The sequence below is a fragment of the Mchenga conophoros genome, linkage group LG14 (genome assembly GCF_057382185.1).
Source record: "Mchenga conophoros isolate Kocher_MC1m ecotype Shallow Benthic linkage group LG14, M_conophoros_male_GT1.1, whole genome shotgun sequence".
Lineage (NCBI taxonomy): Eukaryota > Metazoa > Chordata > Actinopteri > Cichliformes > Cichlidae > Mchenga > Mchenga conophoros.
Window position 1 is genome coordinate 17389796 of NC_140539.1, and position 288358 is coordinate 17678153.

Here is a 288358-nt window from a genome sequence, read left to right on the forward strand (position 1 = left end):
ACTATAGATGCATAAGTGTGAATCCTGGAAGAGACGGAAGCTGGATGGATGGATGGATGGATATTATGAAACAACTTGTTCAAAGGTCTTTTGAGTGATATTTCTTGGCATTAAGAATTTTACATGCACAGTTTCTTACACCATCTTCTGGATAAGATCACAGTGCACTGGAACACTATCACCAAATGGTTAGGTGGTCTTTGAGGGTTTCAGTAGACTCAAGCCCAGAGGTGGTGAACAGTAAGCTCACTGATCTCCACAGGCCTCACCCTGCACTGAATCAGCTTCTGTGAAGTGGTGAGAAAAATCCTGTACCATCACAAGAGCGTCTGTTGTTTTTACTCTCCACGGGTTAGCTCTGGACTCTTCTTTTTTCTCATTTCTCTGATGTTTGCTGCAAGTTTGGTTGTTACTGTAACTGATAGCATTACCCAAGTTCTTCAGCTGCCTTAGGAGAGCAGAGCTTCCATCTGCCTTCGCTTTTGTCGTTGGTGCATATTTTAAACTCTGAACTGCTAATATTTGCTCAGCAAATGTGGGGCATGCCATAAATAGCCACAGGAATAGCTGAATACTAACCATCATTGAAATATGCAAAAGATTTGAAATAGAGTTAAAGGATAGATTAACAGTACAGGCTGCATTCTGTTTCGCATTCTGTTCATGCACTTTGTAGATTTTCAGTATTGGAGGGGGTGAGTACTCAGAGCACTCACCCCAAAAATATTCCCACTCTACTCTGCCACTGCAGTGCAAGGTTGCCCGCTGCAGCTTTCAGGTCATGCAGCACATGTGAGGCTCTGTCTGATGAAACAAAATAGGTCCTACGTTATGGACGAGAAGCACACCCTGATGCCTTCAGTGCTCCGGGACCCGCAGACAGATGTACCAGCAGACTGTCAGACAGAGTGGTGCCAGGATAAAAACTCCACCTTCTTTGGCACAATAACAGGAGAACAGGATTGCTGAAGCCACACTCAATGTGCAGATTGGGATAACATAGAAAACATGGAAATGGAGCCAGAGCACACTGGTGCATCCAAACACACAGTTTGGATGTGAAGGTCATTCAGAAAAAAGCCTATTCTGGCAGTTGTTTAAAGACACATAGGGGCTGCCTTACTTGCCCTATTCTGCCTATTCAGCCAAGTTTTAGAACGAGACAGGCGATGTTTATTTATTTTATCTGTTGCCTAAATAGTTTCTTGTTATTTATGGTTAATGTTCCATTACTTGTAAAATGATCTAAGACAAAGCCATCATATAAGATAACCATCTTACAACTGTGTATATCTGAGCCACATTCCGACTATTTCCCTGCTGAAGCAGAGATGGCTGAGCCTACGGGTTTATTTTGCCTCGTCACGCCAATACACAAATCTGAGAAGCAAGATCTTGTGAAAAGAACAAACACTGTGTATTTTTTCTAGATATATTATATAAACCATTGTGTGTTCTTAAGCAGTGCACATGTAATATCTTCCAGCTTTCAGCTGTTGGCCTTTTTAGAAGAAGGTACTGGAGCTGATTCATTTTCCTAGGAAAAGCTGTAGATACGTGATTATTATTTGTATCTCAGGTGCAAATTTAAAAAGTAAAAGTCCATTAATATACATTAAGGGGGTGTCAAACATACGACCCCCTTATGGAGGGGGGGGGGGGGGGGGCAAAGACTGTGATCTGGCTCACTGGATTGCTTTAGAAAAATGGTAAAGGGGGCATAAACTGGACTTTTAACTTTATTTTTATATGTTTAACAGCTTTTTTTAATAGCAATAGCTCACCCCCCTTAAAATCAAAGTGGGTTGTATATGAGCTTGACATCCTTCCATTAGAGATGTCACATTGAAGAACAACATTTTTCTTTTTTAAATCGATGAAAAATTCTATTAGCGTTGCCCCAATGACCTTTTATAGTAGGGTGACCAACCATCCTCTTTTCCCCGGACATGTCCACTTTTCACGTTCTGTCCGGGGCGTCCGGGGGGATTTTCGAGATTAATGAAAATGTCTGGATTTTCGTACAGTGGACCCATATGTGTGACTTCATCCCCGAGCAGCTGCTTTGTGAGTGGTTGTTCTGCGCTCACAGACGGGACAGATAGCGTGCAGCAGCGCCTAGTGATGTTTAAAAGATGCCAAAGCACAACTGCAGCTTTTCAGACAAACTGCGAAAAAAAAATTCCCCCGTACCATACCGGTACTGGTAATTTTTCTTATACAGTTGAGGCCTTATTTCTGTACCATTATTTAATTCCAGAGGTTTTGAAGTTATTTTTTTTCCCCTTGTTGACTTGTAAAAGCCTATATCACATTTTTTTCATTAACCGCACAGAGAGGCATCGTTTAAATATGTTAAGCTTTTCTTTAAGCAAACAGTATTATTAAAGTTCTTCATGACTGGGCAAAGTGTCCTCCTTTTTGGAAATCAAAATATGGTCACCCAATTTTATAGTGAAAACATTTCACAACAGGATATTATCATGAAACCTCCTCAGTTATGTTTATATGTAATACACATTGAATATACAAAGTATTAAAATAGTTTTTAAAAAAAAAGACCTAAATGTGTTTTGTGCAACAACAAAAAAAATCCTAATATCCCGCAGCTGATCAGTGCATGATCAGCTCTTTGGAGTACAAGATGACCTTCACAGATATTTTACCATCCATGAATTTATTTTCTTTCAAACTTGCTTATCTGCAGAGCTTTTGCACTGAACTCATAATATTGCATAATTTATAATGAGATAAAAACAAAAGAGGCACGAACATAAAATGCTCTTTCTGGCTGCCTGTTAGGAAACAATGACACCGTGTTAGCCTTTAAATCAGCTGAGCTGGCTGACCTTTCGGGCTGTGCAGCAGATACAAGGAAACACTTAGCATAAAGTGTTGTGAATGAGTCTATTTCTATTTTTTTTTTATCGCTTTCTCAGTCTGTTTGCAATTTTTGAGATCTGTTGTTGTCAGTTACCTAAGAAAACTGTGCATTGCCTTTCTGTAGGAAGGGAAATCAGTTGGTTTGGGGTCATTTGAAAACAGGAAATGGAGCTTTTTGAAAAAAGATGAACAAATAGCAAAACTGACGCTGTAGAAAAGCTGCTTATCTTTTTTTTTTTTTCTACCTCACTCGTCTTATTTCCTGCTCATTCTCGCAGTTCCCATGGTAGTGTAATGTTTGAGCACCTGACTCACGGCAGCTCTCCGGGCTGTGGGGGTGTTACAGGATCACCAAGCCAAGCCAGATGCCCTCTCACTAGGTAGCCAGCTACATACTGTACATCTTCCACCTCTTCCCACTTTAACGGTCCACTGGCCTCCTCACACAGACACATTGTGCATCGATGCTGTGCCTTACTGTTTGTGAAATAGGAAAAAAAGGAAAATATCACATACTGCTGAACTCCATTTTTTTTCTTGGTAGTGGTGTCAGTATTGACAGAGTGGAAAAGCAGTAGTCATGTAAAGTCATGTAAAGAACAGAAAAGCAGCCAAATACCCAGGATGCAGATGAGCGATGGTAAATCTTCCTTACTGAAATTACACACAAGCTTCATTTCATCTTTTTTCATGGTCAGCTGTGCAGAGAGCTTTAAATGGTTAACGTCATTTTCAAGTGACTTTTTGACAAATACTTCATTTTCCTTTCCCCTTAACAGTCCATATAATAAATAGAATATAGACGACATATCGCAGGTTATACCATCCCACACTAAATATGCAATACACAAGTAAGAATTAGAGTTCTGCAGTGTTTTTTTTTTCTTCTTTTTTGTGTGTGCGTTCATTTTGCAACAATGCTGAGAAAAATGTAGGCCATAGGAGTCTTCAGTAGGCTACTATGTACCTCACATTAAGTCTAGTGTGTTTTTTATAGTTTGGTACAAATTTCCAACCCTTAAAACTCACAAGCATAAAACACTAAAATCTGCTTTTCTCTCTCTCTTGTTTTTTTTTTTTTTTTAAATCACATTGCTTACTTCTAAAATGTAAAAAAAAAAAAAACAATTTGTGTTATACTGCTAGTGTGCAGCATGTGCAAAATTTTTTGTTTAAGGACATCTAATTAGAAAACAACTGCGCTAAAGTAAGATGTTGCTTGTGCAGGCTGAAAGCACAGTGACTTGAGCAGATGGTGTAATGAGATATATGGTAATAACCACACTGTCAGCGCGTTGGCCTGTATGAGACCGTGCTTAGACAGTGGCATAGCAATCATCCCCCACCGCGTCTTTATTCCGAAACAGATGCATTGTGAACTACAAGTTAATGCATTTGTGATCAAGATGTCCTGGGAGTCTGCATGAAAGTTCAAAGCTGTGCATTGTACATGCATTTTGTTAGTTTAGTACAACTTTTGGGTTCATTAGGTCAACATTACATGCACAGGTGAGCTTGCAGGGCTCAGTTGGTGCGGCGCAGTGTCATTAGTAACAGGGTTAGGAGTTTACGTCATGCAAAAAAGTTTACTAACTCACTGTATGTGTAATACACTGTGGCACCGGATGTTTAAAAGTGTTCATCGTATACAGTCTCATGAAAAGTCTGACCTGATTTGCAGCTGTCATATAAACAGCCCGCACACAAGGAGTCACACAAACCTTGTTCAGTTATGTAACCCCCTGTTGTGTAAGCATGCATACCCCATCGAGTGTGATGGGGCTCATTCTTTAATGAACTCTGAAATTCTGTGAAAAGCATTAATTCAAACAGATATCTGTTTATTCTCAAAATAAACAGATCCATGTGAAGCAGTTACATGTGAAAAAGTTCTTCTGCATTTGAGATTAAACATATGGTGTGTAATTATGTAAACAATCATGAATGTGAGTTGGTTTGAGCAAATCTAAGGGTGAAGGATGAAGGATGATGTGCTCTATTCACTCTGTAACTTCTGATGATAACCTATGAGGAAAAACACTTGTCAGTGATGGGAAAGAAGGGCTTCCTTTAAACACTCAAAGTCCTGAGCTCAGGAAAGGGTAGCCATCTGTCACAAGTAGTTGGACAGAGGGAGGAAAGAGGAGATTTAAAAAAAATATAAGTGGAGCAAAGGGAGATAACAAACAGCAAGTAGCACCATTCACAAGGAAAACTACAGAAGAGAGAGGAGAATGGTTGTTGACATACTGGAATGTAAAAGCATCGTGATCATGGAACCATGGAAGCTAAGGGATGATTCAGGGTCAGCTGATAAATTGCTGATAAAAGTTTTATAAGAAGAGGAAAGTTTTAACTTTAATTTTGAAAGTAAAGAAGATGTCTGTCTCCAAAACCCAAACTGTGAGCATGCTCCACAGGACAGGAGTCTGTCTCCCATTCTTCTTTTGGTAACTAAGAACCGCAAGCACGCTGTCTGACAGAGAAGTGCTCTATGAGTTTTTTTAAGATATAATGGGGCCTGATCATTCAAGGTTTTATATGTGAGAATAGAGAATTTTAAACTGAATTCTAAATTTACTGAAGTCGAAGAGAAGCTAATGTTAGACAAATATAACCTCCCTTTCTTGTTCCTGTTTGTACTCATGCATTAGCATTTTGGATCAAGCTTTTCAGTGAGCTTTTAGGAAAACCCAATTGTAAGGAATGAGAGCAGTCTAGCATAAAATACATAAATGCACAGACTAGTTTTTCTGCATCATCCTGAGACAGGATGTTCTTAATTATGGCAACAGTGCACATATGAAATGAGCCGGTGGTAGATGTTTGTTTACCTTGCAAGTTAAAGCCATCCACAAAACAATGGATGAGTCAAATCTGATTATACTGTAAATGTGTTTTTGCTTTTAGATTCATTTGCAAATGTGTCAGTTAGCAACTGTCAATTTGAGTGTAAGGGGTGTATGACGTTTGTTTCTACTCTATTGAAAAAAAGGACTGTCCTCCTTACGGGTGATATGCAGGCAAAACATGTGGACGTGAGCCACACAGCAAATATACCGAGTTTGTAGTATCCATTCATGGTCATGTGGTGGGTTCTGCTATTATGCAGGCGCAGTAAATCATATTTGCAGCTTAAAGGTATCCCGCTTCCAGTGTGACCTTCAGGAGAATGTCTGCATTGCTGCTCAGAAGGCACAACACTACACTCAGGTGTGATATCGCTCTAGCTCCACAGACCACATTCACATCTGGAGAAACTACAGTGTGAGTGTGCTTTTACTATTAGTCAAAGTTGTAGCAGTGGCTGTATCACAGCATTTGCTGGGGTAATTGAAAACGCAGCATATGTCTGCCATTAAACTGACATAAGCAGATGAGGCAGTCACTGTCACTGCTGAGGATGTACCACTCTGTGAATGAGCACAGCTCAAGCGCCAAGGGCCAGGCTCCATTCACGTTAACATTAATAGAAGGTTTGGTGTCTACAGAGAGCAGAGAGCAGACCATCATCGCTGGCATGTCACCTGCAGCAATTGTATCTTAGTCCTTCCAAGTTTTTAGGTTTTTGGTTTCCCAGACGTTCATACCGCACACGTTCACTAGCACATGCACTAATGCTAGGTTTAGTGTTTCCATTACTCCAGGCACTTTGGGGCACGTGGGGTGGGGGGGCTGCTGCATGATTGCACCATGTGCAGTGCAGTAGACTGGATATACTGTATATTATGCATGCAATGGAGACATACTGCCATCTAGTGGTAACAACAGCAATATTCTAATAAAATAAAACATTAAGAAAGGGCAAAGCAACTGTAAAATCAATTATGATCAGTTTTGATCACCTTTAATTTACGAATGTATTTTATTCTGTACATTACAAAATATCCAGTGGTACCATTTGTATCTGAAAAAAAAACCATGAAATAAATAATGAAACAATCACCGTAGTCAAAGTATAACAAATGAGCAAAATTGTCATTAGATTTTTTTAAAAAAACATTAACTTGAACACAGTTCCATACTTTAAAGATAAAGAATCAGAGTTCAAAAGAATTAACAAATTTCATTCTAAACTCGATAAACCACTCGCATCAGGCTTACATCTTAACGATATACGTGAAAAGTCCAGACAAGTGAAAACTGCGCATGTCAGATGTTTTCATTCCATCAACTCAGTTCATCACAAGAACCGAAAAACAACAAGCACCAAGACTGGACAGCTACTGATGAAACCAGTTTACTGCAGCTATCTTGTCACAAACAGCTGGGTCGCTACACTTAGCATTGATGCCCAACATTTTTTCTATTTCAGAATTTTATTAATTAATTTCTTTATCTACAGAGTTGAAGATTCTTTAGAAAAAAATGCTGAACCACATCGCCAAAGAAAAACATTTGAAAAGCGGTTAAATCGCTCTATTATTTCACTTTAGGAAAAAAACACACATAAGATGCCAGGATTGTCACGTTCAGAAAAAATCAAATATCCAACCACAGAAGGCACATTAAGAGCTGAGACAGATGACCCCACGAAAAATGGAGATGGATCTGTATCATAAATGTGGATGCAGGTAGAGAATGGCTCCCGAATCCTCCAGTCTTTTTAAGGCTTCAGCTTCATGATTAAGGTCGTGGTAAGAATTCTGTAACAGAGTGGAGGAGCATTAGTATTCAAGGAATATGAAGCTTTGCCAGTGAGCGTGTTAAAACAAAAAGTACATCACTACAGGTGGCCGCGCACCTTCATAGACTTCATGGTGGCATATCCATAGTAATGGATCGGCTGCTGCTGTTGGCTCTTTGAGCGAGGGTATCCGAATCCAGCAACGTGGACCACGTCACAGTAGTTGAGAGCAACAAAAATGGCAAGTATACCCGTGGTGGGATGCACTGGGATCTGCAACAAGCAAGAGATCATGACAGCCCACTGCACTTCTTCTTGTTTTCATGATTTATTATTTCTAAAATTAGCAAATATTAGTAGATACCCCCAAATAAAGAACTGAAAGATTTTTACCTTGCACACCTGAGTAAAAACAGATAAAAAAAAAAAAAAACAATAAACAAAAAAAGGTTTGTATAAATCAAATTAACTTTATAGAAGGAGAGTTACTTAAAAATGTACATGCTGAGCTTTGCTGGTTGTGCAAAAGAGCTTATGATGTAAAAACAATCTCCAGATGGCTTTGGAACTGAAACCCTAAAAGAAGCCCCTCATTTCACCACTAGATGGCGATAGAGGAAAACTGCAGCTTTATATGCGGTTCATTTGCACAAGCATTTCTATCTGCAGTATTCGCTCTCATAACCTCACCCACATGGCTTATGCAAACACAGTTTTGTTTCTATGCTTTTTATTTCAACCACCTACTGTTCCAACAGAATTTAAACGTTGTGAACAACAATTAACTTAAACTCTTAAAAACAGAAAAACTTGAGTATTTTGACATTTTATTTTGAAATTCATTTGCAGCTCTGAGACTGCTGTTCTCAAGCAAAGTACAGCTGCTTTTTCAAACACAGTGATTCAAAGCATTTAAGCCCTCTGCCTTTCCTTTCCTTCCCCTCGATTACAGTAAATTAGTCTTTTTCACAGTAATCGAGAGGAAGGAAAGGAAAGGTGTGTGAAAAATTGATGGTTACTACACATATAAAGCCTCTGCCATGACTTAATGGTATGGTTAGCAATTATGTTGTTAAAAAAAAGTGGACATATGCAGAGTAAGCATGGGTGCACCATGTAAGCAGAGTAAAAATGGGTGTGCCATGGTAAAGGATGAGTTTATTGTCTAAAGTCATTGTGACAGATACATACGTAGTCCTGCAAGTGAAAATGCTGGCCTTATCACTAATGTACAGGTGCACACACACTAACCTGCAAAGGTTTTAGTGTGGCTGCAAGTTAGTTACAGAGACATAAAAAACTCAAGATTTGGCTGAAAGCTGGTCTGGTGTGATGAAATCCAGGTGGACTACGTCTGTAAAGAGGACACAGACTAATTCCTACAATTCGATTCCACACTACAATTTTTCCTGTATATCCCGAGGGAAAAACAGCCCACAAACAGCGGTGATATACATTTCCCTTCACATTTTGTGCATGTCACATTCCTTAATTGGCTTCTGCCTAAAAACAATGACAAAAGAACATGCAGGAAGCAAAACCTTCCGGCTGATATTTTATTTTTGCTTCTTTAAGGAAAAACTAGAACTCAAGGTAATGTGAGATTTAATGAGAGGAGACATGTTTGCTGTGTTATTCCTGGCTGGCTCTTTCTGTCCACAGAAATTCCCCTGTGCTGTTTGCCACTCCCTATATGACTGATTATGATTACGCGTGCTCACATAGGCAAGAAGAAGAATTATTTCCATATGACCTGAAGACAAAAGAAACTCTCATTCACTTTTCAAATTAAAACCCACTTTAACAAAAACCTTTTATTCTTCATCTTTCCAAATCATCATCTGTGTTTTGTGTTTTTTTCCTGTGCAATGCTCCATCGGTAAATGCACCGGTGTTTATATTAGCCTACTTCCAGTATGTTCTCTTCTTGTCATGGTTTGCTGTGTGGCAGGCAGGAGAAGGACCCAAGATGCAGACTCACAGACACGGGGATAAACTCAAAAAACACAGCTTTATTGCTGGCCACGAGAAGTAATACAAAATAACCTAAAACTGGGAAAACTAAAGCATGAGCTGTACAAGGAACCGAACCACGGGGAGAATTACACACAACATGAGGGAGAACGCGACGCCGAACAGAGGGAGACTCAGACAGAAATACACAGAGGGTAAACGAGGAAAGTGGGCACACACGGGGAACACAGGTGACACTGATAATCATAACGAGACAGGGCGGGGTGAACTGAACATGACATGTACAGGCACAGAGGTTCAGACAGGAGGAGAGAGAGCACGGGGAAAACACAGACATAACGGGCTGGGGAAACATGAAACAACCACAAAGGGAGACGAGGGCTCATAAATACATAGAGGGCACACAGGGGGGAGAGAGAGCACGGGGAGAACTTAGACATAATGGGCAGGGGAAACATGGAATAAAACATAAGGAGAGACGAGGGCTCACAGATACACAGAGGGGCACACAGGGGGTAAAAGCCATGAAGGGAAAACACTTAGGGAACAACACAACAGGGCAACTCAGAAAACATGGCCTAAATAAGGAACGAAATACAAAAATACAAGGAACTAAGAATACTGGGCCCACATGGCCCAGGACCATGACACTTCTAGTTACGGGGCTTACTGAATGTCAAAACCAATAGATCTCAAACTTTTTTTCTGGCGTGCCTCCCTTCAGGAGTCAGAAAAAGTTAACACCCCACTGTTCCTCATCAAATGTTAACAATGAAAAAGTATTTAAACTTATTTAGTGAAATGTCAACACAGCATCTGCAACCTCTTGTTTTGGAAAAAACTCTGTGTAAAAGATCCTGATATCAAAATAAAGTTAACATATAAGTGAGCCTTAATCACATCACAGGTGTAAGTATCACAACAGACGTCATTGTGTCAAAGTAACTGAGGATGGAACACAGATTTTTTTCTTGGCCTAATTTTTTGTGTGTCTTTTACAGCATGAACCTGTGCTGCAGTAGATCAAAAACTGAAGAAAACCATGAGTCAACAGATGGACATTACCCGTGGAAAGATCAATGCTGCTGAAGTGAAACAGAGCAAAGTTACAGAGGTTTGATTAGAGACATGGCTAAGCCTTTTGCAAATTAAAAAAATTTGGCACCATCTGTGAGAGCTGATATTTCTTCAGCATTGAAAAGCAGAAATTTGGCTTTCTTGCTGGAGGTCAATTTCGCAAAACAAATCAATAAACATACTTTAAAAAATTATGGACTGGTGCGTAATGCGTCCGCGCGTAAAGAATCAAATAAGGCAGAAAGTAGGAATTTATGACAGGAAACTGCTGTTGAAACACACTGCGAAATGGAGCTGTGCAGGAAATGTGATTGCATCAAAGTGGATTTTTTTGGTAACAATACAGCACAGGTAAGACAGAACTGATGCTAATGTTTGTCACACTTGAAGCGAAATTTTGGTCTCCTTTTGCTGCTGGCTTAGTGAATTTTTGGTTGGGTCGTGATGAAACTTGCACTTTTGGACTCGGTGAGATCTGTGCTTTCAACAGAGACATTGTCCGTGTACATGCTGTCAGATTTGTTGTTTTAGCTGTGTTTGGTGGTCATGGAAATGGTTTTGTGAGCTTTAGCTAAGATTCTGATATTTCAGTGATGCCACACATCTATATTTGAATAACAGATCTGGCAGCACAGCCTGTGAAACTAGCTGTTGCTTTCAGTTTCAGATGAAAACGCCGTTTTCAAATTTATCTGGGCTGGTGTGGACGTTGTCTCAGTGGAGGTTTTTGAAACCCACGTTGAAGTGTGAAACCTCAGGGGAAGTGCTATTTTAAAAGTTTATTCAGAGGTACAGTAGGGCTCAAGTGTGTTTTTTTTTATAGTTTAGCAACAGGTCAGGCTGGCATCTGGTACTCAGTGAATGATCAGCACAGCTCCTCAATGTGTGCTGATAACTCTACTTCTGCCTTTTTCAGGAGATGTTTAAAAGAAAGCCTACACACAACACACCGGCATGTAGATGACAGTAAGTGTTCATTTGCGTGAGTCGTTGAGCTTTTGTACCCTCAGGGTTAATTTTTTGCAAAATGTGTGTCTAAACAAATGTGCAGTTGGTTATAGCAACAGAGATAACAATTTGTTTGAGTAGCCTTGTCAAGAATCTGAAACAGAGTTTTTGCCGCTGCACAGAGCATAATCGGTAACCTGAGGGAAACTGATGATGCCAAAGCACAGGGGTTCCAAAATGAGACAAAATGTATCCAACAACAACACAGCGTGAGGGCGTGCCAGATGCACATTTCCATCGTGTTCAGTAATGTGTAAAAAATGTCATGCTTACAGCCCCGAATAAACATAATTCAGGTGTTACTTGAAAACTTTACTGCCTGCAGGCCCCAGTTCTCCCACCACTTCATCCCACCTCTCCTACTGCTGCCCCCCAGCCATTCCCGTACAAGCTGCACAGATGGTACAGAGCTCCTGTCGAGTGAGCCCGCTGATTGCCTGCAGGATCTCTGCCTTCCCGCTCCTCACTCTCGTCTTGCAGTGAACCAACTGTGTTTATACCGCAATCTGAAATGGTTACACCCATTGTCAAGTCTTTGACAAAAAGGTCTCAGTGGGAACAAGCAGAACCAAAACAAAACTTGGCTGAAGATCCACATCGACGACGATCCCCACCAAACACACAGAAAGCCACACTTGGAAGATGAGATGCTATGGGCCAATAAAAAATGCTGTAATACACCAGTTTCAGTCCAAGAGGGATCTCGTGGTGTTTCAAAATCTGATCAGCAGGGGAAAAAAAAGAAATGTCATGCACTCTGGATCTTCATTGCGCAACTGCTGTTTTTCCTCGAGTTTATGGGTTTAGAGCAATGCTTTCACTTTTACTTTTCGTGTTTTGATTCAGCCATCTTGCGTTTCATTTGCCTTCTACTTTAAAATGTCAAAGGATATGCTCAGTGAAAACCAACTAAACATTAAAATCGAGTTAAAAGTTAGTGAAGGCCACAGTACAAAAGCAATAATCCGCATCACAGATAAGCACACTGGGAACTGCCTTTTACCTTTAAAGACATACAATAAGAAAACAATATTTTGGCTTTTCTTATCCCCAAAAAATGAAATAAGCCAATTATTTCCCAGGGAACCACCAATTTATCGTTAAAGACATGAGACACTTATCTTACAGTGAGATACCAGGACGCCAAGCAGAAGCTAATTGTCACCAAATTCACAGTAATCACCAACTAGATTTCAGCAGAAACGCCTCTTACAATAAACTGTTTACCACAAAGGTCATGACGGATCATTCTGAGGAGCAGTGCCTAATCAGCAGAGGCTCCGTCCACCCTTGTTAACATTCATGTGGGAAGCAGTGAAAGGCCAGAAAAGAAGAACAGAAACATAGGAAAAAGAGCACAGAAGAGGAAGAAAAGTCTGCTGCAGAGGATGCCAGAAATTCTTGGTATTGCAACATCCCCACCACAATTACAGAGCAAAAACTTATGATTAAGTAAGAAATGGGACTGATTTGAATAAGGAATAAAGACAGTTTGGTTTCGATCTGCACTGAAACTTCTACTACCACAAATTGAGATCACGCATAGTCACGACTGCAAAAAAACCAAACAAAAAACACTTAAGTGAAAGTGATCACTCACCTGTTTGCTCTTGGGGTGAAAATTGATCTTTAGCAGCTTGACTGCAGTCTGATGCAAGAAGTGTGGGTCCAGCACTCTAACTTTACTGGCATCACCCAACCAAATTTGAGGAGGGGGCTTCCAAAAGCCTTTCCTGACCTGGCAAAGACAAAAAAACAGACAGGGTGTTTACAGACTGAGAGTGAAAACGGCCACGAATTGCCCTTTATTTGGCAGAATGGATGCATGCAAGGAGAGACGCATGTAAATCTCCATGTTTGGAGGAGACTAAATCGATGTGCAAATTAGCGGGTAATGACCCTGCAACTATTAGCAGCAGGAGGCCGGAGGTGCCGTGGGATACGGAGTGAACGATGCCTGCAATGGAAACAACATTTAACTCTGGAGAGTGCTGGCACTGCTCAAGTGGAACCTCTTAAGTAGTTGTTCCTGATATGCAAGACAGACAAGCTTGAAAAGTAAAGAGAATGTGTTCAGTTGAGGCAGAGAGAGGAAAGAACGAAAGAAAGGGAGATGACTGTGTGTGCGTAAGAGAGTCTGTGTTTGCATGTGGGAGAGTGCATTCTCACACACATCCAGTACCCTCTTCTCATTGTAGAGGATCTCTTTGAGCCACCGTAGATCTTGCTGTTTGAAAGGCACCAGGACCATAAGGGTGTCAGGCTCATTGTCCAGTCCAGGGTTGTAGAAGGCTGACTCAGGGTAGAAGAACCTCATGGTGGTCTTGTTCCCCACGTCTTCCTCATAGCCTCTTACCGGGGCATCATTCAACCTGAGGCAGGAATAAAATATGTAAAGAAATTTAAAAAAGGATTTTCAGAGCTGTTTTAGTCAGGATTTCAATTTTTGCAATTAGAAAAAAGTTAATGTAAATGAGCATTGAATAACCATTATTCAGTGGATCGTGAAATACTGCACTCCCCACCTGCAGCTAGCCTCTCAGAGCTTCAACCGATTCAGTTTTTACATAAATGATTTAAGGTCTGATCGCATGCTTAAAGACACTGGAGGTAACATGACCTCGGCCTTGAGCATAGTTTAGGTAAAGATCCATTAGGTGATCTTTGCATGCAATGTTCACTGAAATCTGATAATACTCTAGGAGGAGTAACAATTCTTGTAAATCACATAAGCTCATGGGTCCTTCAGCCCGAAGTTGACAATTCTTGATTTCTTGTGTTTTTGCAGATTTTTCACACTTACATGTTGCAGATCAATAAACTATACACGGACAACCTGAATAAGTACATGTGGCAGAGTTGTGGTCCCTGGCTGAGCTGCAGGGGAGGGGTGGTGCAATGAACTCAAGTATGCATATGGTTTTTTTTACAGAACTTTATGCTGATGCACAAACTCAACAGCGACATCCTTTATTGCACAGATAGTCCATGACCATCTCTTTAGTTTCTGACACATTAATGTGCAACAAGGACAACTTGCAACACTCTTTTTCTGGTCAAGGTTTACTCAGCAGAGATGCAATCACTGTAAAAATAAAACTGGAGAAAACGCACTTCTGTGATGGCAAATAAAACACGATTTACCAACATGTCACACCGCAATCAGTCTTATGAATACTAAGAAGTTGCAGCAGCATTAATTTTGGTGTATGTGTAAAGTTGCACCCAGATATGTCGTCTACTGACAGATATTATCTATCACACGATTAAGAGCTGGGGGGGAAAAATTAATAAAAGTTAAAAAGTTGCCTCAGAACAGGATGACTAACTCACTCTACGCTGTACACAGCCTGAAATTCGAAACCTTGTTCACTCTGTGAAATAAAAAAACATCTGTGTTTCATCACTTAACAAAAAAATACAATATAACTCTATAGTTGACAAATTCAATAGCACAGACTGAGAACATTAAATTATTAGCAAGCACTTTGAGAACTTAATTCTCAACAGGCTTTTAAGAAGTCAAGCAGTGTTTCCATGGCAGGAAAAAAGCCAGATGACGTCAAAATCTCAGGCATGCATTGAATTCTGAGTGTCAATAACCTGACTTGGCTGGAAAATAATTAGAAGAGAGCGAGAGACGTGAGGGGAGGGAAAGAGGGGGGTTCGGGGGGGGGGGGGGGGGTGCATTGCTGCCAGGCCTAATTCTGGCTGGTTGAAAGAGGCTTAAAAAAAACTCAGAATGCGGTCGTTCATTCCAAGGCTGTAGAGTCAGATCTGCTAGATGCCTTTGTCCCTGAGTAAACTCAATGCTTTCTTTTCTGCTTTTAAAGAACCTGATTTGACCCAAACTTAGCCTGAGAGGACGGCTCTGTGTCAGAGTCACATGCTTATACAGTCTACAGCTAAGTGAATTAAACCCTATTTAGAGAGGCTGAGGGTAAAAGAAATCAACACATTCTCTTTTTTAAAATGCAATAGCAATGAGTCCTAACTGCCTTGAAACATGGAAGTTTAACTGCTCTCCTTTTAAATCAACCTTGGACATGATTTTTTCTGATTGGCTGTGCTTGATAAACAGAAGGGCAGAACAGCAGGTTGGTTGGGTTTCAATCCCTACAACAAAAAGTGTAGATGACCTCACTAATGATATCGCCAACAGCTCTATCCCTCAACCTGCTTGTACATGCACCCATATTTGAAAGTCCTACATCCCTTAATTCACGAGTTATTGCGCTCGCAAACTTGGGTATCCACCCAACCTGGCTGTCCACCAGGCGAGGTGATGACATTACCCCAAGCCTTTCAGGCTGAGGGGCTGAAGACTGTCAGCAATCAACTATTTAGAGCAGTCTGAAGTCTGAGCTTCTGGCTTAAAGACATTTAAGCCATATACTGACTTCATTGTTTGCAACTTTGAACATTTTAAATCCAAGCATCCATCTAAATAATTGGATTTAAATATATGGCAGACACTTTCAAACACACTTTAACCCCACTATTATTGCACAGTAGAGCATATCATTTCATTTTAATACCATAATCAGGAAAAATGATTTCACTGTTGTGTGGAGTATGATTATTGCTTACCGAATGACCACATCGTATTTATTGATGATGCTTCCCAGGGAGCTGTTTTTAATGGCAAAGCCATTACCTATGACTACACAAGTTCTGCACTCAAGGCTGTGGAGAAAAACAACACAGGTTCACATTATGAATTAAATGTGGCAAATTTTTCTTTATCAAGGTTTCTCATCGGTCTTAAAATGAACATGTTTTGTTCAGTTACAAACAAAATGGCTCTCTGGAGGCAAAAACCTATCATCACTACTGGAACAGCACGCGAGGACATAGGGAACAGTTATAGGGAACAGTTACAGAGAGCGTTTTCACAGAACTCTTTGCAACCATGTTAAAAATCAAGTACAAGGCCACAGTTAGCATGTTAAACGTTAAAGTTCATGACAGCACAATTAAAAAAAGATGGAACAAGTGTGGCTTGTTTGGAACGTTTGCCAAGAGAAGGCCTCGTCTTTCTAAAAAGAACGTGGCAGCACAGCTTAGGTTTGCAAAGCTGCATTTAAACAACCACAGGAGCTCTGGAACAATCCTATGGGCAGACGAGAACAACGTGGAGATGTTTGGCCATAATGCAGAGTGCTACATTTGGCAAAAACCAGTGCCTGCAAACCTCCATGTTGTAAAGAAAAATGGACCAAAATTCCTCCACAACGATGTGACAGATTTCAAGTTATTGCTGCTAAAGGCGGCGCCACAAGCTGTTGAATCATAGGGTGTTTTTCACAGGACTGCATAGTGTGTATTTGTTGGCACCGATCTTGGCCTACTCTATTTTGAGCATGATGGCTTGAATTGGTAAACAGAGCAGGATACTGAAAAATTTTTAAATAGTTAAGAATATTTAGAATAATTAGAAAAGTGCAGATTAATATTCTTGTAAATAAATAAATTGTAAGATGGTCTAAAAAAGCAAATCGTTATCCATGATTGCAATATTAAACTAATTCGCTTTACTACTGTTGGCCAAGTTTGCTAAAGTGTGCTCAAACTTACTTTTCAATGTTGGCTGGCACGTGATAATTTGTAGTTACAGCAAGCACTTTCAGTAGCAGCAGCTCTGGGATGAAAAGTGAGAAATGGAGAAGTTCAAAAGTTCACGCCGAACACAGAGCTTGAATTGGTGAAAAAGCTACAGTCCTGGGTTTCAGCTGTATTAACAGTTTAAGATGTCATCTATTTAATCCCCAGTCCTGGTCCCAGTCAAAATGAGACAAATTTGCTAAAAGTGAGTGGGAAGAGTGGGGATTAATTTAAAATGCAAGGTCAACATACCACTGCCCTTAATGCCATAAGGTAATGCCAGATCTGACAGATGCTGCCGCCAAAAGAAATCCTCCATTTTCATAAAGAGCTGCGTCCGTCTGCTAATGCTGCATGAGAAATGTCAAAGCAGAGTTTATAAGATGATACCACACAGTTTCAGTGTACAGATGAGTTATGCTGCCAGAGGCTTTGTGGCCGGGAGAGCAAAGAAAACTGCTTCAAGTTTTTTGTCTAAAATAATCAACCCACACAATAGACAATACCATCTGTTCTGCCAAGCAGTACAGTGTTCAAGCTAGCACATAAAAAAGAAAAATAACTGCTTTGTAATCTTAACTGATGCACTTGCGTTACCAAATGTTCTGGTACCCATTAAGCAGGTAAGCCAACCTCGTTATAAGAAAATCACCTATTTATATGATGCCATTCAATAGCAATTTCCTTCATTAAAATTCTCCGCTGACATTCCCTCGCCATGGAGAGGGGAAAGAAAACAATAATGCTCACAGAGCCTGTGGAGTGAGACAAATGTGGCAGGTTGTAATATGTGAAACAGTTGCTCTTCTGTGCTCACTCACTCCAGCTGTTTATAACCTACTGTCTTTGACAGTAAGTCTCTCAGGCATTTATTACTCTTGTGTGCCAGCTAGCCCTCTGTAGGAGATCAGGATAAATCTCCGGGCAGGGAGTCTAATTAGAGAAATGTCATTGTAACTGCCTCGCAGGCTTCCCTGTGACTGACTCATGTTAAAAATCCAAGAACAACGGACTGGTAACTCTGAACTGAACTCTTTTTCAGCTACACATCTTAACTGTTGCAAATGTTAAAGGGCAGGCGGTGGAAGGTCGACTGGGCTAAATAAATAAACAGTGACCTTGGATGAGGTTTGGCCAAACCACACATTCCCTTTTACTAATAAAGCAGAGCCAAGAATAAAGGTGAGTAAATATACAGGTCGATAAACTGATAAAGAGACTAAAAGATAGATAACTGTGAGCATGTTAGAGAATGTGAAACAGGGATTAGTTAACAAAACGGGCTAGACATTATCAAGTTATAAAAAAAATATGTATATGTCATGAAGACATTGTTAGCCAAAATTAGTTTTTCACATTAACTCCCCCTCTCTGGCTTTTTATCAAGACATTCCACTGGAATGACTGAAACTTACTGTAACCATTATTTAGATGGAAACTCTTCTTTTAAACATAACTCTTCTTCTCTGTAAAATATGCTTTTCTTTTCTGTCATGACTGGTACAGAGCAGTCCAGTTTCAAGGAACTCGGCACTTTATGTTCAAATAAAAACACTGCTATACACCACTCCTTTAATAAGTCAGTTTCCCCAAAAAAAAGAAAAAAAGAAAAAAGAACACACAGACATGCCATTACTCACTTAAAGTTAAGGCTCTCCCATTTCTTCTGGGTTAGCCAGCCACCACACAGCGACTTGCTACTGCTGGGAGACTTGCTGGTGCCTCCATAGCTGAAAGACAGTTGCCACAGATGGCATGAAAACTACTGCTGAATCAGTGAAAATGGAAAGTGCCAGTAATTTAGTCCAAAATGCTCAAAAAGTGCAAAAATTGCTATGTGTGAGGCTTTGGTTGACTAGCAGCTCAGACCACTTTGTGAATAGGCTGTCTTCTCAGATTTTAGTGACTCAGCGCTGGCCAGAAATCCTGCGAAATGGGTATTACTGTGATTCTGTGACTCAATACCAGAGAAATTAAGAAAGAAAGAAAGAAAGAAAGAAAGAAAGAAAGAAAGAAAGAAAGAAAGAAAGAAAGAAAGAAAGAAAGAAAGAAAGAAAGAAAGACAGACATGTTTGTGTTAGAGTGTGTCTTTGTGTGAGATTACCTCTGAATCAAGGCATACGAACAGTAGAACATGACAAAGGTGACGAAGAACAGGAGAACTGGGAGAAGCCTAGGCCACCATACTGGAGCAGACAAAGACAAAAACAGAAGCAAACATATCAGGGTATAAAAGTAGAGTCACCTGAGAGACAATGCTCAGTCTTCTTCTATGCAAATTATGATGTTTGCTTTTTCTGACGTGCCATTTTGAAACAGGTGTACGGGCAATGCCAATGAAACTGATTTTCATTCAAATATCACTTTCCAAATTAAGACAAATGCAAAGGCTTATAGGAAACTGTCCATCTGCTAGGATTTATTTTTAACAGCAAAGAGTGAAGATCACAAATTACGATACGATGTTCTCAAAAATGGTTTGAATTCTTTAAATACACTGAAAAAACTTGCAAATCTCATAAACACATATTTTATTCACAACAGAACACATAACAAATGTTTAAACTGAGATATTCTACTTTTTCATGAAAAATATTAGAAAACGATGGCAACAAAGGGCTCAAAAAGTCAGTGGTGCTAAAAAGAAACAGCTAGGGGAACATTTTGCAACTAATTTGGTTAGTTGACTACATGTTAGTTACATGATTGGGAATAACAAGAGCACCTTAGAGAGGCAGTTTGACAGAAGTAAAGCTGGGCAGAGGTTCATCAATCTGCAAACAAATCTGTCTACAAACCATTTCTGAAATTTGAAAGTGTAAATACAGGTTTAAGATCAACATATGCTCCAATCCAGAAAATGTGTCTTTCAGGAAAGGTTGCACATATTTTAGCAAGACGATGCTAAACCACATACCACCTCTGTTACAACAGTTTCATAGCAGAAAAGTACATGTGCTGAACAGTATGTCTGTGAAGGTTCTCAGTCATCCAGGTCATTGTAGTCAAAGGAGCTTGCAAAGAAAAGAGTCTGGACTTCTTTAAGTTGCTTGAAGACATTTCACCTCTCATCCGAGAAGCTTCTTCAGTTCTAAGGTCAAACATGTGAACATTGGCATCCCCTTTTGAGGATGTCAATGTTCAAATTTTGGACAGAGAGGACAGATGGTTTGAAAGAGGAGTGAAAGAAGCCATCTATGTCCACTGTGAGCGACCATCTTTGAACAGAGGCGGTGTCTGCCATCTATAATCCAGTTTTGAGTTACCTCCCCAGACGCCTTAACGCCCACTCACACCCTGGGCCATCTGACCTCAGGAATTCGCATGATAAGGTGGGGCCAGGTTTCACAATGAGCTCACCCGAAACCCTGGCTGATTGGGACCCACACCCAGTTTCACACCTTGGCTCAGGCGATTAGAGGATCATCAGGGGGTCCTTTTGTCCCTCTGCGGGGGGACACTCCCACTAGGTTTAAATCAGGGACTCCCCACCATTTGACCTTAGAACTGAAGAAGCTTCTCGGATGAGAGGTGAAACGTCTTCAAGTAACTTAAAGAAGTCCAGACGCTTTTCTTTGCAAGCTCCTTTGACCATGTGCTGAACAGCACTCCAAACCTTTCATCAACTGAAAACAGTTGATACATCATGAAACCAAAAATACAACGAAGTCAAAGAAGAAGAGAAACAAGGATACTACACAGTGGTAAACACAGCTGTTACCCAACTTTTTTGAACGTGCTGCTGCCACCAAATTCAAAATGACTTATTTTGTTCATAAAATGGCAAATTTCTAAGTTTCAACATTCAATATGTTTTCTATGTTCTATTGTGAATGAAATATGGGTTCATTGCATTCTCTTTTTATTTAAATTTTACATAGCACATGTATGGAATGAGGGTTGTATATGAGTATCATTTGATATAATGTGCATTTGGGAGCATCAAAAGTTTTCTTTTTCTTTTTTTTTTAACAACATCTCCATGAAATTACTCTAAAGCAGGGGTCGGCAACCCTAGGCACGCGTGCCAACTGTGTCACGTGAAGGGTTAACTGATGGCACGACCATAGCTGGACTGGCCATCAGGCATACCAGGCATTTGCTCGGTGGGCCGATGATTTTTTTTTTGTAACGGTATAAATGAAAGGTGGTGGATTGGCCAGTTGCTGGCCGGTGTGTAAAAATAACTCAGTTGTTTGGTGGTGGCTATGGCGTAGCTTCCACAGATTCAGTAAAATTAACAAGTGGTGGAGGCTGGCAGGTGGACGAGGGAGAGGGGAGGCAGGAGGAGGAGAAACCCGAGGCGGCCACTGGTCTGAGTGTGAACTGAACTTCAGGTAAGAAGTTATGACTACAGTCCATCTGGGTCAGATATAAACCAAGTTTAGGTGGAGTTTATTTTCATTGTGCTGACTTTTTACAGTCAGTTACAATAACTCGTACTGCGTGCTAGCTAGCATGACGGAGTTTCTATGGTGGGTGCTATGATGTTACTGATAGTGAACTTTATTTTATTTATAAGGTTAGTTAGTAGAGTTGCCAACTGTCCCGCATTCAGAGAAATTATTACGCATTTCGTGTTGAGCTGAGAAGGGACGCAGTTTGTCCCGGACTTCAGCTAGAATGGAAAAAGACACAAAGGTGGAGTTATTCTGTCTTTACGCTGCACAGCTGCCTCTTCTCTCATTCTCTCTCTCCTGTTGCTACTTTAATCATGAAACTGATCAATGATCAGCTGATTGGCTTTTCTCTCTTGTTTGTTTATCGCCCACTTTGCGCCAGAAAGAGGAAACTGAGGAGCTGTCCGCTCAGCGCAGCGTCAGCACCATGGAAATACACGGATACATCCGTAGACTCGAGACACAATGCGTTTTTGGGACTTTCAGGTGTATGGACCAATGTTTTCTTTTCTGATCAAACCAGAAATCTTTAATGAGCAGCTGGATTTGTCTCGCATTAACTGGCTGAGTTAATACCAGTTAATGCAACATCGAAGCAGCTGGAATCCACAGCTGTGCGTGTTCATGGAGCTTGCATTTTCACCAGCTGGACATCACTACCTGACAAGTTTAACTGTCTTCACAACATTGCAGAGGCCTTATTGACAGTATTTGGCTCCACATATCTGTGTGAGCAGATTTTCTCTCACATGAGTGTTAGAGATGGCACGATACCACTTTTTTATGTCCGCTACCGATATCATAAATTTGTATATCTGCCAATACCGATATGAATCCGATATAGTGTATTTTTTAATCAATAAAACTGTTTTTTAATATCTTGCTGCATTTTTTATAAGTTCATACTCAAGTTTAAATAAACAACAACACTAAAGCTATTCCGTTATACCTGTATGTAAAAAATACACTGCATCCAAAATATTTCATAGTTCAGCAATACTGATAAATCTAATAAACTTAAACCTACACAATCCTTCCTATTCTGGTATTTTAAAGAGCACTTAGCAGAAATATTAAGCAACCTAACTAATAGGGTTGCAAACTCCCAGCAAAAAAAAAAAAAGGAAACCACCCCCCACCCTCCACCTCATGATGCTTAATCAACGTAATCAACTTTAATTTGATGCAGTGTGAAAACAAAAATGCACAGAATTAAATTATTTTTCAAGAATAATTAAATAGATTCAACATCTTTCTTCAACAGAACTGCAGACTGCACAGATGGTATCTTCCCAAAGGAAAAAGTACTATAGCTTACTAGGGTATATTAGACTTAACAGTTACTATATACAGTAATGGACTTCTATACATTTTACATCAGATTAAAACTTTGGGTGTAAGATTCAGATAATTATTTATTAAAAGCTACACATTTTAAATGAGAATAAGAAAGAAAAGTATGTCTTTGTGCCCCCTTTTCCCAGTTAATGCCCTATCGGCCCCCCTGGCTAAACTTTGCTAGATCCGCCCCTGCACAGTTACCAGCCGTCAGCTACGTAGAAAAAGATCCTGGTGTAGAAAGTAATATTAAATAAATTCTAACAACAGCTTATCAAGCTTAAACGTGCTGCTGTTGTTCAGCTGCTGGTTTCCTCTTTCTGGCGCGAATGTGTGCCAAAAACAAACAAGAGAGACGGAGTCGCGACAGGAAAGCCGATCAGCTGATCATTAATCAGTTTCACGTTTGAAGTAGCAGCAGGAGAGAGAAGGAGAGAGAGGCAGTCGCTCCATATATTGGTTGTTAAGCTTAACGCAGGAATGCTTTACAAACATTCAGAGATGAACTTACACACTTGCTTAACTTCTCTCTTGGATAACTTCCTCTGAGTTTGGTAGTGAGGCTCCAAATACACACAGCCGCTCTATCATGTGAGCACACTGCTCCGAAGTGCAACGGTTATGGGCCGAGTTACGCAGTGTCGCAAGTTTTGTGAGGTGCTTTTTTGATATTTAATGGATCGGATTACATTTTTTATTTCTCTCCGATATCCGATCCAGTAATTTACGTCAGTATCGGACCGATACCGATACGTAATATTGGATCGGTCCATCTCTAATGAGTGTCCTCGGGTAGCTGTCTGAATGCTGGACACTCGGAGACCTGTGTCTCTGAGTGGGAGACCAGAGATCAGATTAATATGTGTATTAACAAACATGCCATATTGGCCCAGTTTATTTTTCTTATCATTGTTGTGAGGAGACCATAAATAGCATTTGTATTTTTTGTTGTACAGTTAATTTGCTGTTATAGAGTTCTTGTTGTGGATAAAAAGTGTCTTTTTTTGTTTCAAAATAGCTGATAACTATTCGCTGATAGCTGCCAACATCTGCAAACAAATATAATTCTATAAAATGGTTCTATATAGTGTGTAACTGTTAATATAGAGCATTATTAAATTTATTGCTAATACAATCATATGGTACACTGACTTCTGAGGAAATTTTAAATGGCACTCGCCATCAAAAAGGTTGCCTACCCCTGCTCCAAAGATTGCTGTGCTTGGACTTTCTTCTCATCAGGTTCAGTGGTAAAGCTACACTGTACAGTAAATAAAGGTTTTTTCCTGCTAACTGGACTAATAGCGGGAAGTTTGGGGCAATTTAAGGTGTGATTAAATATTTTAAGCTTCATCTATAACAAGGCATTGAACAATAAACCCAAGGACCATTAAAAAGAGAGTTTGGAAGGTAATTTTAACCACTGTCTTTCTGACAGTTAGATAAGGACTCCATTCAATAATAAATTACAGCCAGTAAGTGCTGCACGGTGTTTGAAAACAGATAAATATACTTAGCCTGACTTAGCCTGATGCAAGTTTAAAAGAATACGTTGTAGTGTTATGAGTGGTTTATGTGCAAAAATACATGCAATAAATTATACACGGAATACATGGAAATTGCTACAAAATTCATTTAACGCTAAAGTTTTTAAAGTGTAAAGAGAAAAGCCAGCAACAGCCTTTGGTAACATTTTACAGTGGTTCGAAAAAGTGTTTCCCCCCCGTCTTAAATTCCCTATTTTTTTGCATATTTGTCACACACTTATATGTTTCAGATAATTAAACAAACGGTAATATTAGATAATATAAGATAAGCTGAGTCAAAACAAAATGTAGTTTTTAAGTGGAAAAAGTTATCAAAACCTATCTGGTCTTGTGTGAAAAAGTAATTAACCCTGCCCCCTTGTTAAATCATGAATTAACTGTGATTAAACAGGTTTTTTGTAAAGCTGAGTTCAGTTTCACTAAACACACTCAGGCCTGATTACTGGCAGACCTGTTGAATCATTCAAATAACAAGGCCTGGACTGCTTTAACTAACACGATCTGTATGCTGGCTTAAACAGAATTATGGTTACTGTTTGACAAAGACTCACTGGTAACCAAATTGTTCTGATGATAAGTGATAGTACTGATAAGTTCTACAATATTCAAGAAGTCCAGTTTGACCTCTCAGTATCTCACATTAAACAACAGTGAATTTAGGGCATGTTAAAAATCCCAATCCTCAAATTTGCTGTTCACACAGAGAAAATCATAAAAAAGATCTTAAGACAATAAGTTAAAAAAATGCAATGAAAATACAACAACAGCATCAAAAAAAAAAAATAACAATCACAGACAGCAAAAAGGCTTACTTTTAGTTGCCTTCTGGGACATCTTCACATGCTCGCTGAGCCTCTCATGACTTCACAATATGTGGTCACCCTGATAGTAGGTACAGGAATAAGAAAGCTCAAATATTTGCACATATGACACTGCCTTTACTGTAAAAAAACAAAACAAAAAACAACTGAAAATGTGATCTGAAAGTCAAATGACATGAAAACTAAGATGTAGAGCATTTTGCACACATATGTAAATGTGTTCAAAGCATTTAAAAAAAGAAGGATCACAACGCGTTTCACAACTACAAGCAACAGCTAAAAATACTCTAAGTTAAAATTAAAACACACAACAGTGTGCACTAGCTAAAAGCAAACCTATACAAATAAGCCTTGAAGCGCTCTTTAAAACTTTCAATAAAGTCCAGAGATTTCAAATGTATTAGTAGTGCACAAGGTTATTGTAATTAGCTGAAACTAAACTAAAAACTAATCACAAAAAAACCATTTTAATTCACTAAAATAAGTATAAAATTAGACCTTTGAAAGACTCGTTAGAAAATATAAAACTTTAATAACTCTAATAGTGCATTCCGTAGTTCACAAGCTCAAAGCTCATAATCTGTTTTAGTTTTCAGTCTAGAACAAAGTGAACCACCAAGAGGTTTAGGGTAAAAGACCAAAATGACCTGTATGTACTGTATGGATGTAGGAGTTACAAAGGTTTTGATAAAACCAAAGAAGAGGCTGTGAAAAATTACATAACGTCAATCACTTTGATGCAGTTGTCACATCCAGAAGTTGTCTCACTACTCTTAATGCAGTTCTCAAATCAGAAACACTTTTCTCCCCACTCAATTGCATTTCTCATTATTTTTATCTACATATACTTCACAACTAAATATATTTGTAATTATGCTGATGCACTTCTTACTTGAATCTCACAACTCATCAAAACAGCTTGTACTTTTGTCAGTCAGAACTGTAGATACTTTATTTCCTTGCATTTTTTCTCAGTTGCTTTAGTAATGTTTAGATGTAATTTCTTACATCAGAAACGTCATTCTCACCACTCTCCAAGCAGTTCTGAAAGTTATACAGTTAAGCATTTTTACAATTTTTTTTATACTTTTATTAAAAGGCATCTGAAGGACTTTCAGACCACGAGAAACAAAATTCTTTGGTTTGATGAAACAAAGATTAAAGTCTTTGGTCTGGATGCCAAGCATCATGTCTAGACAACATGTTCTCATCCCAACTCGTCACATACCCATGCGATAAGATAAATCGTCAGGATGTTACGCATTCAGAGGCATGAGAGCCGTTTGGAATGAATCTATACATGCAAATGTGTTTTACTCTCTGATCATGAATTGCTTTGGAAAACACTATCTGACTGGGTTAAGGTTATGGTTAGGGTTAAGGTTAGGGTAAGGGCTGGAGCGTGTGTTACCGCTGCGAGCAGCATTCTATTGGATTCAACTGAGAATCTGGAGCGTATCATAAGGACGCCAAAGGGTACCTTTCGCATTGCTATGAGATGCCTCGGGACATGACAAATTGCCGGTATGTCACACGCTAGGAAAGAGAATGCTCGGGTCTGGGGAAAACCAGGCACCGTTCATCACTGCGGAAATGCCATCCCTACAGTAAAGCATAGCATCATGCTCTGGGGATGTTTTGCAGCACCAGGAACTAGGACAATAGTGGGGGTAAATGGAAAAATGAATGCAACAATGTACAGAGACATCCTTGATGATAACCTGCTCTACAGTGCTCTGGATCTCAGAGTGTGATAAAGGTTCATTTTGCAATAGGACAATGACTTGAAGCACACAACCAAGATAAGAAAGTATACAAAACTAGTAAAAACTATAATTGGACCATGTCGGATTCATAATAAACTGGTCACTGAACGAAAGGATATAGTGTCATTTTTAGCACTTTGTGCTTGGTTCAGTAATGCACATCTTATCTATTATCTGATTTGTGACAGAAGCCAGAGTCCTTCAGAAACAGTTTAGCATGCCTGCCCATGCTTCAGAATCAGCGGAAGGAGTGCAAAGCAGAACGTCTATTTTAGGATACACATGAGTGCACATGCATTTGCTACATTAACAGTAATATAATACTGGTACAAATTTCTTAACACTACCACAGGGTTGCTCTGCAGATTGTACTTCTGGAATAGACTGTAGGCCAGTCAGGGCACCTACAGTAAAAAAAATGGTTATCTCCCAACATGAAATTTAATATAATGCTGCTGCCAACTGAATCAGGGACGAGTTATATATGGGTAACGCCGTGTGTGTGTGTGTGTGTGTGTGTGTGTGTGTGTGTGTGTGTGTGTGGATATGAAGCCAGCTTCCTATCCAGCTCCAGATCCTGTGTTATTGTTCAGGAAAACACAAAAGAACTGAAGAATGTGGACAGGCGCACGCTTGTAACGCAACTGTATTTTCTTTGATAAAACACAGTTATTTTGTTTTTTCCTCTCCACCTCACTGTGGTCTCCTGCTGTCCACAGAATTACAGGATGAACATGTTCTACGCTTGTACTCATTGTTGTGCTGGACTGTTGTGGAGCCATTTGTTTGCTTCAGATGTTTCACTTAAATAAACTCAGTTACTCTCTGAACAAATTGTTAGTTCAGACATGAACTAAAAGCTGCTTCCCCGTTTCCTTTGCTAACCCTGCAACTATTTCAACAGTTTGTTTGGCAGTCGAGCCATAGTTTAAAAAAAAAAAGACTTAGAGTTAAAATTGAACAGATCTTGCAGACATTACAATGATGTCAGATCGAAGTACTTCCTAAACACTTCCCCGATGTCACTGTTAGACTTTCTAGCAATACAAAGTTCAAGAATTGTTTTAGCATAAAAGGAGACAAACTAAAGCTTTCAACTCACAACCTCACACTTTTGGGCTCTGCACTATCCTACTAAGCTGATTAACCTGATGTTTATGTGATGCCATTCCTGAGTTTTTGCTGTTGACATCGCAGACAGAGAGGAGATAACTGTAACTGTAAGAGCCCTATGTGTTACGTTCACTGTGGACTTTCTGACAGAGCGCTCCACAGGGCCGTGTGTTAACACCTCTGCTTTTCACTCTGCTGACTCATGACTGTGCTAAGTCACACAACCTCAACCACATCATGAAGTACGCTGATGACACAACTGTGCAGGACATGATAAGCAGCAATGATGAGTCAGCATACATCCCACCCTCGCTCATCATCAACGGCTCTGCTGTGGAGATGGTTTGGACCACCAACTTCCTTGCACATAACTGAAGAACTCCTTATCAAAGATATCTCAGCAGAGAGTGAACTTTGTGATACAGCTGAAGGAAGGAAGCTTCCCTTCTCCCAACCTCACCACATCCTACACAAGCACCATCAAGAGCATTCAGGCCAGCTACATCACTATCTGACACGGCAACTGCAACGTATCTTGCCGCAAGCAACTGCTGTGGGTAGTGAGCATTACTGGAGCCTCACCCGCCACTACAAGAGGATGGAATACATATTGTGATTTACTGTTATGTTCTGGCTAATGGTATGTTCTGGTGCTCAAAACAGAGACGTACAGCTTTTGTGCAATCTTAAAAAATCCACAAAACTCTCTTAAAAACTCCTACAAACAGCTAGAATCATGCTACTTTTGTGCTCACCGCAAATGAAACATTTTTATTGATAATTTCTTGAGATCAAATTGTCCAGATCAGCTAAATTGCCACTTAAGTGACATTTTCAGTGATACAGTGACATTTTTCACACTTCTACATTCAAAAATGGAAATACTGCTGTACGGAACATTAACAGAAATTTGGTTGGGTATGCAAGACCGTTTTAAGACTTTTTAATGCACCATAATTACACATTCTCCTAACAAACGTCTTTATTAACACTTGCACACTGATCACTAAATGAAACAAAGCTCCTCAGGAACCAACCAGTGGTTTAAAACAAACAAACAGGACATCTTACCTTTTTCTTCTTTCATTTCAAAAGGCTGGGTCCTCAGTTGTTCCTATGTAATCAGTCTGGGATTTTCCCTGCAGTAAAATGAAACTGCGATCAGTCATATAAAGGCAAACAGAGAAAGCCTGCACAGTAAACATATTAACTTTGATATCCTTTTCTCCTCGTCTCCAAACTAACTAAAGAACCATGTCAAAATTCCAGCTATGAAGAGAAAGTAAGCAAACTAAATAAGAAACATGGATAGCAAATTACTGTATTGCTGTGGGATGAATGAACTATAGATGCACAATAGCTGTCTGCGTGAGATACAGTCTAGAGGAAGGGTGGAGCGATGGCAGAGTGGAGAAATAGGCTGACTGGTACTGAAATAAAACTTCCACAGGATGTTAAGGGCAAACAGAGCAGAGCCAGATGAAGGTTTAGTCCTATCAGAAATGCCCTTCACCACAGATGCTCCTTAAAGTATCACTGTAAGTCTAATCATGGATCAGGAAAGAAATCCAGACAGACCACTTAAGAGGCCAGTCACAGACTGCAGTGATTATAGATGAGTCAGGCAGCTACCACGGAAAAGCACAGGGGAAGTAATTCCAGCAACAGTACTCCATGGGAAATTTGTTGTCAGTGATGTATTGGTTTAAACTGTTTCCACCAAAATTCTCAAGGAAAGTCAGGGCTGGCAAAGCAATACTTATCATTAATACTTAAGCTAATGTGATCACTGGTTAAGATAACTGCAACATATGTGCTCTGTATTTAAGGTTAGTTAAGGTATTCAAGGGGTTGGGAAGCTCATCTTGTAACCAGAAGGTTGCCGGTTTGATCCCCGGGTCTGTCTGTCCTGGTCGTTGTGTCCTTGGGCAAGACACTTCACCCTACCGCCTACTGGTGTTGGCCTGAGGGGCCGATGGTGCGATATGGCAGCCTTGCTTCTGTCAGTCTGCCCCAGGGCAGCTGTGGCTACAGCTGTGGTTTGCCTCCACCAGTGTGTGAATGTGAGAGTGAATGAATAGTGGAACTGTAAAGCGCTTTGAGTGTCTAGAAAAGCGCTATATAAATGCAATCCATTATTATTTTTATATTACTGTGTTACAGGCCTTGTGAGTAAGAATATGATCAATGGTAATTTCACTCACTCGTGTTTGCCCTGTTCATTCATTTTGAACCAGTGTGAGAACATGTCTTCGTACAGACATCACCATGATATCCTTGTACCCCGGGCAGATTCAATTGGGTTTGTCATTTTCATACTTTAGCAAACAGATCACAATAACTACAGTAAACTTACATAATGTAACTGGATCTGACAATTAAAATAAATATTGTAATTTTACCATCATGTCGTGTCAAACTGTTAGGCAAAAAACAGAGAGCAACAGTTTTTAATGCAATAGTTGGAATCCACAAAAGTCAACAAGTATTTTAAAACACCCTGAGGAAAGACTCCTACAAACAGCTAGAAGCACGCTATCTGTATACCTCTGGCAGCAATAAGCATACTTAAGGGTCTTTTATGCTCACTGTAGAGTAAGCATTTTGAGTGATAGATGATAAAATATCAAATTGTCTGGATTGGCTAAGTTGCCACATCAGTGACATTATCATAATTTCAGAATGTACAGTAGATCAGTGATTCCTGAGATTAGGGACAAAACAGGCTTTAATTTTCTAAAATATATTTTTTGATTTTTCAAAAATATATTTAAATATAATTGTTGTACAAAGTTTGGCTGTCTCACCAAGTTTTGGTCCAATCTCCCAGGTGTAACATTTTTTAATAATTTATGGTTTTTGCTGGAGAAGTACAGGGCTTTTGTGCCTTTCCTTTATGAAAAACTCTTCCTTCAACTCAGGGTGGCTGTTAATTTTTTTTCTCCTTTTTTGATACTCCCTGCTCCTCCTCTTTCATTCCATTACTGACAGGTTCCCCTTAGCCATTCTAGCCTGAAATGTACCATTTTGTAATTACTATAATTTTTCTGAACCATATGCATTTATACAGATTAAGGATCAATATTCACAACACAATTATGTATTAAGCAATAGAAATGCTATCCGGTCTTTAAGTCTGATGTCATTAGCCGTTTCCAGGTCCAAACTCCGCTGCATATCCCAAAGTCAAAGGAACTCAGCAGCATCACTGCGAGTTACAAACTATCTAAATTCTTTCATCTTTAATAAAACGATCATTGTGGCTGAGTTAGAAGTTAGCTAGCTGGTTTCCACCTACATTCCAACATAAATGAAGACAGAAAACTAAACAGCAGTGACTTTTGTCAGGTTACTGAAGTTGGACTAGCTGGTATATAATGATGTGCTAGTTGATCGCTAGCGACACAGCTATGTTAGCGTAACATAAACCAGGGTAGGGCTGGGCCATATTATACCGTTCACAGTAATACCGGTATAATGTTAGGCAACGATAGGAAAATGAAATATCGCGATAGAATATGAGTAAAACGCGCATGCGCAGTGCCTTTGTTTTCATACGCACATGGCCGATTGTTGAGTGAAACAGATGAACCAGAATTGGTTTGTAAAAATGGTGCAACTTCAGTGATGTGGAACTGGTTTGGTGTTTGTCCGTCAGATACACGACAAAGCACATGTTTTTGCAGAACATGCAAGCGGCCGTCGTTATTGTCGTATTTGTCGGACTAAGATGCTCTTAAGTCTTGGAGTAATCTGGGTCCTAAACTCCGTATACTTCAGGTCAAACGAACACTGCAGCATCACTGAGTGTTCAAAACTGTCTAAATTCTTTCATCTTTAATAAAACGATCAGCATTGCTGCTTTACCAGGTGTAACTATGAAGTTTAACTTCCAGGCATCCATGAAAACAAAATTTATTACATTTAACGAAGTTAGAAGTTAGCAGGAAGCTAGCGGAAGTTAGCTCGCTAGTTTCGCTAGTTACCTAAGCATGATATAGCATGTTCTGACAGAGATTTCTGAAAAAATTCAAACGTACAGCTCTGCTATCACTTCCAACATAAATGAAGACAGGAAACTAAACAGCAGTGACGTTTGTAGGGTTACTGAAGTTGGGCTAGCTGGTATATAATGATGTGCTACGTGATCGCTGGCGACACAGCTATGTTAGCATAACATAAACTGTGAAGCTGGAGGACGAACACTAACACTTTTCCACTTATAAAAGTTAACGCGAAGGTTCCTCATGGTTAGAGACAAATGCAATCGCATGGCAGGATGCTGTAAACGGACCAAACTTCAGTCAGGAGAACAACTAAGATAATCCATCCACAATACAAGGTTAGTCATTAATATACTGCAACAACATGGGAATAGAGCAGCTGCCAGAGAATTCAACATTAATGAATCAATGGTACAGAAGTGGAGGAAGCAAGAAGAATGAGTTTAATAAAGTTTGATTTATCTGACTGCTTTGTTTCGCTTAATGTGCGTTATAATCCCGTGCACCAAAAAATACGTACTGCACACTGCAGTTTAATGTTGCAAAGCACCTCTTTTTAACTTCAGTGGATATTATACATAGTTATGCTCAGGATATGTCAGCCCATTTCTACTGGAAATGCCTTTTGGTTAAACCCATATGGAAAAGAAATAGTAAAAACTTATATGTGATTACTCATGAAAGTGGCCACTTTCATGAGTAAATCATATAAGGCTTACATGATTTACTCATGAAAGTGGCCACTTTCTCATTACTTTCATACATTGTTTTAGTAAGTATCCAAAACATACAAGTTTCATTATATAATTTTTCAAGTGATCTTATATCTATTTTCACTCGTATATGCTTTTCATACAAGTTTCACACAAGACAGATACAAACTTTATAAGATTTATAAATAGCTTTTCCATATGGGAACTTTCAGCAAGGAATTTGCATTTGCATTGTTACATTTTTATAAAGCTTTAATGTACATAAAAACCAGCTTCTTGTTTAAGTGAAAATAAATGGAAGGTTGTCTTTTTGCGCTAGTAATGTTGTGGAGTTGTATTTTGTCTCGCATCAATTATATCGTCAGTTATATCGTTATCGCAAATTTTCAAATATATATCGTGATAAATATTTTTGGCCATATCGCCCTGCTCTAAACCAGGGGCCTCAAACTCGCGGCCCGCAGACCATTTGTGGCCCACATCACCTCTATTTGCGGCCGCATATTGATGTGAAGAAATATTTTTTTTAAATTGTTATACGAAAAATGATTTAAACGACAGCATAGTGTTACAGGCATGGCCCTTTAAGACTGTAGCCTCATGGGTGGTGTAGTCCTTGCTGCAGGGAAAACGTGTGGGACCGCCCCTCCCGCTGTGTGTGTGTGAGCGTGAGGGAGGGAGAAAAACAAAAGTCGACATCATCACTTAAAGACCAGCTCTCGGGGCAGAGATAGCTCAGTAGACGCCACATAATCCGAAGGTTGGGCGTTCAAATCCAAAGAACAGCGGTTATCCTGGATTTGTAGCTGCCTACTGCATCACTGAGTGAGTGGGTTAAATGCAGAGGACTAAGCATTTTCCTACAGGATTAATAATGTATACATAAACAATGAGATTCAAGATAAGGCAAATTCGATAATATTCGACACACCTGTAAAGCAGAAATATCAGTAAAATACACAGGAAGTAATATGACTGAAATATTAATAAAAAATAACTTAATTTAATTGATGAATAGCGAGGGTTGCAAAATTCCCGGAATTTTCAAAGATGGAATCTTTCCATGGGAATTAACGGGAATCTATGGGAATAAACGGGAATTAACGGGAATTTATGGGAATAAAGTGGGAATTTTCAAAATTGAAGGTTGGCTCTTCTTAGGGAACTTAAATATAGTTGAGGAAAGTATATTTTAGCATAATATTGACAAAAACAAACAAATGCAATTCAAATACACTTGAATATCCATGCCATTCCTTAATCACATGTACAGAGCACAAGCTTGCTGCATGGCTATTGAGACCACCTACTGGCACTGTGCATGCCTCCATCACATGTACACATGGACCACACTTTTGAGCCTGAAGGACAAAGAGTATTAAAGGCACACATTTGAGCCTGTGGACTTAACAAGTGAGGTAAGTTTTGATGATATTATGGGAAAATATATTCATTAAATGTTTAAATTGTGAATATCACATAAAATGTATTAATCTGGTAGATAGCAATCTGATAAGATGCTAAATAAAATGCTAGCATCTGATAAGATGCTAAATAAAATGCTAGCATCTAATAAGATGCTAAATAAAATGCTAGCATCTAATAAGATGCTAAATAAAATGCTAGCATCTGTTAGATGCTAAATAAAATGCTAGCATCTGTTAGATGCTAAATAAAATGCCAGCATCTGTTAGATACTAAATAAAATGCTAGCATCTGTTAGATGCTAAATAAGCCATAGCTAGTATAACATAAAGAAGATGCTAGCTTCCTCATTTGGTTGTTTTGTTTTGAAGATCATTCCAGTTGTTTAGCTAGCCTTACTATTTATATCTGTTTATTATCATATTGCAATTGTATTATTACGATCTCTTGCATTGCATTAGCATTTTTACAAGCTCTTGTTTTATTTTACAGAAAAATGCCACGTGCGCTATCTGATGTGTGGAGACATTTTACACCAGCTAATGTACAAGGGAAATCTGTATATATGTGTAAGTATTGTGATAAGACGTACGTGAAGAATGCCACAAAAATGCAGCAGCACATTGCAAAGTGCAAAAAAATTCCTCAAGGCCCAACACATGCAGCAGCCAGGAGTTCCACTCAAGGGGAAAATGAATCTGTTTCAGCTGTATCAGAGTCAGATACCCACTCATCAGCTCCTGGTCCCTCTGGCATCAGAGGATTCTTTGATTTTATGGATGACACTAGCCAGAAAAACGCAGATGAGTGTTTCGCTCGTGCAATCTATGCAGCTGGCTCACCCCTGATGCTGACATCCAATGTGTACTGGAAGAGATTTTTGAATGTTCTCCGACCAGCATACATTCCCCCAACCAGACATGCATTGTCTACTCATCTACTGGATGAAGAGTTCAGTCGAGTTCAAGCAAAGGTGAAACAGACCATTGACCAAGCTGACTGTATTTCAGTCATCTCTGATGGATGGTCCAATATCAGGGGACAAGGAATTATTAACTACATAATCACCACTCCTCAGCCTGTGTTCTACTAGAGTGTAGACACAAAGGAAAACGGACACACAGGCCAATACATTGCAGATGAGCTAAAAGTGATCATCAATGACCTTGGACTAGATAAGGTTTTTGCACTGGTCACTGACAATGCAGCCAACATGAAGGTTGCCTGGGCACATGTGGAGGAGACCTACCCTCATATAACTACTATTGGCTGTGCAGCCCATACACTAAACCTTCTCCTAAAAGACATAATGGCACTAAAAACAATGGACACTCTGAATAAGAGAGTGAAGCAAGTTCTGAAATATGTTAAAGGCAAACAAGTAACTTCCGCTACATTTCTGTCAAAGCAAAAGTTAAAGAACAAGAGTACTACACTGAAGCTTCCCAGCATAACGCGATGGGGTGGTGTTGTTATCATGTTTGACAGCCTTCTGAAGGGAAAGGAGTCTCTGCAAGAGATGGCCATATCCCAGTCTGTAGGCATCGACAGTGACATCAAGAAGGTCATCTTGGATGATGTGTTCTGGGTATCTAGAGTATCTAGCAGTCAGAAAATCCTCAAACCTATTGCAGCAGCAATAGCGAAGATAGAGGGGGATGGTGCCATCTTGTCAGATGTCCAGTGCCGTTTTGCAGAACTCAAAGAAGAAATCCAGACAATTCTGCCCACTTCCCTACTACTGAAAGCAGAGGAAACGGCTGTGGTCAAGTCATTGGAACAGCGGAGGGAGTTCTGCATGAAGCCAGTGCATGCAGCAGCATACATGCTGGACCCCAAATATGACAAGGGCATACTTTCTGGGGAAGAGATCAACGGTGCCTATGCGGTCATTACAGCCATGTCTGACCACCTGGGTCTCGATAAAGGCAAAGTTCTAGGCAGTTTGGCAAAGTATCGAACAAAGCAAGGCCTTTGGAAAGGGGATGGAATATGGCAGTCATGCCAGCACATATCTGCAGCCACCTGGTGGAAGGGACTATGTGAATCTGAGGCCCTTGCACCTGTAGCCTCCATTCTCCTCCAAATCCCACCATCATCAGCTGCCTCCGAGCACAACTGGTCACTGTTTGGGAACACCCACACAAAGGTTCGCAACAGGCTCACAAATGTGAGAGTGGAAAAGCTAGTCGGCATTCGGGCAAACCTACGGCTCTTTGAGCCTGACACAGAGCCATCCTCAACAAGGCTGGAAAGTGACACTGAAGAGGAAGACTCAGAGTTGGATGCTGAGGAAGTGGACATGTTGTTGGATGATGATGAGGTCCAGGAAGAGTCTATTGACTGAGCAAAAATGAGAAAAGAGGATTGCTTGAAGGAAGATTTGCATGTTTAATGGGACGTTTTGGAGGATAAGTGGCATTTTTCATTTAACCTTTTGAATGGGACTTTGTGGAGATTTTTGGACAGGGGGCATTTTTGAATGAGCGGGGTTAGGGGATGGTAATATTGAACTCAACATTTCTGTTTTTATTCATCCATGAAACAAGTTATTGAAACGTGTTCTATTCTACTGTACTTACAAATAAATCTGTTTAAATATCTGTTGAAAACATTTCGCATGGAGGTTTTCTTATGATTTCTGTTTATATTTATGCTTGGAAATAATATATTCCCAGTTAGTTCTCCTAAATTCCCATTAATTTCCATAATTCCCATTATTTCCATGGACAGTTTCCAATAAGGAATATTTCCAAAATTTCCAAGCTTAACTTACCATGGAAATTTACCGGAAACTTTTCGGAAATTTACCGGAAATTTTCCGCCCCTTTGCAACCCTATTAATAGCACACTTTTGTGGCATTTGTCAACACCATTAGAAAAAGGGTCAACATCGTCAGACAAAAATCCTGATGGTGTTGACATCCGATGGTGCTGACAAAATACCCTACTTTCTCTCATAACACATCTTTTTCTGACAGAAGCCATCTTGTTTTTCATCAGTTGCTTATGACCTCTACAATCCACCTAAATGAAGCTTTTTTTACAAAAAAATAAAATAAAATCTTGCATTTCATCGACTTTGGTGTTGACGCATTGTTGTTACAGAAAGGTATGCCATAAATGAAATAAAAATTTAAAAAACTTATCACAGCAGTGACCTCATGGCATGTGTATCAAACAGGAAGTGGTAAAGGGGTCCTCAGAGTGTAAGCTACCCACAATAATTCCTGATTTTTTTGTACTTTTAAAAAAATCTGATGGTGTTGACAAAAACTCTGGACACAATTTTAATCACTTAAAAAATATGTAAAAACAAATTTTCAATTGCATATTTTGATATTATATAAGTTATTGACTTAAATACTTCGTGACGAGAGCCATGATGTTTAATTTTACATAACTTTTAGTTTTTTTTCTGTATTTTAATATTATCACACCTGCTTCTGGACAATGGATTTTTAAGGTACTGGTAATGTATTGTACCATTAAAAATAAATATATATGTATGATAAAATGCAAAATCATACTTTTGTTTTATACTCATTGCCTTGGTTTGTCTTTTAGTCAGTTGAGTTAACACTTATATGCATATTTTTTACCCCAAAATTGGGTTTTATCTGGCGGACATGTTTTGTCCCTCAAGAATCACTGAGATCTTTGTTGCCCTTTCCTGTGGTGGCTCTGTTTTCATGGTTACCATTGTTGCCTCAAATTTTTATCATCTCCCCTGTGCTTGTAAAAATTATTATGTGAGAGTCAGCTCTTATAGCCTTGTAAACATAGCCTCTCTAGCCTCTCCATACACTCCCTTGATTTTATGTTTACAGCAGCTTGAGCAAAGTCTTTAAAAAATATATGAGATTCAGTGAATATTAGTAACAGACTAGAGAATATATGCAGGAAAGAAAATAAAACATTTCTTCATCTTCCTCCTCTTTGCCACCCCTCCAGCTGGTGACGCCCTAGGTTGGCACATTGTTAGGCAAACCCAAAATTAAAGAGTTGCAAGCTTCCATTTTAAAGTTTCAATTTCAGTAGCTTGGCTGCTAGACCTAATCATATGCATAAATTACAAGACAGTAAATTGTAACTATATATTATGCGAAATGGACAATTTAACAGTAATTCTTGAATACCAGGCCTCCCTGACGCAATATTTATGGTAATTATGGGACCAACACGGTCAGCGGGAAGATAAAAAATTGTCCAAAATGGCCTTTTTCCTCTAAAATCCTTTTCAAATAACAGGTTGTTTCCCTCAACCTCTAATAATACCGTAATGGATTGCATTTATATAGCGCTTTTCAGGACCCCTCAAAGTGCTTTATAATACCACTATTCATTCACTCTCACATGCATACACTGGTGAAGGCAAGCTACAGTTGTAGCCACAGCTGCCCTGAGGCAGACTGACAGAGGCGAGGCTGCCATATCGCGCCATCGGCCCCTCTGGCCATCACCAGTAGGCGGTAGATGGAGTGTCTTGCCCAAGGACACAACGACCGAGACTGTCCGAGCCAGGGCTCGAACCGGCAACCTTCCGATTACAAGACGAACACCCAAGGAACAGTGCTGATTTTCTAACACTGGAATATTTCTAACATTTTGAGTTATTTTCCAGCGTTAGAAAATCAGCACTGCTCAGTGTTAGCCATTGTTAATCTTCAAAACTGACTAGGTTACTTTTAAACATATAACACTGTCAAAAGTGTTAATTTAACACTCAACAGTGTTGTATTTAACACTCAGAGGTGTGGACCCATATAGACACTCTCCAGTAGAGCTGGGCCTTATATCTCGTTTAAAACATATCGATATATTTTTATACGAGATATAAGATGTGACAATATCCTTTATATCGATATAGTCTATGTTACGTTATAATTATAGTTGTGGAGCCGCAAGTTTGCCTCTCTTTCGTCCACTTTTGTCTCTACGCAACGTTACTCCGCCTCGCCTTCACTGAAGACAACTCCCCCTCCTCCCCCATCGCTTCACATGCAGGCAGCGACAAGACGGACACGGCAAATCTCCGTTAACGAGTTACTGCGCATCGCCCCATGCGTGGGGCTGGACGGCGTCAACGTGCTAACGAGCTAAACATGCTAACGAGCTAACAGCGCTAACCCTAAAATCCTTTCATTCTCTCAAAAGTTGATAGCGCACCTTATGTATGAATTCTGGTTGTGCTTGATGGCCGCGAACTGATTTTATGTGGTACACGGCGCTCAGCAATCTGTCAAAAATGTTTGAGTACGACTTTGGTAAGCTACGGAGCTGCACCGCTTGATAGATTGTCAGCGCATTACGGCTACCGAGGAGCTTCGCGGAGTGATATGTACTGTGCATCAACGTAATATTACCGTATTGTGTGTGTATAAGGACCATAAATGGCACCTGTAAGAGACGTGGTTATGAAGCGGATTTCAAACTCCAGGCTATCAGTCACACAGTAAAACTTGGGAACAGAGCAGCTGTGAAATCTGTCTGTCTTTGTTATTACGCTCAGCGTCTTTTAGTTTACATTTTGACTGCACAATTGTGAGCTCTTTGTTTAGCACAAAAACAACCTTGTTTTCTTTTATTTATGGAGCATTATTATTTAATGAATGCTCATAATTTAATTTTGAGTAATTTTTCATGTACATCTGTGCTGTATGTTAATAAAAGTGCCTGTGTGACATCTGGGACACAGCTTTGACTAAGAACTCTCTTTTTGTTCTTACTTTATGGCTTTAAAAAAAAATCGAGATATATATCTAGGGATGGGTATCGAAAACCGGTTCTTGTTGAGAACCGGTTCCCACTGTTTCAATTCCTTGGAATCGTTTGCCATTTTTGCAAACGATTCCCTTATCGATTCCAGTCGCCCCGAATGACGTCACCACGTTGCGGAGCGTCATTTACCTGGCAGGAAACACGGCGCCTAAGCGGCTCAAACGCTCAAAAGTTTGATTATACTTTATGAGAACCGATGACAACAGGGCAACTTGCAAAGTAGATATTTCATTTAAGGGAGGAAACACTACGAATATGCAAAAGCATTTGCTCACAAAACACGCGATGACACGCGTTTTTAATTCCGCTCCGGACTCGTGACTCTCAACCCAGCAGCAGCGCTAACGTTTGCACGTCCTCTCCCGTTAATGCGGCAGGTAAATAATCAACTAACAGTGCATATTATGTTAGCGCAATCTGCCTTATTCCAAAACCTGCCATTACTGTACATGTAGGTGACCATGATGAGAGAGACAGACAGAGTCTGGCTCAGATGCTGGCAGTTCTCGCTGCAGTCTACCGGTAGCGTCTCCTTTCAGGCCAGGATAGACTAATGTCACCGAGCAGTGTCTAAGTTTGTGGTCAAAGGCTTGCACCCATTTGCCACAGCAGATGCCCCCGATTTTTGGTAAGTGAATGTGTTTAATTGTGGGCAGGGACATTACTGGATATTCTTGTGTAATTGCCACAGAACAATTTATGTTATACTTTGTTATTGCTACAGAAGAATGTTGCAGCTTTAAGGCAGGGATGACTCCTGGAGTTGCTTTCTCACTGCATATGCTTTATTTCACAATCAGATCGATTCGATAACAAAAACATACAGCAGCTCCTCTCCTACTCCTAGCCCTTCGCTGCGGTGGAAAAAAGAACGACTTCAATCCCCTTCAAGGAACATACGTACAAAATAGTTTTCCTGATACACCAATGGGGCGTTCAATGCCATCTTGTAAATATGAGTACTCTGGCAGAGTAACAGTTCAAATGAAAAATACACCAGAACAAACAAGCAAACAAAAAAAGAAGTGTGGGGTACCTTTGAACCAATGAACAAAGTATAACAATTTATACTTTTTAACATAACCCGACCCCGTCAATATGTGATATGTCTCACAAGAATATTTATTTTATTATTTTACATTTACAATTTTTTTTTCCTGGGGACCGTGTGACACCCCATTGAAGAGCCGTAGGCTGGATCTCTCAAGATCTCACTGTTGGGTTTGTAAGGCCATGTTACTCCTAAATTTCTATCTTGTTCAAAGAGAAGATATAAAACAAAGCTCTGAGCTAATCGACCTTAGTGTTCTCCTTTTTTAAAAAAAAAAAAAAAGAATCGATAAGAGAATCGATAAAGAATCGAATCGTTAAACAGAATCGAAAATGGAATCGGAATCGTTAAAATCTTATCAATACCCATCCCTATATATATCTTATATCGCCATCCAGCTAAAAAATATCGAGATATGAATTTTGGGTCATATCGCCCAGCCCTACTCTCCAGTGTTAATTTAACACTGGAGATTTTGCTGTGTACATCTTTTTTTCTAGTTGTTTCAAGTGGCAACATGTTTCAAAAGACCTAAAGTATTCAGTTTCAATCTGTTGCTATAACAGCAATGGCATAAAGGAATATTGGAAGTAAATACTTGGGTGTTTTCCCATGTTTGTCAGTGTGTTGTACTCTTGGAACATGAGGAAGTACCTCCATAACAGGAACTTCTTCAAGGCTGCATGATGGCTCACATCGAGGAAATCAAATCTTAATTATACAAAATACAAATTTGCAGTACTTAACGATGCCACAAGACAGTCTTCTTAACTTCCTCACACAGAAAAAAAAAACAATTATGGGTTATGACACGAAAAAACTGACACATTGCTCAAAATTAGAGTAATCGATATGCTGTAAACACCATGTATGTGTGTGCGTGTGTTTGTGTGTGTACTTTTGGAAATGAATTAGGTTTTTATTGTTTTATTAAAAGATCCAATTTGTTTAAGTTTTATTTCTGGCAGCAGCTGTCCATTTCCAGCCTCATTGACCATCCAATCTCTCATTCACTACACAGTTTGACATCTGCAGGCAATTATCTACACATATTATCTCCACCGTGTGAAGAACAGACATGAAGGCATCTGCACGCTGCACCCTTCTGCACGTATACAAAAAAAAAAAGGATTTCCATGGTGACATGGCTACTAAGTGTCGTACACAAACAACAAAATTAATTCCATCAAGAAGGTAAAGAGATACCAGATCAGACAAAAGGAAGCAGCTGCGTAAAAGTAGGCCTTCATTTAGACTTGCATAAGAATGACTTACAAAATTTCATAAGCTCGGAGCTCTAAATTCATGTCTGATTTGTTTACGTTTTTCGTGTGTTGACCCTGGGATAGTGTACAGTGTTTGGAAGGGCAACGTGGGAGACTTAATCTGAGTGTTGAGGAGTAAATGGAAAATATTCGATCTGAAAGCGAACCAAGATATGCTGTAATTAATGAGGTATTTAATCTGATGTTTCTCCTACAACCACTGGAATAAAGAAGCAACATTAAAAAAAAAAACCCAAAGTAAAACAAGTGTTCTGCGAACGTCCTTCTCTATCGTCTCTGGTACGGCTTTTTTAACAGAGACATATCTAACGCGCAATTGACCAAAGTACACAAGAGTCCTGTGGGCACTGCTTACACAGGCTTTTCCCAGTTCCATCCCAGCTTCATTTTGTTCCGTTGTGAATAAAAAATAAAATAAAATCTGTGAAAAGCTCCTCAAGCTTTCCAGTGTGCTTGCAGGGTCAGGGAATGATTAGGTTTGCCTGACATCAATGTTTTGGGGACAGATGTGTGTTTATAATATTTTTTGAGCCCAGCTTTGAGCCCAGCTAATTGATTCAAGCAGAAATGAGTCAGTACTGCAGAGACCATATTTAATGATTACCTTCAAGTTGCCACACACTTCATATCATTAATCTCGATTATATATGATATCTGTAGAAGAAGAAAAAACTAAAGTCACTGCCATGAAGGAGACTAAACACAGAAAAAGGACACTGCACTTTGAGTTTGCATATAATAAAATATGCTTTGTAAATACATTTTCCATTCCCATCTAATCCTACATACTCTTTCAGATGGTTGACATTGGAGACTCCACAGCCATCCTGATCTAAAATTCAGCCATGCCTAAACTACCAAGGAAACAGAACAGGGAAAAAATGAAAAAGGGAAGTGTAACAGGAATGGATTAGTAATCCATTTAAAGCTACTCTCGCCTGTTCTCTTAGTCACAGAAGTTGCAAAGGTGTGTAGCTCAACATGACGCAAGCTCCAAGGGAATTTAGTTCGTAAAATCCCATATAAGTGTATAATAAACCTTATCAATGACCTTTGAATGCAGTCAAATATTAGAGTCCGAGGTTATTATGGCAAATATTAAGGAGTATGAATGCAGGTACATCTTCAAAAGCGTCTTTCAATCATTCATTCATTCATCATTGCAACTTTTACAGCATGACATTTACTGCCCTGGACAACAGCAAGTGGGAACAAGGATGTCGTCAAAAGAGAGGTGTGCAACTCTAATGCAGACTGATATTCTGATGTTAAGATTTCAGGAGAATTTGTACTCTACTTGAGTCATCATGAGCGGCTCTTTTAAACGGGGAAGCTCAAGACTTACAGTGGGGCAAAAAAGTATTTAGTCAGCCACCGATTGTGCAAGTTCCCCCACCTAAAATGATGACAGAGGTCAGTAATTTGCACCAGAGGTACACTTCAACTGTGAGAGACAGAATGTGAAAAAAAAATCCATGAATTCACATGGTAGGATTTGTAAAGAATTTATTCGTAAATCAGGGTGGAAAATAAGTATTTGGTCAATAACAAAAATACAACTCAATACTTTGTACCATAACCTTTGTTGGCAATAACAGAGGTCAAACGTTTACTATAGGTCTTTACCAGGTTTGCACAAACAGTAGCTGGTATTTTGGCCCATTCCTCCATGCAGATCTTCTCGAGAGCAGTGATGTTTTGGGGCTGTCGCCGAGTAACACGGACTTTCAACTCCCGCCACAGATTTTCTATGGGGTTGAGGTCTGGAGACTGGCTAGGCCACTCCAGGACTTTCAAATGCTTCTTACGGAGCCACTCCTTTGTTGCCCGGGCGGTGTGTTTTGGATCATTGTCATGTTGGAAGACCCAGCCTCGTTTCATCTTCAAAGTTCTCACTGATGGAAGGAGGTTTTGGCTCAAAATCTCACGATACATGGCCCCATTCATTCTGTCCTTAACACGGATCAGTCGTCCTGTCCCCTTGGCAGAAAAACAGCCCCATAGCATGATGTTTCCACCCCCATGCTTCACAGTAGGTATGGTGTTCTTGGGATGCAACTCAGTATTCTTCTTCCTCCAAACACGACGAGTTGAGTTTATACCAAAAAGTTCTACTTTGGTTTCATCTGACCACATGACATTCTCCCAATCCTCTGCTGCATCATCCATGTGCTCTCTGGCAAACTTCAGACGGGCCTGGACATGCACTGGCTTCAGCAGCGGAACACGTCTGGCACTGCGGGATTTGATTCCCTGCCGTTGTAGTGTGTTACTGATGGTGACCTTTGTTACTTTGGTCCCAGCTCTCTGCAGGTCATTCACCAGGTCCCCCCGTGTGGTTCTGGGATCTTTGCTCACCGTTCTCATGATCATTTTGACCCCACGGGATGAGATCTTGCGTGGAGCCCCAGATCGAGGGAGATTATCAGTGGTCTTGTATGTCTTCCATTTTCTGATGATTGCTCCCACAGTTGATTTTTTCACACCAAGCTGCTTGCCTATTGTAGATTCACTCTTCCCAGTCTGGTGCAGGTCTACAATACTTTTCCTGGTGTCCTTCGAAAGCTCTTTGGTCTTGGCCATGGCGGAGTTTGGAGTCTGACTGTTTGAAGCTGTGGACAGGTGTCTTTTATACAGATGATGAGTTCAAACAGGTGCCATTCATACAGGTAATGAGTGGGGGACAGAAAAGCTTCTTACAGAAGACGTTACAGGTCTGTGAGAGCCAGAGATTTTCCTTGTTTGAGGTGACCAAATACTTATTTTCCACCCTAATTTACGAATAAATTCTTTACAAATCCTACCATGTGGATTCATGGATTTTTTTTTCACATTCTGTCTCTCACAGTTGAAGTGTACCTCTGGTGCAAATTACTGACCTCTGTCATCATTTTAAGTGGGGGAACTTGCACAATCGGTGGCTGACTAAATACTTTTTTGCCCCACTGTATTTGTTTAGGCCTGCTCTCAACTAGAGATGGACCGATCCGATATTACGTATCGGTATCGGTCCGATACTGACCTAAATTACTGGATCGGATATCGGAGAAAAATAAAAAATGTAATCCGATCCATTAAATATCACGAAAGCACCTCGCAAAACTTGCAACACGCCGTAACTCACCTCAGAACGTTAGCAGTCGGAGCAGTATGCATCACGTGATAGAGCAGCTGTGGCATGCCGGACCTGTCGGTGGTCTGGATAGCATGTGGAGATTCGCTAGCAACCCGGCATTTCATCTCCGACAAAGTTATCCCCGAGAGAAGTAAAGCAAGTGTGTAAGTCCATCTCTGAATGTTTGTAAAGCATTCCCACGTTAAGCTTAACAAGCGACTGCCTCTCGCTCTCCGGCTGCTACTTCAATCGTGAAACTGCTTAAATGATCAGCTGATCGGCTTTTCTGTCGCGAGTCCGTGTCTCTTGTTTGTTTTTGGCCCACTTTGCACCAGAAAGAGGAAACCAGCGGCTGAACAACAGCAGAACGTTTAAGCTTGATAAGCTGTTGTTAGAATTTATTTAATATTTCTTTCTACACCAGGATCTTTTTCTACGTAGCTGACGCTGGTAACTGTGCAGGGGCGGATCTAGCAAAGTTTAGCCAGGGGGGCCGATAGGGCATGAACAGGGAAAAGGGGGCACAAAGACATACTTTTCTTTCTTATTCTCATTTAAAATGTCGAGCTTTTAATAAATAATTATCTGACACCCAAAGTTTTAATTTGATGTAAAATGAATAGAAGTCAATTACTGTATATAGTGACTATTAAGTCTAATATATACCCTAGTATGCTATAGTACTTTTTACTTTGGGAAGGTACCATCTGTGCAGTCTGCAATTTTGTTGAAGAAAGATGTTGAATCTATTTAATATTTCTTGAAAAATAATTGATTTCTGTGCATTTTTTTTCACACTGCATCAAATTAAGGTTGATTACGTCGATTAAGCATCATGAGGTGGCGCGTGAGGGGTGGTTCCCTATTTTTTATTTATTTATTTTTGTTGTTGCTGGGAGTTGGAACCCTATTAGTTAGGTTGCTTAATATTTACGCTAAGTACTCTTTAAAATACCAGAATAGGGAGGATGGTGTAGGTCTAAGTTTATTAGATTGATCAGTATTGCTGAACTATGAAATATTTTTTTGTATACAGGTATAACAGAATAGCTTTAGTGTAGTTGTTGTTTTAAACTTGAGTATGAACTTGCAGACTTGCAAAATGCAGCAAGATATTTTAAAAAACAGTTTTGTTGATTAAAAAACACTATATCGGATTCATATCGGTATCGGCAGATATCCAAATTTATGATATCGGTATCGGTATCGGACATAAAAAAGTGGTATCGTGCCATCTCTACTCTCAACCAGCGGATATTACCGTTGTCTTTTTGTATTTGTATATTTATTTGTTGCATGCTGTTTGAAAAGTGTTATAAGAATCTATTTTACGTTCTTACTTACTTACATCTTCCAGTTCAACACAGTCGTGCTAATTGCTCTTATATTAATGCCGATTCTTAAAATATTTTCCAGTGTGTTCTTCTTTTTTGCTACTGATCCAAAATCCACAAGCGGCCTCTTCACATCAGCAACCCAAAAAATAGGTCAATAGGACTTTGATCACGCTGATCATCACAAAAGTCTGTTTGTTGTCCCAGTCAATGACTAAGTGACCAGAGTGATCACCACAAAGGACAAAACAGGCATTCGCATCTAAAAAAAAGATTACGTGTCATCAATGAGTGAAACAGACAAGAACAAAAAAACACACACTACGACTTTGCTTTGAAAGTTTGCATGGCTGTAATATTACTGTGGAGCTACACGTCTAAAACAAGCTCAAACAGGGAGGCAGATAATCAGGAGACGTCGATCTCCACGATCTGAATTTATCAGCTCCGACCAAAAGTATATCTGTCGCTGCCTGCTTTTGTTTTTTCCACCAAGAATCCGGGCTCTTGATATACTTGCCAAACTTAAATTCCATTTCAAGTTAGATTCAATGTCACTGATTGCAGGGAATATATGTGAGACATGTCATTCTCGTGCACTCAAGGGTTTCCTGTCTACATCTAGCGTGCTGCCAGCACTAAAAGGACAGCATCACACAGAGATGACTTGTGCCAGCCAAATTAAATCTTGTGATCCATAATAACTCGGCTCCAATAGGTCTGGGGTATTTTTAAGACTAACAAAATTCACACAAATACACACACATAGCTCGCTTGCCCAAAAGGGGGGCCTAAACGGCCTCACTTACCAGCAGCGCTGTCGGACAGATGACGTTAAATCGGCGGGGAGCGACTCTGTTCAGAACTGCAACCAAGTTCACGTTGCTTTTGGTGCCATTCCGTGCATTTGAAACCAACAAACCCTGTCAGCCCACCGCTAAGGCACGCCGACAGAAGCAATGAGGGCGTTAACGCTCATGTGACGATGTAACGCTCCACCGGACGCGCAATACCACAGAGTTTATCTCTTCTGCCTGCTATGAAGTCGCTCTGACATAGCGGTTAACACTGCGGTCAAGTGAGCCCTCACTTACGAAGTCGCAGTCAAGCTAGCCGCCCCGCCAGCCGCACCTAAAATGTTGTTGCACTACTCTTACGCATATTACGGTATAGGTGCCGACTGGCTTAGAAACGCAGTGTTTTCTGTCCTGACACTATTTTACTTCACAATCCACTCCCAGTTTTGGTTAATCTCCACTTTCACCCCTGTGATCCACAGCCCAAATTACTGTATGATTCAGAGAAAATTAACAATAAAATTTACCCAATTTACTCAACTATACTTTTAATGTCCTCATCTTTGAGCTCAGATTACAGGAAAACTGAAAGAGGTGACGCAGATATCTCACTGGATTCTGACTCTGGGTGACCCCCACTCTGCATGCTGTGATCCACAGCCAAAATTACTGTACAGTTTTTGAGAAAATTGATAGTAAAATCTTCCCATTTTGCTTTACTGTACTCTACATATTGACATCTTTGATCTCCGATTACAGGAAAACTGTAAGAGGTGACGCAGATATTTCACTGGATTATGAATCTAGGCCATCTCCACTCTGCACCCTGTGATCCACAGCCAAAATTACTGTACGGTTTTTGAGAAAATTGATAGTAAAATCTTCCCATTTTGCTTTACTGTACTCTACATATTGACATCTTTGAGCTCAGATTACAGGAAAACTATAAGAGGTGACGCAGATATTTCACTGGATTCTGAATCTAGGCTGTCGCCACTCTTCACCCTGTCATCCACAGCAAAAATTACTGTACAGTTTTTGAGAAAATTGATAGTAAAATCTTCCCATTTTGCTTTACTGTACTCTACATATTGACATCTTTGAGCTCAGATTACAGGAAAACTATAAGAGGTGACGCAGATATTTCACTGGATTCTGAATCTAGGCTGTCGCCACTCTTCACCCTGTCATCCACAGCCAAAATTACTGTACAGTTTTTGAGAAAATTCATGGTAAAATCTTCCCATTTTGCTTTACTGTACTCTACATATTGACATCTTTGAGCTCAGATTACAGGAAAACTATAAGAGGTGACGCAGATATCTCACTGGATTATGACTCTAGGCTGTCGCCACTCTTCACCCTGTGATCCACAGCCAAAATTACTGTACGGTTTTTGAGAAAATTGATAGTAAACTTTGCACAATTTACTCTACTGTACTTTTAATATCCTCGTCTTTAACCTCAGATTACAGGAAAACTGTAAGAGGTGACGCAGATATTTCACTGGATTATGACTCTGGGTGACCCCCACTCTGCACCCTGTGATCCACAGCCAAAATTACTGTACGGATTTTGAGAAAATTGATAGTAAACTTTGCACAATTTACTGTACTATACTCTATATATTCTCATCTTTGAGCTCAAATTACAGGAAAACCATAAGAGGTGACGCAGATATTTCACTGGATTATGAATCTAGGCCATCTCCACTCTGCACCCTGTGATCCACAGCAAAAATTACTGTATGGATTTTGAGAAAATTGATAGTAAAATCTTCCCATTTTGCTTCACTGTACTCTACATATTGACATCTTTGAGTTCCGATTACAGGAAAACTGTAAGAGGTGACGCAGATATTTCACTGGATTATGAATCTAGGCCATCTCCACTCTGCACCCTGTCATCCACAGCCAAAATTACTGTACAGTTTTTGAGAAAATTGATAGTAAAATCTTCCCATTTTGCTTTACTGTACTCTACATATTGACATCTTTGAGTTCCGATTACAGGAAAACTGTAAGAGGTGACGCAGATATTTCACTGGATTCTGACTCTAGGCTGTCGCCACTCTTCACCCTGTGATCCACAGCCAAAATTACTGTACGGTTTTTGAGAAAATTGATAGTAAACTTTGCACAATTTACTCTACTGTACTTTTAATATTCTCATCTTTGACCTCAGATTACAGGAAAACTGTAAGAGGTGACGCAGATATCTCACTGGATTATGACTCTGGGTGACCCCCACTCTGCACCCTGTGATCCACAGCCAAAATTACTGTACGGATTTCTGATAAAATTAAATCCTATTCCATTACCAAACAAAATGAGTTCATTGAAGTATTTGCTTAACTACAAGAAATGTCTTTCCACACACAATTTAAATTTTTCAAAATGTCATTCACACACCACCTCAAGTATCAACTTCAGTTTTAGACATTATTTATTCAGTTCTTAATCACAACAATAGTCAACTTAAGGCACTTACATAATAAGTTAAACCTTACAATAATACATACAGAGAAAAACCCAACAATCATATGACCCCTTATGAGCAACAGTGGGAAGGAAAAACTCCCTTTTAACAGGAAGAAACCTCCGGCAGAACCAGGCTCAGGGAGGGGCGGCCATCTGCCTCAACCGGTCAGGGTGAGAAATTACATTTCTCAGATTACTGATTTCTCATATTACTACTACACAGTTTAGATACACTCAACAAAAATATAAACGCAACACCTTTGTTACTGCTCCCATTCCCCATGGGATGGACGTAGAGACCGAAAATTCATTCCAGATACACAATATAACCATCCCTCCCAAACAGTGGTCACAAATCAGTCCAAATGTGTGGTAGTGGGCACATCTGCCATATTGAGATAATCCATCCCACCTCACAGGTGTGCCACATCAGGATGCTGATCTGACATCATGAGTAGTGCACAGGTGTACCTCAGACTGCCCACAACAAAAGGCCACCCTGGAATGTGCAGTTTTGTCTCACAGCAAAATGCCACAGATGCCACAAGCAATGAGGGAGCGTGCAATTGGCATGCTGACAGCAGGAATGTCAACCAGATCTGTCGCCCGTGCATTGAATGTTCATTTCTCAACCATAAGCCGTCTCCACAGGCGTTTCAGAGAATATGGCAGTCTGTGGAAAGATGTCATGGTTGGTTTGCAAGCTGTTTTGTAATTTCTTTATTTAGAATGACATCTTTCCACAGACTTAAAATATAAACGTACTATCAATTACAACCTAGTGGCAATTTCAGCTTCCTTTTACATCATCTTTATGATTCAATTCTGTCATAATCAATTGAGTCTGATTTTGCTTTTCAAAATGAAAACCCAATATGTGTTGAAACAGCAATTTTCATTTTTAAAACATTCTGAAATAATTGAAAGAGTATATCACATATGGACAAATTCGACGGGCCATTAATTTGAAAGGCGAAATCAGACCAACATGAAATTTACATGGTTTTACTGTCGGGTTGGATACTGTTGATCTAAAGTGGAATTATCCTGTGGAAACAGCATCTTTCAATTTAAGAGCATTTTGAAATCGTTAAACGAGTAGGTCGTCTACGGGCAATTTGAAAATACTTTTATTTTGGAAGGCAAAATCAGAGTGACTTGATCTTAACATCGTATCTCTGTGGGGTTGTATACTGTTGATTTAAAGTGAAATTATTCTGTGGAAACAGAAAATTTCCTTTTTAGAGCATTCCGAAATCACTGAAAGTTAGGTAAGTTATTGGCATTTTCAACAGGCCATTATTTTGGAAGGCAAAATCAGAATGACTTGAAATTGAAGTAGTACCATGGTGTGGATGTACACTTTTGATCTAACATGGATTCATCCTGTGGAAAGAGCAAGTTTCATTTTTAGAGCGTTCTGAATTCTTTAAAAGAGTAGGTCGTATATCGGCAATTTGAAAAGTCTTTTATTTTGGAAGGCAACATCAGACTGATTTGATATTGATATGGTATCACTGTGGGGTTGGATACTATTGATCTAAAGTGGAATTATGCTGTGGAAACAGCAATTTTCCATCTTAGAGCATTTTGAATTCGCTCCAAGAGTAAGTCATATATGGGCAAATTGAAAAAGCTTTTATTTTGAAAAGCAAAATCAGACTGACTTGAAATTGACATGGTAACATCGTGAGGTTGTATACTGTTGATCTAAAGTGGAATTACCCTGTGGAAACTGAAATCTTCCTTTTTAGAGCATTCTGAAATCACTGAAAGTTAGGTAAATTATGGGCATTTTCAACAGGCCATTATTTTGGAAGGCATAATCAGAATTACTTGAAATTGATATGGTAACATCGTGAGGTTGTATACTGTTGACCTAAAGTGAAATTATCCTGTGGAAACAGCAAAATTCTGTTTAAGAACATTTTGAAATCGTCAAAAAAGTAGGCCGTATATGCTCAATTTGAAAGGGCATTTATTTTGGAAGGCATAATCAGAATGACTTGATATTGATATGGTATCACTGTGGGGCTGTATACTGTTGATCTAAGGTGGAATTACCCTGTGGAAACAGGAATTTTCCATTTTAGAGCATTTTGAAATCACTGAAAGTTAGGTCAATTGTGGACAATTTGAAAAGGCTTTTACTTTGGAAGGCAAAATCAGAATGACTTGATATTAATATGGTATCACTGTGGGGCTGTATACTGTTGATCTAAAGTGGAATTACCCTGTGGAAACAGGAATTTTCCATTTTAGAGCATTTTGAAATCACTGAAAGTTAGGTCAATTATGGACAATTTAAAAAGTCTTTTATTTTGGAAGGCATAATCAGAATGACTTGATATTGATATGGTATCACTGTGGGGCTGTATACTGTTGATCTAAGGTGGAATTACCCTGTGGAAACAGGAATTTTCCATTTTAGAGCATTTTGAAATTGTTCCAGGATCAAGTCAGATATGGGCAGTTTGAAAATGCTTTTATTTTTGAAAGCAAAATCAGAATGACTTGATATTGATATGGTAACATCGTGAGGTTGTATACTGTTGAACTAAAGTGAAATTATCCTGTGGAAACAGCAAAATTCTGTTTAAGAACATTTTGAAATCGTCAAAAAAGTAGGCCGTATATGCTCAATTTGAAAGGGCATTTATTTTGGAAGGCATAATCAGAATGACTTGATATTGATATGGTATCACTGTGGGGCTGTATACTGTTGATCTAAGGTGGAATTACCCTGTGGAAACAGGAAATTTCCATTTTAGAGCATTTTGAAATCACTGAAAGTTAGGTCAATTGTGGACAATTTGAAAAGGCTTTTACTTTGGAAGGCAAAATCAGAATGACTTGACATTGATATGGTATCACTGTGGGGCTGTATACTGTTGATCTAAAGTGGAATTACCCTGTGGAAACAGGAAATTTCCATTTTAGAGCATTTTGAAATCACTGAAAGTTAGGTCAATTATGGACAATTTAAAAAGGCTTTTATTTTGGAAGGCATAATCAGAATGACTTGATATTGATATGGTATCACTGTGGGGCTGTATACTGTTGATCTAAGGTGGAATTACCCTGTGGAAACAGGAATTTTCCTTTTTAGAGCATTTTGAAATCACTGAAAGTTAGGTCAATTATGGACAATTTGAAAAGGCTTTTATTTTTGAGAGCAAAATCAGAATGACTTGATATTGATATGGTATCACTGTGGGGCTGTATACTGTTGATCTAAGGTGGAATTACCCTGTGGAAACAAGAATTTTTCATTTTAGAGCATTTTGAATCGTTAGAAGATTAAGTCAATTATGGACAATTTCAAAGGGCCATTACTATGAAAGGCAAAATCAGACTGACTTGATATTGATATGGTATCACTGTAAAAAGACTGTGGTTGGAAAGTGTTGATATAAAGTTCAAATAGTATTTGGAAATACGACTTTTGCTTTTAAGAGCATTATTAAGTCATTGAAAGAGTAGTTCAAAAATGAAGATTCACAGGGCTTTTACTTTGAAATCCAAAATAAGATGGCCTTGATAGTGACAGGGCACAATTAGGGTACAAGGCTGTGTCATATAGATCTAACATTAGAGTTTGTAAAAAAAAAAAAAAGCCTAAATTATATGTTATTATGTTCTTAACATATCTGTTAATTCACTCGAAGTTGGCTTTTATTTTGAAATCCGGTTTCCACATCCATTCCCGTAATACTTTGAATACACAGGGAACGTAAAACAAACTGGAGGCTGGCTTGACTGCAAGTCTCGAATTGGAGGCTGGCTTGACACAAGTCGGTTAACATAGCGCTTTTAACAGCGGACACCCCTTCTTCCCCCCCCCTCCCCCCACACACACACACTGTGCAGCAACGCATGCGCAATGTGGGGTATGCGCACTGGCCGCTAGAGAGGTTTCACTGACTGCGAAAACCGGGCAAGTTAAAACTTGTGTACGGGCGTAGCAGCAAGCAGGACTTCTCAAAGTGCCCCGTTCAAAATCTACAGCTCATCACGATCATTTGACCTATGCCTCATAAATCCGGCTCAAACTGGACTATATTGCAGACGGAGCAACATCTGGAAAGGCTTTGCAGCTGGCTGAGATTAAAAAAAACAAAAAGAAAACTCTAAATGCAGCTGACACATGAAGTGAATTCTGAGCTGTTTTTTTTTTTTTCTTTTCTTGAAATATTGAAAATGTAAAAAAAAACGTAAATTACAAAGGATAGCTGCTTTCGGTAGAGTTAAATTCTTCACAAATATTCAACTCATTTGTCTTCGGAGATATTTCACTTTTATTGATAGGGCTAATTCACAACAACAGCTGCCACAAGGCACTTTATGCTGTCAAGACCCTACAATAAGCAAGCGTTTGGCGACAGTGGGGAAGAAGAGCTCCCTCTTAGGACAAACCTCCCACAGCAGGCTCAGGGAGGATCAATATTTAATTATGTATAATGATTAATTGCATTATTGATGTATACGCACACAGAAGGTTTAAGGAAATGGCTGAAAAAGGTGCTCAGTGCATCATGGGAATTTCCCACCGGCTGAAACTTATTACAGTGTAACTAAGGGATGGTTCAGGGTCACCTAATCCAGCTCTAATGATGAACCCTATGAAAGCCTAACCTTACAAGTAGAGAGAGTCTCTCAATAATTAATTAATGGCACTGATTCTTTGCGCAGTCTTTTAGGAACGAATTTTAAAAGAAAATAGGTGCTATAAATGCACTAGATAGACTATCAGGTAGTTTACAAAAAATTGAATTACCGAGGTAAAAGTAGGCTCCAACATCAAAACTTTGCTCATGTGCACATAAGAGTCCACATTGAGATAGTGGACTCTTATAAGTACCTGGGTGTTCACCTCAACAATAAACTGGACTGGACTACAAATGCAGACGTCCTGTATAAGAAGGGCCAGAGTCGACTCCACCTGCTGAGGAGACTGAGGTCCTTCGGAGTCTGCAGGACTCTGTTAAGGACATTCTATGACACTATGGTAGCATCTGCCCTTTTCTATGCAGTGGCCTGCTGGGGGAGTGGATGCACGGACAGGGACAGGAGCAGGATTGACAAACTGGTGCCGAGGTCTAGCTCCGTGCTGGGATGTCCCCTGGAGTCTGTGGAGGTGGTTGGCGAGAGGAGGATGTTAGTAAAGCTGACATCCATCATGATCAACCCACATCACCCACTGCATGAGTATGTGAGTGGGCTGAGCGGCTCCTTTAGTCAGAGACTGAAACACCTTCGCTGCAGGAAGGAGCGCTTTCGCAGATCATTCATCCTAACAGCAGTTAGACTCTATAACTCCTCATTCACGATGTCATAAGTCACTGGACACTGTGTGAACATCCACGGTCACCACTTCATGCATAATGGACCTTCCATGTGTATGGACATGTGAAGGTATATATGTATGTATATGTATACATATGTATATTTAGTGTGTACATGTCTATACATAGGAATAGTAGTGGTACAATAGCTAGGTTCTCAGAGCATGTGCTGACAAACTGACCGGAGTCTTCACTAAAATCTTCAACCTTTCCTTGTCATCAAACACCGTCCCGCCCTGCCTCAAAACCTCCACCATCATCCCCATCGCCAAGAAGACAGCTGTGGCCAGCCCAAATGACTACAGGCCTGTTGCACTTACGCCTGTAGTGATGAAGTGTTTTGAGAGACTGGTCTGTCAGCACATCAGGGCCGGTCTGCCTCCCACTCTGGACCCCCACCAATTTGCCTACAGGACAAATCGATCCACCGAGGACGCTATCACCATAGCGCTCCACACTGCGCTGAGTCACCTGGAGCACCGAGGAAGCTATGTGAGAATGCTCTTTCTGGACTTCACAGCTCAGCATTCAGTCATATCATCCTGGAGATCCTGGTCCAGAAACTGTCTCACCTGGGACTCTCCACCCCCATCTGCCTCTGGATCAAGGACTTCCTAACAAATAGACCACAGTCTGTCAGACTCGGCCCCCACCTGTCCAGCACCATCACACTCAGCACCGGGTCTCCACAAGGATGTGTTTTGAGTCCCCTCCTGTTTACGCTCTACACATCCGACTGCTCCCCTACCCATCTCTCAAACACCATCATAAAGTTCGCGGATGACACCACAGTGGTTGGACTCATCTCAAGGGGGGGATGAGTCGGACTACAGAGATGAGGTCAACAGACTGACTGAGTGGTGTTCAGTTAACAACCTCCAACTGAACACCACGAAAACTAAAGAACTTATCTTGGACTTCAGGAAGGGCAGAGCAGACCCGGCCCCACTTTACATTCACGGGAACTGTGTGGAGAGGGTACACTCCATGAGGTTTCTGGGCGTGCAGATCTCTGATGACCTCTCCTGGACTGCAAATACCACGGCGGTGGTTAAAAAGGCCCAGCAGCGTCTCCACTTTCTGAGAGTGCTCAGGAAGAACAACCTGGAGGAGAGGCTGCTGGTGACATTTTACAGAGTCACCATAGAGAGCATCCTAACGTACGGCATAACAACATGGTATGCAGGGTGCTCAGCTGCGGACAGGAAAGTACTGCAGAGGGTCATCAACACAGCCCAGAAGATCACTGGCTGCTCTCTGCCCAGCCTGGAGGTCACTGCAAACTCTCGGTACCTCAGCAGAGCTGGCAATATCATCAAGGACTACTCTCACCCCAGCAACCAACTGTTTGAACTATTACCGTCAGGCCGACGGTACAGGTCACATAAAACCAAGACAAACAGATTCAGGGATAGCTTCTTTCCCAGAGCTACCAACATAGTAAATAAGCACAAAAACAATTGAACCTATTCCATACCGTCACTGTCATTATATTATGCTGCTATTCATACTGTCATTATATTAATGCTGCTATCCTGTATATATTGTACTATTGTTTGAGTACTTACGATTGTTTTTTTTTGTACTTTTTATATTTTACATTTATATTTATTCTGTTGATCTTATGTGCTGCACAATAATGTTTAATATTTAGTATTTACTGTCATATTCCCATATATCATTGTGATGTTGTTTATTCTATTACTCTTGTTCTCTTCTGCTTGTTTTCTTTTTTCTTTCTCAGCAGGTGACCCAGGTGATTGATATATGCATTTTTTTTCTTTTCTTCTTCTTTTTTTCTTTTTCTGCTCATTCTGTTGGTTTTTGGTTTTTGCCCTTCTCCCCCGTCCCTCTTCTCAGCTGTTTCTCTTTCCCTCTTTCTTTCTCCCCTTCTTTCCCCCAGTCAAGTCTGTCCTATATTCAGTAAGTGAAAATAAAATAAACAATAAAAGGTGAATCAAATGGACCATTATGGCAAGGCTGGGATGGTCAATTTGGTAAAGTAAATCTGTTGGGCATCTTTCTTTGCCTTTAGACAACAATTCTGATGGCAAAAGAGCCAAACGGGACAGGCAAAAAAAACAAAAAAAAAACAAACAAAAACATTTATATTTATTATTGAAACTTGCACCAAGGGAGTGGCACTCCAATTTCGTTGTACTCTGTACAATGACAATAAAGGCTATTCTATTCTATGTCAAGCTATATAGTTTATGTCTTGCATATTTCCAACCATATCCATCATCACATACTGTGTATGCTACCATTGTATACAGTGTATTATCTTACTTTTTTTTTTCATTGATTGTACTTTTTTGTATTTTTGTATTTCCTTCTGATATCTGTAACGCAAAAAATTTCCCCGTCGTGGGATCAATAGTCTTATCTTATCTTAGCTTAGCTTAGTTTAGCTTAGCTTAGCTTAGCTTATTCTATAGATGTCTCATCAAATCATAATGAGTTTTACTTTGATCTGTCAAACATTAACTCTTGGTTTTGGATAATTAGCATGTTGCTCTCAGTCACACTACATAATAGTGTATTCTGACCAAACTTAAATTTCAGTTCACTTTTCCCATCTTTACTATCAGAGCAAGAAACACCAGTTTGTGTCAAGCTTTGTCCTTAAGCCTACATTTCTGCTTTCAGTGAGCATCGTCTTGTTTCTTTTTTTAACACAATCAGGAGCGTGTCAGTGGAAAGTTTTGAGTCTTGGCTGCCTTTGCAGTTCATTAATAATGAGCATTAATCCAGGCAGTTTCAGACACATCCAAATACCACGGATTCATGAATGCCCAATGATTCAATTCAATATTTCCAACCCTCTATGCTGACGCACACTGCACACAGTTATAAACACACTTTTTATGAGACATTGTTAACTACTTTGTGATATGAAATACAATTTCACGTGAAACTGTACTGGCAGAAGCTAGAGTTCGTAATGGTAATCATTCATGGAGAATGATTTTCCAGTCATTTATGATGTGATCATGGATTTGAAATAACCTATCCCTTGTACCATGTATTCCTAGGAAGTTGTTTAGTAGCGACAAAAGACACACCCAGATACAGAGTCTACAAGGGAGGTTACTCTGTGGCAAGACAAATAATGTTTCTTATGTTGCAATGTCCCTTCCTCTGCGCTTCTTGTTCTCACAACAACATCTGGAAATAAGTTAATTAGTAACACAAATAATCTTATATCAGCTAGACATAACTCAGTTGAGTCAAAGATCTGATGCCAGATATTTGTTGTTTCCTTGAAAGAGATACCAAGCAAATACTGGGGAAATATTACATAATACAATGACAGCCACTATCTTTTGAAATTGTTTTGTTCAAGTAGTAGGACATTTGATTCTCACTCTCACCAAAAGAAGCTGAAATAGCCTCATATATTCTATACAGGTTGATCCCGCCTGTGGGGTGAATTAGATGGAGTTACTGTTGAAGGGTACCTGATGAACTCGTCTTTACATTTTTTGTACAGGTACCAACATTTAGAGAGACATATTTTTTATCTGTAAGTAACAGCATGGTGTAGTCTGCCATAAGTAACAGACTAAAACATAAAAAAGAAAAGATCAGCGCTTCTGTTGGGTTAATAATAATGGATTGCATTTATATAGCGCTTTTCGAAACACTCAAAGCGCTTTACAATTCCGCTATTCATTCACTCTTGCATTCACACACTGGTGGAGGCAAGCTATAGTCGTAGCCACAGCTGCCCTGGGGCAAACTGACAGAAGCGAGGCTGCCATATCACGCCATCGGTAGGTGAAGTGTTTTGCCCAAGGACACAAAGACCAAGACAGACAGAGCAGAGGATCAAACCAGTAACCTTCCAGTTACAAGATGAGCTTCCCAACCCCCTGAACCACGGTCGCCCCACAAACCACGGTCGCCCCACGACGGTTACTGGTTGGTTTATACTAGTTTTTCCTTTAGAAAACTCATAATTCTTTGTTTGATTTTAGAACATAGATGTTTAATTATGTAGATTTGAGAAACCACAGTCTGAACATCTTCTATATCTCTTGGCAACGAACATTCATTGGGTTCTTTAAACGAAAGCGTCGCTCCTTTACGACTTTATTTGTCCAGTTCCATCATCAAGTTTAGCTCGTCATTAATCATGTCTGACTCAGTATAAGATAGATTGTGTGCAGTCTTTCTTAAGTGGATGTCAGAACTATTTTCCCAACAATGCCCAAGAATACAATAGCAAACGGGATCCTGAATTAGACTTTTAAATGTTATGTAGAAGAAGTAGCTGCAAAGAAGCTTTATCTTTCTTCCTTGTTTCACACTGGGGAGAGGGTATAGTGAAATCATAAACACAGAAATAGGCCAAAGTGCAATAAAACTAGATGTTCATGTTATAAACTTAATGCTGCTGGTAAAACAATTAAAAAAACAGTGGCAGATAAGTTAATGAATAACGGTGTTTATTATGTGGCTTTAATTCAATTCAATAACATTTTTTATGTAGCATCAAATCACAACAGTTGCCTCATGGTGGTAAAGACTCCACAGTAAACTCCAAAAATCATACGTCCCCCTTCCCCCTTTGAGCAGGCATCTTGGCAACAATGGTAAGGAAGGAAAGACTTCTGTCTTTTATTTTGTCTATAAAGCTACTGTACTGTAAGTGATTCTCATTTCTTATGGCTCAGTATGCTCACCAGTCTCACTGAAACCACGAAAATGTTTATCTGTAACCCAGCTGCTTCATCGCTGTAGCACAGCCAGCTGAACTCACTCATCACAGGCAGAAAGATCCAGGTCAGTGCCACCGCACACTGTACAGACCACCAAGGGGACTTAAAGCTCAACGCTCTCCCAACGATAGTGATCTAAAACACACTGCTTGCTATTAAGAGACCTAAACTCTGCGCTCTCCTTTACATCTTTCTTGGTGTTGAAATTTGTGGGATGATGACACTCAACTTGCATGTTCGGGGGCTTTTCCACACCAAACCACAGTCACTGTTTTCAGTTTTAGTCTTTAGACAAGTGGATGAGCATTTTAGTCATTTATCAGTATTATTCATCGAAAACCAAAAACATTTCCTTCCACTTACCCAATTCAAGGTCAGTTCGAGGTGAGGGATATGACATGTTGAATCTATCCCAGCTCTAATCATGAAAGAGGTGGGGTACATCCTGTGTGGGGCTAACACAGATAACTGTTTCCACTCACAATCGCACCTATAAACTCACAAAGGCACAGTGAAACCATGCACACTCTCAGTAAGAACACACAGGCAAATATGATCCTATTTTAAGCTGTCAAATTTTAGTGAGCCTAAAATAGGTCTAGTGGATTAGAACACAGGGTACACATATCTGTGAGGCAACAATATAAACCACTGCCTTGCAGTGTCACATGTCAATCTAATCAAATCATGTTTTGTCTTTATAAACAAAGGAAACCTTTTATATTTTGGCAGATTTTAGTCTAACACTGATTGATATATGGAACATTTATACTGTCCTGAAGCAAGGTGCTTTATAAACAACATGCTTAATTCACCTATTCACAGCCAGTTATACAAGCACTATTTCTATGCAGAACTGCTTGCTATCTAACATTCACACACATTCATACCCTGATGGATGCATCACAGAGCTACTTCGGTTTATTATCTTGCCCAATGATATTTGGCATGTAGACAGGAGCAGGCAGGGATCAAACCACCAACCGATTGGTAGATGATCTGCTCTGCCTCCTGAGCTGAAAAAAAAAAAAGAATACTGTACTCATAAATATACTACTCGCTTCAAGTGCCATTACCTGAACCGAAGTCAGGGCTCTTACACACAAAAGGATACATTAAAATGCTTATGTATTCAGAATATTGTCACAATTACTTAGTGTCAGAAGATTAGACATCTGGAATCCTGACAATGAAGCAGCTAAACAGCAACAGGTGGCTATAAGCTAACATTATGGCAGCTAATGTTAGGCTAGCGCTCAAATATGCTTCCTCTCTGATAAACAGCTTGATTAAATTCTCACATTAATTGAGAATTCATGTCCAAGTCCAACAATGCTGTGCCTTAACGTTAGCTAACACGGCACAGCAGAGCACAGCATGAGAAAACAGAATTCAGCTTACATTCTGCAATTTGCTGGCATTCATTAGCGATCGTGATCAGACCATTTATAGGGCCACAGTTCGTTAGTTTAGCTTGCTTTTTACATTACGTATGTGAAATGTGACACGTGTTTTGTCTGACGTTAACAGCCATTCACATAACTACATCTGAATGTGTGTGTGTGTGTGTGTGTGCGTACACATGCGCATGCTCAAGGATTTGGTAACAACAAAGGCTTCATAGAACATCTGTTCCTTTTAGAGATTAGTCTCAATTTTTATGTTGCAACGTTGGCTTGGCACGAAATAGCCGATTATAAGGGATCTCTGTTTGCAGCGCTAAATGTCTGCTGTTGTTTAGGAGGTTGGGGAAGAGTGAGGAACAGAACACAGTAGTACATCTTCAGTGCAAACGATTCCTTGTAAAGGGAATATAAGCCCTGTCTGCTTTTTGGAAAAAAAAAAAAAAAACATCACACATTGTTCTCCACTTGATACTGTGAATACTTCATATTCCACGATGAGTGGACTAAACTTAATGTCAGCTATCTAAAACCTGTTGTTTGTTACTATGCTTAATGAATAGTGAAGTCTGCCAAGGAGAAGTGAAAGCTCCCTTGGAAGGACGATAGGGGTTCACAACAAATTTTCAACTTGATCAGACTTTGTTTCAACTATTTATTCATTAGTTATAGTTGGACCGGACCTGGTGCTGTCTGACACTGTCCAAGTGTCAGGAAGAAATGGCAGAAATACTAACAGCAAAAGATGATAAGTCTAAAGAAATATTTAATTTAAAATGAAGAAAGAAGTGTGTTTTTTTTTTCCTAAAAAGGAATTACATTCCCTGTGTTATCAGTTCAAATGTCATACCACTGTCAGCAGTTTGTAATGGGTGGGTATTTCCCTTTCTCATACACAACCCACACACAGACCTCATGATATGACCCATTCATGTTTCCTCACTGGTACTCTCTATTGTTGGAATTTGCAGTAGAATACACCACCTAGTGGAAAAGACAACCTCCTCTCATTACAAAGCTGAGACTACAAACACAAACGCCTTTAATGTTTACATTTAAATATCTTGCGCACTCACACTATAGTTCACAAGCTGTGACAGGAAAATTGAATTCCCATGCTGATCATTTTTATTGTTCTGCCACATATCCAGTGTTAAAAAAGCAATAACCGCACGCTGTGATAAAAGGAACACTAAAACGGAGGTCAGTCAGTAGCTAAGTTTCTCCCTTCCTGCGTCATATTCTTTAATTGCTGCTGCTGATGATCACAGGAAATGCCACTAAAGTGTTTATGGCTCTTTCGCATCACTTCCAGTGGAATAGCAGTCCCAGCAGGGCTGTGCTGGGACATCAGCTTGTCTTCTTTTGAGCTGTCTGCTCCATCTAATCCACTGCTAGAGCCACTCATCTGGAAATTATGAGTCACCTCTTTTTTAACCAGGTCCTCCAGGTCTGAAGAAAGAACAAAGGAATGTTTTTAAAGATATTATCTCACCCAGAGAACTGATTCATGCAGATGACCCTTTTATTTCTTTTCTCTTTTTTTGCTAGTTGGATATAAAAGAAGATTTACAAGTAAAGTGTTGGGTAAAACAAACATGAAGGCTTCCACAAACTTGAGCACGCTCCTGTGCATTTTAAATAAATTCATTTGAAGTTTATGAAAACGCATCAATCTTTTAGAAGCTGTAGTCAAACACTAATCAATATATATTTATGAGGAGAACATTTTTTCTAAATAATAACCTAGAAAAGGTCATCGCTGTACCTTTGATAAATGACAGAATCACTTAAGAATTGTATTTTCTATTAATTTGGATTATCTTTATCTAATATTTGATGATCTGAAACATTTAAGTATGAGAATCAGGATGAGGAGTTTATCACAGCACATCACTTTGATTTGTGATGTGTTAAATCAGTCTGTGATTCCCAGCTGATTTAAACAAATATCATTTTAAACATGGCATGACTGATCTCAGCTCGTGTTCATATCACTCTCTTCTCATTACTTACACTGGAGTACCGTCCTGTTGACAAGCGTATAGGCTTGGATGGGGTTCCTGCTCAGGTCAATGTAGTAGTAGAACTTCAGCTCCTTAGGGTACTGAGAGTGGGACAGGCTGTGAAGCAGAGGAATCATCCTATTGGACATGGGTCCCTCTGTCAGTACCTGGTGCATCATATAATTACACCAATCATCCTGAACAAAATTAGGAGTGATAAGCAGAGCTCGTAAGTGACTGTTCTCCACTGCCTGACAAAACTCGGTGCAAACTGCACCTCCTGGACAGGCGTCCCTCTGCCACAGAAAGCATCTGAGGCTGCGGGGCGAATCCTCAAGGAAGGAGACCAGGCGTGTGGCCTCTTCAATGTCACTTTGGGCGCTGCTGTGACAAACAAATAGGTCATACTTTCTTTTCCATCTCAACTCACAACTGAGAACAGTAGGCAGCTGCCGTGGTTTCGAGGGGGTCCCCCCGGGTGATGATGACAGCGACGACGAAGAGCACGATGGTAATGTAGATGAGGATGATGTTAATGCACCACTAACAGAAGACACTGAACCTTTTGTGGCTTCTTTATTGTGTTGCTTTGATAAAGATCCTCTCGATTTCAAGAGTTTCTGGAACCAACCTAAAGGAAACAAAAAGATTTTAAGGTCGATTTGTTTTTCTTTTTAAGTATAAAGATTTCCTGACATTCCACACAACTTATGAAAAATCGTGTGAATAACAGTAGATATTTTTGTCACACGTGCACAAACAAATCCTCAAAAGGATTCTGATCAGATTTACACTGAAAGAAGTGACCAGAACTTTTTACTTACCGTGCATGTTGCTGAGGTCGTCATGGTTGTTCAAATCGTATCCAAAGTACTTCTGACAAATAGATATAGATAGTGATAGATAAATAGATAGTGTTGAATTCCATCGGTGGGAGCTTCTAAAAATCCAATTTCTCCACTCTTTAAAAACATCGCAACCCGAGGCTGTAGCCGAAAAGCAAACTCACACAATAGCAGCAAAGAGAAAGTCACTGATATCACCATAAAATGAGGAAGTTAGAGACTGCTGGAAGGGATGTCTCAGCATGTGCAGTCGAATTTCAAATGCAAAAACTGTCAGACTTCACTGATCACCTTATTCATCGCTGTAAACTGACATTTGTCAAAAAAAAATATTTTGCTTTTTTTTAAACAATATGATAGAAAAAACTGATCTCATAAAGAACAAAATGAAGTGGGAAGCATGAAGACAAGGTGGGAAATGTTAATAGGCCTAACCATGTCCACAAATCTATTTCTGTAATCCATGTGTTACTATGGTTTGCATTTCCAGCTTCACCATGAAGGAAGTTAATAAAACCACTGTTATATATTTAAACAAGAGGAAGTTTGGGGTGACAGTAAGCCTCAACCGCCCCCCCCCAACACACACACGTTATTTATGAAAAAAAGTCCTGTACTATGTTAATTGTGGTGGGGGGGAACCCTCATTTGGGCTTTTCCCACATTTCAGCATTTTTGAAGTGTGGGAAAATTTCAGTATAATTGGTCTATTAAAATTTGAGTAGCAGGGTCCATATGAGTGCACCAGAGGTGGGCGGGTTTCGTGCATCTGCCCGCATAGCAACCACTGCAAAATGATACCATGTACTTTTTTGCCCCTCAGAGGCATGAGCTTTCACACTTTTTTCCCTTCTGCTATGCCACCTTTTGTTACACTTTAAGGATATTGGCATTTTTGGGTTGTCTCAAGTCCCAGAACATGAATTCTCTAATCATTTAAAGTAACTGAAAAAATATGGTAATAGCTAGCCAGTAAAAACTAAAAAGAAAAAAGATTTTAAAGATTTTAAAAAGCAAAGTAACTCATCATTACACATCTATACATGTTTCAGAGTTTCAGTCAGTAAAATAGTTGCTTTGGTTTGGTTAATCTCCCCTGGAAATGGAGTTTGTAATCAGTTCTGTCTGTCTGTTAGCAGTCTAGCATCCATTATTTTCATTATTTTCATTTTTTTTTCTTTGATGGTAGATACCAATAACAGTTCCACCTGATTTAATTTTTGTTGAAATCTGGTCAAGTTCACACCTAATGTGAAAATCAGCAAAAATTTTGTATTACTCACAATTTTTCCAAATCCAGAAAATTTATCTCCACAGATAAAACTCTCTTTATTAGTTATGCACATCAGGAGATCCAGGAATCTGGAAACAGCGAAAACAGGTAAGGCCAAAAAAAAAAAGTAGTGTGATGGACTGAATCACAAGTGTTGGTATCTCACAAACACCCACACTGATAGATAGAAGAGATAAAGAATAAGGAGAAGAAAGACAGATAAAAAGGATGAGCCAGCACTATCTTGTCTATTTAGTATTTTTACTACACTGTGTTAAACTGGGAAATGGGTGAAGGTTTAATTTCTATCGCCATCAACAGCATATAATTTCCTAGGCCCTAGAACCTGTAGAGAAACAGTTTTCTTGTATATTTACAGTACAGTTTGTAGTACTACATGTATGCACATAGGAAACATACAGACCAATCACGTGCATTGTAACTCATCACACATGAAGCTACTCAGCCAATCATTTAGTTTCTTCAGTGCAACCCTGCGAACACGTGTGTGTGCAAACAGAGAAGTCTGAGAGGAGATGAAACGCAGAAGTCCAAAGACAAAAGTAAAAGCAACAGAGAGAGAAAAGCGGTCGGTAAAAGCTGTTCTTAATAATTCTTGATGTGACTGAGGATAAAGAAGATGAAGAAACTTCTCTTTCCCTTTTTAAATGAAACATTTTTTATGACAAAAGCTCATTTATTTTAATTTTGAATGTAAAAGAACATTGTTCAATTTTATTATTATTCTATTATTATAGAATATCGAGTTCATGGTGAAATAATAAGCATAGTGCAAAGTATTATTTAACTGAATGTTTTTTCTTTTATTTGAGAGCCTGTTGTTTGACTACATACAGACACTGATACAACTATTAGGCTACCTCAATATATATTATATTGAATTATGTGTTACTTTGTAATAACCGAAAATATTATAAAACAATAATACTTCTGGACCTTAATTTGAGGACTTTTTCTTTAATTGGACTTAGATTAGCTTAGATTTTAATTGTCCTGTCTTCGGCCTATATTATTACTATCAAATAACACAATTATTTACCTGAAATTTCTCTTTAGGTAGTAGCTTATACTGAGTACTCAGGGAACTGTAGGGGAATTTTTGCTGGTTAACTTAACCCAGCTGTTTCCTCTTGGTGGTTTCATATTTACTTTTTTTGTTTCTCTTTTTGTCGTATGTCTGCTTGTCTGTACCATCAGTTGTTCATATATATATATATATATATATATATATATATATATATATATATATATATATATATATATATATATATATATATATTAGGGGTGCAACGATATTCGTATCGATATTGAACCGTTCGATACAGTGCTTTCGGTACGCATATGTATCGAACAATACAACATTTGTAATTTATTTTATCAACTTTCCTTCTGACAATGCTGTCTGTGTGGAGCGCTCAGTGAATCTGTGTTCGACTACTCCGCCTAGGCTGCACTGTCCAGCGCAGATCCACTGAGCGCTCAACACAGACAGCATAGTCAGAAGGAAGAGCACAGGGCAAGCTAGCGAGACAGAAGTTAAGCTCTCCTTGCAACAGGCAAATTGACCCTCATTCAGATCTGGCGTTTGGAATTATTTTGGTTTTCATGTGAAGTATGACCCTGAAGGTAAGCGAGTCATGGACTAAAGTAAAACAGTATGTTGGATGTGCCATGCAATGCTCAATTACATTGGTGTGAACTAGTGTGTTAGCGCAGTTAGCTCGTTAACGTGTTGGCCGTCTAGCCCCATGCACGGAGCGATCGGCGGTAGCTCGTTAACGGAGATTTGCCGTGTTGTGGCGTTAAGGTCATTTCAACGAGATTAACCTGAAAGCACTAGTGGGAACACAACGAATATGACTGCACATTTATGCCGACATCATCCTAGTGCAAAGACAAGTGGAAGCAGACAAAAAAAAAGCAAGCATGCTACTAACTTTAGCCGAGTCATTTAGACAGCTGTTAGCACATGATTCTCCTTATGCTGCTGAGAATATAGCCCAGAAGAAGCGGATAGTATAGCTTTTATTTTGGAAAGAGACATTTCTCTGTAATAAACTCTCTTTTCCAAAGATGAGTGATTCCTCAATCAGATACAGGGCTTGCAATATCGCTAGCCCGATGTCCCGGAGCTAGCGATTTTTTCAGTCGGGCTACCAAAATCCATCTCTGCCCTGCCCGTCGGGCTATTGTAGGAAGGAAAAATATATGTCAATGCTTTTGCATTCTTTCGGAAATGTAGCTGGGTAATTATGTCATTGGCATCGGTGAGCCACTGTCAATATGTGACATATTGAAGTCGCGTTTGAATTTGCGCTTGTTTTTTGCTTTCACTTTGCAATCGTGTGAACTGTGTATAGAGAGCGACAGCACTGATCTGTGAGTGATGATAATTTGTGCACCAATTCCTCTGACATCGTCTTATTAATCGTTAGCTTACTATGCAAACTATGCAAATCGAATTTCCCAGAGGAACCCACCCGAGGGATTAATAAAGTTCTATCTAATCTAAAAAACATGACAAGTGAAATCTCCCGCAGCTTAAACATGTGAGAGGTTGATCGTGCAGAGAATCGCTGAGCTTATGCGAGTGCGTGTAAAAGCATTTCAGTTCTGCTGAGCCAAATAAGACAGGTCAGGGTGAAGAAGTGACAGCCAAAGAAAAGCTTACCACAAAACGGAGAAGTTATGACAAATCAGACTATAAGGCAAAAAGAAAGTGCAGCTTTATGGTTTCATGGACAAAAGAATTTCTGTGGCTGCAATATGACGAGCTAAATAACCAGGGCTGCACATAAGTGGTCCGCAGGTGCGCATTCGCTGTCAAAATAAAAAACACGCACAAGGGTTAGGGTTAAATTTAAAAACTGTACTTTTGAGTTAAAATATATATTTATAATTTTAATAAATGACAAATTAAAAAGGCATGAACATTTTTTTTGTATCGAAAAAATATCGAACCGTGACACCAAAGTATCGAACCGAACCGAACCGTGAATTTTGTGTATCGTTGCACCCCTAATATATATATATATATATATATATATATATATATATATATATATATATATATATATATATATATATATATATATAGAGAGAGAGAGAGAGAGAGAGAGAGAGAGAGAGAGACATGCAGATGTCACAGCTTGTCACTCTTTTTTACCCTATAGGCAGGGATTAGACCAATTATACGGGGATCTCTGTCCAGAAGAGCGCAGTCCTAGGAACAGCTAAGATACTGCGCAGGACCCTCAAGCTCCCAGGCCTCTGATAGAGGACCTGAGCTTGAAGGGGGTGAGCAGGGAATTATTATATATGTATATATATATATGCTTGTTTTTATTACATTTTTAATAAATGGCAGGTTGGTTCATCTGCCTCCATTTCAGCTCTTACCTCCACTATCTCTGTATATGTCCAAACTACCTCAGCCTAGCTTTTTTTCACATTGTCTCCAAAGCTTCCAGCCTGAGCTGTACCTCTGATGAACTCATTTCTAATCCTGTCCGCCCTGGTCACGCCAAATGAAAGTCTTAACATCAACTTTTTGTCAGTACCCCCATCTCCAAACCATACATCATAGCAGGTCTCACTTCCAATTTACAAACCTTTACTTTCCTCGCTTGCTGAAATCCTCTTGCCACAAATCTCCACTGACACTTGTCTCCACCCATTCCACATTTCCTGTACTTTTCTTGACCTCTCTTATGCACTGTCTGTTGTTTTAGATGGTTGACCCCAGGAATTAGAACTCATCTGCCTTCAGTACCTCTATTCCTACAGCTTCACAGTTACACTCGCCTCATTCTCATTCGGACATGTAATCTGTCTTGCTTCTACTGGCTTTCATTCCACTTTGCTCCAGAGAACATCCCCCCAGATACATAAGAGATGGGTGGATCGCTGGTATTATACCAGTGCTGTCGTTGGTATGGGATTGACGCTAGTGTTATGTTGTTTGTAACCTCTAAGTTTAGTATATAACCCACTTAATTGCTTTAGATAAATTATATTTTGGGAATGAAAAAATATATCTCAACGTGTCCTTTTTATTATTATTATTATTATTATTATTATTATTATTATTATTATGATAAAAATCACATTAATGAATAAATCATGTATTAATTTATTCATTAATGTATTTATTTAGTTATTTTTATAGCCTATAACACATTTAAACAACAGAAGTTGACCTAAAGAGACAGGCCCAATACAAATTATTTTTACAGGTAACTGGTAAAAATATTGGCATTGGTACTGGTAAAATAGACAGGAAAACACTACCGGTTCATTGAAATGAACACTGCGCAAGCGCAAACCTCAGCAAAAAAAAAATGCCGGAAGTCAACATCACTTCCTGATCGTGCCTCTGACGTGTCTAAAACAGTTTTTTCACTGGTAGTGGGTTTCACTCCTGGGGCATTTATTATCAGTTTAAGTATTATCCGGTAAGAGTTCGTGTTCTGAATGGCAGGCAGGAGCCGTTAAAACGACACTGTATTTTATAAACCCAGGGCTCTCTTTCGCTTTTATCCACATATCTGTCTGTGTTTTTATTTAAACCAGGTACGTGCTTAGAAGATGCTAGACTTCTTCACCATCTTCAGCAAAGGGGGGATAGTGTTGTGGTGTTTTCAGGGAGCCGGTGTCACTGAATCCTTCACGGGGCCGGTCAACGCTTTGATCCGCTCGGTGATCCTTCAGGTGAGCCTCACGGCTAGCTGCTTGTGGCTGTTGTCTTTTTATCCAGCTCTCTGTAACAAGGGGCCAGCTAATGCTAGCACTAGCGGGTAGCTCATGCTAGCACTAGCTTATGGCGTAGCGATCAACTAAATAAGCTTCTTCTGGGCTGTGTGCCCCCCCGCATACCACTCATTCATATATAAGTTTAATATTTCCTGTGCTATAGTGACGTAATTTAGGTGGTTGAAAACACACACAGCGATAGCTGCAGTAGCAAAAGCTCCCGTTTACATGCTGTTGATGTTCTTTTTTTTTTTCAGGAGCGAAGTGGGAACAGTTCGTTTAGTCATGGGGGCTTGAGTCTTAAATACAAGCTCGACAACGAGTTTGAGTTGATTTTTGTGGTAAGTCGTTCATATAAGTATTGAATGAATAAAAAAAAAAATCAGGTGGGGATAGGTGTTTGTGTTTTATATGTGTTTATGATCATTACCTTTTTCTCGTTTCACCTGTGCATCTCTAGGTGGGTTTTCAAAAGATCCTGACGCTGACATATGTGGACAAGTTTATAAATGACGTCCAGCTTCGCTTTAGGGATCGCTATAAGAATGAGCTGGAGCAGAAGGGAGCTTTAAAGCTGCTCAACAACAGCTTTGAGTTTGAGAATGACTTCAAAGTGCTTCTCAGGTAAAGAAACAAAATAATTTCCATAATAAACACTTAGGTACCAAACAACACACAGGCCAATGTCTGTAGGTAGGCATGGAAATGTGCAAATAATGTTATTAGTAATATAAAGCCAATTCATTCATTGTCTTCCGGTAATCCAAATTCAGATTGTGGTGGCAGCAGGGTAAGCAGGGCATTCCAGATGTGATTCTTCCCAGCCACACTTTTCAGTTCTTGGGCGATTGCACAAGATATAAATCTCTCCAGCGGGTTCTGAGTCTACCTTAGAGTCTCCTTCCATGCCCAGAAAACCACCAAAGGGAGGCGCCCAGGCGAGATCCTAACCAGATGCCTGAATCATCTCAGCAGCTTTTAACATGCAGGAGCAGCAGCAGCTCTACTCTGAGACCCCCGCAGATGTCACAGCTTGTCACTCTTTTTCACCCTATAGGCAGGGATTATACTTTCCACAAGTCTGCTAGAGTTCGCTTGGGTCCCACTGACACAGTTTTCGTCATCAGATGGCTAACATGAGGGTCCACTTGGACGTTTGCGTACTTGCCCGCGTTACTGCTGAGGCTGCATCAAACTATCTGCCCAACTTGCACTCTCTTTCCATCCCTCATAAATACTTGAACTCCTTTGCTTTATGTTTGGGAACATAAAGCCAATTCAAATTTTATTTTAGCAGCAATCAAACTCAAGTCTGTCTTGATAATGGCCAAAATATGTTTGTAAATATTTGTTTTACATGCCACATAAGAAATATGATCAAAAAGCTGTGAGATTTAATAGTTTTGTTGTATGTTTGTTTTATTAACTTAGAAAAAGTGAAAGATGCATCCCTGACAGTTTCTTTTTGTTATTACCTATGTTGACATATATTAATTGTTTATCAAAAGTGTGGCGGAGGAGAGCAGTAAAGCTCGAGGCCCTGCCGGGATGCGGACCTTTGAGCAATCTGGGAAATCTCAAAAAACTGTGAAGTCAATGATTGAGACAAAGGGTGGGGACAAAGGCAAGGAACAGGGTGGCAAGAAGAATAAAAATGCCAAAAAGGAGGGTAAGTGCTCTCTTTCGGTTATAAAAAGCAAACTCTAAATGGGTAAGGGTAACGTGATTTCAAACTCAGTTCACTCTAATCCTTTCCAGCTCCTGCAGCTCAGCCTGCCAAAGGGGATCAAGACAAGGCCTCAGCCTCTGGCCAGAAGATGGTGGAGAATGGTAACCAGAGCCTGACTGCTGAGGAGATCTTGCAAAAGAACAGAGAGGAATTCTTCCGTAAGCACAGGCCAGGAGCTTCTGAAAAACCCAGGTAAAGCAGCTGATACTTCCATGTAAAAGAGAGAGCAGGCCAAGAGCGATGTGTGTTTTAAAGACACATCTTGATGTCATTATCAATCTGTCCTGAATCCCAAGTTTATTATTTTTAATTGTTTCCTTATTATTTAAAATTCATTCATTTTTCTTTTCCCCAAAACTTATATTAAGTGTTACTTGTGTGTGTGACTGTCTGCTGTGTTGTGTTAGAGCCATGGTTTGATGATGATAATTGATTATTTTCTTTCCTCCTCGTGTGCAAAGCATGTTGAGACACTCATTTTTTTTAATTTTTTTTTATTCTGATCTCGTTCTCACAGTAAGTCGCCAAAGCCTCAGAAGCCAAAGGGGAAACAAAATCGTGTTTGGAACAATGGAGGCAGCAGCACCAGGGATCTGGACTACAGCGACAAGAATGGAAATGGTTCTCCAAATGGTGCCGAACAGAACCTGGAAGCACAATTTGATCCGGTATTTAGTGGTCTTTAATCTAACCACCTAGATCCCTAAGACATCTGCAGTTAGATTAATGTGATTAAAATAAGTGACGAGATGCCACATACTTAGTTCCTCGTTTGTTTTTCAGGAAATGCAGCCAGCCTCCATGAAGGGAGACTTGCTGTCTGTGGAATACGAGTCCAGTGATGAAGAGGAGATGGAGGAAGAGGATGAGGAAGTGGTCATCAGAGAAACAAGCAAGCCAAGGTATGAAATATTAGTTTTAGAGTATCAGGAATAACATTTTTAATGTTGTCTAAACTATAATTTGTGCATTTCTTTCTTTCGTTTTCAGTTCCAAAAAGGGTGGAGGTTTGTTTGGGATGCTGAAGGGCCTGGTGGGCTCCAAGAGTTTAACCCGGGAGGATATGGAACCAGTGTTGGAGAAGATGAAGGACCACCTGATCGGTATGAAGTCAGCTGCAGAAGGCATGATAGCCTGGTATTCGTTGTCTGGTATTCATTGTCCTCCTTTCTGATCACACAGCAAAGAATGTAGCAGCCGACATTGCCTCCCAGCTGTGTGACTCTGTAGCCAAAAAACTGGAGGGCAAAGTCATGGGCACATTCACCAGTAAGTACACATTATATACATAGCAAAGTATTGATTTGTAATTTATAGTATGGTTTAAGGATCATGTTTATATTCCTTCTTCCTCTGAGTGCACCAGTCCGCATGCTGGGAAGAGTAATAAAATTACAGTAATCCATTTTAAACATGAAGTGTATGTCAGAGCCTCTCATACTGATAAGTAAAGTCAATTAACTGCAACTCTTGTTGTTAAAAAAATAACTCTGATGATATGAATGCTGTAACAGTATGACCCCCTTGACTTGATTCACATACTTGGCCTTAACTGGCAATTCCAACTTATTCATTTCTTTTATTCATTGTAATTATGAATTGTGGTACTATGTTACTTTATGGTGTAATTATATTAAATACACTACATCTGTAAATGATGTTGTGCACTAGCACATATGGGTAACGCCGTGTGTGTGTGTGTGTGTGTGTGTGTAGCTGTGGCCTCAACAGTAAAGCAGGCCCTGCAAGACTCACTGGTGCAGATCCTGCAACCCAAGCGAAGAGTGGATATTCTGAGAGATGTCATGGAAGCACAGAGCCAGCGAAGACCTTTTGTCATCACATTTTGTGGTGTCAATGGAGTGGGAAAGTCCACCAACCTGGCAAAGGTGAATTGACATTGAAATTTTTCTGCTTGTTGGTAATTTGAGTAATTTACCGTGTCCTTGTAAAGGTAAACTTTCCTTTCCCTTGGTCTAGATCTCCTTCTGGCTGATAGAGAATGGTTTCACTGTGCTGATCGCAGCCTGTGACACATTTCGTGCTGGTGCCGTGGAGCAACTCCGCACTCACCAGCGCCGCCTGAACTCTCTGCATCCCCCCGAGAAGCACGGTGGACGACCTGTAGTCCAGCTTTATGAGAAAGGTTACGGGAAGGATGCTGCTGGAATTGCTATGGAGGCCATTGCCTATGGTAAAAAAAAAACAAAAATCTACTGTGGCATTAGTAAGGGGTTGCTGGTTGATGCCACACAGCACAGTGTGTTGTACCTTAGCTGTAAAGAAGGGATGTGGCACTTTTAATATTAGCATTGCACCCATTTCAGTATCACTTGTTCACCTTTCCACTTTTGATCCCTGTAGCCCGCAACCAGGCGTTTGATGTGGTGCTGGTGGACACTGCTGGACGTATGCAGGACAACGCCCCCCTAATGACAGCGCTGGCCAAGCTTATAGCAGTCAACATGCCTGACCTAGTGCTGTTTGTTGGGGAGGCTCTGGTGGGCAACGAGGCAGTTGATCAGCTGGTAAGATCACTCAGAAAGTTGAAATATTTTTTTTGTACATATAAGATGTAATAATTAGTTCATTTTCAATTTGAAGTAATACAACAGTTAGTTCATATCTGTATGAGTCATGCGATCAGCTGCTAGAGCTTTCAGTCAGTGTCTAACGCTACTAAAAAAAGAACTTGGTTAGGTTAAAAAAAAAATTCTATGTATTCAATTGTCCAGCAGAGGGCAGTGCTATTGCATTAAGCTGCTGTTTTGTTACACCCCTGCCTCTAGACAGCATTAGGTTGGAGATTTACATGTGAACTCTTTCCTCAGCAGTTTGTACCTGAACAACTCTGCTTTTGCTTCATGTCCATAGGTGAAGTTTAATCAGGCTCTGGCAGACCACTCCATGTCTGACAAGCCTCGCCTCATTGATGGAATTGTTCTCACCAAGTTTGACACTATTGATGACAAGGTATTTTATTCTGATCACTTTACCATTGGGGCCATCTCATTTCTGTGATTTAGAGAATATTTGAATGCAGTTTGGTAATTAGTTTGCAGCTGCTTTCTGCCTTGTGAATAATTTGCATTATTTCTCATTCGTCATCCTTCCTTCTATACAGGTTGGTGCTGCCATCTCCATGACTTACATCACAGGCCAGCCTATTGTGTTTGTGGGCACGGGGCAGACCTACAATGACCTGCGCAGCCTCAACGCCCGTGCTGTGGTCAGCGCCCTGATGAAGGCTTAAGTTGGCCGCATGTTCTTCTGGTTTATTCATCATTGCAGAGAAGCCTTTGCCACACTGCCACAAGATGTTCCAGCCCCGCTATAGCCCACGTTTCCATGCTGCTGCCCTGCGCCCCCTGCTTTTGGAATCAAATGAATGAACTAAATGTCTCACGCAGGATGTTATTCTTCCAGTAAAAGGACAAGTGTGCATTTGAAAAGACAGAACGTGTTGCATCAAAGCCAGAGGAGCCTCCCTTTGTATTATTTTTAAACATTTGGGCCAAATTTAGAAAGTACCTCAGATCAGCTTGTGTTCCGAAACGGTGAAGTCTCATTCAAATGATATAATTGCTGACTGGACCTAGGCTGTGCTATCGGTTTACTGGTTTACACAGTAAAAGCTTGGAAAAGAAAAAAGCTCCCTACCTGGCATTTGTCAGTCAGATTTCTTTCATCTAAATGAGGTCGGGTAGTGCGTGTTTGCTGGATGTGACATTTCAGCAGCTGCCTGTGCCTGAGGAAAGGTTAGTGACCACAGTGCCTGTCTGTCTCCTGTCTTCTCAGTTAACACTTCAATAATGTGGATACTTACCCACTAATTTCATGGCTTTGCAGAAGAAGAAGAAGCAGCCCCACTAGTCTAGTGGGGAAGACAGTTTATGATTTACAATAGGGTGGGTGTGAATACCAGCACTTATCAGGTTAGATGTTTTTTTGTGTTCAACAAGAAGAAAATCACGGCATAGAAAAATCAAGGTCGACAGGGCAGTGCATCAAGATTTCCTGAGCAAATTAACAGTTATGATCTAAAAGTCATCTCCCAGAGTTCCTCACCTATATAACACACAGTTAATTCATTGCCATTACAACATGAAGACTTTGATTCCCCAGTTTATAGTGGATGAAAAGCAGAAATCCATTTGTAAGTTTAGGTTTTTCTTGTTCTTACAGGTGTCCATAGATGTCAGACTACACTTCTTAGTGGTCAATTAAAGTTCTGTGGCCCTTTGACTTATTTCCCCCTCTGATTCATTCATCATTTGTAAGAGAAAATTGAAGTTTTAAACATTTCGGCCCCCCTTTAAAATGTGGTAGTGCAATATGAGAACTATAAAGAAAATTTGAGATAATTTATGAGAATGTAAAAGTTTCTAAATAAAGCTGCTATATGCTATGACAGCCTCTAAAGTGGCGCTCGTTGTACTTTGTGTTAGAGATGCATGTACGAAAGGACAGATGGAATACCAAAAGCTTTATTTTGAAAATGGTGCTTATTATTATAAATACTACATCAGAAAACACATGCAAGTATTAAAAGTACAAAAAGGGGCTTTTAAAGAACTATTTTTTTTTCTTTATTTTTAGCACAAGAGTGGCAAAGAGGTTGCTACTGCCGGGAACCGCTCTGATATGAAAACATCTGAATGTACGTTTTTACGACAGTCGTTACAGTAACTCGTCCCTTTCCCCACCAAGCAGTGTGCAAATCAAGTTTTCCAGGTTGTGGGATGAGCATGACTGATTCAATCTATTCACACAAGACTTAAAATCGAGAGCAGGGGTTGTGCATTAAGCTCAATGCGTATTTACTGTATGTTGAAAATTCAGCATAACAGCATGTTTAACTACTGTGGATTCACATGTAGTGTTTCTGTCGAACTGAAAGGGGAACATCCCATTCAGTTACCCGGATGCTTCCCACAAAGTGGATGTTCCAGCAACATTTAAATCCAGTATAGTAGGGGATGCCAGGCAAACTTTTTTCCCTTTTAGTTAAAAACGGAATGAGAAGGGAATCTGAAAAATAATGATGTAATTAAGGTTCCCCATAGATTCCTAAATGTATTCAACAAAATCAGACTTGATCTGTGAGTAAAGCTGTGGAAGAAAATGCATCTGTCAAGAGTATGGGGTTGAAAAGAAGTGGAAGGAATTGTCTGAAAAGCTTAAAAAAAAGTCAAAGAACATCTACTGAAATGATGCCACTGACAATTGTTAATACTGCCACACCAGTTTGTGGAAAAAAATACCAGTATTTTTTTTTTTTTTTTTTTTTTTGTAACTAAAATTCAAGACAGACTTGGATTTTCTACCAGCATACAGTCAGAAAACAGTTCTGAACAGGACGTTTAGTCTGAAAATGTCTTTAGCGAGAGGCCGCAGCTCCGAGCCAAAGAGACGAGTTCAGTCTTAACCTTGAAGGAGGCTTTTCTGTGTGTTAATACCGATCTGCTGTTCCTCTCCGTTCTGCGACGGGGATCCTGCGGATACACATTGAAAAGAGACAACGTGCAAAGAGTAAGCAAGTAAAATTTTATTTGTATAGCACCTTTCTAGATAAAAAGATCACAAAGTGCTTCACAAAGAGCCCACATTTATGATAGATTTTTGATAGATACTGACAAAGAAAGAACATCCATGACCTCTTTCCTGTCCTTATTTCTCATCTTGTGATAAACTGAAAGCTCTTTTATAGAGCCCCAGTGCTAAAATAATAAGAAAATTTGTAAATGTGATGGCCCCTTTAATGCAGATCATTCAAAGGCAGGCTAATGTGTTCCAATTCATTCTGCTTACCCCAGCCATTGGTGGACACGTCACGGTTGCAGATCTCATTGGCCAGCCTCTCAAAGTACTCAGGCAGGTCAGCGTACTCGTCTCCATAGGAGATGACCTTGATGCCCTTGTCAAGCATGTTGTCGCGCAGCTTCTTGAACTCTCCCACATCCTCTCGCCGCACGAGCATGAAGTGCTCGAGGTCCGACTTGTGTTTAACCGCCTCCAAGAACAGAGCCTGGAAGGTTGTGTCGTCTACTGTGCGGCCGCAGCCCAGAAAGACAAAGGATTTGGTCTCGTACAACTTCTGAATCTCACGCTGCAAAAAACACCCAGTGATAAAGCTGTATTATTTCATTCACAGGAGAACCTTTCAAATAAACTAGTGCACGTCCAGAGGAAAATTGTAAATCATTAAGATGTACACATATAAATGTTTACATCTTAAGCCAAAAAGGGGGCAGAAAGCAGTGAACGTTAGTGCCTACCATAACCTCAGTGTTCCTCAATACATTCTGATAGCCAGCAGGGTGCAGTACGATACCACTGGGGTTGGTGTAAACACCGTGGATATGCAGAACACTTAACCTCCGTTTCTCCTGAGCCCACTCCAGCACCTAGACACACAAGCACACACGAGTGCACACTTAACAGTCCATTGCACAAAATCCTGTTCTGGCTGGGAATGGAGCGCAATCACTGAGCAGCAGTGAGAGGATATTCGCCCTGATGGAGATGAGGCATAAATACCAGGACTGAGAGGCAAAGTAACGGGTCTCTCAGAAATCTCTGCTCACTCTGGCAAACTTGTGTTCTCTTTAAGAAACCACTCAGCTAAGTTTAAATGTGCTGGGACATAAATGATGGGCAGCTGAGAATTTGCAGAAAACTTATTTGGTACTTAAAAGAAACGTTTTGTACTAGAAAAACATGTGCTTCCTCTTCAGCCCACTTTAAAGCCAAAAATCAAATATTGTTCAATGATTAAAAATGGAAGTTAAACTTTCCTCCACCTGCCTGACAGAAAGGGCTCTTTCAGGTCAAAAGCCTCGTTTATTTTTTCTCCTAAACCGGCCAACGGGGAACTTCAGTGGAAGCCGGTGTCATAAATGTAACCAGAGCACAAGACAGTGCTCGGGGCAAAGTTTAAGCAAGATTTCAATTTGTCATTTATTTGTCTGAATTTTAGGGAGTCATACCTACAAACCTTCCAAAGTGCTCGTGGTATCACATGACGTTGGGGACCTTTGCCCTCATTTGAGAAAAAAAAAAAAAAAGACAAAAAACCCCCAAACAGCTGACGGCATCTATTGCAGCAAGAAAGATCAATCAATCACATTTCAAGTAATATTTACCTTCTTCTCATCTGTCAGGTCCAAAGACTCCAGCTTGGTGCCCTGATGGGCTGCATAAATTTCCAGCAGGTTGTCGAAGTTGGTAGTGAGAACGAGTGCGCCGCTCTCCATTAACTGCAGCACTGACCGCAGTAAGTGTTTCCCTGCGTGCTCCATCTTACACTCCAAATCATCAAACACTTCGTACAGGCAGTCCTTGAAGAACGTGGACCTTACATTACCTGTTCTCTGTTTAAAAAGAAAGAAAAAGGAAAAGCACGTTGTTATTAGTGGATAGTTTTTTGCCCAGTTGGGGCTTTTACTTCAAGATGTAGTAGGTTTGGAGACCTGTGTCTAGTTGCAACTGCTAAATGAGCATTTTAGACCAAACTTGAGCGCACCTTACTAATGTAGCCATGTGATTCAGGCATAACAAAGGATTTAAACTTGTCGTTAAAATGCCTCTCCTTGGCACAGCCCTTCACGATAATTTAAGTGAAACTTAGGTGGCGCTGAAGAATGAGATAGCTGGAAAAAACTGTCTAAGGCACATTCACTTACTTCTTCTAGTAACTAATAGACTTCACTTAAGTCTATTTAGAGATTACAGACTATGACTTAAACCTCATCCTCACCTGGTGAAGCTTTTAGTTTAAAAAAAAAAAAAAAAAAAAAAGGTGGAGGTGGGGGAACTGGGCTGCTAAGAATAGCTAAAAGACAATTCAGAAATGCACTGACCACTGTGATCCTAGGACAAGGAAATACTCCGCGGACTCTCACAGATTACAGCTCTAATGGGCTAAACAGCAGGAGTCCTTTCCACAGGAAGAAACTCATTATCCACATCCAGCGTCTACAGCACCCATCCTGACCGCCGTGTCCTTGGCCTGTCTCTGGTCAGGACTTACGTAATAACCAACTAAAGCACTCGAGACCAACTCTGTCTTGTAATTCTAATCCTAATTTTTTATAATGCACTTAGCAGCTTTACAAACAAAAACACTCACACTTTAATTTTTCAGGAGCACAGTAAGAGAGAGTTCAGTGGAAAAAATTTTTTTTACAAAATACTATGATTTGTTTTAAGTAGTCATTGCAATACAAATTGAAGATTAAACATCTCAGATTATGGTCTAAACAACTATCAAAATTACACGTCTTCCCTGAATTGAGCCAAACCTTTGGTCAGCACACTTGTAATTAGCCTCTTCACTGCCAAGGGTTTCAGGCCTAGACAGTCTCTTTAGGTTTTAACTTTGGATTACCCCCATTACAGACCGCAGCCACCCTACGAATACACAAATCCATGAAAGTGGGTTAAACTGTCTCTGTCTTATGTTATTGGAGGTCTCTGACACTATTACACAGCTGCTGAGTTCTGTCTAAAGCACTGTACAGCAGTTGCTCTGTTAGCCCAGAGCAGAGTAAAACTACAGTGTACATCTACCTAGCTCTAGTGCTAGCATGTGTGCTTCTCTTCACCAAGAGAAGTATTTGCACATAGGTTTTTGTGAATTAAATGCCTATAGGCATTTAACACTCATACAGACTATACATTACTGTGTGCTTGCACTAGACTTTAACTCTGCTTGAATGTGAAATCTGGGCTGTGGGGGTGGGAGTGGGGGACTGCTGGTTCACATTATTCTATGCTTGTTTTTTTTCCTCAGCATGTTAGACCCGGCTGTGTCTGTGGCCAACGGGAGTGGGCTGGTGTCTGCACGACTGTGGATTGAAATAAACACGATGGATAAAGCCATAAAAGCGCTGTTTGTTCCCTTTGTTACAACAGGCTGAGGGCTGAAACAAAGCGTGTTTTATCAATGTCAAAGGTGCGATGAAACATGACTAACACAGGAGGCAAACGGTATTAAGTCTTCCATCTGCCAGCCCAGCTCCAGAGCAGACTGGTTCAATAGTAAGAGAACTGAGTCACATGTAAATCTATCAATCTAGCAAACTAATGAGTCCAGCAAGCCGTGGTTTGGTTAAAAAAATAAATAAACTAAACATTGTTTTCTCACCTGCAGCCTCACACAGCCTGTGGGAAAAAATGATAGCAATGCGCTGCATTTAGACACATGGCACAGTAACCGTCTTCAAAAACACACAAGAGGGCTCAGGATCTGACTGTAAATGTTTTGTGTTCTTCTACACATAGTACACGCTGGCGGTTACACACAAATGTCAGGTTTATACGGTTGAATAATTTAGAATAATGTGACTCTACTTTGGATAAATCCTGAGCTCCAGCTGAGTCTCAGTCCTCCTCAAACAGATGAATTCACCTTTATCTTCAGCCTCCTCTCCTTTATCTTAACTGCCACACCCTTTTCAGAGATAAACACATATAGAACATGCACTTAGACTGTGTCATTTTTGTCAGGACATCACTGCATTCTGGCAGTACCACACCTCTTCTGTGCAGTGTGTCACTGAGCCTGTGAAAGCTCGTAAGGTTACTGTTATGATTAGGTGGTCAGGTAAAGGGAATTCCTGACAGCTTGGGTAACCTTGATTGGCTCATCATAACATTTCAGGTGTTATTAACCTATGATATTTACCTTTGATGTTTTACATATCTCAAAATATTATGCTTTCATCAGTCATCACTGTAAAGGGTAAATGGACTGATTCTTTTCTACTCAAAGCAATTTTGAAAGGAAAATACTTCCCACTCAACAGGTCAGGGAAGATCTTGTCACATTTTTTTTTATTTGTAGCCTTGCTAGCAAAATATTTTTTTACAAGGGCGACCGGTCTGGGCTGCTGGAAGTTCAGTTTAACATTCAGGCTCTTACTAAGAAGCAGTTGCATTATGTGCAGAATGTGGTTTGACATTGAGCTGTTAAACTAAGAAAGACTTTCAATGAAGAAAGTGTGGTTTGCTCCAAAACATAAATGGTGTGTGGAGTGTGACAGATGTGCAAGACACCCATGTTATACTGGAGATACTGCAGCAGCATTTCTGAATCTTATTTATATGCTTTTATCTTTATCCTACTCTCTTTTTGTATATAACATATATAATGTTTGTATTTAGAAATGATTGTAAGCTGTGGGGTTTTTTCCCTTTTAAACAGCATATTAGCTTGTTGCAGATACATTTGTATCCTTTACTCTCTACCTTCCCGTCACCTGTGAGATTTCCTTTATTCTAACGTGGCATATACCCCTCTAGTATTAATCCAGAAGTTTCATATATCAAGTCAAACTTCTGCTTTCATTTCTGCATTCTGACACAGAAGTTATTACTAACATTAAAAACGGGAACAAATCAAAAGTCAAAATAAAAAAAACATGGATGCACTTCCAAACTGGCACTACTTAACTAAACATTTTAAAAGTCAAAACTGTTCCAATATAAAGCACCTGGAGGCAGTCAACATAGCTTGTTCTATTACATATGCAAATAATTTCAAAATGACTGAATAAATGTTTGCCTGTATTGACTTTTGTGGGGTTTTTAAAAAAAAACAACAATCCACATTAAACCTTATGTTATAGGCTATAGAGGTTTTAACCTCTTATGATCTCTTATGTCAAGCCACAGAAGCTGAAACAAAATGTCTCCAGCTGGGGAAAGCACACTAAGCTGCCAGTCTGTCTAACATGTGTTAGTGTGCATGCAACAGGGAGGTGTAGGAAAGAAAGCCGAAGAGGAAAGGCTCAAGCAGGCTTACCGGGGAAAGTTTCTGAATGAGGTCATGGGCCACATGCACCAAATTCTTGTCTTCCTGCATGTGCTTCTGGAACCGGCGATTTTCCTCTTCCTCCAGTAGGTCAAAGTCATTGGCTGCATCGAGCAAGGCCTGGATGAGGCCCTTCCAGGAGCGGAGAGCAGGGACCTGAGGGGCCACTGCAGAGCTTACCCCCGTACCAATCACCAGGACAAGCTCGGGGGCTCGCTTAGTCTTCAGACTGGGCAGCAGTTTCCTTTGGGGTAGGCAGAGATTGAGTGACGATGGTTCCCAAGATGGTACTTCCCAAATCCTTCCGACAGCATGAAGGTTAAACAAACTATTTTCAAGCCCACTAACATGCAGTCGGACACTAAACCATACCTTTTATGTAGGGCCCGCAAAAATTAGGAACTCAAAAAAAAAGAAAAGAAAAGATTTTAATCAGCCCTGTTGATGAATTAGTTATAGTCATAGCGTGCAGCTGGCTCTAAAGCAGCATCTGAGCTTACCTGGGCTTTTTAGCATTGGAGTCTGCATCCTGAGAATCCACTGCAGGCCGCTTCTCAGTTTTCACTGCTACAACAGAGGCCATTCAGCTCCTGTAATGAAAACATGATCAATTAAGAGCCTCTGTGCAGTATGTTTAGGGAGTGACTAGTTAACCAAGCAAAACACAACAAAACAAGTCTGGACCCTAAATGGGAGTGGTGTGTGAAGCTTTCTGAAGAATCTAATTACACTGAATCCTACCAGAGCAGTAGAAAATACCTGTCAAAAAAGGGGGGAGGTATGTCAATCAATGTAGCCTGCCTTTGTTCTTGTTCCGCATGTCCCTGTTCTGCTCTGCAAACAGTAAATTACTTATTCATTTCCTCCTGCAAGCACACCTTACCTCAAACCTTCAGTAAAGCTACTGTACCTGGAAAGTAGGAGTATGACATAAGCTAGTCATTAACTAGATAACAAGAACATGTAACTTGTTCTCTTTTTATAACTCCAGCTTTAATTCAAAGCTCCACCGGTTCAATATCAAACCATGAGTAATTAGTAGTAATTACTAATTAACCTATGGCAGTTCGTCATGACAACATTAATTTCTGAAGACACAACTTCGGTGACATTACATACAATCGATTACGTGTTACGGCGTCATTTAACAGCTAATGCTACGGTACATTGTTCAGTATTGATAGCTTACTCACCTTGGTACCGGTATGGTAATGCCCACTGTTTACTTCGGTTAAAGTGGAAATCCTCTTAATGCGAACCAGGCGAAAGTTAGTCCTTTGTAAAGTGAAATAGCTCGGAAACTGATCTGAATTCGAAGCTTTTAGGTTTTCAGTGGTGTTTAAGCCAACCCGGTAAAGTTACAGTATAGACAGTGTCTTTTACTAAACAACCTAAAAATGTAACGAACTGGCGACGTCAGTTAGCTACAGTTAAAACGTTAACTTCCCTGATGTTCTGAGCCGAGTTACCTTCTAGGTGTTTTTAAAATCCTGATTTAGCCTCCTGTTTACTTGTCATGATGATTGTAGAGCATTTAAATCCGCTATCCGATATAAACCAGTCCTTCTAGATAAAACTTATGTCACTTATTCTTCGGAGCAGCGCAAACAGCACAAACGTTACCGGCTCACACCGCTTTTCTACACATTGTCACTCTCTTAACTTCAGCGGTACCGTTGAAGTCGCCGCCTGCTGAGAAGTGCACCGGGTCATATGATGCCTTCATGTGCTGAGCGAATGGCTCCGCAGTCTTTATTGATGCGAGGCACACAGATCAACTCACGCATCGTTGTAGCTATCGGCTAAACGTGTCGAAAAAAGCACCCAGTCTACAGAGGTGTTGAGTTTTTTCTTTTTTTTTAAATGCAAGATAGGTGAGGCTCTACTTTGTTTCAAACCAAAGATTAGGGCAATTTCATTTTTTAAATATACTATGCTTTGATAGTTATATCGACACGGTAATGTACAAATAGATTTCTGACCTCCACGGCAGCCCAGGTATAGTAACAAGTTTTATTTAAGGAAAAAAAAACCAACAAATGGACCTGCTTTAAAATTCAAACCCACAAAGGGGAGATTTACAAAGAGCATTTGAAAGCAGCAGATTTTCTGAGCTTTTCTTCCCGTGTTACGTCCAGCTAGGCAAGACGTCTCTGTACTCTATACAGATGTTATAGAGAATCTCGAGTTAATACTAAGAAATAATTTCTATTGATTTATTTATTTGTGCAGATTTTACCTTTTAGGGACAATAAAGCATGTGAATTCGTCTTTCTACTGACGTCATATATACGTGGAAATAGATGTGTAATGTCCCGAGATGAATCAGTTTGTGTTCAATGTCTTGTGATTAAATATCACCAAAATAAATAATGACGCTATCAGGTGCAACTTTACTTTTTATTACTTTTTTGTAAATTAAATTTCTTTATTAATTTTTATGAAATTATTCTCAGTTATAAAGACTGCGGTGGTCTTCAAAACTGACGCTAAATTCTACATTTACATTGTTTTATAACGTATGCTAAACAACACGTCAGCACAGACTTTAACAATACCACTACTGCACTGCCATCTCCCGGTTGAAATACTAACTGCACCTAGAGAAGAATTTGGGGCAAAAGTCACCTGTTACGATAAGCACGATTCGAATCTTTAGCGTTTTTAAACTGGTTTGTGTTGATGTTGCGAAAATACAAAAAGTACAGAGATGTTTATGCGTTGAGTAAAGGCTTTGTTGATGGGTGATGCAGAGATAATGAATGCTTGCTGTCATTACAAACTTCTGTAAACATGCCACCTAAAACATCTAAATCAGTTTTACATAAATAAGTAAATAAATAAAAAACTCACATTACCTCCTTTCTTAAAAATTTATTTCAGAATCAATCCAAATTAACATTTTATGATTAAAATTTCAACACACAATGTGCCAAACAAGACAACAGTACATACAGGAGTGTAATAACTGATGTGTTCACCTGGTGAGTAAATATCTTACGATAATAGTGCAATCCAAACTGTGTACAGGCTTAGCCCATATCACTGCAAACAAGTTAGTATCAAATATTGTTTAGACATATAATCGAATCAGCAGACACGTTTTCAGTCTCTTCATGGCAATGCATTTTGAAGATACAATCAAACGTTATGAAGGCATACCGTTAGTCAGTTATCAACATTCAAAAACAAAATGTTTTCCCCATTCTACAAAGTGATTTCCTAAATTATAAATTATGAACTACATACAGTTCTAAGATGCCTTGTGTCCACATAAAAAGGCTATGTGTTCATGTCAGAACAGGAGAAAAAGGCATACTGGTAGCTAATGCTCTCTCTCACACGAGTGATTTCATTCACTGTTTATTTGCAAAAGTTGTAATCGGCTGTTTAACCGTCAAAAACTGAACCACAAAATTTCCAAACAGGAATAATCCCTTAACATTCCCTTTTACCCCCCTTTAAAAAAAATGCAGCAGCTATTCTCTGAAAATTCTAAGCACAGACTGTATCGTTGTCTAGGCTGGCAGGTATGGAGCTATGTTTTAAGTGAAACTTAATGCTAAATATCTGTATCACAACAGGAGGATAACAGTCATAACTGATATATAGTGGATTTGCTATGAATTCATTGCTAGTCTGATGGAGGAAATAATAAGTGATCCAAGAGAGCTCGGCACACTAAAAGGTGATTTATCAGAGTGAATTATGGCTTTAAGTGCACTAGCAGAGATTGGATCCAGGTCACACTAAAAGAATCCTGCACAAACCTAGATATTAAGAGTCCATCAGGGTAGCCAGAGTTAAAGGATAAATAATGCATGGTTACTGTATTACACAGATATTCTATATCGAAATAGAGCCATCTCTAAAATTGGTCTTCCCTATCAGAACATTGATAAGTGCAGCCTTGCCCTCCCGGGCATCCCTCTGAGCTTGTCTGACGATATCATTTAACTTTTCTTCATTTTCAGAGCCTATAAGGTAGCCCTTACCACCGTAGCCATCTGCCACGATGTGATAGTCTGCAAAAAGAAGAGAATTTACCTTTTAACATATGCCCAGACATCACTGAGTGTATTCTACAACCAATCACAGCACGAACATGAACATTATAAATCTACCTGTATATGCAAGGCCGCATGCCACGTTGCTGCCGAGCATAGGAACCTGCTCTCTGGATATCTGACTCCAGCACGCATCATTTCCCACCAGAGCTATCACTGGTGTCTGAGGTGTGAAAAGCAGAGCATGCATTATCAAAAGACATCAGCAGAAAAATATGCACACACAAAAAAATGAATGCTTAAATAAGCTGTCGTGTCAGTGGTCCATAGCGGTCATACAGCAAGTATGAAAACATATTATGTAGTGCATCTTTCCATTGTATGACACAAGAACTGAGTCTGTGATGTTTAATGCCGTACACACCAGTAGCTAACACTTGCATTATTTTCATTTGGTTTTGATCATTAGATCTTTCTCTAGACCACATGTGCACTGATCCTAACTGACTACTGTTAGCTACCTTGCTTCCATAGATTACATACATGTAATCTAAATAGGATTGTGTGTGATTTTACCTTGTGTCTAGTGAATGTGTCAAACTCTGCAATACTGTATCCTAAGGAGCCATCACCATAGACTATCCACACCTGAAACAAACACAACATAGCTTTTGTTTTTAAAACGTCAATGATTTTTTAAACTGATCATCAGATGATCAGGCAAAGCTCCCCAGACATACCTCAGATTCAGGCCGGCACAGTTTAGCCCCCAAAGCAAAACCACCTCCAACTCCCAGAGTCCCAAAGGCTCCTATAGGAAAGGAATGAAGAGCAAGATTAAAACATCATGATTGCAACTAACTCAGAAAATAGTTATCATCCAGCCAAAACTTGTGCACTATGGATTTTTGTTTTACTTATAAAGCTCTTGGTTTAAACAACCAAAATATTTCATTGTTTTAATTAAACTATTTGCTTTGTCAGCAGCATCCTACCTGGATCGAGCCAACACAGAGGTCCTCTTGGTTTCATTATGTAAGCGGCACTTCCTACAAAATCTCCTCCATCTGCAACAATGACGCTGTCCTCAGCCATCAGCTCATCCACACAATGGAGGGCTTTCAAGGGATTTAAGTGGTATTCAGTCTTCTCCTCAGCTTTAGCCCTGAAATAAAAAATAAATAAATTTTAAAAAAGCAACATGTTAGCTTTTGTGATGGTTACAGATAGAAGATTTTGCAATGCATACTTTAACACAACCCCACTGCTTACTTGTTTGCAGCTTCTTTGGTCGCATCCCCTGCTTTGAGGCTCTGAGGCCATTCCTCTGGACAGCGATGGCCCTTCAGCCCTTCGGAAAGTCGCACTAAAAATGATCCAGCATCACCTGAAAATACAACATACAGTTTTGGGGGTTTTTTTTGCAGTTGTTGAATTAATGTATTTATTCTTAGGTCCAACTCTAAAGAAAAAAAAAAAAATCAGGAGTATGCTTATATTTATATGCACCACATGTACAATATTTTATGATTATCTAAAGATTTTTGAATCTTTCCTTCCTTTAAAGCTAGCATGAAATCAGGGGGCAAACATACCCTGAATTGCTATAGTTGGTTTCCAGAACATGTCTGAGTTTTTTAGCAGCTGTGTCTTGTCTCTGTTGACAGCGATGATCTTGCTGCGTCTGCTGAGAGTTCTGCCGTAACTCAGCCGGAAGTCACACACAGTGCCTGTAAACACGGTGCACAAAAGTCAATATTTCTCCAGGGATCGTGGTGAGCCTGCAGCTATACACACTATGTAAAAAACACAGTTTAACCTCTCTCTGTATCGCAACACATACTTCCAGAATAAATTAAATCCAGAAGGAGAAAAAAAGATGCAAAAGAATTACTGAAAAATTAAAAATGCAATCAATAACACTGATCCATCGTGGAACTTTGTTAAATATTTACTCCGACATATTTTGAAACGCAGTTATCCTGCACAATTTTCTTTAGATTATAATATTAATATTAAATAGGTTGGTCTCAAAATTTTATTTCTCTTTTTATCATTATGGAATAAAAAGGAAACAATGTTTGCCTGACCTGCCAGGACTACCACATCGGCTTCCTTCAGAGCATCTCGTCTGTTTTGTCGGATGTGGATGGGGCTGTCTTTACCCAGCAAGCCACGACACATACCCCCGAGAAAGCAGGGGATGCCCAGATCCTCCAAAGCCTTCCTGTTTAAAATAAACAAATAAATGAAATAAATAAAAACATTTTTTAAAAAGGGGGAAACCATTTTGACCAGATGTAACATCCAAGTAAAAATACCAAAATATAATTTCACTGATATTTGAAGACTGAAGAAAAATTTGCTTAAGGCTCACCACAGGAATAGTTTAACACATTTTAACAAACACTTCCAGTATCAACACCAAACAACAAAGAGTGGCAGAAAAATAAAAGGACACGTGACTCATCTTTTACCTGATGTTATCCACTGGTGTTGGGGGTAGTGTTGCTTGGCTACCCAGCACAATAACAGGTTTCTTGGCTCGACTCACCAGCTCTAGGCACTTTTGGATCTGGCATGCATCGAAAAAAATGTTTAAAAATGCTGTCAATCTCCAATGGCCAGAGCATTTACGTATTGACGAACATTTACTACAAGACTTACCTGATTGTCTGTGGCTTGAGGGATGTGAACGGGAAGTGGAGACATATCCCTGGGCTCCCAGGCTCCAGCAAAGAGATTCATGAGGTGGTTATGAAGGTACCTTTGAAGAAAGCAGACCACAAAAATCAAATAATTCAGAACATATGAACACACTTCTGATTAGGGAAGAATAATGAGGAAAGAAATTCCCAAATTATGATATTATAAAAGATGCAAACATTATAAATAACCCAAACAGTAGCATGCAGTGCAAAAACAACATACCATGAGACAATTCTTCCCATCAGGCCTTTGGGAGGGTTCTTAACAACAAACTCCTTAGACACCAGGTGGAAGGGGTAGAGCGTGTCAATGGGGAACTCTATGAAAACAGGACCAGGCGTTCCTGACTGAGCAATGGCCAACGCCTTCTTGACCGTAGGCACAATTTCTCTGACAGTCCTGATGGAGGTGCAGAACTTACACAAAGGCTTGAAGAGAGACATCTGGTCGATATCTTGCAGTGCTCCTCTGCCCTGTTCCGCAAACACAATTGATAAACACTGAAGAATGCTTTTTTTTGCCTGTCGTTTTACTCTGCATGCACATTAATATTGTGGTGGCATTAATAATATCTGAATCCACTCCACCTGGAGTAGCGTGCCAGCAGCTCCTCCAATGAGCAGCAAAGGAGATTCAGCCATCTGAGCATTCTTCACTGCGGTCACTGTGTTAGTGAGGCCTGGGCCAGCCGTCACAGCGGCTACACCAACCGTACCTGAAGCAGAAACAAGCATAACAGCTTGCTGTCAGAGCTATTACTAAGGTGCACCTACATTTATCTCTACCTTGTGTAGTGTACATTTTTGTTCCATTGCTGTGTAGTATTGTTGCTATAAGTTATGTTTTACTTCTGCATTAATTTATTTGAATCCCTCTATTCGTTTTGGTGCAGTAATAATGTGAATTTCTCAACTGGGGGGTAATAGGGGTGTAACAACATCTGAACAGAGACCAAAATTGTGAAAAAAAAACCCATCTTCTGATAGCCATGGGGATCTGATACTGTCCAGGTAATGCAAACTAGGACAGTAAGACACATAATGTTGAAAGACACTTTGTTCATGATCAAACCAAAATCAAGTGATCAGGTCAGGTTTTTAGCAGGTTTTTAAATTATTATTCATGCCACCTTAATAACATCTAAACCAAGCCATTGTTTCAAGGAAGTGTTAACTCCTTTTAGCCTCTAAGAAGGCTGTTAGATGCACCTTTGCTTGATAAATCATAATGTCTGCAGGAGGTGGAACGCCTGCATTAAGAATGAGTCGTATCACTGGAGATGCATTTTCACGCAATCTAAACCTGCACCTGAAAGTCTTGCCACAGCATCAGCAGCGAAGACTGCAGTGGCCTCGTGCCTAGTGTCCACAATCCGGATCCCCATCTTCTCGCAAGCCACCAGGATAGGTGAAATATGCCCACCCACAAGAGTGAAAATGTACTTGACCCCATGGGCATGGAGGACCTCTGCCACAATGTCGCCACCGTGCTTGGAGCTCTTTGTGTCAGTCTGGAATAAGTAAAGAGGGACAGAATTAGGTTACTGCAGACAAGATCGTGGCTGTTGTAACCACATAAACAATCGTGCAAACTAAAATAAAACCGCTGTCTAATATAAAGAGCTGACTGTGCTCTGTAGGGCCACCTGTCACACTCCTTTTCATCCCACTGTCGTTTCCTATTATGCAACAACCGCATATTGTTCAGGGCTGCAGTGTTGATGTGGAGCCGCGGGGATCTGATAACCTTTGTGCTGGAAAACCACAAGGCTGGTCAAAGTTTACGTGAATAGAGTCCAGCTTACGCTTCAACACTGACTGCCTGTAGAAGACTTTTTTTTTAAGTGGCCACAGATTATGCAATGACTGAAAACAGAGTGCATAACGAAGGATAGCACAGAAAGCACACAGATTACGGTGTTGACTTTTTTTAAAATACCTACTTTGTGGAACAATTGGTAGAGTATGCCAAGTTTGTAGGCTGCAAACAGTAGCCCACCCAGCACCAGGCTTGTAAAGGATCCGAGAACAATGCCGACGACTCCAAAAGGCTCCATGCTGGAATGCGGAAGCAAATCCCAATTTCTGAAAAGACACTACGGTAAATAAGCTAAACTTATTATATCAAAATCTATGGAGCTACCGGTTCAGCAGCTCACCGGTTCAAGCTAGGCTAATAAACTATGGAGCTTCTTCTACAACTGCTATACACCCATTTCAAAGGCGTACACGTGCAACTACATTCACTCAGAAGTTAAAAAATTTTAAGTTACTCCGAGGCTCTGAAGGACATTTGGTCGTCTACAACTTGAAACGACCAGGTACCCTTACTTTACACCTGCGCCGACACAGAAAGAAATGTGACAGTTGATGGTAAAGCCGCCTGTAAAGGATATAGGGTACTTCCGTTTAGTAATTTTCAAAATATATGACTGCTGCTAAAGTTCACAGCATTTATTTATGGGGTATACATGGGGATTTTCTTTTCCAGTTGTTATTATTTTTCTGTAGCCATGAACGCAATAAAAGTTACACGTGTGTCTTCATTAGTTGCTGTGTATTTAATCGTATGCTCACATGTATGGCAAACATTGTACCTTTATTGTCAAGGTACAGATTTATTTCCGTCTTTAGTGAACGTGAGGGCGCTGTTCAAGCCAAGGACGGTCTCTAGTTCAGGTGTGTCAAACGTGAGACATAGACCTTCCCATTGCAGTAACAGATAAATAAACAAATGACAGAAAAAAAATCTTGTTTTTCTTTTTTTTTTTTATTCTCTGCTATAGAATTCAATTTTTACAACGGGTTCACAGTGAAAAGGCAAAAAAGTATAATTTTAGCCATTTAATTATTTGTGTTGACAGATTTCTTTCATCGGCTATAATGTATCATGTCGAAAAGCTGAGACATACTGTTGAAATTGCACTTCTCGGGGATTTTAAATGTGTAGTTAAACTTCTATAGAACGACCGAAAGGGGATTTTCACTGATCCAGCCCATTTAAGATCCAAGTGTGCTGCATGAGCCACAACATGAAATGAGTTTGACACTCCTGCTCTGGTCAAATCAGGGACTTTACACAGTCAAAGGTTCAAGATGTGTAAAATGGGTTCAAACTGCATTATTTGTAGTGAGAGCAAGATGCATGTTAAATAATAAGTCGAGTGAAATCAGCAGATTGCATAGTAAAGGAAACAAAACAAAATGCAAGATTTTATAATTTGAATGAAAATATTTACAATAGATTTTATAGGCTAGACAGTATTAACATAATGAATCTATCAGTCTTTTAATGAAAGAGCATGGTTGTCTTTGTCTGTGTGTATGTGTTAAAGTTAGTTTGTTGTTTTACAGCATGTTCACAGCAGTGTGCAGAAAGGAAGTTTGTACACATCGATAACCTTTCCATAATCAGGATTTTCAGCAAACAGTAGTTTATCATGCACCCGTTGTTCCTCAAAGACAATAATCTGAAAGAGAGCAGAAAAATAAACATAAATTAACTAAGGTTCTTTAGTTACAAGTTACACTTATAATTCATGTTCCATCTTTTGATATTACACAGGTACCTCATTCTCTCCACTTCTAAGCCAAGGTGCTGGGAGATAAAGGAAATGCTGGGGGCCAATAAACCAATAACGTCCAAGGTTCTGCCCATTGACAAATATAATGCCTTTACCCCAACTCTGTGGATAAATACACTATCAACAAACAGAAACTAGCCAGCCAGCCAATACAGCATGTATTGGTTTTTTTTAAAGAAAAAACCCTCTAGCTTACTTGCTGGTTAGTTAATGTTTTCCACACAAACTGTTATACTCACACGAAGGCTGACAAAGGTGTCTTTGGGAGGGCCATCGACACAGAGCCTGGCCTGGAAAAACCCGGGGATACAATGTGACTTGAAGTCAGTTTTCCATTGGCCTGAATTTGTTAATCTAAAACAAGAGCCACAAAACACATACTGTTATCAAAGTGCACATTGAATCTATACAAGGAGACTCGAGCAATTTTTGATTGAATCTTCCCTTTAACATAGACAATGAAAAGGTACACTTAGAAACCTGCCATTCTAAACACTGTACGATTTTGGCAAGAAAGACGTTTTAATCCAGATAACAGACCTTTTTATAAAGCTGGGCTTCATATCAAAGCAGGAGATGGAAAATCCTCTCAGTGGAGTGTTGTTCAACACAATGTCTCCCACAATACCTGTAATTTGAATTATAAACTGAATATTCCTTACAGTTATGTCGTTTATACGTTACTTTAAATGACTTATATATATATATATATATATATACACACATGTAAAAAATAACTAGTCTTGATTGCAACTGATAGGTTTAATAGTGCATGCAGGAAAAAAAACGTGTGTCCTTCCAACCTCATTAGGAAATGAATACTTTTATTTTACTAGCACTATCCACAAATGTGGATGTCTAACCAGATACTTACTCTGGATTTTATTTACTTTTTCTTCATACAAAACAAAGGCAAAAAAAATAAATAAAAATAAAGCAGTAAGCATAGAACATCTTTTAGGACTTAAGCTTAAAAAATATGTGCCCTGGCCTGAAAGTCCATGCAGCTATGCAATCTGACAGCAGAAGTATTATTATCAGTATGAAAATTTGCTGAATTTAAATTGTAAAACTTTCTGAATGACATTTTGTCAAAAGACTGAAGCAGTCACTTTGATATAGCTATGTAAAAAACACACAGCAGCATGTGGAATACCTTTGCGCTGTTCATCCAGAGCTTTCCCATAATTCACTCTCCCACAGTTCTCCACAAGGAAGCTTAATGTCCTCTCCCCCTTTGATATACAAAAAATTAGTGCTTTAAATGTTGAGTATAAATAAAAGATGACTATGTACAATTTTCTTTGAGTCTATGAATATTCCAAGTCCTAACACACACGTCTATGGACTGTGGGAGTAAATCATAGTGTGCAAAGAGTGCAATTAACTAATGGCACTATTGTGTTTTGTAACTTCACTCCAAAGACAAATTTGGGGGTAAAATGGGATGATTAAGCATATTAACCCTAATCCTTAATTTAAGTATCACTTTGTAAAGTTCAGAGTAGATACAGAAAAAATGATCAGCACCTTTCCATCAGGGAGTGCAACCTCATGAGTCTTATAGTCCAAACAACCAACACACTCCCTGTTCACAAAAACCTGGAAAAGATTGAAAAGTCACACAGGCAGTGTATAATTATGCTGTATTTTGGATCTGTGGTTACTTTATCACTGGTATGCTCTTACCACTGCTCTGTCTCTAATGTTGTTCCTGGAGTTTAGGGCGCCTCCACCAGTGATAGTGGTTTCATACAGTGTATAACCATATGACTGACCATTGTTATTGTTCACAGGGAGATTCTCCATGTTCACTGGCTTGTCTGACTTGTGCGGCTGGAGAAATGGGAGGTAAAATCAAGTAAATGGTAAAACATTAAGAAAAATTTAAGAATTTGAAACATAATGCAATTTGATCAGATCTCTTGCTGCATCACAACACATGGGGAAAAAACAGGAGTAGTGTTGTGGCTTGAAAATTACAGTTTCTTAATGTAAGCTTTCACAAGTGCTCATGAAAGACTACCTGAATCTCATTCAGAAAGGGGAAGAAACATAGCTAAAGGAGAAGTAAGGTCAAACCTAACTGCAAGTTGTGAGACATCTGTCTTAAGCATATAAGCAGCAAGTTGCCAGATTGCTGCACAAAGACACACATGCTGATAACAGCAGCGTCATGTCTGTTTGATACTCATTGTACCATGTTTGCTCTCCTTCCACCAGGGACCCCATATTTATCTGCTCTGATCTAGTTTTGTCAGTTATACTATCAACTCTACCAGATGGGCGCTTGCCATCTGCAGCTCACCTTGTCGCTGAATTGCAAGATGTCCCACAGTGACAGGTGTTGCTGGATAAAAGCAGGGCTGTAAGCTTTCCTTTCCGGAGAAGAGGGCACTCCAGGAAGAGGCTCAGCTGTGAGTTCGCAAAAACATTCAGTCATGCCTGAGTTAGACATTTTAGTAGATTTACATTGTTTTTCATAAATTAAAATAAATATGGATCCTTAAGAAGAACTTACAGTGGTACTGGCTGAATAAATTCCTCAGGTGGTGATATTTTGGAGTGCAGTCCCCAGCTTCAGATAGGGGAGCATCATAATCTGCCAAGAAACCATTGAGACCGCTGACTTTTTAAAATGAAAAGATATTAAACATTTAAACGAGCAAAATTTTGGTTTTATTTTTGGAGAGCCGTTATGTTGTCTGTGTTTTCTGCATTGATTTAAACCACAGCTAACAAGCTGTATTATAGTACATAAACCATGCCCCTTCCACGTTAACAGATTTAACAGGGGTCAAATTAAAACAAAAAAGTCCACTTCAGATAAATTTCTCCCAAAGTTATTTTGCTCTGTTTGAAGTAGTTCTTATTTACAATCAAGAAGTAAAAGTTTTCTTGTAAGAGTGCTTGCATTTATGCAGCACTTTTCAAAACAAAGCGAGAATAATATGCAGTAATATTAAAGAATACCAGGGGCAAAAAATAGGAAAAGTGAAAAGTGAAAAATAAATACAATATAAATGAAGGGACCAGGTCGTGTAGGGCTTTAAAAATCAGCAATAAAAATCTTAAACTCAATTCTAAAACTAACAGGTAGCCAGTGAATGGCTGCAAGGACTGTTGTAATGTGTCACTGCTGGAAAAGATATCCCTCAAACATGTAAAACACTTCTTTGTGCTTTGATCTCTGGGCTCTGGGGTCTAAGGTTAATCCCACCCTACCGTAACTGGTGACCTGAGATTTGTAGGCGCCAAAGTCCATTGCGCCGTTCATGAAGCCAAAGCTGGTTCCGCCATGAAACATGTACAGATTAATGGAAACGCCTCGATCCAAGATCTCGGACACCACAGCCAGCATGTCTGTCATAAAGGGCAGCACAGATTTTCCACTGTAGCAGTGTGTGACGACATAACACACAAAGACCAACAAGCAGCAATATATGGAGTTTTAAAGTGCATATTTACAATCTGCCTAAACATTTCAAATAAATAAACACTTGTCACTTTGAATCTTGTCATAAAATGAACATATGCTTGGAAAAATTGTGTGACTTAAAAAAAACATTTGCAAACCCTCGGCGTGGAACACGTGATGATGTTCTCCCCAGACATCAAACCATCCAGACCAGTACTCCATTACCATTAGAGGTTTCTGGGGCTACACAACAGAACACGTGTATTAAGTAGGCTCTATCTTGCTCCTCACTGTCACAGGCTGAATAAAACATTACCATCAATTCATAATAAAAATCCCCAAAGTATTTCTCAGTTGACTTAAATGTCTTTCAGATTGAAATGTCAACCTGTCATGACAATCGCAGATCATCGTTGACCATCACTTACCTGTATGTCAGCCAAATGTTGGATGGCTCCAAATGAGAGTCTCTGAAGGTTTATTGTTTTTAGAGCTGAAATAAGCAAGATGTCACATTCTCAAACACGATCCAATAACAAGGACAAAACCATAAAGTAAAAAGCGAACAAAGGACACAGACAACGATTGTTTGTATCTTTCTTTAGCTCAAGGTTTATCAGTGTTATTACCTCCTTCCACCCCTCCACATCTTAAGCCTTCCCAGTTGTCTGAAGTCATCAGAAGCTCTTTGATCCCTCTGGACTGGAGACACTACAGCAAAAAAGACAACGAAGGGTGCAGGAATCCATCATGCTGCAATGTCACAAACCATTTTAATGATTAAAATTGGCAATAATACACACATTCTTTATAAATGGCATATATTTGTCATCTTTTGCAAATGAGCCGTATTCATTCTCAACCTGGACTGCAATGATCGGGCCGCCTCCTTCAAACTAAAAAACAAAACCAAACAGAGAAAACTCTAGTTATTCTTTTGGCTTAAAATGTAGTGAGAAAACAGCCACCTGGACTTACCATCAGAGGCTTGATAACTGAGATGAGCTTGTCAAAGTACAAGTTGACAGCATTTACGAATCCAGGATAAGTTGTCCTCAACTGCATCTCTTCATCTTGTAGCAACCAGCTAGAGAAAAAAAAGAGGAACAAGAGAGAAGACACGGTGTGGTATACTGCGTATTTATGGAACAGCTTCAAATTGATGGGAAGATGATACTACCTAGGCAACCCGCCCAAGTCCCATTCAGCGCAGATGTAAGGTCCAGGACGCAGTATAACCCAGAGACCCAGCTGTGCTGCCAAACTGACATAGGCCCTGAGACAGGCACAGATGCTTCATGCTCTTTTCAGAAATAAATACTTTGTATGTCTTAAAAAAAAAAAAAAAAGTAGTCCTACAAACGTAACACATTTAGGTGGGAAACTTACTTAAGGTCCAGCTGATCCTGAAAATTAAATGTTCCCCTCTCAGGCTCATGGAGGTTCCATGGCACATATCTGAAAAATAAAGCAGCAAAGAATATATTCTTTGTATCATCAGCAATAGTACAGTGTATAAGGAGGAGAAATGTTCAACAGGCCTTCCACATAGACCCTAAACTGGTTTCTATTTGGCTTACTTCACCAAAAGAACAGATACTTGTGATTTAAGGCGTACAGAATGTGCACTGGGAACGTACGTTGTGAGTGTATTGAGACCACAGGCCTTCATCTTCAGCAGCCTGTCCTCCCAGTAGGCTCTGGGGACACGGAAGTAATGGACAGAGCCTCCCAGGATGCGGAAAGGCTCTCCTTCTAGAGTAAACTGAGACGAGTTGGCCTTCAGTCCCTCTAAACGACTCATTCTTCTCACATCAAGGTGATGTCTGAGGGGGAAAAAAAAATCACTAACATATAATCTAACAGAAAAAAGTTCATTTTTTTAAAGCAGGTATTGCATGCTGGATTATGGTGTTTTTAAGCTGTGTCAAAGCATTTGAAACATTTTAGCATGACATTACAGTAACAAATGATGCATTTAAAACATTGTAGTACCTGCAGACTGCACAAATAACGCATACATTTTAGGTAGAGTAAATGGAAAACCTTACCAAGACTTAACATGAAAGTTGAAACTGCCAGCTACATCAAAAACACTGTCAGTGCTGTGGCTTGAAGCTGAGCTTACCAGAGCGCATTCGTGGAAGGGGTGGATGGTGCTGGGAGGCCTCAAACACTGTGGATAAGGGAAACTATTGTTGTTTTAGAACAAAAATATAATAGTTCTCTCTCTCTCACTCTCTCTCTACCCCTTAGTCTTTGTCAGTGAAGCACTGCCTTACAGAAAACAGAAATCACACTGTACACAGTAATGTTGGTCTCTTCATATTTCTTTGCTCAGTTTTTACATGTTTTGTTTTTCTCGGTTTAGAGGGCAAACGGAACAACGTCACATTAACAAAGTGTACTTGGTAGGAAATGCTAAAGGTTCAACTTTATTGAACAACTAATTGTTCAATCAGTTCAACTGTTCAGTGTAATTGCGGTTACAAACATAACTTAAAGTATGACCAGCGAAGGCAGGTGGAGTACCTTTGTTGAGACTTCTGGTTCATCCACGGTGCTTGTAACAAGAAAAGAACAAGAAGCTCCCTGTGAATGAAAATTTGCATTATGAGGTTAGGGGCTGTTCACAATTATTTACCTTTTTATAAGCGCACAAACAGGAACATAGGAGTAGGAGTTTAATGGCTGATTGACATATTCTGAAGTATTTTCTAGGCATTTGATTACACCCCCCAGCACCATCACACATTCTTAAAGAGTGGAAGTACCTCTCTAACCATATGGACAGGAGAAGTGGTTTTGTGTGCTTCTGCAAGGGCAGCTATGGCGAGGCCACATCCCAGTGCACACAAGGTGGAATCAGGCCATTCAAACTGTGAAAGAGACCAAAGGGTGACAGGTGGCTGTTCCCTCAACCCTGAACACACAGGCCATTGCAAGACACCAGCTGGAAAGACTCTTGGATCTTTAGCAGCCCTGAAAGTGGCACCTGAAAAACTGTAACGCTAACAGCTGGGCTTACTGCTGGTGTGTATATCCTAAAAAGCAAAATTATGTTTTGTTTTGTTATTCTAATGTAAAGTAATTTTATAGCATTGTGTCAATCAATAAAGTTAGCTGCTGTTGTAATTTCTATAGCTTCAAATGTATCTTCACCAAACAAAGCAATAATGAAAAAAATGTAAAAATTCGGGAACATTCCCTTTCCCCCTTATTTGCCTGTTTTATCAGGTTTACACATATTTATTACACCTCATTAAATAGCATTCTGGATTGATTGCTTTCCTGCCAATAACATCGATTTTTATTTATTTATTCATTAAAATAACACACAAGACAAAGTCAGCCACTAAAAAGACAAGGGTCTGTCTGTAGATCCCATTTTAAAAAAATCTGTCATTCAATAAATTATTTACAAGAATTTAGAGTGCTCTCCGTTTTCAATGAGCAGGTGAACTTTTTGGTGGTCCCTAAGTATCTACCGTAGTTGTCGCGTTTCATTGTAGTGATGGGATTTCCGGATCTTTTTAGAGAACCGGCTCCTTCGGCTCACTAAAAAGAGTCGGTTCTTTTGGCTCCCAACTGGATCTTCAGGTTGTTTTGTTGCTTTAATTAACTAATTATGGACAACAATATAAAATTATGCACAAAAGGAATTAGTAATGTAAAAAAACGTGGTTTTCTTTATATATATGTTTATATATAAATTAGAGATGGACCGATCCGATATTACGTATCGGTATCGGTCCGATACTGACCTAAATTACTGGATCGGATATCGGAGAAAAATAAAAAATGTAATCCGATCCATTAAATATCACGAAAGCACCTCACAAAACTTGCAACACGCCGTAACTCACCTCAGAACGTTAGCACGTTGGAGCAGTATGCATCACGTGATAGAGCGGCTGTGGCATGCGGGACCTGTTGGTGGTCTGGATAGCATTTGGAGCTTCGCTAGCAACCTGGCATTTCATCTCCGACAAAGTTATCCCCGAGAGAAGTAAAGCAAGTGTGTAAGTCCATCTCTGAATGTTTGTAAAGCATTCCCACGTTAAGCTTAACGAGCGACTGCCTCTCGCTCTCCGGCTGCTACTTCAATCGTGAAACTGCTTAAATGATCAGCTGATCGGCTTTTCTGTAGCGAGTCCGTCTTTCTTGTTTGTTTTTGGCCCACTTTGCACCAGAAAGAGGAAACCAGCGGCTGAACAACAGCAGCACGTTTAAGCTTGATAAGCTGTTGTTAGAATTTATTTAATATTACTTTCTACACCAGGATCGTTTTCTACGTAGCTGACGCTGGTAACTGTGCAGGGGCGGATCTAGCAAAGTTTAGCCAGGGGGGCCGATAGGGCATTAACTGGGAAAAGGGGGCACAAAGACATACTTTTCTTTCTTATTCTCATTTAAAATGTCTAGCTTTTAATAAATAATTATCTGACACCCAAAGTTTTAATTTGATGTAAAACGAATAGAAGTCAATTACTGTATATAGTGACTATTAAGTCTAATATATATACCCCAGTAAGCTATAGTACTTTTTCCTTTGGGAAGGTACCATCTGTGCAGTCTGCAATTTTGTTGAAGAAAGATGTTGAATCTATTTAATATTTCTGTGCATTTTTTTTCACACTGCATCAAATTAAGGTTGATTACGTCGATTAAGCATCATGAGGTGGCGCGTGAGGGGTGGTTCCCTATTTTTTATTTATTTATTTTTGTTGTTGCTGGGAGTTGGAACCCTATTAGTTAGGTTGCTTAATATTTACGCTAAGTACTCTTTAAAATACCAGAATAGGGAGAATGGTGTAGGTCTAAGTTTATTAGATTGATCAGTATTGCTGAACTATGAAATATTTTTTTTGTATACAGGTATAACAGAATAGCTTTAGTGTAGTTGTTGTTTTAAACTTGAGTATGAACTTGCAGTGGCTTGCAAAATGACTTGCAAAATGCAGCAAGATATTTTAAAAAACAGTTTTGTTGATTAAAAAACACTATATCGGATTCATATCGGTATCGGCAGATATCCAAATTTATGATATCGGTATCGGTATCGGACATAAAAAAGTGGTATCGTGCCATCTCTAATATAAATATTTATGAGGGCCCCTAGAGACAAAACTCGTACAAACTCCAAAACACATTTCTAGCGTTAACTGAACTTCCAAAACAGAGCTACCTAGATCACTTAAATTACACAATCGAATGCATATGTCTATTGTTTTTGTATTATCACACAAACAATCATATATATATATATATATAGCGTAGTGGTTAGACTACACGCCTTTGGAACAGAGGATCGCAAGTTCGATTCCTGCCTGGGGCGTCTGTATCCAGTAAGGGTCCTAAGGCTAGACCCCCTATGCTAAGCAAGCCTACCGCAGACATGAGCGAGACAGATAAATATGAAGACATGCCGGCTCGGACGTCGCCCGGATCAACAAGGTCCGCGTCAGGTGTTGAGGAACCAGGGCACCCTGACGAAAAGTGGGCTACTGGAACAAGAAGGCATCGGTGGGCAAGAGACGAAAACAGGGCATTGTTGGAATGCTACTACGCAAGTAACCCTGGCGGAAGGGGCTACATGAATAGGATGAGGGACCTATGGATTCTTCGATACCCAACATCCACAATGACGGCGAAACAACTAGTAGCTCAGTGTTCCAACATTCGAAAGAAGGGACTGCTCTCACAGCTAGAGATTGACGAGGTACAACACAAATGCTACGGCAAGGAGGAGTCAGGACGCCAGGTCAGGGGGGAGATATCATCACCCGAGATTGGGTACATAGCCCCAAGTGCGATAGGAGAAGGATCGTTGAGTGCGAGAGGAACTGACCTGAAAAATAGGATCATGGCCAAGCTTGAAACCTGGATCCCCCGTAGCCGGTTACCAAGATTACGTGAAGTACCCTCAGAAGGTCTGCTAGATGATGTTAATGCAGCACTACGGGCAATACCTACAACCACGATTACCGACACTAACAAGCTCATCTACAATACGGCAACAGTGATCAGTGAGATGCTTGGCTACAAGTTGAACAGCAGTACTAAGGGGCAGTACCCTCCATGGAGAAGGAGGCTAGAGGGCAAGATCAAAGTAGCACGGAGGGAGGTTAGCCAACTAACGGAGTTGCAGAAAGGTGCGACAAATAAGGTGCCTAAGAAATACAGCAAGCTGTCCATACCTGAGGCCTTGGAAACTGCCAAGCAAAGACTCACAGCCTTGGCCAGCCGCTTGAGGAGGTACACCAGAGAGATAGAAGGCAGGAGAATAAACCAGCTGTTCTCCACAGAACCAGCAAAGGTGTACTCTCAGTGGCAAGGGAACAATAAGAGAACAGCACCACCAAGGCTGGAGACGGAGCAATACTGGAAGAGCATATGGGAGAAGGATGCAACCCATAACGGCAATGCTCAGTGGCTAGAGGATCTGAGGGCAGACCACAGCGACCTCCCTGAACAGGGTCCAGTAACCATCACAGTGGCAGATATCCAAGAAAGGGTCTCCAGTATGAAGAGTTGGACAGCACCAGGGCCCGACATGGTTCACGCCTACTGGCTGAAGAAGCTGACTGCACTCCACGAGCGTCTGGCAGCACAAATGAACCAGCTGCTAGTTAACGAGAGACACCCGGAATGGCTAACTGAAGGCCGGACGGTCCTGATCCCCAAGGACCCCAAGAAGGGACCGGTCCCCTCCAACTACCGACCAATAACCTGCCTCAGTACTACATGGAAGCTCCTGTCAGGCATCATATCGGCTAAGATGAACAGGCACATGGGTCAATACATGAGCGGGACACAGAAAGGAATTGGCAAGAATACCAGAGGCGCAAAACACCAGCTACTGGTAGACAGAACAATCAGCCGAGACTGCAAGACCAGACTGACCAACCTGTGCACTGCCTGGATTGATTACAAGAAGGCCTATGACTCAATGCCCCACAGCTGGATACTGGAATGCCTAGAATTGTACAAGATCAATGGGACCCTAAGAGCCTTCATCAGGAACTCAATGGGGATGTGGCGTACAACACTAGAGGCCAACTCCAAGCCCATAGCACAAGTCACCATCAAGTGCGGGATCTACCAAGGAGATGCTCTGTCCCCACTGCTGTTCTGCATAGGCCTGAACCCCCTCAGTGAGATCATTAACAAGACTGGCTACGGATACCGACTACGGAACGGAGCAGTTGTCAGCCACCTCCTGTACATGGATGACATCAAGCTGTATGCCAAGAGTGAACGAGACATCGATTCACTGATCCACACTACCAGGCTATACAGCAATGACATTGGAATGTCGTTCGGACTGGAGAAGTGTAGTCGGATGGTAACAAAGAGAGGGAAGGTAGTCAGAACTGAGGGGATTGAACTACCAGAAGGCAACATTGCAGACATAGAGGACAGTTACAAGTACTTGGGGATCCCACAGGCGAATGGGAACCATGAAGAGGCCGCTAGAAAAGCTGCAAGTACCTGCAGAGGGTCAGGCAAGTCCTGAGGAGTCAGCTGAATGGTAAGAACAAGATCCGGGCCATCAACACGTACGCCCTGCCCGTGATCAGGTACCCTGCTGGGGTAATAGGCTGGCCAAAGGAGGAGATAGAAGCCACTGACATAAAGACAAGAAAGCTCCTTACCATGCATGGAGGGTTTCACCCCAAATCCAGCACCCTGAGGCTGTACGCTAAGCGGAAGGAAGGGGGCCGGGGACTGGTGAGTGTCAGCACCACAGTCCAGGATGAGACAACGAACATCCAAGAATACATTGGGAAGATGGCCCCAACTGACCGAGTGCTCAGTGAATACCTCAGGCAGCAGAAACCCAAGAAAGAGGAGGGAGACGAGGAACCATCATGGAAGGACAGGCCCCTGCACGGTATGTACCACCGGCAGATAGGGGAGGTGGCTGATATCCAGAAATCCTACCAGTGGCTGGACAAAGCTGGACTGAAAGACAGCACAGAAGCACTAATCATGGCAGCACAAGAACAAGCTCTGAGCACAAGATCCATAGAGGCTGGGGTCTATCACACCAGGCAAGACCCCAGGTGCAGGCTGTGTAAAGACAATCCAGCACATAACAGCAGGGTGCAAGATGCTAGCAGGCAAGGCATACATGGAACGCCATAACCAAGTGGCCGGCATAGTGTACAGGAACATCTGTGCCGAGTATAACCTGGAAGTCCCGAGGTCAAAATGGGAGATGCCCCCAAGGGTGGTGGAGAATGACCGAGCTAAGATCCTGTGGGACTTCCAGATACAGACGGACAAAATGGTGGTGGCTAACCAACCGGACATAGTGGTGGTAGACAAACAGAAGAAGACGGCCGTAGTGATCGATGTAGCGGTTCCGAATGACAGCAATATCAGGAAGAAGGAACACGAGAAGCTGGAGAAATACCAAGGGCTCAGAGAAGAGCTCGAGAGGATGTGGAGGGTGAAGGTAACGGTGGTCCCCGTGGTAATCGGAGCACTAGGTGCGGTGACTCCCAAGCTAGGCGAGTGGCTCCAGCAGATCCCGGGAATAACATCGGAGATCTCTGTCCAGAAGAGCGCAGTCCTGGGAACAGCTAAGATACTGCGCAGGACCCTCAAGCTCCCAGGCCTCTGGTAGAGGACCCGAGCTTGAAGGATAAACCGCCCGCAGGGGCGTGCTGGGTGTTTTTTATACATACACACACACACACACACACACACACACACACATATATATATATATATATATATATATATATAAACATAGTGGTGGTCAGAGGTGTGGACTCGAGTCACATGACTTGGACTCGAGTCAGACTCGAGTCATTAATTTTATGACTTTAGACATACTTGAAAAAATGTTCTAAGACTTGTGACTTGACTTGGACTTTTACACCAATGACTTGGGACTTGAATTGGACTTGAACCGGTTTACTTGAAAAGACTTGATATTTTACCCCAAATATAAAATTTAACATGCATATTATATAGAGATTGAAAATGTGACGTCATTCACGGATAGAACCGCAAAGGATTCTGGGAACTCGTGGCAAGCGGTACTAGCGCACGCAGGCTTTCAATTAAAATCAGTTATACAGCAATAAAAAGAAACACAAAAATGTCAAGAAGCTGTTGTATTATTAACTGCAATAGCCGGTCGCATGACAGCCACGGGAAGCCGACGAGTAAAGAGATCGGTTGTTATCGGATTACGTCGTTGAAGAGAAATTGTTCAAGCCATGTTTCCGAAGTAACAAAGACGCGACGGATGGCCTGGATTTCAGCCATTCAAAGATCAAATATAACGTCCCAGAACACTCCAGCTCACAGGTTAGTCTGCTCCAAGCATTTACACGAAGGTCAGTGTTTTTTAGTAGTTAATACGTCATTTTCACAACATAATTAGTGATATAGGTTACAAGCAAGTCTGGCGCTGAACAGAAATTGTCGCGCTATGCTTCTTTATTTATTGTGCATAAATAGTGAATTGTCCTGACACAATATTGCGTTTCGCTTCTGTTATTATGGTACATTGACAAAAACATATACTTTTCTTCAAAGGATAAAACAGGTTTTTTGTATCACTAATTGCCCAGTACGATTACAGCATACAGTATTATTGTCACTGCTACATTTCTGTGATGCTACCAGAAATTATTTCCACTACTAATGAATTACCGTTGAGCTCAAAGGTCCTATTAATAAACGGTTAAGGAATGTGTATTTATGACGACAATTTGTGAGACTGGTAAACTTATGATACGTACGATGGTCTTTCATTCTACACGGTGCATTTCAAGGTCCTGTACCCATCCGTCGGTAGACTGTACCTGGGCTTGTTGCAGTGACCTGAAGTTACTAAACTTCATGAGTGTATGCGCTCACTCCAAGAAGCGTATGATTATAAATATGCATATAAATATTAGGGGTGCAACGATATTCGTATCGATATTGAACCGTTCGATACAGTGCTTTCGGTTTGGTACGCATATGTATCGAACAATACAACATTTGTAATTTATTTTATCAACTTTCCTTCCGATGATGCTGTCTGTGTTGAGCGCTCAGTGAATCTGCGTTCGACTACTCCGCCTAGGCTGCACTGTCGAGCGCAGATCCACTGAGCGCTCAACACAGACAGCATAGTCAGAAGGAAGAGTGCAGGGCAAGCTAGCAAGACACATGGACCTCCCCCACCCTCATTCAGATCTGGCGTTTGGAATTATTTTGGTTTTCATGTGACGTATGACCCTGAAGGTAAGCGAGTCATGGACTAAAGTAAAACAGTATGTTGGATGTGCCATGCAATGCTCAATTACATGGGTGGGAACTAGTGTGTTAGCGCAGTTAGCTCGTTAACGTGTTGGCCGTCTAGCCCCACACACGGGGCGATCGGCGGTAGCTCGTTAACGGAGATTTGCAGTGTTGTGGCGTTAAGGTCATTTCAACGAGATTAACCTGAAAGCACTAGCGGGAACACAACGAATATGACTGCACATTTACTCCGACATCATCCTAGTGCAAAGACCAAAACAACAAGCATGCTACTAACTTTAGCCGAGTCATTTAGACAGCTGTTAGCACATGATTCTCCTTATGCTGCTGAGAATATAGCCCAGAAGAAGCGGATAGTATAGCTTTTATTTTGGAAAGAGCCATTTCTCTGTAATAAACTCTCTTTTCCAAAGATGAGTGATTCCTCAATCAGATACAGGGCTCGCAATAATTTTTTTCAGTCGGGCTACCAAAATCTATCTCTGCCCTGCCCGTCGGGCTATTGTAGGAAGGAAAAATATATGTCAATGCTTTTGCATTCTTTCAGAAATGTAGCTGGGTAATTATGTCATTGGCATCGGTGAGCCACTGTCAATATGTGACATATTGAAATCGCGTTTGAATTTGCGCTTGTTTTTTTGCTTTCACTTTGCAATCGTGCGAACTGTGTATAGAGAGCGACAGCACTGATCTGTGAGTGATGATAATTTGTGCACCAATTCCTCTGACATCGTCTTATTAATCGTTAGCTTACTATGCAAACATGACAAGTGAAATCTCCCGCAGCTTAAACATGTGAGAGGTTGATCGCGCAGAGAATCGCTGACCGTCATGTGAGTGTGTGTGTAAAAGCAGCAGTATATATATTTTAGTTCTGCTGAGCCAAATAAGACAGGTCAGGGTGAAGAAGTGACAGCCAAAGAAAAGCTTACCACAAAACGGAGAAGTTATGACAAATCAGACTATAAGGCAAAAAGAAAGTGCAGCTTTATGGTTTCATGGACAAAAGAATTTCTGTGGCTGCAATATGATGAGCTAAATAACCAGGGCTGCACATAAGTGGTCCGCAGGTGCGCATTCGCTGTCAAAATAAAAAACACGCACAAGGGTTAGGGTTAAATTTAAAAACTGTACTTTTGAGTTAAAATATCCATCCATCCATCCATCCATCCATTCGCTTCCGCTTATCCTTTTCAGGGTCGCGGGGGGCGCTGGAGCCTATCCCAGCTGTCATAGGGCGTGAGGCGGGGTACACCCTGGACAGGTCGCCAGTCTGTCGCAGGGCCGACACACAGGGACAGACAACCATTCGCACTCACATTCACTCGCACATTCACACCTAATGGCAATTTGGATTTTCCAATTCACCTATCCCCACAAGCTGCATGTCTTTGGACGGTGGGAGGAAGCCGGAGTACCCGGAGAGAACCCACGCAAACACGGGGAGAACATGCAAACTCCACACAGAAAGACCCCGGCCTGATGTTGGAATTGAACTCAGGACCTTCTTGCTGTGCGGCAACAGTGCTAACCACCGTGCCACCGTGCTGCCTGAGTTAAAATATATATTTATAATTTTAATAAATGACAAATTAAAAAGGCATGAACATTTTTTTTGTATCGAAAAAATATCGAACCGTGACACCAAAGTATCGAACCGAACCGAACCGTGAATTTTGTGTATCGTTGCACCCCTAATAAATATGCTACGATGAGATAGCTGACTTCATCTAACTAGCAAATGTTGTCCAGGCTACGTTGGTGATGCAGTTTTTTTTAATGTGTATGATATTTTTGTCATGCGATTTTAAAGCTGGTCCTACAACCGCATCCAAGAATAACATGCAGCTTATCTCAGAACTGTCGGTGAAAATTATTCTTGGAGCTAGGTTTAATTGAGCTGCATTTTAAAGAGGTGCAATTTCACAATTTGTGTATATTTTCTAAGTTCACTATTTTGTCATGTGTTGAGAAAAACACAGATTTTAAAATTACATGGTCTAATATTTACATTTAGCATAACTGCAACATTATTTTTTCATGTTTTTTTTTTTTAAAGACTCGAAAGGACTTGAAATTCAAAGTTTCAGACTTGTGACTTGACTCGGACTTTTACACCAGTGACTTGAGACTCGACTCTGACTTGCCTGACATTACTTGAGACTTGACTTGAGACTTGAGGATAAAGACTTGAGACTTACTTGAGACTTGCAAAACAATGACTTGGTCCCACCTCTGGTGGTGGTAGACAAACAGAAGAAGACGGCCGTAGTGATCGATGTAGCGGTTCCGAATGACAGCAATATCAGGAAGAAGGAACACGAGAAGCTGGAGAAATACCAAGGGCTCAGAGAAGAGCTCGAGAGGATGTGGAGGGTGAAGGTAATGGTGGTCCCCGTGGTAATCGGAGCACTAGGTGCGGTGACTCCCAAGCTAGGCGAGTGGCTCCAGCAGATCCCGGGAACAACATCGGAGATCTCTGTCCAGAAGAGCGCAGTCCTGGGAACAGCTAAGATACTGTGCAGGACCCTCAAGCTCCCAGGCCTCTGGTAGAGGACCCGAGCTTGAAGGATAAACCGCCCGCAGGGGCGTGCTGGGTGTTTTTTTTTTTTATATATATTCAAATAATTAAAGAAAAATTAATTTACCTGTTGCTACCACACACCCAATCCGATTGTTAGTACTTGCTGGCTTGTGTAGCCACTAGGTAACAAAAGCTCAACACGGCCCCTAGCATCCTGGAGCACTTGTGTTGTGTTTTGGAGTTTTGTATGTGCTTTGTCTCTAGTGGCCACTTTAGACATACTTTTATTTATTCACTCCACATAAACTGTAATAAATAAATTATAAAATACAAAAAACAACTATTTACATTTCATACATTTAAACTTTTAAGTAGTTAAATTTTCAGCTTTTTCCTTTTAAACAAATTTAAAGTGAAACAACACAAAACACTGCAAACCACAACACAATAGAATATTGGGGGGGGGGGAAGAACGCCCAGACCTTTAATTAAGGGAAAGGTTGTCACTGAGAAATATTAATGTCACACTCAACTGACTGCGTTTTATCTTCCCATTGCACTGATGGGTGGACATTTCTTAGGTGCCTGTGCATGTTGTTTTTGGAGCCGGCTCTATATTATATCCTTTTCTTGCAGACTCTACACTCTGCCTTTGTGTTGTCAATAAGACTGAAATGGTTCCAGACTTTGCTTCTTTTCTTGGTGTTACTCATTTTCTTTACTGTACCTTTCCAGTGTGACGGTGTTGTCTCTTGTTGTTGCTCCCGGCTGCCTTTTTTTCCCTCTCCCTCCTGCTCTTGTTGTGTGCTACTGCTGTTGCAAGTGTAACTACCACCCGCCCCCTCAGCTCAGGGGGGAGGGACGCAAACGCAAGGCTCTGTTTGCCGTCTCTGCTCAGTGCAAACACAAGGGTGACTTGCAGCGTGAAGCAAAAAAAGTGAAAGAGAGGGCAGGAGAAAGAAAAATAAAACCCCACGGCTCGCAACGTTCACTTCAAAGACCCGGCTCTAAGAGCCATTTCGTTCGCGACCGACCCATCACTATTTCATTGGACTTTTCGGACTCGGACGCTCGCTTCTCATGGGAATAAGAAGCTTTATTTTGTAGCGCGATCAGAAAAAATACTTGAATTACCCATAGCGAATTCATTAGTTTTTAATAATTAATTCCGGAAGTACGAATGCTGGCGGTATCATTCAATTCTTCACAGGTTTCACGAAACTACGTTAAGCTAGCAATATCCTTAGTTGAGAAGACTCGTCTATCAGGCTCCATGCTGGAAGGAGACTCGGAAGACTAAATTGTGGAAATATGGCTTTTAATAGGCGTTAACACAATAAGGTTCAGCGTGCTGTCATTAATGTATTGTTGATACCAATGGAAAGCTCAGTGATTGGTCTTCGTCTATCCTTGAAGCAACGATATTTTCTTCTACTTTGCGTCGCTGCCGCGGGAATAATTATGTATCGCTTTACAAGGTAAGGCAAACACTGATACAGCGCTGTTTTTACCGGTCACTAACTTTTACTAAGAGTTATGTGCGTGAAGACATCTCGCACACTGATACGTGAAATGTTTACAGTTTGTGATTGTTAAGCTCCACGAATCGTGCTTGGAGCTACTGGTCCGTATTCAACTCAGCTACACAGCGACTGACCAGGGCACCTGTGAACGCGTATCTGGCTCACCTGTTAGACTCTACGTGTCTACGTAACAGCTACTTGTCTTTCACTGGCCCACTTTTCCCACACACATTTTATACTCAAGCCTAGTCCTAGAGAATTAAAAAAACAAAACAAAACGCTGGAGATTTACATTAAAATTATTATTCTTAGACTGTAGTATGTGAAAAAAAAACGGATAAGGTAAAACTTGTGTGATGTTATTCAGCTGAAATATATTCAGCTTTTTTCAGTAAGGTTGGGATGCTATGTAAAATGTAAATTAGGCATGTAACTGCTGCTTAGATAACCCTGCAACAGGCCAGTAGAAATAGTAGGTATGAAAAGTGACGATAAGAACATCACAGAGAGGCTAAGTTCACCACTCTCTGAAAGGTTATGAGAGAAAATAGTTTAATAACTGAAGAATAGCATTTATCCGTCTAGATTTCCAATACGAGCATGCGGGGATTTCATCATCTGAGCATCACTAAAAGATTAAACACAATAAGGAGAAATAGCTACATGTAAGAGGAAATGCAGATAACCAGTGCTGAATGGACGTGATCTCTGGGCATTCAGGCAACACTGCATAAAAAACTTAACTCAGAAACAGAGAAACACTGTTTATCATTGCATGTGCAAATGGAAGATAAACATGAACAAAAACACCTCCAGAAACCTTAAGATGTCCTCTGGGCCAGAGCTCAATTCAGATGGACTGAGGTGAAAACATGTGCTGACTGTTTAAATTCTTTTTAGATGACATAGACACTTTCCTCTGCAATAAAAAGAAGAGGTACTGTCCAACTTGTTTGAAACCAGTTTAAAAACAAGCTTTCACAATCTTACACAAACCATAGGTAACCTGCACACTTGCAAAGGCACCGGTAACCAAGTGATAATCTGCCATTCAAATCAACATATTCGTTTGGGAAAGCCTCCACGAGGACAATGCCACATTTTGTCAAGTCAAGTCAAAGTTTATTTATGTAGCCTCTGCTTTTAAGCCTAGATCTAGAAATGTCCTAGAGCAGATGGTTCTAGACCTCAGTGCTCTGTTAGGGTTTTAAAAGTTATGTTAAGTAAAGGCATCAAACCACTGAGACGCTTAAAAACAAGTATAAAATTTTAAACTGGATCCTGAAAGGGACTGCACGCCCGTGTAAAGGACACCAGTACAGGTGTAATGTCATCACATTACATTTTGAACGACTTGAAGATGACGAAATAAGATTAGAGCCAACATATAAAGAGTTACAATAATCGAGACAAGAGGTAATAAACTGGTAAATTACACAATCAAAGTCAGGTGGCGCGAGGTAGGCCTTCACCTGATTGAACGAAGCATGTCTTAACAAAACAGCTAATTAGTTTATCAAATGTTAATGCACAGTCAAGAATCACACCAAGGTTCATTGCAACCAGATGACAGGAAGAGGCTAAGAGTCCAGTGGTGCTGTCTTACCCGTCTAATGCGTTTGGGTTGCCCAAGTAGAATCATTTCTGTTTTGCTTTTGTTCAAATGGAGGAATTTTGTACAATTTTGTATTTGACATTTTGGCCGTATTACAGCAGCATGATTCTGCGGGGAAATATCCACTAAACACATTAAAAATATAACGAATTTAAAAGTATAACAAATTAGCTCTGAAGCAGCTGAAGTTATATAGTAACCAAGACCTTCAAGACCTGCAAAAACTAAATGTTTGCAGACATTTACTAAATTACTAAAAGAAATTATGATGATGTAACACTGATGCAACCCTCCCCTCCTCCCACCCAAACATAGTACAATGTTGCCGTTGTACTATTTTTTAAATTAATATAGGTTTTAAATAGTGTAAAAACAAGGGTGACGCAGTAAAACATGAGAGAACTGGTTCGTGAATCTAGTAGTGATCAGAACTCAAAATCAAACTCAAGATAATCAGCCATAAGCATTTTATTGCAAGCTGACAAAAGACAATCTCAGTATTTCAATATAGTGCTTACACTAACCATTGACCCCTAAAGGTGTGGCTTTCCTTTTATGCTCACCACGATAAGATATACAAGCTACCTATTACCTCTGCGCTTCAGTAAGGGAGATTTCCGCGAACTTGCAACAGATTTTAAATATTAGCAGTTTTCCTTTTCTTGTTCAGCGAGTTCTTTCACAGTCTCAAAGTTTTGCCTCTTAGGAACCACCCTGAAACAAGAAGAATGAACCGTGTGGAGGGCCTGAGAGCCAACTCTTCTCAGTTCACTCTGGAGAGAAAACCTTTCCTCATCTTGGGAGGCTCCATTCATTACTTCCGTGTCCCAAGAGCTTACTGGGAGGACCGGCTGCTGAAGATGAAGGCCTGTGGCCTTAATACTCTGACTACGTAAGCTACTACAACTCAAGACTGTCTGAACACATAGCGGAAAATTCATTGCCCATACTTCTGTAAGGAGTTTGCGGCTGAAATAATGCACATAATAATGCACACGTATGCATTTAAAAAAGTTTAATTTCTTTTTTCAGATATGTTCCTTGGAACCTGCACGAGCCAGAGCGGGGGGTCTTCAAGTTTGAGGATCAGCTAGATTTAGAGTAAGGACTGAAGGCAGGGGAAGGCTTTCAGGGAATTCAGAAGATCGCCTGCAGATGGCACTGTTATATTGCTAAAGACTTGAGTTTGCCAGCCTTGAGTGATTTGAGGTTATAAGAAATGTTTTAAATCAATTAGTGAACTTTGTCTGTCAGTGATTGAGTTATTAATTATAATGTCATTGACCTGTTAAATCTGTTTTTTGTTTTCAAAGTACACGATGAAGGTTAAGAAAAATATTTTACAGTGAGAAAATATATTATTCATTTAAATACTTTATTGACTTTTATTCATAATAAATGGCCCCCACTGACAGCTCATTTTACATCCGTTCCTTAGAGCCTACCTACGTCTTGCAGCCAGCTTGGGCCTCTGGGTGATTCTGCGACCAGGGCCTTACATCTGTGCTGAGTGGGACTTAGGGGGACTACCCAGGTAAAGATTTTAGATATGCAATCAAGTGTTACTGTATATTTATACATAATTTGTAAGTGCCTTAAAGCATTAGTTACTCTGGAATCTGATGCGTAAAACAGCTAGTAGATTGCTAAGCAGTTTAACTTGATTACAGTGCTGTGCAAAATCATTTCTTTATATTTTGCCTCCAAGGAAGCAGACTTCCTCGTAATATTTAAAATGATCTTAAACAATAGTTCTCCAGACTTTTAGAAGAGCGTTGAGAATTGTTTTAGATTGACATTCACTAATTTTCACTGCAGTTCTTGTACCTGACCATTTTCAGAGGAATGTTTTTTGTTTAGTTTTTCTGCTTGTTTAAATGATTCAGTTCAATGATTCAAGCGTAAAAATGCCCATAGCTCAATTGATGGACTAGTGTTGTGTTTACTCATAACAAAGAATTTACCAAAGAACCAATTTTAAATTGTATTTTTAGGCACTTTCACAGGCATGGAATAGTATTTCATTGTGAGTTGTTTTACAGGTGATTTCAAAGAACTATTAGCCTCATTAGAAATGGTCTCAGTGGAACAGATGCTGACAGGAAGCCATTCGTTAGGAAGGGAAATGTAGAGAAAAAACCGAGGCTAGCCAAATTGCTCAAGAACTGGACTGAAAATCAGTCGGCAAACAGGTCTGATGGATTGATGAATGCAAGTATGACATTTTTGGTTAAAATGTTATCAATATGTATGAAGGAGGTTGGGAGAAAGGTGCAACAGTGAGTGTCAGCAGTCATCTGCAAAACACAGTGGAGGCTCTGTCATGGTGTAAAGCTGCATTCTTCCAGTAGTAGTGTTGGAGATCTTGACACAAATGAATGAAATTATGCACGGAGAAAAGTACTGTCAGATTTTCATCCACTGTGTAACACCATCTGGACAGTATCTGGTTGCCTGCAGCTTCATTTGTTAGCATGAAAATGATCTCAAACACACTGTTGATCCAGTAAAAGCATAACTTGATGAACAAACACATAGTCGCTGTCAGTCATGGATTGGCCTTCCCTTTAGCCCAGACCTCAATATCTTAACAGAGAACAGAACAACATCTAGAACATCTAAATAAGTGTTTTGGATGTCCTTCAAGAAGCATGAAGAACTACTCCTGAAGACTTTCCTTTTATGTTTGTAGATGTTTAAATTAAATGCTGCAGCCATTTTTCATTTTCCCAACAAAACAAACTCTTGCACAGTACTTTATAACTTCTATTATCAAGTGGTTCCTTTGCAGAGGGCAAAATTTGTTTAGTAAATATAAGAACGGCCTCATTATTAAGTCATCTGAGTTTTTTTTAAGTGTGCAAGGACAAAAATTGCTTGATTTCTTCTGGAAATATTTTTTTTTTGTTTATTTTGTTTTGTTTTGTTTGTTTGTAAGACCCACCTTACAGGTTTGCACCTGCAATACAACAGGGCCTCACATAGGCTTATTAAGAATAAACAGCAATATGCAGTACGCCATGTAAGTTTGCCACTGCTGTTACTCGAATGAAAGTCACTGAGGACTACCAGCAGACTTTTAGAGATATATTGGCGACAGCCATAATTAAATCTGACAGGCACATCTCCCTGAAAGATGAATTGATTTACTTCTGTAATCACGATAGATTCAGACAGATAATCAGATAATTGCTGGCAGGAATAAGGTAGTATTTTTAGAGCAGTATTTTCCTTTTGGGAATGTGAGGTTGAGGTAATTATTTGATAATTGTCAAATCTGAGCGAGAGGGACAGAAAAATGCACTAAAGCATGACTTCCTCTGCTTGACGGTAGCCATTCTTAGGTCAGCTTGGTGCAGCTGTCTTTAAAATCGTAAAGTGAAATCGCATCACAACACTTTGCGCTGTGATTTCTTTTCAGCTGGCTGCTAAGGGATCCCCAGATGAAACTGAGAACAACCTACTCTGGATTCACCGATGCAGCCAACTCCTTTTTTGATGAGGTCATAAAGAAAGTCGTCCCACATCAGGTAGTTTTCTATGAGTTTAGTGAAAATGTAGAGGTCCTGACCTTTATAAGTGAAACATGCTTATTAATGTTCCAGTTGCGAGGGGGGCTGAGAAAAATGACTTACGCCAAAGTACTATGGTGTAAGAGAAATAACAAACAGATGTCACATACAAATTTAATAGATTTTCTTTTAAATTCAGTAAGCACACAGTTTAAAAAGCAATCATGACTCCAATGTGATACAACAATTGTAAGATGATGACACTTTTATAACCTCAATCGCTACATCAATATTTTCATTACAACGTCCTGAAATGCCGTGCAGGGCCCGGCTGCCATTAAGAACGTGGTAAACAGTTTTAGCAAGGCTTACAGTGGTTACCAGACACTCTTGAGTTGCTTATCTTGTGTTCACAGCCTTATTTTTTTTATCAGCTCCGTGCATCACTGAACACTAAAGCTTTCATATCTCAATTTTTTTTTTCCATTTTAACTATGCTGAGGATAGGAACGAGCAAGAACTTGTGTCAAGTCATACTGTATGTCCTAATATATGGCTAATTGCTGCACAGTACTCCAAGGGTGGCCCGATTATAGCAGTTCAAGTGGAGAATGAATATGGCTCCTATGCTACAGATGAAAATTACATGCCCTTCATCAAGGAGGTAAGGAGGTAGTTAATAAAGAACTATCAATAAATAGGTTTGCACTTATTTACTATATATATATATATATATATATATATGTATATATATATATTCATTCAAAAATATAATATATAATTTTGGTTTTGTTTAGTTTCCTCTATAATACCCCCACCCTCTGATCTTTACAGGCGCTATTGTCAAGGGGTATCACAGAGCTGCTGCTGACCTCAGACAACAAGGACGGGCTGAAGCTTGGAGGAGTGAAAGGAGGTATTGTCAGATTGGCTGGCAGACAAACAAGCTGCTGTATGCACAAATGGCCAATCAATCACACACACATTCTACAATATGTTGGCTGGCGTGTCTCATTTTTATGCACAACGGCAAAAACGTCTGAAATAAGTGCAGGCCAGTGTTGCACAACTACAATGCAGAACCAAATCTTAGTGTCATACCAGAAATGTTTTTGAATTCACATTAATTAGTAACCATTATGTACTGTTGGTTTTTACTGCAGTGCTAAAGCATTTTGATTGATACTTGGTATTACTGATATATTCCGGTGTGTAGTATTCATATAATTAGAAAGCAGCATCCACCAGGGTATGTTATATTGAACCTTCTTCTGAGAATCACTTAAAGTATTTAAATGTATTTCTAATAATTTTTCAAAAGTACTGTGCAAAAGTCTCAAGCTACCTCTCATTTCTTTCTATTTTGTTAGGAAAATGGGAAAAACAGTTTAAACTATGTGCAAGCATTACTGGAAATACAAAATAAAGGCTAACACAGAGTTTCAGTTTGTGGCCACCTTCTTTTTTCAACACAGACACTCATAGACTCCTGTAAACAAGCTTTTTTGAAGTAGTCTTCAGGAATAATTCTCCAGATTTCTTGAAGGACATTCAAAGCTCTTCTTTGAATGTTAGCTGCCTTTTGTTCTGTTCTCTGTCAAGATGATCTCACACTGCTTCAATAATGTTGAGCTTGCGGCTTTTGGGAGGTTTGTCCATGACTGATAGGGTAATTGTTGTCGTGTAATATGGCAGAGCTCAGCCTTTTCTCCCTGTTTCTCATCCTTGCAAATGGTTTCTTGACAGTCACCCTTTCACTGAGACCATTTCTGATCACGTTTTGGTGAACAGTAGATTGATCCCCTGAGAGGTCAGCTGCATCTCGCAGGTTATGAGCTTTGAAGTGAGACGACTTTCTAAAGGATACTGTTAATCTGCTAAATGGACAGGTTCTTCTATAGCAGTTTTCTACTCTACTCAAGCACTCGGGGAACTTTATGCAACGTGCCTCTTTTACCTATCATACAAACGTTTATTTCCCCCGCTACACCCAAGTGCTTTCTGTCTAACTTTCTATCCAGGAATACTTTGGCATGCAAACTGGAGCAGCCAGGGATCAAACCACTAACCTTCTAATTAATGGATGACGTGCTCTACCGCTGGAGCTACACTCGATTTAAGATTATCTACAGCTGCAGATAATTCACTTGTCCAGTTTCCTCAAAATTGTTTGCTGAGATATGACAAATTCTTGGCTGTTTGTTCTTTGGGAATCACATTGTTAGAGCAGAAATACTGTTTTATGCCTTTCAGACTGTTATCTTTGGCAGTTTTCATAGATTCAGCTAAATAAATTGGAACAAATTATGTGTTTCTACAACAGGCTGCTGGTAACAAATTGCCTAAAGATACAATTTAAAATGTTCTCTTTGCTAAGTATTCTGTTACATGTATACACATCTCCCTTGAGTTAGGTGCCTTTTTTATGCTTGAGTGATTCCAATTAGTGCTAAGTGCTAAGCTCAAGACTTTTGCGCAGTATTGTATGTTCACAGTCTTTTATCAGAACAATTTCCTGCCTTTCCTGTCTTTACCAACTAAAGGATCATTTAGTTTCATTCAGATACTACCAATTCATGGTTGAATGACTAATACCTCTCTGAAGAGTGGTTTAATATTGTGCCTTATTTAACGTAATATGTGTCTTTTTTTTGTTTGCAGCTCTGGAAACCATCAATTTTCAAAAACTGGACCCAGATGAAATCAAGTATCTGGAACAAATACAAGTAAGTCTTTCTTGCCACTAAATTAGTTAAATTCATGTTGATAGATTTTGGAGTTTTCTGATATAATCAGACTCATCACCACACTTAGTTAGCATTGCTCTCTGCAAGAATTAGACAATCCTGGTAAAACAAACTGAAACTGTTTTCTATGAAAGGGATTTGAAAGGTTCAAACTATCAGTTGCTTTACTGGTTGAGTAGTTACACTAAAACATGTTTTCTTTACTAGCCTCAGAAACCTAAAATGGTGATGGAGTACTGGTCTGGCTGGTTTGATCTCTGGGGCGGGCTCCACCATGTTTACACTGCTGAAGGTAAGACGTGCTTTATTTTTACAAATGTAAAAAACATGTTTTCTTTAATAGAGATTCAGGATCCATGATGAGCGTGTGGGGTTCGAATGAGCGTAAGTTAGGATTACTGCAGATGGATTCTTTGTTGTGGGTGAAACTTTTTTTTTTTTTTACAGACGGTCGATAGTGGTGGATAATTTGAGGCAAGAGCAAGACAGGTTTGGTGCTGCAAGCTACTACAAAATCAGTGAAAGTAAAACAGGCTGTCTTGAGAGTAAGACAGAGTCACAGTGCCGTAGGGTAAGAGAGGTTTAAGACAAACCTTTTAGCTGAGTATAAAACAGTGTCTATGCCAGAGGAAAGACTGTGTAAGGACAAACTCACTGCCATGGGAGCTGTGTGAGCCTTTCTTCAGGCTGAGTGTAAGACAGTGTCTAACGCCATGTTTCTTCAAAGAAGGCGCTGAGCCCACACAGTGCAGCTGGGGTATACAGCTTAGCATATGGTCATTTCTTACTTGTTTGATGGCTTTGTTAGAGATTTATATAGCTTTAATGCTTGGTTGATTATAAGCCAAGTATCACAGACCAGAGGCTGTGTACCATGCTCTTAATTGCAGAATTGTTCAAAGATATGCTTCACTGATTTTTATTGAACTGAGGTGGAGGAGTTCCCATCTGTATTTCCTGCAGCCTCACAAAAGATAAACGGATACAAAAACACTGATACAGATCAAGTGTTGTGCACTACATTTCTGTTGGTGGGAAGACATCATCATGGGTTTCCCATAGTGTTGCTATACTGGTTTGTATTTTGTATGAGAAATAACGTGATGCATGTTTCATGCAATATCTGCCTGCTTAAGAGCAAAGGACATTTACTTATTTATTTAATTTTGATTTTATCTTTGTCTTTGCAATTAAAATCTCTTTTCAAATGAGACCTTGCCAAAAATGACAAAATTCCTGTGGAATCTTTTTTATATTTGCAATCTCTGACACTTTTATGTGAAATTATAGCAAACACAGGAAAAGTATAGAAATAGCAATTCACTTATTTAATTTAAATGTAACTTGTACATATTACAATGGTTTATTGTTGCACTTGAATAAAAAAAAATAGAAATGGATTAAATTGCAATGGAGCAAAAGTATATAGTGGCAGAAAAAGTAAATACTAATGGAGTTTTCCTATGTATTTTGGGATAAACAAGTTTGTGCAGTACAGTTTCATAAAGCAATGCAGTTTCTTATTTTCATCATTTCATATCTTATCTTTGTACTGTTTTAAATTAAATAATGGTTTATATTGGTTAAAAAATCATTACATTGTATTATTATTTATATTTTACCCAGGCCTGACTGATATATTAGCTATTTGCTGATATATATACACAAATGTACAGAAATATATATGTGTATACATGTATATATGTGTGTATATGTATATATGTGTATGTATGTTTAACAGGGTTGTATAAAACAGCAAATCTTCATGTCTTTTAATCTAAGAATTCTCTCTTTAACTCTACATTGTACCCCACATATCAGCTGTATAGCATGCTCCATATGCTGCTGTTGTGTGTGTTATTTATAGTCTAATGCACAGTCATGACGTAAATGATAGCACCTATTTCACAATTGTTGAGATTAATGGCAGTCAGACACTATGGCATCATCATCCTGAGTGCTCTTGGAAACATCTTATTTCTTGAAAAGATTGCAGTGCCTCAAGCCTCCTTTTTGCTCTTGTCATTCCTAGCAGCCATCCGCATCTTAACAAAAAAAAAATGCTCTGAAAAGGAAAATGGGGAGAAAGAAAAACCCTCACCACGCAGAAACTGTCACAGCAATGAAATGAACACTGAAATATTCAGAGGGGGATTCATGTCCTTGACAGTTCAGTGCTCTGCAGACTGCAGCACACCCAGCAGTTGGTCACAGTGAGTTCTGCCACCATGAAACCAGCCGAGTCCAGCTCTACTGCTCGCCTAGCCCGATTGTTATTCAAAAAGGCTAACGCCTCTTGATTAGAATCATTAAACTCAGTCCAGTTACACTACTAAAATTCAATTTAAATTCTTAATTACCTTCTTAGCCACGTTCATTACAAAATATATTAAGCTTATTTGTGCAAGAAAATAGGCCATTTTTTGGGTGTGAGCATTGCCCCGTAATAAATTATAGTTTCCTGTAATAGGATTTGTGGTTTGTGTTTCAGTTAAAGTGACACTGAGGGCAATAGGGGTATTAAAACAGCCGCTCTAGCTTATTAAATTCGAGTCTGTGTGGATTTGTTTTCCCCTTTTGTGACTTAAAGTCCTGTTTGTTATTCCCTGCTTCACTCATTGGTCATATGGGAAACTTTTAGCTAAATTAAACCTTATTTTGGTTTTCTCGACAGAAATGATACCTGTGGTGACCGAAATCCTTAAGCTGGACATGTCCATCAACCTTTACATGTTCCACGGGGGGACAAATTTTGGCTTCATGAGTGGGGCCTTTGCTGTTGGACTACCGGCACCTGAACCCATGGTAACAAGCTACGGTATGTGGAACGAATCAGTTTGTCTTTCATGAGCTTCTAAAGCACACTGGCCAGTATTTCCTGACATTTGAATAAACAAACCTCTCTGCTAGAGCTGGAAGGAAAATGAAGTTATACATGGCTGGCTGGTCAGGCTTTAACTTGCCCCTGCTGCAAGGATTCAACACAGGCACATATTCGTAATTAGTGACACTTATCAAAGCCCACGGATTTTGCACAACAATAGGCTAAAATTTGCATGCGTCATGTAGATAATAACTCATTGGAAACATAGTCTCATTCTGTCAGCTTGTTACATTGAAACAAATGGGAGGTTGTTTGGTAGATAAAAAAATATGATAAGGATGTTTGAGACGTCTGTAGATGGTGCTATCTCTACTCAGCAGCATCTGACCTGAAACTTATAAATATGCAGAGCACACAGATGAATTCATTACCTAATAAATGCACGGGAATGTAAATTAAAGATGGTACAATGGGTTTTATATCCTCCTCTAGGGTACTTAACATTGTAATGACCTTGTTCTTCAGAAAGGAGGAGAATTCTAAAAAAAACAAGCTCCACAGTAGGCAAGGCCACCTCTGACCTTCAGCAGCCCCTCATACTTGTGTTTATTTCTCCCAATGCCTTTTTACCTTTTTTGCCTCACAAAGCCTCCATTTTCTGTCAAGATAAAGTGCAATATGTCTCGGCCCGCTGCTGCCTCGAGATGTTTGATAGGGGCGCACAGTGAAAGCATCTGCCACAGTAAGAGGCATCTCTGCCTCCCTCTCTGCCTCCCGAGCCTATGTTCTGATAGCGCATTATCTTTCAGATTACGATGCTCCATTATCCGAGGCTGGGGATTACACCAACAAGTACCATCTTCTGAGGAATTTATTCAGCCACTACCACAGTGAGTGTTGTGCGTTGCTGGCGAGACGGGCTCCCAGATCTTCTATCGCTCCTTCTTCCCCTCCTTTTTCTTCCATCGCCCTCTTTAGTAAATTCTCCTTGTAGAACCTGTTCTCTGTTGGCTAAAGCAGGATCACTTTGCATATGATTACAAGCATGGATTACAGATATGTTTTTGTGTGTGTGTCTGAGGGTTTGTGCATGTGTGGCAGAAATGTGTCCAAGTCAATGACCCTCAATTACTGCTCATCTTCAAAATTACATCCTCGGCCTTCTGTCACGTTTATTGGTTAGGCAGTTTTCCCTCTTTGTAAAACAAGGGTTTTGCGGTCGGGTGCAGGAGTCTCAAGTGTTCTGTGGCTATGGCTAGCTTTCGGCAATCTGGGATTGAATTCAGCACAACAAGCTAATAATTTGCTCAACACCGTGGTGATTGAAGATAGTTTGAAAGGCTGCCTGTGCGTGATTCATCCTTATGGTTTGTAGTCTGCTGAGCATGAGCAATGGCCCGGATATGAGAGTCTGAAACTGCTCTGTGTTCTTCTCGGCAGCTGCGAACACATGACCTAATTCCTTAATTAGATCAACTTGATATGTTTTTATTGTTTGGTTGTCATCATGTACGTTGTGTCAGAGCTGTGTCTTTTTCCTGGAGTGGTTTTTTTTTAGATTTACCTTTGACTGCCCGAACTCTGTCAAGGTTCATGGCTCTTAAAACAAGCCTATGATTTTATATTCTTTGGGCATTTCGTATTATTTCGCTGCTATAAACAACAGAACACACTTACAGAACGGTACATTAAATCACTTAAATTATTGAATTTAAGGCAGGCCTTAAGTCTGTAGTTAGTGTCTGTATGTGTTCTTAGTCATCTTATGTTAGATTTGATCCACCGCTGAGGCAGTGAGGGAGATATCTAGAGGAAAGGTGTTGGCTATTCCAGCTGTTACCACTTGGCCATGTGAAACTTCTTCCACTGTGTGCTTTAACACCTTTAAAAGCTGTTAGAGGGCATGGGCAACCACTGCTAATCGTTGTAAAGAGACTGTAAACTGGAATGCAAACTGGATGCTGCTGAGGACTTTTTGTGGCTCATCCAAGGAGGTTCAAACAGTTTTTCAGGGACAGCATCTAAAGGCTGGAGAATGAAAGTCTTGTACGAGGTCGTGGTTTAATAATCTAGGAGGATGTCCAGCAACCTTTTCTCTATTTCAGTGTATCATTCACATGCCAGATGTAACAGATCTTCTTTGTATTTGCAGCAGTATTCAAAATTGTTCTTACAGTTTTTCTCGATTGCTAAAACACATTTCTTGAAACTACGCCTCATATCCTCACAACAGTAAACACAAATCCATAACATCTCACTCAATTTCCCAAACATCCTATTTCCAGGTCAAAATGAAGCTCTACACCCAAAACTATTCACTCCTGCTGAAAAACCAAACTTTGCCCTCAGACATCAAACACAAGCCCTCAAAAACACATACACTACAACAGAGTTTTGCACACTGGTACAATTAATTCAAAACAATAGTTCCAAAACAAATAGGTTGCTTATGGTTCTCCCCTTCAAAACCCTTGTCACATGATAAACACAAAAGACGCAACCAATGTATGTACAGTGGCACATTGTCATTCATGTACTATACAGTACAACACACACCAGAAACATTATCCCACCTCAGCATCTTGTCTTTGGTCTGGGTCAGGCCAGAGAATCTCATCCACATCACAGGCTATATTGGCCCCAGCCAGGCAGCGGGGGTAAAATCCTCTTGCATGCCTGATCCACCCCTGTCATGCATCTACTGATATGTCTAGGCAGGCCTCTTCCATGGCCTGAAGGAGGTGAACACGGACATAAGGTTCTCGGTCATACACTTTCCACCGCCATGCCGAAAATAACTCCTCTATCGGGTTTAGAAAGGGAGAGTATGCAGGCAGAAAGATATTAGAAAACCTTGGGTTATTGGTAAACCAGTCACGAACCAGAGCAGCGCGATGGAAGCTGACGTTATCCCACACAACAACGTAGTGAGGCTGCTCTGGCTGTGCTGGTTCCCTGTAGTCCAGCTGGAACATATGTTGTCTTAAACCATCAAGAAAAGCAAGGAGAAGCATAGTGTTATAGGGTCCTAGTACGGCATGGCGGTGGAGTACCCCTCGTTGGCTGATGGCTGCGCACATAGTGACATTCCCCCCACGCTGACCAGGGACATTTACAATAGCCCGATGGCCAATTATGTTCCTCCCCCTTTTCCTTCTTTTGGTCAGGTTAAAACCTGCCTCATCCACAAAGATTATTTCATGGGGAACAGGCCGTCCTTCAATCTCAAAGATTCTCTGCAAAACACATAACACAGTAGAGTCAATCGGTACCCTGAACCACAGTTCAAGAGTGCTGAAATGGCAGCATAAACTGCCATGCTGTGATGGTACACAATACTTTATACAATATCCAAACTCATACCTGAACATATTCCACACGTTGGTTTTTCACTCTGTCAGAGTTTCGTTCGAAAGGGACTCGGTATGCCTGTTTCATCCGGAATTGATACTTTCGGAGGATGCGGTCAATTGTGGAGAGGCTGATGGCATTTATGCCTCGAAAAAGATGATCATCCTCAATCACTCTCCTTTGAATCTCTTGCAGGCGGATTACATTATTTGCAATTACCATGTTTACAAGTTCCCTCTCTTGCTCCTCCGACAAAAGCCTTAACCTGCCTCCACCAGGTGGTCGTCTCTGTGTCCTACAAAAATAGAAGCACTCATTACTGTAACTGTCACACATTCATTTTACAGGAAAATAATGGAAACATACTGAAACTCAAGACACATAAGTTCAGTAACTTAAACGTTACTGTACAAAGCAGTCTTACTGCAAGTACACCTACCTGTTTTCCTCCCTGAAGGTTCTGATGATGGAGGCAACAGTGAAGCGACTCAAATTTGGTTGTACTCGTTGCCCAGCCTCCCTCATAGTCATCCCATGGACAAGGACATGGTCAACTAAAGTGGCTCGAATTTCATCCGAGACTGACTGTCTTCTTGCCCTTGCTCTTCCCCTTCCTTGTCGCCGTCGTTCTCCACCTCCACCTCCTTCACCACGTCCTCCTCCTCCTCCACCTCTCCCTCCTCCTCCACCACCTTCCTGTTGTCCTAGACCACCTCCTCCTCCTCTTCCACCACGTCCTCCTCCTTCACCACGTCCTCCTCCTTCACCACGTCCTCTTTCTCCACCACGTCCTCTTCCTTTGCATCTCTTTGGATCCATTGTTTCAAACCTGAATGAGCTGACTTTGGCCCTTTTATCTATCCATCGTAGGTTCTGATTGGTGTGTGCTAAATTTTGACTCCTAGTGTTTCCACCTGGTTAATTGTGTGCTAATTGAGCTCAAGCTATGCTGACTTAAGTTAACATTATTGCATGCTAGTGCTTTCTAAATGACTACATGGTGTAAGCACTGTAAAATGTAGGGATTTGTGTGTAGAGTTTTGCAGTAACAGTTCACCAAATTTGAGTCATGTGTCAAAGCAGGGAATAGTGTTTATAGTTCAGGGAAATGGGTGAGATTTTTGAACAATAGCGTTACGGTTTTGAAATTTTAGTTTAGAGGCCTGGTTATAGTGTTTAAGCAATCGAGAAAAACTGTAATAGCTGACAAACTAAAGGAAGAAGCTGAATCCTTGACCACTACAGTGAGAGGGTCCACATATTTGTTAATTTCTTAAGAGAGACTTGAATTTCATTCGTCGCCCGTCTGTATAGAACATGTCCAGATAATTCTGACAGGCAGGCAAATTCCTTTTATAATTACAAAAGCTCCCTAAAGAATAAAGCTCCTTGTGGTGAATAGAGGATAAGGACAGAGAGCCAAACTGCAGGCTATGCTTATTTTTCCCACCTTGTTTTCACAGCTCAGCCTCTCCCTGAACTGCCCCCTGTTCATGAGCGGAGAGCATACCAGCCCGCTGTCATCCAGCAGCACATCTCTCTGTGGGACAGTCTGCGCTTCACTGACAAGGTAAGCTACAGCCGCAGTGCGAGTGCCAAAATATGGGGAACGCATTAATAAACAATAACAGCGTCTCACGAAGCAACGCTCATCTGCACGGTGTAGCAAAGCTGCAAGGTTGTTTACAGAGAGAATACATAAGAAATTCAACCAAGCTCACAGACAATTTACTGTTAGCCTTTGGTTGTTACCTTTGTTAACTTTTGTAGCCACTTTTCTGGCTTTTCTAACTCCTAATGATAATAATAAAAAGATAAATGATAAGGAACTTTAGCTATAGTTTGTCAAATTAATCATCTGTGCTCTTTGGGGTTTGTTTATATGCATCTTTAGTTGAGCATTTTTTTGTGTCTCATTTTTTAAATGATCCAAAAACAAAGCATTATCACACAAGGCACGTGTCCCGGCTAATTTTAAATGATTCTGGTGAACTGCTATTGTGAGAAGTCTGAACGAGAAAATGAACAACAGCGCTCGGAGCAAGACATTTTCTCCTAACTACACCGGCGGCCTGCTCGGGGAGCAGCAGAAATCAGCCGTGTGCAGCTTCATGACTGTAGAGATTGTTGTGGAAATAAAAGCCCGAATGCGACACACACGCACAAAAAAACAAATGTCCCTTTGCTAAAGAGGAGGAAGAAGAAAACAATTAAGGTTAAACACCAACCAACCTTTTAAGGTGGTGTTGTCATTTCTGCTTATTTTCATGTCTACCAGTCTAATTTAGCCATTTACGCCTCGTTCTTCAATGGCATTTATATTCAGAGCAGATGTAGCAGGTCTGGCAGTTGCTTACAACATTAATTATTCACTCCCCATCGCAATAATTTGCTTTCCTGTGAGACGGCAATTACTGTGCCCCTGTCCAGCCGCACACCCTTGTTTAAAAAGCATGTTTTCTCTCCAGCCGCTCCAGAGCTGCTGAGTGGGTTGTCTGAGCTTGATATTGTATCTGTGCATTTGGAGGTATGTGGTTAATCGTGTCATAGCAGGGAGTGGTTATTGTCTCGTGAAAGGTAGATAATGCGCCTCCCAAGGGTAGGAGATTGTTGCCGAATAAAAGAGCAGCAGATAGGAAAGCGCCAATGTTAATGGTAAACACTAACATCAGGTCATATTGCAAGTGGAAGACTTATCAAATCTGTATTGAGAGAGGTTATCTTGTATTTTATTCATTCATATTTTTAAAAATCCGAATTTCACACACAAACTGTATATATATGTATTTATGCTGTGTGTTAAAATACCTGTCTTATGCATATCTTGTAGCCTTTCAAGTCGGAGAGGCCGGTGAACATGGAGAATCTCCCCGTGAACAATAACAATGGTCAGTCATATGGCTACACGCTCTATGAGACCACCATCACCAGTGGCGGAGCTCTCAAGTCGCAGAACAATGTCAGAGACAGAGCTCTGGTAAGGACAGGAAGACAGACACACACACAGTCCATCCACAGTCTTTGTGACAACATTTGGACCTAGAAAGCTGCGATTTCCTGATCAGCGTACTTGTGGATTACAAGTCAAGGCTGCGACCATTTGGTCTGGTATTAGTGGGCAGTTCTCAGGAAAGATTGAATGCAGTGAAAGACAAAAACATCTATGTTCAACTTTCCTTCTTTTCCCCAGGTTTTTGTGGATAAACATTTTGTAGGCGTTTTGGACTATACGGTGCAAGAACTTGCTGTACCTGATGGGAAGGTAACTTTTGAGTCTGTCTGTCCTTCTCTGTGAAAATGTGACACAGTTGGCTGTTTGAAAAGAATAAAGTTGTAAATATTTAACAGAATGCAGCATCTGAAAGCTTCAGGGGATGCTGCTGGGTGTTTTTTTTGGCAGCTGGGTCCCAGTATTAAGCCAACAGCAAATTTTCAAACAACTGTTTATCCTAACAAATGAGAAAGTCACCTTGAGCCTTACAGAAAACAGTAGACACACATCAGCCTTGATGAGTTGCTAAAATCAAAACAACTGAATGGATTTTTTTGTGTGCTAATGCTGCTGTTCTTCTATTAATGCCCCTTAATGTTTTATGTATTTTCCCACTGAAGGGAAAAAGAACTCTGGGCTTACTGGTGGAGAACTGTGGAAGAGTGAATTATGGAAAAACCCTGGATGAACAGCGCAAAGGTGCAAGCAGTTTAACAAACAGATGGCTCTGCAGACATTCCAGTCAGACGAGTCTTGCCTTGAAATCTTTTCCTTTTATTTGAGACCCTTAGAGAAACTCATTAACATTGTTTTAAGATCCATAAAGAAACTGAAGCAGCTTTGACTCACCTTTCAGGTCTTGTTGGCGATATTCTGCTAAACGAGCACACCCTCCGAGACTTCAATATTCACAGTCTGGATATGAAGCCTGCCTTTGTAAACAGGTTTGTATGTGTCAGTTATTATTCAGTTTCCCCACCAACGTTTGTGTTTCCCCGTCTTTAAACTTGCCTTTTCTTATCCAATCCATTTAGTAATAATCCTGCTTATCACCATCCTGATAGTGGGGAGATGATGCCAGAATGCAAAACAAAAAACCATCAAAAACATCTTCAGTTAAAAGCATTAAGGACCAGATTTACTAAATGGGGCAAAAATAAAGTGTGAGCATAATCCCCAAATAACGCTGACAGGCGGGGTTAGTTTTACAAGTGATGTACAAAAGTTGTGCTGTTTTCTAAACACAGTCACTTGATTTCAATAAGACATGTTAAATCTGCCAATAACTGCAAGGGATGGGTTTGAGAGATGGATTTGTTTAGTAAAAACAACAGGTTTGCAGACTTAATGGCACACTGAGCACTGTGAAAACTACTTGCACTTTCCATGGTCCTGAAATGATAAGTTCAAAATTCTACGGTTAAATTGTAGGGTTCAAAGTCAACATTGTCATCCCTCTGTTCTCGCCGTCCTGCCGTACTTTCCTGTTGGAACCAGTTGCAGGTTGTGAGATAGCACTCGCAATATGTTGAAAAGAATCTGCTGGCAAAAACTGGAAGTTTGGTTGTCACTGGTATCTTGTGACTCCTTCAGGTTGGAGGTTCCAGGTCATCTCTGAGTTCATTGAGCAAACTTTGTAAATGATATGTTTTTAATCACATCTTTGTCCGATGTTCCAAATAAATTGGCACGAGTGGAGAAGCGTCTCTCTCTTCTAGCACGGACCCTTACACCTCTGAGGTGGCTCCTAAGTGCAGCAATAATTGGCACCATTTCAGGACCAAAGAATAAGACATTCTTTTTTTGGAGTTAAGTATCGCCACGCTTTGCAGTAAATTGTGTTTAGGAAATGTTAGTAAATATATTTGCACACTTGATTTCAATATTTCCCTCCCTAGATTTTGCACACCGAGAAAAGAACTGGCAGAAATGCATAACCAAGAGGGTCAGTCACAAAAATGAGTTCCCACCTCACTCTGCTCTCTTTAAACATCAACTGTACTTTTTAATACTTTAACCCAATATGTGGTGGTCCAATGAGTTAGTAGCACTTAGTGGCTCTAAAGGCAAGTCAATATATAAAATGCCAATTCCATGCCCAAGGACAACCATGTCATAGATAAGTGTTGAACACACAACAAAATGTCATTAAAAACATACAGTACTATGTAAAAGTCTTGCACCAACCCTGATTTCTTTATATTTTGTTAGAAGTTTGTTAGAAGCTTAAAAGTCAATATTTGGTATGACTACCTTTATTCTTTGACACAGCCTGAACTCTCTTAGACAAGTTTTTCTATAGATTCTTTAAGTAGTCTTCAAAAATAGTTCTCCAGGCTTCTTGCATAAGCATAAGCTTTATCTGGATAAATTAGCAGACCTGCTGAATGAGCATAAATATGTTCTGTTAAAGAATAAACTGAGCTGGGTGATAATTTATCCCCTTCATACCTGTGTCCTGAGTGTCCTTCCTTTTCATCCTAGGTCTTACAAGAGCTCCAAAACATCAAAATTACTGCAAAGACAAAGAGGCACTGAGGGTAGAAATGGACTAGCATGGATAAACAGAGCAGGCATTGAATACTGCAGTATGTTTGCTGTTTTTCTGGAAATGTTCTTTGAGGCTTTTACCTTCAAGGGCAGGCCACACAAATGCAAGAACTGAACATAGCTCTGCAGTGGAAACTGATCTGTGTTATTTTCAGAGAGTTCAGCTTGCAGTTTTTTGATGCTATGACCTACCTACCTTGAATGTGCCATCAATGCCATTATGGTCATCGGGTCTGGTGGTTTCTATACATGGAAGCACAACACTACAGTCAAACATTAAAAGGCCATTTTGCAGGAGGTGGCACTCTGCATGGACCAAATGCTTTTCCCTCATGATTGCATTATTAGAATCCCCTCTCATATTGCCATATTTGTGCTCCACATTTGTACCCCACACTGCAATTTATTTATTTAGTTTTTCTCATTGCTAATGAACACTAGGGTTACTCTGTCAGCCTGTTAGAGGTCTTTATTTTTTCCTAGTAACATTTTAATTGCAAATCTAGTGTATTTCTCGCTGTATAGCTTCAAAATAAAATTTCTTACCTCAGCACCGCGCTGAAAATGTCAAGTCCTAAAGCATTGTACCAATGAAAGCTGCAGATTCCTACCCGGAGAAGAAATTCTGGTCTTATATCACTGTAACCTTTTGAATTCACTTACTTGTTAAAAAAGTGAAGTGTGTAAATACATCTGCATATTCCACTGCTAGCAAAATAAATGTTGTATGAAGGACGTGATATGCTGCTGGCGGACAAACAGGCCTGCTAAAAGTGATTTTTTTTAAGTCAGATTTATATCACATAACTCACATTTGTACTTTTTATTCATTCTTCACAGACTGGAGAGTGCAGGTCACTGGATGTCCATGCGCCATCAGCCCTCCTTCCCAGGGTTTTTCCACAGCAGACTCTATGTGAACGGCTCACCTCAAGACACCTTCATCAAACTCCCTGTGAGTGATTCAGTTGATTTCACCATTGTACAAAATGGGAAAACATCATTAGAAATGATATCCTCACTAACTTCACAGATTTGAGTGGTGTTTGTTTTTTTTGACACAAATTCAAATTTAAAAGTATTTTTTCTTGATGTTTATTTTGCATGAATTTCGAGTTTTGATTCTTCTAGATGACAGAAACACAGAAGTTTCACATAAACAATCTAAAGCTGTCGTCACCGTGTTATCAGGGGGATCTCTCCTCTAATCTGTTACGAATTCTGACATCAAGCTAGAAATTCAGTTTAGAGCAGACATCTGTTAGGAGATCAGCTTTTCACTGAATTTCATTTTGGGGAGTGATAATCGACTTTGACTTTTGGTTTTCTAATTACTGTCATGAATGTTGATTTAATGAATTAGTCTTTATTTCATAGTTAATACACATCTGTAAAACATGCTCAGATAAATGGCTTGATTGCATGCTGACTCGTTTATAATTCAGTGGGCAAATTTACACAATGATATTATTCTTTCGCTCTGCTAGTGAGATCGGACAATTTCTAAAGAGGTTTTTAGGAGAAAAGGCTGTTCAGTAAGGCATGAGTAAGTCCACCTACTATTGGTAGTCGGGAACATGTTTTTTTCTTTTAATATTTTAATATCGTTACGCACTGTAATGGGGAACTGGTTGTGTTCACAGGGTTGGAGCAAAGGTGTTGTGTTCATCAATGGCAAGAATCTGGGACGTTACTGGTCCACTGGTCCTCAGCAAACTCTCTATGTCCCAGGACCCTGGCTTCACAGGGGTGACAACCAGGTACTGTGTCTTCTCCAGAAACACATGTGCTTACCGTTTAGAAAATCTGTTTAAAGTCTGTTTTACACACTTTAGCTAGAGTCAAGAGACCTAGTGAAGACGACCTGGTGCAGTTGAAACTGAGTCAGAATGAGGGAAAAAGGTGATTTAAGTGACTTCATGGTTGTCGGTGCCAGACAGGCTGATCTGAATTTTTATCAGAAACCGCTTACACTGTGATCTTTCCACACAAACATCTGTAGGGTTTACAGCGAATGGTCTGAAAATAAGATCAATTATACAGTGAGCAGTAGTTTTCTTTTCTGATGCAGGACATCAGAGGACATCAGAGGAGAATCGCTAAACTCGAATAACCACTCATAACAATCGAGGCGTGCAGAAGAGCATCTCTGAAAGGACAGTTCATCATTTATTGAAGCTGATCGGTTAAAGCACCAAATGACCACACCGGCTCCCACTCTTGTTAGCTGAGAGCAAGAAACAAGGGCTACAGTTTGTACAGATGCAACAAAATTGAAAAATAGAAGAAGATTAGAAAAATGTTTTCTGCTCTGCCAAGTCCTGGTTTCTGCCACAGCATTCATGGCAGGGTCAGAACTTTAAGACTCACTGTCTTGTATCAGTGGTGGTATCAATTTGCTGGTGGTGGCGTCATGGTGTGGGGGATATTTTTACAGTGAGCATTGTTTAAATGCCACAGCCCTACCTGAGTATTGTTGCCATCCTATTATTACCACAGTGAACCCATCCTCTGGTGCCTGCTTCCAACAGGATTACACACCATCTCAAAAAACTCAGGTAATCTCAGACTGGTTTCTTTAATGTGACAATGAGTTTATTGTTCTCAACTGGGCTCCACGGTAACCAGATCTTAGTCCAGTAGAGCATCTTTGGGATGTGTTTATTGACATCATGAAGATTTAGCTGGCAAATCTGCAGCACATCATCCTATCATGTCAGCATGGACCAACATCAATCAGGAATGTTTCCATCACTATCTTGAATCTGTGCCATGAATAATTCAGGCCGTTTTGAAGGCAAAGGGGGTCCAACCTGATACTAGCAAGTCGTCCATAACATAGTGGCCAGTGAATGTGTGCGTACAAAACTATCTGTGTATTTATTTAGTTCTATGCAGTTTTTCTCCCTTCTCTACAACATTTTTTAGATTTTTCTCCACTATTTATAATATAATATAATATAATATAATATAATATAATATAATATAATATAATATAATATGCACATGCTATTTTATATGAGCTCATACGCTGCAGTTTTCAGTCATCTGTTTTGTTCAACTCTGCAACTTTATTTCTGCTCTTTCTCCCTGTTTTCTCCTCTCTTAGTGTGCGTATGTTGACATTAGTTCTTAAACACCCACACTTACTGTACTTTCATGACCTCAAATAAGCCGGTATGCAATGTTTTTGACTTGTCATAGGTCATAGTGTTTGAAGAGCAGGAAACCGATGGTAAGATCCAGTTCGCCAGCAGCCCAGACTATGGCATGACTATTGATGTCCAGTGAGGAGAACAAGAGGGAAGGGTGGATTAAGAGAGGAAGAGGGAGGAGGATGGGAGGATAGCGTGGGAGGACACGACCGCTGTAAGCTGCACTGACGCCTTTCTGCAACTCAAAAACACTCAAGACTGACACGTCAGTGAGCACGACATCAGCAATGCAGCTGTGTAACCAACTTCCTCACAGCAGTTCCTCATTACTGTGTGTTTGCAGCTTTGTTTTTATTTATTTTCTTAACAGATTTAACCTTAAACCCTGAAACGTAATTGGAGATCAAGAAACGGAAGGAGAGTGAACTTGATTATAATAAATGTTCTTCCTCTGAAAGACTTAATTTATTGCTTGCATCCAGACTGTATAACAACAATGTGTGAATAAAGAGTTGTTTGACCTCTCTGCCACTAACCAAGGCCGAGGAAACCTTTAAATTGTTTTATTTATTTATTGACTCTGTTTGCTTTTCAAATATACCTTCTGATGGTATGTTGTGTGCTTCTGTGGATAGGTCATGCACACAAAGTGTCTCTGAAAATCTCTTTTCCTTTTTATGAAAACCTGTCATGTGTCTGGTCATCATCAGGGATTTTCTTTGAAGACATACTACAGGAAAGCAATGCATTCTAGATCGATTAGAGGTGGGTGGATCGATCAAAATATTGATCGTTTTGGTAGTGCTGATATTGGTATTGGATCGATACTTAGTCTCTGTCCTCAAAGCTCAGTATGAGCCCACTAACTTGTGTTAAATTAATAATTTTTTGGGGGGAAATAAAAAAACATATACCTCAAATGTGCACTATGAAAAATGTCTCAATCTTCATTTGAACTAGGTAACCTGATGCATTAAGTCCAACACTTGATCTAATCAATGGATTTACAAACAGCTGGAAACACAAGCAAGATGTATGTAGACATAAAGTTTGGCAAAAACCATTTTATATAGTAGCACAAAAAATGCACTGGTTACAACAACAATAGCATGAAAGCAAAACTTTTATCCAGACTTTGAGCCCTAAACGTCTTCACTCTGAGGGGGAAATTACATGCAGTACAACAGACAGTACAGAGGCATCCACTGGACACAATACACAGAGCCAGGTGAGGTTGTTCTCAGTGATTTATTTATCTGGATTCAACTAACATCTTTCTCTGAGACAGAATTGCTGTGGCAAATAAACAACCTTAAGAGTCACATGCATAAAATGTGAATCGCATGAGGCTGAAAGATGACGGTGGAGATGATGAAAAGGGAGGACTTTGTGTCTGTGTGTGTGCATGCGTGTGTGTAAAGTGTATTGTGCCTTTTAAACGCCCTCAGAGGGGTTATGTTCTTTAAATGACTTTCAGTGTTGATGTTGCTGCACATTGCAGGACGGTTACTTTATAACAGACTAATGCTGTATCACATACTGCTTGATGCGTCATCAGCTGGGATCAGATGAAGGGCAAAGTTGAAACAGCATCACTCTGACGTTGAAGCCTTTTTAAACCAGGGATGTCAAATTCATTTCACATCGTGGGCCGCAAAGAAGCTACTTTGATCTTAAATGGGCTGGAGCAGTGAAATGACATGCTAAATATTAATAATTACTGGAAAAGTTCTGACAATTCATTGCCCAGACTGGCCTGTAATTATAAAATATAAAGTTTTAATTCAAAACATATTTTATTAAATGACAAATTTATATAGTAGATACTGAGAAAATGGGAAATTTCTGTCAATGAATTGTTTATTTATTACTTAATAACTTCAGCAAACTACAAATGGGGGGGGCTTCATTAACAGGAAAAGCCACAAAACCTATGAAAATCTATACAGTCATTCACATTTTCCAGACTGGAGTCTTTGCAGGTCAATTCTGGTCCCTGGGCCTTATATTTGACACCCCTGATTTAAACTGTCCTGACATCGCAGCATCATTGTTCTGAACTCACCACTGCCTCGTCTGTACCCCACATTGCATTTGTTCGCCTACACAAACGCAGCATTTGGAACATTTTGTTTCACTCGTAAAAAGCAAACTTTTCAGATGGATTCTGTCATTGACTTTTAACACATCTCAAGTAGAGCTCAGCCAGCAGCAGTGCTACGGTCCTCCTGGCACCTTCAACCTGTTATTGATCTGTGTAATCGTCCCTGTGTACAGTGTAGTGTATGTGTGCATGCTGTTTACTGGAAAATACAGATTAAAGGGCAAAACCCTGGCATGACTGAATTGCACATCCAAGCTTGAAATAAATATATAAATAAATATATTAAATTTGATTTTGAATAAATAATGGGAGGATAGCGATCTCTCCGTGGCTGCGGTGTAATATCATGCAGTCAGTGGAAACGGCCTGTGTTATTTTAGAGATACCAAACAGCCTTTGTCTGCGTGTGTATCTTATCGCATCCAAAGTGAAATCTGCAATAACACGGGTTCTGCGGCTTGTACGTGTTCATGAGGGCAGTAGGGTGTTTTGAGTTGGCTGTGTGTGCTGGGTTATGGAGGATGGTCTGGGTGTTTTGTTTCGTTTTTCTTTTTTTCTTTTTAGGAGGTGGGGGGAGGACATAGATAATCTAGCAACAGCACAGAGGCTCAGTTCTTTCTTGAATTATCTCCAGCTACTTCTGCTGGCCAGCGTCAGATAAGAGAGCCACCGCTGTGTCTAAGATGGATGATTTATCAAGCAGAGGAGAGACTCTATTATACGAGATGCAGAATAACTTTCAGCAGCGCAGCGTCGTACCTACTGATGTCTAATGTTCAGAGGAGCAGAGACTCCATTTCTTGACATCCATGGATGCTAACACACATCACCTCACTGCCAGATCTTTAGCAAAAATAACACTGATTTTCATTGTGCTTTTCTTCTTGTAGCCCACTGTTACTTTAGGCTTGGGTTTAATATTTGATTTCATATGTGGAGGCCATAACTAATAATAATAATTCTCTATGTTTTGGGGTTGGGGGGGGGGGGTTCTTTAGCGCTAACAGGAAGTGACAGGCTTTGTGAAAACCAACTGTGTAGGCTCTGATGCCGCTTCATCCTTCTTTTTTTGGGGGGGGCTATACACAGCAGACTTATGAGGTCCGGGGCAGATGTGCGTGTGCTTGTGCACAGATAAAGGGAAATATTAAATCATTGAGTTTTTCTGCATTGCAAAAAACTCACAAAGTTACAGCAGATGAAGTCAAGGGTAGATTTGGAGGGGGGTGTCAGGGCAGCGGTTGTGAATCTGCCACGTTAATGATGCTGATGTGCTATTACTCTTTCCATGTGTTGAACCCATTGTGAACCTGTGCCTTGTTGTGTGTCGTTCTAAGGAATTTACCAGGGAAAGGGACTCTTTCTTCTTCTTCTTTACATAGAAATACAGTAATTACAATGCATCTGTCAAACCCCTCCTCTGACTCTTCTCATATTCAATTAGTATTTATACATGTCGTCACAGAGGAACATTTGTGTGTTTTTAAGTGCTAGGGAGAGTGTTAGGTTTCTGATGCTTACTTGTACAGTTCAGCTTCGAAGCACAGAGGGGTACGTGTGCAACAGCAGTCTGTCTTCAAGTGTACGAGTTATGATGGATGACTATAAAATGGACAGAGTAAATGTAGGCAAGAGTCAGTAGTATTGAACTAGCAAGCCAAGTGCATGTGAAACGCCTAAACCAGTTAAATGAACTTAAAGCAAACCGAAATGAAGAAGTTTCCTTCCCTGTCTATGTTTGCGTTCGCTCAAAAAGGAAAAATCCACATCAGGCGTCTTTCTCCTCGGAGTGGTGTTTTTTTCTTGTGTGTTGTTTTTTTATCCAGGCGGATGATGTGGGCCGTGTCCTTAAATCCATGAGGAATTTCTCAGGGGGGGATACGATGTGCAGATCCAGCCCCATTTGTCTTTTATTTCCTCTTTTTTTGTTCTTTTAAATTTGAGGTGGATATTTCTTAAAACACTTGTTTGGCTGAATCCGCTGTCTGTATGCTTTTTTTTTCCTTCTTCGTATTGTGCTGTCTCTTTTGTTAGGCTGTCCTCAGCGGGCCATTGTTCACCACCGCCCCCCCTGCCACCCCACCAACCCTGCGAGGCTTCCTTTGCTGTTGTCTCCTCTGCACATCGGTGGCAGACCTGACAAATATCTGCTGCCTTTTTGCTATAATCTGTGCTTTAATACAATACATTATGTACTGTTTTGGTCCATATTTTTTTAAACAAAAAATGTCAGATTGAGTCAAGAGGATTAAGTCCCTCTTTAAATGCCCCCCACCTCCTTTTTTTCCTTTTCCTCGTGATTAAGATGTGAGCACTTATCGAGAAGCTTAGCCGTTTTCTCCCTTCTCAGCTCAGAGGCCAGCCACCTGCAATGGAAAGGATTAAGACGGGTTGAAAAAAGATCACCAAGGTTTAATTTAATCTCAGTAAACCTGTTTATTTCCTTGGCGACATTTAATAATGGACAGCAGCTAATTGGACTTTAATAGAGGGGCACTGAAAATGACTGAATGGCGTATCAGGAAACATTAATGATAAATGCTCCTTTTACAGGCTAACCAGGCGAGATCAGGTGATACTAACCTCCTAAATTCACCTTATTTGTAAATGAAGCTTGCCAGTGAACAAAAGGTTGAGCTCAGTAACAACTCTTGGCTCAGTAAGCGCAGACTTACTGTGGCGGGAACGCAGTCAGATCTCCACATTGGGGTCTGTGAATCCCTTTTTTCCCTCGTTTACAAGGACGGGTTTCTCTGTTCTCGTGTGCCAAACGAGTATCTGGTGAGAAAAAAAACAGCATGGAGATAAACAAGCAGGAACATTAGTGACATGCCGCTCCCTTAATGCACCCATTCAGTCTGCTCCCCGGTCAGCTCCCACTCCGCCTCATCTTCTTCAAAAACATTCAATTTCCCTTATAGCTCCAGCCCCCCCACCTATATGCAAAGAGCTACTTGAGTGTGAACCCTGCATTAGAAGGGAGTGACAGGAGACCACAGGAGTGCTTTATCTTACAAATATGATGAAGCCCTCTGAGTTTAGCTTGTGTAAAAGAGTTCTCTCCTTGCCATGGGGTTAATGGCTACCACCGAATGACAGCCTAGTTTTAAAAAATGTTTTCACACCACAGTTTGTGTAAGCTCCTTTGCTTTTGTGGTGCAGCTCTTTGCACACTTCCTCCGGGTGTACTATTGTTGCTATCGAGCCTTTACACTGGCTTGGTTTTGGCCCACAGAGAGCATACAAACATCCAGGAAAAGGACGGCAAAAGAAAAACAGGGAGAGAGAAGAAACTGTAAGTGTCAAGCTCATGTTCTCCCCCCTCCTCTCCTCTCCACTGTGCTGGAACCCTTCCTCCTTTCATCTTGCCGCAGCGCTGGTCATGAATTATGCATTGGGCTCGTGTGAGATACGCCAGGAGTCCACTCCCACTTTGCTCAGGTGTGTGTGTCTGTATGTGTGCGCAGGGGGGGTTAATTATCAAACCTACATCTGAAGTGGTAGATTATGAGGAAGAGAGATGCCCGAGCACGATTTTCCATCTTTTTTTTGTCTCCCCCTAACCCTTTCGCTCCCGCCCTTCAGTCCGTCCCTGCACTCATCTGTAATCAGCGTGACACCCCGACGTCCTCGCTTCTCCATCGACTCCAATTCCGTTCTCTCGGCCCTCCTCTGAATCCCCTCTTTTCATTTGGCCCTCTGAATGGCAGAGAAAAACAGGGGAGAAAACTGGCCCTTCCTTTCTCTTCTTTCGCTCTCTCTACATGTATCTGTATTTGTGTGTGTGCGTCTATTTGTGCGCGTGTGTGGGGGTGGTTGTGGTGTGGATATTGGCTAGCTCAAGCCCTCTGGCTGACTCCCCATTGCCCTGAGAGAGTGAAGTGACCCAAACCACTGGCCATAAGCAGGAATGGTGGAACGGGTACTGAGAAAAAATTGTGTTGCTGCTGCTGCTGTTAGCCTCAAGCTACTGACTCAAGTGTGTGTGTGGATGTGCAAGAGAGCACGAGGGCAGCCTGGGAAATATAATCAATGATTTCCAACTTTTTTGCAAGAGCCTTAAACTTATAGACACTCTGACCATTAGAAAACCATCAAGTTTTTTCATGAAATACATCACCTTCTGACTCTCAAAGAGGACTAGGATTTTTTTTCTTTTCCCCAGAGAGAGGACTGGGGGTGAGGGCTCAGTCAATTAAGTTTGTTTATTCTAAATCCAAAAGCCAGGAGCCAGTTGGCTTATCTTTAGCTCAAAGGCTGGAAGGAAAGAAACAGCAGCTCTAAAATGTCATATATAAGTAAGCATGTGCACTAAAATGTCAAACTTTTTCTTTAATAATTAATAAGACCTCTCTTATGAAGGAGACTTTCTGTGTTTTGTTGTTACGAACAGCTTCTCTGACGATCTCGATTATTTATAGAAAGTCACACTCTCATTGCTAATGCTTTTATTTTTAAAAGAGAGGGAAAAAAATGACTATTACATAACTTGTGAAAACTAATAATAATTCTCTTTGTTGCCGACCGTGGTGCTCAGCAGGGGGCTTGATTTTAACGCTGCGAGAAAACATATTGTGGATTTCTTTCCGCTCTTTCTTCTTAGTCTAAATGATTGGTGAAATTCATGTCGTGGGATGATTCAGCACTTAAAAACATATAAACTTGTCAAGGCGGGTTATGCACAGGCATAATGGTTCTATGGAGCGGGGATTCCCGTGATGCACTGATGAGTGTTTCTTCACTCACCTCTTTTCAGTCTGTGTTTATACACCGCTTTGCATTTAATCATTAAATATTATTAAAATTTGTCTCTCTTCCACAGTGTGTCTTCTCTCCTTCCTCCCTCCCTTCTCCCCTCAGCCTGGTTCTCCTGGACGCTGCTAAAAGGGAGTTTTTCCTCCCTGCTGTCACCAATGGCTTTCACATAGGGGTTGTCTGATTGTTGGGATCTTCTCCATAATAATTAGCATCTTTACCTTACAATATAAAGTGCCTTGCAGTAATCGTTTTTGTGAGTTAGCAATATATATAAAAAATGTATTGAATCTATAGAAGTCAAGCGGACACACAAATGGCATAAACCTGGTCCAGTCCAAAACAAGGCTAGGCAGCGCCTTTACCACCTTCGACAACTGAGGACCACCCCCCACCCCCCCAGCATCCACAAGCATCCATAAGCATCCATAAGTGACTGAGACAGGACTTATTCTTAACACATCCCAGCCTGACTCTTCTGAGCCTCACTACAGCACTAGACACTTTAACACCCACCCGCACAATGTACATTTTTCATATTTTCAATTTAAAGTTTCCAGACTGTCTTATTTATTTAATTCACTTAATGTACATAATTCACTTACTTGCTGCACATAATGCTACTTACTGCACATAATGTCCTCCTGTATATGTTCTCTCTTTTTGCACAGTTGAGGAGTGTGTCAGGCTACATTTCACTGTGTGTTGTACTCGTATAACTATGCATGTGACAAATAAAGAATCTTGAAGAAAATCATTAGGATTGAAAATGAACAAAAAACAAAACAAAAAAGAAAAACTTTTAAAAGTGTTCAGAAGTCCTGGGGAACTATTGGTGATGACCACTTGACCAATAGCTACAAAAAAGTGAAAAACCCCCACTATGTGAAGCTCCTTGGAAGCACAATACTGCATGATTGGTATGCAAACGATGCACGGCAGACCTGACCACATGGTTCACTTTGTTACACTTTTATTCTCGGTTACTGTTCTCAGTAACATTCCTTGGCTGCAGCTTTTCAGCTCCAGCCGCGCGCGCACACACACACACACACACACACACACACAACAACAACTCAAAACCCAGTACAGACTTAAATGCAGGGGAGGCGTGATGAGCTGAGGCAGCTTCGGTGTGTTAGCCTCCCAGCAGCGGCGCTACAGACCACGCCCTGCCACATGATACTTTATAGTCTTGAAAATTGGATACCAAATATATTTTGTACTGCTGTCCCCATTAGAATCAGAAACGGAGTATGAAGCCAGCTTAGCGTTAGTGTCGTTATTTTATAATGCTCTGGTAAGTTGTGATAAGTACATTTACATCATAACAGGTTTGTGGTCCTTTACATGAGTTTTTTCCATTTTGCTTTTTATGTTACACCATTATTCCACAACATTTCAAATCATGTGGTTCCGAGCCTGTAAAGCTTGTGACCCTTTACATGGAAAAAAAAAAAGCAGAGTGGTGTTTAAGGCTCTCTGTCTTGTAGGATTTTAATTCTACAAGACAGAGAGCCTTCACTGTTTGAAGCAAACAGTGAAGCAAATCCCTGAAATACAAACCGCTCAAGGCAAGCTGCTTAACATCAGTAAACATGTGAAAAACTAACCCCAAAAATCAAGGAAATTACCTTAGTGCAATTGGCTGCTTTCGGCTCCAGGTCGTTGAGTGTGACAAGCTCCCGGAGCAAGCTGCTCTCCTGGTAACCTCCCTTCACCCCGCGAAGCTTAAAATACGCCTGTGGCTTGAAGAGGATGAGCCTCAGGTTGATGGCAAAGCCAGCCATGTCGATGGCAAAGGGCCGATGGGGGTCAAACACCGTCTTCCAGCCGTAGACCTTACCGGCTGCATTGACCTTGGGGGATTCGTACCTCAAGCCACCCACAAAAGCCACAGGCCACACAGAAACCTTCCGAGTCGATCTCATCTAGCGAGAGGAGAGAGGGGGGAAGAAACAGACAAGGGAAGACAGCAAATTAGTCAACTGAAAAACCATACATGACAGCGAAACAGTATTTGAGCATCAGCTGCTGGCTTTACAGCAGAGCACGGACAGAAGCTTTTTAGAGCTGCTGCTGCTATTCATTCTGAAAGAATATTGACCAAGCTATTGTGGCCTGCGAAGCTGACATGCTGTCAGATGAAGGCAGATCACACACACTATTCAACAGCTGCCCTACAATGAGATAATTAGGCATCTAAAGCGAGTAAGTGCGGGGCAGTGCCAAGAGGGCTTGAAGTAGCAGAGCCATTAGAGCAAGTGGCCCTGGTAGCTGGATGACTGAGGAAATTCTTTAAGGCGCAGAGCCACCATTTTCTTCTTCTTCTTCTTTTTTTCTTTAACCCCCCCGTCCTTTAATCTTCCAGCATCAAACGATTTTGCTGCCCTCTTCTTTGTCTGCTGCTCAGCGAGTCTTCGCTATTCTAGAAAGAGCTGCTGCAGCCATAAAAGGTACATTTTTATAATGAGGGAAGAGGAAGGTTTAGAAACAGCAAAGTCATTTAATCAAACTCAATGCAGCAGAAATAATGATGCCGGTGCCTCTCCATAGGAAGGCCAAATTTAAAATAAAGGTGTGTGTGTGTGTGTGTCTGTAAGAGAGAGCGCCTCCGTGCATAGATGATAGGAGAACACATGGAGGCAATATCCATAACCATATGCTCCCCGTCAGAACAGAACATGAAATATGTCTCCACATAAGGACCAAGCCCATCATATCTTAATGACGTTATATAGTGCATTATTACCCCGACAGAGCACTTCACTCTTATACAGGGTGCAGACGTGCTTGTGGCTCCTATAGTTGTCAAAAGTGGAATGGGAAGTAGAGCCTTCAGCTCTCAGGCTCGTCTCCTGAGGAACAAGCTTCCAATTTGGGTTTGGCAGATGGCTGCTCTCTCTGACTCTGGTTCTGCTTGAAGTTTGTTCTTGTTATAAAGACCCCCTCTTCTCCACTCCCAAGCAAGCGCTTGCTCACACGGGAACAGTGGGCTTTCCTCTATAATGCTGTACGATCTTTATGTCTCAGGCACTGAAATGACTGCTGTTGCGACATTGCACTATATTAACACAATTGAGCTGAAATATCCACCCAAGCTTACTTGTCTAAATGTGTATTTGTAGATTGCGATTTTGTGCAAATCACATGCAAATATCGCAGTGCGCATGAGTTGCTGCGTTAGGTTGGTGTGTGATCTGATGGGCTGCTGCGCGAAGAGCTTGGGTGACCAGAGAGAAGTGGTTTGAACAGCATGAAGCAGCCCGGGGGCTTATGGGAATGATTGGATTTGAGCTTCGGGGGAAATGACTGTTCGACTCACCCAGATAAGCTTGAGCTGTCTGTACTATCTTAATGAGCTCTGTAAATTAAAAGCTTACATGCATGTGCGTATATGATAGTGATAATTTATAGGGAGGGGCTGTATATTTTTGTAGCTTGTTGTGTATCAGAGAGTTGCATTCTTTGCTACGCTTAATGGGCTTCGCCTCAAAGCTGAGATTAAATGACATTATCCTGCCTTTTTATCAACAGGGTTTTGTTGGGAAAACAACATTTAGAAATTTGGTAGTTTCCGGTCACCAAATTGTTGCTTGATTCTTTCACGGTTTACACTTAATAAATGAATCTTAACTTTGAGGCTTCACTCACGCATGGAAGGGATTTTCATGCTCATTTTTTTTCTTTTCCTGCTTAGGGGGTGGGTTCACTCCCAACATCATCTCACAACAATGCCTGCGCTGGACCTTTTGATATCACACTCGAACACACAGAGTTGTCAGGTAGACCATAATGGAAACAGATGCCATGAAACTGTTGTTAAATGTAGCGAGCTGATGTCACTATTGTAGATCAGGAAGTGCTTCGGAAGCAGTTGAGGAAGCTTGTTGCAGCTGCAAAGGGTGTTTTTTCGCCTACTGCGCACCATTATCACGTTTTATATTTAATCAGCTGGTCAGGGTGAAGATTTAGGAGTGAGAATAGGCTGTTCCTTAATAAACATCTGAGTTTGAGTCTTAAAAGCTGCTGTTTTGTCCTGAAGATAGTCTCAACTTTTGCTTGTTTTTTTCACACTTTTACAGTCCGGCCACAAGTAAAGTTATCCATCATCTTGCCCAAAAAATACCTGCCTGCGTCCCTTTCCTAACAGTATAACTCAAAACAATAGGAAACAAGCAATGAATCAGGCTCTTTACAGGCAGCGTGAAGAGGTTTGTCACTTTCCCCATCTACACAGACCATGTGAAAATGAGAACGCCTGCTGCTTCTGTTGGGAATATCAGCTGGAGTAAAGTAGCACAAATCCCTCTTTAGCCGGCAGCCAAGCAAATGAAAATGCAACCAAGTCCCCCTCCCCACCCCCAAGTCACCCCCACCCCGCCTCATTCTGGTGAATCTGATGTATCTATACAGCTTTTCTTTTCTTTTTTCTCTTCAGTGATGTTTTAGTTTGTGACTGGATGCCAATGTGTGCATTTAAGCTTCGTGTTTGAATGCAGAATTGTTGACAGCAGGGAAAAAAAAAAACAAGAGCCCCAAACTCTAGCAGAGAAAAGAAGGCAAGCATCCAGATGCATTAATCAATCCTTAAGGGTGCAGAGAAGATAACAGAAACAGAAGGGTCATCCACTGCTGCAGCTGGTAGTGTCTGTGGATTAAGTTCTTTTGTTTTTTGTTTCTTTCTTTGATCCAAACAATAGAAATGTGCATACTTAAATCTACATAGTACATGGTTGGGTTTTGGAATCCTGTTCATTTCATTAGAAAATCTATCCTCATTATAGGATTCAAATTACACAACCAACAATAAAGAAAATCAAAGAGACACATTGGCTTGCATAAGCAACCATTCTATCTGATCTTCAAATGCTAACGTAGAGATTTTTTTTAGTATGTCTTTATTATTTGGGTTGTTTGTTGTGAGAATAAATGCATTTTTCAAATCCCCAGTAGTCAAATATAATGATAAGACTGATGTGTCTGGATGCTATATTTTTGTCAATATCATCCAGCTCTGTTAAACTGCTGGTTTGCTCCTTTCTCTTGGATTTAAGTGGCCGACAGCCTGCCTGACAGCTAAATTGGAGTAGTCTTAACAATAGCATGATAAACAGTAAATAGGTTTCTCTTTTTTTGGAGTTTGGGAATAAAGCACATCTCATGAGGCCTCAATAATATACTGTATGTAGGTCTTTACTGTGGTACATGAATTTTTCATAAAGTTTTCATTAAGCCTTGACCTAAAAACTAGGCTCTTAATAACAGTCTGTATGCACCAAAGTCTGCCAAAGTAACTGCTGCTGGAATGAAAGACTGAGATTGAATTCAGATAGCGGCTATGTGTCGGTGGCAGTAATGGCAGTGTCCTCTATAGCAGCTGATGACAATGACTTTACCCTGCTGCCACAGAGCATTGTGTCTGAAGTGTACTGTGTCTGTGTCAGTCTGAGCTTGCTGAGGTGAATTGCTGCTGCTTGTTGATATTCATTTTCCCTGCTGCTTTAAAAGAACTGCATGCAAGCGTTTTTGGCAGTCATCTGTGATGTAGTCTTTTGTGATGTCTTGTCTTTTTGGATGCTTGCTGCTTTTTGGGTTAGTGTCTTGTTTTTGTATGTTTGACTAATATTTGAAACACCGCATTTAAATGTAGACTAAAAGGTCTAATCATCCAATTACACAGTAGCAACTCAGTACATGTAGGCATGTAGACCAAACTGAGCATCAGAATGGGGAAGAAAGGTGATTTAAGTGACTATTAAGGTGGCATAGTTGTTGGTGACAGACAGGTTGGTTGGGGTATTTTACAAACTGTTGTTCTGCTGGGATTTTTCCAAACTTTTCCAAAAGTGCAAATGGTCCATAGAATAGAAAATACACCAGTGTGATGCAGTTGAAAATGTCTCGTTGATGCCAAAGGTCAGAGAAAAATAGCCAGACTGTTTCAAGCTGATAGGAAGACAACATTAACTCAAATATCCACTTACATACCATACCACATATACCAGATACCACGCAATCCAGGTGTGCAGAAAAGCATTTCTGAATGCACAACACATCAAAACCTTCAAGCAAACAGTTATTAGCAGCATAAGACCACACCGAGTGTCACAGGTCATATGGTCTCACTACAGTTGAACAATAGAAGATTAGAAGATTGGAAAAACATTGCCCGGTGAAAGCATGGATCATCGAAAAGTGGATGTGCAGTTGAAAATGACAAAATCTCAGAGGAAGCTTCCAGTATTGAATCTATGCCACAAACAATTAGGGCAAAACGAGGTGTAACCCAGCACCAGCAATGTGTATCTAATAAAGTGTCTAGTTAGTCTAAATCTCAGTGACATTAACAATATTAGTTTGCAAAAGACAGGAGAACATTTCAAAGTACAACTTGTGTATTGCAGTATTGCGCTGCCAATTAGTAAATGCAAATGATTCACTGCTTTTTTCGATTTTTTTCATGGTGAAGGGGTCACCCATGTGTCTACCTGTTTAGTCCCTGTTTAATAACATTTGCCATCTTTACTGCAGTAATAGCCAACTCTCCATGCCCTGTCTATCTTACTGTCACCTCTTTTTTTTGTTTATTCTTTTCTGTGTTGCCTTTCCCTCTCCATGACTCTCTCCGTGCCCCTTGGGGCCATTACTCTGGACCATAAATAGGCCCATTGGAGGTGATGGAGAGCCTTTGAGCGAGACCAAGCGCTTTGGCTGATTCCCAGGGAAAGGTAATGACAGGCCCCGTCAATACCAGCGCTCCATTTACTACGGCTCCTGTCGGCACTACTAACAAGACTTGAGGCACATACTCGGAGGACCTAGACCGTGTCCGCTCAGGTAATTCAACTGATGTCAAGATGGATGGCCTGAGATGTACTAATTACATGCCCAAACTTCTCCCAACTGGCTTCAGATACCAACTGTGCTTGTTAAGAGTTTAAAGTACTTCAACTAAGAATTTATGGTTCAAATCCGCCCACGCCTCACCACTTCTCCTGTAACGGTGAGTATATAACAACACAGATAGATAATATATGGCACTCCATGCAGTATATCAAGAATTATTTTATATAGAACTTAAAAATGTCCAGTGTCCTTTTTCTCTAAAGAATACACATTGTATGCCAAAAAGCACAGACACAATATATTGCTCACATAACTATTTAAAGGTGCAATCCGTTATTTTTAATGCAGTGCATAAAATGATTTTAATACATTGTTAAGAATTCCAGTCATTCCTCTGATAGCTGAATGGCTTCTGAGCTTTAAGGCCTTTCTTATTCCCCCAGAAATACCCATCATCAACTCTGCACGTGGTTAGTGTTTCAGAAACTCAAGTGGAGCATCTGAAAGATTAATGGAGCTTGAGAGTAACAGATTTTTTTTTATAACTAGATAAGAGCTGGCAGCATATTTGCCAAGTTGGTGAAAGTGCTGCGACTGCCCCACCAAACATGAATATTAGGGACGATTTTAAAATGATATCACATTTTGATCTGAGTACATGCATAGTGTATGTTTGAACAAAAACCTACATCTGCAAATGTACTTGCACTGATATTTTTAAGAACAATTACTCAGTTAGCTTCATGGAGTTATCATGAAGCCTATCTCATGGAGAGAGGCAGGGATACACCCTGGACAGGTGACCAATCTGTCTCGGAGTAAAAACAGAGAGACAGGCAATCATTCACACTCTTGGACAGTTCAGATTCATGAACTAACTACGGTGGAACCCCAACTTACGAATACCCCATTTACCGAAAAATTCCAGTTACGAAGGCACTTAGCGGCAATATTTCTGCCCGTGTTAGGACAAAATGCCCGGTATATGAAATCCGCTGGCTCTGATTGGCTGAGCCCAGAATGCCTACAATGCCCACAATGCCTTCCGAATCATGTGACAACCCCTTTGGCTTTTCTACTTGCGTTTCGCTGTTCCACTTAAACGACGTATTGTTGTTGCAGTTAGCAATTAGCCTATAGCCTATTGTTCACTCAAAAGGCGCGATGGGTGCTTCGGCTTGCGAAAAATTTCGACTTATGACAGATCCTCGAGAATGAATTAATTTCGTAAGTCGGGGTTCCACTGTATATGTGTTTGGACTGTGGGTGGAAGCCAGAGTACACAGAGACAACCAGCAGTTTGGACACAGTTAAAGCTGGATTGGCGTTTCTGCTTAGTTTTCAAACTATAAGTTCTCTTCGTGTTCATACTGGGGGTGTGGGCTGTACGCTTTCTGATTCCTGCCCACAAACAACGTGAATGTGTCCTCAACTTTGTTATGTTTATTACAATTCAGCCACTGACCTCCTCAAACAGCTCCAGGCTGTATGTGTTATCATCATCAGCAAAGTAGACGATTCCCGGCTGGCTGTTGTTGGCGTTGAACGTCTCCCTCAACCACCGCAAGGCCAGATTCCGCTGCATAGTCCCTCTTGGAATTCTGGGATCCCGAGTGTCACCTCGCAGCTTATAGTTCCTGGGTGTCTCTACATTGAGATGGGTGTAGTTTAGTCCCGTTTCTCGGAGGAGTCGTGTGACAAGAGGCGTTCTCCTTTGGGAATCCTCCACCAAGATCCAGTGCAGGTTGGGGACATGGAGGAAGGTGTTTGCTAGCCGTGTCAGCTCAGCTTTCTGAACGGGCCGGCTATATGTGGGGGTGATGATGTGGATTGTGGGCAGCACATCCGACCAGGGCGGAGGCCGAGTGTACACATACTCTGTCCTCACCACCTCCACAATGTCCTTATCTGAGGCACAGTATTCCTTGGAGTCCTGCGCCTGGCCACCTGCCTCCCTCTTGCCCTCGACGCCATCATCTGTAGATGTGGGGATAAGAAGACATGTAAGGCATTAGTGTAACCTTGAGCTGCTTTTTCTATATTTGCCTCAGGTGACTTAAACCCAATGGGGGTAAAGTGTACCTGAGAGCCGGTGGTGGCGAACTGCAAGCCTCTCTGGAATGATAAAGATCTCTTTTACTAGATGGTGACAGGCTGCAAAAAGTGAAAGCAGGCACCGTGAGAGGATAACACAGCTGATGGACAGAGAGACAGTGCAAGACGAGGGAGGGATGAGCCCTGCTATTCCCCCGGTGTTGCCTTTGGGCTTTTCTTTTTAAAGGAAGAAAAAAGGCATGTATGTAAATGCGGTAGACATGCCTTTTCCACCACAGACTCTCTCACCCCCTGTATTGTTGAAATTGCTCTTCTTCTTATATTAAAATATCTCAGGGTTCAAGTGGTAGTTAAACTTTTTTACACTAAGACTGGTCTGGCCCACTTTAGATCACAGTGGGTTGTATGTGGCCCATCAATTGAGTTTGATATCCCTGCTCTAGACCCAGTGTTCACAGTTCAAATGGATTTGACTTCAGAGAGGCCTAAACATCCACATCCACATGTGTGCTATTACAGTGAGGTTTGTAAGCTTTTGAGTCAAACAGCAATGACATAATGTTGGATTTTGCCATTTCTCGTTAAAGGCCATAGGTGCAAACTCTTGTATCAAGCCATCAAGAAATCTGCAAGGTCTTCTCTACTGAAAATCTGTTGCTTTTGTCGGTATCTTCTTTGCATCCATGAGCTGCACATACGCATACTGTATGTCAGACAGAATAGCAAAGTGAAGGTTTCTCATGGAAACGCTTTCATAAGACACCCTGTGTGGGTTTTAGGGCATGTTTTAGGTAACACAACCTAAAATTGGAATGGTGCTTAAGGTGTTACATCGCGTATCAGTGCAGAAACTGAGGTTTGTGTGCTAAGTCTATAGCTTGTGTCAATGCAGTACATCATTTTCCATTTTATGTGTGGGAAGGTGAGGCTCATTTTCAAAAATCTGACCTTCTTTAGAAATGCACAAAACGCAGCGAATCAGTCAGCTGACGCATTTTGAGTAGACTCCCTCGGTGAAGGCTGTGATATTTTGGCCTGAATAGTTTGGTCATGATGGACAGAATGTGATTACAGAGTCATTAAGGTTGCTCATTTCTTCCTATTGTGCCACAGCTCATGGCAATCTTTCACTTTTCTTCTTGAGCTCTAGTCGCACCTCCGGCATAAAAGGGGATTTTTTTCTGCAGCACAAAGATTAACACAATCTTCTGATGGCCAGATGTTCAACAGAGGCTGCCAGTGAGCATGCTGCCAATAAATCTCTAGCTTTTCTCTTTTAAAGGAACACAAAAGGAAGCCTGTGGACAGAGCTTGGTTAGATTGTCATTTAAAAAAGTTATTATATCTTTAGTGTATTCCATGAGAAATTAAAATTGCTTAACTATGTACAATTTTTTTTTTTGGGGGGGGGAACTTTTTATTTTTATTTTTTAATTTACCTTAGTTGTTAAGGAGCTAATCAGACTCTATTCAGAGGGTTTGAAGAACCTGCAAAAACATGCTGAGTCAAATCATGTGTAAGTTCGGTACAGACTCCCAAGCCTGTTTTCCTTGTTAACCCCTCTTTGTGCATTTCTGAGATTACAGGAATAGAGCAGATTGCTCTATTGATTTGCTGTTGCTTTAATTTGGGTGTGTTTATTCTGCAGGAATCTTGACATTTTAAACTGTTGCTTTTCTGGTTTGCAGAGAAGGCACCAGACACTGGTGAAGTTAATTAATAGGACACATTTATGCTTTTTAATTGCCAACAGTCTCTGAAATTAATTTGCAATGACACTGAGCCAATTATAACAGGCAAAGGTTTGGCTCAAATGCTTGATTGACACAAACTCTATACTGGATACTGTGTCACACCAAGAAGATATGGATTGATGTTGTAAGCTATGTGAATGGATAAGCTGCAGAAGGATTTAGTTTTATAATATGCAACTCTGTTCAAGTTATTACTAACAAAAAAAGAAAAATTGCAGCTTAGCAGTTTTATTCTGACAAACTGAGTATATGGAATAAATATAACTCCCAAATGGAGTGGGTATGCAACTCATCCGTCACTGCAAAATCATCCCTGACTGATGAGGTTTGCAGTGACCGGACAAGTGCTTTTCAGTTCCGATGAAGCTGATGGTCATGGCTTTCAAGTGTCTCTGTGTGAACAGCCTGTTGTCTAAACTTGAAGTACGGTGTTAAGTTCGAGGGCCCACTTCAAGTTCGATATCGTCAGTGGAGTGCAGCGTGCTGCGTACCCTTTCGGATGGCGAGGAGTGGAGCAATAGCGTTTTGGTGCCAAACGGTGATGAGCAGAGTCCAGGGTAACACGATCAACACGATGGCAAGAATATCTCTTCTCTTCGGCATCTCCAGGATTGGTTATTTGGCTCGGCATTACCTGGTGGGAACCGTGAAAAGAAAAAACCCAAACAGATATTAAAAGTCAGCCAGCCAACTTAGACTTATAACCTTCACCAGAGCAAGCTAACATATTTGTTTTTGATTAATCTCAGTTATTTGAAGAAAAAGGAAATCACACTTGCAGGACCTTTATTATTGTTGACTGGCTTTTAAATAGCATTTAAGACACTCAAGGACTTTGTCTTTATGGACCTGACTGGCTCTCTGCAAAGCAAAACCTTCAGTGACTAAAACTGAGTAATAGCTTACTTACTGTTGTTCAATCTTGAATTCTATTTTGCCACAAATGCATAACGCTCTCACAGTTTTCAAGTGAAAGACAACATGATTACTGTATTACCTACACAGAATTTAAAATAAATAAATGGGGCCTGATTTTAAGCAGTAACCAACAAAGGGAAGGTCAAATCCATTGGAGGAGGCAATGCATTGACAGCTTGTGCCCCCTGCTAACCCAGTGAGCTCATCAGCGCTATCACTGCAGACACGGTGGTGACTTCATGCCCAGTGCTGAAAGTATTCACAGGCCAAATGGCAGGAAGCGATGTAACCAGACTGTGGGATGACTGTTTTGCAAATGTGCCTTTCCCTCTGAGTCCAGAACATTGGTTCAGACTTGTATCTCTTTGAAAGTTTCAATTTCAGCATGGAAGGAATCAGACATTAACTGAAACAGTGGCTATTATTCTGAAGTTCCTCTATTAATTACTTTGAACTTCAGGCTCAAGTTAAAAGTCTGGAATCAAAAAAGTAGGAACAAACTGCAATCCTGTTTGGAATTGTTACTGCAAAAATGTTCATGCTACAGCAGTGAAAATGAGACTATATTTGAGCTTTGGATGGGAGAAATGGCAAATGTGTTGCATCTGGAGAGACTCAGATGCAACACATTTGCCAACCTATTTGAGAGATCCTGTACTGCTGTTTTTGAATGGTGTTCATTAGTATGCTGTGTTTGGTTTTGTCATTTCTTCTGTCTTAAATTTTTATATTTACACCTACTTATATTTTTATCATTATACAAACTTTAATGCTGTATCAGGGTTCCAGTGGACATTGTTGCTAGTTGGGCTGTTTTTCCCTTCTCCATTTAAAATACAATATTAATATTAGGGGGGAAAAGTCTTTCAAATTTGATCAAGACTTAACCTCCTAGGACCTGGTGTCCACATATGTGGACATCACATTTTGGGTTATTTAGAACAAATTACTCAATTTTGCTCTACAAGGGCCTGATATCCACTTATGAGGACATTATACTGCTACTGTTCTATCCAAATTTTAAATGAATATCCTCATATGTGGCTCTCATTTTTCTTAGAAACAAAAATTAGGTAAAAAAAAAAAAATAAATCTGGTAATTCGTTGTTTTAACATTCATCAGGCCCCAATCAGCCCAAATATCAAAGAGAAATTAAAAATGCATGCCGTGGAAGAGTTCAGGTCTTAGGAGGTTAAAGCTTACATTATTAAGGGGTTGGCTAATGACTGACATATGGATGGTTGCACAGGAGTCTGTAGCATGTAATCATCTGTCTAAGGATAAATCGAGTCCCTAAATTGGATGCTTCAACCTGGTTTGTATTGTTGGTGTGTTTTGAAGCAATTTGAATGCAATTATCTGACTTTCTGTGTGGTTAAGTTTACCAGACAAAGAAGCCCTTGCTCTAGTTTTGGTGAGTAGTCCTACCAGTGGACGTTTTTTTATTAGTATGTCATTTATATTAACTAGTACATATCTATGTATGTGGTTCTGTGTATGATTTACTCATAGTTGATGATGATTAGAAACCAAATTAGCCATGTTAGATGAAAATGTATGCTTTTTTTTAAAATCTAAATAACTTCTAAAACAGAAAGAAAGAAAGAGAAAGAAAGAAAGAAAAATAAAACTAAATACAAATTAATAAATAACTTCTGGCATCTACCAAATTTGGACCATAAAGCTAAAGGTTGTGGTTTCAGTGCAATAAAACAAGTGCCTAGTTACGGTTCCTAATGTCTGATTGGATAGTTGCTCTTCATCACAGGGTATAGCCAATCAAACTCAAATGTAAGTACACGATCAATTAAACCACTGTGTAGTTAGTACCGTCTACCATTTAAACATAATTTTCTCAATTAACATTTTAAGCACAACAATCGTGATTCATGAATGACACCAATTTCCTTCCCTCCAGCTATATTTTTGTTCAGCAGCTTGTCCGAAGTCTTACAGGAATTTTGTGTAGAAGTGCTGAATGAACACTTAATTGAATCAATATTTTCTCCACAAAAATAAAGTCATGTTTCATAAATGTAAAGTTTTATTTAGTCTTTCTGTTTTGTATTCCATCATTATATTTCATACCTCTATTATTACTGTTCTTCATTGACCATTTACATTGAATTTAAGGTCAGCAGTCCTGCCCATCTCTCCCAGGGTCTGTCTCTTATACTTAAAATGCTTGTGGTATTATGCTGAGCCCTAAGTGGGAAATGCAGATATTAAGTGATCTGCTCAATTAAACAAAGACTAAAACAGCCATAATGTGGGCACAGGTGTTCAGCGCATTCATTTTAGCTTTACACGAGAGAGAACAAGTCATCGCATTTCCCAGAGCGATCCTGCTCCCACTGCTGGGGACGGTGGCAGAATATTGTGGCTTAATGTAATTGTATATGCCAATTATGTTCGTTTGCTTTGTAAATAAATACACTATTAATGGCCAAGCCTTAGGTATAAACGCTTTTGACACAGACTCTACTCATGCTCTTTAGCCAGGAAAAGAATTGTGCGCTGCAAAGCTGTCTGTATGTTTGTTTGTTAATTTATTTCGATCATGTAAACAATATACAAAGTCCATTTATCAAAGAAAAGAAGAAAAAATGCTATATATTGCTTCACCTGTTCTGATTCAGTTACATATTGAAAAGGAGTGAGAAGAAGTACACACTTATTTAATCCCATCCCTTTGCCATAAGTTATCGGTCAATATTTAATCAGCTTCCTTACTGATATAATCTGTATGTACTTATTTCTTTTTAAGTAGAAAGGAAAATTACTAAGAAATACTGAAAGAACAGTAAGAAGAGGGAGGTGGATCAATCTCAATAGCGATGACATTGATACCAACACTGGTATTGGCATCAGATACAGTAGATACTAGGTACTAGGATCTAGATACTAGGTACATGTTTCTATCGTCTATAAAAATGTCTGAGCCTTTTAAAGTTGGCTGTTACTACGGTTTTATTTATATCCTATAGAACATTTAAACAAAAGTAACTGATCCAAAGTCCTTAACAGTCAGCCACATTTACAGATCTGAAAAAAAAAACAGTTTCAAAATACACGAAAAGCTGAAAGCTGCATTTTAATGAGTTAACTCGTTATTGTGAAAAGTAAACTCGCAGGAATTTAGTGGTCATTAAAACAAATTTAATTGCAAATTGATGACTCATCTCATAAATCATGACACACTGCTCTCTCCTACAGCTGCCTTTATATGTTATAAGCATCAGTGTTAGCATCGGCAATACTAGCCCTGTGGTTACTTGGTATCACATCAGTACCTTCCCCATAGCCACTCATACAACATCAATGTAATTAAATGACAGATTTCTGTAATTTTACATCTTTAACTCGTATAATTTAAGCCCACAGAGCTGTGCTGACAGATTTCTGATGTTTATTACAACAGCATTTCTTTATCATGTAGAAGAAATGAGACGTATTGCACTTGTTTTTTCTTAAATGAAAATCTCATTGATTAAATGTGTAGTTAAATTTATCTACACTGACAGAAAAGGGAGTTTCACTGGTCTGGCCCACAAAAAATCAAAATGGGCTGTATGTAGCCCTCCATGTAAAATGAGTTTGACATCTCTGCTCTAGAGGAAAAAGCTTGTGATTAAACTCATCATGTAAATCCTTTCTCAATATAAGACATCTAATAGTCAAACATTACTGCTACTGTTTACGTTTAAGTCGAATGGATTTCTTGGCCTCGCTTAGATGCCCTCCAAAATTTTAGTGTCTCTGTCTATGTCGGATTTACAATGATCAAATCATTCCATGGAACAAAGGCCAGTCTATTTTTGGAACTACACAAAAACTGTGATTGTAGAGCAGTGTTACAAGTTGACAACAGCAACATTCATCACAGCTCACCTTCAATTCAAGTGTTAAGCTCCTGATCGAACGTTAGACCCAGACTTTAATATCTTTCTTAGAGCCCATTTTTGCCTGGAAATTATCCATCGTTTCTTTTTTTTCCCTCCTTTTTTTTTTACAGCACATCTTTTGTAACACAGTCCCTAATTGTACTGTATAACATCATCAGGCTGATTTTCTCCAACTTAACAAAGCTCCTCTACAGCCACAGAAAACATTAATGATCTCTTTTTACAGGTTCAGAAATAGTGCTTATTTTAGAAAATTGACCAGGATCAAAACATTTGGATAGGCCTTTAAAAATATTGTTGCCAGGAGTCTGATGACTAATACAACTACACTGCTCAAAATTTTTTTAAAGGAACACTTTTAAAACACATCAGATATCAATGGAAAAAAATACATCAGTGCTGGTACCTATGCTGTTATGGTCTGGGTAATGTGTTAGGAACAAAAGTATTTCACAGGATTTGATGTAAATGAACATTTTCAACCTGCAGTGGGCTGAATTCAAGGACACCCTGGGAATCAAAAAGAAACAAACATTGTAGCAGGCTAGTCCATTTAGCCAAAATGTCATTGCAAAAAATTCAAAATTGTATTCAGTAGTTTGTAGAGCTTCACGTGGTTGTACACATGCCTTACAGCACCAGGGCATGCCCTTATTTGAGACCACAGATGTTATCATGACAAATCTTGTCCCAGATCTGGACCAGGGCATGACTGAGCTCCTGAACAGTCTGAGGTGCAATCTGTGAGCATTGGAAAAGACTGAAACATAATGCCCCAGAGGTCTTCTATTGGTACTGGTCAGGCGACTGTGGGGGGCAGTCAATGGTATCAATTCCTTAATCCTCCAGGGGCTGCCTGCATACTATTTCCACTAGTTGTGCCCCAGGAGGAACCACTGAACCACTGCAGGGTTTGACAATAGGTCCAAGGGTTTTATCCCGATACCTAATTGCACACAGGGTGCTTTAGGCAAGCTAGGGAGGTCTGTGCGTCCCGCCGCAGACTGATCACCGAACCACCACCAAACTGGTTCTGGTATTCCGTGGCAAATGTCAATCACAGTGCTGGGCAGTGAGCACAGGGTCCACTAGAGGATGTCAAACCCTCAGGAGTAGATACTGGTCTTACTGATGGCTTATGGACCTTCTACAGCCCTATCCAGTAACTATCCAGTAGCTGCCCGTCTCCTGGAATGCCCGTCTCTTGAGATCTTGCTAGAAGAGACAGCAAACCCTCTTGCGATGGTACACATTGATGTACTGCTGTCTTGGAGGAGTTGGACTATCTGTGTAACCTCTTTAGGGTCCAGATATCGCCTCATGCTAGCAGTAGGGACAGCTAGATGCAAAACTAGTAAAAAAAACAGTTCAAAAAGATAAGGAGGGAAAAAATGTCATTGGCCTCCTGCTGAAAATCCATTCCTGTTTGGGGGTTGTCCCATTGTCTCCCCTCTAGTGCACCAATTGTTAATGTCATTAACACCAAAAAAGCTGAAACCGATTAACAACCCCCTCTGCTACTTGACTAGATCTGACTAGATCAGTATCCCAGACGTTTAATTGGCTTGATGCTATACTCAGATTTAAAAAGTGCTCCTGCAGTTTTTTGAGCAGTGTGTAACAAATGAAAAAAGTGAGCTCACCCACAGTTAGAACTGGATCATTGCGCGGCTGGGAAAGCCACACTGGAGACGAGACGGGCTACCTAGCGTTGACATCCTCCATGACACATCAGCCGACCATTTCCTTTTCCTGTTCCTCTTCCTCTGTCTTGTCCACTCACAGAGTCAGGAAACAGCAAGTGCACACCTGGAAGATGAGATCACTTTGGTTAATATGCTACAGCAATGCCACATTTTCTTCCCTCTTTGTGGTTTCACCATACCTCTTCCACTGACACTCAGTGACAGTCACCCAGGTTTAAAGCAGTTTGGACAGAGTCTAAGAGTCAAAAGCCTTACAGAAATGCTTTACCAAAGACACCCTCAGTGAGCACTCTGCTTGTGTGACATCTATTCATAATTTAACATCAAAGAGCCGGGGCTGAAATTGCTGCAGAGGGAAAGTGTGCCAGTATAATACAGCGAACTCTAGTTTGGATGTGCATCGTCCACGAATCCATCCCCCGTTGGTACACCACTGCTGTGCTTCACAATGCAGCGTTCTGCTTAATGCTCTGTATATTGGTATGTGATTTACTCGATTCATTTCGAACTAAATTGCAGTGACACAGACTCTGTATTTTATTCATTTTCGCCTGATATGGAAACTGGAAGATGGTTTAGTCACAACTCCATTGCCTGCCAACAGTCTGGGGTGGGGAATGTTACAAAAATAAACTGGCATCATGTCTTATTCAAATACATCTGAGGAAACGCTGCCTCCATGGAGGCTTGTGGTTCACACAGCCAGCGATGCCTGCGTGCTGCATCAGCACCACAACTTGATGGCTGAAGACTGTATTTTTAGTGCTTTATAAGCTGCAAAATATGTAGGTTTTGGGGAATGAGCAACGGGAGTGCCGGAATCATTTTACGAAGCCACACTGTTCTGTGAAAAGGCAAATTACCTGTGACCCAGTAAAGCAGAAAAGAAGAGTGTGTGCTTGATGTGCACAACATTTCAGAAACAACCTATTTTCAGGTAGCCTTGTTTTGTGAAGTTTCTCAAACTGAAATGTATCTGACGGGGTGAGGGGGCTGACATCATCGCGTGGAAAGAGGACTATATGTTCTTCATGCGTTGGTGCAGATTGTGCAGTATTTGTGTTTCCTGACAGCGACGAGCAAGTACTGTTGTGACAAAATAAACAGCTTCACCAGTAAAGCTTTAGAGTTGCTGCCAGGTACCGGCACGCGTACAAGCTCCCAATGACAGTGTTGTCGTTGTGATTTCTGTACAACACACTCGCCTTCCTCACTGCGATGAAGCTATAAACAGATTGAAACACAGTCGAGTTAAAACGACCTGCCAGAATCTCCGACCATTCCGCGGGCCATTGTGTTTTCTCGGAGTATAACATTTTGAAAAGTGAGGTTTGGAAAAACAAAAATACGCTGGCATACACTGTCTGCTGAAGGGAGCTCAAACTAATAATGCGATTGTGTATAGAACAGTACTGAAAATGGGTGTTTAGCGATATAATGCACATATTTCAATTTTAAAGTCTTGCAGTGTAGCACAGATGCTATGGTTGTTGGTTGGACTTTAGCAGCATACAATCAAGGGCCACTTCATTAGTTATGACTTCCTGATACCAAATTGGACCCACCTTTGGGTCTATTGGGTGCTCTATTGGACTGAGATCTGTTGAGTGTGGAGGCCATTTGAGTACAGTGAACTTGCAGCAGATGGCCGCCCCTCCCTGAGCCTGGTTCTGCCGGAGGTTTCTTCCTGTTAAAAGGGAGTTTTTCCTTCCCACTGTCGCCAAAGTGCTTGTTCATAGGGGGTCATATGATTGTTGGTTTTTTCTCTGTATCTATTATTGTATGATCTACAGTACAATATAAAGCGGCTTGAGGCAACTGTTGTTGTGATTTGGCAAAATTGAATTGAATTGAACCCATTGTGATGTTTAAAAAACCAGTTTGAGATTATACGAACTTTCTGGCATAACATTTCATCCTGCTGAAAGCAGCCATCAGAAGATGAGTACACTGTGGTCATAAAGGAATAGACATGGTCAGCAGCAGTAGTAGGCTGTGGCATTTAAATGACACTCAATTGGTTTTAAGAGTAAATATCCCCCACAACTTTACACCACCACAACATTGCACTTGGTTAGTGCAGACTGGATCCATGCATTTATGGTGTTTATGTCAAATTTTGTCCCTACAATCTAGATGTCACAGGAGAAAATGTTTTTCTAATTCCCCATTGTCAAAATTTGATGAGCCTGTATAAATTATAGCCTTGTTTTCCTGTTCTTAGCAGATAGGAGCGGCGCCAGTGTAGTCTTCTACTGGTGCTACACATCTGCTTCAAGGTTGTTGTGAATTCAGAGATACTCTGGTTGTAACAAGCAGTTATTTGAGTTACTGCTCCCTTCCTATCAAGATTGAAGCAGTCTAGCCATTCTCCTCTGACCTCTGATATCAATAAGAAATTTTTTGCTCAGCACACTTTCCCGCTGCCGCTCACTGGACAATTTCTCGTTTTTGGATCATTCTTTGTAAACCCCAGGGTTGGTTGTGTGGAAAAATCCCAGCAGATCAGCAGTTTCTGAAATACTCAGACCAGCCCGCCTGAAATTCAGCAGGTTGTCTTGTGCATGTCTACATGGCTAAATGCATTGGATTGCTGCCATGTAATTAGCTGATTAGGTATTTGCATCAAAAAGGAGTCGAAGTGGTTGTTGAGTGCATGTCATTGGATATGTTTTGCTGTACCACTGTTTTAATCAGGAGTTATCTATGCGATATGTGATACTAGCACACCATATTAACACACAGCCAGTGCAACCAGCACAAGTATCATACACCCATACAGTAGTTACTCTTAAACTATTCATTAATGTATGCCATCATGTTGACTGATCCACCAGTTTAATTCAGACTGTTATAATTAGACTGAGCACAAATATCGACGCTCTTGTCAAAATTGTGTGATCATATTGTTCATCTGGATAATACGCAACCCTAATGCATGTATAAACAAGTGTTACATCTCTCACATATTCTATTTTAAAGTGTCTTTCATGTCCGGACAACAGACAAGACAACAGCAACAAAAAGGCAACCCCAACAGATACTGTAACTGCGTAAACGGGGGCCATAAAGAGGCCTCTGTAGCCCAAAAGCATGCAGGTGGCCGGTTAGCTTTGGTGTAACTATGTGATGGAGCAAGAATACAGAAAGTCAGCTCCATGGCGCTGACTGGAACAGCCAATGGCAGACAATGAAGCCTGACAGCCTCTCACATCAGCTCGAGTTAACCAGCTGTGAAGGGAACACCTGCCACTGATTAATAAAGAATTACAGCAACAATGCCATGTGTGAAAATTGCTGTACTGATTGTTGAACTAACAACATTAGCCCCAAAAGGTGGAACAAGGAGGTGAAACATAAGATTATTCTGTAAAGGACTCACGTATGTCCAAAAAAAACCAAACCCATCCTCAAATGTTTTGCTATTTTAAATGTGTTTAATGCTCACTGACTTTAAAACTAATGGGTAATTTATCTCACATTATTACAAAATAATTTAATTAATTAAAAATAGTTAAACTTCATTTATAATAATGCAAACACTTATAGTGAGTTACTTACTGAGGAGTGTGGTTGTGCATACTTGATTTTTGTAATACAAACACTTGCTGTTAATCTTAATCTCACATATTTTATTCAGTGTTTTTTGATTATTATTATTTCGGCTGCACGGTGTTTAGACTTGGACTCTTGTGCATAATGTTGTTTGCAGTGTTTGTGTTGCAAAGAATGGAGTATTAATAGGCCACCATGACTGAGACTCCTGTAGTGATTAATGGCTCCCAGTCAGCGTTGTTGTTCAAATGTTAATGAAACCAGTGTTTCCGTAATAGTGCGGTGTATGGGACAAACACATCGGACAGGGATCTCTGCCTCCTAAAACTTATTGTAGATAATCTGAACAGGAACTCGTAAGTTTCTTAAAAAGCCACAAGCCAGATAAGGGATGTCAGTAGAAATAGAGTGATTGTAGAGAACCTTTAACAAAAAAGGCAATAACCCTGAATTGTGAATAATGCAAAGCTACTTTAGTGAAGTTCCAGAATAATGTAGCTTCCTTACTTATTTTTATTTGCATATGTATGTTCTGTATGTTTATGCCGATAGTCTATCGCCTATCTTGGCACTACTTGCTCACACTTCTCCCTCCTTGCTCTGTGTCTTAGATTTATAAAATCCCATCTTCAAAGATGAAGCAGGGGCATGTTTCCAAGTTTGTAATCAGTCTGCCTCTGAATTCTGAGCTCCCTTGGCCTTGAACATATCCCATTTCTCGAAGACCAATAATAACACCCTTCTCTGTTTGCTTGCTTCGCTGTAGAATCGTGTTGATGTACTCTCCAGGCGGTGGGGAAAAGAGGCTCTCTGGAGACAGTGTGTCCTAGTATGTCCAACTGCTCGTTTTCCTTTATGAATTCATTGGTCTCTGACCAACTTGGTAAAGCCCAGAACAGTTTTCAAGGATATCTAGGGAATCTCGAAGACATGCCGCTGTAGTAGATCAATATTGATGTTACTGTCATAGCCACAAAAAACAGCGTTGCCTTGAGGTGCTATTAAATTAAATATTAATTTTTATGTGTGGGCATTGATTCAAACAGACTTAATTGCTTTTGAAGGGCATTATGCCAGAAGTAGGTGATCTGTCTATCTCTGATACTTTGTTTCTTACGGAGTCTTGTATAGCACGTCAATTCAATTCAGTCCCAACAATAGTCGCCTTCAAGGTGCTTCACCAGGTTAGTACATGTTAATGTTTTTTTTTGCAAACTAACAGCTTACAAGGTGACAAGTTTTAATGCTGTTTAATGCTTCATAAAAACTAAACAGGAAACAATAAAGTGCAGACTGTACTGCATAACACTGTACAGTATATCTATGTAGTCAATGCATGACTACAAAGATCGTGAATCCTATGTAAAAGCCTTTATGACATTCTGTAAACAAGGACACTGCTTTGTTTTGGTTATCAGGCAGTTTTGGAATGGATTTTAATATTTTACTGATCACATTTCAACATCATGTGAAAAAGAAAGTTTTGAAGCTTTAAAGCCATAAACATGCCGCCCCTTCTCTCTAAAACGAGGATGTCAAGTATGTCAAGGACTGCACAAAGCCCTGTGAAAACTTGGTTTTTCATATGACATGTAAAGCGCTTCTTGGCTCTGACATATACTGATGGACAGCCTGACAGTTCAGGGTTAGGAGCCTCTCAGCTCTGGCTGATAAGCTCAAAGTGGCACAATCGTTGCCATGTTGTATGGGACTATCTAAAATGTATATTTTTTATCTTTGTTGTGCATCTTATGTTTATTTTTGCAGAATCAAGTGCCGTGTCCTCCTTCTGTTATGTCTCTGATGCTACTCAGGACCTAATCTAGCAGCGATACCAGAGTTCTGCCCTGCACCCTTCTAACATAGTTTATCACTGTAAATTGAACCACAACACTTCAAACTACCCACTTTGAAGTATCTAATATAAACTCTGGATACAAATTGAATTATTATCATTTAATTTGCTTTCAAAATACATCATGTACAGATCCAAATACCTGATTAAAAAAAACACATGACATGTACATTAGGGGTGGGTTTTGATTATCGATTTATTGATTAAAATCGATTCTAGCTTGGATTACGTGATATCGATTCATTAAAATCCTGAATCGATTTTTTAATATAAATTTATTTTGCCCGAAACGTGAATCTCAGGTTAAACCGCACTAAATTTCAACAACCACCAAACAGCTAAAACAGTAACTGAGAGCAGGAACACGGATTCTGCACAAAGACGTAAACACAAAGCGCGGACCGCCGACGGATCAGAATCAGTGAGATGTGCCTTTCTCACCCGAGGCACGTACACGGTCGGGGCTGAAAGCTGACAGCTCGCTGATCCTGATCCGTCGGCAGGTCCGCGCTTTGTTTTCACGCCGTTTTTGCGCAGATTCTAAAGCTGCAGGTTTTTATCTCTCTCCAAACAATATTGACTGAACCAGCAGCAAAAGGAGATCCAAACTACACTTCACATAAACATCGTCATGAATTCCCTCTTATTGTTTTGCTGCCACCACGATAAAATCACACTTCATGCACAGCTCTCTCTCTTTCTCAGTATACTTCAAGAACAGTTTCCCGTCTAAAAATCTGTTTTCTGCATTATTCGCTTGCTTGTTATGCACAAGTCTACCGTTGTTTACAGCGCTGTCGGCCGCTGTTATTTTCCTTTTACCTACTTCCGAAAAGAAAACCTAATTTCTGCCGTTCAACAAGCTTCTGAACAAATGTAAACTTTTTAAAATTATGCAAAATTGCAAAACGCTCAGCTGTGTCTCTAAAACCTCTGTAACTTTGCTCTGCTTCACTTCCGCAGCATCAGGTAATGTTCACATGTTGATTAATGGTTTTCTTTCATTTTTGATCTACTGCAGAATATTTTTATTAAATCCCAGGCCAGGAAAATCACCTTCATGTTTTTCTGTGTTTTATCCTCAGTTACTTTGACACAAAGGCATCTGCTGTGACGCTCACACCTTTGATAAAGTCTCGCAAGTGTCAGCTTTCTTTTTATAGATATAAAAATATGGAAATGTACTGATGCATGATCTGAATTATAATATTTCTGACTGTCTGAGGCAAAATTTCCCCGAATCGAATTGTGGATCAAATCGATTTGGGACCTTGTGAATCGGAATCGAATCGATTCTAGAAATCAGTGACGATACCCAGCCCTAATGTACATTGCTAGTTTATCAAATCACACTTGCTGAGCAGTCTTTACCTTCAAAATCAATCTCTCGGCTTCCCCTCACGTTCTCTCTTTCTTACATCATTCCCCATCTCAGACTCTGTGTTGACCTCTAAGAAGGAGAACAGAGATGAGTTTGTGTGTCATGTCTGCTGAGCTGTTTCAAACGCTGAATTTGAAATTACCTTTTAAAAAATTGCTCAGATTATGCTCATTTAATTTCTGTAGTGTTAACTTGGGTGCAGAAGTGCCAAAAACATCTGAACCATGAACACAGCACAGGCATGAGATGGGAAGAGGGTGTGTGCAGACAGGATCATCTGGTCTGCGTGTCTCGGGACTCTGTTTTGGGTCGTTACATTCCTCTTTAACCCCTGAACATATGCCATTTTTGAAAACCAATAATAACACCCCCCTCTGCTTGCTTGCTTCGCTGTAGCATCATTTTCATTTACTCTTGAGGCAGTGGGGAAGTCAGGCTCTCTGGAGACAGTGTGCCCTAATATGTCCAACTGCTCGATTTCCTTTATGAATTCATTGGCCTCTGACCAATTTGGCAATGCTCAGAGGAGTTTTCAGGAAAATCTGAGGAATCTTCGAAGACATGCCGCTGCAGTAGATCAATATTGATGTTACTGTCATAGCCATAAAAAACAGCGTTGCTTTGAGCTGCCATTAAATATTAATTTTTATGCATGGGCATAGATTCAAACACGCTTAATTGCTTTTGAAGGACATTATGCCAGGAGGAGATGATCTGTCTTTCTCTGATATTTCCTTTATTATATAATCTTGTATAGAACATCACCAGGTTTGTATTTGTTGATAATATTTTATGCAAACTGACAGCTTATAAAGTTACAAAGGTTTTTGGCAGTTCTTTTTTAGACACTAGCTGTAACATTGGGTTTCTGTTTCCTCTTGGGATTGAATTGATGATCTTTTTTGGTTTTCAGGTATTTTTGGAATGAATTTTAAGATTTTAATGATCACGTTCAACATCACGAGCAAAAGAAAGATTTCGTAAACCTGTAAAAAAACAAAAATAAAATCAAACTACATTATGCCAGCTGTGAGGCACGGTGGTGGATGGATGACCATTTGAGCTTGTTTTGTAGGCACAGGATCTTGGCACCTTGCAATCATTGAGTCAGCCACGTACTTCTCTGTATACCAAAGCATTCTAGAGTGAAACGTGAGCCCATTTGTCCAACAGCTCAAAGGACAACGATCTCAAACACAGCAACAAATCTACAAGAGAATTAAAAATCTATGTCTTATATCATTGTTGTCCAATATATATTTATATTTGCATGTTTAAATAATACTGTCACTGCTGCTTTTCAGCTCTTATTCACATTTTTCTAGACTTAAATTCTTGCAGAGAGATGGCACTAAGAAAATACATTATAAACTAGCACTTAGTGTACTTTGTATCAGCTCTAATTCCATCCATGGACTCAAATCATCTATTCTGACTCAAAGAGAGGAACTGTAAAATATACTAAATGGAAAACCAATTAGTGGATGCCCTATTGGAGTAGTCAAGAACAATCTGGTGCTTTAAAGAGCAAGGTGTGCTGAAGCTTGTGCAAATCTTTCCTGTCCGTTTTTCTCAACCTAATTAAAATTATGTGTGGGCACAGCATGCAGGATATAGTGTATAGCAACAATCTGAACTCTTAAATTATACTCATGTGATAATAGAGAAGCTGTAACTTGTAAATGTGGTAAATAAGAGCTTTAACCTGTTCCTACCCAAAGGGCTTTCTGAGCTTCCTGCTTGAAAATGACATGCCCAAAATAAATGGGCAATGCGTCGCCATTATCAGAAGCTACAGTGGCTAACGACTACCAGTGAAAAACAACAGAGGAAACCGGTCCGGTAAGAGTTAATGTGTAAATCAGCTATCAAAAATTGGTTAGCTGTAAGCACTTAATGCTGATGCTGTAATGGTGTAATATTATTTTTTAAGTAAATCATGAATTCAATTCATTCTCTCTCATATATCTTTATCTTTTGTGTGTGAGTAAGTGTGTGTGTATATATATATATGTATATATATATGTATATACATATACATATACATATATATATATATATATATATATATATATATATATATATATATATATATATATACGTATACATATACATATACATATATATATATATATATGTATATATATACATATATATATATATATATATATATATATATATATATATATATATATATATATATATATATATATACATATGTATATATATATATATACATATGTATATATATATATGTGTGTGTGTGTGTGTGTGTGTGTGTGTGTCAATATCTATCTATCTATCTATCTACAGGGAGTGCAGAATTATTAGGCAAGTTGTATTTTTGAGGAATAATTTTATTATTGAACAACAACCATGTTCTCAATGAACCCAAAAAACTCATTAATATCAAAGCTGAATGTTTTTGGAAGTAGTTTTTAGTTTGTTTTTAGTTTTAGCTATTTTAGGGGGATATCTGTGTGTGCAGATGACTATTACTGTGCATAATTATTAGGCAACTTAACAAAAAACAAATATATACCCATTTCAATTATTTATTTTTACCAGTGAAACCAATATAACATCTCCACATTCACAAATATACATTGCTGACATTCAAAAACAAAACAAAAACAAATCAGCGACCAATATAGCCACCTTTCTTTGCAAGGACACTCAAAAGCCTGCCATCCATGGATTCTGTCAGTGTTTTGATCTGTTCACCATCAACATTGTGTGCAGCAGCAACCACAGCCTCCCAGACACTGTTCAGAGAGGTGTACTGTTTTCCCTCCTTGTAAATCTCACATTTGATGATGGACCACAGGTTCTCAATGGGGTTCAGATCAGGTGAACAAGGTGGGCATGTCATTAGTTTTTCTTCTTTTATACCCTTTCTTGCCAGCCACGCTGTGGAGTACTTGGACGCGTGTGATGGAGCATTGTCCTGCATGAAAATCATGTTTTTCTTGAAGGATGCAGACTTCTTCCTGTACCACTGCTTGAAGAAGGTGTCTTCCAGAAACTGGCAGTAGGACTGGGAGTTGAGCTTGACTCCATCCTCAAACCGAAAAGGCCCCACAAGCTCATCTTTGATGATACCAGCCCAAACCAGTACTCCACCTCCACCTTGCTGGCGTCTGAGTCGGACTGGAGCTCTCTGCCCTTTACCAATCCAGCCACGGGCCCATCCATCTGGCCCATCAAGACTCACTCTCATTTCATCAGTCCATAAAACCTTAGAAAAATCAGTCTTGAGATATTTCTTGGCCCAGTCTTGACGTTTCAGCTTGTGTGTCTTGTTCAGTGGTGGTCGTCTTTCAGCCTTTCTTACCTTGGCCATGTCTCTGAGTATTGCACACCTTGTGCTTTTGGGCACTCCAGTGATGTTGCAGCTCTGAAATATGGCCAAACTGGTGGCAAGTGGCATCTTGGCAGCTGCACGCTTGACTTTTCTCAGTTCATGGGCAGTTATTTTGTGCCTTGGTTTTTCCACACGCTTCTTGCGACCCTGTTGACTATTTTGAATGAAACGCTTGATTGTTCGATGATCACGCTTCAGAAGCTTTGCAATTTTGAGACTGCTGCATCCCTCTGCAAGATATCTCACTATTTTTGACTTTTCTGAGCCTGTCAAGTCCTTCTTTTGACCCATTTTGCCAAAGGAAAGGACGTTGCCTAATAATTATGCACACCTGATATAGGGTATTGATGTCATTAGACCACACCCCTTCTCATTACAGAGATGCACATCACCTAATATGCTTAATTGGTAGTAGGCTTTCGAGCCTATACAGCTTGGAGTAAGACAACATGCATGAAGAGGATGATGTGGACAAAATACTCATTTGCCTAATAATTCTGCACTCCCTGTATCTATCTATCTATCTATCTATCTATCTATCTATCTATCTATCTATCTATCTATCTATCTATCTATCTATCTATCTATCTATCTATCTATCTATCTATCTATCTATCTATCTATCTATCTATCCTATCTATCTATCTGATGTTTACACGCACAATACTTTTCTAATATTTTGGCTTCTAACAGCCTCTGCTGTTCTTATTAGAATTTACCATCAATGTATTTCATTGTAATTTTTCAAGTTGAAATCTGCTTCTCTCTTCTAACATTTAGTGTTTATCCCTGTGGTGGCATCAGACATGTCCTCCAACAAATATGTCCAGGACAAGTTAGTTCCCGGAGGCTGGCTCACCTCCAGATCCAAGTACCAAATTGTAACTCCTTGGAGAAGGGTCTTATGGCACAGTTGCAAAATGTGTCAGAATAGCTGACAAAAAGACTGTAGCCATTAAAATAATGAAACATGAGAACCCAAAAGACCTGTTAGAAAACCAAGAAGTAAATATTGCTCCCTAGAATTTCAGTTAGAAAGATGTGTGCAGTGGATGTAAGGACTGTGATGAAATGCCTAAAAAATGTTTATTTCTGTAAAACTAATGTAAAAACCATCTGCAACCTATGTTTCTAGCTCACTGCCCTGAGAAGACTTAATGCCTATAAGTCCATCAAACACAGTATAGTTCAATGTCTTTTAGAGACAGTGGACATCTATGTCTTAAGTTTGAATATCTTGAAAAAAAGTGAAAGAAAAAAAGAAAGAAAGAAAGAAATTTCAAGCCGCTTAGTTTAAAGGCAATTCGCCCCATCATCATGCAGGTATGTTTAACTCCCTAAATGTTTTGAAAATGGACACTGATAAAATTTTATCATAACATGACATATTCTTTGATAACTTTCAGATCGCAAGAGCTCTTAGTCACCTCAACTCTACTGGAACAATAAACGCAGACCTGAAACATCAACATGTGCCACACTGAATTAAAGTAATTGACTTCGGCCCGGCCTGTGAAACCTCAGCTGCCAAAGACCCGTCCTTACCAGTAAGTAGCTGGAATCAAATTTAATCTCTTCCTCACACAGTCACACACACTTCAGTGTTTGTGCTTTATATTAGGGGTTTCTCAACTGTAGTATAACTCATACTTATCCAAATGATCAGTATTAACAAAAAACATAACAATGATTTCTTTTTGCCCTCCATCAGGTCTCCAGAGATTATTCTAGGGCAGAAATCGTAGATGTATGGTCTCTGGGTACATCTAGGCTGGGTACATCTGAGTTACATAATGGAGACCCAAGGGCAACCCCGAGAGAAAAAGTTAGACTGTGGGCAAAACACTGCCCATCTTTTCTGCAGAGAGTTAAATTCCTGCAACAACTACCACTGGTAAGTCAAAGTACCCACCACTTCACCACTGCTCTGGTTAATCTTATCTTTAAACCTATTAGCATTTTACTTATTTTCTAACCCTTGATTTTTAATGTATTGTAAAATACAAATTTTGTAGTGCCCATTTATCCAATGTGCTAACAAGTTTTTGAGGTTTGGTTCATGGAGACAAGAGAAATAAAGTTCTCTGGATGACCTCTTCTACGTAAGTATACTTTTTGACCATTTAGTTGGCAAAAAAAGAACATGTTTCTATGGAGAACATGACACACTCAAATAAGTCTCTTTAGTTGACCTTTGTTGCTTTCTTCACTTTTCAGATCACTGAGCATCAGGCTTATGCAAATAAGTCCTGCTATGAGCACATAAATGTTTTTATTACAAAGAAGACAGCGACATCAGATAGGGGACAGAAGTGTGTGGGTCTCTGCACCAGCCCCCCTCTGACACCAGACAACCTGCGCAACAGAACTTCCCCTCCCCCCCAATTCATTAGGCCCAATCACTAGAAAAATGCTGAGACATTTACAATCAAATCACAGTTTAAAATAAAGCATCTTGAAGAAGATATAAAGGATATGGGTGGGCCAGAGGTTAAAAGAAAAATGACTGATTGGAAAAAAACGCAAGCAGAAAAATATCATATCAACACGAAAGGTCACATCATGACCAGAACAAATGCCATTATTCAACGGGTCCATCTTGCGCAACCAGTGGCTATCTCGACAAGCCAGACCAAACCTACTTTGACAGGTCAAATAAGAGGCCCAGAGCAAACTACAAAGACGATAAGAGCCACATCTCTGATAACACCCTACACTACACCTACCACTACCTCCCTACACCCAAAAAATGCTAAATAAACCAGCTGTGATACTGGTGACTGGTCTTGATCAGTGTTTTCTTTTTTGTTTTGTTTTTTTTGTCACTATCTGGACTTTTGTTTCTGTAATTTGAGGTCATCACAGTTTTTAATTTACTATTTTTATATCTTATAAGCACAGAAGAGCACCTTTTAAATTTCAGTTATTTTATTTTATCTTTTGTTTGTTAAAGGTCTAGTATTAATCACAGAAAGAGGCTTACTGTCACAATATTATCATTTGTGAAAAACCTCTGTGTGCAGCTGAAGGCTAAAATGTTTTTTCCTTTGATTCAGATTTCTTGTATCCAAAGTAGAATAAAAATATTGAATAACTATACCAGTGCAAGTTTAGGTACTGTATGGTTGAAAATAACATTTGTTTTTGGAGGTTATTTAAATATATTGTGATATATATCGTTACCATTTACCATATATATCGTGTATCATGATATAGCCAAAATATATTGTAAAAACGTGCCAAATACTTTATTCTGCTATTGACTGTTGTATTAAGTTTTTTGTACCCCAGATAGTGAGCATGGACTCTGCTACAGTAGTCAGCTGGTGTCTGATGCAAGCATGACACATTTGAATGGTCTTCATATTGTATGTGCTATGTGGCAGAAAGCTATATTACAGTGTCAAAACCCCCAAAAATGCACAGGTTGAGCAAAATACAAGAACTCAAATGGAGTCTGAGCTTTTGTTTTTAATTAATTAACTAATTAATTGATTTTAAACTTTACTTTGAGAAATTTGTTGTCCAAGAACAGAAAAAATAAATATCAAAAGATTCTCATTTTAGCTGTATTTGCATATGGGGAAAAATGCTCACAGCTCATTTTGAGTTCTTTCGTAGACCTGAAACAGACCAAGTATAAAATCACTCTTACTGTAAGATATTTACATTTCAAGTAGAGTTAGCAGTTATTCTCAGAAGGTTAACACTGTAAGTCTGTCTTTTGGAATTAAAACAAGCTTAAAATAAACCAGGACTAGTAATTTATCGGCTTTTTTTTTTTTTTTTTTAGATCTGTCTTGTCTTTCTTGAATGCTACCATTCTTATTCAAGGTTTGGGTTCAATGAAAGGTCACTGTCACATTACTTTTGAGTTACTTGTCCCATCAATGCTATTCACATCTGCCAAAATTTGTAAAGGCTGATTAAGAGGTATACACCATCGGCCTGAATTCAACCAGATTTTCTCCCCAGTTAGCCAGTCACTGTAAACGCTTTTCTTGTACAGAAATTAACTAGAGACTGTAGCAGCAAGTGCTGTTTCTCATGCTTGATTTAGATAAGCATGGCTGTTTTATATTCTGGAAAACTTGAATAACCCATTAGCTGCGAGCATTGGCCCTGACTGATGGCTCCAGTCCATGTGTGGATTGGGCTGCCTCAGCAGCAGTGGTAAAAGATTTAAGAGCGCCAACCTTCAGGCAGGTTCTTCTCTGCTGATAACCACGGGGGATAGCCTAACGCATGCTGCCCTTAACTTATCCTGACTAATTTATAGTGTGGCTCGCTCAGGGCACATTTCCAATGCTGGACTTCAGAGCAGGCTGCAGCCTCTCACAGCTGGCTGAACAGACTAAAGGAGCTCCGCCAGGACTCCAGAGGCTGCCACTGAGACCTGTGCCTGCCATTCTGGGCCAGTACGGCTTGGCTCTGATCAGAATGAAGTCAAAGGGAGTCATCTTAGGGAGAACACAGGGAGCGACAGGAGTAATGATAGCTCTGCCTGATAGTTTCACTTAATACACGGGACTGTTCCTGAGTATTAATCAGGAAAAAACAATTGTAGTTGTTTGTGAATTAAAGCACATATTGTCTACAATTTCATATAATCCAATTGCTAGCACATAGATCCTGTGTAATAACCAACAGTTTGTTTGTTTTCTCGATAAAGTTCCACGAGAATATTGTTTTCCTGCATGTCAAATGATGAAAACAATCAGCTCTGTGTTAAAAACAAAAAGGTGCAGGAACCTCACTATTAACACATCCTATTTTGCCTGTTCAAGAAGAAGAGTAATTTTCCTTCCTGTGCAGACCCAACAGTTTCTTGCTTAAGAGCGTATTTCTTAAGAAATATCTTAAAACTGGTTCAAGAAGAGTCACACAAATCACTGTAAAGATGCTGACTGTGTTATCATGGGATGCAGTTTGTGTTAAGCTAACTACTGAGATGTATTTGTATTAGGGTTGACACGACACTAGAATTTCATATTTAATACCAATACCTGGGAACATACTTGATACTGTTTTCAGCACCATTTCAGTAAATTTTGACTCATCTAATTTTCCTAATTTATAACAGTTAACAAATTAAATATTTCAGATTAAGTAATAGTTTTATTATACATTTTTTTTTACAAATATTTAGACAATTTTATTACAGATTTTTTATTACAGATTGTCAAACTACATTTATGAACTCACTAATAAACAAAGGGTACAGCAAACAACACGATACCTAACTGATCTAAATAATGAAATTATTCTAGAAGGAGAGCATTATGGAAAGGTTAAAAATGAACTTTGGATAAAGCGTGGTATTAGTTACGCTGAAATAAAGGAGGTATAAAAAACAGAGCACTCACCAGAGTTGGGCAGTAATGCATTACAAGTAATGCGCTACTGTAATCCAATTACTTTTTTCATGTAACGAGTAAAGTAAGGGATTACTATTACAAAAAGTAATTAGATTACTGTTACTTTCCCGTAAGCACGCTGCGTTACTGCATTACTAAACTGTGGTTTTGTTTGTGAGAGTGTCTCATGACAATAACATGTTTTTAAAAAGTAACTAAGTAACTAAGTAATAAAGTAAGTAATTACTTTTGAAAATAAGTAAACAATAAAGTAATGGGATTACTTTCTTTGAGAAGTAATCAGTAATTAGTAACCAATTACTATTTTCAAGTAACTTGACCAACACTTGCAGTGACTGTGTAAGATTGAACTATTCAATTCAATTCATTTCAATTTTATTTATATAGCGACAAATCACAACAACAGTCGCTTCAAGGTGCTTTATATTGTACAGTAGATCGTAGAATAATAGATACAGAGAAAAACCCAACAATCACACAGCCCCCTATGAGCAAGCACTTTGGCGACAGTGGGAAGGAAAAACTCCCTTTTAACAGGAAGAAACCTCCGGCAGAACCAGGCTCAGGGACCAGTTGGGGTTAGAGATAAAGACATGCTGTGGAAGAGAGACAGAGATTAATAGCAGGTACGATTCAATGCAGAGAGGTCTATTAACACACAGTGATTGAGAAAGGTGACTGGAAAGAAAAAACTCAATGCATCATGGGAGTCCCCTGGCAGCCTACGTCTATTGCAGCAAAACTAAGGGAGGATTCAGGGTCACCTGGTCCAGCCCTAACTATATGCTTTAGCAAAAAGGAAAGTTTTAAGCCTAATCTTGAAAGTAGAGATAGTGTCTGTCTCCCGAATCCAAACTGGAAGCTGGTTCCACAGAAGAGGGGCCTGAAAACTGAAGGCTCTCCCTCCCATTCTACTTTTAAATACTCTAGGAACAACAAGTAGGCCTGCAGAGCGAGAGCGAAGTGCTCTAATATGGTGATATGGTACTACAAGGTCATTAAGATAAGATGGGGCCTGAATATTTAAGACCTTGTATGTGAGGAGCAGGGTTTTGAATTCAATTCTGGATTTAACAGGGAACCAATGAAGGGAAGCCAATATAGGAGAAATATGCTCTCTCTTTCTAGTCCCTGTCAGGACTCTTGCTGCAGCATTTTGGATTAATTGAAGGCTTTTCAATTAATCACTAGTCAACTAGTCACTGCCTGCATTTTAAAGCGGATCTTACAGGTAGCTACAACTAAACAATAAATTTAATACAATAAATAATAAATTTTCTTAAATGTAGAAAAATTCAAGTTTATCATCTTGTCTGCATTTGTCTGCAGCCTCTCTCTCGTCCACTGCTCTGCCTCAGTCCATAGCTCTTCACTTCTTCAGCTCTGCTGGTCAGGCCTGAAACTGTCTGATTAATCACTCCTTTTTTGCTCTTTATTATTTCTCCAAACTCTGGATTTTCTGCTCATCTTTTATCTAACTTTAGTCCGCTAGCTTTTATGTTAATGATAACAGGTGGGTAATGTGGCTAACAGATTATTGCTAATGGGTAAAAGGCTAATGTAAATGTGTGCGCTTGCCAGGTTAACATTTATGATAACGTTTAATCCTTCAATATTTATAAAATGGGAGCTTTACTGACCTCTTTAAATTCCTCCAAAAGTGTTGTTCAGTGTTATGAATGTTAACTACTTCAACTGTTAGAGAGAAATGGAGCCGTGTGCCTGTCTGCAGTGGTGCTGATGTTGATACAATTGCAATTGAGGATCTAATTCAATTTTAATTTTAGTAACAAAAAAACCCCACATTTGCCAAAAAGGATTCCCCTTAAAAGTGACTTTGAAGTACTTAAAATAAATAACTTAAACTTGAACAGCGATGATATATGTGGTCATCACAACTTAACATTATTTATTGTGATTTAATGTACAAGAAAAGAAATATTCTACTCTTGGCTACCAAAGATAATTTCTTATGCTTATAGATTTGGTAAACTTGGTTGGAAAATGTTACTGGGCCTTTGTGTGCCGTCAGCGTGACAACATCAATCATGAAGCCGGATTTTGTTGGCAGTAAATCAATGCATTGCACCCTTTGGAGTTTCAGGAATGATTCATGAATTACCAACAATAACAGAGACAGCAGAGCAATTATCTAATTAAAAAGTGGTTTTGCTGTACAGGGCACAAGACACTGATTTTAATTGCATGTGATAAGTCTAACATAGTAAACGGGCTTTCTGTGTCTCAGCACAAGGTCGAAGGTTGGCAGAAGGAGCTCCCAGATTCATTAGCTAATTAAAGCTGGTTTCCTAAGTGGGAGTTTTAGGTGTTGAGCTCTCTGCAGCACCTTCTTACTCTAAGACTTCAGCACGAGAAGCTCACTGAGCTCCGAGTTCCTTAATGAGGGCTAGACCATAGATTTCTCTGATGGAAGGTTCCCCAGCGTCAAAATCGCCCAATTATATGCGCCTGTGGGGGGAAAATATATAAAATTATTAAGCTGATCATCGTTAATTAAACCTGAGGGAATTTGAGCCAGTGCAGGGACTGTAGCTGAAAGTTGTTTGGACTCAAAGATAATTGGTGTATATAGTGAAGAGAATTTAAGAGACAGGTGAAGAACTGCATGTGAAAAAGTCTCGCTAACCACTTGTTTGACATCACAATGAATCCCTGTTGGCGAGAAGTAGTTTTTGATTTTCTGGATGAGCCACTAAGAAGAAAAACTCAGATTTAAGGGGTAAGAACAACAGCAGGATAAACCACATATCAATTACAGTATATTATGTCCATCTCGTTTTTTTTCTCCAGAGTACATAATTAATCAGAGAATCAGTGCATGGGATTCCCTTTGACATGCTGTCATTAGCTTTGAACCTGCCAGTGAAACACAGCCCCCCAGGAGACTGCTAATTAGTGGAGATGCATTCAGTAACCCTGGTAATGAGTACATACATCATCATCACCATTATTTCTCATAGTTACTGCACATGAATCAATCCAATTGTTATTTTCTTTATGCACTGCATTTAATGAATGCAGTGATCTCTGAGATGATGTACTTGCAGGTGTACTGATCTTCAAAAAAAAAAAAGTTAAAATGGTATATAAAAAGGGACTAATATGAAATTGTAGTTTTAACACAGTTCAGTGTGATTATTTTCAAACCTGCATTAGAAACAGTGTAGCATGTGTACTCACCTTTCACACAAGTCTCTTGAATACCAGTAGAAAAGCATTGGCATTTAAAGATATGCAGTAAAATGTCAAATAAGCAATGACACTGAATGCATGCATAGAAAAGTAACAGGTCAAGTAAGGCTTCCAGCTTAGTAGTGTTCATCTTAATAAAAGAAAAAGCAAGGCACCTTTGACATTTCAACTCAAGCCTGCATGATCTGCTGGTCTCTTAAATTATCGGTTATGTCTTATTTGTATTATTTATCCTTCCCCTCGTCCTCGATTCAGCTATGCAGCAGCATTTAAAAGAGAACTTCGGGCACAGAAAGATGACACCGTCATCACAGTGTTGACACACCGACTGCGTGTCTGCTGATCCTACATTATAGAGGTGTCACTGACTCAACAGAGCAATGACTTTGCAGCGATAAACAGAAAGGTGGTGACTGACAAGATGTCGCCACTGACAACGCCATCACCAAATCCAAAGGCAATTTTCAGTTTAATGAAAGCTCTTTGCAAGCTTCTGGGAAGAAACCAGACATGCTCTGACCGTAAAACACAAAAGTTCCAGGCTATAATGTAAGCAAGGTATTTCTCAAGAATTTTTCTCGGCATGAGAGCATGAGGGTGGGAATGGATGTTTGTGTCTGTGTGTGCCTGTATGTCTGTGTCTATATGTCAGGTTGGGTATCAGACGCCACCTCTCTGGGGACACCTCAGGCCCTCCAAGGTTTGGAGGCCTATCTCCACCCACCACCACTTCCCCTGCCGGTGGCGGACTCCCTCAGGTGTCGGTGTGTTGGTGGTTCTTTGTGTCTGGGGGTGGGCGTCCGGGTACACACCGGCTCACTCCTTGGCGGCCGCTTGTCGGGGCCTGGGGCCTGGGGCTCGCTCGGGCCCCTTTGGAGGTGGGGTGCCCCCGGCCTCTCGGCCTGGGGCTCGGTCACTCAGGCGCAGCTGGGGGCTGGCGGAGCTCACGGGCGCGTCACTGCAACTCCCCCTGACTTCTGCTCCGCGGCTGCTGGGCGAGCCCTCATCTGGGACTCTCCTCAGCTCTTACTGGAACAGTGGCGCGGCTGCCCCTCTGTTGGTCTTCCTTGGTCTCTTGTGTTCTGGGGGCCTCTGGATGTCTGGAGTTTTGATCTCCTCCATACCCGCTTCACACCCTGGAGGACGGGGCTGTGGCCCCCCCACACTCCCTAGCAGATCATTACATGGAGAAACCTTTGGAATGCAAGCATGCTGATCCACACAGGTATGCACACATGGGTATTCACAGACGCGGACTAAAGCTTTCTTGGCTGCTACCTCAAAGCACACTGTGCGCTGTCTATCTTGCGTGCTGCACAATATCGTTTATTATTTAGTAAATATTGATATCTATGACTAGCTAGTTTATTGTGATGGTGCTTTGTTTTCTCTATTATTATGTTGCTCTTTGTTGTTTGCTGTCTCCTCTGTTTGTTTTTTTTGCTTGTTTTTTTTTTTCTCCATACAGGTGACCCAGGAGTTCTTTTTTTTTTTCTCTCTCTTCCCCCCCCTTCTCACCGTCTCTTCTCCCCTTTGGTTTTCTTTCTTTCTCTCCCCCTCTTTCTCTCATTCATTCCCCCTGTCCTATTTATTAAAAAAAAAAAAAAAAAAAGACAAAGGATGAACTGAAGCTCTGCCATCACGTAATGTCGCATACTGCTGTTTCTGATGTCATTTAAAAAAAAAAAAAAAAAAAAAAAAAAAAATTTCTCGGCTATAAATCCCTACTACCACCTTGCTGACATGTATCTTTAAGCCAAGAACTCCTGTTCAGTGCAGGACATTATGTAAAGTGGTGCAATAAACATGTAACTGAAAAAAACAAAAAAATAAAACACACACTTAAATTCTACTTGCCAAATGTTTAAATCCATCACATGGTAAAACAATTTTAGGCATCATGCAGTGACACAGAACCAATTCTTTCTGATAAAAGTCAGAAAATATGGGCTTTTTACTTCAGGAGGATCTTTGTGATTGTCCTCAGAAGGATAATAATCAAATTCTTGTCCAGGTAGAGTCTACAGTAGGGATGGGTACCGGTGTCCGGTGCCATCATGACATAAACGGTAGTAACCAGACCGAAAAGCAGCGCACATTTCGGTGCTTTATTTCGGTGCTTTTTTTTCCTGAGCTGTGATACACTTTAGATTCTAGCCAATCATTTTACGTTTCCGAGGATAGTAGGCGGGGCCAGGTACGTACGTTCTGTTAGAGCAGAGCTACAGATTAAAAATGTCCAAGGCGAAGCGGTCAAAAGTCTGGCTGTACTTCATAGCAAAATATGCAAACTCAGCAGCAACAAGTGCTTTAAGCTGATACTGTGATACTGTCAAAGGAGGTAACACCTCAAATCCGATGAAACACCTGGCGACGCATAGCGTTTTTTTTAAAAAGCCCAGAAATGCGCCATATTTGATAGCTTGCTGCGAGACCTCACACCGAGCACATCTACTGCCGGTGGGTTGCCTGTTATGCAACATCCCCCAAAAACACGAAGAGGAGAGTCCTGGCCCCTAGCCCTGCCAGTGTAGCAGAAATGATGACGGATGATGATGGCAGCAGCAGCCGTTCTTCTCTGCGTGAGTAGCTAATTTACGTTGAGTAGGCTAACCACGTTATTACATTAATGCATGTAAGGTGAACTAGCAAACATCATCATAGCTACATGCGGCTGTCCTCTTGTTTGATGGCAGATACTCCCTTCACCCTGGCTAAAAAGGCTAAAATGACCAAAGAAAAAGTGGAAAACAGTTAAACATGAGAGGTTTAGGACAAAGTTTGTGTTTTTTCCATTGTTTAAGCACTGCTTCCAGCCAAGAGTGATACCATATATGCCCCATAGCTGCAGAAAAGGCTAACATTGTTATCTTTTTACAAAAAACAGCTGAACATGAGAGGTTTTTGGACCAATTTTGTGTTCTCCATTCTTTAAGCACCGGTTTGAGCACCGTTTGAGCACCGGCACCGTTTCAAAAGTACCGATTTGGCACCGGTATCGGATAAAACCTAAACGATACCCATCCCTAGTCTACAGCTTTTATTGCCATTCAGAAGATCTACGAGTTAGTGCGCATCAGAACAAAATGTCTGTGCGTTTACTTGCCATAGGACAATATGGATTAATACATTATTCTAAAGGTATTAAATATAAAAGATATGCATAAAAGGAATCGAGATATTGATGGCCAGTTACAATAGTTGGGGGCTACATGACTGCGATGTGTAGTTAAACGTGAAGGTAAACGTTAATTTACAGTGCTGGCTATGATGTACCTATGGCATAGATTTATCACAAAAGTACAAGTCATTATTGAAATATCTTAAGAATTGAAAGAATGGGTTGTTCTAAAGAACTCAATAAATTTGAATGTGGTGCTCTAAAAGGACGGCACTGATGCAATAGTCAATTCATAAAATTTCTTCTCTTTAAGATATTCTACGATCAGTAAGTGGTATTATTGTAAAGTGGAACTACAGCAACTTAGCCACAAAATGGCAGAACATATACAGGGAGTGCAGAATTATTAGGCAAATGAGTATTTTGTCCACATCATCCTCTTCATGCATGTTGTCTTACTCCAAGCTGTATAGGCTCGAAAGCCTACTACCAATTAAGCATATTAGGTGATGTGCATCTCTGTAATGAGAAGGGGTGTGGTCTAATGACATCAACACCCTATATCAGGTGTGCATAATTATTAGGCAACGTCCTTTCCTTTGGCAAAATGGGTCAAAAGAAGGACTTGACAGGCTCAGAAAAGTCAAAAATAGTGAGATATCTTGCAGAGGGATGCAGCAGTCTCAAAATTGCAAAGCTTCTGAAGCGCGATCATCGAACAATCAAGCGTTTCATTCAAAATAGTCAACAGGGTCGCAAGAAGCGTGTGGAAAAACCAAGGCGCAAAATAACTGCCCATGAACTGAGAAAAGTCAAGCGTGCAGCTGCCAAGATGCCACTTGCCACCAGTTTGGCCATATTTCAGAGCTGCAACATCACTGGAGTGCCCAAAAGCACAAGGTGTGCAATACTCAGAGACATGGCCAAGGTAAGAAAGGCTGAAAGACGACCACCACTGAACAAGACACACAAGCTGAAACGTCAAGACTGGGCCAAGAAATATCTCAAGACTGATTTTTCTAAGGTTTTATGGACTGATGAAATGAGAGTGAGTCTTGATGGGCCAGATGGATGGGCCCGTGGCTGGATTGGTAAAGGGCAGAGAGCTCCAGTCCGACTCAGACGCCAGCAAGGTGGAGGTGGAGTACTGGTTTGGGCTGGTATCATCAAAGATGAGCTTGTGGGGCCTTTTCGGGTTGAGGATAGAGTCAAGCTCAACTCCCAGTCCTACTGCCAGTTTCTGGAAGACACCTTCTTCAAGCAGTGGTACAGGAAGAAGTCTGCATCCTTCAAGAAAAACATGATTTTCATGCAGGACAATGCTCCATCACACGCGTCCAAGTACTCCACAGCATGGCTGGCAAGAAAGGGTATAAAAGAAGAAAAACTAATGACATGGCCACCTTGTTCACCTGATCTGAACCCCATTGAGAACCTGTGGTCCATCATCAAATGTACACCTCTCTGTACAGTGTCTGGGAGGCTGTGGTTGCTGCTGCATGCAATGTTGATGGTGAACAGATCAAAACACTGACAGAATCCATGGATGGCAGGCTTTTGAGTGTCCTTGCAAAGAAAGGTGGCTATATTGGTCGCTGATTTGTTTTTGTTTTGTTTTTGAATGTCAGAAATGTATATTTGTGAATGTGGAGATGTTATATTGGTTTCACTGGTAAAAATAAATAATTGAAATGGGTATATATTTGTTTTTTGTTAAGTTGCCTAATAATTATGCACAGTAATAGTCACCTGCACACACAGACATCCCCCTAAAATAGCTAAAACTAAAAACAAACTAAAAACTACTTCCAAAAACATTCAGCTTTGATATTAATGAGTTTTTTGGGTTCATTGAGAACATGGTTGTTATTCAATGATAAAATTATTCCTCAAAAATACAACTTGCCTAATAATTCTGCACTCCCTGTAATGTTATTGGGTGGGGTCGCCAAGCGCAGAGCTAGAGTGTGAAAGTTGCTAACACTGTGCAGTGCCTCCTCTGTCAGCTGCAGCTTCATGGGATGGGTTTCCATAGTTGAGCATGTTCTAAAGGTGTACTGTGTGGTTGGCCCAGCACTTTTGTCCATGTGTGTTACTACTGACAGCAATAAAGTTGAAAAAAGGGGATTTCTTTCTGGAAAGATGTCTATTCACTTTAAGCTAGGTGAGGAAAAACAGTGAAAAAAGCACCTAAAACTCTAATCTTAGCAAAGAGGCCAGAATCGATTCACCACAAGGCTCCAATTTTTTGCTTTTCACTTCAGTCTAAAAGTCTTGGTTTAAAAAAAGACACTGCCAATTAGAGTGTTGGTAGATGGATTTTGCTACCTTCACACAGAGGTAAGCTAGCAGCTTCCACTTGTTTACTTTGTCTGTGCTAAGCTAATTGGTTGCTTGCTGTGGCCTTGTATTTAGCAGACAGACGTGACAGTAGAATCAGTCTTCTCCTCTAGCCATACATTTCTCAAAACAGCAAACTACCCATTTAAACTGCTATTTATAAACTTTGCTGTTATAAATCAAGCAGATGTCCCAATTTTTACACGAAGCTACTCAAACTGGAGCTGTAGCGTGTATATCTTTGCAGCAGCCATTGATTTCTTTTGAGTTTTGGTACATGAGAGATGAGTCATTTCTGCAGTGCCCAGCATCGTGCCCGTAGCAACACAAAAACTTACACGCTAACGCAGTCACACGCAGTATGATCACACAGCCAGCATGAATTTTTTCCTCCAAATGGTAATCAATGGCCTGTAGGATGAAGGAAACCATACCGTATCACCGGACTAAACCACAGGACTGCGAAGAGGCAGAGGCTGAAGAATAGCTGAGGTCAGTCTAACCAGTATCTACTGCATAATGAGCCCCCGTGGGGCTGCCATATTATATGTGGAAATGGTTCCAATTAGGCCATCCAGCTGTAAAGCCTCCAGGATGAGAGGGCTGGACAATAACAAAGTTGGAGGGGATGATATGGATGGGACTGGAGTACAATCAGGTGTTACCTAAGCTCTATTCAGTCACTGTGAGCATGCATTTTACTGCAGATTAAACGAATCAGGGCCTGGATTTCTTTCTCTCCACACCAAATCATTCTAGGTTAAAGACCTATAAATCCACATTATAAAGTAATACTAAAGGCCAGTAATATTATTACTATCACAGTTTTAAAATAAGAACCATAAGCAGATTAGATATTATCATGACTTTGATGAATGTATCTGCTAAATTCTGACTGACCTCTAAAGCCCTGTGACCTTTAAAAAATGATTTGGGTGGATTGAGCATAACCATTAAGCAGGTAGAAAGCTTGCCTGCTTAACACAATCATTCATCTCTCTGTAATCATACAATAATGTCAAATGTTTATATTAATTATGTGCTTTTTCATAATTGTCACTGTTCTTTTGAAAGATTTTCCATTTCAGTGAACTATGGAGGACGCTTTCATTTTCTGACTGTGTACGCTCTCATTATTTTCCTGCATAGTTTCATTGCCACTCCTCACACGTTATCAGTCTTTGTCACAAAATGTCTTAACATTCATTTGCTTGCAGGGAAGAAAATGGGATAATCATTCTAGGAATAAACCAGTGTTTGAACAAAAAGTATCACACTCTCTTTGGAGAATTTGAAGGGCGGTGCATTAATGTGATTCTGAGTGGCTGGCGTTCTCTCCTCGCCTCTCTCGTGCTGTGTCATGAGCAGTGTATGTGCCAGCAAGAGGAGAAATGACCCTTTCTCCCTGTAGTGGTGTTGCATTATCAAATAACTTCTGATTGAACATTGGAGAGGATTGTTTTTTCCATCGGCCCACTATTGATTAGCCTACTAGTCTATGTTTATAGATTTCGATGCGGATCTTGGCCCAAGCAGAACTTAAAATTTAAAACACATGCAGCACAGGCCTAATAATAAAAATATTCCTATATGACAAGGCAGCCTCACACACTTTTCTTAAATTGCTTTTGTTCAGTGTGTGTGTGTGTGTGTGTGTGTGTGTGTGTGTGTGTGTGTGTGTGTGTGTTTGTCTATAACTTAAACACTCCACGAACTACCGCGTGTTTGTTTTGTCATGCTTGGCGAGCTCAGAACATTTAAATATCTCCGTTCATTATCAACCTCGCTGCCTTGAATGCAACCGAGTACAGCTATTACAGTTTTTCTCAAATGCTAAAACACATGTCACAAACGTTACCACCAGGTCCCCCAATGTCCAAACACAACACCCTTCTCTAAAGCTACATAAACACAACCACACCTTCCCACTGCAAAACTCAAACTCCCACACCAAGAGAGCAGCTCGAAGCTGTCAAAACTGTAAACACTATACACAGCATTACACACTACAGCAAAACAATTGAAAACACAATGCTCAATTTGTGAGAAGGTTCTTTGGTTCATAACTGCCAATGCATATTTTCATAAACTGTACAGTAACGGATCGTCATAGAACCCTGCAGAGGATTAGGCATTTAGATTTGTGAGTTTCACATGAAGACTATAAATCTATAAAAACACCCTGCATGTACGTACACTACTGTAACACAACTCAATGCAAAAACAGAATCTATCGCACACAACAGTACTCTCGGAAACATGATCAGGGTGTGAAGTCTTTTTTATTGTCTACACGGTCATTTTACAGTATTACACACAGTCACTGTGCGGCATCATGTCGCCGAGCTGCATTGGGCCACATCACCTCATCCACATCACAGGCTATATTGTCCCTTGCTAGGCACCGCGGGAAAAACGCCCAGGAATGGCGAATCCATCCCTGGAAGGCCTCCACTGGGATGTCAGCACAGGCCAGCTCCATTGCCCGTACGAGGTTCTCTCTTGTGTATGGCTGTCTGTCATACACCTTCCATCTCCATGATGAGAAGAACTCCTCTATAGGGTTCAGGAAAGGGGAGTAGGGTGGCAGACAGACGTTTAAAAAGTGGTCACTGTTGGTGGTGAACCACTCTCTCATTTGGTGTGTCTTGTGGAAGCGGACGTTGTCCCAAATGATCACATACATGTGATGTGCTAGCCTAGGATGGTGTTGTTGACGGTCCAGGAGGATGTCTTTTAGCTCCTCTAGGAAGGTGAGGAGACGTTGGGTGTTGTAAGACCCAAGGACAGCATGCCGGTGGACAAGCCCCTCCGTACCCATTGCTGCACAAAGAGTAATATTACCCCCTCGTTGGCCAGGAACCTCAGTGATGGCTCTCTGGCCAATGATGTTACGGCCCCTTCGCCTTCGTTTCTGGAGGTTGAAGCCAGCCTCATCCAGGAAGAGGTACTCATGGGGTCTGGCCATCGCATCCAACTGCATTATCCTCTGTGAACATGGAAAAGCGTACAGGTGTTCAGAACGGTCAATCAGGTAGCACAGTATTGTCCAGAAGTAATGTAGGCCACTAAGCAACACAGTATGTCCACTAACTGTACTGTGGACATGGATGTATACGTACTTGCACATACTCGTAACGTTGTCCTATATGTCGCGCAGAGTTGCGCTCAAAGGGAACCCTGTAGACCTGTTTCATCCTCATCTGTTGGCGCCGGAGAACTCGGTCTATTGTGGACACGCTGACAGCATCAATGTTCTCAAAGTTTACATTATCTGCAATGACTTTGTCTCTGATCTCTCGGAGTCTAATGCAGTTGTTCTCACGGACCATATCTGCAATGAGGGTTTCTTGTGCCGCTGTGAATATGGCAACCCTCCCACCTCTATGTGGCATTCTTTCAGCTCTAAAGAAGGAAACATGTGTTGTCAATTGACTGATTTATATGTAAAACTACATGTAAGGTAACAGACCACTTTCACAGGCCTGTAAAACTGTAGTGTGACAAAGAAAGCAATAGCGTACTATACCTGTTGTGTTGTCTAAATGCCTTGATAATGGTGGCCACGGTGGACCTACTCAGGTTTGGATGTACTCTTCGTCCCGCTTCAGCCATTGTCATGCCATGGACAATGACATGGTCAATTACTGTTGCTCGCATATCATCTGTTATGATGGTGCGAGGCTGTCTTCTTCTCCCACCTGGACCTTCTCCTCTCTCTTGTTGGCCTCCTTGTCTTCCTCCTCTACTCCGAACTCCTCTTCTTCTTAGGCCTTCACCTCTTCCTCCTCTGATCTCAACCCCTCTTCCTCTTTGGCCTGCAGCTCTTCTCCTTCCGCACGCTCGAATGCCTTCATCCATTGTGATTGTTTGGCATCTTCACCAAACTATGCTTTCATAGGTGGGGTCACATCATTAGCAACAGGTGTCTTCAATTTTGAGTCGTTGTGTGTAGTGACTGACGCCAGGTGTGTTCCCTGTGTTCACAGATTGGTGACTGTGGCAAGCATTTTGCATCACATGGGCTTTCATTTGAGAATATGAGCAGAGTTGTTTTGCAACATGTGTTTTGGCAAGGAAAAATGTGTTTAGATTTATGAGTACAGAGGGTTGTGTTTTGTGAATTGTGTCTTCATGTGACATGTGTTTATGGTACTGGAATATGGTGGCTACATTTAGTAAATGTGTTTAGACTACTGGTCATTTGGGTTACAGGATTGGCTTTTGTGTTTTAACATTTGAGAAAAACTGTAATCATCATATCCATTTGTTTGTTTGCTCGCCTGTGCATCCACACACAATTTGCATCTTCTAAAATATGAATTTGTTGAAAGCAAAAGGGGGGCAATCCCACTGCAGACACAAAATGGCACAAGGGGGCTAGTTTTTGTCCGGTTTTCTGCGAATTCTGGGTAAATAACGACTTTCCATGCTAAAAACATAGCTGGCCACAACATCAGTATGGCTCAGCTCTAACTTCAACAGAAAATGTTTGATTTCTTGGCGATACTATAAAGTACAAATCTGCCAAGAAGGCATCTTATAATCTTGACATGTGGCAGTGCAGGAGCAGAAAGACACCGTGTCCTCTTACAGTTTTTCTCAAATGTTAAAACACAAAAGCCAATCCTGTAACCCAAATGACCAGTAGTCTAAACACATTTACTAAATGTAGCCACCATATTCCAGTACCATAAACACATGTCACATGAAGACACAATTCACAAAACACAACCCTCTGTACTCATAAATCTAAACACATTTTTCCTTGCTAAAACACATGTTGCAAAACAACTCTGCTCATATCCTCAAATGAAAGCCCATGTGATGCAAAATGCTTGCCACAGTCACCAATCTTTGAACACAGGGAACACACCTGGCGTCATTCACTACACACAATGACTCAAAATTGAAGACACTTGTTGCTAATGCTGTACCCACATGTAAAAGCAAGTTCAGAGTGCACAGTATGCTGAAGGTTCCAAACAAACACAATGGATGAAGGCAGAGTCAGGGGAAGAGGAATCTGATGCAGAGGAGGGAGAAGAGCTGGCCCTGGAAGAAGAGGAGCAGGCCAATGAGGAAGAGGAGTTCAAATGAGAGGAGGAAGAGGAGCGACCAACGAGGAAGAGGAGAAGGCCAACATGGGAGAGAAGAAGGTCCAGGAGGGAGAGCAAGACAACCTCGCACCATCATTACGGACGAGATGCGAGCAACAGCTCAGCGACATGATGCCGCACAGTGATTGTGGTGTGTGTGTGGTGTGAATAACGTAAATAAAAAAACTTCACACCCTGTTCATGTTTTCAAGATTACTGTTGTGTGCAATAGATTCTGTTTTTGCATTGAGTTGTGTTACAGTAGTGTACGTACATGCAGGATTTTCTATAGATTTATACTACTCATATGAAACTCACAAATCTAAATGCCTAATCCTCTGCAGAGATCTACGACGATCCGTTACTGTATAGCTTCTAAAATATGCATTGGCAGTTATGAAACAAAGAACCTTCTCACAAATTGAGCATTGTGTTTTCAATTGTTTTGCTGTAGTGTGTAATGCTGTGTATAGTGTTTACAGTTTTGACAGCTTCGAGCTGCTCTCTTGGTGTGGGAGTTTGAGTTTTGCAGTGGGAAGGTGTGGTTGTGTTTATGTAGCTTTAGAGAAGGGTGTTGTGTTTGGACATTGGGGGACCTGGTGGTAACGTTTGTGAAATGTGTTTTAGCATTTGAGAAAAACTGTAATATGGCAGTGTTCAGTACTCTTGGCTAACTCAACCGTCAGGACTGCGACAGTTAAGGCAAGACAACTAATAATAATGTCGTTTATTCTGCAGATTTCCCCTGTTTTACTTTAACTTCGAAAAATCTATTTCCGAATGCAATTGGCTGCCCATTTGAAAATAACACACACAGTGTCCATATGTTAAGCTTGAAAACTGAACAAAAAGGCTCTTTTGGAAGGGTTGTTTTGGGCTGTAAAGCTGCAGAGCGAGACGATGTTGCTGTATTCCTTTTTTGCCTCCCACCTGAGGCTGTTGCTCTATTAAGTTGCGGTAGCTGGGCTGGCCACTGACTGCCTAATAACAGACCACACACTGATGTGGTCTGATGGGCTTTGGGGGTGATTTAAGTTCTTTAAAAGCCTTCATGATCTCCAGGTTTGTCCAAGTGCACAAGTCGATACATTTGTATTTGTGCCTGCCGCAGATGGCCTCATGTTGTCTATACGTGTGTGGGTTTCATCACACAGCTCAATACCAACTTTCACAATTCCCCAAGACCTCGCTGAGTCTTGAAGCAGTTCTAGTTATCTAATCTTGCAGGAGCTCGCTGTGTGCAGGTACCATACAGCGCTACATTCAGCTGGCTTTCTGGATATATCCCAACATGCCGAGGAGACTGCTGTTATTTGGGTCATGTTGATCGAGGTGGAATGGAGTTATCCAAATGCTATTTTCATTGATCTGCTGCACCCATTTAGACCTGTTTTTCTGGGCAGAAAACATGTGTTTTTAATCACGATTTGGCATCCTGTCAGCACGAGTTGTGTATTTGTTACAATAATGCTATCTTATCTCTTATTCGACTGGTTTACGCGGAAAACTAGGTTGGTGTGCACTGAATAATTCAGTGTTTAAGAGGGTAACAATAGGAGACATTTCTCATCACAACAATGAAATTGCAAGCGGTTGCGTCATAGCACAACACTTCACTCCTTTTAACCTTACAACACGATATCATACACGTCTGAAGAATCTGCTCTGTATACATGTGCGTTACATTTTGCATCCCCATTAAGAACTGCTGCAAGCTACTGTTGCACACAGGCCTTTTAGCATTTTGGAAAAGATCACATTTGAATATTTTTGCGCATATTTTATGCTTGCGTGTCGTAAGACAAGGCATTCATTACTCCTGAAGCCAGCAGTTAGTAGGTGGTGCAGAAGGTCTCTCTTAGTCTGAAAACCATGTAGAAATGACTAAACAATAACTCATTCACAAAGCATTTTCATAGGAGATGCTTTTTCAGCACATTTTTTTAGGTCAGTCATTTGTATGCTTGCTTGGTTTGTAAGAATTAGCTCTACAAAAAAATGCCAGGGGCACAAATGTAATTGCAGAACAGGGTGGGGAATCCAAGTCAATATTGATGCATTTAAGGGCTTCCGAAAACCACCAAATATGTGTTATTATCTTTGAAGTGCCATTTCCCTTGATAGTGTGTCATGGCTGGAACTGCATCATCAATCTGAGAATGATTCAGCAGCTAATGCCCTAAATTGAAATGAGAGAAAACGCAGACCGCCGAATTTCTGCTTAGTGTCATTACAGAACAAAGCTTGTGCCACAAAGGGCAGAAGAAATGCTGCGAAAGGCTTACATTAGATTTAGAGCAACAATGATGAGCAAAGCCTTTGCTGTATTAAGGGTAACAAGCTCATCCTGCATCATCTTAGGCAGGAAATTCAAGGATCGCCTACTTTGCAGGCATAAGTAGAAAATACAGTGGGTGCTTTTTTTTTCTTTTCTATATTTTAAAGGTGCATTCTCACTTAATAATTTATGTTCCAATTTCTTGCTCAACACACACACACACACACACACACACACACACACACACACACACACACACACACACACACACACACACACACACACACAAATTCGGTCTCTAACGTGTTTATCATCCAGGGCACAGGAGAGACGCAGTATGCTAGAACAGAATAGCAAAAGCACTTACTGTTAATAACAATGTTTGGAGGTGGGATGCACAAAAAGATTGCCTATTGTAAATATGTTGTGCAGCTTGGGGCCAGGATACACAGACACTGCTGTAATCTACCTCAATGCAGGAGATTATCACAGCTTCCGCATTCAGACTAAAGACCGAGGCACATTAAGGCACGTGTTTTGCGCATGGTGTTACCTGTGATTGATGACTGAAGTGTTCATTACCCGAGTCCCTATACTCCACTATTACACTGTCTGACAGGCTCCATAAACACATGAACAGCTATGTGCTTAAGCTGTAATTGTATAGCACAGGAGTCCAGTGGAGCAGCAACATAAAGCATCATCAGCCTTACATCATACACCAATCAGGCACAACATTATGACCACCTGCCTAACATTGTGTTGCTCCGCCTTTTGCTGCAAGAACAGCCCTGACCCATAGAGACTTAGACTCCACTAGACTTCTGAAGGTGTGCTGTGGTATCTGGCACCAAGATGTTAGCAAGTTTCGATGTCGGGCCTCAATGGATTGGAATTGTTTGTCCACCACATCTCAGAAATGCTCGATTGGATTGAGATCTGGGGTTATTTGGGGGCCAAATCAACACCTCAAACTCATTGTTGTGTTTGTCAAACCATTCCTGAATAATTTTTGCTTTATGGCAGAGTGCATTATCCTGCTGAAAGAGGCCTCAGGCATCACAGAATACTGGATGGCAGGACCCAAGCTTTTCCAACAGAACGTTGTCCAAAGCATCACACTGCCTCTATCGGCTTGCCTTCTTCCCACAGTGCATCCTAATGATCTGACCCAGCCACCACGACTTGGCTCTTGTCATCAAACTCACTCAAATCCTTACGCTTGCCCATTTTCCCTGCTTCTAACATCAACCTTGATTAGAAATGAAACACAGACAAAAAAGAAAAATGTCAAATAATCTTTTTACAGACTTAATTCAGTTTTGTGTAATGCTATTTCACCCCTGCTTGTGTTTCACAGACTATTGGAGTCCATCTTTATGAATTAATGTTTACTTTCAGAGTTGACTGAGTCGCTGATTGAGTCATTTATTCATCGTATAAAAGCAAAATGTGCATCGCAGTTATTTACTGTTGTCATTATTTGGGGTTTCTGTTTAGTTACTTCCTGATTTAATTTGAAATCACTCACTTGAGTTTCAGTAGTTTTACTTCTAATCTTGTTTTTTTTTCCCTGCTTTTTTTAAACACCACCTGCCAGTAGTTATGAATCACTCTCTCCAGATTGTCTTGTCATTCTTCACAGCCAAGCTTTCCTGTCGCTTTCAGAGCTATATTTTCCATGTTTTCTTTTGTTTCTGATTTGCATTTGTTTATGGATCATTGTTCAGAGTCAGACTCTGCCTGAGTGCCTGTGTGACCTCAAGATAGTCGATTACAGATTTCGATTTTGGATTTTATCTCTGCCGCCCATGTCCAGCATTCGGATCATCTGCCCAGTGAATCTGTTACAATAGTTAATGGTGCGGTCATAAAATGTCTTGTCTTGAGCTGAAAACCACAGCAGTGTTGTGACAGGGACAGTATCAAAATCCCACGTTTGAAAAAAGATGGGAACTTCTTAGTTGCCTGAGTAATGTTTCTTTCTTTAAATACTAGTAGACTGCCATGTCTGAAAATATAATGATTGGCTGTTGCTTTGGTGACATATTGCCTGAAAAGCGTGCTTTATGTTGTAGCTATTGTTATAAACCACTGGTGTGTGTATTTTTTTTATTACTAACCAGGCAAAGGAGAAGGATTTTCTGTATATTCAATATGCCCCCGGTGGCATGAGCTTCTCCAGGCTTACTGTCTCAACTCTCTTCTTTCTCTGCCAAACTCTATCATGAACACACACATGCACATAATTTCATCTTCCTTCCCTTCTTCTTACTCTCCTGTCCTCCTCCAACTCCACCTCATCTCCCAACCCTATCTCTCACAGGCAATTTCTCCCTGCCTCTTATTTATTAACTCTCTCCTCTTCTCCACCCCGTCTCTAGCCTCACTTCTTTCCCCTCCTTTCTTTCATTTATCTCCCTTATGCTCTTTCTTCTTCTGTCTTTTTCTGACTGTCTTTTTCTTGTGGGTGGATGAGGAGCTGGGGGTGGGGGGTTGCACTGGGGTGTTTCTGTGTGGCCGTCTGCAGATCTGGAAAGGACATCCTCTCAGTTTAATTCAAGTCAACCCCGGCCTCCTGGTGCTCCGAGACGCAACGCAGCATGTGTGGCAGCTCTACAGAGACAGCCAGAAGGAAGAGACAAGTCTCATCTGCATATATGCATGTGTGTGTTTATGTGTGCGTGTTTGCCTGCTTAAGCTCATGTCAGTGTGTGAGAAGGAGGAGTGTGTTTGAGCCAAGCATCTTTCAGCAGTTCCCTGCAGATGGAAAGAGTTAATTTCACCCTGGCAGCAATCATGGCTGTCCATAAATCTATGATGAGAAGCTGCTATGTTGATTAGTCGGCGCTAATTAAAGGGGTTTGGAGTGCTATCTAAATTATTACCCAACATAAGCTATTTGCTCTAAGCTTGGTGGAGAGACTGTAAATAAAGCTATGATCATGAAGTGTTATAGTGTTGTGCCACTTTTTTTTTTACATGTTAGAGGAGGCAGTTTGCCTTTAAGGACACCGACAGTGGCAATATTCTTTAAAAAGTCCAAGAAAGTTAACTACTGTCATTTAAACATGTAGTGCATAGTGCAAGGTTGTTGTGTTGAATATTGTAAGGCCTTGCTCTTAGAGTCTGTTAAATGCTTTTTGATGGTCAGTCTCGGCACAGACCGTGCGGATATGTAAGTGCACTTACAGACCTCTGCAGTTACATCATTACAGCTGATGCATGGACCTGTATGTGCATTTGACACAGCTCCTTGTTTGTTGTTTGGCTTTTTGGTCTGTTACCCTGAAGTCAGTCATTTTCTTTTCAGCCAAAACATTTACATTTAAGACAGAAGAATATCATTTGGCTTTATACTCAAGAGCAGGCACATTTGGCATTTATCTGCATCCATGATCTCCATGTACTCGCACAGATATCCGCTAATTAATGGTTGTGGACAGTGTGCAGAGGAGATCCTGTGTGGATTCTGTGGCTAAATGCTGAAATCAGTGTGGTTACACAACCCTGTTGCTGAATAAATGCAATGATTTTATAATATAATGCAGTCTTTTTATGTGTTAAATCGTGTTGGAGAAATCCTGAGAGGTTTTCACTCATGTGGTATTACCACTTAGTAGACCCAGTTGTGATATGCAGGGCGATTCACTGCAAATTGGTGCAGATGAAAACAGAGGGGACTACACACATTTACGGAGCGTATTAGGCCACGTTTATGATTTTTTTCACTAGCCTAATCTCTTCCAGATAAGGTGAGCACAACTTTTTCCCCTTTAGTCACAAAAAAGGAGCAGCAAGATCTTGTCCTCTCTTTCTAATTCAGAAAAAAGTTCCCAGACAGGCCTTGGAGCATCCACAAATGCAAACAGGAGATGCCTAATCATGGTGAGCTGCAGGGTCAAGTCAAGGTATCGTGCAGCTTATGACTCAAATAAGTTTCACAAATTTATTTATAAAGGTTTCTGAGGGGAACGTCATGAGAATCCAGTCAATAATTGTTGAGGAATTTCCGATTATGAAAAGTGAAGAGTTCACAAAAGTCAGCAGTGATCTAAACTAAGAATGTCTTTGCAGAAGTTTGTGGCAGACCATCCAGCACTAATCTGTTGTTGTCACCTTCCCGAAGGAGGTTATGTTTTGTGTGACTGTAATCACCATAGCTTTGAATGAATACTGATAAAACTTTGTAGGGGTGTAGAGTAGGGTCATGTTAACAATCCATTAAAATTTGGCTTACATCATCCAAGGTACACCTTAAAGTACATTAAAAAAAGGATAAAGGAAGCCAAATGACCGTACAGAAAAAACAAATACTACAGTACATCAGTGAAAGTAAATAACACCTAGAGCGTGAACAGCCTTGATGGTTTGTGCTCTCGATGTGCTTCTTGCAAAAAATTAACAAAACATATGTCAAACTTGTGTCTTTGCCAAATCAAAAGTAATGGTAGGCCTGTTAACCTTGACTGTCCAAACAAAAACCTAGTAGCACACTAAGAAAATAGCTGCTTGTAGTAAAAGGACATCTAAGAGCTGTATTTATAGTCTACCTTTTCACAAAAGCATGAATTTCTATTAAACCACTTTTTTCAACGAATTTTTGTTTCTACTGGATTTCTCTTTATAAATTAAACCCTTTATCTAAATATCAGGCAAGTTTAATTAGTTGGTGTTTTGATCTTAGTTAATGGTCCATAAGTTATCTAAGACCTATACTGTATACTGCAAAGCGGTAGCAGTGGGTTGCATATATGCAGTAGTACGGCGATGTAGTAACTTGCGATATTTTATTTCAAGCTAACATGAAAATAATCACAAAAAGTGTTTAAAGAGACATTTTGAACACATTTACATGTAAATATTAGCCACCTAGCCATAGCCATAGAGCAGGGGTGTTGAACTCCAGGCCTCAAGGCCCGGTGTCCTGCAGGTTTTAGATCTCACCCTGGGCCAACACACCTGAATCAAATGATTAGTTCATTAGCAGGCCTCTGGAGAACTTCAAGACATGTTGAGGAGGTCATTTCGCCATTTAAATCAGCTGGTTGGATCAAGGACACATCTAAAACCTGCAGGACACCGGCCCTCGAGGCCTGGAGTTCGACACCTGTGCCATAGAGGGACTGGAATGTACTTCATGCCTTCCTTGTTCACTACCGACTTCTTGGCTTCAAACATATTGTCTCCCCCTGCTGGTACTACAACTTTGTGTCCATTTCACGCTTTAGAGAGGCAAAATGTGAAATGGACTTGGTTGACCTGCGTTTGCATTACATGCACATCCGTGATATCCTAGTGCTAACATGTTTTATTTTGCTCATGTTTTATAACAGTAAAAAGCTTAGAGCCATCATATCTATATTTATATCTATATTTTCTTTGAGAGCTGTAAGGAGGAGAAATCTGAGTCTGCGAGTGATTTAACATTGAAATCTTTTCCAGTTGTTGTTCTCCCCTCACTGTCTAATCATTTCCAGCTTTTACACCTTCAGATTATTGCCTCGGCTTTGTCATCAGCAGCCCTGGGTCTTTGAGCTCTTGCACCTTGCCTTCCCCATCTTACTCCCCTACCCAGCCTTCTCCCGCTGCTGTTCTCTACATATATATCAACCTCTAATAATATCAGAGGCCAGGGGGATCATAGACAGAGGAGGTAAGTGGATCTGCCAGATCATTTTGCCCCTGTCGTCTACCTAATTCCTCTGCTGGATTTTCTGGGAAATGTAACTTCTATTGGACAGGAAACAAGACATAAAGAAGAAAGACAGCCGTGATAGAGTGAGGCTGAGAGTAAGAAAGATTTAACCACATCCTTTGAGTGTTAAATTTAGCTCTCCTGTAGAAAAATAGATAAATAAAGCTGCTGTGTAAGTAACAGGAAAAAAGAGAACAAAGCAAGATTGCCAGGTTCAGCCCAGCTGTTTCTAAGAGATACACACAGATAAAATCTATTGTGATATTGGAAAAACACTTCTAGCTACATTTGCATTGCACCTAACAAGAAAGTCAATATCTTACATATCTCATATTGTTCATTATGTTTATGAACTCAATTTCTTTTTGTTTTGCTATGAAAAAGATATGAAATAGGTAGCATCACATGATCAGTTGTGCGAAAATGTGTTCACCCGAGCACCACGAGAACAATGCGATACTCACAAGCAGTGCTGTCCCCTTCCACTGCAGGTACAGGCGCCTCCTAGAGCGTATTCCCTTCTTCCTTGCTCTTTGTCTCAGGCCTGCCGTTAATTGGCGTCCTTCGGGGAGCAGAGATATGTTTGTGTGTGGGTGTAGCTGGTCAAGCTGAGTGGAAGCCGTGACACGGGGGTGACATCCGAACTCCTGCAACAGTTTCACTTCCTCTGGGCTGGCCCCTGGGGAAACAAGAGCACGAGAGATGTGAGTAAGAATGGTCCTCCTCTTGCTAATACAATGAGGGGCATTGAGGGAAGGAACGAGCAGGATGGTTGCTGGGCGGAGGAGCTGCCACACTACGAGAGCCACGCGGTCATTCTCGGTGGCCGTGTGACAGATTTTCTGTTTGCATCTGGACAGCTGTCAGGAAAGATAATCATTGTGTGTGTGTGTCTGTTCCCAGCTTAAGCTGCATGCTGCTTGACAGACAAGAAATAGTTTTTTGACTCATGGGGTGTGTCTCATGGAGTGCAATCTGCTAGTCTGTGTTTTGGTCAAGCTGTAAGTCAGGCACCTGCATGGCCTCCAAGAAAAATTATTATTTTATTTGTTTTGCTCCCTGGGGAAAAAAATGAATCACAAAAAAGCACTTTAACAACTTGTTCAACCCATCAGCTATTAATAGCTGCCTTCCTCTTATGCGTGGCCTCTGGGGAGCATCATTTCAAAATGTCCATTTGGAAGAAATGAAAGAAACACACCAGCTGCACTTCTCACTCACTCTACCACAATTCCTCTACATGCCTCCTCCCCTCCTCCTCCTCTACCGCTCTCCATTATTGATGAGACTTCCTCTGGCGTCCTCATCTGCCACTGTGTTGGTTGTACTCGCCTGTGGGCAGCCGCTGCGGATGTACAAGGGGAACAGCTGATGCCACACGAGGCAAAATAAGACAAGGGTCGGACACGTTAACAGCCTATTGACAGGGTGCAATCCAGAGGGCATGCTATGCTGCAGGCTTGTTACTGGCTTAATTTAAATTCAACAGGGGCTGTTTATAAGGGGAGCAAGCAATTATCTCAAAAACACGGGAAATGCCCCTTCTGTTGGACTCATCCCGAGCACAAGAATGTGAAGCACGCTCGGCAGCATAAAATGGGAACAACTAAAAATGAAGCCATTGGAAATGAATATGAAGCTACTGTAATTGAGGTGGAAGAATCAGCTAGTACAAAGACAGGCTGAAAGACGTCAGAGATGAATATCCCCCACATTGAGGACGACCTGCACATTACACTACTTCAGTATTTCTGTATAATACCTCCTTGTCACGTTTTCTTAGATTTATAGTGTTTATATTATTTATTAATGCAAATTCATTCTGTTTTTTTTATATCACTGTTGTACGTGTATATTTTTTTATCTCACAGTATGAGGACCTTTTACTCTGACTTTGTTGTTTATTTATTGTAGAATATACTATTTTTATTTTTTCCACATTCTAACTATCCATCTATCGGCAAAGCAAAAAGAACCCTATGGTAAATTCATATGTATTCTCCTGGTACCTACAACATCACTCACAAACACGCGCCCTCTGTCTCCATCACACAATGTTGTATTGTGCTTTGACATGACAGAGATGAAAGACTGCAAACCTGCACCTCTTGCACAACAGGGAACAATATATCATTGTGCTACCAATGCTACTTTATTTTCATTGAGTTGGTTGTGAAGTGTCACGGTTATTCCCAGAGCCACAGCAATATCGGACTTCTAAAAAAATGTTTTAGAGATATATGATTAAAATAGCATGGGAAATTAAAAAACACACACACCAAAAAAATAATAATGTGATGTGAACAGACAGCTGTCAGGGCCAGTGAAACTGGAAAACTAAAGGAAAAATATTTTTAAGTATTCAAAGGGACCTTGTTACCCAGTAGGCACAAACAGCAATAATGTTCAGGTTATGCAGTTGGGTGACCAAAGGAAGAATCTCAAGCTGTGCTGTAGGTCATCAGGGGTTCAAGATAAAACCCAGCACTAAACCAAAATAGGTAGCTATGGTTACAACAGTACACCGCTGATAGGAGCTGTGGTACATCACAAATAATGGCATTGATGCTGACGTTAGAGTGCTTTAGATGTTTGCCGGAGATTGTTGCATTTTATTATTTACCCACCAACATCTCTACATTTCCACATGCGGAATTGTTGAGCTACATCTGTGATTGGCTGGCAGCACTGTTTACCACGCCTCCACTGACCAAGACAATGGCTTCTTGAAACACAACTCAGCATCTACATGGCAGCATAATGTCTTTGTGCTCATCACAGCTAGAAGCAGTCCTGCATCGACTCTTCGAACAGTTAAAAAATAAAAAGGGAAACAGTGATAAAGGGCTACTGCCATTCTTAAGTAAAGCATCTAACTACAACTAAGTCTTAAAACAACAGAGTGATGCATTTGATGTGGTATTAAAATGTCCAAAGTACTTGAAAACTCATTCAAGCACCAACTCCATACTCCAGCAGCTGGCTCTAACACCATTCAACCACTGTTCTATCATGTTCTGCTCCATGACCAGACAGCAAACACTTAAAAACACACCCTCTCTCTCCGTCTCACACACACACACACACATTGAGGGAGACACACTTTTCAGACAATCTCACCACTGCGCAGAGGGCCGCGGTGGCTCTAATACGAAATGACCACTGTGACCACGTCAATCTGTGCATCTGACAGTGACGGATGAAGAGCCAAAAACCTGAAAATGTAAGATTGGATTCTGGGAGCAAGGAGAGGAATCAGAGACAGGCTAGCGTTGGTATTGATTGACTTCAAACATACTAATGTAGCCCATCAGAACACAGGTGGGGGTGCACTTGCTTTCACACATGCTATTTTTTGCACGCACGATCATTAAGGAGCGATAATTCATAACCCAGAAGTTGTCTTACACGAACAAAGCCTGACTTGCAGACAAAGAAGCAATTAACGTAAAAACAAAAGTGCACCTGCAGATATTCCTCCCTTGATTGTGTTTGAGATTCGTGTTTCTGTATGTACACTCACTGCTGCACCATTTTCTAAGCCCGGAGTCCGAAAGAGAAGCTTTAACAGCCCTGCAGGTTCTATTCTTCCCAGTTCAGTCTAAACCTGAAAGACCCACCGGGAGCCATGTGAGTACCATATCATGTAGCACACACACATACATGCACACTTAAAGTATATAGACCCCCAACAATATATTGTATCCACATAGATTTACTTGCCCAAGGCTAAAAAGGCAATCAGTACGCTATGGGAAAACAGAAGTGGATGCTTATTTTCAGCAAGATTCACTATGGAAACTGTTTTATATCTCTGCGTCAACAGAGGGTGGGGCCTTTGCTGGACTCCACTGCAGAAACTCTACCAACTAATCCAACAATCACCCTTGTTCATCACTAGTACACATTTTTTGATAGAAATACTGGATTCTAAAGACATCAATAATGATGAAAAAACAAAAAAGCTAAATAAAAACAACATTAGGTCCTCTAATGAATTTTTGATGGCATGTCAGGTCATACCTGAGATAATGACTGAGCTGTTGGCTCTTAAAAAAAAAAATTCTTGACGACGTCTGTCATTTAAGAGGAAGCTGCCAGGTTTATCATGAAAGAGAATTGATCGTGCCTCTATGATTAATTCAGACGTGTCAGTTAGTGAGTAAATGCTTCTTTATTCTCGTGTACGTAGTCAATATTAATAATGCACACGCGGGTCTAAGTTTAACATCCGTCTTGGCAAAGTCTAACATGGACGGTTTCACCAGCTGTGCACGCCTGTCACCACGTCCCTTCTTCCTCTCCCTTCCTCTTCTTTCCACTTCAAGCTCGCTATTCTATCCTTTCCCTCCTCTTTCTGTCCCTGTCTCTGAAAGGCGCCGTATGGCTCTGACACCCAGTCTGATAGAAAGATGTGGCCCATCAGCAGTAATTGGAGGAGCTGCGGTGGTTGGGTTTCTCTAGGAGGTGGCGGCGGCGTGATCGATCCTATGGATGGCAGAGGTGGGAAGGCATGTTGACAGAGCTGCGTCCCCCACAGCTCCTGACAGCTCAATGAAGGCCGAGCCGCAGAGCACAGGATGTCCTTTTACAAGAACAATCGTCAAGTGTGCAGGTCGCCCCCGAGCCCTCAGAACTCGCAATCATCCAGTTAAATCATAATTACCCATTTAGCCGATTATCAACCGGGTAGATGCACGCTGAATTTAATGTAAGCCTTTCATTATACACACATTAAAGAAAAAAAGAAAAGGGAAATGCCACAGGCCCAATAGCAAAGATGTGATGTAATTATCTTGGAGGTGATTTATTTGCCGATTTTACAGCAATAATCTCCCGACACCCTCCGTGCATTCTGCGAGGTATACAGTTTAATTGCACGCTGTGTGCACTGACACAATGAAATAGCACGAGTTGTGAATGATGGATGTAGCAGAGGCTTCACTCAAGTGAGATAATTTGCATGCTTGTGACAGTACACAGGCTGGTATCAACATAACCCTGTGTGTGTGTGTGTTTTTATTTTTTCTTCTCATCACAGCTTTGGAGAGCAGTCTTTGTTTGTTCTCCTGTTTATGGTTTTCTCAAGACCAAAACTGTACTGTGCTGAGCTCAGCCTGACCATCAGTTGCCATGGCAACACAAGGCAGCTGGGACTGATGGCGCGTTAGAAAAGCTTGGCACAGGTTAAATCAAAAGAACTATTTATTTGCCTCGCGCTGTTGTCTTACCCTTATCGCGGTCAGACTTTGTGCTTCGTGCTGTGTTAAGAGAAGACTGGTGACTCTGTGTGGAACCTGCTGGCCAGTACACCTACTGGAACACCAAAAGAACAGTGACTGAGCTTTAAAGGAATCTCTTGTTCAAAAGCTAATATGCACATCCACAAGAAGGAATTCTCTCAATCTTCCTCCTTTATAAAAACTATTTAATATATTCCTCTTTTATCAAAATTATTATCACTATATTCAAATTTATCCTTCAAAATACATGCATTTGAAAGGCTTGATTCCAATAGACTATGCAACAGATGCTCCGCAGCTAAAACATAAAAAGTATTTTAAAAAAGTAAAAATACAGAGTATAATGAAACACAGCCATGCAATTCCTTGACTAACCACTTGAGGCTAATTTCACAACCACAACATGATTAGAGGTCGTTACAGATGGTGCTTTGGTCTCTACCCAATTAAAATTGCTATATCTGGTGTTTTTGTTTTGTTTTGTTTTGTTTGTTTCTTTTTCATAGCTTGTCTTTGTTAAGGCTTGAAGGGCATAAACATGAGGAGACGAGCAGAGCTGTCAATGGAATTTCAATCCACAAGTGTTCTCAGCTTCAAGGTGAGCACTTTAAGTGCCTATTAATAGGAGTGAAGAAAGCAACTGATCACTCCATATGTGAACAGGGGCTTCAAATGTAGGGTCTTGTTATGGCTGCTTTGAGACTGGCAGCTTGGTGCGGACACAGGTAATTCCTGTGACTTGTATTTGCTAAATCAAGTAGCTGATTTGCACCTCTCAATCATGTTTGCCATGTTTGAGCCTTTTTTATGAATTATCTGACATATTAGCATTGCTTCCTGTTTGGCTAACTGCACTGGCACATCCAAGACATCTGTGCTCTGGTTTTGATGTTCAAAATTCAAGTATTTTATATGTCTAGGGATCAGGTTCCAGTGTCAGCTCAGAACACAGATAGAGCAACTGTACCGTATAACAAAGCTTTCCAACTTTAGTGAAAACTCTGTCCTTTTGTCCACATCTGGCCAGTTTGTGGTGGGAAAACTGCTGACATTTAGGCTTCATATCAATTTTTGTCCATCTTTTATATACAGTCTATCTAGTTTTGTAAATAGTAATAAAGTATACACCCAAGAAATGACATATAATTCCTGTAGCAGCTGTTTCTTGGAAAGTATCAGGCCTCACTGCAGCCGTCTGACCACTAATGTTATAACTGCATCCATTCATAACTCCTCCATTTCCTGGCTTAGAGCCAGAGGTGTTAAATCTGCCCAGATATATGGCTGCAACAAAAGCAGGCAACACTGAACTTTCAGTGCTGAAGTCAATGACAACTTTGTCAGGGCCTTTGCCAGGATATGAGATAAATTCGGTAGTGAGGTCCCAAAACACTTAACCTGCCTTTAGAAAATGTAAAATCGTTTCTTAAATCAGACTCTTCATATTCTGGAATCAGCTCATACATTTATTAAACAGGAAGAAAACAAAATCACCAAAGTTTTTTTTTAATTTCTTGCCTAAATGTTCTCTTGACACTATGTTCCCACTGACCCCAAACCCACCACCACCCACAGAGGACTTCAGAGTCAGAGGGCAGTAGAAGGTTAAGGATTTATAGGCAATCCCCTGGTAATATTACACCTTGCTTCCCCTCTGCCACACACACACACACACGCACGCACACACACACACAAACACACACAACACTATCACATACACCATTTCTGGAATACACTGATCCCTGTGAAGAGTGTCCAGCCAGAGGCAGAGCCGTGAAGCTGTGCAGGAATAACCAGCAGGCTTAAGGTGCTGCCAGGTGTAACAGCCACAATCTCACTTGGCCTCTGTGGTATAAATAGATAAAAGCCTCTGTTCAAAAGCAGCACTGACCTTAATATAATGTTTCAAATACTGATGAGAGCTATTTCAGTGACAGTAAATAAATAAATATGTTTTGTTTGACCCCAGTCTCAAATCTGCTGTGTACTTCATCCCTTTAGACTTTTACCCTTGGAGGGAATTATATGCCATGTGCTCACATGTGCAGTATCGTTACAGTAAATAGCACATTCACTCCCAAAAGTGAAGCCGGCTCTATCTTTCTCTAGATGGCTTTCATCTGCACATTTGTCACTCAACCTTCTGGGTCATTTCCAACTTCTGTGAGGGTTCAAGAAACAGTCAAGGAGTGATTCAGTTTCCCTCTTGTGTAACTGTATTGCGTGTCCCCGCAGCCTTGCCTATCATCTTTGCTTGCGTGCATTGCACTGACAAAAAGGTGAGATTGTAAATGGTCATTGGAAAACTTTGAAGGCGATGACATGCTCCATGGCTTTAAGTTTAGTCACTCTCCCATGCTGAATGTTTATGAGCTCTCTTATCATAGCTGTAGCAGTCACTTCAGAAAGCCAAAAAGCCTGACGTCTGAAATATTCATCACTCTCTTTCCTTTAGTTTGTTCCTTCACAGTATCATACTCCATGTGACTACTGTGAAGGAAAAAACACCTCTGCTCTCTTCAGCGCTTCAGAGAGCATTGTTACAGTTTTTAAGTTAATGATACGCTGCAAAAGGAGACAGTCTTGATTGTAGCATGTATGCTCGCACTTCAGAGTAAGTTACTGTGCTTGTATATTTAATATTCAGATAACTTGCCCCATATCCACAAAAGCTCTGGAACATGCTAACAGCTTTGGTGGTATCTCAGTGGTTTGAGCCAAATGTTAAGATGTTGCATCACAGTGATGCTTGTCATAAAAACCAATCAAATACCCTATGCACACTTATCTTACAAACTGAAAATGAAACCAAATATCCTTAGTAAATCTTTTGATACATAACAGGTATGTTATGTACATGTGTGGAGCAGGGAAATTATTTTACTGCTATTGTTAAATAATCATCATTATTACCATTGCATTAATAATATAATCTGGAGTTTATATTGCATTCAGGGGTTGAACAGTGTGTGTCTTTCAGAAAGGCTAAAAGTCACAGGCTGACAGGAAACAGGCTTGCAGAGAGTTTGCAGAAGCAGGAAGTTATTTTGAGCAGCAGGCTAAGACGAGGCTTTAACAATGTAACAGATAGCTTTAAGATGGCCTTAAGATCTTTATGATGATGTTAATTTTGTATTTCAGATGCAGTTATAACTATTGTGTACACAATGCATATCTGTGCTTATTTGAGTTGATGTTCAGGTTCTTTAAAGGTCTTAAGCTTCACTGACGTGACTGTTCAGGTGATACATGCTGAGGGAAAACTAGAACATAGAAGGAATTGCAATACATGCTTACAAAACACTTATATATCAGGTCATTTTATATTAAGGTTTTAGGTAGAGGTTCTTGGTTAAAACATTTATTTAGTAGAAGACATACATATAGTCTCAGTGAGCCTCTGGTCTGGTGAAAGGTCAGAAGTGCAACAGGTGAATTGAGAAAGAGCATTTGAGGACGAGACACAGACAGTTAGTAGGTGAAGAGGTGACACAAAGAGCATGTGAGGTCAACACACACACACACATGAGTTAGATTTATTTAGAGGAGAGATTAATCATGTCTCGGTAAAAGAGGAACCGTCCTTGTTGTCTCGGCAAGAAAGAGGAACAATTCACTTTAAGACAAGAACGGAAAGTACCAGCCATGAAAATAGAAGATGATCTTCTGGGTTAAAAGTCATTGTGCTGTTGATCTGATCTATGTATAAAATGTATCTGTGACGCATGAAGGGGCGTCAGTAAATCAAACCCTGATGCTATAAAATATCTGTTCATGCTTTGATTAAGTCGAAGACTACTTGCTGTCTGCGTACAGAGTTGTCTTCCCACACGTGTGTATTCATTAAAAATCATCGTTTGACCAAGATCTTCTGGACCTGCTTGTTTGTACTCTCCTTCCTCAATTTTGAACCTTAACATTTGGGGGCTTCGTCCGGTGGTTGAGGAGGGAGAGAATTGAAGGTGTAGACGGTGATGTATTCGGTGGTCCGTTGTGGTCAGACAGGCAGGTGTGACCCGGCAACCAAACTGAGGGGACAGGCGCCTTTAAAAAGAGGTAGGCACAGGCCTGTTGAGTTTATCCGAAGTGTGCTGAATTGGATGATAAAATTAAATGTCTATTCAGTAAAAGTTGCCGGTAAATGTCTGTTTTGATTTTGATGAAAAATCTCATGTGTTGAAGCAGTTAGAGTTCTGCTAAGAAGAAATGAAAGCAGTTAAAGTCTGCGAGAGCAGTTAGAGTCTGCCAGGAAAAGTTTAAATACTGGGTTGAAGTCCCAAAGAAATTGAGTTAGAGTCTCAAGTAGTTTGGTAGGAAATTTGGTCATTTTGTGGGTTAAAGTCCCGGTTGGTCATTAGGTCAGACCTTTGTTGGTCAATTTGTGGGTTAGAGTCCCCATTGTCCATCAGGGTCGATCTGCCTCAGTCATACACTTTGTTGGGTGTTTTACTGTTGTTTCAAAGTATTATAAATTACTCAAGAACGCCAGTTGGACTGGTAGGAAGCGCAGTTCTCGGAGGTAATGCTCCCTCCCGGCCAAGGACGCTTGGCCCTGACCTATCGGCGAATAGGGTTAGTACGGTTGGCAACCGGGGAGAACTTGGGAACCTCCAAAATAGCTAGGAGTTAGAGTCTCCTTACCGTTTGGAACGGTAGTCTGCGCTTTTTTGGTCAGAAGAAGTTGGACTTCGGGCGTGTAACTTTAACTTAAAACTTCGGGGTAAGCCTTGGCTGTGTAATGCCAAAAATAGAGCTTCAGGCAAAGTTTGGGTTGGTTGACGCTTTTAAATTGAGTTAGGGATTTTAGAGATGAGGCCAGAAACAGTTAAAGTCTGATACTGGTTGATTGGTCGCAAAAAACTCAGGGAGTTTATCCGCTGGGCGGTTATTTTAAATTTGTCGAAATTGTGTAGGCGCCAAAGCTGACAGATCTGACAGTGGTTGTAAATATAAGACGTCGTTGTAATATAGAATAAGAAAATTTGGTGTGAGAGATCTCTGTGTGTCGAGTCAGTAATGCACTGACTGCCTGCTGCTATTTTTAGATGTATGTGTGTGAGTGTGAAAATGCAAATTAGTAAGCAGTGAACTGTTTAAACCACAGTTGGTTTTACAAATACTGCTGCAAACATTGTTGAGTGTGTGTTTCAAATGCCATTTATGTTCATTAGAGGGTTATAAATAAAGTTTTGAGTTGCCGTAGTGGATGTATAGTAATTGACTGAGTTTGAATGTAGATAGATAAATATAGAGTGCACTGTGTATATTTAAGATTAACATGTTACTTTCAGTACCTTCTCTCAAGCAATAGTTGCTGGTGTGTTTTATTTTTCAATTTCTTGTGTGTGCTGTGAGAATTAATAGGGGTTTCAATTGTTTTTTGTTTTTGACTTGCTCTTTCTGATTATGACAAGCATGTCTAAAATACTCTTAGGAAAGTGTGTTTTGAGTTATATTCCTCAACTCTGGTCACAGTTTAAGTGTGAATGCGGTGACTAGGTTTTGAATGAGGAATAAAGGTGTGAGAGGTATTTCTTTGGTGATGTAAAGTAGGATGTTTTAAAGTTTGAAAGTGTTTTTAATTTAAGAGATGCATGAGTGATGTTATAAGAGTTTGAGTTTCTTTTCTTTCAGTTTAAAAACACATAAGTACATACACTTGGTACACCCGTTTACTCTTTGACTTTATTAAAACAGACGGTGTATTTGAGTTTGAATTTCAGTAATTGTAATCATACATATTTTATGTTGAGTTAATATGTGGGCAGCAACTTGTGGGGGCTAAAAAAGTGCCAATAAACCTGCAATTTTAAAGCTGCTTTAGTTTGGCTCTGAAAGTGGGTCAATTCCAATAAAGTTACATGTTAATATGCTAGACTGTTGAGCAGAAATGAACAGGTTTACTATATGACAAATATACAGGGATGATCTTTAGCTTAATAATCAGGGCTTAGAGTTATACATGATGGACATGTGCACTTATGGGACAATTATTTTGCTGAACAGTGATGTTGCCACCATTTATACCAGTACTCACTGCAGTATTGTCTTGAATAACAGGTGTCAGTACTCAGGCAAAACATCCATAAGAGAAGCAGAAGAAATCAAAATGGGAAGTAAAGAAATTGCAGTTGTTTTTTCAAGAAAGTTTCATCTTTTCAAACTGTTGCATCATCTCCCTCTGTATAATATCATGGCAGTGAAACCCAGCAAGCTCATACACTGTTGCTTTCAGCTGTGTCACTTGACTGATTGAGAGGTGCACGACAGAAACCGCATAGTGAACGCGTGGCTTGCGGCGATGGATGTGACGTCACTTTCTGTGTTCAACGCAATTTGCGAGGGCGATGACGGCGGGTGGAATGGGCCTAAAACAGTGACAGCTGGCTGGCAGCACAGGAAGCTGTAGCTACTAGCAGTTTGCTAGGCTTAACCTCAGCTAATATGAGCCACTGAACTGGACTTCTCACCTGTGCATGTGGTGTTGGTGACTTGTAGCGCTTTTATTTGGCTCGAGAAAAATAAGAGATGACAAAAATAAGCCAAAATCCCCTGTAGAAAATGGAAGCCCATAAATGAATGACTGATTGGTTCAGCTTTAATCTGTATATCTGTGATCTGACTTTTGAGAAAACATTTGCATGCTAACCAACTTGATCCAAAAAATGAATCATCATAAAATTACACAATGCAATCTGTTTTTCCCTGACACGAGAAGGAGCTACAGAAAAAACTGGCTCAGAAAAGTGCTTATTCCCTCAGACAAGAGTTTTCATCATTTAATTGTTGGCTTACCACACAGTAGAGGTAAAATAGCAAGAGCTGACGTAATCTGCTGGAGGTGACATCTGTTATTCTAACTGGTGAGAATGACAGTGAAGATGCTACTGAATGCCTTCATGCAGTTTTGTTTGTTTCCATCGTTGCTGGATTTCAGAATCAGAGTGTAACAAAAGCACACTCACATTTTAATTTGCATGTCAAAATTTCTTCCCAATAATGGTCCCAGATGAAAAGGCAGGGCAGAGTGATTCTGCTTCGGCCTGTGAATTCTTCTGCAGCAGCGCTGACCTCTGATGATGTATCAGGTTACCTACATATTTCACTCCACAACTGCACTCACAGTCTGAAGTCAAATGTGGCCACTGGTGCAGTCAGGCAAACACCAGGAAAATCCCTCTTACATGCTCTAACTATTGAATCCTGCCCAAGCTGCAATTATATTCTCCCTCAGGAACTCTCGTTGACACCTTAAAAAGGTAATATACCTTCTGCAGTAGAACACAATCACATGGCTCATACTCTTTTGTCTGCATAATTGCAAGGGCTTGGGGAAATTGAAGAGCTTCGGTACACATTGAACTGGAAGCTTAAGTAAGAGGGCATGCATTAAGGAGAACACGAACACTCTGGCTGGATCGGTACTGCTACATAATATTAACCAGAGAGACTGCCCCCCATAATAAAAACGTGGTTAAAAGTTCCTTCACTGCATCATCTGACAAACAGTGGGAGCTGAGCAGCATCACAAACTCATTAATGGGCAGGTTCAAGCATTTTAGAACAATTTATAACCATCCATCTTATTAATTCGGGTCAAGCTTTGAGTCAGAAGGGGGAGGAGGCACTTCTGGCTAGAGAAGATTTTCACTGCACGAATCTCTACTGACAGGTCAGATCAGAACACAGGAATGACGAGGCATCCACCCCGTCTGCCGTCAGCAGGACTGACAGAGCGCTGTCTGCTACACTCCTCTCTCTCAGGCAGCACTTCACATTTGATCAGGGAATTTTGACCTCTGCATTCCTATAACACAATGCTTCCCGTTCAGTCACAACAACGCGAAGACTTTGAATGGGTTGCATTGTTGTATTTTGTCATGTTTCTCAGGTCTTTGTCTGAATTTCTACGAACATTATTGCTAAGGATTGTCTTATTGCATTGGAGTCACACTGGGTTAAATATGTACACTTGGGTTTTAAGGGGTATTTATTATTTTCTTCTTTTTTTTGGGTTGTATGGAAGCCCCAAACGCAATTTCATTGTTCTTGACAATGACAATAAATAAATAAATACTAAATACTAAATACTTCGCTGGTGACTGCAGAGGGTGTCGTGAGTTGACACTGCTCTGAGCTACAGTGACATTTCATCTCGATTTGATACGGCGATGTGGCCACTTGGCGAAGGATGCATTTTCAATCCATTGACCGGGGAGCAGAGCAAACATCATGCTCTGCAGAAAGGATGTGGCTGAATCTATAGTGATAGATTGGGAGTCACGGTAGTTCATTTATCCGAGAGCTGATTCGACAGGACTGCGAGAGGCTCCTGTGCCTGTTTCACCCCCAAAACTTTTTAAAATGCAGAGTCCAGCACATTTTATGCTCCCCTCAGGCTCTGTTTATGGAAAGTCTTTCAAAGACATCTGTGGCAAACATCAGTCAGTCGCATTGTGTTATTTCAAAACAAACCAACTCTCTATAATCTTTGAACAAGTAATAAAAAAACCCACAACCTATTGTAATTGCAGATTCCTGTGAATTAATTTGATTCACTCTCATCATGCGCTGGATTGTGTGCTATTAGAGACAAGCTCAGACAGATCAAACCTATCAAACAGCCCATCATTTGGTCCTGAAAACACCTTCCCTCTGCCAGGTTCCTGAGGACCCTACATGGGAGAATGGCTCTGTATTAGTTTCTCTGTTCTTTTCACTTAATTGCTGTCACGCTGTCAGCTTGGTTGACGCGAAGACACTGAGACCATCTCGCTTGCAATATGGGATTTCTCACCATTAAGAAGTTCTTCTTCTAATTGCAAGTGTCCTAACAAAGAGTTGGATATGCTGACACGGCAGATCACGCTGCAGACACTGGAGGAATTGTGGTGTAATTGCTGACTGACTTTTCTTAAGAGCTTGTTTGATGTAATTCAGAGGTAAAGAATCTGTTTACAAACTGTAGATGTTAGCAAAGATAAAAAACTCTCATCTGCATATTTCACTGTGCGGATTAATGGTGGGAGAGATGCCCGTTCTGATAATCTCACAGAATCCAATTACCTTTCTGCTAAGCGCCTTACCTTCAGTGTGTGAGAGGATTGCTGCATATTACACACAATATGTGCACATATAGTACATACAGATCTATAGGTTTGCTTTATTCATGCAAATATATGCAGTTATGTCTTCAGTGGTTGTGGGAATTATCTCTATTTGGAAACCAACCTGTCATACTGAGATGGCAGGTTCACCGCGGCTCCCTGTAGATGCTCAACCATGTGTAACGCTTGCTTAAGGCAAAAAAGAAGAAGAGGAAGAAAAAAAAGGGGCTTCATGAAATGATTGGTAGGATGAACTGCAGCAATGTGTGTAAGAGACTTAGAATTCCTTACTACCGAAAAGCTGGGCTCAGTGGGAGTGACTGACATTGAAGTTGGGGGCGTGGAGGTCTCAAGCTTAATCTATTATCTGACCTCAGAGGGGAAAACTGGTGTATTTTTTTTGACAATTTTGTGCCTGCTCCACATAATAGAAACCCATATGAGCAGGTAAGGAAAGCCCATCTCCTAATACGATGTATTTGTTTTTCCGAAGCATCCTTCTGCTTCACAATTTGCTTGCTGCAGCCGTAAGGGAGACATTGTTAGTTTTGATTTTTAAACCCGTGTCTGTAAAATGTCTTCAGACCGAGTGCGAGTGAAATGTAGAGACAAAACAAAAGCATCGAGGAGGTACTGCAAAGACGACAGCAGTCAAAATGAGAAGGTCTGCAGGAAGTTAAGGCGAATAAACCAAGATGACAATTTTCTTTGAGAGAAAGGAAACAGTGGGATCAGAAAGATTTCTTTAGCTATATTTTTCAGTTAAGTTCAATCAAAGTGAAAAGTGGTCGTAGAATAGTTTTGTTTCCAAAACAGCCCTTTAAAATATGAATGCTGTATGTTATAAAGCGTTAGGCTGATTCCAGGCTGAGTCATAATCACTGCTGCTTTAACATCAGTTAAAAGTTAAGAAGTTTTACCTAATAGGCAGATATATACGTTGCATAGTGCAATGCAGTTTCTTGAGAATCTCTTTTAAACAAGAGACAGCCAAGCAATAAATTCAATTATACTGAACAAATTTCGAAAATCCAATAAATTTCCATATCAAGCTGCTTTGAGCACTAAGCACAAAGTGCAATTAAACAGCTCTGTCTCTGTAAACAAAGCTAAACTTGCGTGCGCAGCAATATATCCACTGTGATTATTTACCACCCTGAGCACTCAGAAAAAAAATCAATAACATATGCAAACATCAAACCAAACACAGTTTGCAACTCAGCCTTCATAAAACAAATGCAGAGGCCGAAAAAAAATCCTCTAAAGTACACCGAGACACTTCACAGAGCCACTGATGATAAGAATTATCCGGGGAAGTTTAAGGGTTTTATGGATTCCTTTGCATTTGGGGGCATGGGCGGTTTAAGCTGCAAAATGAAAGTCAGAGTCAAAGTCAGTTCATAATTAAGCTAATACAAAGTGTGTGCATGTGTGTGTAAGCCCATGATTGCCTTGGTCCTTGTGTGTGTGAAGGAGTGAGCGGGAGAGATAGCTCATGCACATCTCCGCTGTCTTGACATTTAAATGGACGCTGATCAGCACAGGCTTTGAGAAACCAGAGAAAGTAGCCAGTTTTAGCCCTCATATTTGAATTTAAACCCGCATCAATCAGAAGCTTTAATACTGACACTGAATAAAATGACCAAGTAATGTGAATGGGTCACCCATAGTGCCAGAGTAACTGGGAATTAGACTATAAGCCAGCCGCTCTGAAGCGTTTTAGCCTCTTTTTTTTTGACTCTTAACTCATTGTGTGACTGAGTCTCAGCAATTCACCCGCTGTAAGCCTTCAGGTAACTGGGAAAAGAACTGCAAAATACTAGTATTAAAGTAACTGTTTCACAAGCCTGGCTTGTGTAGCTATGCTACTGCATGGCTGCAACATGATCCTATAGAACAGACTAACAAGTGACAAAGTCTCCCTACAAATGGGTATCATAAGTGCAGGTTGGTTAGCTAATTAGCTAACTAACAGTGTTGATAAATTATGTAAAATTTAAATTGACCTGTTATTAGGTTTTACTATTTCAACTCTGTCAGCTCTTGATTCTATGTCTTCATAGGCTCAGGTAATCAAGCTACTTTATTTATAAATGTGCTTGGTAAGACAGTGTAGACAGATGATGGACATACCTACTGTGACATCATCCATTGGTCTTGTTTAAAAAAGGGTCAGGGCAGAAATACATTTTTTATAGACTTCTATAAGATCTGAAGTCTTTTTTTTTGTTTTGTTTTTTTAGCTCCGCCTATTACCGTCTTCTGAACTTCAGGTAGAATTATGTTTAAGGTTTTTCCCCAACATCAATACAAGTTGTATTGATATTTAAAATGTAAAGCTAATTACTGATGCTAATGTTAATTTAAAGCTAACCATGTTGGAGATTTTTGCTATTTGCAAACTTGTTATTGTTGTGTTTGTTGTGCAAAGACTGGTTAGTCACACCGAATAATGACAGCAGCTGTCTAAACTTTACATTATAGAAGTCAGTCTTTATGGTCTCACCACCCATGTCGATGTGCTAGACAGCCCTCTGCAGAGTGGAGCACTTAGGGAGTGCTGTTGTTACAAAGAGTGTATCACCTCGACTGCTGCTGCTATCTAATTTCTGGACAGTCCCACATTTATGCAGCATTAAAGAAAGCTGTAAACTCTCCTTTTTGCCAGAGTGTCTTTATGTGCTCTGTGAAGCTGTAAGAATAGACCGTTTTAGGTTCAGCTCTCAAATCAATATAGTTTGCTGTTTTCTGTGGGCATAAATATATATGCTTTTGAGTGATAGTGTAAAAATTCAGATCTATCTGCGCCTAGGTGAATTAGGTTGTTTAGAAAGGCAGTCATTCTTCAAAGGCTTTTTCAGAGCTTTGAAAGAAACGTGGAATCCCATATTTCTATGTGAGTTAATTTCTTTTCTCCTTTCCGACCAGCGCACTCTCCTCCCATTTCAGCCGACTTCTAACAATATGCAGCGAAGACTCCAGTTGATACCGGCCTTCAAATATAATCACTTCTCCCTGATGGCTGCCTCCCCGCGCCTCCAAATACAAAATGTGATTTACGTCTCCACGCGTCTTCACAGCCCGCTTCAGCCACATCTGTCTCATTCTCGCTGCACACTTTTAAATGCCAATTTGGGACCCTACTGAACTCGGCTTAAAGTGCAAAGAGCAATTTGTCATGCAGTTCATTGCTCAAGACAAAATGTAGAGAGGCTTTCTATAATCCCGTAGCGTAGGGAGCAGCCAGGGGAAGCACATATGGATTTAAAAAAAATATAAAAGATGTTTTGGTCTTCATCTGTCACTGGGGCCACCGGGCACGAAGTGGTTGTCTGGTTTTGATGAATGAGCGAGGGCATTTGTCCTTAAGCTGCTATTCACCAGCTTCTTTGGATGCGGAACATGAAAGACAGACAACTTTTGTCTGGAAGACTCATGTAGCAAAGGATTTGACTCCCAGTCTGATCAGACTGTGCAGTGCTACAATGCATTTTGTAATTTTTGCCTCTCCACCCAACCACAGTGGATTTTTGTCAAACAATCAGGATGTGGCTGAAGTGCACACTGTTAGCTTTAATTCACAGGATGTAACAGAAGTACTGTTTACAGCAGTTGTAGCAATTTTCATACACAGTACCCCGTTTTCATTCCTAAATGTAATACATTTGCTGATGTCACTGATGACTCATCTCTTGGACATCGTAGTGAGACAGTCTCCAGTTGTTGGATAGCGGAGTCCAGAAGAAGCCCGCAGCTTAGGAATAATGCAATGTGATTTGTAAATCACAAAACAGCAAAACAATCATGGTGGACAGTTTAGTTTGGGGTTTTTTGAAATTCTGTCAGGTGCTTATCAGAACATGCCACTTGAATGTGAAATTATTTGTTTCTTCGCTCAGCCTTGAGCAGCTCTAAACACATCAGATGTTGAGTGGAATGAATGACCTCAAGGAAATGTCGCTCAAAATACCAACGAAGGCAATACGAGCTCTGAGATAACGCAAATACAGAACCTGTAGATGTCCTTTAGTCTCGCATGCCGCAGGTAGCTTTGACTGAGCAGAATATATCCTGTGTGTTTGTGGCCCCAGCTGTTGCAGAATTCCTGACCCATCAGACGTCTGCACTCACAGGAACAGAGAAGAGCAAATGACGGTCCCGTCTCCTCTTCCTCTTTCAGAGCTGCTGAGCAAAATGTTACTTGTGTCTGACACCTTTGGGAAATTAATGCCTGTACTGTAAATGGGATTTGGATTAATGCATAATCTATAGACAGCAAGCATGACAATCTCTGCTAATAAATCTTTGCTAATAAAACAGCAAAGAGAAAAAAGTGATTAATTTTCATCAGCTTGTAAGTCCGAAACTTCTGAAGCACATTTGTTTTCAGCTGGTAACGAGAAGTCATTTTGGATTTCATGCATCTACAATTAGCTCTAAATCCCTACACAAATTGGCTTGTATTCCCAGATAGGTAGCGATACCATCATGCCTCTATATCTCAGATGAGACGGTGTAATGGACCCGTCTCTCCGATGCGACACTGAATTAACCTCTTGCATACCTTAAGTTCACCTAGAGATAAGATTGCTATTACTGGAGGTTCTCTCTGTATATTACCCCCATGTACTATCTCTTTCTCTCCCTGTTGCCTGTCTTTCTAACATATCCCTCTTCCTTTCCAGTTCAATTAACAGTAATAGAGCTTGGGCGTATTGCTTTTTGTCCGTTCATCCTCACAGCTTATTGCCTGCTTCATCTAACACCATACTATGGTGAGATTGAGTTAAGGCCCAGTGATATCAGAGGTGCTGTGTCAAGGTGATTCCATGTGAAAAAACACCCGCGTGAGCACTCTGGCCTCCAACTGGTAACGGTCTGCGAGAGGTGCTTCATATCTGACACCGTCTCTTTAATCAACTTCAGTGCCTTTAGGCAAAACAGAGGTCCAAGCAGACAAATTGAGGCTACTGGTTACATTGGAAAGCTGGATGGAGATGCATTTTGGTACCTCGGAGAGAAAAAGAAATGGCTCAGGTGGTCTAAGGGCGCAGGTCTTCTTTCAGAGAATACAGACCTCATGCATGGCTTCTCTTAACCTTGAGATGTTTCCTGGGGCAAACAGGTTTGAGTTAACATTTCCTGTCAGTATTCAGTTGTGAGAAAACTCAGTGTTGGTATCTCTGTAGGCCTACGTGCTGTGTGTGCTAATCTGAGCCAGAGGAAAATTTTCAGTCTTTGTCTTTTTATTTTTTTTTCTTCACCCCCTCTTCCTTTTGACAGCAGGGGATTTTGATTAACGAAATCTCTTGCCATGTTTGTACAATATATTTGGATTCAACCACTGTTTGCGGTTTCAAAGGCTTATTAAATTTTATTGCCTTGATTGAGATGTAGGTGTACATTTCCCAGCTACTTCAGTTTTATTATTAGTTATATTTTGATCGCTCTTTGTAGGTATAAGTGATTCATGATGGTGCAATTATGTTTAAACGAGAGAGGGAATAATGTCAGGATGGAAATTATTTAAACCAAGTCAGTTGTGTGTTGAATTTCGACTTGAAAATCAAAACTCCGAAAAAATACACAGCTCTGTGTGGACATGAACAACCCCTGATATTTTAAGAAGTGAACACACTCTATGCGTGTGGCATTTATTAGACACTTTGCAGCTGTTTACCAAGGCTACAATGGTACTGAAAAAATGTATTTTGTTTGGATCCTAACACTCCTAATTATTTCTACCCGCCAACAATGGAGGAAAGTGTGAGCGAGTTTTATCGATTGAGTGGTTAACACCCAATCGATAAAACTTCAGCAATCACAAGGTATTCCTAAGATTGGTTTGTTATTTTTGTTCCTTCCTTATGGAGCCAGGACAGTACTACATTGTTCTTAATCGAGTGAGGAGCTGGTTTTTGAAGCTACTTTGGGCACACTGCGTTTATCAGATAACTGAAGCTTAACGCGGCTTTGCAGGATACCCTTTCTTCTTTTTTTCACTGGGTTAAACCTTCTTACATTTAGCCCTTTTGGCCTCCCTAATCACTCATTACACAAGCTCAGGATGAAAGCCAGGCACAAACAAGTAACGAAACAAACTAACAAAAATCTGCTCGTGTGTGGTCCAAAAAACAAATTGTCATCCCCTTTGCTTGGTTCAGGAAATGACTTTGGTGATCTGGACAATTTTAATCGATCTGGATGCTGAAGTAATCACCGCCTTAGACCACACTCAAAGCCTGTCTATTTCGATCCCCATGAAGCCATTGCCTGTTTATTTAATCTGTTAAGCTATCTGCTTTTGACATAATGCTTGCAGTTTTATTATTCAAGTGTTTTTTTTATTCTTTAGTAGCACTGATCACCTGTTTTAATAAGATTCTCTGCAGGAAAACTACAACTTTGCATCTGCATAGATTTTCTTTAAACTAACACAAAACAAAGCACACTGATGTTTAACTCAAAACGGAAATCAATGAACTAAAGTGGGATAAAGCATTCTTGCATGTTGTTCTTGTTTGAGAGAGCTTAACAAATGGAGAAAAAATGTAATTACACTGAAGTGAGCGCTGATGAGATTTTGAAAGTGGAACTTCACCGCTGTAATTTTTGGTCCAAAAAGAAACAAGGATGAAATGTGTAAAATAGTGGATTTGTCTTTGTTAAACATAGGTTTGACTATAGAACAGTGTCTGAATGTGTTTGATTCCTATCAGCACAGTGTATAGGACAATGTTTGCATTATTATTATTATTATTATTATTATTATTATTATTATTATAAATGGGTAAGAGTAAGAGATGACCAGGTTAAACCAGCATATTCAGCCACAATTCATACATATCAGAATGACTGTGAATGAATATGAATATCTGCTTCTAAGCTATAATTTTACAGCAACTATTAAGCAGAATATTCAAGGGATGATATTACAGCTTTTGGACATCTTAGAGAAAATGGATTGTGACAAAGGCGTCTGGATGGAGTTAATTTTATTGCTTGACTGATTATAGCGTGATTTTGGCTGTTATCATCAACTCTGTCTGACTCATGTCATAGCTGGGGCCCAACACAATTGTCAGCAGCCCGAGATTGTCTGCTAATATTAGTTATTTCTCAATCTATCATCTGCAAAGGCCCATGAATTAAAATAAAAAAGTGCAGAAGAAATGGGAGAAACACCCTTCAGACATGTTAGGAGTGTTGATGTTGCATAGTTTGTCCATCAGAGGGCACTCTGCAACATGTGTTTGGAGTGCGGCAAACAACAATCAGCTAATCCGAGCTGTGGAGTAGAGCAAATAAAATAAATGGCTAATGGTGTCAGAGAAATATCGGAATATTGGATTTTTGTCTCCAAAATCCTTTATCAGCCGGGCTCTAGTCAGAGCTGTGTAGTCTGCTTATGCAAGCTAACATCACAGGCTAACTAGGCTTGCCATGTAACCCTTTTAATGTCCATCAACACAGACACTGCTTTTCAGTGATAATTTCTGAGAATATACAGACAATATAAAGAAAGTATTCAACCAAATGTTTAAATTAAAATCTGAATGTGAAAACATATCTAGATTAAAGCCAGTTAAATATAAGTGGGGATGGCTTATGTTTATAGTCACCCACGTCCCATTAACATCAAGGAGCCTATATGCTTTGATCGAAATCATAAGAGTTTATAAAGCCATGAAAACATGATCCTAGATGATCCGATGATTCCCAGTGAAATATATAAAAAAATAAAAATTGTATCTTCTTTATGACCAGATTCATCTTGGCTGGACAATATTTCCTGTGACAACCACAGAATCACCTTGGTAACATCATCCTTGAGAGCCACAGAAAAACCCACAACTTGTTCACGAAGCAAATATATCCGGAATACAACGCTGTGACCCTGAGAGACACACAAACACACCGTCATCAAAGGCTCACAAACAGAAAGACACACCAGGACGCCTGATGCAGACAAGGTGTCTTAGTAGTTACAAACAATGTGAGACATCCCAAGACTGTGATGGAACTTCTCTCAGCAGGATATGTATTCTAATGTAGCTCTTTCTGCCTTGATTCCTCACTGTCTCTTCTGCATACAGTAATGTTTGCCTACCTTGCTGCATTTTACCCGCCGTCTAAAAGTTCATCTCCACTCTGTGTTTGCTGTGCTGGCCTCTGACCGCTACTAATTATAAGAGCAGCAGCAGGCAGATCTGGCAGTGGCCTTTTAAACCCACCTACAGTACTATATGCTAAGCAGTTATAGGTTAAAGGAAAGGTCTACTCAAAAAGAATATTGCAGCCACACAAAGTGACTATTCCTCTGCTCTTTTGGCAGTAATTCTAAAAGAGGTCACACCAGAAAAAAATTCACTTCCTCTCCTGTGCACAACCATCAACCATCTCCTTTAGTGCTAAATATGAATATTTTTTAGCACAGCATGGTGCTGAAATATGAGCCACACAAGCAGGAATCCATATCCATTATCATGGCATGCATGCTTTTCATTTGCAGTGTGGCGTGGCTGAAACCATATTGATTTCCCAGTTTTGAATGTAGTGCAGAAGCCTGTTTATTTTTGCTATACTCAAATTTAGCATCATCGAGGCCTCACTCGAACATTGCCAATCACCATGAGTCATGTGGTGATTAGCATCACTGTTGCTGCTGCACCGTACAACCACTGAACCGTGGAATCAGCCAGTTTAGCGTCTTTTGAAGGAGATGTGTACTACATCATTTTTCTAAAGTACAAAGAGCACGTGATTCCTTTAGCTGAAGCTTGGGCTTCTTACATAACTCGTAGATTTAAGCTGTGCCTTCTAGACTTAACATAAAAACACTTCTTTGAAATTGAATGAAGAGCTTGCTACAGGATTACAGTTTAAACAGTATTATACTTTACAGTTGCTATATATGAGTTCACTGTTTTAAATGACTGAGCAAAAAAAACAAAAAAAAAAAACAGGAATCATTTGTGATGATGCTTAAGCTACTTAACACTTTCACATATTTAACTTTTAATGATTAAGCCTCGTTTAATGTAGGAGATCCTGCCTTTCTAAAGTGTACTGTACAGGCCACATAAACATATATGTTAAGCCTTTAACGATAATGCACCTCCAAACACAAACACACAGATGATCTTTTGCGGCAAAAGGAAATGTCAGTCTCATGGGGAAAGTCTGGACGCAAATGAAAAAGCCTCTCTCTTTGAACTGTTCATCTGTGTAGGAATTGTAACAACCCTGCCACTCTGCTGCCTTCCTGCCTAAAGGCTTATCATCAGACACTACAACAAATTAATTTTTATGCACTTGGACACTGATGAAATTTTGTGTTTTCCCTCTAAGCCTTTGGAGGCACGTAGACACTGGCACACCCGTCCCCTTTGTCCTCTGCAAAAAAAAGTTAATAATGCCATACTCTACTGTACTTTATCTTCCACTCCCTATTTTCGGTGACTGATGAATCTCCCCCTCGTGTCCTCTAGTGTGCAGACAAGACTTTTAGTGACACAATCGTAAGGCAGTCAAGTGAACACGCCCCCTGTGAATGCCCTTCTAGGAGTTTGGTCGTATTTCCCTGCAGTCGTGCTTATCGGAGAGCGTGAAAAGGCTTAAAATCCACCATGCTCGATCTGTGTTTCAAACGCTGTCCGTGCTGATAGAAATTAAGATGCAACATGGAAAAATACAACTCATGTTGGAATATTGGTGTGTAAGGTCAAGCCCCAGGGAGTGGGACAAACAAGTATTTAGCTTCTTTTGAACCTTACAAAGTATCTCACGCGTGACCACAATTATATGAAATAGTTTGTCTCTGGACTCAATGTTTCTAATTCACCGCCTTAAACACGCTCAGCATTTAGCTCCTGGAAAGGCACTCACAGGTGCCCGGCCCAGCCGTTTTTATCCTCCCCTAGTTGTCTTGTTGAAACATAAAGCTTTAATTGGTCAACCTCAGTAGTTGGAATATCTATCACTGGCCAATGAGCCAAAACTGCAGCAGCTACAGAAAATAGTTCCCATGCTGATGGTTGTTCACACTTGTAAACTGCTGTTAGGCTTTGTCACCATCTAAAGTAGAAGATTCTCTGCCATCTGCTAATTCTAGGTGGCCTGTTACAATGCCATTTTCTTGTCTGTTTTTGAAAAAAGGTTTCCTTAACAGTGGTTGTTTAGCAGTAAGTATCTAGCTTGTCAGATCTCATCGTGAGTGTTTGAATTGACCACAATAACCCTTATTGCAGTGCTGGGTATAAAGCAGCTCCGTGCAGTGGAAGAGGACACAGCTCTCTTCTCAGCTGAAACCGGAGCTTGGTTTCTTTCACCGATCCTTTGAATATGAGCGTGTCAATAGAGTCATTGCACATGGCTGCATATGCCCCTCTGGCATGATTCCACCTCGGCTGAATCGATTCAGGCTCTGTTTATCTCATTAGCTTGTAGCGCGTAATCAATCACACAAGGGCATTCGTTTCGGGCCTCCAACCCACTGCATATTATAACTCGACTCCTTCCATCAGTGTGAACATTGTTCTGTTCAGTTGCGCCTACCAATAATGCTAAACTGAGCAGCTTGTAGCAACGCACAGCCTATTGGCATTCATTCAAATTACAGAATTTGTGTCTATGGAAGTAAAAAACAAAGGACATGCATACACACAGACTCACTTTAACTGATAAGGTGCTCGCTGCGGGTGCATTTGTGTTGCTGCAATGATGAGCTTTCATGTTGCCTAGTGTTGTTTTCATTCAATAACAAAGACACTGAGCTAAAATTAAATTTGCTATGCTTAATGAGAGCACATTATACCACAGTTTACTGCTAATTTAACATATATGAATAGTAGAAACAGACATTCCCATATAGATTTGTGTACATAAATCGTATCAGGAGAACAGATGCGAGATTACTGGACACCACATAGCTGAGGCGGGTTCCAGCTGGGCTCCGCCTGAGGCCGGGCATCAAGTTCCACGTTTGAAAATGTTCACACAGCCACTTTGATCAGCGCGCAGCATTTTGGACACACCGCACGTTCACACGGGTGCGTCATCAGGCAGCACAAACAATTATTACGCTGTCAGAGATACCTAGATGGCATTTAATGCAACTACCACTTTATCTACACAGTAACAATTTACAGAAAGCTTGTCTAGCATTCTTTTGCTCCATTCCCCCTGTACTTTTGCAAAGATGAGGTAGACATGAATAAGATATTTCTCCGAGTCTCTCACGGGAACAAAAAGGACTACAGTGCTGATTCATTCTCATTGAGATCCTCTCAAACTGCGCTGGAATCTAAAGAGGAAACAGTATAATAGGTCCCTCAGTGCACTGCTCTATTGATCTGTTAAGAACACAACTGGATAAGTCATTCAGAAATCACCTGCCTTAGAGGGAGACGGCTAAACTTGATGACAGTGTGTTCCACCCTGCAATGCATTACTCTCAGGTCAGGTCAGTGACAAAGATGCATTAGGATGTGTTTATTTTTCAATAGACCCTCATTTTCTACTGAAAATTGTAACAATCCATATATGACATTAATTCCAGCTACCCTTTCAGTCCACTTTTTTCACATTGTCTGTGATTATAATGTCTCAAAGCCCAGCTGCTTTTAGTGATCATCCAAAAGCAGCATGAAAATGCGTTATAAGTGGTTCCCATAGTTATATTACAGATTGTGCCTTTTAAATGCTGACCTTACAGTAAAATGAACATCAAGGCCATGCTATGAAGTGCCATGAATGCCCATGCTGAAATAAAGTGCAAATTGTGCACCATGACTGCACAAGTCATTGCTCAGTTTCTGCTCTAGTAATTTCTGGATATGTTTTAAGTGATAATGATAATATTCATGGCCATCATATCTGCAGTCAGATGGTACGGACAAGCTCCGTAGCTGTAGCCTAAGGGGCACCACGCAGCAGCCTTCAGGACTGCAAATAAAAACTACAACTTAGTTAGCATTAAGTACAGAGAAATTAGACTCGGCATCTGTCGACGTTCTCCATGTTCTGAAATATAGACCTTGAAAGCCTGCTGTCGTTGAAGTCCACGCGTTTCATAATGTGCCAGTCTTCTTTGGCAGAGAGACTTAACACTTATGAAATGATTATGGAAATGATTACAAGCATGAACAGTTTAAGCTCTTTATTTTGTATCTGTATTTCACAGTTTGTTCACGGTAATTAACTCTTATAGCTGAGAAGCTTAGCAAATTAACGCCGGTCAGACTTGCTGCTCCCTGCTCTTATTAAGCTCAAAAATTGAAGCCCAGAGCAGAGAAGGTGATAAATGAAAAGACGCTCCAACGGGTCAGCTCGTCCTTTTCAAATTTTGACTTTAACTTGATCGTAACAATTAGTCGCAAAAAGCACGTCACCTCAAAGCGGGCCTCTCATCCACAGATGCCAAAAGCAACAACAGAGACGATATTTCATACGCAAAGTAAACTTACTAAAGTGGTTCAAACCCACATTTTAATAGTATATCAGCGGCAGCGGGGACACTTTGCATTGATTGCCAGTGGGATGTAATTGGCACCCACTGCACATGAAATGCCACGCAGTCACGTCAACTAGAACAATAACAACAGGCTAGTTGAGGCCTGTCATGTCTCACTCCTCGTTATGCATAAGGCAGTGTTTTTTTGGAACATGAAATCCTTCTTCCTCTCACTCATGTCACCCCGACTTCTTAAAGTGGGCATATTTTCAAATAGTTCCTCTAAAGGTCCATCATAACAAACCTAATTTAACAGTGAAATCAAAAACGATGAATTTAATCACTTTTGGTCCATCTTGCTTGATATTGCTGGTCTTCATATGTAAATTTCTCACACACGGAAGAAACATTCATTAATATTTAATCTAGAGCAATTCCCGGTTGTAAAGGAGTGTTTATCCGTCTCACTAAGTCAAAACAGTCACAACTGCTGCATACATTAGCTCGAGTAACTCTGAATAGGAAAACCAGACAGGCCTCACTGTGCCAATCCTATTTCATACTGTGTGACGAGGATGATTGCGCCATGGAAGAAAATGAGTTCAGCACATCCAGCACTGGTGGATAAAATGAAAAAAAAAAAAGATAAAAAATACAAAAAACACAAGAATGTCATGGTTTTAAATAGTGTTTTCATGGGATAGATTAGTAAATCCGATTGGTCTCAGATCTAGAAAATCATTTAGAAAATTGACGCACTAGTAGCCTGGCATTTCTTCTTATTTCACACTAAGCTGGTTTTTGCAAAGGTCCACAACTGCAGCTTACACTGTGAACTGTGACAGAGAGACAGAATCTCATGCACGCCCTCAAAGGGTCAGTCAGTTTATTATGAACTGCAGTAGTGAGGCTGGCATTGTTCTCACCTTGTAAGTCTGTCTGTGTGTGTGTCATTGCAAAATGTGAGACCAGCTCCATGTACTGTGGCAGGAACTGTAGCTCTGCTTTGGCAGGTGTTAATATGGCCGCCTTCTGTGAACAGAATCTGCAGGGGTGTAGTTTAAGGAAAGTATTTGCCAATCACAACAGCGTGACTCAAAGATTTATTTTATTTTATTTTTTACTTAGTGAATATTAAGTGTTTATATTTTCAAGCCCAATTCCAAAAACGTTGGTATGGAAGTGACAATAGATTGAGATTTGCAAATCTCATAAAGCCTATATTTCACTTAAAATGAAACTCATAAAACATATTAAATGTTTAAGCTGAGAGAATTTATTTTGTTGAGAAAACGATAAGGCCATTTTTAAGTTTGATGTCTCAAAAAGGTTGCGACAGGGACCAAAAAATGTCTGTAAAAATAGGTGGTGTAGCTTATTAGTTTAACTGGCAACATGTCAAGTCAGTTGAATTCACTTTTATTTACATAGCACCAAATAGTCACATAGCAACAATAGTCACTCGAAGGTGCATTATGTTGTAAGGTAAAGAGCCCACAGTGATGGTAAGAAAGCCTCAGCAATCAGACGACCAAATATGGGCAAGTACCTGGCAACAGTGGGAAGGAAAAACACCCTTCTAACAGGAAGAAACCTTTAGTAGAACCAGGCTCAGAGACAAGCAACCATCTGCTGCGACTGGTCTCAGGTGAGTCAATAACATGATAGAGAAACACAGTCTCTGTCTGTCAAACATCCAGTTTCTTAATAACATTATGAATGGAGCTCAGCACAAATGAGATGCAGCCTACTGATGAATTCTCACGTCTAGCACCATCGTTAATTCTAACAATGATTTCTCAAAACACATCAAGGACCTGCTTACCAAAGAGCAATTTATTTATTTTTCGTCGAGTGCATAGCATCTCAATATTTACACAATGCACCACGAAAGAGGAAAAGTGCAAGATGCTAGTCTTGGCTCCTGTATAGCTGGTAACAAAGGTGAGATATCAGGAGTTATTCTGGATGAAGCTGAACACCTTCAAAGATCACAGATCTGGCCACAGATGGGAACACAGACTGAGTATAGAATCCACCTACAACAAAAACAAGAATAACCAAAGTTGCTGATTTGTTGAAAACAAACTGTTTTTGCATTACAAAGTAAAGATCAGTGGAAAACTCAGAGAATCAGAGAAAAACCTCCATCAAAATGTCAGTTTACCTGCAAGGCGTGTTTAACAATGTAACATGTAAGAGGTCAAAATACATCCTAATCAGCTTAGAAAGATGCCTTTTCTTTTTTTGGTGTAAGCCCGCTTTGAGGTGAGCAGTTAATCAGGGTTAAGCAGAAAGCAAATTAGTCTATGCCATGTCTCAGCTGTCAGCTTTACTCATATTATTACCCATCCATTATGTCAATTAGTAGTCAATTAGAAGTTTTATGCTGAATAGACGTTGTTCTATAAATACCAATATTGATTATATGAAGCACATTCTTTATTCATACTGCTTCTGAGAAATAGCACAATCTCTTTTTCATGGGTAGACCACTTTTTTTCATTGCATTGCATTTGTTGGCTGCAGCTGGCTGAGGTTCATAAATGTGTCCATGTGTTCACTGCAATAATCTCTCAGCATGTTCAAAAAGTGATCCTTTCCCCTTGGAGAGGTGGACGGATGCTTATTGCAGTTAAAGCTGAGGGATTTACGTCAAAGCCTCTAGAATTTTCTCGAGAGGGTAATTGAGAGAGCTCGTTTGTGCCTGGGAATATGTTATTGTGCTGTGTGCTCGCCATCACTGTTGCTTAATTTGTAAGTATAAACAGCTGCAACCACAAGTAGGAGCTGGATTTTTATCAGGCGAATAAAGAAAAAAACAACAACAACAAAGAAACAAACGCACAAAAAAAGGCAAAGAAGACTCAGTCAGACATTTATATTTGGTGTTGATAGCTGTGAACAGACTCCTTACTAAAAAAAACACAAAAAACATCAGGAATGATCTCCAAGTTGGCACACACATAAAATATTCAAAACTACATGTTATGTGTGTGTGTGTTTGTGTGATGCCTGCGTAGACCCTCGGAAATACTCCATTCTAACCAGCACCAACAGACCTCGCCCACAGTGATCACCAGCACTGTCAGGTCACATTATCATTGTGTGGACATGTTCGTGATAAGGGAAAACCCCTGTCATCATGTGAAATGATCATCTCAGCCCCCCCTGATCTCAGACACCTACTATTAAGGCAGGGAACTATACTATAGCCTCACAGCTGGCTTCATGCAAAAGCTCCCACCTCTGGGCCGAACGCTCCCCGCGATACTCGAGCTGTGCCATCTCCACCACGCTGATTATAGGTTAAGCTCATTTTGCCATGAAGGACACAAAGAGGCTCTCCCTCCTCGCTTATGCACCCAATGAAAGTATATTAAGATGGGTTGAGACAGAGAAGAAAAGGGATAAAAAAAAAAAAAGTGTTTTCCACCCTATACTTGGTCACTATTTAGCAGAATAGGATTCGACAATAGGGGGAGGGAAAGCTTTATTGTTTGTGCTTGCAGATATTGTAGACTGTGTGTGGCTTTGTGTGCCTGTGCATAGAGTATGCGACTGCACATACGATATGCCTCCGGTAGCATCTCTGCTCCTAATCTACAGCATGCCCGATGAATGTGAACACAACTGATACCACACTGCCAGCTGTCTCTAATAGCTTCTCTCCCTTCTTTTTTTTTTCTAAAACAGCAGAACTTCCCCCAGGGACTATGGTTAGCCACAAATACACATAATGAGATTATACAAGAACAAAATAATTAAGAAAAAGGGTAAACTTATTTGAATCGTGCAGCATTACTGATTAAACTGGTAAACAGCATTACAAGCCAAAGCAGCAAATCCCCGTTGCTCATTTGATTAATGATCAGACCAACTTGTTCAGCGTATGCGAAATAAACACGTTAGCTGAAGCTGGTAAAATGTCACATTTCTTTCTTTCTTTTTTTTTTCGTTGAAAAATTTGAATTCATTTCCCCGCGGCAATACGGCAAGAAGAGAAACATACTTGTGTAGTTTATTGAACTGACACATTGATTTTCTTTTGTTGGTTTAAAATGAAAAAGAAGAAGAAGAAAAATAAACAGATTTATTTTCATTTGACATTGATTTAGTGAACGAGGCATCTAGTGGCGGGATGCATTTATAACGCAAGAACATGGCAGCAGCAACAAAAAGAACAACCAAAGCTGAGGGTCTCCTCCCTTGGCCTGAGGAATAGTGATGTATTTGACAGGATGCAATGGTTTCCACCTGACAAATTATGGTATCTAATATATTTTTTCCCCTTTTTTTGTTCATAACTGCAATTTAAAAGTAAGAAGTAAGAAGCTATGAAGCAATAACCTTTCAGGAGATTTAAACACTTGTTAAAAAATGCTAAAACTTGCTCAGAAAAACAAAAAACAAGAAGAACTTAATCTAGTCCCCCTCCAGGCACTCTTTTCCTTTGACTTTAATGCACTTGATTATGAGCGTCATCGCTCGCTACTTTCAAGATCCCAACCTCTTCTTATAATCTTTGCTTTTCAAACCCAATTTTCCCATTGAAGTGAGTGTTGGTATCCTACACAGTGATTATATTTGGCATCGTCCCTGAAATAGCTGTAACAAGTCAGGATGAATTCAACAGCTACAGCCATTTGGAGGAGTGGAGCATCTAATTATTTGGTGTTGCTGGTCACTCCAAGCTACTCTGGTGTACCGCGGGCAAACAACTGCTGTCCCTGGAGGGAGAAAAGCTGCTGGAGAGAAGGCAGAGAGCCTCTGCCAACGTGAGTCTGTAGAGCACCGTTTATTCTAATTCCTCTGCAGGACATTAATGAGCCAGGATAGTGGCTGTCTTAATGGGCAGCCAGACAGATTTTAAGTGCCCCGTGGAGTGTAATCCGCTGAGGTACAACAACACTGCTGCAAGGCCCAGCAGATTGTTTTTAGTTGTCATTTTGCTTTTACTTCGCTTCTATGCTTGTTCATTACAAAGGGCATGTTTTTTTAGCCCGCCCTCCCCACCTACTGCCTTGGGCCATATTCAGACCGTGCCATCATTTGTTTTCATACAATTAAAAGTTCAGCTTTTGACACTGTTGCCCAGACTGAGCTTTTACATACAGTGCTAAGAAACAAATATTTATATAACAAAGAACCTTGAATCAAGTCTAAATCTCATCTGTCTTCCATTCATCCTTACCCAGCTTTCTCACCATGAACACTTAGAGACAGGGGTGGAAGATAAAGATGGGTTTTTAAAAAAAAAAAAAAATCAACACACTCTCTGTTCCTGGTGCAAAATAATGTTTTAATAAAGTGGATAATTGGTGTTGATGCAGGGGGGCACAAAATGAATGAAAGGAATTAACAGGTGTTTTTCATAAAAAATAGGCAGAAAGTCAGTTTCTTCTTCACCATTCATAAGTAATAAACATCGCTTTCTGGTGTAATACTAGTACTTTGAGGCAGTTTCATTTTTCAATGTAAATGTGAAATACAGGCACACATTTTGGTGTTGTATTTGCTCACGACAGTGTGTGATATTTGCAAGCAGAGGTGACAAAGCCTTCTGGCAAACAGTCTGATTTTTTTCATCTATTTTATTTTCATGATCATTGAGATTTATGGGGAACAGTATACTACTCTGTACAGACACATACTGGCTGCTTTAGACTTTGTTAAGCCATATACACTGTCCTTTGTGATAAAGACAATGTACTGTCACGTACTGCTTTACCCCTCTGTTGCCCAAGGCTGGGCAGCTCCATGACTGAATCTTCAGAGGAGCTTGGTTACCTTCAAAGAGAAACCTACAACACACTCCCAACAGACATCAAACATAAATGAAAGTTGTCCAGCTCCAAAACCTTTATCTGCAAGCTCTCAGTGTAGGTAGACTTGCTTGGCATCCACCCACGTGGTGCTCTCTGTTTCTGAACCTCCGTGGTTTCGTCTCAATAGCTCTCAAAACATTTGTTCAAAGTCTAATCCCTCCGTCTTGTCAGGTTTCATACATATTATTACGCCGCGCAATGAGGTGTGAAATGCTGCTGAGCTGCTGCTGATGAACATGTGTATTCCACATGGACATTCAACACCTGCACCTCTTTAAGATTGTGGATAGTGGCGCTATAGTGTATTATATGTTAATTATAGTGACTTTTATTCTGAAGTCCTCACTGTTTAAAAAAAATCTGCTGCCGCTTTAAATTAAAGCAGTGCTGTTAAAAATGTGATAATATGCTGCTGTAATCATTTGCTAATGTCTGCATGGAAATGTTTGTACGCACCATTTACGCACAGATTTGTGCATACGCACTGTTAGTAAATGAGGGCCATTGTGTGGAGACGGCTAAGTTTGGTGATATGGATTTCAAAACCTTTGTTTCTGAGCTCCTGACATTTATTTCTGAACATTTCAAGGTTTATTATCCAGTGAAAAGGTTTACTAATAAAGAAATTTGAGTGTTTACATTACCAATTAGCACTCTACATAGAAGGTTTTACAACCTTCTGGAAGACGGTCAGAAAAAGAGGCTTTCAGGCCATTCTATTACTGCTATAAAGGAAACTGGATAGTCAGGGAAAATATTGAAATTTTGGCTTTATAGCGTCGCAGAACAAAAATAATTTTGATTTATATGTAATTGTGGTAAAAGGTTTTTATAAAAAAATAGGAAATAAATCCAGAGGAGTAGATTTGTAAAACCTATCTGACTCTGTTCTGCTCTGTCCTGTAAACCATGAGCTATGGTGGCAGGTGGAAGGTGGCGGTGTTTGTGTTTATTTCTGGCCTCTGAGCGCTTTGTGTATTGTGTGGCCAAAGAGGGGGCAACCTTGAACACAGACCGAAATGACAAGCCGTCCGCTTCCATAAATGAAATACGGATGCTATTTGCTGACATTGCCAGACTGAGCTGAGACTTCATATATACACAGTCAGGGAGATGTGTGCTACACGAGCATCCCGACACCCGTGTGAGAAACAGCTGGGAGCAAATATGCACAGGTTCACTGCATGTGAGCATTAGCCCACCGTACTGTACAAAATGGAAAGAGAGGCACCAGGTGTTGCTGCAGTCATGTATGCAGACAGTGACACAGATTAAGTGGAGAAACAGAGCTATACACTTGCCTATATTTCCGTGTTGTAACTGTATGTCTAAGCATGGCTAATAGAAACACTGTCCTTTGAGCGACCACAGCTTTGGGTTCATTTCTCATTTAATGTTGCAAATGCACATAAATACACCACTTAGCTGAAAAAAAGACTATAAAAATTACTCCACCAAATCAGACAGGGAGCAAAGTGTAACAACTTATTTTGGACTGTTTATTTCTTCGAATCTGTCACTTTTTTGTTTTTTGTTTTTAATATGAGCCTGAGAGAAAGCATATTTGCCCAATATGAATGAATTCATGATGGGTGTGAGGATGCCGTGAATGTACCAGTCAGAACTTCCAGGGACAGACAACTTGATGTGTCTTGACACATGACTAAGGACTCAGGACTACAGCCCAGACCTCCAGACCTGTAACCACATGGCGCAAGATTTTCCACTTCTGTTAGTAGGCTAAGAACTCCCAGCTAACCTGCAGCAAACACATGTAAGTAAGCACTGAACCCTGCAATATTGATATTACCAATACACACTCCAAATTTGCACTCTCTTTCCCTCTTCCCCATGATGGAGCACTATTTTCTGCACCTTTCAAATTATGTACACACACAAACATCTAATAATCACAATCATCACCCAAACCCACAATATATAATGACAGCATACATACAGTACAGTTATTCTCTGCATGCACATGTTTGTCGAGCACCTGTGCTGGCCGAGAGAGCAAGTGTTACATTTTTCTCAAAGAGCTGGGAGTTTCCTGGCTGGGTGTCACAAAAAAGAACATACAGCCCAGTTAACTCAAGCTTCCCTTTTCTCAAGCCAATGCTCTTTTTTTGTTCAGTGGTGTGGACAAGTTGTTATTTTCTGTCTAGAAGGGAGTGTATAGCTCCCCAGGGTAACAAGTGAAAGTGCTTGGACTTTGCTTTTTTGAAAACAGCATCTTGTTCCATTACCAACTCTTCTTTTATACTCTTCATGGAGGATGTATATTGTTCACTAGACCTTTTAATATCTATATCTATCTATCTATATCTATCTATATCTATCTATCTATCTATATATATATATATATATATATATATATATATATATATATATATATATATATATACACACAGTAAATTTATGTTTCCATTTGCCAGCTGACTCTAAATTCCAGTCAGACCGTGTGTGGCGGCACTTCTGGTTGAGAGAAAATCTCCTTGCCCTTCTGCTCTTTCAGCACTCAAATGCTCATCATGAGGATTATCAGCAATTCCTTTCATCAGGGCGACCGAGACTCTTCTCCTGAGAGAGAAAGCCTGCTCACACTGCCTCTCTGCAGCATGCAACACGAATAGATTCTCCCTGTCACTTCCAGCGTGCCGCTGTTCACGGCGACCCAGGGACAAAGATGGCAATCTCCCTACTGCTGTTCCAGACCTGATCGGCATGGAAATGGGTTTATCTCTGTCAAGCTTCTACGTGCATGCTTTCAAGTGCCTCTCAGATGTATATCTGACCATGACAGCCAATCGGGCGCACAGAAAACAGAAAGATAATCTTATTTTTATTTTTATTTTTTTACCTCATTGAAAGACTTCAGAGCAACCCTGCTATTCCAGTGCATACGGCATAGGGACTCCCAATCAATCTAGAAATCCTGTTTATTGTCCCTCTTTCGCTCTTCCTTGTCCCTTGTCAGAAGAGAAGCGGCATTCAAAAAGCATCCCTTTCTTATATTCTGCAGTGCCAGCTGAAACTCGCCGTCATGCCTTGGATGATGGAGATAGAAAAAAAAAAGAAAGAAAGGAAAAAAAAGATGGGAATATAAAGCAAAGAGTCGACTCAAGCTCCCAGGATTTATTTTCCTCCCCCTTTCCCCCCTTCTCCTCTTCTTGCATTCACACCAAAACAGGGAGCACGGGGGGGAGACGTCAGAGTGACAGCGATGTATTTCTTTTTGCTCTGTGGCTCTTCACCTCTTCTTTCTCCTGCTCTCCCTCCCGCCCTCGTTCTCACTACCTCGCTTTTTATCCCTCTGCGTTCCTCTCTGTCCACGGCTCGTCGCTTCACACAGGAGCGGGCTGCTCTGTCGTGATGGGTGAGGAGACTCTGCCCGTTCAGGGACATCTGTGAATGTGCTTATGTTGGGAGACTAAAGTAGCCTCTTAGCTGAGGCTGAGACCACCCTCCCCCCTCCTCCCTTCCAGAGACGGGCTTTCTAATGGCATGTACCATTAAAGCTCAGAGCAGGGTGGGCTGCAGCAATGAAAGGAGCACGAGAGGGGGGTGAGGAAAGAAGGAAATGAGGAGCTGCTCAGAAGCAGGAGGGAAAGGGCAATAGTGAAACAGGAGGGAAAAAGATGCTGAGCAAAATAAAAAGAGTGGGAAAAAGTACACTGATAAGTCTTGTTTGCCACTTTACTTACCCTGAGTAAGAGGCAGACCGCACAACCTCCACTCCTCAGTGCCACTCTTCTTTACAGATCCCTTATCTCTGACAAGACAACAGCTTGGTCACGAGGAGCATCGCTGTATGCAAGAGCATATGTTGGTTTTGGCGATGGTGAATTCACTCACAGACAAAGGATTGCCTCACGCACGACTGGCTGCACGGCGGCACACACGCAGAAACTTATTGCTGGAAACTGGGTTGAATGAAGAAAATTTTGTACTCTCAAAAGAGCCATTTGGTTCTGAATTATTAGAAAATCCACAGTGTGCTTCTCTTCACGCTGCCATAGCCTCGGTGACTGGCAACAAACACCCCAGTGCCAATTTCACCACCAAAATTTCCATTCGCCTTAAATGTGCACCATCTAATTTCAGGCGTCACTGAATAAAGAGCCTGCCTGTGATGGAGGTGAGACAGCATCTGGTGCGAGGATCAGAAACGCCACTTGAGCCAGTTCACCACCTAAGGGATGCTGGAACAGGCGAGGTGGCCTTGTTCAAGTGGTGGATGTCATACCTGGAAAAATTAGCAGAGAGAGAAAGAAAGACATAGTTTTCTCTGATTATAACACATGCGTACAAAGACATCTCTATGCATGTGCTTTTAAGTCCTTTCACTATATTAAAACTCACAGACTGCTTTGCATCTCTCAAGGCAGCAGCCAAGATGGAATTCAAATCGCTGAATTACTGCTATGCAAGCAGCCACTAACACGATGTTGTGCTCATCTGTAAGCCTGAATAACCCGAAGAAAAAACCCCGCAGAAGATCTTGCGACTCTATGCCACATTTTGCTGCAAAGTGCCATGCAGTATTTTGAGCTTTAGCCTGTCGGTCGGCTCCAACTCTCATGACTTGAGCTGCCCAAAGCAAAAATAAAACAAAACACGAGAGTGTTACACAGGCGTTGGGCAGAGCAATTTATTGGCAAGGATGAGCGCTCCAGTACTGCAAAGAAAAATTTAAAGGAGGTTGCACAGAGTCCACAGAGTGGTTAGAATCACATGTGATCAAATCAGAATCAGGGGTATTGCCTGTAAGATGAGTTCTATTATTGTTATTATGAAACCTCTGACACTTCTTCTTCTTCACGGGATTCTCTGAAGACTTGAATGTTTATACTCTTTTCAAAGTGGATACAAAGGCACTTATCCTATGGTGTGTTGTCCTTCAGTGAAACTGTTTATCTGGACTTTTTATGATATGCCAGAACAAAAGACCACAGCTGACCTCCAAACAGCTTCTGATCTTATATCAGCTGAAGGTCAACTTACAGAAATAGTTCAGCAGTGTGGTCTGAGTTTCCCTTCATCCTGTGAGTTACATTAAAGAGTTTCTACTACTTTCATGCCTTCCTGGTAAGACTGCAGTCAGCAGTAAGTTACCACAAGACAGAAAAGTAAATAAAAGCAACCAGCTTTGTTTTCTCCAACAGCAACAATAATAAGCTTCTTATAGTTTTATGAACACTTTTAATATTTACATAGTCTTTTTTGTCCTTCCTTAGTGTTGCACAACAAGAGGGTTTGGGAACTAAGTTTCGGTTTTACTTTGCACTGGTGCACTGGAATGTCTGAAGGCATCATTGTGAATGTGAGCCTGAGTGCGTTTGATACATGGACCCTCTGAAACCTGCTTTTCTGCAGGTCTATATATAAACCCGACCACTCGGTTTGCAAGCAGAATATGACTGTGCAGGCAGTGCCCGCACTGGCATAACTCGTAGTCACAAAGTCAAGGCAGCGTGTGTTGACTGAACACATCAGAAATCGATAATAAGGTTTGATCTTGTAATTTATTTGCTGCGCTCTGTCTTTTTTTTTCTCCAACACGTGCCATTTCCGCATGTCAAACATGAACTGGCGTGGGCTCGTGTGTCTACATTTGTGTGTTCAAAGTATGTCATGTATGCCTTAAATCTTTGAGAGCCCTGCCATGGCTGTGGGTGGCGCCTCTTTCCTTGTTGGCGATTTATGATTTTTTTTTCCCCGCAAGCCATCTGGTGTGTCTTTTCAAGTCTAATAAGAGGACAGAGAGGGACCGGAGTTCAGCAGATGATAGAGATGGGAGTTGAGTAGGCTAGCGTGCGCGCACACACACACACTCACTCACGCACACGCAAACACACACAGGCACGAGGGCAACAGATGGAAGAGGCCCCGATATGTTGCCAGTGCTGGAGCCAGGCCCGGTGGGCAGGCCCCATTGGCCTCATTGGGGGTCCATTGATATCTAATGTTCTGACAGACTTTGAAGTGCATGTTTGAATGCAGACAATGTCGTTCTACTTTGCTTGGCAAAGTGAAACCAGTCTGGGAGTTATTGCACAAATGCCCTTCTTTGGTGGATGGTAAGTTTAAGTCTTCTTTTATTGCAAACTACAGAACACCACATTTGTTATGAAAGTATTCATTAGCCTTTCTCACTGAAATAAAGTACACATCTTTTTAAAAGGTGCTGTAGCCCAGCCAAAACAGACCTACTATCACCTCCTATTCCATCTACACAAAAAAGTATAAAGATTGAGCAATATTTTTTTTTTAAGGGAGGTACTCCTTTTTGCTCCGCTGCTACATTATTCTAAATAGTGTTTTACTCAGCATCCTTTGAAAAGGCTTTTCTATTTGCATGGACAAAAACAGCCACTTGTCAGAGATGATACATGTTAACACTACAACAACAGCCCACATATATTGTGCAAAATGTGGCAGCGAATGCTAGAAACAATCTTCTATTTATGCTGTTTTGCTGCTGCTTGCGTACAAGTGCAAAGCAAAGTAAATCCTGCAAAACCTCCCAATATATGGATTAAATGTCTCTGAAGTGCCTCATTTTTCAGTACAAGAAAGGTAACTGCTCCCTGCAGTGTCCAAACAATTGCAGTGCCATCTCTCTAAGAGTTTCTTTTTAGGAAACATTTAGTTGTCGACTGCTTTTGGAATTCAGTCCACGGTGAACAACACTTTCATGCAATTGTGGGGTTTTTTTATGGCTTGCAGGATGGCCTAGAGGCACACGCGTACAGGGAAGAGAGACGACAGAGTGAGAATGGAAAAGGGTAGTGTCAGGGCTGTGTCAGACACAATTATGCTATTTTTTCCGAGCTGCATACAAGAGAGGGTACAGATATGCATGTTTATGACCAATAAAACAGGGAGTACAGACAGATTGTGGCAGCCTGTCATTGTTTTGTAAAATGTCTGAGTCACAGGTGTCTCAGATATCTCTATAGTAAACTGTCTCTGGTGTGGATGAATGGCACCTGCACGTATCTGATGATTATAAAAAACATTAAGCTGATCCATGGGCAGGTGGCCGGCCTCATAACAGCCTCATTTATAGCTTCCCTGTGTCTACGGCCTTGAGCTGTATCGTTACTTGAAGGGGGAGGGGGTTGCTAGGTGACCCCCACCGGTAGTCCCGGAGACTGATATATCGCGAAGGTGTGCTGGCCCCATTTTCCGATAACAAATGAGTGGCCTTCCTGGAACCAAAATTAGAGAGCAGCTGTGGAAATGAAAGTAAACCTCGTGACTGAATTATTTTTGTAGTCGATAAAAAAAGTATATTGCTCCCCCGACGGCTTTATCAGTCGCTGGAAATAAAAGCGGAAAATTAAAAGTTACATTTGGTCCTGGGAATGACTTCATTGGATCTCCAATATACAGACGGGCGGCATCCATGTGTGGGCGATCATGGCTCAAGAATTGGGAGGTCGCCTTGTAATCGGAAGGTTGCCGGTTCGATCCCCGGCTTGGACTGTCTCGGTCGTTGTGTCCTTGGCAACACACTTCACCCATGGCTATTTGTGGTCATCCTGTTTACCTCATCATTATGTATGAAATGATGTCAGACAGGTGTGCACTTTTTGGTTGTCTCTGCCAGCATTAGCTCACGCTGCATACATGGTCATTTGTGGGTGAATCACAAACTCCCAAAATGTAATATGTCACTTAAATATTAAAACAACAGTTAGGTTTTAAATAGCAGTTCATGTTCTCACATAAATATGAGTTTATCCACAAACACAGACAGGGAGACAGATGTAGAAAACTACTTCAGAATCACTCTTTAATTCTTGCATTCATGGGAAAAATGTCATTTACAGTGCTTTCAAAAGCTCAGGGGGAGAGTGGCGGGACGCCAAGTCTGCCTGATGCACAGCTGTCGCTGGCAACAGCAGGTAGGCTAAGAAGGCACCGTATTTACACTGAATAAGGCCATCAGTTGGACGGGGTCTTCGGCATACACACGACTCAGAGCCATCAACAAACAGATGTCTGACGCCTTTGATTCAAGGGCAAATCCTTAGACAGCTACAAATCACAGACTGCCACCACTGCTGAGCTTCTGACAGTCAGTGGACTGGATAAAAATGCTGCATGTCTTCTTTCTCCCACACTGAACCACTTAACCCCTCACTGTACTTACACCAGTCTGGATATCACAGTTTAGCCGCAATAAACAACCTTCTTCTCGCCTTTACAATTAGCATTATTTCATCCAACAAGCTGTTCACCATGAGTGATTGTGTTTTGTAAGCTCTACAAATGCAGACAGACTTTGACTGACCTGTGCGTTCTACTTTTTTGGTGGTATTAATTACAGTAACAGAAAATATACAGTTGAGAATAGGTTGATTTTGGTTTAATATGCATATGTTTAATTTATCAGAAAAAAAATTATTTTCACTTTGTGGAATACAATAAGTTTGTGAACAATGCAAATCCTTCTCTTGAACAAATTTGCAGTGCTGGGTCTGATATTGCTGAAAACAGATATTAGCTATTATTCGATTCAGTGGGGAAACACAAAAGCGTTTGTGAAGCTATTTTTTTTTTTTTTTTACTTCACTGCAGTCACTTTTGAGATAAAGTGTCAAATTTGCATGGGAATCAAAAGCTTACATGACTCACTGAGATCATTTTTAAAGGAAAAATATCATTTCACTTTACATACAAATGAGACAACAACAAAAAAATATTTTCAAAGTTAACACTAATGTTAAAAAGAGTTTCACAGAAAGGAAATAAAAAAAATAACAGTTGGTGTCTCTTCAAAAACCCAGATGCTTACTAGGGTAGGGGAAGACAAATCCATGCAACATAGTATCAATACAGGGACACCAGTTACGGATATTTTATTAAATAAATTCAAATACTTATATCAAATCAGCTCCAACGTGTTTAAAACCCTCACTTATTGGACACACTTAGCTTGATAAAGCTACCTGCTATTTCATAGCAAGCTAACGGTTCAGTCACACAAGTGAAAAAAGGACAACCTCCTTAAATCTACAAAAAACTGTGGCTGTGGCGATTTTACTGAATTTTTTCACAATTTCTGTGAACCATAAATTCTGATCACAAGATGATTGCAGAGGCGACCTTTCTGCAAACAGTTGCAGTGTGACTTGGACTGATTGCAGTCACTGTGAAAAAAAATTGCTGAAGGTTTGTAAATAATTGCTGCCTAATTTAAAAATGCAGACATATTTCCAGCATGTCGCATTTAGACTGAATGAGTCTTTGTTGAGAGGACTCGACTCAACTGTTTGCCCGCTGAATGTATTCTGGTTATATTACTGTAGAACAGGAAGGTTGGTGGATGAAAATGTAATTGATAAATGTGAATTTTTGTTAAATGTAAACTTTGGTAACAGCAACAGATGTGTGATTTTGACAGTTTATCACAGTTAATTGCTGTATTATCAGAAACATACATCTATTTGCCAACTTTGCTATAGTCAGTCACAGACTGAAAGCAGGCTGACTTTGTCTTATGGCAAATTTTAGTGGCAGTGTTGGTGTGAAAAAACAAACGTGATCTTTAAAGTTATGTCAGTCTTAAAGTTTAAATTTTAAGATGTGATTTGCAGCTGCAGAAAAATAAGTGAATCATTGCAATATATGTTATTAATCAAAAAATGTTACAAATCTCAATAACATTGTATCACAAGTATAGCTGTATTGAGGGGTGATTTCCAGCTATAATACTTGATAGCGCATTTTCATTTAAAGTACTTTTGATTGTAACGCCAAAGTAGCTGCAGATATAACAAAAAGCAAATAGTGATTAGACTGATCCAACGTTGTAATGTCAGTTTCTTTTTTCTTGTCAGATTGACTTTACAATCTCAAAGAAGGTTCTGAAAAAGTGCCAATTTAAAATCTGCAATAAGTTTTAAGATGTTAGATTCAACTTAGATTAACAGCTCACAAGCAATTCAATGCAGACAACTCTTTGTTGCCAAAGGTATGCGACCTAGAAAAACAAATTGGATTTTATTCAAAAGAGCTGGTACATACCATACTGTTAAGTTCTCGTTTCCAGCCTTGGACATCCAAGAGTGAGATTTGCAAATTATTTTGTTTTATGTCTAGAATCACAATAAACCATTAAAACTGTGACAGAAACTCACTAACAACTTATTTAAGCCTTCTTTTTTTCCCTAGCAGGATTTTTTCTCACACAGGTCTAATATTATCCATGATAAAAGCAGACAATGTGACTCATTCACCATGTGTCTGTAACCTCATGCCCTTCTCAAAGCAGGCTCTAAGTCAAAGTCAGTAATAAGGATTTGTGTTCGAACCGACAAACAATATTTCCCGTTGGGTCACCACGACTGATTTCACTGCTGTTAAAATCAAGGTAGAACAGGATTTAGAACAACGATCGACCATGTTCTTCTTGCTGGTGCTGTACCAAGTATTCGCAGTAGTGAGTCAACACTGATTCAAAAAGAAACTGGAGATTTTGTTTAAATGACGTGAATTTTTTTCAGGCATTTTTTTTTCCTCCAATACATTTGTTTTCTGCTTTAACTCCCATTACACATGAACCCCGTGCACTCCGTGTTTTTTTACACCACTTCATGAATAAGGAGGGAAACACATTCATCTTGTGACAGCTCCACACACTGCACTTCCTGGAATTATGCATCACTGCACAAATAGGTGTTTACTTGCAACTGTGCTTGCCCGCCTCTATTTGGACGCCGCCGTTGGCGTTCATTTCTCTACGAAAATACCGCTTTGTGTTTTAGAGTTCAGGTGCTGAAAGGTGCAATTTCGGGTGGTGATAAAGGACGCAATAAGGAGCAGTTTCATCAGTATGCATTGGCAAATGTTAGGGTCCAGCAAAAATATGATCATCTACGCCTGGCAAAAACTGAACTCGGCGACGTACCTGCTGCATATATCTGTTGATATATTCAGTGACCCTGGGCCTGCTATCAAAGTGTGAAAAAAAAAACTAACACAGGTCATTCTGACTTGGGAAAGCAATATCTCTTTAGTGTCAATTTTTCACTGCATTACAGCCTCCCTCCCTAATAGATGGAATCCAAGGCAGCCCTTTGCCACCAGAAAAGGGTTCATTTTTTTTTTTCATGCATAGGTTTTGAGAGCTCTGGGAATTTGCAGGTATGGAGAAATGATCCCAAAGAGAGAATCCTCTCTATGCACTCAAATAAATAATTAACAACACAGCACATCGACAGCTGTGTCCCCGCGGCAGTGCATCTGATGGCTGACTGTACTGGGAAGCTAATTATATCCTAATTTTGACTCATATTTTCTTTAAAATGTGCAATTTTCCAATTGTGACTTTGTGCATTTTTACACTTCAGTATACAATCTGTACTTGGATACATGGGTATTACTTTTTTAAATTTTTCTGCAGATGTTAATAAATGAAGATATCTGGGTTTAGTTGTTCCAGTGACTGAATATTTTAAAATATCCAAAAAGATGAGCAAGCACTACTGTATGTAGAGTACATACAGTATTTGAATGTTGTGGAGCAGGGAAATTATTTTACTGCTATTGTTAAATAATTGTCATTATTACCATTGCATTAATAATATAATCTGGAGTTTATATTGCATTCAGGGGTTGAACAGTGTGTCTTTCAGAAAGACTAAGTTGCAGGCTGACAGGAAGTTGCAGGTTTGCAGAGTGTGCCTTTTGCAGAACTGAAACCGAAAGCAGAGTCTAAGTGCAGGTTATTTTGAGGAGCATTTGAGGACGAGACACAGACAGTAGGTGAAGAGGTGACACAAAGAGCATGTGAGGTCAACACATACACACACATTAGTTAAATTTATTTAGAGGAACCGTCCTTGTTGTCTCGGCAAGAAAGAGGAACAATTCATTTTAAGATAAGAACGGAAAGTACCAAGCCATGAAAATAGAAGATGATTTTCTAGGTGAAAAGTCATTCTGGTGTTGATCTGATCTATGTATAAAATGTACCGGTGACGCATGAAGGGGCGTCAGTAAACAAACCCTGATGCTATAAAATATCTGTTCATGCTTTGATTAAGTCGAGGACTACTGGCTGTCTGCGTACAGAGTGTCTTCCCACGCGTGTATTCATTAAAATCATTGTTTGACCAAAGACCTTCTGGACCAAGGCTGGTTTGTACTCTCCTTCCTCAATTTTGAACCTTAACAATGTTTATTTTTCATTACTGCTGAGAGCAACAGCAGCATAAAAAATGACATCCCCCGCCCCTCTGTATTTGAATGGCGTTTGCAGTTTTGCCTCCCAGCCCATGATTTGCTTGCATGGCAAGTTTGTTTCAAATTTATGGATGAGGTTACTGAAGTGCACTCAGGGGCCCAAAGAAAGCACAGCGTGAAAATGCAGGAAAGGGGAAATTCTCAGCTACCTTAAAACCGGTGAGATAATCAATAAAGCATTGGCTTCCAGCAAACAAAGGCTTTTCTCTTCCATCAACCGAACACGGACACACTAATAAAAATTAGACAACAATAACTTTGCCAAGCGCATGCATTTCGAGATCAAAGCTCGACTCACTGGAGATGCTTAATAAACGCGTCTAACGGAAGCGTACTGCAGACAGATGGGGAACTGCATGCATGGTCTGATTAGAAAACTGAGATTTCCCATCCAAATCTCGACGCTTTAATCCCCCACTGTCCCAGAATAGTTTGGGATTTTGTTATTTGTAATATTGTGTAATGACATTGGTAGTGCGCTGCTATTTTCTCAGCTTTAACAGAAGCCGACTATGGAGTTACAGACACTATTTTATCTTGTGGCTTTTAGGATGACAGATTACATCACAGCACACACTGAAGTACTCCCTAGAAACATTACAACATTCAACCACAAGAGAGGGGGACTCAGACCATTCTCACAACTCAGTGCAAGACTGTGCTGTTAAGACATAAAGATGCAAATGTGAATCAGTGCGCACTAGCGAGCTCCTTTGATTCTAGATTAATTGAAGGCAAGGTTAAATGGGTAGCTCAATGCACTTTATTGACGTGAGGATCAATTGTTCTATATACATGGTCATGTTTCAGCACTTAAATAAATGATGCTTCTGTCTGCGCATTAAATAACGTACATTATTGACACCAAGCCAAGTTTCACATAACGGAGTCTGTTGGTGGACAGGGTCTAGTCTGTGTTTAACACATATTGGAAAAGGAATTAAATATAAAGAGGCTTTTGAAAAATGCATTTCATAACACCGGCCTTTATCCAAATCACATGATCATACGTGCTCTTTTGCCTGCACTTTCCTGCTTCATATTCACAAGATTACAAGTACTGAGGGGAACAACATGTCTGGGGATTGCTCGGCGCAACCGACTGCTCGACTGGAGCAAAAGGGGTGTTTTGTGTCTTGATCAAGGGCAACTCAGAAGTACATGAGGGAGCTTCACGAATTTAAATGTGTTACTGTGTGATAACGAGCCCAGTTTCACACTATGACCTCTAAGTGTAGTGTGGGGCAATCCTCGACTCTCTCTGCTTTTAGATAATGCTGGTTTTATTTGAGAATTTACCCATCAGCCAGTTGTATATTTATTCTTTCAAAGAGACAGCAGTTTGATGTCAGTGGGGCACTAACACTGCCTTAAGCTGCAGCATCCCCTGAGAGGCCAACACAAACACAAAGCTTCTTACATTTTCTTTCGTTATTACGGTATTGAACTACAACCTGCTTATAGGTCGAGCAGTTATGCTGTGCAAAATATGTTTGTGGGAGAAACAGAAGAAGGTTTCCCAGTTTACCCACTGCCTGGAACATTTTACATGATGCCATATTTCATCATATGACTTCTTTTAAGTGCCTTACCTGCTCATTAAATCACAGTAGTGCATGCTTACTGGCTTTTGAGTACTGTACTGTAATTTGAGTTTCACTCAAGACTTTTACTGTGTAATGTCTCCCTTTCCTTAACTTTGCTTAACTCATGGTATGGATCAGTGTTGTTTCCACGTATCAGACAGCTTATTACTTTGCATCATTTGTTCACTTTTCTTCAGTCGAACTTACAAAAGGTGTCAAAGGAGCTTGCAAAGAAAAGCATCTGGACTTCTTTAAGTTGCTTGAAGACGTTTCACCTCTCATCCGAGAAGCTTCTTCAGTTCTAAGGTCAAATGGTGGGGAGTCCCAGATTTAAACCTAGTGGGAGTAATCCCCCAAAGAGGGACAAAAGGACCCCCTGAAGATCATCTAATCGCCTGAGCCAAGGTGTGAAACTGGGTGTGGGTCCCAATCAGCCAGGGTTTCGGGTGAGCTCATTGTGAAACCTGGCCCCACCTTATCATGCGAATTCCTGAGGTCAGATGGCCCAGGATGTGAGTGGGCGTTAAGGCGTCTGGGAAGGGATCTCAAAACTGGATTATAGATGGCAGATATTTGACCTTAGAACTGAAGAAGCTTCTCGGATGAGAGGTGAAACGTCTTCAAGCAACTTAAAGAAGTCCAGACGCTTTTCTTTGCAAGCTCCTTTGACTGCGATGACCTGGATGACTGAGAACCTTCACAGACAAAAAGGTGTCAAAGATAACAGTTTGACAGGCATAAAATGGCATTTTTGTACCAAAAGGTGATTTCCAAAGAGATATTGGCCAGAAAACCTGGCATATGTCAGCACAATGTGTAGTGTATCCCTAAAAGCTTAAACTGGACAACTGGAGGACATAAGAGGACGTTGCAGGCATAAAAAAAGATATCTACAGCAGATAAATAGTATCTGAAAGCCATGTTGGTCATCAAATGTTGACTTTCAAACTTGTTAGAATTGGATAAACTCTGTTTCTAGCGTATAGACCCCCATTTCCATTTATGTTTGCATGTTTGAATAAATCAGTACAGCCTCCAGCCTTTTTTGATTTTGGCTGCAGTAGATGATTTGCTTTCTTTGCATACCAACCATGATCAGCTGACCTGTGCCGCTGCTGGTTTATTGCTCTTGTGGATTTAAAATCAGATGTTGTGCGAGCCATTATGACTACTTTCCAATCCCTCTCCAGTATAAAAGTAATATCAAGGTGGAATTTGGCAAGTGTTATTAAATAACATCATCAGCTAAAATTAATGACTCCTAATGAAGTCCTTATAGAAGCAATCCCTGTTACTTAACAGCTATACTGAAACACATATGAGCCCTTTTTAATTATGTTCAAAGCAATTCCCAGCACAAATAAGGCCTTAAATAAAACGTTTTATGCTGAAGTTATACTTTTACCAGTCTAACCTAGTTTACCCAGCACTCTCTGACCTGTAAAACACTTTTAGTGTAATTCAAATACACTTTTTTCACATACCTCCTGTAGCACATCATATACTGTATTACTGACTGCACTGTAAAAACAAAATTGTAATATGGACATTCCGGGACGTGGAATGCGGGGAGGAAGGCGAGGACTCCGCTGGATTTCCCTCTTTTACTACTACGCTGGATTTCTTCGTTTTTTGTGACTTTTATGCCGTGGTGGATCCCACTGGACTTTTAATGTTGTGTTTTATTGATTTTTATTGTGTTATCCCTTGGCCAAGGTTGTTTTAATTCATTTTACATTTTTAACTATTTAAATATAATAAATTATATTTTTAATCTTACAGTTTTTTTATCGTGTGCTTTCCCTTGGCGGCTCCACTGCTCTGCCCGTTTTGAGGAAGGTTTCCTTCCTTTTAAAAACATAAAACATCTTGGAAATAAAATCAGCCTTTCCGCTCCGTTACAAATATAAAAGTAGTTTACTGTGTATTTTACAGTTTTGTACAGTTTTTCTAGAATATCATTAAATTTACATAAATAGACACTGATTTGCTACTATGAAAAGAAAATTGACATTTACAGTTTAGTTAGGAGTATCACTCATCAACTTTTATTTTTCTCACTGGAAAATGTAGCAAATGCATCTTTAGTTAGCGAACAAATTCAGTATCAAATTACAAAGAAACAGTTTGTGTATTTGATGATATTTATAAAGCTATTTCAAATTACCTGCCACTTTTAAAAAATGTTTCTCCATTAATGCCTGCTCCTCTTCAGTTGCTAGCTCGATGCTGAAGCATGCAAATTCAACTTTATGGACTTTGGCAGCATGAACACAGGACAGCAATGAGAAGGAAGAATGGATGTGTGCTGTCAGGGCCATGTGCATACTTAACAGAGAAGAAAAATCATCTGACTAGATAGTATTTAGTATTACATTGCCCATTAGTTTGAATTACACATTAGCTGAAGGTGCAGGGATGCCTTTCTCGATCGCTCTGGCCCATTTTAACCTTGTAAGTAAAAGAAGGACCTTGCAATATTTCAGAAGTTTAAGCAGGTAAACTAAAGGCACATTTAACCTCTTAGCTGCTTACATAGTTTCATGATTAACTGAAGTCCAAAGAAATATTAAACATTTCTTGCATTCCACAAATAATTGAGACCAGTTCAAAAATAAATCTAAACTTAGTTTTTTATTTCTTTATAATAACGAATCTTAAAACTCACATTTGTGTTGTGCCTGAGCACTAGGTTGAAACTTGCTGTTCTGCTCTGCAATACAACAGAAAGCAGTACTTTTACTCATGATACTTTAAGGAAATTCCTTCTAGAAGCAGGTCTTTTGCACTTGCAACATTTGGAACAGCTCTTGGCAGCTTCTGCAGGTTAACGCCAACCCGTAATCTGAACAAATTAGGAGAGGACCATAATTTTAATTTCAGGGATTACTTTAAAAGATGGATTTTTAGCTTTTTTTCCCTTATATTTTTGATAAATTCTCCACAAAGTAAGGCTTTGAAGACGTTTCTCTCCCCAGGATATTCTTCTACTACACAGAAGTATGGTTATACAACAAAATTTGTCTTATTTGTGACTCAGTCTGTTATAATCTGTTCACTGTGTGGCAGGCAAGTTAGGACCCAAACGCAGGACTTGGACAACATGAGTGAAAGCGAAAGGCAGCTTTATTACTGAACAAAACTCAGATTCAGTTGAAGCCAGGAACTAAATAGTCTCAAGAAACACACACACCGCTAAATGGATCACCCAACACCAAACAGGGGAAGCAAAACTGAACATAATACACAGAGACAGGAGACTATAAAAAAAAAACAAAAAAAAACAACAAACAAACAGGAAGTAACAAACACAGAGGCCAGGACTAAAACAAGAGGGATTGACACTATGACTGCAGATGAAGAGACATGTTGACCTGAAGGGGGAAAACAAAGAGAACTAAGAGCAGGTCAACCTAAATGCTCTTAAGACAAGGAGAAATCCAACAATGAACCTAGAAATCAACATAGAATATTGAAAATAAACAGTATCATCCAGAACATAGAAACACTGGGTCAAACGACCCAGTACAATGACAAAGTCGAGTGCTACCATAATCATCATTGCTGGCTCATCTGTCTAAAGCGCTGCTAATGCTATGCTAATTTATATTATGAAAAGTGTGATACACGAAAAGTAACAAACACCCTTATTAGCAATGGCATTACAGAATTCTTCTGCAGATTTGTTTTGAATAGTTTAAGTGTCATGACATTTTCCTTTAATGCTTTTTCTTTACATACACTTTTTTTGCTGACAATACTCACAATACATGGGTGCTTTTCGGTAGGATTTTTAATGCTGGTCTTTTTGTAAAGAGATTTTTACGCTGATGTAAAGATAATAGCAAAAGCTGAGAAAAGTGTACATAACAGCATTTGTGGCCTGTAATGCATTCAGTTCAAGGGAATGCTTCTGGGTTTACATCCAAAATGTTGCTTTTATCACACACGTCTTGTCATAACCGAGTATTTTCTGTTTTAGCGTCTCCCGAAAAATAATTTTGCTTGATGTATAAATAGGCTTATGGTATGTGTGCGAGACAGTTTGTGTGAGTGTGCATTCAAAACCCCAGCGGTGCCAAGTCAGCACCGAAAAGCTCTGCTGTCCAGATAAACAAATCAACATGCAGCTGTGTCCAACTCTTTATTTATTCACACTACATGGATGTTTGCAGCATTTTTTGTCTACAGTTTAATACACCAGACTTCAGCGTGAGAGGCAAGAAAAAAGCGACTGTGACAAGAAGCAGAGTGTAACAAAAACACTATAGTGCCCCCTGTATGATTCATGCAAACTGTCAAACCAGCCCATGAATCATAAAAAAATATCTAATCATTGTCCTCCTGTTCCTGGATTACCTCATCATATTTGTGATTAAAAAGGACAAAAAAAAACTGTCCTGGCGGTGGGGATTTTGTGGAACTGACATACAGGAGAGCTAAGTGCACACCTTGTGATAAATAGAGCTTGAGGACAAACCACATTTCCTCAGCAGTAAGGGGGTGAATTGCTTCAATAAACCGTGGAAAGAAAAACCATCTCAGACTAATATTGACTTGGTCCTGGAGTGAAGCGGGTGTTATTGCTCCATTGATTTTTCTGCTTCTTTGGTCGCCACTGATCAAGTCCTAAGTACGGGTGAAAAGTGTCAAAGGCTTTGCCAGTCACCTGAAGCACCTGCACAGCAGCAAAACAAAACTCCAATCATCTAGCCGAGCAGCACCCATTACATATTCACATCTCCTAAGTAGGGATGGGTACCGGTGTCCGGTGCCATGATGGCACCGGTTCTGACATAAACGTTAGTAACCAGACCGAAAAGCAGCGCACATTGCGGTGCTTTATTTTGGTGCTTTTTTTCCCTGAGATGTCATACACTTTGGATTCCAGCCAATCATTTTACCTTTGCAAGCGTAGTAGGCAGACCCAGGTACGTACGTTCTTTTAGAGCAGAGCTACAGATTAAAAATGCCCAAGGCGAAGCGGTCAAAAGTCTGGCTGTACTTCACAGCAAAAGATGCAAACTCAGCAGCCTGCAACAAGTGCTTTAAGCTGATACTGTGATACTGTGCAAAGGAGGTAACACCTCGAATCTGATGAAACACCTGGCAACGCATAGCGTTTTTTTAAAAGCCGAGAAATGCACCGTATTTGATAGCTTGCTGCGAGACCTCACACCGTGCACATCTACTGCAGGTGGATTGCCTGTTATCGGACCCGGAGTTAGCAACATCCCCCAAAAACCCGAAGAGGAGAGTCCTGGCCCCTAGCCCTGCCAGTGTAGCAGAAATGATGACGGATGATGATGGCAGCAGCAGCCGTTCTTCTCTGGGTCAGTAGCTTCATGTTGTTGGTGTGTAATTTACGTTGAGTAGGCTAACCACGTTATTACATTAATGCATGTAAGGTGAACTAGCAAACACCGTCGTAGTTACATGTCTTCTTGTTTGATGGCAGATACTCCCTTCACCCTGGCAAAAAGCTAAAATGACCAAAGAAAAAGTGGAAAACGGCTAAACATGAGAGGTTTTTGGACAAAGTTTGTGTTCTCCATTCTTTCAGCACCAGTTCGAGCACCGGCACTGTTTCAAAAGTACCGGTTTGGTACTGGTATTGGATAAAATCTAAACGATACCCATCCCTACTCCTAAGGCCAGATGGGATGGAGAACCGGCTTTCATGTTGGCAAAAATCTGACTTTTTACACTTTTTCAAGTTTGCAATTTAAAACTTTGACAGTCAGCGAGGAATCCATTTGTTTATACATGGACTTTTTGTCGCACTGCAATATTTATTACTGACAGGTCTTCTAGAAATGATGCAGCACAGGAACGCATTCACTCCTTTGTAAAACATAGTCACTGCAACTCCTCATACACTGCAGTATTTTTTGTCTCCCATGCACTGAATACATTTGTTTAATAAGGATTTGCCCTTAGATAAGTTAGTCTTACCTTATTTGTGATCACCTTTTCCCCCAACTTACTCAACAAATAACAAGTAGCCTTCCCACCATATAGAATATATTTGACCTCGTTACTAAGCAAGGCATTCGCCTGTATTCAGGCAGCTGCTGCAATAAAGTAAAATGTCCCATGGAGATCATATTGTGCGGGCCTTGTGCACCCAGGAGATACTGCTCGGTAAAGTCTTTCACTGGATAAATATAGTTTGTGTAGAAAATACCGCACAGACTGCAGGATATTTATACTTCAAAAGGCTTGAGGGATATTACTGGATTTACAGAGGAGACAAATGATTTTCTGTGTCATTGTCTGTCTGTAAAGAGGTTGCAAATTTTGCCTCGAGAGGCAATTTCCTCTGTATAAAACTCCCCTCTCTTGTTTTATGAATTTTTGAAGAGAGTATTGTGCTGTTGGCTTTGTGCACAGGACTTGTGTTTACTTTAACTTTTACCTTTAACCTGCAGTTTATTAATCATTCATGTACATTTTTCCAAGTTGCAGCTTAGACCAGAGGATTGTCTTGTGTACTCATGGGAATGTAATAGTTAACAAGAAAAAACAACAAAACCAGGCTCTGACACTAGCAGTAGTGGAAGCAGCGATGATTACAAAACTAATGCATACAGGCACGAGTGTGAATGGTTATACTTTGAGGGTGGTTACTACTGGTGGAAAAATTCCTGCTCCAAGAAGAACTTAAAAGTATAACAATAATGAGGAGCGCTTCAGTGCTGAGCATTTTCATAAAATTATTGGTGGAGTGCAGTTTTGTTGCTGATCCAGAACATATCAGCCCATGGGATGTTTTCATTGACCCTCATTTCTCCTTCGGCCTGTGCTGCATTTTTCCCCAGCAGAATGTGCGTTTTTACTAGGAGACTCATTGTCATTTCCCCCCTGTGGAAGATATTTCCCATGCACGCCTCTGGCATGACAGTCAGTTAATCCTCCCAGGTCTCCTTTACCTCACCTTTGTTCAAACCCTCAGTGCCTTTATGCAGTGTGTGGTTTTATACAATATGTGTCTTCCCACAGAGGACTTTTAAATTCCTGCTTATTTAATACTCTGAACATTCTAGTTTTATTTGTTTGTTTACTGTTTTTCTGTCTGTAAGCTAATTCCCTGCCGGCTGTAGTATTTACTGTGTCTCAGTTGTGTTTCAGTTGGTACTTCCATTAGTGGACATTATGCAATAGACCATATACTGTACTTACATACAGTGATGTATGGGACATTGAGTCTTTTCTTTTTCATCCATTCTGTTGGAGATTTGCTGGTGTGCTTGGCATTGTTGGCCTTCTGCATGACATAATTTGGGTTTATGGGTTTGCTTTAGTTGTTACAAAGATAACTTCACATTTTACTTTAGAATACTTTGGTTTAAAAAGGAGTTCACTGTCAATAGGGCAAAATGTCCAGGTCCTGTGGTTGCAAAACATGACAAAAAGTTAGTTAGTAGAAAGTTAGTATGACGTGTTTGTGTTGATATGCTTTGTTTGGTTTTCCCCAAACATGACACCAAACATGTCCATCCAAAGGACATTGTTTCAGAGGTCCTGTGGTTTGTAGGCCACGCTATGTTCTTTTTATTCACCATCTTCATCCAGTTTTTTATAGTCTAGTGATTTACACATTTATGCATTTGCCAAACAAATAAAATATCTCTGGTTTGATTCTGTGGCGAGACACAAATACAGGTGTCTGGTGTAAAAACCTGCTAAATTTAATTTGGCACTACCTGCTTTGGCAACCCCTTATGAATAAGGGCATAGCTGAAAGCAGCTTTCAGGGAATCCTGGATATTATATGATCTCTTTATTCTCCTGACCTTCTTCAGGGTTATAACTAAGAGCAAATTACAGCCTTCATCCAAGGCATGAAATATAAAGACATGGTTTTATAGAACTCGAGAGATTTGGTCCTGTTCTTTCAAAACCTGTGAATAGTGAAGCTGTAAAGAAAATATGGACGTGTAGCTCATGTATGCACGGAGTTGCTCATTAAATAATCTCGTTTGGGAAAGTGTTCTTACAGCCTGATAATTTGAAACACATCCGCCCTCGGGCTACACACTCTAGCTTTCTAGATAATGCTGACACAGCTAACCTGAGTCTCTCATATCTCACTTTCTTCAGTCTTCAAAAAGGTCAGTCTATTCCTGCCCTCTCCTCTCCTTCAAACGCATCGTTCACTCCCCTCCCTTCCCCCAAATTCATTAGTCTAATGAGTTCAGCTACCGTCCTCTCAGCCAATGTCAGCCGACAGTCACACTTATCAGCCCCGCAACCTTATCCAAACAGCCACTCCTTCAAAATGTGATCCGCATCTCTGACCAGATCGATACTCCAAAGAACAAATCCTCATTATCACTTTCAAAGTTAAAGAGATTAAAAAAATGTAGAGGGCCTGTTGGTCTAGGTACAAAATGTTGATGCTTGATTTTAAATCAAACAATTTACTCACTGCCTTGTTTTAAAAATAGACATTTTCTACTAAACCCATAAACCCATCTTTAACTTACCACTGCATCAAGTGACGCAGACAGCCGAGGCTAAATTTAGGCTTTAATTCTTTTTGCTGGTCCTTGCTATGCTTTCAAGGACTTTGGTGGTTGGATTTCAGCAGACAGCACAGTTTGGTTATGATCCGTCTGGGGAGGAGAGAGAGCTGATTGTGGGTCGCCTCTATTGGGATTGTGTGCTCACAGATAAGATAGCCCTCGGAGACATGCTGCCTGCAAGCGTATCGACTTCTATTTCCAAATCCAGTCGATCATATCTGGGTCAGAATATTTGGCTAATTAGAGGGTAAGATAGTTTTTTGCGTAATTCCACAACAGGGGGACGTGCCACAATAAGCACATTTTTCAAAGACAATAAGACTGTGACTGCAAATCCCTGACGGGCTTTTATGGCGCCATTTATAACGACGTATCGCCTGCTCATCAGCACTATAATTTCCTGCAGAAATTGCGTTTAGGCACTTGGTATTCAATAGAGGATGTTTATCAGATTATATGAGCCTGTGCAGTCTAATTTGCATGTTTCTGAGGGGCTCACGTCATGACTTCAGTGCTCGCATTTGAAAGCAGGAAGAAACAGGCGAAGATTCGATTTTGAGCATCTCATTCAAAAACGCCCGAGTTCAGGATGTTTAATTTCTGCACCCCACCAGATAAGTCCCTCCTTTGCAAGTAAGATTTACACACATCCCACAAAAAGACATCCTGATAGTGGTGATAGAGCTAGAGTACAGCTCATCTGTATTCTGTAAAAGAAAACAGTAGAAGCAAGCTTCAGGGCTTTTGGTCTACTTTAACAGAACATGTTGTTATATAATAAATATGAAGTCATAAAAGTGATACTTATTAAAAGGTCCAACCTAAGTTATGCTATTCAGTGTTACTTGAAGTTTATAAAAAAGATCATATTGTGCAGGAGGAGACTGAGCTCTTCCTGCACTCTGTATCCCGATTGCAAAAAAAAGATCATGTGCCAGAACCATATCCCAGCATGGAGCTGACAGTGACACAATCAATAAAAAGCAACCATTCTTTTCGGCGCCTCTGTACAGTGTTTAACCCCTCTCTTTGTTTTATTTTTGATTGATTCTTGCTGTTTGTTTACATTTTACCCCTCAGACAGACCACCATCTCTTGATTTGATAAAGAGAAATCTAGGGATATGACGTTAGGGCAACCTTGCCTTAAGGGTTGCCATCTGCTCTTGAAGATGAAGTCAATCACCTCTTGGAGCACCCTGAGGATCCCAGATGGCTGTTGCTAGGCACTTTAAGTTAGAGCAAAGCACTCTGAGATAGACAAACATCATGACAAGCTTTACAAAACAAAAGAGCCCTATTGGTATTTTCTGTGTTAGCAAGATGCAATTAGATGCACTCCAAATTCACACTAAGCTGAATCATTAGTGTAAAATCTTTGAAATTGGGTGATACAAAAATGTGTGAGCCTGAGCTTTCTACTTAATAAACGCACACACAGAAATGGGAGGGAAAAGGAGTGGAGTGGAGAGGAATATCAAAGAGAACTACTGAGTTCGGAGTTAGTCAGATGCCAAACATAAACACCAAGAACGGTCCCACTCTGCCTCTCTGACACTAAAGTTGCTACAAATATTTCTGAGTTATCCCTTTTTCCATATAAATGTGAACACAGCCAGCACAACATCACTCACTTGTTTGTACACTACCCCGTGAAGCCTAAGGTTAAGTATATCGGCACTCGCCATCTTGGTTTTTGTAGCCACAAGTGAACATAATTACAGAAGAGTGAAGCATGCTAAGATATCATTTCATGCTTGGCAAGTGAGTTGCATTAATAGACTACAAGGCGCTGTGGGTGGACAGGAAAGTCAAAAGTACAGTGTAGGTAAAATAGTTTTGTCTCTTTTGGTAGAATTAACTGTATAGACACCTATGCACTTTGTAACGTCATTGCATGAAAAATACCCCAAAAGGCGTCAACACTATAAACACAGTCAAAATGCCTATTTTAGCGACTTGGTAAGCCGAGGAGATGCCAATCAGGCAGCTACTGGATATAGCAGCCTGTGTTGACACTCATGTGCCACTCAAAAGGGCCACCATACTCTTAATAATGCATAACATTAAGCATGGTCGTTAAATATAGGTAAGTTGTAGAAAAGTGCTAACCTGTTCTCAAGAATAGGGAAATTATGTGGTAACTGGCTAGACTGTAACCATACTTGTTTCATTTTAACACTGAATATATTATATTAGATTATAATATTGAATTTTCAGTGTTAATTTAAAAAAAAATTAACAATGAAATCTAGTTTATGAAGAAACCCTCAGAAATTCTCAACACAGTGTCACAACAAAGCGTGTAATAGATTCACATGTTGTCCTCTAGTGGACCAGCTGGTCTGTTAGGAGAACATTTTGTCAGGTTAAAACAAACAAAAACAAAAACAAAAAACTTTTTATGCAGACTTGATTGATTTTTGTGTGTTGAAAAAACATTAACTGGTCTCACTAGCCTTTTGAAATGTTTAGCGCCACTTCTCTTTGGTAAGAATTTCTTCATGCAACCTGTCTTCAACGCTACACATCACAAAGTGCTATATTTATAGACTGCGGACTGATAGATGACACCAATAATCCTGGTCACATACTCCGACCTGTCCGTGACTTCCCAGCTCTCATTGTTCCCAGAAGATGATGGCCAAGGATGAAAGAAATTCATTCATACAGTACACTGAAGACATAAAATAAAGAAAGAAAAATCTGACTCATTTGCTGCTTGATCGTCTCTTCACCCTTGCATCCATGGACAATGACATCTTCCAAATGAATACGCTAAGAATGGAACGGATGCTGGCCTCTTGTTTAGCTCAATTACTGCTGTGTGATGAATGGAAAAACCTTGAGTGAAAATCTTTCTATTACTCTGCTGAAATATATGAAAATAAGGTAACATCATAATGTGAAATGAGAATGATTTGGTCAATGCGTTGTATTGAGTGCTATGAAGGACATATCAAGGATACTTTTTCAGCTCACTGGCATTGTTTTTGTTGGAGTAGTGCAAGACAGGGAACAGGATGAATATTTAATCAGTTACCTTTTTGGCTACACCATCTTTTTTTTTTTTTTGCAAAGTTGCAAGTTGGGATTATATTTCTACAAGCGCAGCAGAATGAAAGTTGAGCAGGTTCTATGGATTTTATTCAGCAGTGTTTGTCACTTTTTTGCAAAACAGCACTAGTCAGAGGACAGAGCATAAAGGTTAAAATTCCTTTTTTTCTTACACTTGTGCACTTCTCTATGGCAGGACGTTTCAAGTGACTGAAGAAAACAAAGAATGGTGATGAGATGGAGTTAAGTGTGGAAAATCAAATCAAAACCCTCAGATTCTCTTTTGCCCTCCAACCCAGTGTATGTCACAAAAGCGAACTGGGCGTTGTATGGCTTCTGTACAGTATGTTGCCTGAGTACATAAAGGAGACTGTTATTCCGCCGATATTGCACTCTCTGACCCGTGAAGCATAGCTTGGTTTAGCTCTGTAGTAGTTCTGCAACATATATCCTTTCATCCATAAACAGGGAGCGAAATGTCTTTTATTTTCTGGCCCAGCAGACAGATGGTGGGTTTCTTCTGTGAAGCATAATCTCCCAGCAAAGCTGAGATAAAACAGGTTTAATACTGTAAAATCCAGAGGTTTTATCCCTGCTCTGGTGATACCACACATATGGCTCAAAGGAAGGGGGAGGGGGGAAACAACAGCTGACCAGACATCATGCGACATTTGAGGCTTCTTCCATGCAGTTATTATTATTATTATTATTATTGTTATTACTCTTTCTCTAAAAAATAATTAAATTCTCAGTAGTACGATACACGGGAAAAGGTTTAACAGATTTTAATGAACAAACTTAGAAATCAACAACTTAGAATTTCGTAATACTTTACTAAATTTTCTTAGTTCCTTAGTTCCTTGGTTTCCTTTTCTACAGAGCCTGTTTCCAGTTTCTTTGAGGCTTCTGCATGGCAGTGTTTCCAGTGTGAAAGTGCGTCAGGCAGGTTTTTCCGGAGGGTGAACTGGCGAGCGTTCTAAGAGGTTTTCTGCAATGAAGGAGAGACACAGAAAGTAAGTACTGAATAGAGTTTCTTCTTAAACAAACAGAAAATCCACAAAAGAAAGTGAGTGCCCTGGGTATTACTACCATAGTGGCAATCAATGGAGTGGAGAGCCATGGTTAAATACTGCTGGTAAGTAGGAAAGAAGAAAAGTCAACACTTCCATAGACAAGGTAGGTTTTCCCTTTCGTTGGCATTATCTGTCTTCTTTTTCTTTGTGCTTTAGATCTGTAGATCTCTCCACATCTGTCATTTTCCTCTGATTGGATTTCATTCGTTCCCTGTTGTTGAACGCTCCAGTTGTTTTGTGATAAACTACTGAACTTCAATTCAGTTCAGTTTTATTTATATAGCACCTATAATTCACTTCAAACCACTACATGTTGTAAGTTAAAGATCCTACAGTATTAGAAAGAAACCTCCAAATTCATGACACCCTCTAAGCAATAAGTTGGGAGCAGTGGGAAGAGAAAACTTCATTTTAAGAGGAAGAAACTTTCAGCAGAACCAGACACATCCTCAGCCGGGAAAGGCAGCCTTCTACTGCTTGTAGTAGGGGATGACGGGAGGAAGACAGAAGAAAAGGAACACTAAAGGAGATTATTCAATACTAACTAACAATTAAATGCAATGGCGGTGTATAAACATAACGTCAGGGATTTGCAGTCACATAAACATGGAGACTGAAAACAGAAGAGTGCACCTTGAGATGACTGTTATTGTGATTTGGTGCTATATTAAGGAAAAAAAACTGAAGTTATGATAAAAAAAAAAAAAAGCTTGGTGCATCAGGGGAAGCCCCCAGGAAAGTTTTAAGCGGAATCATAAAAGTGGAGCTAGTATAACTTGTATCCTTGTGTTTTAGCCTAGCCTGAAAATGGAAGCAAAAAGTGAATGTCATTTGATTCTATTCTTGAAATTTGGTGAATTTAGTGCACTGAAAAAACAAACAAACAACCAAAAAAGCAGTACATTATTATGAGATTACTGCAATTTCCCATTATTGTGTAATTAAGGCAACATGCTGTGGCATAGGCACAAAAGCCAGAAATCATGTCAGCAAATTGGAGAAAAATCATGTGGGACTACCTGTCAATTACTCTGAAGCATGTTTTACAAGTGATGAATTTTATAAAGGAGGTTCCAAAATTGAAAAAGAAGTAGACATTTACAGATCTTTCATGGAAATGGATTTCCCCCGAGGACAAATGACATGATCTTTAATGTGAATCATTGTATCGTGACTTGTCCTACCTGCCTCGCCTTTCAGTGGGTTACTGTACAATATGCTACATTTAACTTTACATCTTTGTCATACTTTGTGCCCACTCCTTACAGAATATTTGACAGCCTGACATGCGAATGGTTGCATTAGTACCAACAGAGCACTGCTGCACCGAAAACCTGCTTTAAAAAGAAAACCAGTAAATAATTTCACTTAATGCTTTTCTCAGGTTTGATGAGTCGATGTGTGGATCTTCTTTCCAGCTTCCCAGTTTTCCTTGGCTTTCACAGTAATTTAGACAATCCGTAACTGCTATCCTCAATGTACTGTTGAGTGAAAGGATGCTGCGAAGTTGACGAGGAACAGGCAGATGGACCTGACAGTGAATCAGACTTGGTGGCGGCATGGATGGTGGACGGGGGGGAGGGGGAGGGGGGACCTCACAGAGAGGGACGGAGAGTGAAGAGAAGCAAGACCCGCGAAATGAGAAAAAAGGGCGAGAAGATATGTGGGTGTCAAGCTTGGTGACATGAGACAGACTGATTCACATAGGAAAGGGCATGTTAAATGAAAGTGGGGATTGTGACAGCACCACGGGCACGGATTGCACTCTTATCAAGCGCAGCTGCATCCATTTCCCCTCAGAGGTGACACTCGCACACACGCAGACACACACGAGCATCCATGTAAGAAACCAGTGCCACATCCTCTCACTGCTCCTTTTAAAACTTGTTAGCTTGTTGCCAAAGATTTTGTTCCCCGTAAAAGTTGTCTCCAGCCGAGGCGCTGAAATGTGTTGCTACTGTATTGTGACGTGACTTTGTACTTGGGTGTTTGCAGCTGAGCCCGGTGCTCACAAACAGCTCTGCATGTAACCTTATAGTGGTATAACACACCCATGCTGTTGTTTTGTGCCACATCCAGATGAATCACCTGAACTGAAACTGATTTATTGCTTAGCTGTTATCACAGCACTGCTTGGACTTCTAGTAAGAATAGGGTTGCTATTCAAACTACAGCTATGCAGCCAATGCGGCTGGAAAGGATGGAATATTAAAGTCAAAAAGGGCATATGTATTTATATCCATCCATTATTTTCTGCTTATCCACTTCAGGGTTGCGGGGATACTGGAGCCTATCCCAGCTGCCATAGGGCAAGAGGCAGGGTACACCCTTGGCAGGTTACCAGTCTGCCTCAGTACTAACACAGAGAGACAGTCAACCATTCACACTCACATTCACCAAACAGAATCACTAAATAACCAAACCCTACTAACTGCATGTCTTTGGACTGTGAGATGAAGCCAGAGTTCCTGGAGAGAAGTCAAGAAAACATGCAGACAACATCCAAAGTCCACACATCAAGACATCAGCCTGATGGCAGATCCAATCCCAGAGCCTTCTTGCTGTGAGGCAACAGTGCTAACCACTCTGCTGAGAACAGGACAACCACAAGTCTTTTTACAGCTCATGTTACCAGATATTCTGTTCCTCACTTCATTCATATGCAAATAGGCACTTTCTAAACTTTTGCCTACAGTCCATCTCTCTGACCTTCAACTATAGCCGCAGGCAGAGATAAGCATGAATACACACCAGAGAAAGACTCAAGGCCAACAACAGAGTCCAATCGTGCCCCATTACAGAGCTTTCCAATATCAAAAGCGGAGACCTGCAAATATCCCTGTGAGTTAAGCAACCACCTCATGGAGCTCCTGTAAAGTCAAGGGCAACATAGAGAGATGGGGGAAAAAAAGAAATAATAAATAAATGTTTGACTCCCCTCTCATTTCTTGTGTTGGAAACATAATTTATTAAATTAAACATGTACCAGCTGGCAAATTATGCACCAATTACACTGTAAATCACAGATGACTCTGCAGCATGACAGTGACTGCACACCGCTGTTAAAAACTCTTCCCCGATTGCTGCTCCCCAGGAGTGAGGGAGTACCCTTTCGCACAGCTTCTGACTTGATTTAAACTTGAAACACACACGCCTCCATCTGCAAAGCCCGACTGCATGCAATAGTACCCCAGAGCCCAGGCGTCCCTGTTCCCAAGTCTATGCTTTACACTGCTTGGCTGAGTTTTATTAATGCAACCCTTCCACATTATCCATCATTTCTCTCTGGGAAAGTTGTGACAGTTAATTAGATGCCACATTTGCTAGAACTATATTAAGGATTCAGTGCTAAAGAAATAGCAGCGATGGTGACCTATGAAGGCAGCAAAATATGCACGTGTTTGTAGGGAAAATGAGAGACAACGCGACTAAACGCTTTAAACTCTTAAAGCTAAGGGGGAGGAACATCAGATAGGCACTATATATCACTATGTCTGTCTGTGGCCAGGCTCACTGAGGTCAGACACTGATATATGATTCACTGTTCCAGCTTTAGATCTGTGTATGGCAGCAGAAAACCGTAATCCTGTGCCGTTACATAGCAGTACAGCAGCCCACATTAAAAGGGATATCATAGTTTGTTGCCTGAGGTTCACACAAAGCTTTAGAGGGTAAAATAATTAGCATTGATGTGTGCTTTTATTATTATGCCTTCAGTTTATTGTGATGTTTTTAATATAATGGATGCAACCTTCTTTTGTACTGTTCGTGAAAAAACTCTAAAAGCGGATCCGGTGTTAGAAGAGCCCTGTATGCACTACAGACATGCCGTCTTCAGGGAATGAAGCCCAGGAGGAGACCTGCTTCTCATGTTTGATGGATGAAGTGCTAAATGCGTCATCCATCACAGATCCACTCTGCTTATAAGATCCCTTTTTGATGGGATAATATAAAAATATGGTGCATGTTCAACAAGGAGTACTACTGTTTGGCAATGGAAATATATTACCATGAGACTAAATAGTCATCTTTTTCAAAGCTGTGCTTCTTGCCAAGGTAAGCATAAAAACCCTCCTTATCAGAGATAACTCTTGAGAGCATGATTGATGAATCTAAGTGTAGCCTACATAGGCTGGATTATGATGACAGAATAACAGGTGGTATAGATTCTGAGCAATATTCTCTGATCTAAAAGCCACACCACCAGGATGAACAAGAAATGCCAAAACAAGTTATTTTGTGCTAATTGAATGAATGGAAACATTTATTGTCTTTGTCAATGGCACAAAAAAGTGAAAAGCTTGCATCGGCCTGAAGGTAATCATGCCACATGTCAAACTGAGACAAACTACAACTCCTTTGTTTAATGATAAATACATATCAAATACTATAAGAAGCAGGAAATGATGTATATAATTACAAAAAAACACGTACTGTCTCAGTGTTTGCAGACTGTAGAGTACAAATACAGCCTTCAACTGTTTGCTACTGAGAAACAGAAGAGATCAATAAAGTTGCTCCACTAAAACCTAATTACAAGTTCATTCCTTAAAGCATGAGTGTCATTTCTATCTCCATTAATGCCTTTGCAAAATCTAAATCCGGCAAGGTTTGTTATTCTTCCCAGAAGACATTAACTCTCACTGGTGTCAGCCAGAATAAAATTTCTTACTGAACAGCGCACCTATTATATTTATTACTTTGATAAAACGTACATGCTCTAATGCACTGTATAATATTTTACATTAAGTATTTTTTGTAAAATACCCCAACTGTGAATGTAAATGCCCTCACAAGGTCTCACACGATCTCAAAAAACCACGTGAAATAGAACAGGATGATTTTCAAGGCTACAATTTCATCAGAATGTACATTTGTTATAAAGGCATGAAGACCGAAGGTCCTTTATGTTCTGTCTTCACAATCCAGAGGTCCCTGAGCCATGTGAAGTAATTATTGGTTGAGAATGACCTCCTTTTAGTTGAGTTTGACACAGGGCATAACAGTGTGCCTCTAAAGAACACTTATTTCAGCAGACTGGGTTTGATTTGCATGCAGCTTTAATCAACGCTGCAATTCTAGTGCCTCAAATGAACCCTGATACAGAAAGAAGGCTGCCTCAGAATCCCACTCCTGTCGATTTCTGCAGGGCTCTTGTCAGAATGTGAATTCAGGGGCTCAGTCGCCCCTGTGCTTGTGAGTACAGACATGTATGCAGGCGCGCGCGCGCGCACACACACACACACACACACACACACACACACACACACACACACACACACACACATAAAGTGCTTGAGTCATGGCCTGTGATTTAGCTGCTTCCTATGAAATGCAGTGATGTGAGATGCATCTTTATGAGCAAACATGAATAATTGGGATATAAACAAGCTGTGCCCTGACATTTTAAAACCCAGTTGAACCTCAAATTTCTCTAAAGTTATAGATACTTCATATCGGAATCAGAATCACATTTATTGGCCAAGTATATGCGCAAACACATACGAGGAATTTGGTTGTTGATGGTGTCTCTCAAGCACAACACTGTAAAACACAACAATATGTAAATGACACAGTATACACACACACACATATATATATGTGTGGAGATATGATCTGAATTTCAGGAGCGGGACCACTCCTCCTTCACGCCCCTCTGGCCTCTGCCTATAAAAGCCCCCCTTCTCCAATACCTGCTGTTCTCATTTTCATGCCCCCCCTTTTTTTCTATCTTCTCTTCTCCTGTCCTCTCCTCTCTTCCTTTCCTCCCTTTATTTCTCGTAGTACAGGGGGTTCTGCCTGGCCCGAGAGCCGTCACCAGTCCCCTTCAAGGCCTTCCCCAAACCGCAGCACTAATCACACTTCCTCATCCCTCTTGCTCATCGTTACCAAGGGAGTGGTCTTTCAAGTCCTGGGAGATGGTGGTAATCAGGAACTTGAAGATCTCCACAGTAGACACAGGGCTGTCTGATATGGTGAGGGAGAGCAGTGTTGAGGGATGTTTCCTGAAGTCCACTGTCATCTCTGCAGTCTTAAGCATGTTCAGCTGCAGGTTATGCTGACTGCACCAGAGTACCACCCGCTCAACTTCCTGCCGGTATGCAGACTCATCACCATCCTGAATGAGGCCAATGACGGTGGTGTGATCTACAAACTTCAGGAGTTTAACAGCTGAGTTCTTGGAAGTGCAGTCATTGGTGTAGAGGGAGAGTAATAGTGGTGAGAGGACACATCCTTGAGGGGCACCAAAACTGAGGGACCGTGTTTCAGAGGTGATCTCCCCGAGCCTCACTTGCTGCTTCCTGTCTGTCAGGAAGCTTGTGATCCACTGAGATGTAGCTGGTGACACGCTGAGCTGGGAGAGTTTGGAGGAGAGGAGTTCAGGCACAATGGTATTAAAAGCCGAACTAAAGTCCACAAACAGGACCCTGGGTGGTCGAGATGTTGCAGGATGTAATGCAGTCCCATGTTCACTGCATCATCCACTGACCTGTTTGCCCGGTAGGTAAATTGCAGGGGGTCCAGCTGGTGGCCTGTAATGTCCTTCAGATGGGCTAACAGCAGGCGTTCAAAGGATTTCATGATCACAGACGTCAAGGCGACTGGTCTATAATCATTCAGTCCTATAAAGGTGGGTTTCTTGGGGACCGGGATAATGGTGGAGCATTTGAAGCAGGAAGGAACTTCACACAGATTCAGAGATCTATTGAAGATGCTGGTATAGATAGGAGCCAGCTGTTTAGCACATGTTTTGAGACAGGTGGGTGAAACACTGCCTGGTCCCGGGGCTTCTGTTTCTGAAACAGTCGGCTCTCATCCTGAATGTATATTCTTAGTTCCAGGCGGGAGGATAGGGGGGTGAGAGGGTTGGGTTAGGGGTGTGAGTCTATCCATCTCAAACCTGCAGGCCCTTCCACACTGATGCAGGGTCATTGGCTGAGAGCCGTTGTTTCCGCTTCTCTATAGAGCAGCTTTAGAAATGCACATGCAAACATAGCTGGTTTGAATATTTATACCCATTTGGATTCCCATGTGAGTCATATTGCTCACCAGAGACACCAAAAAACTCCAGTGTCCTAACTTCCTTTCCGCCAAAACTATTACCAAATTCAAATAGTGTGCTAAAGGTGTTGATCTTTTAGATTTCCTTTTTTTTCAAAGCAGCTCTTCTGCTTCCTTCAGAGTGAATTAATATGTGATCAAAAGGGGGAGAACAGAAGGGGGGGAAACACCTTGCTTCATTACTGAAGTCTTCTCAAACATCACAGTGAGGGATTTTTTTCATATATTTAAGCTGAGCAGATGCTCTTCCTAACTCCTGTACTTTCTGTTGTCTGGGTGAGTCTCGTCCTTACTTTCGCAGCAAGAAAAGAAGAACACAAGTTGGTGAAGCATGGGGGAAAAGAAGTTTAAAAAGATACATATATCATCATCTCCTTTCTGCTTTCAGTTTTTATTCATCTGTCCTTATTAAAATCGGTTCAGGTTTATGAGCTACTCAAAGGCACTCTGAAATGCAAATATATAGTGACTCAGCTTTAATGAACATGAATATTATTCACAGGTTGTCAAGATTCATTCAGGTGACCTGATATGCTAAATATATTTTGGCTATGAAGTGATTCACACTGGACATGCAGTTCTTTTTTCTACATAGACTGTCAACAGATTTCACAGTGTAAAGAAAAGGTGTATTAATTACTGTATTAGATTATAGCTTAACAGCAACCATCAATTAAAGTTAAGAACTCTTTGAATTTGAGCACTGTTATTTATCTACATTACAACATCTGCTGCATTTGTATTTGACTAATGAATGATGTTAAAACCTGGGTCGAACTGATATTCTTGCACCAGCTGAGCTTTTTTTTTCTCGAAAGTACAGGGAGTGCAGAATTATTAGGCAAATGAGTATTTTGTCCACATCATCCTCTTCATGCATGTTGTCTTACTCCAAGCTGTATAGGCTCGAAAGCCTACTACCAATTAAGCATATTAGGTGATGTGCATCTCTGTAATGAGAAGGGGTGTGGTCTAATGACATCAACACCCTATATCAGGTGTGCATAATTATTAGGCAACTTCCTTTCCTTTGGCAAAATGGGTCAAAAGAAGGACTTGACAGGCTCAGAAAAGTCAAAAATAGTGAGATATCTTGCAGAGGGATGCAGCAGTCTCAAAATTGCAAAGCTTCTGAAGCGTGATCATCGAACAATCAAGCGTTTCATTCAAAATAGTCAACAGGGTCGCAAGAAGCGTGTGGAAAAACCAAGGTGCAAAATAACTGCCCATGAACTGAGAAAAGTCAAGCGTGCAGCTGCCAAGATGCCACTTGCCACCAGTTTGGCCATATTTCAGAGCTGCAACATCACTGGAGTGCCCAAAAGCACAAGGTGTGCAATACTCAGATACATGGCTATGGTAAGAAAGGCTGAAAGACGACCACCACTGAACAAGACACACAAGCTGAAACGTCAAGACTGGGCCAAGAAATATCTCAAGACGGATTTTTTTAAGGTTTTATGGGCTGATGAAATGAGAGTGAGTCTTGATGGGCCAGATGGATGGGCCCGTGGCTGGATTGGTAAAGGGCAGAGAGCTCCAGTCCGACTCAGACGCCAGCAAGGTGGAGGTGGAGTACTGGTTTGGGCTGGTATCATCAAAGATGAGCTTGTGGGGCCTTTTCGGGTTGAGGATGGAGTCAAGCTCAACTCCCAGTCCTACTGCCAGTTTTTGGAAGACACCTTCTTCAAGCAGTGGTACAGGAAGAAGTCTGCATCCTTCAAGAAAAACATGATTTTCATGCAGGACAATGCTCCATCACACGCGTCCAAGTACTCCACAGCGTGGCTGGCAAGAAAGGGTATAAAAGAAGAAAAACTAATGACATGGCCTCCTTGTTCACCTGATCTGAACCGCATTGAGAACCTGTGGTCCATCATCAAATGTGAGATTTACAAGGAGGGAAAACAGTACACCTCTCTGAACAGTGTCTGGGAGGCTGTGGTTGCTGCTGCACGCAATGTTGATGGTGAACAGATCAAAACACTGACAGAATCCATGGATGGCAGGCTTTTGAGTGTCCTTGCAAAGAAAGGTGGCTATATTGGTCGCTGATTTGTTTTTGTTTTGTTTTTGAATGTCAGAAATGTATATTTGTGAATGTGGAGATGTTATATTGGTGTCACTGGTAAAAAAAATATATATATAAATGGGTATATATTTGTTTTTTGTTAAGTTGCCTAATAATTATGCACAGTAATAGTCACCTGCACACACAGATATCCCCCTAAAATAGCTAAAACTAAAAACAATTCCAGGATTCCCTGGTTCTCCTGGATCCATCTTTAACTGCCTCTGGCTCCTGGGTTGCGTTATTGTGACTTTCCACCCTCATTTTCAAGTACTTTTTAGGACAAAGACACATATAACTCTGTAACTTCTGTCGGTGCTGTGCTTTTTGGAAATCGAATTTCCCAGAGGAACCCACCCGAGGGATTAATAAAGTTCTATCTTATCTTATCTTATCTTATATACAGAGACACTCTCTCTCTGTCTCTCACACACACACACACACACACACACACACACACACACACACACACACACACACTGCAGGAAGACTGTTGATTTATGTACCCATGCATTTTCATATTTCTGTGTCCCACGTGCTGTATGTTTGTTTGTTTTTCTTACAGGTGCAGCAGTTGCCGATACATTGTGCATTTCTATTTGTACTCTATCCTTTTATTATATTTCCCTCTATTTCCTTCCTCCTTCCCTTTTTTCACTGCCTGTCCTGACTTAGACATTGTCATACTGTATACGACATACAATGTAATAACTGAAGTAACACAAATAGAAAAGAATAAATAAAACAGATACAAGAAACACCTGAACAAGAGGAGCATATAGAGAGTTTATCTTGGAAAAGCAAAATGTGTTTGACACAACAGCTCATTCAGATCATGATTCTGATTTCAAAATCTACAAGACAGGACAGGATTTAAAAAAATAAAAATTTAAAAAGCAATTTTTTTTTCTCCTGTGTGAAATTTTCAACTTCATTTGAATATATCACAATGCCATATCATATTGTAGTGTCTTAATCCCAATGTGGTCCCAGTGTTTTATGATTTTGATTTCTTGTGTAATATTAGGTGTTCTTAATTTTGTATTATGAGCCTTGTTGTTATATTTTAACTCTAGCTGCTTTTTACACTGTGGAATTTAATAGCCCCCTCTTAGTTTCCTCTTCTGTTAAGTTTTCGGGTCTGTGTTTCATTGGGATTGTTATTTGTTTTCCGTTTTCTTTGGTAGTGCTTTGGCTCTTGTGTTTTGTGTTTAGTTTTCATTCCCTCCTGGCTCATTGCCATTGACAAAGGGTCTATTAACTTACCTTTTTTGTTTATTCCTTTTTGTAGTCTCTTGCCACCTGAGGATCCTGTGATCTGTTTATGGACTGATTATTTTGCTCTTGTTCCTTACAAGAGCTGTAAGTAGTTTGTCCGCCCCTGATGTCTCTATTGAATTTTTTGAATGATTTTCACAAATCACATACAATTACATCACCTTAGTTAACAAACACGCAAATAAAATGAGTAGGAAAAATTTCACTTCTCTTCTGGCTCCTCCAGTATAATCAACCTGCCCAGATCTGCATGAGAGAGTGCTCTGAAGGCCAGTGTTTCTGGTGAGCATAGGTGTGTTTTTACACAGAAGATTTAGTGGTTGTATAATCCATAATTACGTTTCGGAAGTAAAAAGGTACCATTACAGAAGAAAAAAACAGACTTTTAGAGGCATGTGTGTGTGTGCGTGCGTGTGTGTGTGTGTGCGTGCGTGCGTGTGTGTGTGTGTGTGTGTGTGTGTATGTGTGTATATATATATAACAATAGATCAGGCTTGTGTTCTCATGTTTTAGATAAATACTAAAGTGGACTTATCCCCTGCTTACCAAATTTTAAGATAAGGTAATAATCTCTGAGTCAGCTGTGTTTGTTGGCTGTGGACCACAAGCTAATAATTTCTGGATGTGAATTCACATGCTGACTTAAAAGGTCAACGGAAATACAGAAAGAATGCATTATTCACTCACCTTTTCCTTAGCGGGAAATCAGATCTGATCACAGCTGCCAGTGGGATGAAACTTGGATGAGCCACATTGTAAACAAATCATGCAAACAGTTAAAAAAAAACAAAAGACTGCATAAGTTAAATGACCTACACCCCTGTCATCTACACAGAACTACAGATGTCTGAATTTGTGGAAAGCCCCAGTCACAACCTCGTGGGGATTTCTCTAGCAAAGAAACAGGGATACGTTATCTTACAAATATGAAATAAACATTAACACGCTGCATTTGACAAAACACACACAGACTAAGAGACAGAAAAACAGAGAGACATCTATTTGCCTCACAATTGGGGCGAAACCTATAAGTGTGTCTCTGCCCTCACAGAAACGTTCAGTCTCTTAACGTGCCTTTCATGCTTGTCATCGAATTGGAGAATGGTGTTACCATGACAACAGTGTCTGAGGCACAGCCTCTGGTGACAGCCTGTAGTGGGTCCTAACACACAAATACACACACACACACACACACACTCACAGAAAGCCGGAGTATGAGCAGGTGAAATATCTGCACATCAAAGGGAGCACACTGACCTGCCTACTGCTGTTTTTAAACACCAATAAATTTCCCGCTGATCTCTTTCTACAGGTGGGCGAGAAGGGAGCGACTTCAAATGCCTTCTGAAAGCAACAAGAGGTGAAACCGTGTGAGGCCCAACAATAACGTCATTTTCTTCCAGCAGAAACACACAATAGAGCTTAATAATGGCATTCCTGAATGGGCCTAAAAGGTCCAAAGTGATACTTTTCTTTTCCAATTTAAGCACTTTGAAATGTCCTTTTACATTTTTTTCTATCTAACTGATTAATTTTTTAAAATCCACAGCATTTACACACATGTCAAAACCCAATTCCTCTGATGCCCTGTTTGTTATAAAGTGGCATAGCTCTAAATAGTGTGTGCAATTTAAATGACAAGGACTCCATTTAGTTGTGAAAATGAATAATCAGCTGTGGAATAAAATATACACTCTTAGAGGCTGTTTGTCTCCTGAGCTGCACAGAATTCAAAGCAAGAATTCCACCAGAAATTGTCTCAGGCATGGCAATGCTGGGGCGGCTAATGGAGCTCACATACTATACCCTATACTGTGCATGTCCGTGTCAGAACTGCTGTTTGGCAAAGGCGTAGGTGAGGCTCTCGCTGCTTCAGACTTAAATCACACACGGGCAAGAAACACTTTCAGCCCAAGTGAATAACTTAGCCTACCCAAATTAGGAACACACAGTACTCCTTGTATCTGACAATTTATAGAGTAATACTTTTTCTTTTGTTGTCTGTTCAGCCACTTAACACTGACCTATGATCATTCAAACATAAAAAGGTACCTATCTCAAGGCATGAACCAGTGTTGTGTTTACACAGAACAGACAACTTAGTAAAGAGCCAATTTTAAATTGGATCTTTAGGCAATTTGTTGGCAGCCTATCACAAACCACATCATTTGTTTCTGTTTCCCTGTGTGAATATGCAAAATAGGATGTTTAGACAGTTTGACTGACATAAAATAGCATTTTTGTACCAACAAGGTGATTCCCAGAGGAATATTAGCTATGAACTTGGCATATCTCAAATAATGTATAATGTAGCAGAGGATAAAAGAAAAGTGATTGATGAGTATCTGAAAGTTGTGTCCTTAAGAAAGAGGAAAAAAATCAGCAAAGACCAAACACAGGACCTACAAGGTGGATCTGACATTTCAGTTAACCCAACTACTGTTCACTGAAAGCCTCGTCAGAAATGGTTTTAGTTGCTGTCAAGAAGGCATTCTTTATGGCAGTCCAAACAATTCAAAACACCAGCCATCCTGGCAATCTGTGATAACCAGACAACATTGCACGCTGTTCAGGGGCTGCTGCACTTAGGAGTGGGTCACGCTCACTATCCAGTCCAGTAGCACGTGCTGTGTCACTTGGTTGCCTATGAAGCATAAACATAAAGATAGTGAAGGATTTAATTGTGTCACTACATCTCTGTTTAATTTCATGATTCATTTAACTCGTAGCCTTAAATTTTAATCAATGGCCACAAGTGAGTGAGATTTGTTTTCATCATGAAAACATTTGGATATATGTTGGATATATGTGTCAAATAATATTACCAAAGTAATACATTTGTATGGAAATAGGGGGATCTCTGCCAATCAGTACCTTTAAAAAAAGCTGTCTCAAAAAGCTTTTCCTTGGAGCCAATTTTCTTTTTCAAGATTGTGTACTGCCAGAACATCATGTTTTTACATTTAGTAGCTTTCACGTTGTCAGTACCACCAATGTTCATCATTTCAGCCATTTTGTGCAAAAATGAATTAAATTTTTACCTCAAGCTAAGTTAATCATATCAAGTATTATGGCATTGGGCAATGGCAGGGTTATAAGGGCAAAAACTAAGATTTTGGTGCTTTCAATCCAAAGTCTTTGGACAGCACATGCAACGTTCTTTAAAAACACATTAAAGACATTAATCTAATTCGACTAATTTTGACAACAAATTAGTGGAAACCTGAGATAGATTTCTTTTACAGAGGTGGATGGTAGTTGCACTTTAATTGCTGCATGAGATGCTTTTATTACAAAGATGAGAAATTATAATTAAAGAGTTGTTATATTTAAATATAACAACTCTTTAATTATAATTTCTGATTTGGGCAACTGACAACTGTTGGCAGAATTCAAAATCTGTGAACGCAGCCTATAAGCAATTTTATAATTATAAGCAAGGGAAACAAAGAGAAATTGCACTGACTATCTGTGGCAAAGGCACATAACCAATGCATTTGGGAAAAAACAAAAACAAAAAAAACAATAAAACATTATCAGTCATGGACAGTAATGCCTTTTTCAGTAACGAGTAATCTAACTAATTACATTTCAATCGTTACAACGCCGTTACCGTGCATAGCGGTGCATATCGCAAATTAGCTCGCATAGTTGTGCCGCATCTTAATGACAGTATCTTAGCTAACAATCCCAACTACCAGATTCAACTTGTAATTGGCTAAAAATAACTTAACCTACTGGTGAGAGGGACGTTGCTAGCTGGCAGTTTTTTCAAGTGATGTTGAAATTTCCACATTCCAACACTTCAAATGCTTCAGGAGCTGTCCGCTCAGCGCAGCACCAGCATCCGAAGACTCGAGACAGAATGTGTTTTTGGGACTTTGGACCAATGTTTATTTTTTCTAATCAAATCAAAAAGCTTTAATGAGCAGCTGGGTTTGTCTCGCATTAACTGATTGGACACAGAGGACATCGACATGCAGCTGATTGAACTGAAAAGCTCGACTCTGTGGGGGTCAAAGTTTGCAGAACTACGAACGCAGCTAGAATCCACAGCTGTGCGTGTTCATGGAGCTTGAATTTTCACCAGCTGGCCATCACTACCTGACAAGTTTAACTGTCTTCAGAACATTGTAGAGGCCTTATTGACAGTATTTGGCTCCACATATCTGTGTGAGCAGATTTTCTCTCACACGAAGAGTGTCCTCGGGTAGCCGTCTGAATGCTGGACACTCAGAGACATGTGTGTCTGAGTGGGAGACCAGAGATCACATTAACATGTGTATCCCTGTATTAACAAACATGCCATACTGACCCAGTTTATTTTTCTTATCATTGTTGTGAGGAGACCATAAATAGCATTTGCATTTTCTGTTGTTCATTTGCTGTTATAGAGTTCTTGTTATGGATAGAAAGTGTCTTTTTGTTTCAAAATAGCTGATAACTATTCGCTGATAGCTGCCAACATCTGCAAACAAATATAATTCTATGAAGTTGTTCTATATAGTGTGTAACTGTTAATATAGAGCGTTATTAAATTTATTGCTAATGCAATCATATGGCACACTGACTTCTGAGGAAATTTTAAATGGCACTCATCATCAGAAAGGTTGTCGACCCCTGGTCTAAGGCCAGCGCTAGCAAGCACTCTCTGCTTATGACCAAAAAAAACAAAAAACAAAAAATCAGCCTTTTCGTGTTGGTGGAAAAATGTACCATGTTGACCAATCAAAAGTGATATGGCAACATGACATTTGGTTGTTTAGGAAGAGGGGGAAGTTTAGGAGTGACAGCGAGAGAGAGAGAAAGACAGCAGAAAAAGAGAGAGAGCGAGTTTTGAGATGTGAGAGATTTGTGACGTTTATCGTGTTTGGAGTGTGTAGTTAATGTGCTGTCTTGTGTAGTTAATGTGTAGTGTTGTGGATAGTTTTGTGTTGTGTTTCAGAACAATGAGGCGACTGCTGTCTCCAGGTAGAAAACAGGAGTGATACACCTGCTGCTGTCAGACCTGCAGGTATCAGGCTGTGATGTTTTCCTTTATAGTGGACAGAAATTTTTGAAGTGGCACAAATAATTTGTGTGGCATCTTATTGAATGCAGAACAGCTGATTGTTCTGTAAATAGTTTGAAATGGTTATTTTAAAAAGGGTAAAAGGTAAATGGCTGCAAATAACTTTGTTGTTTGCAAAACTTGTGCATATGATTTTAAAATTGACAATTTATATTTGCATTTAAAGTTATGAAATAGGATTCATTAAACATGTTTGTGGTTGTTACAGTAAAAAATATAACTTTTTTTACTTGAATTTTTTTTTTTGCCTGATTTTAGATCAATTGTGTTAATACAGTACGTCAAAATGAAAATATAACTGTAAATTCAGACACGTGAGGTTGTGCTGAAAACAATGATGCCAAAAAAGGCAAAGTAAATAGTTTTTAAAGGTGAAATGCAGAGGAAACATCAAAAGTAGTTAAAAATGGCCAATTATACCCTGGACCCCAGAGGGTAAAAAAATTTTTTTTAAGTAACGCAATAGTTACTTTTCAAGTAATTAATTACTTTTAGACTCTGTAACTCAGTTACTAACTCAGTTACTTTTTTAAAAGAATTAACTAGTAACTATAATTAATTACTTTTTCAAAGTAACTTGCCCAACACTGGTCATGGATTGGTCTCCCCAGAACCCAGACCTCAACATTTTTGGAGCAGTATGGGATCATCCCGAGAGAGAAGAGAACAAAAGGCACCAAACAACCAAAACAGAGCTTTGACTGTCCTTAGAGAAGCACGGAGAACTATTCCTAAAGAATAGTTCATAACTTAATGACATTATAAGAAAGCTTGTCTAAAACAGTTCACAATGTGTTGAGGAGCAAAGGTGGTCATATCAGATACCGACTTTCAAGATTCGTAAAACTGTACTAACTGTGTTCTTTATTTCCACATGTGATTGCCGATTTGGATAAATTGCTGAACTATTTTTCCCATTTTCCTCGCAAAGGATGAAGATATGAAGGGTGGCTCAAGATTTTTACACAGTAGTCTAAGAGGATAGATATTAACTGTTTATCTCGTCCATTTTTTCTCCATGTTTTTAATTCTTTTGTGCAAGCAACGTTTTCAGATTGTTTTTATGTTTAAATAGCAACTAAAGGTGATATTAGACTTATCACATATAAAAATGTCTAAAATACCAAACGGTCCAAATGATTAATTGTCATTGGCAGCACAACAGCAAGCTATGATGCAACTCAAATATTTATTTAAGCTCTTTTCTAAGATGTAAAAATAACCGTGATGATCTTTTGCTGAGCATATTTTGAAAGCCTTATTTTGAAGAGGATAGAATTTTATTTTTTTTTCAATAAATTTATTTAAAAAATATTAAATATCTTACTTTTGAAATATATTTCTAGGATTAGGCAATCTCGCTGAGGTTTGCACTCTCTAAGCCCTTTTTTGACTTATAATCTTCTTAGATATCACTCTTGACTCAAAAACACTCTATTTCCCCAGAGCAACTTTGCTTTTGAAGAATGCAAATTAGTTACTTGTAAACAGAGCGACCAAGAGAGGAAATATGAGCTACAGTCAGAGCTGTGTGGTGCAGAAAACTGAGAAATTCACCACCACCAGACTTCGGAAGCTTTTATTTTAATTGCCCAACAGCATAATATCTTGACTTTTACTAACAAAAGCCATTTTCCCTCTTGTGCATGCTGTAGCATAGCCTATCAGGAGGTGACAATGAACTCTTTAGTTGTTGGTGATTTAATCTTTTTTCCATTTATATGCTAAGTCTGGCGCAAAATGGTTTTGTGCCACCATCATCTTCTATGATCTTAATCTTTCTGACACTAAATGGAAATTCACTGTGCATGTCCCTGAACTGTCTGCACTGCTCACATCCCAACCACAGTAAGTAGGCAAGTGGTCAGGACCTGTGTGGCATGAGGCTTCTTCTCATAGGAGTCCCAGAGAAAGTGTTTAAGTCACTCTGGAGTCTTAGTAGTAAGACTTCAGAGTGTGGTATGAAAGAGGATTGTTTCTGACAAGGACCATGAGGGTCTGAATATTATTACAGTCCTGAGGGATGCAGAGAAAATAGAACAGAAGGACAAATGAGGCTGTAGTAACTCACCACCATGAGGATACGAATGCTTGGGCTTCGGGACGAAACAGTAATACAAGACAAGACAACTGTCTAAGGACAAACTATGGTACCTAGAAAAAAACACCCAAGGCTGCAAAACTTGACATAAAATTGCTGCTTGTTTTGGACCATAACCTTTTATTTCTTTTTGTACTTTCAAGTTTGTTGTAGTATAGAGGAAATACGTAGAATATAAAAGGTAAATATTAATTTAATATAATAATATAATCATATACAATTGTGTCAGCCACACATTACACAGGTCACACAGGTGCCATGTGAGGTGAATAGCCTTGGCTATCTCATTCCAAAGCAAGACTTTTCTGGGAATCCTTGGGGCTCGGCATTGAAGCAGATGCTATTTTAATACATACCACCCAGTTTAGGGTAGGCCAACATCATAGTCCTTCAAGTTCATATGCGTGTGAAGACAGACAAGAAAATACTTCAAGCATGCATAGTGGATAGTGCAAGTCAGGGTGCTAACTAAAATTAAGCTCTCGGGTGCTGTGGCTTATTGGGTCATAATGATATTCTCCTATTATTCTCAGGGCACCCAGAAAAACTACACTGAAAGTATTTTTGGAGGATGGAAGTGGCTTAGAGGAGGCTTGGTCCATCATTAGCTGCTGCACGCTAACTCTTCAAACCTTAATGAAATATTCAGTGTTGTGCTGGAATGTCTGCAGCTGTACCCGGCTTCAACAAGATTACCATCATTTATTAAGACACAACAATGGGCGAGGCAGAGGAAGTAAAAGCCCATACAACCCCCTTAGGTATTTATGAGAACTTTAATCTATCAAAGAAGACATTTTTGTTAAGACAAGACTCATGTAGATGTGCCCTTTCTTGATTCATCCGTCATTTGCCGTGCTTGTGCTTTGGCTTTACAAGCTGTAGATTCAGTCCACTGAACTTTTGTTCCATGTGGAGAAGATGCTTTTCATTATGCACCGGTGAACAACACTAAAAGGAAAGTTTTCATTTCATTTGAAAGATGAAAGTGTGCTCTATGTCCCTCAAGGTTGCGCTGGCTCTTTAAATGTCAAATGATTACTGCAGTTCTTAACAATTCATTTTTTCTGTTCTTAAATTTTAAAAGTTCACTGTCCTTTGATTCAGCATCCCAGAACATTCACACCTCATTGACTCGATGGGTTGCTGATTGAAAATCTTGCAGTGACATAGGTTATCAGCAGATTTCTATGTTGGCAGATCATCAATACACACTTCACTGCCTTTTTTCCCTTCTAATAAAACAATCAATTTGCTTTTGTTTGAAGGGGCATGCATGGTTGAGGATTATCATGCTTGATTTCTTCTCTTGGTAGGCAGAGTGCAAATAATGAATAACAGTGATAATAATACATTTTAGATCGCTTAAGGCATCAATATACTCTCCATCTTTAATGTGAGGAAATTTAATCTAAACACTTGCTGGCTGGAATAGGAGCATGAATATATTTATGATGATCTTGTCAATTACGTAAATGAAGGCACAATGCTGATATTGACCTCTTGGCATTGTCTTACAACAATGACTGCACTGTTATTATACTCATATATATATATATATATATATATATATATATATATATATATATATATATATATATATATATATATAATATGCAGAACAGAGTGATAACAGAAGCAGACTCGCAAGGACACAAAGTCATGAGGTTTAGGGTGTTTGTAAAGCTGGCATGTGTATGCAGACTTGAAGAGGATATTGGACTACAGCTGCTCAGCGTGTATGGCCTTGATTGAGTGGCTATTACTTTGACAGCAGAAAGCAATATCAAGATAAAAAAAAAACGTTGATTAAGAGAAAAAAAACATGTTTCCTTTAGCTCATCTATATGATGAGCCGTGGGATCATTCTGATTTCACCTGCCATAACCTTGACTGTGGAAACTGCTTTTACAGCAGATGTGTAGGTGGATGGATTCTGTGGACCCGGTATGGGCTTTGGATGATGGAAATTTATACTTATGTTCTAAAAAATGAATACATATATAAATAAATATCAGTTTTGTCATTTCACAGTGCCTGTTATTTAACTAACTAACTTGTGTTTTGTTTTTATATAGATTTTACAAAGCTTTGAGTTGCAGATGAAGAACAAAATCAGAAAATAAATATTTTACTTTTTACTATATACTGTCTGAAAGAGATGCAGACTAAAAAACGACTTTACCAGTTACAGCAGCATTCTTGTGAGAATTATTCAACAAGAACAAATATGCCAAAAGCTATGAAAAGGACATTTATTTCCATAAAAATTATGCGGTACTTTGCCCTCTCTTTTTATCCATTATGAGTACATCATATGCAACTTTGCTTAGATGATAAATGAAGGTTGCATATGAAGGTATTTGATATGCACAGAAATGTATTTAGATATAAAATATGTGTTCAATATAAAACCAACCATGTGCGCTGGTATTATGCCTGAATTGGGCTATTCGGGCATTTCAACATTCTTGCTTTTGAGCAGGGTCGAGTCACACTTTTGTTGATGTCACAGGAAAATTCTTGCAAGTTAAAATTCTCCATACCAAACATATGATACAGCTAAACTTTATATGCAAGCCAAATAATGCACTGCAGGATAATGAAGAGTGAGTGCTATTTAGCCACATTTGAAAACAACATTAGCTCAAAATTCACATTGAAAATTAACTGAAAATTTTATTTCGTTATTGTTTGTTTTTAGGTCAAATAACCTACAATACAGTGCACATCAGGAAAGCATTTAATATAACACTATATGTAAATGTGTAATTTCTAGACAGTTCAATACTTTAGTGAAACACCTCAAATCAAAGCTAAAAGTCTGCAATTCACTCAAATTTTGATTGATTTTAAATCCATCAGGGTGGTGTACAGGCTTAAAAACATATGGACTTAACTCCATTTGTGAAAATAGTTATTTTATTTGCTGTGCATTAATATGTCACTTCACAAAGTCAAATAAGAAAACTGAAAATCTGAACATGAACCTAGCTTGAATGTGCCCCTCAGAGTCTGAGGTGATCAAAGCTTTACAGCGTGGTTTAGATCTTTATCTTTACATCATTTACACCCTTTTCAATTTTAATGTGCCATTTTGTTTTCATGCAAAGTTAATGAAAACTTTGCATGAAAAGAGATCAGAAGACATCTCTGCTGATCTACTGGAATTTTCCCACACAACCGTCTCTTGAGTTTCCTGTGAATGGTACGAAAAAGAGGAAATAACCGTTGAGTGGCAGTTCTCTAGGTGAAAAGGCCTTGCTGATGTCAGTTTCCTGTTCTTAGCTGACAGGATAGCACCTGGTGTGGCTTTCTGTTGCTGTAGGCTGCTGTAACTTAGGATCAGCCAAATTGGAAAAATCTGAAAAAGGTGTTACCTGAAACAGAAGGTGGTGTAATCGTGTGGATGACATTTTATGGCCATACTTTGGGTCACTTAGTACCAAATGAGCATTGTCTAAAGGCCACATCCTGAGTATTGCTGCTGATCATGGCTGAGTCCATAAGGATAACACAACATGTCACAAAGCTCAAATAATCTGACACTGAGTTAACTGTACGATTATTCCACCTCAAATCATCATGTCTTCGATTTACATGCTGTAAAAGTGTTATGGTACAGTTTGATCATACATACATATATAGTTTTCAAGATATTTTGAAAAATACTCAGTCGATCCACTTTCAAACCATTTTGTTGCACATTGAAAAAGACAGCTAGTCACAATTTCTGAATAGTTGAATTTTAGAAAACTGTGAAATGAAATACACAATGTTTTATAAATGAAATTCTTAGTCACAAAAATGATGAAATTGACATTCTCTCTCTCCCTCTGTATACAGTGGGGCAAAAAAGTATTTAGTCAGCCACCGATTGTGCAAGTTCCCCCACTTAAAATGATGACAGAGGTCAGTAATTTGCACCAGAGGTACACTTCAACTGTGAGAGACAGAATGTGAAAAAAAAAATCCATGAATCCACATGGTAGGATTTGTAAAGAATTTATTCGTAAATCAGGGTGGAAAATAAGTATTAATATTGTTAATGTGTTTTAACTGCATAGAAGAAAGAGGTCAGGAAATTATAGATTTTTATTTGCTGTTATTGTTCAGCAAATAACATGATAATGACTGAAATAGAATCAATTAAAGTTTGAATTTGCAATGTCAGCCGTTTTAGACTTTAATCAGTTAGATATCTAGCTAATTAATATTGTTGCATTAGATGAATCAGATGAAAATTATATTTGTGTAATCCAAAGGCTTTGTGAGTGAACTATAAGTGCAGTTTAAATAAGTGGTTTCTATATAACTGGATAATCTGCAGTAGTGTAATAAAGTTTAAAGTAAGACAGGGATTTGGCCAGCTATAGGTTAGGGGTAGCACTAATCATTAAGCTGATGATGACCTTAAGTAGTGCTTGCCAGATTTTCACTTTCAGGTGTTAGCAGCCACAATATGATGGTTTGTGTAACATTTGCTAACATGTCACTGACAGCACTCACCTTAACCCACAGAGAACATTAAAGGTCAGATGCACAGCGGCAGTGCAGGTCAGCTGATCAGTTCGACCTGTAAAAGACTAGACTCCACTAGAACTCAGTGTGCCAATCAAGTTTGAGAGTTCTTCTGAGGTGAGCCATTTTTTCCTCACTGCTAGAGTGCTAGACTGGATCTCAGGGGTTTCCCCACTTGCCAAATCCCATTTTAACCTTTGATTAAACTATATAATAAAATAATTGGAGGCCCCTTTTTATACACCACTGTAATTTTAAGCTCCACTTTATGCATCAAAATGACAGTTTTTTCTGATTAGTCCACTGTAAACCCATTACTCTAAATAATGCTTTTTCTGTGTTTGGTAAACACTGAAAAATTCTCCAGTCCTGAAGCTGAAACTCCTTCCTCAGCATGTTTATGAAACTAGCTGTGATACGTTTCTCCCTTGACTGCTTTGTCTTATTGGAATCAATGGGAGACCAAGTGGTTCACTCACTCCATTAATTTGATATCATGGAACTGCCACTTTGTGCAAACCCTAAAGTAAAATATATAAGACAACCCTGCACTTGTTTAGCGGTGGCCATAGGAGACCAACATCTATACTAATCCACAGTGGGAGGAAGGTACAGTGTGTTTTTATTTCTGAATTAAGTAAGACTTCAAATGGGCAAATCGATGCGCTTCACCGCCTCCAGCTAGAAGAAAAACAGGAACAGTGGCCTGAGTGGCATCATGGGTTAAAGCCATGTACATAAACAGGTCAATAAGCTATTTGAGATGAGGTTTTATCATTAAAACCACCACAGACAGACTGCAAGACAGTGTCCGTTTTCTTGTGCTGCACTTCATTCTAAAGGCATTTGCTTTGTTTTGGAGTTTTTCTGAAAATATATTCAGTTATGCTGAAAAGAACAAAAGCCTCAAGGCAGTAACTCACTTAAGTGCTGCATTCATTTTGAATGGACGGGGCATAAACCTGAGCAGTCTGATTTGCAAAGTAAAGACTTTTTTATATCTTCAGTGAGAATGCATTGGACCTTTAAAGAGTTTAAGATTTTATTATCTATATTAATATAATGCAGACTCTGCAGTATCAGTGGATTTCTGGTTACAAAAAGAAAGAAAAAAGAAAAAGAAAGAAAAGGCTGACCTTGCTCCTCACTTATCACATACTTAAATTAATGCTGTGTGATTAATGCTGTGAACAAGTGTATTGAAATTAAAACTGCGATTTTGTTTTATTTCATATTTAACACTGCTTCACTATAAAAAATAATTTGCAAAGTAATCGAGGAAAAACAAAAGTGACCGAACAATAAAACCAGCTGACCATCAAATGTGAATTACAGCCTTAAGCTCAAAGTAGAGGTGCATCAATAACTGCCACAGGGTCAGAGTCATCCATCTGCCTGTTTTATCCCTCTCACCATCATCAGTTCATTACCAAACATACAGCAAGTCAATAATGTCAGAGAAACATTCTGCTGTCCATTATCAGTGATCCTTATGAAAAATCTTCAGTATGTGTTTTTCAGAGAGCTGTCTGTGTTCTGATGAGCAGCTATTTGAGCACATACTGAACCCCAGTCAAAATCACTCCGTTGCAAGGACACCGATTCATTGTTCACCTATGTTAGAGTGAACGCCAAGAGAACGAAACATAAAAGAAAATGTTCCACTTCTGCTCTTACATTTGGCTTAGTGAAGGCAAATTACCACAAGGTTTTATACGCCTTGTATAAATATGCGCTAAACTTTATCAAGCATGTTTATCAGGGAGCTACATCAACATTGACTTTTTTTATGCTGTGCAGATCCAGATTTCTTTAGAATTACACAAAAAATTATTCACTTTGATGCAGGTTGCAGTTTCTAGTTCATGTATTTTTAGATTTTTAGATTTTGTTTATGTGAACAACTTATAGTATACAACAAAATGATTGGGTGTGGATCAAAAGTTAGTGATGGTGATCTTTGCTTATATAGCTTACCAGGGCTCCTCTTGGAAACACCCAGAACCTATTCTAACTGTTGTCAAACAACTTCTTTATTGATACATGTTGAAGTGTCAAGACTCGTCTTAATGGGGGAAAGAATAAAAAAAAAACTTGGATATTTCACTGGAAAAAGAAGGGATTACTAATCATTTATGCTAAAGACTAAACATGAATATGCTTGCCCACTGACTCCTAAGCAGCATGTCAGCTGTAACAGCGCAAGAGATACTGAATATGAAACTCGGGGCCGATCTGCCAAACACTGAGCTCTAATTGCTGGTTCCATTTCATTTGTTCTGTCCTGGAAAAAAGTCACATCAGGCTCGTATGTATAATTAAATCATTTTTGTTGTCATTTGTGTACTCTAATGTGAAATAGCTACAATAAGACAATCATTATTATGGGCTTTGAGCAGGAAGCAAGTGCTCTAGAGGTTAGCTTTTCAACAGCTGCTCCAAAAGCAAAAAAAGAGTTGATTGAAAAAAGAGAATTTACATTTCAGATTATTTGTTTTGTAACTTAACTGTGAAGGCAACTTTTTTTTTTTAAATCTGCCTTTATTTTATCATGTTGATCAACATCCCCACAGACTATGTATTAATTCCCCACAGTACAGGATAGACCATCGTTTGCTTTGATTATTATTTTCTCATTCATACAAACGGCTTAGCTGTTCCTCTGCATATATGGGCAGCTGTGGTTTCCTGCATGTGTAATACATGCTGGATTTCCTCCTCTCTGTCAGAATGACAACCCTTCAGTTTGAATTTGTTTTGAGTAAGAGGATGAAGTCACAGGGAGCCACATTCACATGCCGAGTAACGTTAAGTGAAAATTGTGTTGGTGCACAAGTGCGAGTGGTAAGATGAACATAGCAGGCACTCCGCAACACAGTGCCCAACAGGGAGATGACTCAGATTTTTGGCAAGAAACTTTTTGATTATGAATGGCATTTAATGACTTCATTGCATGGGGATCCATGGCTGAGCAGCCATTGTGTCATATCATGGGGGGTTTACTTTAACAACACCACTTCTTGTTTTGTACTGGGCTTGGTACTTTTTATTTCACCTTTTTCACTCACAGATTCAAGCATCTTCCAAGCTCTTGCCCTACAGAGACAATGAGAGGAAAATGTCAAATAATAATTTTCTTTTTATTTAACACATGGAACAGATGTTACATAAAGTATTACGTTTTCAGAATCAGAATCAGAATCAGAATCGTGTTTATTGGCCAAGTATATGTGCAGACACATACAGGGAATTTGGTTCCGGTAGATGGTGGCTCTCAAGCACAGCAATGTAAATCTCACACACACACACACACACACACACACACACACACACACACACACACACACACACACACACACACACGTGTCTATATACACACATTACACATGCATACACATACATACACAAAGCTTTGTAAACCAACTATAAATAACTAATCTAAACTTATATACATAAAATACAGAAATGAATGAGGTGGAATGAATACTACAGAATGTACATAAGGTGCAGTTGCAGTCTGGCAGTGTGACAGGTCAACTGTTTAGGAGGGAGATGGCGAGGGGAAAGAAACTGTTCCTGTGTCGGGTGGTCCTGGTCTGCAGGCTTCTGTACCGTCTGTAGGTTTCCTTCTAATGGAGCCTTAGCTTGACGCTCCGCTTGGTCCCTCTTTCCTTATCCACAAAAAACAAAAAACGAAACCGCAGTCCTTGATAGCTTCTCAATATTTACTTCAAAAGTCCAAACAGGTACACAGCAACAGAATTCCAAATTACAAAAACTTATAAAGGTCAATTCAAAATGGATGAAGAGAGATTGCGAGGTCAAAAAACCATATGGCTCCACTCTCCTCTCGCCCAACTTCCTGTTTTCTGCACTATCAAAATAAAAGCATACATTTCAAATTAAACTGCATGTAGGCTTCTACATTACCGGCCCCTAATTGTTATCAATGTCTTTGAAACAATTACTACAAAATCTTTAACTTAAATGAAAAGATCTATGGCTACATCACTTAACTGAACTTCAACTATCTTAAAAGAATCTTCTTTCACTTTCCTCCCCTCAGAGGAAACTAGTTCTTGATTTTCGAAGAGTGCATCAATTATCCTCAGCTTCTTGCAAAAGGCACAGCTTTGTAACTGGTCGACAAAGCTCATTGGTCTTGGTCTTTACTTTCACCTGACGCACCAGACCTTTCTGGTCTGGAAAGGTCTCTACAATTCTTCCTAGTGGCCATGAATTTCTGGGTGCTGTGTCATCTACGATCAGCACAACGTCACCAACATGGAAATTTCTCTTAGGTGTAGTCCATCGTTGACGCTCTTGGAGCTGCATGAGGTATTCCTTGCACCAGCGTTTCCAAAAAATGTCTGCAAGATATTGGATTTGTCTCCACCTGCGATTTACATACTGGGCATCCTTGTTGAAGATTCCTGGGGGTAATTCTGGCTTAACCTTCAGCAACAGGAGATGGTTGGGTGTTAAAGCCTCCAGGTCATTGGGATCTGAAGATTCCTTTGTAATAGGCCTGCTGTTTATAATAGCCTCAGCTTCACACAGCAAGGTGTGGAGACCTTCTTCATCCAACAGTTGTTCTTTTACTGTGACGTTCAAAATTTTTCTCACTGAGCGGATGAGTCTCTCCCAGCTTCCTCCATGGTGAGATCCTGCTGGTGGATTAAAATGCCATTGGATCCCCCTTTGCTGCAATGATTTTATGATCATACTGGAGTTCCATTCTTTAATTGCTTTCTTTAACTCACTGTTAGCTGATCGGAAGTTGGTTCCATTATCCGAGTACATCTCTTTAACTTGTCCTCTTCTGGCAAGGAATCTTCTGATGGCGTTGAGACACGCATCAGTGTCAAGTGAAGATGCAACCTCCAGATGTACAGCTCGTGTGGTAAGACATGTGAAAATGACACCATATCTTTTTACTTGACTTCTTCCCCTTTATACCAGGAATGGACCAAAGTAGTCAACACCTACTTTGGTGAACGGAGGGTCATCAGGCAGGATCCTGCATTTTGGTAAATCTGCCATTATTTGTTTGCCAGTACTTCCGTGTAGCCTTTTACAGGTGACACATTTTGACAAGAACCTTCTAATGGCTCCATTTGCTCCAGGGATCCAAAATTTTTGACGCAGATGAGCCAACATGTGATTCCGTCCGGCGTGAGCTGTAACATCATGGGTATGTCTTAACACAAGCTGTGTGATATGTGACTCCTTTGGCAAGACTTGGTGAAGCTTAAAACAGCGCAAATAATGTATAAAGTCAGAAATAAATTGCTTCCCAAAGAAATCTGTAAATTGTTCATAGAAAGAGAAGGTGGGTATAACTTAAGAGGGAAATGGAATTTAAAAATACAAAGTGCTAGAACAACTTTAAGAACTATGTCAATCTCAATTGCAGGAGTTAAATTATGGAACAGTCTAACAGAAGAAATAAAAGACAGTCAAAACATAAAACAGTTTAAAGTAAAATATAAAAACCTAATTTTAAATAAGTATAAGAATGAAGAAAACGGGGTTAACCCAGGATGGTAATGTTGCTGGTAATGGTGTTGCGGTTCTTTTTTGTTTTTTTGTTTTGTTTTGGTTTGTTGTTTTTCCATAACTTGTGTATCTGCAAATATACACATTCTGTATTTTTCATATGAAAGAAACTATACTGTGGTGGGGCTTGCTAATTTCTTGTTTTTGATTTATGTATGTTATGTTTTGTTTTACTTCATATGTTTATATGTTTCATATGTTGTTTGTTTAATTTAAGACAAAAAAAAATTAAATGAATGAGAGGTAAAACTTGAGGGGGTAGGGACAAATAAGTAAATACTTCAGCCTACTCCTTTTCAAACAAATAATGGAATGATATTTTGTAATGATTGTGAAGGCACATGTTTGAAATGTTTGAAATAAAAATGAACTGAACTGAACTGAACTGAACTGAAGATGACTTGCTGCTTAGCATCATCTGGCATCGCTGCTCGACTCAACCTTCCTCCAACTCTTATGACTCCATCTTGCAGTACTGGAGTCAACTTGTAGAGAGAGCCTTTTTTCTTCACCCTTTGATGTTCTTTCAGCATTGCCAAGTCCTGTTCAAAACTTCTGACAGTACTTCACAATTTCCATTTCTGCTTTAGACAAATCATCACAGGTTAGATTTTTTCCCTTGAAAGCTTTCTTGAATTGGCTCATCCTGATTTCCTCACTCATTGTGCTTGCTTCCTTTCTCTTTGCTATTAATTCCTTAAGCAAACTCTTCAGTTTCATGAACCAGGCTACAGCACGCTTTAGCTTTGTCCAAGATGAGTAGTGATTCATCAGCTGGTCTACTGCGTCTTTGAGCCCTTGCATCTGAATGACATGTGTCTGAGCTTCTCTTTTGACCTCTAAGTCATCAAAATCCAGCATTCTGGGATCTGGATTCTTCGGCCACTGATCTTCTGAGCAGAATAGGAAACTTGGTCCTGAAAGCCAATCGCCACATTTTAAGAATGCTGCAACAGTCTGTCCTCTAGAGACATGATCTGCTGGATTCAAAGTGGTATTGACATATCTCCACTGCCGAATGTGAGAATGGCTCAAGATTACTGAGATCCTATTAGAAACAAAGGTCTTGAATCTTGTGCCTTCACTATTCAAGTACTTTAGCACAGCCGTGCTATCTGTCCAAAAAACAGATTCATGCAGTTCTACTTCTAGTTCCTTCTTTAGAAGTTTATCCATCTTCACTGCAACTGTTGCGGCAATCAGTTCCATTCGTGGGATGGTTGGACACTTCAAAGGTGCAACCCTTGCCTTTGCCATTACCAAGGTGGACTGAGTCTCGCCACTTGCATTGCGCAGCAACAGGTAGCTTGCTGTGCCATAAGCGTCTTTGCTTGCGTCAGCGAAATGATGCAACTGCGCAAAGACTGGTGCACCAAACTGCTTTGACTTGATGCTCCTGTCAACTCCAAAGTCGTCAAGCCTTTGCAAATCTGCAACCCACTTATTCCAGCTCTTAATGACGTCCTCCGGTAGGTATTCATCCCAGCCGTATTTCCTCCGACATAAATCGTGCAAGATTTTTTTCGCACACAGAATCACCGGAGCAACAAATCCCAGTGGATCAAAGATGGAGCTGAGAAGGGAAAGCAGTCCTCTTCTAGTGTTCGGTCTGTTTTTAAGGTTGATCTTGAACTTGAACTGATCTGATTCAGCACACCACTGAATTCCCAATGCTCTTTCCATCGGCAAATTACTCTCGTCCGGATTCAGAACTTTAAATCCTTGTGCTCTTTCTTCATCAGGAATTGAGTTGAGCAACTTTCTGCTGTTGCTTGACCATTTTGTTAGTCGAAATCCGCCTTTTGCCAACATGTTCCTCAAGTCAGAACACAGGTTGATTGCTGCATCTTCCTCTGCAATTGACTTAAGACAGTCGTCCACGTAAAAAATTTTCTTGACTGTCCTTGCAGCTTCTTGACCAAATTCCCTTTCGAAATCAGTAGCGCATTTCTGAAGTGCAAAAGATGCAACACTTGGCGAAGAGGTGGCACCAAAGATGTGGACCAACATTTTGTGTTCTGCAAGCTTCTCCTTGTAATTCTCATCAGACCACCAAAGAAACCTGAGGAGATCTGTATCTTCCTTGCTGACTCTGACCTGGTGGAACATGGCCTCCACATCAGCCATTACTGCCACAATCTCCTGTCGAAACCTCAGGAGGACTCCCACCAGTGAGCTTGTCAAATCCGGTCCCTGCAAGAGATGCTGGTTCAGCGATGTTCCTTGAAAGCTTGCCCCGCAGTCGAAGACAACACGTAACCTTTGCTTGACCGGATGTCTCACTCCATGATGAGGCAAATACCATGTTCGTCCCTCCAGTGACTTACATTCAGCATCGTTCAGTTTGATCGCGTAACCCTTTTTTAGGATATCATCCATATATGCAACATATTCCTCGTAAAACTTGACATCTCTGGTGAATCTTTTCTGTAAGTTCAGCGCACGTTGCACTGCGACTTCTCTGTTGCTTGGCAAGCACAGCGCCTTGCTTCTCACTGGAAGACAAATACTATAATGGCCATCCTCCAGTTTTGCAGACTGAGACACCATGTTCAGAAACTGACGATCTTCCTTGGACATTTCAAGATTTTCGTCTTGTCCTGCATCAGGAAAGTCCTGCTTAAACTGTAGCTGCCAGAGCTCTTCCAACCTGGCTACTGATATCCTATTCACAGTCACTTGTGCCGATCTGTTTCTCCCACTCATGTCGCCTCCACTCCTAAGTGGTCCATTTACTGTCCAACCTAATATTGTTCTCACTGCGTAGGGTCCATTGTCCACGCTGTTTACCACCTTAAGCGGTTCCATGGCTTTGGGAACATTCACTCCTATGAGTAATCCAACATCCGCTTGGATAGTGGGAAGTTTCACTTCCGTCAGGTGTGACCACCTGTCAACATCTTCTTGGCTTGGGATATTGTTTTTACTTACAGGAATGTGGTCTTGTGCATACACCTCTGAAAGTTTAATAAACTGGCTACCATCCAGACTACTGACTTCCAGTCCAGTCACAATGCAGGTGTTCACAACAGATTCATTTCCCATCGTGCGGAGTGAAATTTTCGTAATTCGTCCATTCAGTTTCAGTTGTTTTATCAGTGACTCTGTCACAAAGGTGGCTGAGCTGCCTTGATCCAAGAATGCATATGTTGTTACTGTCTTGGTTCCTTTCTGGGCCTTGACACGTACTGGAACGATTGGAAGAATACAATCTTCCTTACCGGCCCCAGTCATGCTGTAAGTTGCTGTTGTTTGTACAAGAGCACTTGATACGAACTGTTGAGCAGCCCCCCTTGCTGTTTCTTCTTGTGAGTCCCTATTGGTGATGTGCAGCAGGGTAGGATGCAGTCGAGAGCATTCTTGACAATGGAGCTTGTCTTTGCAGCTGCTACTCATGTGGCCATGTTTCAAAAAGGCAAAACACAGTCCTATGCTCCTTAAAAACTCAATCTTGTCCTTGTGAGGCTTGTCCTTGAGCTTTCTGCAGATTTGGAGGTTGTGTTGCTCTCCCTTGCAATAAACACAAGGTTTGCTGCTTGAATCCACTTGGACGGTCCGTGTTTTTGATGCCACTTGTTTGGCACTTTCTGTCTTGTTTTCCATTTGAGGGTCAGTGATTGCTGTTGTAAACACTTTCTTTGGTTTGAATGTCTCTGCATATTGTGGCTTTGCTCTTTGTCTGAATGAGTCCTTCACACCTGTTGTAGTTTCCCTTATATTTCCATAAAGTGGGTGTAGCACGTACCTAACTTGCTTATTGATAAAGTTGACAAAATCCTTAAACTTGACCTTTTTCTTCGTTTTGTCTTGCAGGTCACAAGCATATTTTCGCCACGCTTCTTTAAGTTTGTAAGGAAGCTTGTTAGCTAATGCCCTTAGGTTAGACGTATTATCCAAGTCTTCCATGTAGTTAACATCTGTCATTGCATTGTAGCGGCCGGTGAGAAACAATGCAAAGGACTGTAGTGCAGTGCCGTCTTCTGGCTTAATTGTCTGCCAATCCAAGGCCTCCTTTATGTAGGCTTCAGCTATCTTAAAGTCATCTCCAAAAAACTCTTTGAGCATTTGTTTCGCCTTTGTATAACCCACTGAAGGTTCCATGTGGATGCAACTTTTAACCAACTCATGTGGTTGTCCACTTGTGTACTGAAGCAAATACTGTAGACGATCACGATTATTATCGGTGCGGTTTTCAATTCCATGTTCAATGGACCCGATAAAAGAGTTGTATTCAAGTGGATCTCCGTTGAAAGTTGGAATGGAGATGTCAGGTAATAGAGAAGCTTTGTGATTCTTTACCAGGTACTCAGTGACATTAACTTGCTGAGAAATGGCTTGACACAAACTATCGAGCACAGGTTCACCGGCCCTTTCAGTGCTTGGCGCAGGCACTGTCCTTTCATGCATTGGTGTCTGCACATCGTCGCCATCGTAGGGTGCTGATGAGACGTACTGCGATGTTGGGTGGAATGTGGTTTTAATTTCAGTTTTGCCATTCTGATCATCATCTGCAAAAATGCTCATGTCTGGCTGTGTATCTTCATATTTTTGCAAAACTTCCAGTTTTGCATCTGACTCAGCAAGGGCAGTCTGCATAGCATGCATTTCCTTTTTAGCCTTTATTGCAGCCTCTTTTCCTTTCATTTCTGCGTACCAATCCGCTTCTTCCTTTTCTATTGCCAAACTCTTCTCCAGAGCTGCAGCCTTTGCCTTTAATGCAGCACGCTCCATTTCTACCTTTAATCTAATAGAGGAAGATGTAGAAGAAGATGTAGAGGAAATGCTTCCGCGCTGTGATCCAGATCTACTGGAGCGTTTGCTTGCCGACTTTGATGACATGGACCTATTGTCTGCCTGCTTTCTTGTGTCGTCCTCTCTGTTCTGTTCAGAGAGTTTCATGACTTCATTCATCCACCCTTCACATTTCCAAAAGAAATCATTCAGGGACTTGTTCTTTGGATCAAACCAACTATTTTGATCTTCCAAAAATTCCTCTTCACTCATAAGTTGTTGCAGTTCAGAATTTAGGCTAGCAAAGTCTTGCTGCAAAGAGCTAAAGTCAACTCGTAATTTATTTTTAACGAGGTCAACGTTTGCATCATCTTCCATTAATTGCTCAGTTTCTTTTTTCATGCCGGTTAATTGAGAGAGCTTATGTCTACGTGTGTTGACATTTCTAGTCTTGCAGTCTTCCATAGCCTTCTCAGTCATTTTTACAATCCTTTTTCCACTGTTTTGTTCGTCCATGGGTAGCAAAATTCCAAACTCAATCAATACACATGCACCTCAGCAAATTAAAAAAAAAAAGGCAAGGCAATTTAAGACTTACGGTTTTCCATCTTCAGTTTTTCCTCGGTTCGGTATTTCCTTCTTACTTTATAGTCAGGCGTTTCCAAACTCCATTAATCCGTGAAGAGCAGGTTTTTTGACTAATGTAGGTTTCCTTCTAATGGAGCCTTAGCTTGACGCTCCGCTTGGTCCCTCTTTCCTTATCCACAAAAAACAAAAAACGAAACCGCAGTCCTTGATAGCTTCTCAATATTTACTTCAAAAGTCCAAACAGGTACACAGCAACAGAATTCCAAATTACAAAAACTTATAAAGGTCAATTCAAAATGGATGAAGAGAGATTGCGAGGTCAAAAAACCATATGGCTCCACTCTCCTCTCGCCCAACTTCCTGTTTTCTGCACTATCAAAATAAAAGCATACATTTCAAATTAAACTGCATGTAGGCTTCTACACCGTCTACCAGAGGGCAGCAGATCAAAAAGTCTGTGTGCAGGGTGTGAGGGGTCTGTGATGATTTTCCCTGCCCGTTTCCTGGTTCTTGAGAGGTACAGATCCTGGATGGAGGGCAGGGGGGCGCCGATGATCCTTTCTGCTGCCCGTACAGTCCGCTGCAGTCTGCTCCTGTCCTGTTTAGTGGCTGCTCCATACCAGACTGTGATGGAGGAGCACAGGACAGACTCAATGACCACAGTGTAGAACTGGATCAGCAGCTCCTGTGGAAGACTGTACTTCCCCAGTTGTCTCAGGAAGTACATCCTCTGCTGGGTCTTTTTGAGGATGGAGTTGATGTTGGTCTCCCACTTCAGGTCCTGGGAGATGGTGGTACCCAGGAACTTGAAGATCTTCACAGTCGACACAGGGCTGTCTGATATGGTGAGGGGGACCAATACTGAGGGACCGAGTTTCAGAGGTGATCTCCCCGAGCCTCAGTTGTTGCTTTCTGTCTGTCAGGAAGCTGGTGATCCACTGACAGGTAGCTGGTGACACGCTGAGCTGGGAGAGTTTGGAGGAGAGAAGTTCAGGCACAATGGTGTTAAAAGCCGAACTAAAGTCCACAAACAGGACCCTGGCATACGTTCCCGGGCGGTCAAGGTGTTGCAG

At 40.3% G+C, this 288358-nt stretch overlaps 10 protein-coding genes across 19 annotated transcripts; 2 read left to right on the forward strand and 8 right to left on the reverse strand.

Annotated features, from left to right (window-relative positions):
* Positions 1–6697: 6697 nt before the first annotated feature.
* Positions 6698–48197, reverse strand: st3gal4 (ST3 beta-galactoside alpha-2,3-sialyltransferase 4). 3 transcript variants are annotated; one of them, XM_085245587.1, is made up of 13 exons: positions 43208–43226; positions 43023–43072; positions 29230–29297; positions 25271–25340; positions 19278–19359; positions 18814–18903; positions 17426–17523; positions 17147–17210; positions 16160–16255; positions 13743–13941; positions 13170–13307; positions 7628–7783; positions 6698–7529 (listed from the first exon to the last, which is right to left on the reverse strand). In XM_085245587.1, exons 4-13 carry the CDS (start codon positions 25290–25292, stop codon positions 7440–7442), a joined length of 1035 nt encoding a protein of 344 aa, XP_085101713.1. In that variant the 5' UTR covers positions 25293–25340; positions 29230–29297; positions 43023–43072; positions 43208–43226; the 3' UTR covers positions 6698–7439. The 3 variants fall into 3 exon arrangements, with proteins under 3 accessions (XP_085101713.1, XP_085101712.1, XP_085101715.1); XM_085245586.1 differs by lacking the exons at positions 43023–43072; positions 43208–43226 and adding an exon at positions 47677–48197; XM_085245589.1 differs by lacking the exons at positions 43023–43072; positions 43208–43226 and adding an exon at positions 47677–48192 and having other exon boundaries at positions 13752–13941.
* An 11713-nt stretch (positions 48198–59910) lies between these two features.
* On the reverse strand, positions 59911–64635 carry tirap (toll-interleukin 1 receptor (TIR) domain containing adaptor protein). The gene is made up of 3 exons (XM_085244765.1): positions 64447–64635; positions 63633–64253; positions 59911–63068 (listed from the first exon to the last, which is right to left on the reverse strand). The coding sequence occupies exons 1-3, from the start codon at positions 64451–64453 to the stop codon at positions 62821–62823; spliced, it is 876 nt and encodes a 291-aa protein (XP_085100891.1). The 5' UTR covers positions 64454–64635; the 3' UTR covers positions 59911–62820.
* Positions 64636–70094: 5459 nt separating this feature from the next.
* Positions 70095–76664, forward strand: srpra (SRP receptor subunit alpha). The gene is made up of 15 exons (XM_085245590.1): positions 70095–70215; positions 70334–70471; positions 70771–70854; positions 70974–71137; positions 72022–72182; positions 72272–72434; positions 72760–72910; positions 73026–73144; positions 73233–73345; positions 73425–73511; positions 73959–74131; positions 74223–74436; positions 74607–74770; positions 75117–75215; positions 75367–76664. Exons 2-15 carry the CDS (start codon positions 70349–70351, stop codon positions 75493–75495), a joined length of 1944 nt encoding a protein of 647 aa, XP_085101716.1. The 5' UTR covers positions 70095–70215; positions 70334–70348; the 3' UTR covers positions 75496–76664.
* Positions 76665–76741: 77 nt separating this feature from the next.
* Positions 76742–84774, reverse strand: siral1 (SIR2 antiphage like 1). Of its 2 annotated transcripts, XM_085245592.1 has the most exons (8): positions 84252–84774; positions 83818–83892; positions 83559–83648; positions 83050–83302; positions 79388–79615; positions 78521–78649; positions 78054–78351; positions 76742–77737 (listed from the first exon to the last, which is right to left on the reverse strand). In XM_085245592.1, exons 3-8 carry the CDS (start codon positions 83639–83641, stop codon positions 77667–77669), a joined length of 1062 nt encoding a protein of 353 aa, XP_085101718.1. In that variant the 5' UTR covers positions 83642–83648; positions 83818–83892; positions 84252–84774; the 3' UTR covers positions 76742–77666. The 2 variants fall into 2 exon arrangements, with proteins under 2 accessions (XP_085101718.1, XP_085101717.1); XM_085245591.1 differs by lacking the exon at positions 83818–83892 and having other exon boundaries at positions 76743–77737; positions 84252–84773.
* A 1143-nt stretch (positions 84775–85917) lies between these two features.
* On the reverse strand, positions 85918–92166 carry hacl2 (2-hydroxyacyl-CoA lyase 2). 2 transcript variants are annotated; one of them, XM_085245596.1, is made up of 15 exons: positions 91933–92166; positions 91717–91858; positions 91083–91284; positions 90362–90489; positions 89997–90247; positions 89733–89832; positions 89543–89640; positions 89156–89292; positions 88661–88795; positions 88338–88452; positions 88061–88230; positions 87806–87876; positions 87642–87713; positions 87183–87288; positions 85918–87083 (listed from the first exon to the last, which is right to left on the reverse strand). In XM_085245596.1, the coding sequence occupies exons 2-15, from the start codon at positions 91828–91830 to the stop codon at positions 86905–86907; spliced, it is 1878 nt and encodes a 625-aa protein (XP_085101722.1). In that variant the 5' UTR covers positions 91831–91858; positions 91933–92166; the 3' UTR covers positions 85918–86904. The 2 variants fall into 2 exon arrangements, with proteins under 2 accessions (XP_085101722.1, XP_085101723.1); XM_085245597.1 differs by having other exon boundaries at positions 92105–92121.
* LOC146559540 (beta-galactosidase-1-like protein 2) lies at positions 91642–134398 on the forward strand. 3 transcript variants are annotated; one of them, XM_085245593.1, is made up of 20 exons: positions 91642–91874; positions 95154–95208; positions 113416–113601; positions 113742–113810; positions 114148–114243; positions 116131–116239; positions 116793–116885; positions 117056–117137; positions 118883–118947; positions 119176–119260; positions 121643–121786; positions 122602–122682; positions 126607–126713; positions 127974–128120; positions 128334–128405; positions 128756–128834; positions 128992–129079; positions 131526–131640; positions 132329–132445; positions 133890–134398. In XM_085245593.1, the coding sequence occupies exons 1-20, from the start codon at positions 91805–91807 to the stop codon at positions 133974–133976; spliced, it is 1947 nt and encodes a 648-aa protein (XP_085101719.1). In that variant the 5' UTR covers positions 91642–91804; the 3' UTR covers positions 133977–134398. The 3 variants fall into 3 exon arrangements, with proteins under 3 accessions (XP_085101719.1, XP_085101720.1, XP_085101721.1); XM_085245594.1 differs by lacking the exons at positions 91642–91874; positions 95154–95208 and adding an exon at positions 110455–111049; XM_085245595.1 differs by lacking the exons at positions 91642–91874; positions 95154–95208 and adding an exon at positions 110460–111049 and having other exon boundaries at positions 113403–113601.
* LOC146559541 (beta-galactosidase-1-like protein 2) lies at positions 92525–110539 on the reverse strand. Its single transcript, XM_085245598.1, has 22 exons — positions 110299–110539; positions 99550–99654; positions 99308–99367; positions 98827–98951; positions 98416–98601; positions 98165–98233; positions 97956–98051; positions 97754–97862; positions 97579–97671; positions 97405–97486; positions 97204–97268; positions 96934–97018; positions 96583–96720; positions 95879–95959; positions 95666–95772; positions 95047–95193; positions 94888–94959; positions 94514–94592; positions 93898–93985; positions 93597–93711; positions 93343–93459; positions 92525–93243 (listed from the first exon to the last, which is right to left on the reverse strand). The coding sequence occupies exons 5-22, from the start codon at positions 98577–98579 to the stop codon at positions 93133–93135; spliced, it is 1818 nt and encodes a 605-aa protein (XP_085101724.1). The 5' UTR covers positions 98580–98601; positions 98827–98951; positions 99308–99367; positions 99550–99654; positions 110299–110539; the 3' UTR covers positions 92525–93132.
* Positions 123978–125783, reverse strand: LOC146559542 (uncharacterized). The gene is made up of 3 exons (XM_085245604.1): positions 125583–125783; positions 125156–125438; positions 123978–125028 (listed from the first exon to the last, which is right to left on the reverse strand). The coding sequence occupies exons 1-3, from the start codon at positions 125672–125674 to the stop codon at positions 124483–124485; spliced, it is 921 nt and encodes a 306-aa protein (XP_085101730.1). The 5' UTR covers positions 125675–125783; the 3' UTR covers positions 123978–124482.
* A 674-nt stretch (positions 134399–135072) lies between the features above and the next one.
* b3gat1a (beta-1,3-glucuronyltransferase 1 (glucuronosyltransferase P) a) lies at positions 135073–231235 on the reverse strand. 4 transcript variants are annotated; one of them, XM_085245600.1, is made up of 9 exons: positions 230663–231235; positions 195635–195849; positions 157830–157991; positions 151850–151992; positions 149631–149702; positions 149014–149525; positions 142334–142630; positions 138620–138722; positions 135073–138310 (listed from the first exon to the last, which is right to left on the reverse strand). In XM_085245600.1, the coding sequence occupies exons 4-8, from the start codon at positions 151959–151961 to the stop codon at positions 138636–138638; spliced, it is 1080 nt and encodes a 359-aa protein (XP_085101726.1). In that variant the 5' UTR covers positions 151962–151992; positions 157830–157991; positions 195635–195849; positions 230663–231235; the 3' UTR covers positions 135073–138310; positions 138620–138635. The 4 variants fall into 4 exon arrangements, with proteins under 4 accessions (XP_085101726.1, XP_085101725.1, XP_085101729.1 ...); XM_085245599.1 differs by having other exon boundaries at positions 157826–157991; XM_085245603.1 differs by lacking the exon at positions 149631–149702 and having other exon boundaries at positions 157826–157991.
* On the reverse strand, positions 184416–185750 carry LOC146559544 (uncharacterized). Its single transcript, XM_085244336.1, has 3 exons — positions 185625–185750; positions 185218–185500; positions 184416–185084 (listed from the first exon to the last, which is right to left on the reverse strand). Exons 1-3 carry the CDS (start codon positions 185714–185716, stop codon positions 184416–184418), a joined length of 1044 nt encoding a protein of 347 aa, XP_085100462.1. The 5' UTR covers positions 185717–185750.
* Positions 231236–288358: the final 57123 nt, after the last annotated feature.

Coding starts and splice junctions, on each gene's coding strand:
- st3gal4 (XM_085245586.1), bottom strand. CDS start 25,292: ATGTCCCAGAAGGCAACTAAAA. Junction 13,942..16,159: donor AAATACGATGTGGTCATTCG/GTAAGCAATAAT, acceptor TTCCTGCCTCAG/GTTGAATGATGCCCCGGTAA. Junction 7,530..7,627: donor CCACCATGAAGTCTATGAAG/GTGCGCGGCCAC, acceptor ACTCTGTTACAG/AATTCTTACCACGACCTTAA.
- tirap (XM_085244765.1), bottom strand. Junction 63,069..63,632: donor CAACAGGACGGTACTCCAGT/GTAAGTAATGAG, acceptor TTCTTTCTTCAG/ACCTGGAGGACCTGGTTAAA.
- srpra (XM_085245590.1), top strand. CDS start 70,349: ATGCTAGACTTCTTCACCATCTTCAGCAAAGGGGGGATAGTGTTGTGG. Junction 72,435..72,759: donor GGAGCTTCTGAAAAACCCAG/GTAAAGCAGCTG, acceptor TCGTTCTCACAG/TAAGTCGCCAAAGCCTCAGA. Junction 74,771..75,116: donor ACGAGGCAGTTGATCAGCTG/GTAAGATCACTC, acceptor TCATGTCCATAG/GTGAAGTTTAATCAGGCTCT.
- siral1 (XM_085245592.1), bottom strand. CDS start 83,641: ATGGCCTCTGTTGTAGCAGTGAAAACTGAGAAGCGGCCTGCAGTGGAT. Junction 79,616..83,049: donor TCATTCAGAAACTTTCCCCG/GTAAGCCTGCTT, acceptor CTTTTTAAACAG/AGAACAGGTAATGTAAGGTC. Junction 78,650..79,387: donor ACCTGACAGATGAGAAGAAG/GTAAATATTACT, acceptor TTGTGTGTCTAG/GTGCTGGAGTGGGCTCAGGA.
- LOC146559540 (XM_085245593.1), top strand. CDS start 91,805: ATGCCGACGACTCCAAAAGGCTCCATGCTGGAATGCGGAAGCAAATCC. Junction 113,811..114,147: donor GAGGATCAGCTAGATTTAGA/GTAAGGACTGAA, acceptor TCCGTTCCTTAG/AGCCTACCTACGTCTTGCAG. Junction 114,244..116,130: donor GACTTAGGGGGACTACCCAG/GTAAAGATTTTA, acceptor ATTTCTTTTCAG/CTGGCTGCTAAGGGATCCCC.
- hacl2 (XM_085245596.1), bottom strand. CDS start 91,830: ATGGAGCCTTTTGGAGTCGTCGGCATTGTTCTCGGATCCTTTACAAGC. Junction 87,714..87,805: donor TGTGCCGGCCTGAATCTGAG/GTATGTCTGGGG, acceptor TGTTTGTTTCAG/GTGTGGATAGTCTATGGTGA. Junction 87,084..87,182: donor ATGCGGCCTTGCATATACAG/GTAGATTTATAA, acceptor TTCTTTTTGCAG/ACTATCACATCGTGGCAGAT.
- LOC146559541 (XM_085245598.1), bottom strand. CDS start 98,579: ATGAGTCGTTTAGAGGGACTGAAGGCCAACTCGTCTCAGTTTACTCTA. Junction 95,960..96,582: donor ATCTCAGGTCACCAGTTACG/GTAGGGTGGGAT, acceptor GTTTCTTGGCAG/ATTATGATGCTCCCCTATCT. Junction 94,593..94,887: donor TTGCACTCCCTGATGGAAAG/GTGCTGATCATT, acceptor TGTATATCAAAG/GGGGAGAGGACATTAAGCTT.
- LOC146559542 (XM_085245604.1), bottom strand. CDS start 125,674: ATGACTATGAGGGAGGCTGGGCAACGAGTACAACCAAATTTGAGTCGC. Junction 125,439..125,582: donor ACCTTCAGGGAGGAAAACAG/GTAGGTGTACTT, acceptor CTATTTTTGTAG/GACACAGAGACGACCACCTG. Junction 125,029..125,155: donor AACGTGTGGAATATGTTCAG/GTATGAGTTTGG, acceptor TGTGTTTTGCAG/AGAATCTTTGAGATTGAAGG.
- b3gat1a (XM_085245600.1), bottom strand. CDS start 151,961: ATGCCGAAGAGAAGAGATATTCTTGCCATCGTGTTGATCGTGTTACCC. Junction 149,526..149,630: donor TCGCCACCACCGGCTCTCAG/GTACACTTTACC, acceptor CCACATCTACAG/ATGATGGCGTCGAGGGCAAG. Junction 142,631..149,013: donor GCCTGGAGCTGTTTGAGGAG/GTCAGTGGCTGA, acceptor TCCTCTCGCTAG/ATGAGATCGACTCGGAAGGT.
- LOC146559544 (XM_085244336.1), bottom strand. CDS start 185,716: ATGACAATGGCTGAAGCGGGACGAAGAGTACATCCAAACCTGAGTAGG. Junction 185,501..185,624: donor GCATTTAGACAACACAACAG/GTATAGTACGCT, acceptor TTCCTTCTTTAG/AGCTGAAAGAATGCCACATA. Junction 185,085..185,217: donor AACGTTACGAGTATGTGCAA/GTACGTATACAT, acceptor CCATGTTCACAG/AGGATAATGCAGTTGGATGC.